General features: G+C 42.3%; 2 protein-coding genes, 1 long non-coding RNA gene and 1 pseudogene across 11 annotated transcripts; 3 read left to right on the plus strand and 1 right to left on the minus strand.

Moving 5' to 3' along the window:
* Window positions 1-31,532: 31,532 nt before the first annotated feature.
* On the minus strand, window positions 31,533-77,568 carry angel2 (angel homolog 2 (Drosophila)). Of its 7 annotated transcripts, none has more exons than XM_078404881.1 (11): window positions 75,638-75,896; window positions 73,727-73,843; window positions 72,242-72,365; window positions 69,935-70,437; window positions 65,319-65,572; window positions 42,706-42,775; window positions 41,601-42,019; window positions 37,530-37,641; window positions 37,282-37,360; window positions 34,609-34,772; window positions 31,533-32,099 (listed from the first exon to the last, which is right to left on the minus strand). In XM_078404881.1, the coding sequence occupies exons 3-11, from the start codon at window positions 72,346-72,348 to the stop codon at window positions 31,960-31,962; spliced, it is 1,848 nt and encodes a 615-aa protein (XP_078261007.1). In that variant the 5' UTR covers window positions 72,349-72,365; window positions 73,727-73,843; window positions 75,638-75,896; the 3' UTR covers window positions 31,533-31,959. The 7 variants fall into 7 exon arrangements, with proteins under 7 accessions (XP_078261007.1, XP_078261008.1, XP_078261010.1 ...); XM_078404882.1 differs by lacking the exons at window positions 72,242-72,365; window positions 75,638-75,896 and adding exons at window positions 76,160-76,292; window positions 77,491-77,568 and having other exon boundaries at window positions 31,535-32,099; XM_078404884.1 differs by lacking the exon at window positions 72,242-72,365 and having other exon boundaries at window positions 31,535-32,099; window positions 75,638-75,721.
* A 46-nt stretch (window positions 77,569-77,614) lies between these two features.
* On the plus strand, window positions 77,615-217,536 carry rps6kc1 (ribosomal protein S6 kinase polypeptide 1). Of its 3 annotated transcripts, XM_078404889.1 has the most exons (16): window positions 77,615-77,760; window positions 79,288-79,323; window positions 83,082-83,202; window positions 95,252-95,367; window positions 107,649-107,742; window positions 109,391-109,444; window positions 132,977-133,360; window positions 155,407-155,531; window positions 158,754-158,846; window positions 174,142-174,189; window positions 180,403-180,535; window positions 185,610-187,358; window positions 187,646-187,735; window positions 205,808-205,890; window positions 205,988-206,083; window positions 216,973-217,536. In XM_078404889.1, exons 1-16 carry the CDS (start codon window positions 77,659-77,661, stop codon window positions 217,090-217,092), a joined length of 3,444 nt encoding a protein of 1,147 aa, XP_078261015.1. In that variant the 5' UTR covers window positions 77,615-77,658; the 3' UTR covers window positions 217,093-217,536. The 3 variants fall into 3 exon arrangements, with proteins under 3 accessions (XP_078261015.1, XP_078261016.1, XP_078261017.1); XM_078404890.1 differs by lacking the exon at window positions 187,646-187,735; XM_078404891.1 differs by lacking the exons at window positions 77,615-77,760; window positions 79,288-79,323; window positions 83,082-83,202; window positions 107,649-107,742; window positions 109,391-109,444.
* Window positions 127,428-127,777, plus strand: LOC144596513 (U6 snRNA-associated Sm-like protein LSm6 pseudogene; annotated as a pseudogene).
* A 20,906-nt stretch (window positions 217,537-238,442) lies between the features above and the next one.
* LOC144596917 (uncharacterized) lies at window positions 238,443-250,158 on the plus strand. Its single transcript, XR_013547663.1, has 3 exons — window positions 238,443-238,530; window positions 240,872-240,981; window positions 250,080-250,158. It is a non-coding gene; the product is annotated as an uncharacterized LOC144596917 (long non-coding RNA).
* Window positions 250,159-288,358: the final 38,200 nt, after the last annotated feature.

The following is a 288,358-nucleotide window of genomic DNA, read 5'->3' on the forward strand; positions in this document are numbered from 1 at the left end:
CTGTGTCTGTTGCTGTCCTCTGTGTGGAGTCAAACCTATTGAGATTACCCAGGATTTTTTTTTATTTTTTATATTTTTTATTTTTGAAAAGCATATGTACAGATAGAAATAAGAAAAAACACATTTGTTACAAAGTTCTTACATAGCTTCAATTTTAAATTTTTGAAGAGAGAAAGTAAAAATAAAAATAAAAAACTATAAACTTGGAGAGAGAGAGTAAGAGGGTTAAAAAAAAGGATCTAACAATAAAAATTAAAGGGAGTAGATCCGGGAGACAATAACCACAGTTGTACATCCAACCCCTAACTCAAGTTTCAACTTTTAATTTAAATTTTTTATTTTAGTCCTGTGCCAAACCCATTTACTTTTCTAAAAATTCAATAAATGGAGACCATATTTTTAAAAACAACTCAGGTTTGTCGATTAAGGCAAACCTTATTTTTTCCAAATGCAGGGTCTCTGTCATTTCCGTAGTCCACATTTTAATTGTGGGGGTTATTGTTTTTTTCCAAAATTTAAGTATTAATTTTTTCGCAGTTATTAGACTGTAATCAAGAAAATGTACCTGACTTACTGTAAAATTTGTAGTATGTTCTGATAATCCTAATATAATTAATTTTGGGTCCATATCTAATTTTTTATTAATAACTTTAGAAACTATTTTAAAAATCTCCAACCAGAAGTTTTGCATTTTTATACAAGTTACGAAAATATGAGTTAAATTAGCTTCTTGAAATTGACATTTATCACAAATAGGAGAGATACTAGGAAAAATCCTATTTAATTTCGTCTTCGAATAATGTAATCTATGTATTATTTTAAATTGTATTAAGGAATGTCTAGTATTCAATGAACATTGATGTATATGTTGTAAGCTTTCATCCCATATATCTTGCATTATAAATTGATTCAATTCGTCCTCCCATACTCGTCTATAGGATTCTGATGACGGAATGTCAGTGTCAAGGAGAGTATTGTAAATAAAGGATATTAATTTATTTGAATTATAATGTCGATTCAGGCATACATCAAGTGTTTCTGGACCTCTAAACTTATATTCTTGCATGTGTGATTTTACATAATCTCTAAGTTGTAAATATCTAAAATAATTATTAACATGTAATCCGTACTTCTGCTGTAAATCCTGAAAAGAAAGAAAGGTTCCCTTATGATAAAGATCTCCCACCCTTTTAATTCCATAACTTTTCCATTGAGCAAAGCCTCTATCTAAGACAGACGGTTTAAAAGAGGGATTATTCGCAATAGGAAGGAAAACAGATAATTTACTCAATTTTAATGTAAGCTTTAATTGTTTCCAGGTACGGATAACACTGTGTATAATGGGATTACCTCCATATGTTTTTTTATTTAAATTTATTGGAGCTAAGAGGATCGCACCAATATCGAATGGTAAACAATCCTTTTTCTCCATCTTTAACCAATCCGGTTGTTGATCAGAATCATCCAACCAGCAGGTTATATTTTTAATATTAACCGCCCAATAATAAAATAAAAAGTTAGGTAAAGCAATTCCTCCATTAATTTTAGACTTACATAGATGTCTTTTATTTATTCTATGAGTCTTGTAGTCCCAAATAAAATTAGTAACAATTGAATCAATTTAAAAAAAAAACTTTTTTGGAAGATAGATCGGAATTGCTTGAAATAAGTATAGTAGCTGTGGAAGAAAGATCATCTTTATAGCATTACTACGACCAACTAATGATATAGGAAGTGTTTTCCAAAATTGGATATTTCTGTGTAATTTAGTGAGTAAAGGAGGAAAATTTAATTTAAATAAAGAAGTATATTTCCTAGTCACGTAAATTCCAAGATATTTGAGATTACCCAGGATTTTGACCCAGAGAGTGCAGAACCGCAAGTTATAAATTGTAACAGATTTATTAATTACATTTTTACATTTATTTTTGATAGACCTGGTCAGTAGAGGGGTGAGGATTTTCCCTCCAATGGGGCATGGCGAATTAGGACAGGAGGGATGTTGAGGGTATCTCTACTTGGACCGTTCCTCTCCAGTGAGTTTGCTCTCGGCTCAGGTCACTCAACGCTGTAGCCAGTCAATGAGTCACAATGCCCACTGCTTTAGCCATCGTGACGCTACTAGAAGAAGGAACAATAAGCTCAAACACTTGTGAATGGGTTCTGGCTTGGAAGGCAGCTGAATCAGTGTGGGAATACATTTAGCTCCAGATAGTTTTGGCACCAAAGCAAGCAGAACTATTTTGCACGTTCTTCGGTTTGAAAACCTGAACTGCCATCCATTTCAAGCCACCTTTAATAAGTTCACATTGGGATGGTACAATCTGTCTGCTTTGGGAACTTGACTCACAATCCTTTAGTAAAAACAAAGTGTTGGAGGCATTCAGCAGGTCAAGTAGCATCTGAAGGATAACTTTTTTTACACAAAGGGTGTTGGGTGTATGGAATGAGCTACCAGAGCAGGTAGTTGAGGCAGGGACTATTGCAATGTTTAAGAAACATTTAGAAAGATACATGGATAGAATAGGTTTAGAGGGATATGGGCCAAATGCAGGCAGGTGGGACTAGTGTGGATGGGATATGTTGGTTTGTGCGAACAAATTGGGCTTGACGGAGCCATTTTGTGTTTATTAGTTATTTTACTATATATTCATATTACTTTGTATCCTGCTGTATTATTTTTCTACACCAAGAGGTTGTCTTGAGTTTAATATTAAGCTTACGTATCGGACTGAGAGGACCAAGAGGTGTGGCGAGGGTTATGAGTATAAATTCTTCCAGCACTGACGTAATGCCTTTGTGTGTGTGCCATCAGGGGCAGCTTGGACACAGGGATCTTGGCTGCCATAGAATATATGAGACGAATATACGAGATATAGGGTCTTAGTAACAGGTCGCGAAGGAACGAGGGTAAGATAATAAGATCTTACCAGATTAACAAACAGATTAATGACCGTGGATATGCCAGTCTTTGTATTATTGCTTCAATAAACGATTAATGATACTGAGACGTCATGAAGATCTTTCTGTTATTATCTGCGTGGAAGAAATATCACTCCCTTTCCTTCGTCAAACGGTAAGCTTTGGGGCTTTATAGGGAAGATTAAAGTTGCCACTACAGGGCTGAAAGGCCTGTATCCATGATGTATGATTCCATGACTCTTTGTAGACTTTGGAGAAATGGCTTGTTCAAATAACAGTTCAGGGGAAGTGTACAATATTCTAGATGATCTGAATTTCAACAAGATGTTATGGCATTAATCCTACAGCCACACAACACTGGGTCAATGTGGAAGGCAGGAAATTGGAAAAAATATTCTCCTTTTTCTAACATCTGGTGGAAAAAGTTGAATAAAAGAATAAATCTAGATTTGAATTCCCCTTAAATTGAAGAGATAAAAATGTGAATTTTGACGCTTTGGACCCGGTTCCTGATATAGGAAGTTTACATTGACTTGTGGTTAATTAGCCCATAGCATGGGTGCATTTTTTACAGACATAGGCCTCTCATTGGTGGAAGTCAACTGGACCATTTCAACATTGGGGGTAGGGGAGGGAGGGGAAAGTGTCATGTTAATAATAATAATAATAATATTCATTTATTGTCATTGCAACGAGTACAACGAAATTAAAAAACAGCCAATCCTGACGGTGCGTACAAACATATATGCAATAAATGCAAAAACAAATAAATACATAAATACAATTAAATTAAGTACAAGATTTTTTAACGGTGTTGCCTAGTGCACAGGTAGTGTTCAGTTCTCGTATGGCCCTGGGGTAAAAACTGTTCTTAAGTCTGTTTGTTCGGGATTTGATTGACCTGAAACGTCGACCAGAGGGCAGATGAACAAACAGACGGTGGCCGGGGTGGGATGGATCTTTTATTATTTTGCCTGCTCTACTGAGGCAGCGCAGTTCCTCCATTCCTGGCAGCTTCCTGCACCCCCAAGGCTGCCATTTGTGTAGTTGTTCTGTGCCGCCATTGGGGAGAACGTTTCGAGCTCTGATTCACTTTCCAGTCGTCAGTGCACGATTGTAACCACGGCTGTGGCTTCCACACTGAGGACCCAAGGGAACCACAGAGTTTCCACTTCAGTGCTTCTGTCCAAGTTCGCAAACTTTTACCATAGATCGGGTATTAATTAATATAGGCAGCACATTCCTTGGTCCACCCAGAGATGGTGTACTCAAACTTTGTGGTGTGGTAACTTGGTAATGGAGTCGTTTCCCCACATGATGTTCATGGCTAATTTGGCTGGCGGACAGCTGCTTTATGTGCATGAGTATTTAAAACTATACCTACTCCTGTGAGTAAGTCTCTGTGCATTAATACCCCATATGACACCATGCACCTGTGTCTGCCAGAACCAAATTAATCCAAAGAGACTATTTTAGTGAAACTCTGCACATATTACTCAAACTCTGGGTCCTACAGATGTAATAACAAACTGGGCTCATGTAGGTGGTTTCGCATCTCTATTTCCTTCTTTTCTGCTTTTGTTTTGTCTCAAATTCCAAGTGTTTTCAATTTTACGAAGGCGATCCTTCTGACATGTGTAAAAGCCACTGGAACTCACCGTTGCTCATTCAAGTGCCTCGACGCACCGCTGCTTCAGTTTGTTGCTACTCCAGCTCCAGCTCCAGGGGGGAAACAAACTAGCAGCATAGCGTGGGAGCTGAACTCGGCTCCTGAAAGGTTAAACAAAGAGAAATATAATGTTGTTAAGTCAGTTGGATAAGAAGAATAAACCGCCGTTTCCTTGGCACAAGCTTCAAAGAAGTTATAGGCTCCTTGTGGGAAAAGCAAATACATTTGGAAAACCAAAGATAAAGCAAAAGGAACTTTAAATTGTAGAATGCCGTAGCGAACGAATGTGGATTCTAACACTCGGGTCTGCACCAGGATTTTTCCCTCTCCGGAGATATTCAATCTATTTTGACTATTGACACATTAAAAATGAATCAAGTTCAAAGTAATGAGTAATAAATCATTCATGACCACTAATCTTATTGTAACCCTTCGTAATCTATCAGGCCCACTTAACTTTCTATGCACTGGTGAAAATATGTAAAAGTGCTCCCTAATTCACCATTTATGATAACATCGCAAATGGATCGTTATTTGCCTTGTCCAATGCACAGCACTGTGCAATGCAGCAACACAAAAGCCGAATTAGCCACATTTGAATTAAGGAAAGTGGAATGACATTCCGAAAAGATTTTCCCTTCCACGCACGCAAATGTTTATTTGCCTCATTTCCGTACACTGCAAGAAGAATTTCTAAGCTTGTTTCCCAGTTAGCAAAATTCCTATCTTCAGAATTCCTATTAAGATAATTCTTTTTTTTTTGTTATCGTACAGAATTGTGTAAGATTTCTTGACAATTCATATTTGAATACGGGCAAAAGATGAGTCATTGAATTTTATTGCAGTTATGATTGAGATTTATATATTTTTAAAAATAGGGATTTTTAAAAATCATCATACATGTAATTTAATGCTGTCATTTTACTTTAATTGGTGCTAAAAAAAAATTAAATGGGTAGCATTGCCGGTAGAGTTACCACCTCAGCACCAGAGACCCAGGTTTGATCCTGACCTCGGGTGCTATTTGTGCAGAGTCTGCACGTTCCCCTTATGACCCACGTGTTTCCTCCAGCTGCTAAGGTTTCCTCCCACATCCCAAAGACGTGCGTTTGCAGGTTAATTGCCCCTAGTGCATAGGGAGTGAGAAAGTGTGATAACATAGAACTAGTGTGAACGGGTGATCAATGGTCGGCATGGACTTGGTGGGCTGAAGGGCCCACTTCCAAGCTGTATCTAATCTAAACTTTTTGCAGCAGCAAGAATGTACTTGTGATAGTCAGAATGCAGTGTGGGTTCACTAGAAATTGGGTTGTGTCACATGAGGGAAGCTTATGTGAACTATACTTTCTTCAGTTTGCAAAAATGAGAGGCCATCTCATTGAAATATACAAGATTCTCACAGGACTTCACTGGGGAAATGCAAGCTGATGTTTCCTCAGGGTGGGTGTCAAGCACCAGGGTCGTAGTCACAACATAAAAGGATGACCATTCAAAATAAAAGGATGACCAAAATGATTTTATTTTAGCTGAGGGCATAGGGAATGTCTGTAATTTACTGCCTAAATGAGTAGAGATTCAGTCACCCAGTATATTCAAGACAGATAGTGATAGATTTGTGTATTAAAAGGAAATCAAGGGATGTGAACTTAGTGCAGAAAGGTTGCTCCAGTGATCAGACATAGTCTCATTGGCTAGTAGAACAGGCACAGGGACCTCTATTTATTATCTTCTTATTTGAAAAGGAGCAGTAGAAATTAAAGAAACTAAGACAAGAAAAATGTAAACAACCATTTATAATATAATAATAATAATAATAATAATAATAATGTATTTTATTTATTTATGACCTATTTGCATTTCCTGGAACTGAAAATTACAGTCATTTAAATTAGGAATTAATGGAGTAACAAATTTTTAGTTTAGTTCTAGAGATACAGCATGGAAACAGGCCCTTCGGCCCACCGAGTCCGCACCGACCAACGATTCCCGCACATTACATTACACGTATCAGGGACAATTTTACATTTTTACACCAAGCCAATTAATCTACAAACCATTACGCCTTTGGAGTGTGGGAGGAAACTGAAAATCTCTGAGAAAACCCACGCAGGTCACAGGGAGAATGTACAAACTCCATACAGACGAGCACCCATAGTCAGGATCAAACAGGGGACTCTGGCACAGTAAGGCAGCAACTCTACCACTATGCCACTGTGCCGTCCAAACTATAACAGTTTGAAGTTATGGACTGAATTTTGAATTCACATTCCGTTTCATGTGAAATTGGTCAATTCTGTGAAATGCTTTGGAATGTTTTTAGTTAATGAGATAGCACACGATTAGAAATTTTCAATGATGAAAAGGATGGATTGTTCTTTAACACAATGACCAGCTGTAAGATACACAGTATGAATGGGAGTATAGAAGTTAGAAATTGGAGAAACAAGAGACTGCAGATGCTGGTTTATCAAGAAAAGACATGAAATGCTAGAGTAACTCAGTGGGTCAGGCAGCATCCATGGAGTACATACATAGGTGGTGTTTTGGGTCGGAACTCTTCTTCAGGGTGAATTGGACTAGAAGTTGGGAATCTCTTCCATTTGGAAACTTGAGATCATGGGGCAAAACAAAATTGCCTTTTTTTCTCAGTTGCTAATGTCAGGTCTTTGCTGACCAATTAATTTCATTCCCTGTTCTTTCCTCAAGTCCTATATGTTCTTTATCTTCAACGACCTGCAGTGTGGCCAGTGGGCCATTCTAAAACCGTAACAGAGCCAGAAGCGATATTTTTTCTAAAATAGTTTGTTTTGATGGAAAACCTAAACAAGTTCAGAATCAGAATAGCCTTTATTGTCATCCAAAAAACAAATCTTTTGGATGATTTTTGGAATTTGAGAAACCACAGATGTTTAAAGAGTATTCTACCTGGATTTCTTAACAGACCCCCTGATTTTTTCTGCTGCCACTGCTCCTGTGATATTAAGGGAATTGGGGATATGGGTCAATATGCAAAAGCAGCACTGGGGTTAATGAAAATTGCCCGTTATTGTTTTGAATAGCTGTACAGGAACAAATGTCGATTTTTGCTACTATTTCTTATGTTCATAACAAGTGCAACAAAGTATATATTAACAGACATCTGGTGTAGGAAGGAACTCTTTATTATAGACAATGGACAATAGGTGCAGGAGTAGGCCATTCGGGTCTTCGAGCCAGCACCAGCATTCAATGTGATCATGGCTGATCATTCTCAATCAGTACCCCGTTCCTGCCTTCTCCCCATACCCCCTAACTCCGCTATCCTTAAGAGCTCTATCTAGCTGTCTCTTGAATGCATTCAGAGAATTGGCCTCCACTGCCTTCTGAGGCAGTGAATTCCACAGATTTAAAACTCTCTGACTGAAAAAGGTTTTCCTCATCACCGTTCTAAATGGTCTACCCCTTATTATTAAACTGTGGCCCCTGGTTCTGGACTCCCCCAACATTGGGAACATGTTTCCTGCCTCTAACGTGTCCAATCCCTTAATAATCTTACATGTTTCGATAAGATCCCCTCTCATTCTTCTAAATTCAAGTGTATACAAGCCTAGCCGCTCCAGTCTTTCGCATATGACAGTCCCGCCATTCCGGGAATTAACCTAGTAAACCTCCACTGCAAGCCCTCAATAGCAAGAATATCCTTCCTCAAATTTGGAGACCAAAACTGCACACAGTACTCCAGGTGCGGTCTCACTAGGGCCCTATACAACTGCAGAAGGACCTCTTTGCTCCTATACTCAACTCCTCTTGTTATGAAGGCCAACATTCCATTGGCTTTCTTCACTGCCTGCTGTACCTGCATGCTTCCTTTCAGTGACTGATGCACTAGGACACCCAGATCTCGTTGTACGTCCCCTTTTCCTAACTTGACACCATTCAGATAATAATCTGCCTTCTTATTCTTACCACCAAAGTGGATAACCTCACACTTATTCACATTAAACTGCATCTGGCATGCATCCGCCCACTCACACAACCTGTCCAAGTCACCCTGCGACCTCATAGCATCTTCCTCACAGCTCACACTACCACCCAGCTTTGTATCATCTGCAAATTTGCTAATGGTACTTTTAATCCCTTCATCCAAGTCATTAATGTATATTGTAAATAGCTGCGGTCCCAGCACCGAGCCTTGCGGTACCCCACTAGTCACTGCCTGCCATTTTGGAAAGGGACCCATTTATCCCCACTCTTTGCTTTCAGTCTGCCAACCAATTTTCTATCCATGTCAGTACCCTACCCCCAATACCATGTGCTCTAATTTTGCCCACCAATCTCCTATGTGGGACCTTGTTGTAGGCTTTCTGAAAGTCGAGGTACACCACATCCACCGGCTCTCTCCTGTCAATTTTCCTAGTTACATCCTCAAAAAATTCCAGAAGATTAGTCAAGCATGATTTCCCCTTCGTAAATCCATGCTGACTCGGAATGATCCTGTTACTGCTATCCAAATGCTCCGCAATTTCGTCTTTTATAATTGACTTCAGCATCTTCCCCACCACTGATGTCAGACTAACTGGTCTATAATTTCCTGTTTTCTCTCTCCCTCCTTTCTTAAAAAGTGGGATAACATTAGCTACTCTCCAATCCACAGGAACTGATCCTGAATCTATAGAACATTGGAAAATGATCACCAATGCGAACACAATTTCTAGTGCCACCTCCTTAAGTACCCTGGAATGCAGACTATTAGGCCCTGGGGATTTATCAGCCTTCAGTCCCATCAGTCTACCCAACACCATTTCCTGCCTAATGTGAATCTCCTTCAGTTCCCCCATCACCCTAGGATCTCTGGCCACTAGAACATCTGGGAGATTGTTTGTATCTTCCTTAGTGAAGACAGATCCAAAGTACCAGTTCAACTCGTCTGCCATTTCTTTGTTCCCCATAATAAATTACCCTGCTTCTGACTTCAAGGGACCCACATTTGCCTTGACTATTTTTTTCCCCTTCACATTCCTAAAAAAGCTTTTACTATCCTCTTTTATATTATTGGCTAGCTTACCCTCGTACCTCATCTTTTCTCCCCGTATTGCCTTTTAAGTTATCTTCTGTTGCTCTTTAAAATATTCCCAATCCTCTGGCTTCCCACTCTTCTTTGCTATGATATACTTCTTCTCTTTTATTTTTATGTTGTCCTTGACTGCCCTTGTCAGCCATGGGTACCTCTTACTCCCCTTAGAATATTTCCTCCTCTTTGAGGTAAATTGATCCTGCATCTTCTGCATTGTTCCCAGGAATACCTGCCATTGCTGTTCCACCGTCTTCCCTGCTAGGGCCTCCTTCCAGTCAAATCTGGCCAGCTCATGCCTCTGTAATCTTCTTTGCTATACTGTAATACTGACACTTCCGATTTTCCCTTCTCTCTCTCAATTTGTAGAGTAAAACTTTATTGTGATCACTGCATCCTAATGGCTCTTTTACCTTGAGTCCCCTTATCAGATCAGGTTCATTACACAACACTAAATCCAGAATTGCCTTCTCCCTGGTAGGCTCCAGTACAAGCTGTTCAAAGAATCCATCTCGGAGGCACTCCACAAACTCCCTTTCCTGGGGTCCATTACCAACCTGATTTTCCCAGTCTACCTGCATGTTGAAATCTCCTATAACCACCGTAGCATTACATTTGTGACATGCCAATTTTAGCTCTTGATTCAACTTGCACCCTATGTCGAGGCTACTGTTTGGGGGCCTGTAGATAACTCCCATTAGTGTATTTTTACCCTTACAATTCCTCATTTCTATCCATACTGATTCGACATCCCCAGATTCTATGTCACCCCTTGCAAGGGAGTGAATATCATTCCTCACCAACAGAGCGACCCCACCCCCTCTGCCCACCTGTCTGTCTTTTCTATACGTTGTGTACCCCTGAATATTCCGTTCCCAGCCCTGGTCCTCTTGTAGCCATGTCTCTCTGATTCCCACAACATCACATTATTTGCTGTAAATAGAATGGATTACAGAGCCCAGGTTCCTTACAGCTGTGTGAGGATTGGAAAGTTAAGTGAACAAGCCCGAGGAATGATTCGTGCAGAATCCCCTTTGAAAGTAATTTCCTCTTCACTCTTTCTTGCTGATGGTTGCTTGCATGTATTCAATACCACAGTCCCAGTGGGGCCCCAAGGAGCATGCACAAATATCTAAACACGATGCTGTTTCCTGACCTTTCTAACAGGAAGGCACTTTTAACTGAGGAAACACATTTTTGAATACATCCACAAGACACACATGGTTGCACATTCCATTTAGGCATAATCCTGCCCACAGGGGGTTATAATATGCTTTGGACTTTATGGTTTTCATTATAAAATGCAGCAGATTTTATGGTTCTCACTATTATTTTTTTCGGAAAATGTTTTCTTTGAATTGTCTCTGGAATTATTTAATGTATTATCAAACAACTGAACCATCCTACCAACAACTAGAGAGCAGTCCTATCTACCTCATTGGAAACCCTCGGACTATCTTTGCTCGTAGTTTACTGGAATGTATCTCGCACAAAATGTTATTCACATTATTCCTTTTCGCATGTATCTGCACACTGTGGATAGCTCGATCTCGCTGCTGACTGGTTAGCATGCAACAAAAGCTCGGTACTTGTGACAATAAACTATACAGTAGATTTGTTTCTCAGCACCCTGTAATAAGTCGCTTTTATTCCTATGTCACTAGAAGTACTTATAATAATAATAATAATAATAATAATAATACATTACATTTATATAGCGCTTTTCATATACTCAAAGACGCTTTACAGGGATTTAGAGAACATAGGGAAGTGAATAAATAGATAAATAAGTAAACGAACAGAGAAAGGAGACAGAAGGTGGGGTGACCTTCAGTGGTTGAAGGCAGTGCTGAACAGGTGAGACTTCAGTGATGTTTTGAATGTGGTGAGTGTGGAGGAGTCTCTGACGGTTTGAGGTAGTGAGTTCCATAGGGTGGGAGCAGCGATGGAGAAAGCCCTGTCCCCCCAGGATCTGAGTTTGGTCCGGATGTGGGGGGATAGGAGATTGGCAGTAGCAGAGCGGAGGGTGCAGGTGGGAGTGTGCCTGTGGAGGAGGTCGGTCAGGTAGGATGGGGCCAGGTTATGGAGGGCTTTGTAGGTCATGAGGAGGATTTTGTACTGGATTCTCTGGGGGATGGGGAGCCAGTGGAGTTTGTAAAGGACGGGGGTGATATGGTCACGGATCGGGGTGTGGGTGAGTAGACGGGCAGCGGAGTTTTGAATGTATTGAAGTTTACTGATGATTTTTGAGGGTGCGCCATAGAGGAGGCTGTTGCAGTAGTCCAGACGGGAGGTGATGAAGGCGTGGATGAGGGTTTCTGCAGCTGTGGAGGAGAGGCATGGACGGAGATGGGCAATGTTTTTGAGGTGGAAGAAGGCTGTCTTTGTGATGTGTTTGATGTGTTTATATTTATGGAATTTCAACAAAGGGGGAAATAAATGCACATGAAGAGGAACACCCCAATTTATCAATTTAGTGGGTGCTCATGGAGGCCCAGGCGTGGAGATACAAGGGGCAGAGTGAATTATGAGCAAAATGTCAAGGTAATGGTGTCAGTGGAACTGGTCTTACCTGCTCCTCACTAGAACAGTTAGTAGATGAAGTAGTGCAAGGTTTAATAAAAGGATTAATGTAGGATTACTGTAATTGGATGGTTGCCCAAACTCGGTAGGCAGAAGATCCTGTTTTTGTGCCTTGTGAATATGACTTTGAGAAACTGCCTCATGTTGTAAACTTTGATAATTTGCTCGCCAATTGCATCAGATGGTGATCTATGACCACCATTTTAATCTCCTTTCTTAATTAAAGAGCTCATATGGAATAGGCAGCTAATCAATTCAATGGTCTTGATATTTTAAAGATTATTGGTAAAATATAACAGTTATCTGGTAATTATGAACGATTTTGCCCCTTCAATGTGTTCTCAATATTCTGCCATTTCAGAAGCTGTTTGTTTCTTCAATGATCCCTGGGCTTTCACATCGACCACTGCAAAAATACATGAGTATTTATCTAAAGGAGTCATTTTTGACCATTGAACTGGGTTAACGTTTCACCTGATTGAATCTGTGTCTCCTTGGCTTATTCTCATGGTTACATTTTGTGTAATATTTAAGGATTTACCTTTCTTATTATCCTAATTATATTATGTCTTGATTTGATAACTTTTTTTCAGACCATGAAGCCCAAATGTTTTGAATCCTTCAGTCATAATTCACATTTATTTGGCTCCTTTAATATTCTAAACTGTTCCAGAGGGCTTCATAGCTATTTTATCAAAAATAACATTGGCTGCAAGTCAAATAAGGAGATCTGAGGGAAGAATTTATTCAGGTTAGATTTGAAGAAGGGTCTTGAAGTGAAGGAGAGAATGAGAAGCAGACTGGCTTTATTGAAGGAATTTCACTGAATTTCCTCAGTCAAAAAACTCGAGTTTAGAATTGGAGCAGAGACCCCAGCTGGAAGTGATTACAGAAGAAGGAAGCAAGGTCATAGAGGAAGGTGGAAACTAGAATGAAAATCAAAATATCCTTGAACATGTAGGAAATGGCAGTCTATGCATACAGAGAGGATGGAACAGGTGGGGGGGGGGGGGGGGGGGAGGATAGGAGATGTGGGAGGGTTGCAAATGAAGATAATGGTAGCATAGGTGTGGCTGCAGGTGGTAGATGGAATATTGTTCAGGAATACCCAGGACTCATATCAGTGTCATATCCCCTTCCTCGTCATCTTATAATTGGCTGTCAGCTGCGTCATCTTCCAGTCGATCAGCAGCAACATAGCATTGAACGTTGGGATTGTGAAAATTGAAAGAAACTGTAAATGCAGAAAAACAGAAAAAGCTACAAACATCAGCAGGTCAAGCAATACCCATGGAAAGAGAAATGGTCAGCGTTTCTGGTCCGAGTCTCTTCAGCAGAGAATAATTTCAATGATCATTTCTGGTGCAGTGCAGGTGGCTGAAGATACTGGCAAGGCCATATTGAAACATGCATTGATGCAGTAACAGGCAGGCTTGCAATGGATTTGAACTTTGTGGCTTCTCACTGAACGATGATGCATTGTGTACTTGCCTTGCCAGAGTACTGGGCCACATTTCCCCGGCCGCACTAACTGGTTCAGGCCTCGTGAAAGTTTTGGGGAGTCCACTATTTCAGGAGCCACTGGCTGAGATGGAGCAGCCTATTGGGATAACCAATGACACAAGGGGGAAGAAGGATGACAGGTGTGGATTAGCAGCCTAGCTGGAATTCCATTTGCATTGTGAGAGGCAAATCATCCTGTGGTTTGGACATGAAGGAAGTGGAATTTTTTTTGGTAGTTGTACATTTTCATTATACCCCATGGAAATCATCAACCCACTGGCAACTTGTGAAGGTGATTGAACGTTGTAGATTTAAAGACCCTCCTACTTTCAACCACCATGATGCTGAAGTCATTCTTAACCAAATGAGTCCGATGATATTGTCACTTTTGTGAACTGTCCCTCCTTGTCCTTCTCAACAGACACTGTTTGACATGATGGGCATTAGATCATTCTCTTGTGCCTCAGATGCATCACGCATTTGGTTAGGAATGTATTGGACTGTATCTCGTTACAGCTCACTTGAAATTGCCTGTCTTCCATTTTTGGAGATCATTTGGTCTCTTGCCATTTCTCATTTATGTTCAGCTCGACAATGACATTGAAATATTTTCATACAAGCTTCACAATCCAGTTATACCTTTAATTTAGTTTAGAGATACAGTGCGGAAACAGGCCCTTCAGCCCACCAAGTCCGCGCTGACCCGTGATCCCCATACTCTAGCACAATCCTACACATTGCCGAAGCCAATTCATCGACAAACCTATACTTTTTTGGAGTGTGGGCAGAAACCGGAGCACCCAGAGAAAACCCATGCGGTCAACATACAAACTCCTTACAGACAGCACCCATGGTCAGGATTGAACTCTGGTCTCTGGCACTGTGAGGCAGCAACTCCACCGCTCCATCGCTGTGCCACCGTACCTCATCACTCTTCTCTTCCTTATCATGCCATCTGCTCAAAATAAGCAGAAATGTCTCCCAATATAAGAAAAAGTACAAATCTGAAAAAAAGCCCGAAGTGCTGGAGAAACTCGGCAAGTCAGGCAGCATCTGTGGAATAAGAAACATAATTAACATTTCTAGTCCTGAGACACTATGTCAGAGATATTCATAATTTCAATTATAATCTATTTCTGATGGTATTGCATGTTCACACAAGTTACAGGAATAGAATTAGGCCATTCGGCCCATCGAGTCTACTCCGCCATTCAATCATGGTTGATCTCTGCCTTGTAATCCCATTTTCCTGCCTTCTCCCCATAACCCTTGACACCTGTTCTAATCACGAATGTGGGCCGAGAAAGCATGTGGAAGGAGATCCAGCAAATTCATATTAAAATATTGCCCTAGAAAGTTAATCTTTCTCTCTCTTCACAGGTGCTGCCTGCACTGGTGATTATTTTCAGTTTTCTCCTTTTTTATTTTTTCCAGTTATATTCTGGGAAAATTAGTCACTCTGGCAGCAAGTTCCTTTCCAGGCCCTTTAACGCCACACCCATTCATGGGTAACATTTTGCAATCTAATCAGATCGTTCATTACCTTAAGAGTTTCAAACCACATTTTTAAGACATTACCATTTAATTGCCTGACTCCACCCTGTCTCAGCCCATCTGCTGTTTCAGTTCACACATGCCTTTATTCTCTCTGGACTTGACTATTCCAAGTTGTGGCTGATCAGCTTCCCATCTTCCATCCTCTGTAATTTTAAGGTTGTCCAAATTGCTGCTTGTTCCACAATTTATATCTTGTTCTGCTCAACCAAAGCCCCATGCTGGCTGACTTGCTCTACCACTTGATCGAATAACAATTAACTTGTAAAGGTGATACAAGAAACTGCAGATGCTGGTTTAAAAAAACAAAAATACAATGTGCTGGAGTAACTCAGCGGGCCTGGCAACATCTCTGGAAAACATGAATAGGTGACACTTCGAGTATGGACCTTTCTTCAGATTGATCACGTTTCGGGTTGTGGCCGTTCTTCAGTCTGAAGAAGGGCCCCGATCTGAGACGTCACCTATCCATGTTCATCAGAGATGCTGTCTGACCTGCTGAGCTACCTTTGCTGACCTTTGTGTCTTTATTCATTTTTTAAATTCGGTCACTTGCTTTAAGTTCCCTTCATGGGCTTGTCTCTCACAGTTTAGGGCACTTACTACTCTTATAACCAACACATTTCCCAGTTTAATAGCTCCACCATTGGTAGCTGCGTAAACACTAACATTATCAACTAATACCTTCGTTTCATTTTCTTCCAGCAAAACCCGTCAATCTTCAAACCAGGGGGAGGTTTATAACAAGTTTGGCAAAGGGATAGGAAACTGAGCATAGATTGAGAAGGGAGAAAACCAAACTGGAAATGGAAGGCAGAAAATTAATGAGGGAGGGAGACACATAATGCTGGAGTAATTCAGCGGGACAGGCAGCATCTCTGGAGAGAAGGAATGGGTGACGTTTCGGGTCAAGACCCTTCTTCAGACTGAAGAAATCTGAAGAAGGGTCTTGACCCGAAATGTCACCTATTCCTTCTCTCCAGAGATGCTGCCTGTCCCGCTGAGTTACTCCAGCATTTTGTGTCTACCTTCGATTTAAACCAGCATTTGCAGTTCTTTCCTACACAAATTAATGAGGAATTTTGAAAGGCAGAGAAAAATAATGGATGAAACTAAATAAAAACAGGAAATGCTGGAAACAGATCAGCAGATCCGGCAGCATCAGTGGAAAGGGAAGCAATTAACTTTTCAGGTCAAAACTCCTTCATCAGAATTGGGCAAGTTGGTCTAAATAGTGGAGAAGATGGTGGAGGTGGTGGTTCAAGCAAAGGGAATACCTGCAGTAAGGTAAAATGAAGAAATGAGGAACTGCAGGAGTTGGTTTACCACTGAAAAGACAAAGTGCTGGAGTAATTTAGCAGGTCAGGCAGCATATCTGGTGCACATGGATTGGTGATGTTTTGGGTTAGGACCCTTCTTCAAACTCAACGTTTCAGGTCAGGACCTTTCCTCAGACAGGTGAAATGATGTAGTCATTTTCATTGAGAGTTTTGTGTAATCTGTTGTGAAGTCTGGATGATATTGATCTAGTCTGAAGAAGGGTCGTTATCCAAAACGTCACCTATCCGTGTTCTCCAGGGATGCTGCTTGACCCGCTGAGTTACTCCAGCACTCTGTGTCTTTGTGATATTTTACAGTCTGGTCTCCTGGGACAGGCCGAGCGGGTTACAAAATATAAATTTGAGACAAAAAGGAAGAGAGAAATGGGAAGTACAACTGAGCCTGTCTTTTCTGTGAATTTGGAGAATTCACTATCGAGTCGTGCTTGCTACAATTTGCCCAGAGAAAAATGAGGTGTTGTTCCTCAAGCTTAAATCGGGCCCCATTGTAGGAGGCCACAGATATAGGTCAGAGTGGAAATGATATGGGGAATTAAAGTGGCATGTGTGGGAAGGAACTGCAGATGCTGGCTTACACTAAAGATAGACAGAAAATGCTGGAGTAACTCGGCGGGCCAGGCAGCATCTGTGGAGAAAAGGAATAGGTGATGTTTTGGGTCGAGACCCTTCATCAGACTGAGAGGCAGGGGAGAGGAAAACTAAAGGTATGAACTAAAGGTTCATCTGGAAGCTCGGGGTGCATCCCTGTGGACTGAGGGCAGGTTTTCCACAGAGTGATCACCTGATTTGTATTTGGCTTTGCCAATGTAGAGGAGGCCACACTGTGAACTGCAGTACTGGATCGCTGCTACACCTGGAGTGATTGGGTCCCTGGACGGTGGGAAAGGAAGAGTTGAACAGACAAAGTGCCACATGATATTGGATCATGTCATTGGAACATGGATCAGGCAATGGATATTTTTAAGGCAGAGATAGATAGATTCTTGATTTGTACGGGTGTCAGGGGTTATGGGGGGGAAGGCAGGAGAATGGGGTTAGGAGGGAGAGATAGATCAGCCATGACTGAATGGTGGAGTAGACTGGATGGGCCGAATGGCCTAATTCTGGAATGATCACTTATGACCTTGTGACGGGGGTTGTGGGCGGGGGAGTAATAGATGGGGATGGAAGCGAGAATCTGGGTATTGCGAAGGGAGTGATCCCTTCAAAATACTGAAAGAGGGGTGTTGTGAAGGAGAATACATTTTAGGGTTGTGGAATCTTGTAAATACACATAATCCAAATGTGGATAGGTTAAGTATTTCATTTACCAGAGAGCATACATCTTAAGTAATTGGTGGAAGGATTAGAGGGGAGACGGGGAAAGATGCTTTCGCTCGATTGGGGTCTAGAACTCTCAACCTGAAAAGGTCAATGGGAGCAGAAAACGTATCACATTTAAAAAAAACACCAGGATTTATACTTGAGGAGTCATGACCTGCAGGCTATGGACGGAGTGCTGGAACATGACTTCAGATTAGGCAACTCCTTGCCTTGTGTGGACTTTGTGTGGACAAACATGGGGTGTGTGGGAGTTAAGATGCAATCAGTAAATGTTTGTAAATTTCCTTTGATTTTATGACAAAGCCTGATATTATTTGTTGTAATATCACCCTGTATGTCCATGTATCAAATTTTGTTTGACAATCCCCGTGGAATATATTTTAGTGTGTAAATAGGCACTTTATAATTACAATCAGTTTTTGGTATTAATATGACATCTTCATGTAAATGTTATTGACGTTGCAAAGACTAAACTACTGCAATGATGCATGGCTGTGTAGTTAGGCTGCTTTGTTCCAAAGTCATAAATGTACTTCTTTTGAGGGCTCTGATCATGGTGTATGATTTAGATCAGGAAGAGGGTTCTGAGGAAGCCAGTGATGGTATAATTATATTGTTGTCTATACCAGGAACTGCATTTACTGTTCCGATCAGATCTGCCTATGTACTGTGAGACGTTTGTTTTTGCTGCCTCCATTTTGTGAGAGAGGTCATTACACTGTAATTACATCCCTTATGATAATGTGCTTAAACGAGAGCGGTCTTTAAATTTTTATTCCACCAGATAATTCCAAACTATTATCTTGAAATGCAGGCAGTTGCTTGTTCACAAAGTATAATAATAATTTGCAAGGTTTCTCTCATACCGAGAGGAACCATCAGTTAGATGGGCAGAAAATGGTTCCCAAGAGGACAATGCATTGCTGATATGGTCCCAGACCATGCTGCCACCTTCTGACAGACAATGGGCATTGCTGATTCCTGGGGAGAATACACTGGAGCTTCTCAAATGGCAAACCTATTTGTGCCTGATTTCACTAGTGCTCTCCCATATTGCCTATAAGAAATACTGTTGGTCTGAAGAAAGATCCCGACCCGAAACACCACCCACCTATGTTCTCTTGAGATGCTGCCAGACCCGTTGAGCTACTCTGCTGAAGACTCTGTGTCTTGTTTTGTAAACCAGCATCTACAGTTCCTTGTTTCTGCTGTTGATCTGTCGATTGTTTGCAACATTTGTATGTTAACCGTGATTCTTTTTTCCTCCCCATCCCCTGCCCTGGAACAGATAACAAATGTGTCATACTGATGTGCTCTCTCGCTCTCTCTCGCTCTCTCTCTCTCGCTCTCTCTCTCTCGCTCTCTCTCTCTCTCTCTCTCTCTCTCTTGAATTGATCCAATTACATCTAATTACATTTTGAGCAGGAGGCTAAATTTTGATGCTTTGCATCTTCATCCAATTAACAGCACAAAGCTAATGCTGTGCTGGCCATTTCTGTGTGATTATTCAAAGCAGCTGACTTCTTCCAAGTGGGCCTGCTGAGGTCAGTATATTATGCAATGGTTTAAGTTCTGATTGCCTACACAGACTGTACTTGTTTTCCATAATGCTTCTCCTCCAATTAACAGTCTTCCATTTAAGTTAAGAGTGACTCGTTTTTCAATTGTGGTTTAGGGAAAAATCTTTAATTTTAAAGAAGAAACAAAGAGAAGTGATTTTGTTTGTGTCAACCACAAGAAAATCATCTGCTTCACAAAACCAAGTGTTTCACAGATTTCGTTTGAAGTGTTTGACTGCATTGGTGGAGTTTTTTTGGATAGAATTCAAGGTCAGAAATTATTTTTAAAAATCACAAATACTTGCCTTTTCACCAATACTTCATTTGTTTAGAAGATGTGTGGATTGTCACCAGTGGTTTGTTGGCTGTTACAACAGGATAAACTGAAGTGGTGGTAGAAGGAGATGAATTTCTGAAAGGTTACCAGCTGGGTTAGATAATGGTTGCTGTGTGTGTAAGTGGTGGGACTGGGTTAAGTGAAAGCTAGTCTTCCTGAGTCGTACAATTATAATTCCCACAATAAAGGAGATAATTCATCTCATCACCGCCAGCTTTTAAATTCCATCTACTCATTTACTCCCATTTCCTTAAATGTTATCGAAAACTTTCTTCAAATACTTGTCCGAATCCCATTCAGAAGGTATCGACTGCATTGCTTGCAGTTCAATGTGGATTGACCAAAGAAGAAGAAAAAAAACCCATTTCCTGATCTTTCAGTAATTCGTAGGAAATTAACTCTTGACTTTCCAGATGAATATTTGTGAAAACTGGGAAATATGGTTCTACTGTAAAATTCCATGCGATGATGTCAACAACTGGTTAAACAACGGTTTAATTCTCAACTTTGTTTGAAAAGCAGTTCACAGAACCCATTTTAACTAACAGTTTCGCTGAAACCATGCCTTTTAAAGAGGCGTCGGAAGGAACTTCAGATGCTGGTTTACATCGAAGATAGACACAAAATGCTGGAGTAACTCAGCGGGACAGGCAGCATCTCCAGATAAAGGAATGGGTGATGATTCAGGTCGAGACCCTTCTTCAGACTGAAGACAAGTCTGAAGCAGGGTCTCTACTTGAAACGTCACCAAAATGCTGGAGTTACTCAGTGGGACAGGCAACATCTCTGGAATAGATTGGAAAGGGTGAGGGATTTGATTAAATGGGAAGCTGAATGGAAATTCACCAGTTATTCACACAGACCCTCGGACTATCTTCGATCGGACTTTACTGGGCTTTATCTTGCACTAAACGTTATTCCCTCTATCCTTATCTGTACACTATGGACAGCTTGATTGTAATCGTGTATCGTCTTTTCACTGACTGGATAGCACGCAAACAAAAAAGCTTTCCATTGCACCTACAGTATGTGACAATGATAAACTAAACTAAACTATTAGTAAGTGCTTAGGATTAGTCAGAAGGACATTGTAGTGCATGAAAGGGAGCACAAAACAAGTTCACCATCTCCTTCCAAGGCTTGCAGGAACCCAGCAAGCCCTCCTCACGCACAAGAATGAAGGACAATTTGGTCTAATATATTTGTACACAAGAAGCAGGACAATATATTTACTTTTCTAGAATTATTCTGATCCCAGAACATTCAACACCCAGGCTAATTTGTCAAGGAACTACAATAATAATAATAATAATAATAATAATAATATTCATTTATTGTCATTGCAACGAGTACAACGAAATTAAAAAATAGCCAATCCTGATGGTGCGTAAAAACAAATAAATACAATTATATTAAGTACAAAAGATTTTTTAACAGTGTTGCCTAGTGCAGAAGGTAGTGTTCAGTTCTCGTATGGCCCTGGGGTAAAAACTGTTCTTAAGTCTGTTTATTCGGGATTTGATCGACCTGAAACGTCGACCAGAGGGCAGATGAACAAACAGACGGTGACCGGGGTGGGATGGATCTTTTATTATTTTGCCTGCTCTACTGAGGCAGCGTAGGCTGAACAGGTGCTTCAGGGAGGGCAGTGAGCAGCCGATGATCTTCTGGGCCGTCGTGATGACCCTCTGAAGGGCCTTCCTGTCCTTTTCTGAGCAGCTGGCATACCATGTGGTTATACAGTATGCCAGCACACTCTCGATGGAGCAGCGATAGAAGGACATCATGAGCTTCTCCTGCAGGTTGGTTTTCCTGAGGATCCTCAGGAAGTGGAGTCTCTGCTGTGCCTTCTTTACTGTGGTGATGGTGTTGGTAGACCAGGTAAGATCCTCTGCGATGTGCGTACCCAGGAACCTGACAGCGGGTACCCTTTCCACACAGACTCCATTGATGTAGAGTGGGTCGTATTCTACACTGGTTTTCCTGAAGTCAATTATAAGTTCCTTTGTTTTGGAGGAGTTCAGGACAAGATTGTTCACTGAACACCATGCTGCCAGCCTTTGGATTTCATCCCTATAGGCTGTCTCATCTCCTCCTGAGACGAGTCCAACCACAGTCGTGTCATCCGCAAACTTGATGATGGTGTTGGTGGGATGGGTGGGGGCGCAGTCGTGAGTGTAGAGGGAGTAAAGGATGGGGCTCAACACACAGCCCTGTGGTGAGCCGGTGCTCAGTGTAATGGTGGAGGAGAGGTGAGGGCCTATTTTGACGGTCTGGGGGCGGTTGGTCAGGAAGTCCTTGATCCATTGGCAGATGGTTTGGGAAAATCCAAGGTCAGAAAGTTTGGTGACCAGTCTGCTCGGGATGACCGTGTTAAAGGCAGAGCTGAAGTCGAGGAAGAGCATCCTCACATAGCTCCCCTGGTGTTCAAGGTGGGTCAGTGCAGTGTGAAGAGCAGTGTCGATGGCATCCCCTGTAGACCTATTTGCTCTGTAGGCAAACTGGTATGGGTCGAAGGTGGGTGGGAGGCTGGCTTTGATGTGCTGCAGGACCAGTCTCTCGAAGCACTTTGTGATGACCGGTGTGAGTGCTACCGGACCTGCCTGCTGGGCTTCTGGTCAATTAGTTGGGTCTGATGACATGATGAAATATCTCGCTTTATATTTCTATTTAATTAAAATGGAATTAAGATCTGTAGGGCCAGAGGACTTTACCAATTTTATCTGATAATTAAGGGATGGTGACTTTCTGTCATCTGCTCAAACTGTAGATAGTTTGGGCTTCCCTGCTTTAAATCTACATCCTCTGATCTCTACATTCTCATTCTGTAAAATATATGAATGGTTTCATTATCTCTGCCATTGCCCCTCTCTCAAACATTAAACAACATTCTTCATCTGCTTCCCCCCTCTGCGATGAGTTCTTTCCGATAAATTCTTCATCTCAGAACTGTCTTACTTGTGCTTTGACCATTGTTTTACATCACATGGCAACTCTCTGTACTGCCGCAGAAGAAATCTACTGTTTTTACACTACAATCATTGCACTCTTGTACTTGTGTGTGATTGTGCTTATGAATGGTATGATTTTACTGGATTGTATGCCAAACAAAGAATTTCACTGTATCTATTTACTATTGACATCAATATTTACAAAAACCTTTTCATATGTCCGCTCTAACCTCATGCTTTCAATTCGTTCCATGAATTGAAATATTTTTTTGCTTCCACTCCATATCTGAGGTTTCCTTTGTATTACAACCCAATATTTATCAAGTGTCTATTTGAAAGCTCGGATTTGGTCTAATATATTTGTCATTGGAGCTTCTGCCTTAGACATACTCAAACGCTTCCCTTTAGACTGTATTTTTTTTTTTAATGCATTTTGCAGGATGTGTGAAGCACTAAAAGTCAGTATTTATGAGCCATCTATAGTTGTATTGAAAGTTGTGCATGTGGACCTTCTTGACCTGCCACATTCCTTTCTAACGTAGCAGGTACAGTGGCACAGCAATAGAGCTGCTGCCTTACAGCGCCAGAGACCCGGGTTCCATCCTGACTATGGGTGCTGTCTCTACGAAGTCTGTACGTTCTCCCCTTGACCGCGTGGGTTTTCTCTGGGTGCTCCGGTTTTATCCCACATTCCAAAGACGTGTGAGTTTGTAGGTTAATTGGCTTGTGGAAATTGTTCCTAGTGAATAGGATAGAGCTAATGTATGGGTGATTGCTGGTTGGTGCGGACTCACTGGGCCAAAGGGCCTGTTTCCAGGCTTTATCTCTAAGCTAAACCAAACAATTATGACATGAGCGTGTTACTAGGCTCTTTCAGAAGGTGATTTATAGTCAACAGCATTGCTCTGGGTCTGGGGTTGTATAAACTCAGACTGGGAAAGGAAGACATTTCCTTCTCCAAAAGGCATTAGTAAATAGTGAGTTTTGATGACATTACAGAAGTTTTGTAGTCAACACTGTAGAGACTGTTCTTTTAAAATCCTGGATCAGCAACTGAATTTAAATGCCACAGCATTTATTTGTTGTCTTTTTTTGCAGGATCTGGGTGTCCCTCATAAGGCCAATATTTATTTCCATTCCTAACTACATTTTTGTGAAAGTAAGGATGAACAATTCTTGCTATTGAGGGAGTGCAGCATAGTTTCACCAGGTTAATTTCCGGGATGGCAGGAAGTGCCATGAAAGAATGGATCGACTGGGCTTATATTCACTGGAATTTAGAAGGATGAGAGGGGATCTTATAGAAACATAAAATTCTGAAGGAATTGGACAGGCTAGATGCAGGAAAAATGTTCCCAATGTTGGGGGAGTCCAGAACCAGGGGTCACAATTTAAGACTAAGGGGTAGGGCATTTAGGACTGAGATGAGGAAAGTTTTTTTTCAGCCAGAGAGTTGTGAATCTGTGAAATTCTATGCCACAGAAGGCAGTACATGCCAATTCACTGGATGTTTTTAAGAGAGAGTTAGATTATAGCTCTTGGGGCTAATGGAATCAAGGGATATGGGCAGAAAGCAGGAATGGGGTACTGATTCTGGATGATCAGCCATGATCATATTGAATAGTGGTGCTAGTTCGAGGGGCCGAACGGCCTACTCCTGCACCTAATTTCTATGTTTCTATAATCATTTTCTGGTTTTGCTGCAGTCCTGGTGAGGCAAGGATTGGTCGTAGACCTGAGCAAAATATTACTGGAACCAGCATTTTGCACGAACCAGCGGTCAGAGACTACAACAAAATAAGGAAGGGGGAAAATTGATTGTGAGCGAAAACTGGCACGTAATATAAAAATATACAGCAAGGGCTTTTAGAAAAAAGGAAGAGAGTAGCTTGGATAAGTTTGGGAAATTGCGTCTGGGAAATTAATAAAGGGAAACCAACAAATGGCAAAAGTTAATCAATACTCTGCATCAGTCTTTCTGGTAGAAGAGATTGCAAATATGCCAAAGATATTTGATAGGATAACATCATATAGTATGGAGGTTCTTGTTCCCTCTGATAGAGATTATTGCAAGAATTAACGTGACAAAAGGCAGCAAAGTTGCTAACTCCGATGGCCTGCACCCAAGGGTTTTAAAGAAAGTGACCTTGGAGATAATGGACCCATTTGTTGGAGTTTTTCAATACTTGCTGTGTTCTGGGAGGATTCCAGCAGTTCAGAAAACTGCAACTGTGATTCTCTAGTTCAAGAAAGGTGGAAGACAAAAGGTAAAGACAAAACTGTAACTATACATACATTTGCTTAACATTTTGGCAAGCTATTATAGTCTATTCACTGGAATTTAGAAGGATGAGAGGGGATCTTATAGAAACATATAAAATTATAAAAGGACTGGACAAGCTAGATGCAGGAAAGATGTTCCCAATGTTGGGGGAGTCCAGAATCAGGGGGCCACAGTCTTAGAATAAAGGGGAGGCTATTTTAAACTGAGGTGAGAAAAAAACTTTTTCACCCAGAGAGTTGTGAATTTGTGGAATTCTCTGCCACAGAGGGCAGTGGATGCCAAATCACTGGATGGATTTAAGAGAGAGTTAGATAGAGCTCTAGGGGCTAATGGAATCAAGGGATATGGGGAGAAGGCAGGCATGGATTATTGATTGGGGACGATCAGCCATGATCACAATGAATGGCGGTGCTGGCTCGAAGGGCCGAATGGCCCCCTCCTGCACCTATTTTCTATGTCTATTATCAAGGAAGAAATAGATAGTCAATTAAAGAAGTTTAATGTAATCGTCCAGTTTTATTTCAGCACCCTATTTTCCTACCAATAAAAATTGGGAAGATTGAAGCCTGTGTTTGGCAGGGGTTCCTTTTTCTCGTTAGACTTTTAGACTTTAGAGATACAATGTGGAAACAGGCCCTTCAGCCCACTGAATCTATGCCAACCAACGATCACCCCACACACTGGCACTATCCTGCACACGAGGGACAATTTATAATGTTACTGAAGCCATTTACCCTTCTCTGACGACGTCGCTCTCTTTGAATCTGGAGCAGAGCACCTTTGTTCATGACTGTGTCACCTCATCTGAGTTTTGAACTCCATATCCTTCCGATCAGAATGGATAACATCTGCAATATCGCTCAGTTTTGTTCGCCCCTCACCTCATCCACTGGTAGAACTCTCATCCATGTATTTATTACCTGTATTTCTCAATATTCTAAGGTAGACACAAATGCTGGAGTAACTCAACGGGCCAGGCAGCATCTCGGGAGAGAAGGAATGGGTGATGTTTTGGGTCGAGACACTGTGTCTACCTTCGATTTCTTAATATTCTAATACCCTCATGGCTGGTCACTCACCTTGCATCATCCATTAAGCTTCACTGTGGCGTGAGTTGTGGGGGGAGCCACCGAAAACATAGAGGGATCCAGCGTGGGAGGCTGCCGAGTACAAAGAGGTTACTGGTGTGGGGGGACCGCCGAGGACATAGAGAGACCATTGGGGACTATAATGAATACTTTGTAACTTTGCCCGTGGCCATTAAGTGACTCTTTGCACACCTTGTGTATTGTATGCAAAACAAAGAATTTGACTATGACATGTCATGTGATAATAAAGTATCAGTCAATCAAAAAGTCTGCTGCTCATATCTGATCTTATACCAAGTCCTGCACGCTCATTTGCTTGTTTTTCTATAGTGGGTCTCAGTCCAGCAACACCTTTGTCATTAAATTTGGTTTGTTTTTATTGTTCTGCCGTTGGTAGATATGTTCTCCAAATTCGGAACTTTTTCTTGCTTTCTCACTCTTCATAATTGAGCCCTTTGAACCAGGTTCTACTTGCATCCCCTGCCATATCGTGTTATGACTCGAGATATGCAAATTTAACATAAATCATTCTCGTGATCTGGGTTTGCTGACGAGCCCAATATTTATTGCTCTTTTCCAGTTGCCCTGAAAAAGATGGCGGTGACTCTTTCGGTGAATGTTCTCCCTTTGTTTCTTGGGGGAGAGAGTCCTGTGATGATAAAGTACTAGCAATACATTTCCAAGTCAGGATGGTGTGCTCTTTGCAGTGAAATCTGCAAGTGGTGGCGTTCACAGGCACTCACTGTCATTGTCTGTCTTAGTGGTAGAGGCTGTGGATTTTGGAGTGTGGAGAATTTTGAAGAAAGCAGAGCATCTGGGTGGAAACCCACATGGTTGCAAAGAAAATATGCAGACTACGTACTCTGCAGCAGATGTCAGGATTGAACACGTGGCAGGAGCTGTGAGGCAGCAGTTATACCAGATTGTTTGGACCAATCTGGGGTGTTGTGTGGAATATCGGTCACTAATGAATGCATGATTGAATGAGTTTATTGGCCAAGTATGTGCATATAGAAGGAATGTGCCTTGGTGCTCCGCTCACAAATGACAACACGAACATACAGTTAACAATAAGAATAAAGCATAAACACATCAAAACAATGAGGAATGTAGATTTGCGAGGAGTCTGTGGAGATGCAGTCGTTGGTGTAGAGAGAGTAAAGGAGAGGGGAGAGTACGCAGCCTTGTGGTGCTCCTATGCTGAGGGTCTGCGGGTCACTTGGGAGCGGTGTGCGTAATCCTTGTCGCCGGAGTCGGGTGAGTGCTTCCCACGGGTCCTCATCCATCTCAAGACCTTGAACGCAGCCACAGCCCCGCCGACGAGTATGTCCAAGTAATTCAGCGAGTAAGAGAAATCCGGAACGATGTTTAAAGGTACCGTATGTCTGATGTTAAGGAGTGCCTCTCTCATGAAAGTGATCTTTGTGGGATTTCCGCAGACAACACAAACGAACAAATACATACAAAACAGCAAGGAGCAGTACACCATGGCAGCCATCGTCAGCGCCACTAGACAAAAAAAGATTTACCCAATGCTGTCACCCATTTCTTGATATTGTGTAGTGTGAATTGAATCAGCTGAAGACTCGTTTCAGTGATATTGGAGATCTTGTAAGATGCTGAGATGGATCACCTACTGATTCCTCCTTTCTGAATGTGGTTGTGAATTTTTCAACTCTTCCTAAGCATCCTGGTGCTGGGCCCAGCCATCGTTGAGGATGGGGGTGTCCTCAGCACTGCCTCCTTACACAGGCTGTTTAATGATCCACCACTATTCACAAATGGATCTGGCACGACGGCAGAAATTGATCTATCCATTGATGATGAGATTGTTTAGCTTTGTCTGTTGGATGCTGTTTATCCAAAAACTCCCTTCCATTGGAACTGACTAAATAAAAATTGGCATGTGTTTGTGATTGGGTAATCTGGAAACTGTCAGAGGTTTAGCAAGAGTCAGTAAACTGCTCCAATACTGGATTCTGAGTCCAGCAAAGATGTAGAAGTTTAAACTAATAATAATTGTATTCTGTGCCAGGCTCAAGGAGGTGCAATGGAAATTTTAATGGAATGGGTGTAATAGTCTTGAATTAGAATTTGTTTATTTAAGAAGACTTTCACTTAGGTTATTATTTGGAATATTACCTGGAATCTTACCAAGAATACTATTAAAAAAAATTGAATAACTTGTTAATGTTGAGTTTGTTTTTGTCTTCCAATGTGTATTATTTGTTTGGAAGAGTTCAAGATTTTGGAATGTTTTTAAGGATTAGTTAAAAAAAAAACTTTCATGGTTCTACTTAAGTCTGGGACTTGACTTGGATGATTTCTTATTTTATAGACACTAGGTGCAGGAGGAGGCCATTCGGCCCTTCGAGCCAGCACCGCCATTCAATGTGATCATGGCTGATCATTCTCAATCAGTACCCCGTTCCTGCCTTCTCCCCATAACCCCTGACTCCGCTATCCTTACGAGTTGTATCTAGCGCTCTCTTGAATGCATTCAGAGAATTGGCCTCCACTGCCTTCTGAGGCAGAGAATTCCACAGATTCACAACTCTCTGACCGAAAACGTTTTTGCTCATCTCAGTTCTAAATGGCCTACCCCTTATTCTTAAACTGTGGCCCCTTGTTCTGGACTCCCCCAACATTGGGAACATGTTTCCTGCGTTTTGTGAGAGAAGTTGTCCAAGTGAGATTCCTTTTTGCCCTATGGTCATAACTTGCATGAATAGTTTTAGAGATACAGCGTGGAAATGGGCCCTTTGGCCCACAGTCTGCGCGACCAGCGATCCCCGTACACTAGCACTATCCTACACACTAGGGAAAATTAACAATTTTTACCGAAGCCAATTAACCTACAAACCTGTGCATCCTTGGTGTGTGGGAGGAAACCGGACCACCTGGGGAAAAGCCACGCGGTCATTGGGAGAACGTACAAACTCTGTACAGACAGTACTCGTAGTCAGGATCAAATCTGGTTCTCTGGCACTGGAAGGCAGCAACTCTACCGCTGCTCCGCCGTTCCTCCCTGGTTATTGTCGTGCCGCAGATGGTCATGTTAATAGAGGCCAGCCCCAGGACACCACTGCACGATGCAGTATCTTCACCATAACTATCTTCAGCTGCAGTGAAGGTAGACACAAAATGCTGGAGTAACCCAGCGGCTCAGGCAGCATCTCAGTAGAGAAGGAATGGGTGACGTTTCGGGTCGAGACCCTTCTTCAGACTGGAGTGTTCAAGGGTCTCGATCCAAAACGTCACCCATTCCTTCTCTCCCGAGATGCTACCTGACCCGCTGAGTTACTCCAGCATTTTGTGTCTACCTTCGATTTGAACCAGCATCTGCAGTTATTTTCCTACACATTCAGCTGCAATGACCTTTCTTCTATCATTACAGCTGGGGTGGAGATGTTTGCTGATGATTGCACATCGTTCAAAAACATTTGCAACTCTTCAGCAAATGAAGCAGGAAGGGGGGTTGGGTCTCAACCCATTCTATGTCAGTGTGCTTGAAATGAAACACATAGGATTGAATAATTCTGTGTTGAGGACCTGACTGAATTTCAGGTCCAGATTTTAATCTGTTAACTGGTTCCAGAATGGTACACTGAAGTCACTGTAATAAACTTGCATGGAAGTTCAGTCAGTAATGAATAGTCCAGTGTACAATATTTGCCCTTTTGAATGGAGGCCTACGTGGATATAAAATTAAAACCGCACTTAGACTTAATCTAACCAGACGAGACAGACCTGACCTGTGCCTTTTTTTTTTCTGTGGATGTTGCCTGACTTGAGAGGCATTTACTGAATATTGTGCCCAGTCCTACTAAAGAGTTGATATTGATGGCTACAAATGGCACTCTAAAACTGGTCAGCTTGGTGCAACATGCTACTCACAAGAAATGCACTTGGGCTGCAGCCTCCTTAACCACATTCCTACCACCAAACCAACTCCACCCACAGAAGTTAATCATCTGAACCAGACTTTGGAGGAATCACAGTTGAAGTTGAGACACTATAATTAATTTAAATTCTTTTGGCTGGGGCCAGGAATGGTAGCAGACTATAATTACCTTGATAGAAAGTTGACATTGTGTGTGCCCTCCACAATAATTGATTTTTGTTTTCATCTGTGTAATGAGATCTGGTTCCTGGTATTAGCCAACTGTGGCAAGAGTAGCATTTGCCTTTCATGACCTCAGAACTCCTCACACTGTCCTACACTCAGCGTCATAGTCACAGAGCATGGAAACAGGCCCTTTGGCCCAACTTTCCCACACTGACCAACATGTCCCATCTACACTTGTCCCACCTGCCTGCGTTTGGCCCATATCCCTCTAAACCTGTCCTATCCATATACCTGTCCAAATGTTTCTTAAAGCGATAGTACCTGCCCAAACAATCTCCTCTGGCAGCTCGTTCCAACTCTCAAGCTCCCCCCCTCCAACTTAAACCTATGTCCTCTGGTTCGCTATTCCTTTGTACATCTACCGATCTATTCTTCTCATGATTTTGTACACCTCTATAAGATCACCCCTCCTCCTCCTGCACTCGAAGGAATCTTGGAGTATCTTTGCAGTCACAAATGCAGCAGGCAATGATAACACTAGTTAAATTGGTTTCCATTTTCATTTTTGTAACAGTAAAATGTAATTCCATCTGTTCTTGGATCCTCTCTGCTCTCCAATTACCCATCCTATGATTTAGGCATCGGTTATGCTCAGCTGGCCCAGCATAAATGCAGTTAACTCTTGGTTATCTTCTTAGTTCAGGGGCAATCAGGGGAGGACAATGAATGCTGCTTTTCTCACTATTATTCACATACCATTAGTGATAAAAGTATACAATTCCTACCAACAATTTTGCCTTTTTGCATGTCCCCACAACCATTTTCTCCATTCATGCCACTACTCCCCCCTCCCCCGCATAACACACTCAACTTGATCGATGGGATCTTAATTAATGATAAAACCTGGTACTTTCCTCATTTCCATTTTTTATAGCAAAGATGAGCAAATTTCCTCATGTATTTTCCTGTGCATCCACCAAAATATTCATACTGTGTAATTTCAAAGAAAAGGTTTTAAGAGGTTTGTAAGCTGGTTTTAATGTAATACCTTCCATTGGAACAATCCACATTTTGGTTTAAGTAATCAAGAATGCCATATTACTGTTACAGGAGATTTACAAGCAATTTACCTATGTAGCGCTAGGAAAACTGAATTATAACTGAGAAAATGCTGCGATTTAGTTGGCACAGGATGTGGCCTTGAGCTTCATGCAAGTTGGCAAATCACATTGCACCATCTTGCTCAACTTCAGCCACATACCCCACATCCTATTTTAATGCTCTGTTCCGTCTTTCAACTAGCTTCATGTTTGCAATTTGTAATCTACTTCCGTCCAAACTTCATTCTTCTCATCCTAACTCCTATATGCCAAGTTGCACCAGAGTCTATTGTGCCTCTCTAATTCTGGCCCAAGCCTTGAGGGAATCAATTTTATTTTGCCGTTTCCCAAGGAAAAAGGAGTGCAGTAATGTCTTATTTGCATGTGGCTGTCTTATGGCACAATGAAGTGCATTTTGCAGTATCTGTCATTTTGCATTTGCACTAACTGACAACAGCTTTAAATATTTGTACAAGATTATAACCAGAGATTAAAAAAAACTTTATTTAAAATCTTTCAGAAATCTATCAAAGCCCAAAAAACACACATGAATGCTGTATCCCATAAAATACAATTTTTGATCAAATACTGAACGGAAGGAAGAAATTACTGCCAACTTTCTTCATATCAAAGTTTATGTCTGAATTTGGCCAACAAAGGGAGATGATCTGATGAGTTGTTTTCATTGGGTAATCTATTTACAGTCCAAAGATCCTGTTCTGTAAGTAGTGCAAGTTTCCCGAGAAGCTGCAAGTGACCATCTTCTCCTACAAAAGAAAAAAATGTTATCTTAGAGTCATAGAGTCCTACAGCACAGAAAGAGGCCCTTCGGCCCATCGTGTCAGCGCCGCCATCTTCATTAACAAGGTAAGAGGTAATATTAGCAACTGAATTCTAAAAAGTTTAGACCTCAGTTTAAAAAGCAGAATTATCCCAGTGTATAAAACAAAGCTCATGGAGATTTTTTGCTTACTTATGTATTCTGGTACTGAAATATTTTTAGTCATTTATTAGTTTGCCAAATGGGCCTTCTGCTAATTTGCCTTTCAGTTTTGTCAGCCCAGCACGTGGCTTCCTTGATGAACCAGAGTCTGCCAGACATATACGCTATGGATGAAAATTAACTTGCCTGGTCAAGTCAAGTCAAGTTTATTTGTCACATACATATACAAGATGCGCAGTGAGATGAAAGTGGCAACGCCTGCGGATTGTGCTAAACTACAAAACAGAATAGAAAGAAATTTTTTAACACAAAAAAATAAATTAATACAGTAAATTAAATTAGTCCCTGGTGATATGAGAGTTAAGAGTCCTGACGGCCTGTGGGAAGAAACTCCGTCTCATCCTCTCTGTTTTCACAGTGTGACAGCGGAGGCGTTTGCCTGACCATACCAGTTATTGTCAAAACCAAGCAAAAATCATTTTGAGCAGTTGTGAAATTTCGCCCATTTTTTTTTTGCAAGATATTTATTCTGTTCTTGCATTATCTTCCATGAAATTTCAGTATGTTTAACTAATGTTTTTCTTTGGAAGTCCCAGGTATTGCTTTTCAGTTAAACAGAATACTTTGTAGATCCACCACTTACCTCACATGTCACATGTGTGAGGTGCAAGCACACAGTGACATTTCTTTTCTTACAAACAGTCCAGTAGAGTATTGCCATACCATCCCCGATTAGCAATTGTACAGAAATTGTCTACTGAGCCCACGTGCCTAATGATACTAGTGAGATATTATAAAAGATTCTCAGAATGCTGATAGTTAGATTGCACTCCCCGATGGTGGTGAAATCCTAGGCCTTGCCCTGGAGTTACATATTTAAAAAGGTGATAATTGGGGGAAGCTGGGGGAATAATATTTATATGGGGCAGGCACAAGTGTGTGCCACTAGAGTCTTTAAAAACAAAATCAGCGTAGCTGAGAATTGCTAGTTGGATAATACAACTTCTGGCAGTGGCAGAAACAGTTTCATGTTTACTTTGGTAGTAAAGATATGGCATTTTCCAACAAAATGGCAATTAATGTTCACAAGCATTAAATAGTATAAAGCATGAAAATTTGCTTTCATCGGAGCTGAGGTATCTTTCCCGCATAGGAATTTTGCATTCATTACCGCAATAGACCAGAACTGGCAAACAGTTAGCTAGCAAGTCTGGAAAAAAACTGGGCTGGCTGCTTGTTGGACAAGGTTGCTCATTTATGCCTCTGGCAGTGTGCGCCATGCCTGATTCACTCAGTAATGTTCCATTAATTTACTGAGCAGAGCGGCCTGATGTACTTAAGTTCCAGCCCCTCTGCTTTTTGCTCACCGTAGTTATTATTGGCTAAATTGGTATCTGACATGTGGAAGTCGTTTAAAGGCATGTTTATCAATGTTCAGGACTAGCATATTCCAATAAGGAGAAGGGATGGCTAGGTAAGGAAACTGTGCATGACCAGAGGTTAGACGTTTGCCCAGAGGAAAAAGAAAATGGATGTGCACATTAGGTTTAAGATGATGAAATTAGACAAGGCCTTTGAGCAACACAACGGGAGTAGGAAAGAACTCAAGCAGTCAGGTAGAAAGACTATGAAATGGCTTTGGTCAGTTGGATTAAAGAAAATCCCAAAGCTTTTTATATGTACATTTAAAACACAAGCAGAAGGCTCAATGATAAAGGGGTACTAAACAAGTACTTTGAATTTGCATTCAGAAAGAAGGACAGTGAGATCAGTGTGGAGATAACTCAAATGCAATGGCAATTTGAAATCAAGATGGAGGTGGTGTTGGACCTTTATTATATTCAATATTTTAAAAAGTCTCCAAAGAGAATATTATCTTTCCATGATGTGTTGGGTATGTCGTGAAAAAACCCCCTGAATTATACTAATTGTTGATATGAAATAACATTTATTTTTAGGTTAGGGTTGTAAATCTTCTTTCACACCATTTTATAAACAGTAATGATTTGAAGCAGTCTTCTTATAGTCTATATCTGCAGTAAATTGAAGTCATTATAAAACAATTATATACCAGTTTAAGGTTGCCACGGATAGCTAAGGAGGCCAAGTCTTTGGGTATTTTTTAGGTGGAGATTGACATATTCTTGATTAGCAAGGATGAAAGGGGTTATGGGGAGAAAGCAGGGGAATGGGGTTGAGAGGCAATGATTGAATGTCTGAGTAGACTCGATGGGCCAAATGGCTTAATTTTGCTCCTATGACTAATGAACATGAAGTTAATACCTTGATAAATTTTGGTACACAAATGATCTTTTGGTTATCGTTTTCATTACCTGACATTGCAGCTCCATTATGTTTCGTTGCTGAATAAAAAATATAGTCCACGGTGACAGCAGATTTGGAATGACAAGTGGTGACTTCTGTTTTATTACTCCCAGGTAGATAATGGGAGTACACAGAAAGTAGCTTGAATTTGTGGCGAATCGCAGAAGGAGTCCTAAAAAATAATTGTCATTACTGTTTTTTAATTGACGTTTCATTCAAGGATGCTATATACACATTGATAGATGACTTAATGTTTAGATACAGCTATGTCACATTGTTTGAACAATATAACATTTCGGTAACAGTCAGATTTGAAAGCAATAAGTTTACAAACACGATGAAGTCAAAAGAAACTATATAAATTTCATACTTTACATTGTTTATGACGTATCTCCAGTCATAGGGAACAAACAATGTGGTCATTTTCTAAGCACACTCTCAGCTGAATTGGAGCATGCACTGACGACAATGGTTTGGTGATATATATATTTAAAAAATTCATTCCTATAGTTATCGGGGACTGTACCTTTAAGAATAATGTATGGACAAGCAGATGCTTGTTCGTAGACTTTGCTCACTTCTATTAGGTGCTAACTGTAGTTTTGTACTTTGCATACCTGCATGATCAGATTGATTAAGTTGTACTTTGCATACCTGCATGATGATTAAGTTGTGTTACATACTTGCATGATGGGATTAAGTTGTGTTCAATACATCTTTGTTTACTCCATGGTATAAAGAAATGAGGGGGGCACTGCTGCGTTAGATAGACTTGTTCAGACTCCTGTACTCTGTGCAATCCTCTCTCATGTATTAAACATTCAGTTGGATCTAAATTGCTGTGACTGTCGTTTGTTGGGAAAATATTTCTAACATTTGGGATTCAGGAAGTAAAATCAACTTAATGGATTTACTTTTGTCATTGCTCCAAGTCATTGCTCAATTATGCAATAAACATTATTGACACCCAAGGTTGATTACCTAAGTACTATGGTCTGGATTTCTCAAATAATGTGTCATTTGCAATGTTTGATTAATTTGTAGAAATACATATAAAATGTGATGCAGCATCACGATCATGCAGCTGGTTTGCTTGCACTTTCATGTAAAGTCTTGAAATGTAATATTTCATTTTGAAATAAAACTGACAAGTATGTTCCATGCCACAAAAGAACTTGACCCCATAGCTGAAGATAGACACAAAAAGCTGGAGTAACTTCCGGGGTCAGACAGCATCTCTGGAGAAAAGGAATAGCTGGGGGTCAAGAACCCCATAGCTGTTTGTTATTAAATCAAGAAGAACACAAATAGTTTATAATTAACACTGTTCCACAAGATAGAGATTAACATTTAGATTTTTTTTTAAGAACAGTCTTGTAAACATTTTGATGGAATTAGCATTGCCAAATTCAAACAATTAATCCCAATCAGGTGCATCTGTACTAAAGAGAGAAGTGAATGCACATTAATTTCCAAACTCGGACATATTCAATGCTAAGACACAAAATGCTGGAGTAACTCAGTGGATCAGGCAGCATCTCTTGAGAGAAGGAATGGGTGACGTTTCAGGTCAAGACCCCTCTTCAGACGCTTTCTGAAGAAGGGTCTCGACCCGAAACATCACCCATTCCTTCTCTCCAGAGATGCTGCCTGACCCGCTGAGTTATTCCAACATTTTGTATCTACCTTCGATTTAAACCAGCATCTGCAGTTCTTTCCTACACGTATTCAATTATTAATTACTTCACTTGGGTTATGTAAAAATTGATCATCCAAGTACAAATACCGAATGTGATAATTTAGAATTTAACTGAATGATAAACCTCTAGTACCTTTTAAGGCCTGAAACACTGTTAAAACCTACCTTTGGTTCTGCCTCTCCAAATTATTTGCAGCACAACTGCTTTGGCAGTCCATCAACTTTGCTGGATCACAAAGCATTATTGATACTCAGCTTTTCTCTGCTACCCATTACCTCTTTATACCCGTTCCATCTGCCCTTCCTCACCTTCAATAATATGAGCTGCTCACTGAAACTCTGTTCATTTCATCATGTTATTTTCCTTCTGAGCCATATGTGCTGAAATTTCTTCAATCTTCTCTTCCAGCACACACACTATTTTAACTTATCCCAGAAAACATGCAACCTACTCCATTAAACTTAATAGGTGACCTTTTGGGTCTTGTTTCCCCTGACTCTCTGTCTGAAGAAGGGTCCCGATCCGAAAAGTCACCTATTCCTTTTCTCCAGAGATACCCACTGAGTTACTCCAGGTTTTTGTGTCTATCTTCAATTCAAACCAGCATCTGCAGTTCCTTCCTGCACCCAACTTAATGATGTTTCTATTCAAATTCCCATTCTGCTCTTTCCATTAACACTTTTTTTTTTTCTAGATGGTTGTATCTCTGCAAGGCTCAATAATGAGGGCTAACTGTTAGCACATTCCTGGTCATGAGTATGTAGCCCAGTTCAGGCTGTACCCACATGTCTCTCTTTTAAATAACATTTAAGCAACTTCTATCTTCAAATTCAATTGCAAAAACAATGTTGGGTTCAAAAATGTTCATATAATCGTGTCCTTGATGTGGTCATGGCTCATATAGGGCACAAAACAAGTTTGGGTGTCAATCCAATATTTATCACTGAAATCTCCTGATTTTTCAACAAAAAGTTAACTCACTGTTGATCCATGGGAGAATTCTTTATATTTGTGGGAGCCATCAAATTTTCTGAATTGTCCAGACCATCTACAGGATGCTCTTTAAATTGAATAAGAATTATACATTTTAGATTTGAACATATTTCAAAAAGGAAAAACAAGAATAGTAAACTGATGTATTTTTAAAACCAGAATTTCACCAATACTTAAAACAAGACTGAAAACGGGTTCAGTGGTGGTCTGATACCAAGAACAAACAGAACCCATACCTGCATCCTTCGTTGTTTCATATTGACACTCTGATGAAATTCCAAGACTTGGTGGCCAAAGTGGGGTTGTCAGAGCTCTCTGACCCCTGTGACTTTTTTCCTGACCTGACACCTAAATGAATGATAGGAAGTTATAATTCATAATACACCACACTTGCCTTTAGAAATTATACAAATCTTGGCTAAAGGAATAAGTTTTAAAGAGGATTGTAATAGATAGAAGAGGCAGATATGTTTAATAATCAATTATAGTCATAGTATGGAAACAGGCCCTTCGGCCCAATTGCCCACACTGGCCAACAATGACCCAGCTGCACTAGTCCCACTTGCTTGCACTTGGTCCATATCCCTCCAAACCTCCTATCCATGTACCTGTATAACTGTTTCTTAAACGATCGGATAGTCCCAGCCTCAACTACCTCTGGCAGCTTGTTCCATACACCCACCACCCTTTGTGTGAAAAAGCTACCCCTCAGATTCCTAATAAATCTTTTCCCCTTCACCTTGAACTTATGTCCTCTGGTCCTCGATTCCCCTACTCTGGGCAAGCGACTCTGTGCGTCTATCCGATCTATTCCTCGCATGATTTTGTATACCTCTATAAGATCACCCCTCATCCTCCTGCACTCCATAGAATAGAGACCCAGCCGACTCAACCTCTCCCTATAGCTCACACCCTCTTGTCCTGGCAACATCCTCAAATCTTTTCTGAACCCTTTCAAGCTTGACAATATCTTCTCTACAACATGGTGCCCAAAACTGAAGCAATATTCTAAATGCGGTCTCACCGTCTTATACAACTGCAACATGACCTTCCAACTTCTATACTCAATACTCTGACTGATGAAGGCCAAAGTGCCAAAAGCCTTTTTGACCACCTTATCTACCTGCAACTCGACCTTCAAGGAACCATGCACCTGTACTCCTAGACCCTCTGCTCTACAACACTACCCAGAGGCCTACCATTTACTGTGCAGGTCCTGCCCTTGTTCGACATCCCAAAATGCAGCACTTCACATTTCTCTGTCTTAAATTCCATCAATCATTCTTCCGCCCACCTGGCCAATCGATCCAGATCCGGCTGCAATCTTTCACAACCACTTTCACTATCTCCAAAACCACTCACTTTTGTATCATCAGCAAACTTGCTAATCTTGTCCTGTATGTTCTCATCCAAATCATTGACGTAGATGACAAACAGTAACGGGCACAGCACCGAACCCTAAGGCACACCACTAGTCACAGGCCTCCAGTCCGAGAAGCAATCTTCCACCATCACCCTCTGCTTCCTTCCATGGAGCCAATTTGCTATCCATTCAGCTATCTCTCCTTGGATCCCATGCGATTTAACTTTCCAGAGCAGCCTACCATGCAGAACCTTGTCGAATACCTTACTGAAGTCCATGTACACAACATCTACAGCTCTGCCCTCTTCGACCTTTTTGGTCACGTCTTCAAAAAAATCAATCAGATTTGTGAAACATGACCTCCCACGTACAAAACCATGCTGACTATCCCTAATCAGCCCTTGCCCATCCAAATGCCTGTGTAACCTACCCCTCAGAATACTCTCCAGTAACTTACCAACTACAGATGTTAAGCTCACTGGCCAATAGTTCCCAGCATTTTCCCAGCAGCCCTTCTTGAAAAGAGGAACAACATTTGCCACCCTCCAGTCTTCCTGTATTTAAGGACGACTCGTAAATTTCAACCAGGGCTCATGCAAATTTCCTCTCTAGTTTCCTGCAATGTCATAAATCTGATCAGGCCCTGGAGATGTCTACCTTCATACACAACAGTACTTTCAGAGCTCCATCGACGGTAACATTGACTGCTCTCAAGACACTTCACTGACTGCCCCAAGTTCCTCCGTCCTACTGTCTTTCTCCTCGGTAAATACAGAGGAGAAATACTCATTGAGGACCTTCCCCAACTCCTGTGGCTCCACACAGAGGTGACTGCTTTAATTCCTGAGAGGTCTCACTCTCCCTCTAGTTACCCTTTTCCGCCTTATGTATTTATAAAATCTTTTGGGATTGTCCTGAATGCTACCCACCAGAGCTATGTCCTGGCCCCCTTTTGCCCTTCTGATCTCCTTTTTCAGTTTACTCCTTTGCTCCCAAAACTCCTCCAGGGATGCACTTGATTTCAGCTGCCTATACCTGTCCCATGCATCCTTCTTGTTTTTGACCAACACCTCAATTTCCCTCCTCAGCCAAGCTTCCTTACGTTTGCCTGCTGTGCCCTTCACTCTAACGAGGACGTACATATCCTGAGCTTTCGTCAGCACACTTTCACAAACATCCCACTTGGCCGATGTTTCTTTCCCATCAAATAACCTGCTCCAATCAACTTGAGCGAGACCTTCTCTCATACCCTGAAAGTTGGCCTTATCCCATTTGAGCATTTTAACATGTGGACCCTCCCCGTCTCTATCCATAACTATCTTATCGAACCCGAACTCGATCTCTCTCTCTCTCTCTCTCTCTCTCTCTCTCTTTTTTTTCAGCTCCATTCCTTTTCCACTTAAATCCCTTGAGTTCTCATGAACATATTTATTGAATTATATAAATGCAAATTGTTATAGACTAATTTCCAACCCTGATCTCACCAGAGACTTATGTTGTTGATTTAAAACTGGAGAATGTCCACCGGGAGAAGAGATTTAAAACTGGCAGCAGGAACCAGGCTGCGGCATTGTTATTTATTTGTTACGGCCTCAGAGAAAATAGAAGTTAAAATGAGAACGACACGATCAACTAGCTTTCTGCACACCGACTTGTTATCACGGAAAGCATATTGTTGTATGGTAATTTTGTAATCGTAAGTTAGTATAGATGTGGTAAGGAATTTAGGTGTAAGAATGCACGATGGAGAATCTATATACTAAAACTCTTGTTTGTTTGTTTGTTTGTTTGTTCCTGAACTACAGCCAAAACGGTACACGATAGCGCGACAATTTTAGGCCCACCTTACCCACTGTGCTAATGGAAGTTTAATTGAAATCGGTGTTATATATTTAAAGTTATTCACATTTTAAAGTTTAAATCTATCTCCTAGGGAGGGAGGAGGAAGGGTGGGAGGGGGTGGAGGGGGAGGATAAGGGGGGTTGAGGGGGATGGAGGGGGGGGGGGAGGGGAGAAGGGAGGGAGGGGGGAGGAGAGGGTGCTGCACCAATGCAGGAGATGTTTGGGCCCAACGGGTCCACTTGGACTAGTCTATTATGAAAAGCACAGTGAATCAAAACGCAAGGGACTAAATTAGCTGAATATTGGTCTGGACTAGTTCAAATAGAGTAAAACTCCTATTCACGTTTGCATTTTGAGCTTTACAATAAAGTGGCAATTCCCAGAAAGAATATTTATACTTTTGGAAATTTAAATACTATCATTCAGTTTGCAGAACTGGTGACCTGAAGAGAACCGAAGGTAATGTTTGGTAAATTGTCCAAACCTCACCTGGGAACAAAAGATGGAGAACATGACCTTAAGCGAATGGATTGCATTTAGAAAGATATTAATGCCTTCACTGTGTGAAAATATGCACACAAATTAACATGCAACAAGCAATTACTGTTCCTCATGACAATCAACTCATCAAATGAAACTGACCCATATAAAGAGCTGCAAGAGTGACAATAAAGTTAAGCTATTAAAAAAAGGGAGGGTACTTATATAGATTCTGCTTTTATTTTAAGTGATCTATTACTGGCAATCTGATTGGCCATTTAAATTAATTATCTTTTGTTAATCTAAATGGCAAAACAGAAGAACAAAACACATTCATCCCTTGCAATCCAAATTGGTTATGGTTTTCAGGTACCTTGTGCTTCTAATCAGTCACATTAGCTGCTTAAAAGCTGCACCATGATTGACCATTAACGGTTTCTTGTGACAGTTAAATGCAAGGCATTTTTTAATCATCTTAAGATATTCCCTATTGGGGACCACCATAAGAGTTACAAGGTGTTATTAATCTTTTTAAGGCAATATTGGTCATGTTTTCCAAAAAAGACATAAAAAAGTTTAAACAATATTGTAAAGTATTTTTTGATAGGTTATTAGCCGGTACCTTTCCTATTTGAAGTCCATCATAAATGAGTTTCCCATTCCTAATAAAATTGTACAATGGTGAATCAGGGACAGAGTTGAAGTCCCCACATAGAATAATTGGACAGTGCCCATCTTTCCCATCAGATGCCAGTTTGTTGATTTCAGCCAAGAGTATTGCAAGCTGAGTGAGTTTGATGTCCCCTCGACGTGGATTATATAAAAGATGAGTGTTTGCCACGCACACACGAGCAGCAGACTGAGAAAGAGTTGGTTGTAGTAGTACTACAAGTCCAATATTGTCTCTGTCCAGTATCTGGATCATTGGACGATAAAACTCCACTGGGCTAGCAGAGACGAGTGAAAACTTTGAATGTTTAAAACAAATGGCACAGCCATCTCGCTTGTTTCCTGTCCGCATTTTGTACTCACAATGATAACCTGGAGAAACACAATAACAGTGCTTTCAATATAACAATTGACACATTTGTTAAAACTTCGAGGAATTAATCTCTGAATAGTAGAAGGCACAAAACTTAATAGCTCACAAACTGAGATGTGAAAAGGCCAAGATTAATCTATTGAACTCGGACTATAAGCAGAGTTCACACCAATTATTTCTTAAATCAAACCCTGACATTTCTGTTTCTTTCCTTGTGAAATGAACGGGCTTACTGCAAGATCAAAGATAATCAGAAATTGCAAGGATCAAGGGGTAATTTCTTAATCTTCTTCGATCAAGCAACACAAAAAAACCCTGAATAAAGAAATCTGAACAATGTCCAAGATTTGGAAAAAAAAGTCTAAGGCGAAAGTACCACCACCTAAAAGACTAAAGTACCACCACCTATATACTAAAACTCTCATTTGTTTGTTCCTGAACTATAGCCAAAACGGTAGTTCAGGAACAAACGGGGGGGTGGGGGGAGGAGAGGGAGAGGGGAATCTGCGGGTTTCTTTCCCACAGAGGGCTGTGAAAAGTGGAGGCCAAGGCAGTGGATATTTTTAAGGCAGAGTCTTGATTAGTGCAGGTGTCAGAGGTTATGGGAAGAAGGCAGGAGAATGGGGTTAGGAGGGAGAGATAGATCAGCCAAGATTGACCTTATGACCATACAACAACCACTCACCTAATGATTCCAATATTGGCTTCAGCTGCATTCCATAGTGGTTGTCTTGAACTTCTTGTAAACACATGATCTAGAAAAGATCAAAGAATGAACGATGCAGCGATTCCCCTTACAACAATTTGGCAATTAGCAGTTTTGATTATCAGACACATTTATCCAGTACTTTAAAGTACCTTAAAGTGACTCTATTCAGACATTGGTTTGTTTCATATCAAATTCTGAGAAGCATAGATAGGGTAGATAGTTAAAACCTTTTTACTGAAGATACACACAAAATGCTGGAGCAAATTAGTGGGTCAGGTGGCATTTCTGGAGAAAAGGAATAGGTAACGTTTCGGGTCGAGATCCTCTGGTATTTGACATTTCCACCCTCTGACTGTCTACTCTATCAACGCCTTTTAATATTATAAACTTCTTTCAGGTCTCCCTCAGCTTCTGCTTTTCCAGAGAAAATAATCTGTCTGTCCTTATAGTCAATACCTCTAATCTAGGTAGCATCCTGCTTCTCTTCAACTCCCCAAAGTCTCCACATCTCCTTTCTGTATTTTGGCAGCCACAACTGCACACAATATTCCAAAAGTGGCCGAACAAACATTTTATAAAGCTACAATATTACTTCCTGACTCCCATACTCAATTCCTGGGATGGAAAACAAAAAATCAAATACGAGCGGGCAAAGATCTAAGGTGAGAGCAGCAAAGTGTAAAGGAGATGTGCAGGACAAGTTTTACTTTTACACAGAGGCGGTGAGTGCCTGGAACGCACTGCCATTTGTGGTGGTGGTGGAGACAGATACGATAGTGGCATTTAAGGGACTTTTGGATAAGCACATGGATATGCAGGGAATGGAGGGATATGGGTGATATGCAGGCAGGTAGGAGTTATTCTAGGCACCATGTTTGACAGCGACCAGTTGAAGGGCCTGTTCTTGTGCTGTACTGTTCTATGTTCTAAACATCATAATTGCCTCTAGTTACAAAGCAAATGTTTGAAAAGCAAAGCTAATTTTTTTACCATTACTTACAATGATTTCTGTTGATAAGGTGGTGGAATACGTTTAATTACTAAACACAAAAACAAATTACACATCCTTTATGGATATTCTTTTCCACTTAATGGTTTTCATCCTTTTAATATTGTCCAGAATCAAATCTAATTTGGCAACCTGAGAAACTCAACTCATAATGATTGTTTTATTTCTGCAGCCTTCAGCAACACAAGCAGGCAGAGTGGTAACGAAGGTGTATGGTATGCTTGCCTTTAACTCAGGCAGGACATTATAAGAGTCAGGAAGTTATGTGTAGGAAAGAACTGCAGATGCTTGTTTAAAATTGAAGGTAGACACAAAATGCTGGAGTAACTCAGAGGGACAGGCAGTATCTCTGGAGAGAAGGAATGGGTGACGTTATGGGTCGAGACCGTTCTTCAGATTTCTTCAGGAAGTCATGTTGCAGCTTTATACATTTTTTGTTTGGATATGCCCAGGAGGAGGAGATTAGTTTAACTTGGCACTATGCTTGGCATGGACATTATGGGACCAAGGGCCTGTTCCTGCGTTGCACTGTCCTACACCAGAGGTGGTGGTGGAGGCAAATACTACACTGGCGTTTAAGAGGCTTTTGAAGTGCAGGGAATAGAGGGATATGGATTGTGTACAGGCAGATGAGATCAGTTTAATTAGGCATCACGCTGTGGGCCGATGGGCCCATTACTGTGCTGTACTGTGCACTTTCAACCCTCCCTAGTCATTGAACTGCCCTATCCCTACATGACACAGTGTAGAGGAAACAGGACTCACCAGGAAAAGGCTGCATGGCCTTCTGAGCTTGATAAACACTCAATAAGTTTGCAGATGATTTATCATCCTAGTTTAAATAACCAAAATTGTCCCGTAAACTTTAAAATCCAGAGGTACCAAAACTTTAAATCTTAGATGATTTATAATTTTGTGCTGGGATGTGGGGATGGCACAAGGGCAGAATGATGTGTAGCAAGTTTAGTTTAGTTCAGAGACATAGCGGGGAAAGTCCCTTTGGCCCACCGAGTCCTTGCCGACCAGCAATCCCCGCACATTAACAGTATGTGGGTGGCACGGTGGCGCAGCGGTAGAGTTGCTGCCTTACAGCGAATGCAGCGCCGGAGACTTAGGTTCGATCCTGACTACGGGGGCTGTCTGTATGGAGTTTGTACGTTCTCCCTGTGACCTGCGTGGGTTTTTTCCGAGATCTTCGGTTTCCTCCCACACTCCAAAGACGTGCAGGTTTGTAGGTTAATTGACTGGGTAAATGTAAAAATTGTCCTTAGTGTGTGTAGGATAGTGTTAATGTGCGGGGATCGCTGGTTGGCGCGGACTCGGTGGGCCTGTTTCCGTGCTGTATCTCTAAATCTAAATCCTAAATACACTAGGGAGCATTTACACTTTTCCCAAGCCAATTAACCTACATACCAGTATGTCTTTAGAGTGTGGGAGGAAACCGAAGATCTCGAAGAAAACCCACGCGGTCACGGGGAGAACGTACACACTCTGTACAGCCAACATTCGTAGTCAGGATGGAACCCGGGAGTCCGGCGCTGTAAGGCAGCAACACTACCGCTGCATCACCCTGCTGCATTGATCCAATTAATTATTCCAGGCCAATATATAATTCTAACATATTTTGTCAATGCTCTCATCATTCCAGGCATGCTCCAACCAGTGCTTTGTGCATTGTACTTCAGATGATGAGAAATAAAGGCCAGCATTTATGTGTGCTTTTGTTGATTTCTGAACCAATCCTTTCTTTTGGACTGCCACTCTTCTTGCTTTAAACATTTTAGAAAATACTCTGTTCCAGTATTTTATGTCAAAAGCTCACATTTTCCCCCAAAGTCCATTTGCTTCGTACTGGCTATTACTCAATCTATAAACATGTGTAGTAATATTACTCTTAATTACAGGTTGAGAGCAGCACCTCAGGATAACGCAAAAATGCAGATTATGCAACGTTATCAAAATACATTACAACATGGGGTACTGGATTTTATTGTGTAGGAAGGACTGCAGGTGCTGGTTTAAACAGAAGGTAGACACAAAAGGTAGGCAGCATCTCTGGAGAGACTGAATGGGTGACGTTTTGGGTGGAGAAGGTCTGAGGAAGTGTCTCGACCCGAAACGTCACCCATTCCTTCTCTCCAGAGATGCTGCCTGTCCCGCTCGAGTTACTCCAGCTTTGTGTCTATCTACTGTATTTTATTGTTTGTCAAATTTCGTGCTTGTTTCATGGACTGAACTACTTATTCTATTATTTGTTTACAGAACTCAGAAAATATTTTTCATTCAAGTATCTAGCACCCTGCTACCCTACATAATCCAGCAGTATCTCAAAATAGCCGAGGGCTGAACTGTGGAACGATTCCTGATGCCTGATGAATAGGTCTTCCTCCCATCCTTTGCTTTCCATCCTGTTGTGAGAGGCTGTTGAAAGGATGAGGACTATCCACTAATAGGATATTTCTTCAATCATGCCTGGACGTGAAACAAATATCTTGTCAAACCATTCTTTGAAAATGCCACGCTTTATTGATGCCCATTTCCGGATCAAATATTTTTCCACTTACTTGAAACATAACATAACATAACAACACTTTATTGTCACTCGGCTTTTTACACCGAACGAAATTTCAGCAGTCACACAAAACACAGCAAAAAAGAAAAGAACACAGGACACCCGACCCCAACACAAACATCCATCACAGTGACTCCAAACACCCCCTCACTGTGATGGAGGCAACAAAACTTCCCCTCTCTTCCCCCCGCACCCACGGACAGGCAGCTCGACCCCTACCGAGGCAAACGACACGCACAGCCCCCGCAAGGCCCCGCGGCCGAGCCGCCCTGGGCACCGAAACGTCCCGCGGCCGCACCGGGCGATGTTAAGTCCAGCGGCCGAGCCGCACCGGGCACTGAAACATCCTGCGGCCGAGCCGCACCGGGCACCGAAACGTCCCGCGGCCGAGCCGCACCAGGCGATGTTAAGTCCAGCGGCCGAGCCGCACCGGGCACTGAAACGTCCCGCGGCCGAGCCGCGCTGGCGATGTTAAGTCCAGCGGCCAAGCCGCCCTGGGCACCGAAACGTCCCGCGGCCGCACCGCGCTGTCGATGTTAAGTCCAGCGGCCGAGCCGCACCGGGCACTGAAACGTCCCGCGGCCGAACCGCGCTGGCGATGTTAAGTCCCGCAGCCGAGCCGCGCCGGAAGGCCCTGCGGGCGAGCTGCGCCCCGGGGAAGAGACCTAATAAAAGAAAGGTTTCCCCCGCCCCATCCCACCCCCCACACCCCACACCCCCACCACACATACACAGCCAAAAACAGAAACAAAAACCATCCCAACACCGACACAAACAAAAAAAAAAGAAAAAAAGACAAACAGACTGCCAGAGAGCCGCAGCCGTTAGGCGCAGCCAACTCCTCCCAACATAACAGCCACAAGAGGCTTGAAAATGTCTGGGATAAACACTCATGCATCCTTGGTGTAATAAAGCCTCAAGGCCCGCCCCCTCCCCTGATATCTGTCTGACCGCCCCCTCCCCGATATCCGTCTGAAGGGTCTCGACCCAAAACGTCACCCATTCCTTCTCTCCCGAGACGCCGCCTGCCCCGCTGAGTTACTCCAGCATTTTGTGTCTACCTTCGATTTAAACCAGCATCTGCAGTTTCTTTCCCTACACACTTGCCGCTCCACTGCAAATTCTCCTCAAGGTATGTCTACTTTGAAGAAGTTCTCCATTTCGACGAGAGTTTAGCAACATGCTCTCTCACTGCTCCCCCTCTGTGATTCCTCCTGCCCTCCAACTCGCAAATTGGAGGAACAGCATCTCATATTTCGCTTGGGCAGTTTACACCCCAGCGGTATGAACATTGACTTCTCTAACTTCAGATAGTTCCTCTGGCCCTCTCTTTCCCCTCCCCCTTCCCAGTTCTCCCACTAGTCTTCCTGTCTCCTACTACATCCTATCTTTGTCCCGCCCCCTCCCCTGAAGTCAGTCTAAAGAAGGGTCTTGATCCGAAATGTCACCCATTCCTTCTCTCCCGAGATGCTGCCTGACCTGCTGAGTTACCCCAGCGTTTTGTGTCTACCAGTTGAAAGATGCACTGTGGCAAGTCGCCAAAAATTCTTGCACAAAATCCACTCCCATGACCTTGGCCACCTAGGTACAAGGATGACAAGCACAAGGGAATACTACTACCTCCACGTCACACATCATTGCTGACTGGGCATTGCATCATAATTCCCCTCTTTATCGTTCCATTAAAAAACAGAAACTGAATATATAAAAGCAATATGCAGTTAACTTTGCAACACATACTTCAATAGTTTAAAAGTAGACAACTTGCGTTCTATTGTGTGGGGGCAGGATTTGTGATGGTTTAAAAGGAACGCAAGAACCCCAGTGAGTAGAAGTAGCATGAGTAAATGAGTGCAGGAGGGAGAGAGAGAGAGAGAGAGATCCACCGAGTTTAAACAGAGTTGCAGAATAAAAAGTTCAGTAACCAGTAAGCAACTCCATATCAATAGTATTTAAAGTATATTCATTATCAGTTTGTTGAGTTCAGCTAACAAACAAAAGCAAGGCAGGACACCTCAGACCATGGAGTACACATGTGTAGGAAGGAACTGCAAATGTTGGTTTATACTTAAGGTAGACACAAAATGCTGGAGTAACTCAGCGGGACAGGCAGCATCTCTAGATAGAAGGAATTGGTCACGTTTTTCGGGTCGAGACCCTTCTTCCGAAGAAAGCTGAAGACCCGAAAAGTCACCCATTCCTTCTCTTCGGGGATGCTGCCAGTCCCACTGAGTTACTCCAGCATTTTGTGTCTATCTTCATTGAATACACACGTTGTGCCACATGGAAAGTCCAGAACATAGGAATTGTCCACAGGTTTGAACCACAGATTCAAAAAAACGCCAGGAATGATTAATGGAATATGCTGCAACAAGAAAGAATTTCATTGTTCTGTTTTTGTTATATAACAGGTCTGTAAACTCAGTACTCATTGAATAAACAAAAAAAGTTATAAATTAGTTTGAACTCTGGCTTTGGAGTGCGAGTCTCCACTATTGTCCCTGTACCCAAAAAGACAAGGATCACTGGTCTTAATGACTACAGGCCTGTCGCACTGACCTCTGTAGTCATGACGACCTCTGAAAGACGTGCTGGCCCAGCTGAAAAACATCACAAACCCCCTGCTGGACCCCCTGCAGTTTGCATATAGGGCCAATAGATCGGTGGATGACGCAGTCAATCTAGGCCTGCACTTCATCCTCCAGCACCTAGACCACAAGGGGACCTATGCCAGGATTCTGTTTGTGGACTTTAGCTCTGCTTTTAACACCATTGTGCCAGAGCTATTACACTACAAACTCTCCCAGCTGACTGTGCCTGAACCCCTCTGTCAATGGATCATCAACTTCCTGACAGACAAGCAGCATGTGAGGCTGGGAAAGCACATCTCGGACCCACAGACCCTCAGCATAGGAGCACCGCAAGGCTGCGTACTCTCCCCTCTCCTTTACTCTCTCTACACCAACGACTGCACCTCCAGATTCCTTTGTCAAGCTCCTCAAGTTTGTGGATGACACTACCCTGATTGGACTGATCCAGGATGGGGAGGAATCTGCCTACAGAGGGGAAGTGACACAGCTGGCGTCCTGGTGCCATCGCAACAACCTGGAGCTCAATGCTCTTATGACTTGTAGACTTTTGAAGAGCTCCCCCTCCCCCACTCACCATCAACAGCACCACAGTCACATCTGTGGAGTCATTTAAGTTCCTTGGAACTATGATCAGGGACCTTAAATGGGGGGCCACCATCGACTCCACAGTCAAAAAGACCCAACAGAGGATGTACTTCCTGCGGCAACTGAAGAAACACAATCTGCCACAGGCAATGATGGTCCAATTCCATACTGCCATCATTGAGTCTGTCCTCACCTTCTCCATCATGGTCTGGTTTGGCTCAGCCACCAAGCACGACATCTGAAGGCTTCAACAGATCGTTCGCTCAGCTGAGAAGGTTGTTGGCTGCAACCTCCCCCCCCCCATTGACGAACTGTACACCGCAAGGGCCAGGAAGCGAGCGGCCAAGGTCATCTCTGACCCCTCTCACCCTGGCCACAAAATCTTTGAAGCACTTCCCCCTGGAAGGCGACTCCGAACTGTCAAAGCAGCCACAGCCAGACATAAAAACAGCTTTTTTTCCACGAGTAGCAGTTCTACTCAATAACTAAAGTCTGTAGTCTCTTTTTTGTTCTGGTTTATTTTCACCCATATGTTTAGACCGTAACGTTGTATCCTTATTGTTTTGATGTGTTTATGCTTTATTCTTAATTGTTAACTGTATGTTTGTGTTGTCATTTGTGAGCGGAGCACCAAGGCACATTCCTTGTATATGCACATACTTGGCCAATAAACTTATTCATTCATTCGAGTAACAGTTGTCATCACTAGGTTTGGCCAAGAGATTGATGGTTTATGGATAGCAGACCTCAGGAGATGGTCACAGGTTGAGTGTCGGTGTCACACAGTACAGAAACATGCCACATAGAACCCCCATCTAACGTAGTCCTATTTGCCTTTGTTTGGCTGATAACCCTCTAAACTTATTCTATCCATGTACCCAACCAAATGTTGTTTAAATGTTATTTTGTCTGCCTCAACTACTTACCCTGGCAGCCTTATCCATATATCCACACCAGGTATGTGAAAAACGTTGCCTTGCAGATTCTTATTAAATCTTTCCACTCTCACCTCATACCTATGCCTTCTAGTTCTTGATTATCCTACCTTGGGAAAAACAAAAATTGTGCACTCACCCTATCTATTCCCTCAAGAATTGAAACTATAACTAATCAGGACAACAACCTCTCCCTTAATGTCAACAAGACGAAAGAACGAGTTATTGACTTCAGGAAGCGTGTTGGAGTGTTTGCCTCAATCAGCATCAATGAAGCCAAAATGGAAATAGTGAAAGCTTCAAGTTCCTTAACGTTAATATTAACAACAATCTGTCGTGGACCAACCACATTGAAGTGACAGCCAAGAAGGCACTAATTCTTCTACTTACTCAGGAGAATGAGAAAATTTGATGTGCCTCCAATGATTCTTACTTAAGCACCACAGAAAGCATGCCGTTGGGATGCAGAATGGCTTAGTTTGGGAACTGCTTTGCCGAAGATCGCAAGAAATTGCAGAAAGTTATGGTGTTACCCAGTCCGTCACACAAACCAGACTCCACATGATCTAAAGGTGCTCCTCGACTTATGATGGGGTTACGTTCTGATAAACCCATCGTAAGTAGAAAATGTATATCGCGCAAAGAACAAAATTCAAAGTACGGTTTCTACTGAATGTGTATCGCTTCTGCACCATTGTAAAATCAAAATATCATTAAGTCAAAGCATCGTAAGTCGAGGAGCATCTGTACTCCATTTATACTTCATAATGCCTCAGAAAAGCAGCCAAGCTAATTAAAAACTTTCCATTCTGGTCATTCCTTCTTCTCCCTGTACGGGTCTGTAGCTTAATTGGCCTCTATAAAATCGGCCCAATGGGTTGGGAGTACATGAGAAAGCAGGGTAGCATTGAACTAGTGTAAACAGGTGATTAATGTTCCATTTCATTAACATATTCTGGCATTTCAACCCATCGGTTGAATCATGGATCATATTGTTCTGATCTTAGTTTACAGGAATGTACCTTTCAGAGATGCACACTTGATAAAAGATCTGGAAGAAGTTTCCTTCTCTGGGGAGATTTACTGACACTGCGATCCCTATCACTACCAAGAATCCCCTGTAATAGGTTCCTTCACCGATGGGAGTCTTGGAAGGTCCACCTTTAGTACTCTCATCTAAATTGGTGTTTATTAGCAATATGATTCCAACACAGGGCATCAGTTTCTGAATGTAAGTCGGCAACCCCCAACTCTATTTCATTATTTTCTTTACCTCTATCTCTCCTTACAACTCTATATACTTGGCTTCTGTAAGATCTGCTGCTGAAAGCTATGTCCATGACTTTCCCACCTTCACAATCAATTATTCCAATTTTCCTCTGGCTGTCTTCCACCAACCAAGTTGAATTGCAAGCTTGGTTTCACACATTCCTAAACGGCACCATCCCATTCATTAACTAAGCCTTAAGTTTTCTATATAAAATTGATTCCATGGTTTGATTTTAAAATCCTATTTTTTAAAATCCCTACTAGGCCATGTCTCTCTGTATCTATGTCACCATCTCCAGCTCTGAAAGAAATTCAAGCCTCCAACTCTGGCTTTTAATATTTCTAAGACACTTTACTTCACTTTAGACATCTTAGTTCTTGACCTCCCTTTTCTGAAACACTTCGAGTAAACTATCCTTACTACTTATTTTAAGACATTTGTTTCATATTTACCTGGGTGCAATCCTGACCTTCTGTGCGATCTGTGTGATATGACCAAGGTTTTAACTACCTTTTTCTTTTGTTCAATTAAGTTTTCTGGGATCCTTGGCAACATTTTTCAAGGTAAAAATGCCATGCCATTATAAATCATTTTTGTACAACCAATGCATATGCAGAGATTTGGTCTGATAAACCAGTTCTGATGAAGGTTGACTTAGGCATAATGGCCTGACTTCACTCTCTCCACCTGCAGGATTCCTCACCTACCCCTCCTCCCAACCCCCAATAGCCACAACCACCAGACCCTATAAACTAGCCAAAAAGCTCCAAAATGACTGAATCTTAAACACAAAGTTTTTGAGCTGAGTCTCAAGACACACAAGTGGATGGATGCATAGGTTTTATCCTGTTAATCAAAGTATGGTCAGTTTTAATTTTAGGGAGATACGTCAATTGTGCATGGTTTTGCCAAGCTTGCACAAACTTCTGCAAACAGATTTTGGCAGATTTAGTACGTTTGAGTTGGGAGTACAACATTTTATTGATTACAGCTGTAGGAGAGACCTGAATTTCACTACATTACATGGAAAGAAATTGAATACAGAAGACTAAGGCACAAAAATATTGTCTTGGCTCACAGTGACCCTACAAAATAGTTTCATGGGACAGACAAAGATCATAACCCCATAGCTAAGTGGCCATCAAGGGAATTAAGATATCTCAATACACTCCACACATTGTGGAGACAAAAAAATTCTCCTGAAGTGCATATTTAGCCAAATGAGTGACTATTGCCAAATAAAGTGTCTAATCACTTACATCTGATATTCATTGGCATTGCAATTACTGTGTCTCCAGGGTTAACTTCTTGGAAGTTAACGTTGACCAGATATTCAATTAGACCAGCCACCTAGGTACTACAACAGCAGGTCAAAGGTACGATTCATACTCTGGCATTTCTAAGCCTTTCAATCATGAACTGGATGATTGTAGTACTAACATGGTTCAAGAAGCTTGACAGTATCCAGGATAAAAGTAGCCATGCAATCACCAAAAAATACCCCAAATTAAGACAATTCCATTTGTACTGAGAGCCCTTTTTCATAATAGGCTTTTAACTACAACTTGAAGTAGTTGATGTTTCAGGACAGAGGAAGGGAGGAAAGTATTGTTTTGCTCTATTTGTCAAAGCAATGGATTATGCAAGACAAGTTAATTATACAAATCTTCTGGAAGAATACCAACCCCGCATTAACTTCCACAAATCGTTTCCCTAAAAATGTGACAACATGGCACCATTGAGGGAAGATGAAAGAAAAACCGGGACAGATTCAGGATGTTAGGAATAGTGGGAGCAAAATATTTTTTTAGATTTCACAAACTTCAATTACAATGTAAAAAACCCCCAATGTTTAATCTAGTCCATTTTATGAAAAAGGATCAAGCATAATATAATTTTATATGCCTAACAGCACCTGCCAACCAAAAAAAAATTACATTTTGTGCAAGATTACATTCAACAATTTTATTAATATTCTTCATGTGCATTATTTAATGTTAGGCTTTTCAAAAACAATCAGTTCTTGTTTCCAAATTTCAAGATGATTTGGAAGGAGTGGAGAAAATGCAAAATTGAAAGGATAATTTCACTATAGGGAAATAATAATTTGCAAACAAGTCCGGAAAAGGACTGATAATGCGACTTAATGGGGTCTTTTACTTTATGAAATCATGCACAGGACAGAGAAGGTGTTGCCACTCACGATCAAGTTAATACGTACAATAAAGAATTTGAGAAACTTCTTCACTATGAGTGGTTACCAATTACTACAGATGGACTGTGCCTCCATTACCTCCCCTAGCAGCCTGTTCCAGACACTCGCCACCCTCTGTGTGAAAAACTTAACCCATACATCTCCTTTAAACTGCCCCTCTCACCTTAAAGCTATGCAATCTAGCATTTGATATTTCCATGCTGGGAGAAAGGTTCTGACTGTCTATCCTATACATGCCTCATAATTTTATATACTTCTAGACTTAGACTTCCTTAGATGGGATCCTTGGGACCCATTTTGACTTGGAATCCATATTGTGAACTATTCAGATACGTGTTCCTGCAGAGAAGCAGCATCTTTCATCACTTTGGGAAACGTGCAGCACAGTAGCGCTACTGGTAGAATTGCCACCTCACAGGCCCAAAGACCTGGATTCGATCCCAACCTCTGTTGTGCCTGTGTGGTGTTTGTACATTTCCCCTTAAGGTTTTTGCATAGGTTTCCTCCAGATGTTATGGCTTACCCATACATCCTAAAGGTATGCAGGTTTGTAGGTTAATTGGCCCGTGTAAATTGTCCCTAGTGTGTAGGGAGTGGATGTCACAGTGGCATAACATGGAACTAGTGTGAACAGGTGATTGACAGTTGGCATAGATTCTGTGGGCCAAAGGGCCTCTTTCCACGCTGTATCTTTCAATCAATCAATTTCAGACCACCACCCAATATGGATGCTGTCAACTGGAATCAACCAAGTTGCCCTGTAACTTTTTTGTGCAAGCAATTAACAATACCATGCACATATGGTTTTTATTTGCATTAGCGAGTCAAATTTGCTTTATTATACATGACCATGCATGAAGAACACTTGGCAATAAAGAAAGATACCCTGTCATCAGCATCCTACACGATTAGCATAAATCAGTGGTTTAATGAAAAATCATGGCTCCTTTTCAAAAGGATCTACAATCCATGTAGAGGGAGCGGAAAGGAAGCAATTTCGATAATTCTGATATAAATGAATCTGAGGTACAACACTGCCACCTGAAGCCCAAACCATAAAACTGCACTATGCTTTAAGGGACAAAGGATGATGCATTTCATCCATGCACACGTGTATTGTGAGAAGTTATAGGTTTCTACAATGCCGGCAGAAAACCCTTGTTGAAAATTTATGCCAGCTAGTTACAATATGATCAACTGTCAAATAATTGGCAGAAGATATTCAAAGAACATACGCATGGTTCACCTGCCCTTCACCCCTCATCGGTCCACTGATCACCTATTACACCCACCCTCTCCTCTACATAACTGCCTTCTTTCATCTCCGCACTCAATCCTGAAGTAGGGTCGAGCTGAAACATGGCAAATTCCTCCCCCACCCTGATGGAGAGCCTGCTGACGGGCTGTATTACAGTCTGGTACGGGAACTGTTCGGCCCACAGCCACAAATCACCACAGAGAGTGGTGAAGACGGCACAGCACATCACTGGCAACGGTCTCCCGGCCATTCAGGACATTTTCTACCGGCGGTGCCTGCGGAAGGCACGCAGCATCATCAAGGACCACAGCCACTCAGCACGCAGGCTGTTCTCCTTGTTACCATCAGGCAGACGATACAGGAGTATGGCTGCACGTACCACCAGACTTAAGAACAGTTTCTACCATCAGGCTTCTGAACTCATAAACACATTTCAAATCATATACGTTGATTATTTTTTAATATTGTCTTTTTAACTATTTTTAATATTGTCTTTTTACCTTACTAATGTCATTTTTAAATCTTACTTATCCTTGGAATATTACTGCTGAGGTGACCCGTTGTCTTGTCAAATACATTTCATTGTACCGTTGACCCTGTGCCAACCTACATATGACAAATAAAAATGATTATTATTATTATGCTGCTCGTTGAGCCCCGCCCGCCGAGTCCCTCCAGCAGTTTAGTTCTTGATACGCATTTCAATGCTCAGCACTAATGCACAACAGGCTACTTGTTATGCATTGGGCGATTCATCAAAAAGACTTTTGGATAGTCAAGAAAAATAGACTATCTTAAGGGGAATGTTTAAAAACCTACAGCATAACCTGCAAAAGCATTAAGATCTTATGAAATATTTAAATTGACATTTTTATGGTCATTCAAGAAGGGTAAGGAGGGAGAGAAACTTTGATAGAGAGGAAGACTGAAAACAAGAGAGCAGGCACACACAAGCAGATGTAGGAAAAAAAATCAGAGTTATTGCAAATAATTGCAGCAGAATGCCAAGATTATGCAACACTTGGTTCTGGCCAAGCACAGGGCCAGGAAAATTGGAGGTGCAGGCACAAATGGTAAATGGGTGCTGATGGGAAGCAAAAACGATTGTTGCAGTTTTATGTCATATAAATCTTTCTTCTGGCTGTTTTGAAGAATTTCATATGAATTTTAATGATAGTTTACTTTTTACAGGGTTTATGTGCCCTTTTCAATTCACATTTTTCTCTCAAGTTAAGCAATTTCAAAGTGACAACATTTCTACCACATTCTGCCACTTGCCTCACTTTCTCCTGATGGTTGAATGCTTTTCTCTTTAGCAAGCTACTCATGTCTTATATCGTGCCAATGTTCTTTTAAATTACTGCCAACTGTCTCAGCCATTCCGAGATACACATGGCCCAGAGTCACATTGGGGCAACAATGAAGTCCTATAGACATTTTGATTTAACAGCAGTGGGGGTTAGCAGGACAGAATCTTAGGAAAGGTTTAGGGGGAAGGAAAAAAGAGAGAGTTTTATACCAATTTTCAGGCTAGCAATGTTTTACATTTAACGATTTCAATTTTGTTTTAAACTCAGTGGCTTTATCCCATCTCTGCAACTGCAAGAAGGGTCTCGACCCAAAACGTCACCCATTCCTTCTCTGAGTTACTCCATCATTTTGTGTCTATCTGCAACTGCCACCATCCCTATCACACTATGCAAATTAAATTCCTTTATTTCCAGCCTCTCGAGATCCCCAACCTCATTCACTTGGTCATTGGTGATCAAGGTTAAGTTCTGAGCCCCAAACTCTGGAAATCCTGCCTAATGCCTCCTTGTCAGCCGAGGGAATTTTTTGGACACTTATCGTAATGTCTTATATATTTTTCTGATGTTACTATTTCTCTGATTTTGCCAACGGTGCCGCAGTGGTGGAGTTGCTGCCTTACACCGTTTACAGCGTCAGAGATCCAGGTTCGATCCTGACCACGGGTGCTGCCTGTACGGAGTTTGTGCGTTCTCCCCGTGACCGCGCGAGTTTTTCCCGGGATCTTCGGTTTCCTCCCACACTCCAAAAACTTACAGGTTTGAAGGTTAATTGGTTTGGTATAAAATGTAAATTGTCCCTTGTGTGTGCAGGATAGTGTTAATGTGCGGGAATCGTTGGTCGGTGCGGACTCGGTGGGTCGAAGGGCCTGTTTCCGCGCTGTATCTCTAAACTAAAAACTAAACATGCAGGTGGAGCATTTCGAGTTGTTTTATCACATTGAAACATCTGAGATCTCAGGGAGTCTTGACAGGATTGATGGGAGGAGGGGTATGTTTCCTTTGTTTCCCTTGTGTGAGAAACTTGAATTAGAGGCCACCTTCTGGGACACTGCCTCAAAGGCTGATGGAATCTGTCTTTGATATTTTTTACGGTAGAGGTCAATAGATACCTGCTAAGGAATTGAGTGAAAGTTTAATCTGGGAAGTCGGGAATAGAGTTTAGTTTAATTTAGTTCAGTGATAATAGGTTAATTCCCGGAATGGCAGGACTGTCATATGTTGAAAGACTGGAGCGACTAGGGTTGTATACACTGGAATTTAGAAGGATGAGAGGGGATCTTATCAAAACGTATAAGATTATTAAGGGGTTGGACACGTTAGAGGCAGGAAACATGTTCCCAATGTTGGGGCAGTCCAGAACAAGGGGCCACAGTTTAAGAATAAGGGGTAGGCCATTTAGAACTAAGATGAGGAAAACCTTTTTCAGTCAGACAGTTGTGAATCTGTGGAATTCTCTGCCTCAGAAGGCAGTGGAGGCCAATTCTCTGAATGCATTCAAGAGAGAGCTAGATAGGGCTCTTAAGGATAGCGGAGTCAGGGGGTATGGGGAGAAGGCAGGAACGGGGCACTGATTGAGAATGATCAGCCATGATCACATTGAATGGCGGTGCTGGCTCGAAGGGCCAAATGTCCTCCTCCTGCACCTATTGTCTATTGATACAGTGTGGAAACAGGCCTGTCGGCCCACCAAGTCCATGTTGACCATCAATCACCCGTACACTAATACTATCCAACACACTAGGGACATTTTACACAAACCAATTAACCTACACACCTACAGGTCTTTGGAATGTGGGAGGAAACTGGAGCACGTGGATAAAACCTTAGCTGTCACGGGGTAAACGTGTAAACTCTGTACAGATAGCACCCAACGTGAGGATCAAATCCGAGTCACTGGCGCTGTTAGATAGCAACTCTACTGCTGTGCCACTGTGCTTCATTCCAAGATGGCACTGACGTCGGCTGCCAAGGTGTACCGCTCCTTGCTGTTTTGTCTGTGTTTGTTCATTTGTGTCGTCTACGGAAATCTCACAAAGATTACTTTCATGAGAAAGGAACTCATTAACATCAGACATTCGGTTCCTCCAAACATTGTTCCGGATTCCTCTCACTCGCTGGATTATTTGGACATACTTGGCGGGGCTGCGGTTATGTCCAAGGCCGTGAGACGTAGGAGGACCCGTGGGAAACGCTCTGGAGCACTCGTCCGACTCCGGCAACACCTCCCCCGAATATATTCCTTGCAGATCTACGTTCTCTCAGCAACAAAGTGGATGAAATGCAACTCCTGTGCCAAACAAACAAAGACTTCTCTCGAGCCGCTGCCCTGTGCTTCACCGAGACCTGGCTGAGCGAGTCGACCCCAGACAATGCGCTGCAACTGACTGGCTTTCCACTACACGCAGCGGACTGGGAAGCGGAGGCAGCGGGGGAATCAAGAGGCGGTGGAATATGCCTCTATACGAACCAAGGCTGGTGCAGTGACATCACGCTACTGTCTAACTTCTGTTCTCCTAATCTGGAATCATTTTTTATAAATTGCTAACCCTTTTATTCTCCGAGGGAATTTACCTCTTTTATTCTCGCTGGGGTTTACACCCCCCCACCCCCCCGGCCTGCGTACGCGAGGCACAAACGCAACTCGCTGACCAGGTAATGAGAGTAGAGAGTGACGTCCCGGACCGGACCCCCAGCCACTACTCCCCAATCACCACTTCACACCTACTTACAGCCTGACTCCAGTTTGCAAAGACTGGGCCCTTCCTCACCCACTCCTCCCCAATCAGCATTTCACACCCACTTACAGCCTGACTCCAGTCTACATCTCGGACGGACCCACTGACCCTCAGCATAGGAGGACCACAAGGCTGCGTACTCTCCCCTCTCCTTTACTCTCTCTACAGCAACCACCTCCACAGACTCCACTGTTAAGCTTCTCGTTTGCGGATGACACAACCCTGATTGGACTGATCCAGGATGGGGAGGAATCTGCCTACAGAGGGGAAGTGACAGCTGGCGTCCTGGTACCATCACAACAACCTGAAGCTCAATGCTCTTAAGACAGCAGAATTGATTGCAGACTTTAGGAGAGCTCCCCCCCCCCCCACCACTCACCATAAACAACACCACAGTCACAACTTTGGAGTCATTTAGATTCCTCGGAACCATCATCTCTAGGGACCTTAAATGGGAGGCCACCATCGACTCCACAGTCAAAAAGACCCACCAGAGGATGTACTTCCTCTGGCAGCTGAGGAAACACAACCTGCCACAGGCAATGATGGTCCAGTTTTATACTGCCATTATAGTGTCTGTCCTCACATGCTCCATATATATTCCTTTATTTGTCCCACACCGGGGAAATTTACAGTGTTACATCATGGTCTCAGCCACCAAGCATGACATCCAGAGGCTGCAGCGCATCGTTCGATTAGCCAAGAAGGTTGTTGGCTGCAACCTTCCTCGCATCGATCATCTCTGACCCCTCTCACCCTGGCCACAAACTCTTTGAAGCACTTCCCTCTGGAAGGCGACTCCGGACTGTCAAAGCCGCCACAGCCAGATATAAAAACAGCTTCTTCCCACGAACAGTAGCTCTACTCAACAGCCAAATGTCTGTAGCCTCTTTTTACTCTGGTGCTTTATTTTGGCATGTTTAATTTTCTTGTATGTCTACATACTTGGCCAATAAATTTATTCTGATTCTGAAGTTACAATTACATCAGCCATGATCTGACTAAATGGTAGAGAAGTCTTGAGAGGTGGAGTGGCCTACTCCTTCACCTAACTTATATGTTTGGTGAATTGATTTTACAGATGAATGAGAAAGGTGCAGATAGGCATAGGTGACAAGAGAGACCTAGGTCAAAGTAAAAAAAAAAAGAAAAACAATAAGACAAATAAAGAAAGAGGAGGTATAGCACAACAGACATTCACAAAGAGCAAACATTTGGAAGCATAGCAGAAATTGGTGCCCATGAGCCAATCTAGCATGCAAGATCTTTCTTGAACTCCAGCAGATTTCTGGGTTTCATTTCATGTGATTGTTGCACTTTTCACACTTAAAGCCAACTGTCTAAAATGCAAATGTTCTTCAATTAAATTGGATGACTCTCCCTAACAAAAACATACAGCATATTCTTAACTAAACAAACCAGCTTGAAACCATTGTATTGTCTGTGCACATCGGAAGCACCAAAGCCATTCCAGATGATTAATATTTGATATGTTTGATATCCAGTGATTAATTTTTTTTTATTATGCTTGCCTCTCGTCTCCAAAATGTGATCTTAATTTAGCAACAATGCATTATTGGCAGCAGAGTACCAGCAAAAAAAACCCCTACGTTTTCTCTTCAGGTTTTGTGTGTATTTCCAGCAAAGAAGGAAACACTCTAGGAGGGCACTTTTTAAATAGCCACTACTGAAGGTGAGGAGAAAATTGTTAGCCAATTCAATCTTTATGGAACAAATGTATTGAAAATTGTATGCAGTCTTTGAGAGCAGACTGGCGATGAAAATTTTTAATGTGAGGTGATTTTAAAGGAATAATTTAGAGGAATAAATAAGGGGACAGATATCAAGAAAGGGAAAGGAGATGTTGGAAATGGTCCAAGCGAATTTGAGGGCAGGGTGGGAAACGGCTGAAATTATTGAATTATGCGGGCGCAGGAAACATCACCAATACAGTCGTCGATGTAGCAGAAAATGAGTTGGGGAATGGCACTAGATAGAGTAGGTTGGGAACAAAATATTCCATGTCAGATAAAGTGACTCCCAGGTTTGTGCATCTGGTGCTGGCAGAGAACACATGGTAGTCATCCTGCCCTTCTGTGCCATAACAATGCCCCACAGAAGCCTTGGTGTATTTAGTGTTTTAAAATGTTCTCGTGTACATTACTGGAAATATCAAAAACAGATGATTAGATTTTTGGAATTGTGGAGTAAATTGTATTGGAGGTAGAGCAGCTATGACCTGATTTTTTGTTTTTATTTTCATGTAAACCAAGATAGTGGAAAAACTTTGTTCTGCCTGCTACCCAGGCAAATCATACCATAGATCAGGATACAAGGGAGTGCAAAAGAGTGCAGAAAATAAACAGAATGCAGAATTCTAAGTATTAGTAGATTTTAAAAGGTATATATTAGAGGAATAAATAAGGAGAGAGAGATGAAGAAAAGGGAGAGATGTTGGAAATGGTCCAAGTGAACTTAAGGTCAGCGTTGAAGTCAGAGGCAAAGTCGTTGAAATGGAGGAATTCTGCATGTGCAGGAAACAACACCAATGCAACTTTAGATAGTTCCTCTGTCCCTCTCTTCCCCTCCCCAATCTCCCACTGTCTTCCTGTCTCCACCTATATCCTTCCTTTATCCCGCCCCCCTGACATCAGTCTGAAGAAAGGTCTCGACCCGAAACGTCGCCCATTCCTTCTCTCCTGAGATGCTGCCTGACCCGCTGAGTTACTCCAGCATTTTGTGAATAAATACCTTCGTTTTGTTCCGGCATCTGCAGTTATTTTCTTACACCAATGCAGTTGTCAGAGTTACAGCTGAAGAGAAAGTGCAGATTAAAAAGTGCAAGGGCTGCAACGGGTAAGATCGGGAATTCATCCTTGGCATGTAGGAGGTCTGCTTAAGAGTCTGACAGCGAGGAAGGAACTGGATCTGGTAAAACCTGCTTTCAAGCTTCTTTATCTTCTACCCGGTGGCGGAAGAGGGGTTAAGAGGGAATCGAGTGGTCCTCGATTATGTTGGCTGCTTTCTGGAGGCAGCGCAAAGTATAGATGGAATCAATGGGGGAGGAAAAGAGGTTGGTTTACATAATGGAATAAAATTTAGATTAAGAGGACATGACGCACTTAAGAATGACATCAAATAAAAAAAATCCAAGAGTTGCGATAGCCTGGCAATTTCTGCACCAAAAGGAGGAGCCGGCGTGCTTTGTAACTGTTAGCGCCGTTGGTGGCGGCGATGTGTATACATTGGGAATACAAGCAAAGAATTTCACTGCGCCTTGTCACATGTGATAATAAAGTATTCCATTCCATTCCACCCCAATGCTTCTCTCCTTCGCCCAACAGGTTTGATCACGGCACGGTGGCGCAGCGGTAGAGTTGCTGCCTTACAACGAATGTAGCGCCGGAGACTCAGGTTCGATCCTGACTACGGGCGCTGTCTGTACGGAATTTGTACGTTCTCCCCGTGACCTGCGTGGGTTTTCTCCGAGATCTTCGGTTTCCTCCCACACTCCAAAGACGTACAGGTATGTAGGTTAATTGGCTGGGCAAATGTTAAAATAGTCCTTAGTGGGTGTAGGATAGTGTTAGTGTGCAGGGATCGCTGGGTGGCGCGGACCCGCTGGGCCGAAGGGCCTGTTTCTGCGCTGTATCTATAAATCTAAAAAAATCTAAACCCGGCCTCTACTCGCTTCTGTGCCAGTTCCACATAGCCTTCAACTTTCCAATCTTTCAAAAATGTATTAAAATCCCTCCATTCATCCAACTTCCAAAATACCCCAGAAGTAGAGAATCTCAGACTCACTACTCTGCGAGTAGAAATTCCTATGCTCCTCAGTTTTAAATGACATCCCAATTATCTTGCAACCTTTACCCCTTCTTGTTTCTCCCACGTGTGGAATCGCCTCAACATTTATCTAGTTCTGTCCCCTTAGGATCATCTACTTTTGAATAAGATCACCGCTCATTCTTCCAAACTCTAACAAATACTCGTCTAACTTGTTGAGTCGTTCATGATATGTCAGCGCTCTCATTCCACTTGTCAGCTTTTATGAACTGCCTCAAATACTAACATACACTTTCTTACAAATGGGGAACCAAACCTTTATATTCTACTACAGATGCAGCCTCACCAACACCCTGTACACTTACCACACTTCAACCTTCTCACGTGGCGGCGCCTAACGGCAGCGGCTGACTAGCAGTCTGTCCGTCTTTTTTCCCCCTTTTTTTGTTGTGTGTCGGTGTTGGGATGGTTTTTATATATTTTTTTTCGGTTGTGTATGTGTGGGAGGGGGTGGTGGTGTGGGTGGGTGGGTGTGGGGGGGAGAACTTTTCTCTTCCTCACGGCGCGGGGTGCGGCTCGGCTGCGGGGCCTAACATCGCCCGCTGCGGCTCGGCCGCTGGACTTTACATCACCCGGTGCGGCTTGGCCGCTGGACTTAACAGTGCCCGGTGCAGCTCGGCTGCGGACTTAACAGTGCCCGGTGCAGCTCGGCTGCGGACTTAACAGTGCCCGGTGCAGCTCGGCTGCGGACTTAACAGTGCCCGGTGCAGCTCGGCTGCGGACTTAACAGTGCCCGGTGCGGCTCGGCCGCGGGACTTAACAGTGCCCGGTGCAGCTCGGCTGCGGGGCTTAACATCGCCCGGTGCAGCTCGGCTGCGGGGCTTAACATCGCCCGGTGCAGCTCGGCTGCGGGGCTTTTCATCGCTGGTGCGGCTCGGCTGCGGGGCTTAACATCGCCCGGTGCGGCTCGACCACGGGACTTAGCTGCGCAAGGCTTGGTCGCGGGCCTTTCATTGCCCGGTTCGGCCGCGAGACGTTTCAGCGCCCGGTGCGGGGACTGTGCGGGTCGGTCGGGGACGAGCTGTCTCTCCGTGGGCGTGGGGAAGAGAGTGGAAGTTTTGTTGCCTCCATCACAGTGAGGGGGTGTTTGGAGTCACTGTGATGGACGTTTGTGTTGGGGTTATGTGTCTTGTGTTCTTTTTTTTTTCTTCTTTCTTTCTTTTTTTTCTTTTTCTATGACTGCTATGTAGTTTCGTTCGGTACTTCGGTACCGAACGACAAATAAAGCTCTGTTATACCTGTTATACCTGTTATAAAGGCCCTATGCCTTTCTATTTGTTGCACCTGCACCCAATCTTTGTGGTTCATGCCCCGAGGTCCCTCTATACTTCAAACATTTGCAATCTCTCCTCGCTTAGATAAGTCAGTTATAGATTTCCTTGCCAATTGCACCACCACACAGATTCCTACAGTAACCATTGTTTATTAAGATTTTGCCTACTCACTCAATAGATCTATTTCCTGTCGCAGAATTCAAATCTCTTAACCGCATCATGCAATCATTTTGGTGTCATCGGCAAACTTTAATACTTTTCATTCCAAGTCATTAATATAGATGATGAATAAGGAGCAAAAATGTATCATAACTAGTTTGATACTGACTATGGGGGCTGTCTGGATGGAGTTTGTATGTTCTCCGGGTAACCGCATGTTTTTTCCCGGTTTCCTCCCATATTCCAAAGACATGCAGGCTAATTGGCTTCTGTGAATTGCCCCGAGTGTGTAGGATGAGAAACTGGGATAATATGGAACTGGGTGGTCTGGGTGGTCGTTTGTGGGTGCAAACTCAGTGGGCTGAAGGGCCAGATTCCACGCTGTGTCTCAAAACTAAACTAGTCTTCAATCCAGGATAGCACACCACCTCCTATACCGGGCCTCGTATCTTGCGAAGCACCTTTTACACGGCACATTATCAAATGCTCAACACTTAATTTTCACTTCATCTTTTCTCCCCTTAATTCAGATATAACTAACTTTATATAACAGATATAACAAGAGTCCAACTTGCCCAAATAGCTATTTTCGCAAGTGTGAGTTTCAATATATTAAAACATAAAATGATGAATGGTTAAAATCCGTGTCTTTTTCAAACAAATTTTTCAGTACAAGCGAACAAGCAATGATGAGCAAGAACCCTGCCCCCTGATGGCTTAGTTGAGACTAACATTAGGAATTTACTGGACTGTGTCGTATACCATGAAATGCATTCACACATTGAATCACTCGGAAGATGCACAGGTATGAACTTAATTGGACTACTTACATCTGCATCCATCTGTTTCAGCTCCTTAAGGATGTTAGGTAACCGGAATCCCCACTGCAATAATGGTTGACTGCAATGTCTATACAAGTGACTGTTGTCCTCCAATAAATCCTGTGCCAGAATATTATACGACAGAACAGAAAAATCAAAAGCTTCCCTTTGTTTTCCATCGGAGGTTTCGTTTGATTCACTCGTACCATGGCTGCTCTTGTACAATGATGTAGCATCCTCCCATGTTCTATGTACTGCCCCTACTGGAAAGAGATTACACATGTGAAAATCAAAAAGGTATGTATGTCACAGCATAATTACACAGCAGTGTCACTTGGTTATATTTTAATGAGATATCAATTGACATTGTACCTTAATAACCACAATTAATAATGCTCCTATTTTGCCATACTTCATAATCTGTAAAAGTTTAAATACTTCACATAATTAACGTGGCTTTAGACACATTCGAATGGATAGTGAAGGCCAAGTGCATGTTACTACCTGCAGAGTAAAGAGGGAAAGCCCTGCTATGTGAGGCAATGAACACATATGTCCTAGCTGGCAGCTATGGAATATACTAACAAAAGCTTAGGAGCAGAGCGCCTTCTGTGTAGCAAAGGTTGCAGAGAAAAAAAAATCAGAAGCCCTCTATTCATTCCCCTGCTGATAACAGCTGGGGAGAAATTGTCCCTTAACCTGGAGGTATGTGTTTGCACACTTCTGTGTGGATCAAGGATAATCGGTTGAATGTCAAGGATGATGAGATAGAAGAACTACTCTGTTCTTGCCCTGTCCAGAAAAAGAGCATAGAGGTGTAGGAAATAGAGATGCAGTTGAGAGCATTGTCCATTATTGACGTGGGGAACCTATAGTTCAGGAAGAAAAACATTTCAGAGCCACATGTATGGAATGTCTTAGCACCAGAACACAAGCAGATGAGGAAGATTAGAAGGATGAGCTGTGTGCAAAATAGAATGGAGTCTTTACAGGAAGCAGGATGAGAAAACACTTGTTTTGCTCTCTTTCACGGTTCTGATGAAGGCTCAGGTTCCTGAAACATTCATTGTTTCTCTTTCCAGATTTGGCCTGACCTGCTGAGTGCTTTTAGCATTTTCTGTTTTTATTTCAAATTTCCAGAATCTGCATTTTTGTTTTGAATGTCATTGAATATTTAGGTTAATCTTACTTTCCAGCTTTGCTCTATAGCCTAAAAGGTTACGGTTCTTTAAGTGTAGAAGTGATTAGCTTGGATGCTTTACTTTCATCATCAACTATCTGTACTGCAACTTATGGAAGCAGGGAGTACGTCACAGACTTTGGCAATTAGGATATAGAGAGCAAATAAAATCTATGAATCCCCAACTGCAAGTGAAAGTTGAAAACAAAACATAAAATGGGGTTGGCAGTGAGTTTCCTGACTGCCACATGACTTTCTTTTACTAGTGACAGTGAGTACCTCAATGCAAGCTTCATTTCTCCATGAATTTAAACATGTGCAAGATTTTAGTGTACATATCCTTGTCCATCTCGTCAGCATTAACTTTCCATTCTCATTGCATTAAATATAAAATAGTCTGTTTAAAACTTCAAAGGTTTTTACCTGACCCAAATATAATTCCATCCGCCTAGGCCTGCTGGATCTCCCGTTGCTAATCATTTTAACTCCCCTTCCCATACCCAGCTATCTGTCTTCGGCTCCTCCATTGCCACAGCGAGGCCACACGCAAACTGGAGGATCAGCACCTCATATTCCGCTTGGGTAGCTTACAACCCAAAGGTATGGGTGCACACCTATTTGTCCCATTTCCCAGTCCTATTTCCCCTTCCATCTCTTCTGGCTTCACATTTTACTCCTATCCCTAGCTTACACCCTTTTGTCTCCTTTTCATCTTGAGCATCTATTCATTGGCCAATCAAACCCCCTCACCTGTATCCACCCATCACCTGCCAGGTTTTGTTCCATCCCCACCTTTTTTTCATCTTTCTTTCACGTAGTACAATCAATCTGAAGAAGGGTCCCAACCTGAAATGACACCTATCCATGTCCTCCAGAGATGCTGCCCAATCTGCCTAGCTTCTCTAGTACTTTTGGGCCCTTCAAGATGGCGGTAACCGGAAAAAAGATCGATGACGGTGAGTGGGCTGGAGACTTACCTCCCACACCGAAGGCGACATTCTGGGTCAGCTACGGGAGGCGCCCTGGGGCATTGAGGCTGAGTGATGACCGGAGGCAAGTGATGGCGTATTCACAGGCCGATGTCGAGAGGGCATCAAGAGTGGTCAGTCACCCAATTGGGCTGCTGGAGCCCCTGCAGCAGCCTGGGACTCCATTAGATTGGGCATCGCTCCAAGTGAGTGAGTGCGTGGAGCGGACACGGCCAGTAGCAGTGGTAGAGACATCCCATGGCCAAGTCAACCCATTCAACTCTGACCCAGTATCGCTGCCAGGACAATGGGGCTATATGGCCAAACTAAATTTCTAACATTTAAAAAAAAATTGGATTTGAAGGATACAAGATGGTGCCTAAAATGTGGCGAGTCTTTGTCTACAACCTTACTCTTATACCAAGTAGGATTGTGCCTAATGTATAGTAAGACTGTCAGGGAACAGTACGCAAAAGGGGAATTTCACTGTTCATAGGTGTACATGACAATAAAGTCCCATTGAACCATTGGGTTTTTGTTTTCTATAATATTATTCATGTTTAAGTAATTTATTTCATCCCATCCTTTAATTCCACCAACGGTGGTGAAAGATCTGCAATTTTGCTTTGAAACTGTGGCAATTTTCGTCTTTAATTTATTTGACATGCATTTTTATTAATTACTTAGGATATTGAAGCATGTAAATCAAGTTTCAATTATGTTCATTCTAGGGCAGCTGAAAGCCATTCCTTTATATTTCTAAACAGAGCTTATAACTCTTCACGTGTAGTGCCTTACATGACAAGGTAGTTGATCTTAAGAAAAACAAGATATAATTAGATCTGTAGAATTTGCCAATATTGGGTGGTGTCCTTCCACCACATTCTTGGATGATTCTCCAAATTATGAGTCAATATGGAAAACTTTTGATTCATTTATTTAGCTATCAGATGCCAGAATAAGACAAAGAAACAAGCAAGAACAATCTAGGTGGCAGGGAATATATCAGGGCTACGAAATGTCAGCCATTTGCCAGGTTTAGCTAAATCCTATTCCATGAATACTTCTTTTAGGATGTGCACTTGAACCCCTGTCTCACATGGAAGGACTGCTGGGGTCACTGGATGGAGACAAGGGTCAGTGTTACATCTCCTGTGGTTGCAGGGGAAAGTACCTGGGGAGTGGTTGGTTTGGGTGGGAAGGGAAGAGTGTAGAGGGAGAGGTCTCTGGGAAAGCAGAAAGGGGTGGAGATGGGAGGATGTGACTGGTGGTGGGATCACATGGCAGGTGACAGAAATGTAAGATGATGATGTGCTGGTGACAGAAATGCCAAAGACAATGTTTTAGCATCTGACTCATTGGGTAGTGCGTGCCACCTCCCTGGCAGCTATCCTGGGGCCTGGTTTCCAAACTTCTGTGCAGCTCACCTGGGCCTGGTTTCCAGTTCATTATGGCTCACGTGGACCTGGTTTCCACTGTTCATTATGGCTCATCTGGTTCCTGTGCTCCTTGCAACTCATCCAATTCTGTTCTCACCCTCATTTTTAAATTGCCCCGTTCTATTTTTCCAGACTCAACTGAAATTTCCAAGGCCATATTTCCCATACCCACTTTAAACTTACTGGGTTCACTGAAACATTTGTCATGCTACTGTGTAAAATCGCAGAAAAGCGAATTAAGTGTTTTGGAGTACAAGGCTAATTATACAAAAAGTGTGAATTGAATATACCATGGTAATTGACATTATATACTGGCAGAGTGGAAAATGGGTGCGGTTCTGAAAATTAGTATGACATTTGGACGGTGATGGGAATGAATCTTGGCTCAGAAGATCAATAAATAGAATTATTTAGGGTGGAGAAAAAGAAATACCAATGCCTGGGTAGAAGGGCAGTCAGAGCTGCTGTTGCACAATAAGAAAATATGTAAAGACAGCATGTAGTTTATTATTCCCCAAACTAGCTATTCCATTATTTTTAGTTTAGTTTAAACTATATATGGGCAATCAATCGCAAATGGAGAGAGATTGCAAGAAATGTAATGCAATGATTATAGAAACAGAGTAGTAAATCTGGTCTCCTCTTGATTCTTGTGAAATTATTCTCAGTCCTGTTACACTGCCCATTCCCTCAAATGCCTATTTTAAACTCCCTTCAGAAAGCCTTCGTTGACATTGTTTACACCATTCTTGCAAGCAATGACTTCCAGATCATTACTTTCCTTTCATTAAAAAAAATCCCATTCTCCAAAACAAAAAACATTTCTATATAATCTCGATTCCATGAACCATCTGCCAATGAGTTCCTATCCAATTTTGATTGTAGAACAGAATGGCATTAAAATTTCACCTTCAACCATCGATGTTAAAAGCATGCATCCCTCATAAGATTAGACATATGTGGAGATGCACCATTGTCATAGAGAAGTATTTACACTAACACTGATTATAATAGCATCAAGCGAAAAATTATTTTTACCTTTGATAGCTCCAGTTTCTTGACCTTCGGCTATGTTGGAGCAACACAAGTTTTCCAATTCCATGCCATGAGGAGCAACAGAGTCAGTTTTGTACTGTGCTGCATGATTTGTTTCATTTGATTTTACAAGGTCAAGTTCCTCCTTATTTGCTGGATCACACTTTCTTCGTTTACTTTGAGGTGCATCTATATTTGCCTCCATACAGCAACCTGATGATCGACTTGTGTAAAAATTAGACGATGGTGGTGCGTATCCACCCCTTGTCCAAGAATCACCATAAAAGGACAATGGTGGTCTCTGATGGGAAGAAGGATTCCAGTAGAAAGATGGAGTCCAATGGAAGGGGCGAAAACTTCCAAAACCATATGGATTAATTATCCATTGAGAACCTGACATCCAACGAGGATAGAAGTTTGGAATGTGATGAGACCAATGAGGAGCTGATAAGTGGACAATATTGCTCCTGCCGAAGTTCTGTAGATGACGAGCAATCATGTGGTGGCTAGAAAAAGCAAATATTTCGTTATCACAAAGCGCAGTGCAATTTATTTCTACCTATAATACAGACAATGTTTTTAAAGTATATTTAAAATGTGACTACAGGTAATCCCCGCATTGTTTGGGAGGAGTGGTTATGTTAATAAAACACAGACCATATCACGACCAGGAAGCTGGAGAAGAGGTGGGATGGGGCAGAGCCTGGTGAGTGCTAGGTTGCGACAGATGGAAGGGTTTATTGGTAGATGGGTGGAGTAAGTGACAAAGGTTACAGATGGAAAGGAGACAAAGGTGTGTTACATAAGGAAACAAGAGGATATTTGAAATGTAAAGCCAGAGGGAGGGAGGGATAGGGGTGGAATGTGACAGCAAGAGGGAAAAGAGAAGGGGGGGGGGGGGCAAAAGGGAAATATGGGGCTTATGGATGGGAGCCAGCGTATGGTGGAGTGGGATGACAAGATAGTGGGAGAAATGTTTGTCCTCTGGGATGGGGGCAACAGAAAGAGAGGGGTATTCAATGTTTATATCATTGGAATGTAGGCTATCCAAGATGAATGAGGTGCTATTCTTCCACTTTGCATGTAGCCTTACTCGCGCAATGGAAAAAGCCAATGACAAAAGTCAGCATGGGAAGGGGTGTTAAAATGGTTTGCAATCTAGAGTGCCAACAGGCCTTAGCCGAATGAGTGCATGTTTTGGCCTTGTCTACGCCTTGTCATGCGATGCAAAGGAGGCCACATTGGGAGCACCAAATGCAGTAGAGGTTGAAAGAGGTGCATGGGAACTTCGGTCTCACCTGGAAAGACTGTTCGGGTCCCTGGATGTGAAGTAAGAGAGATGGTGTAGGGAGAGCTGCAGTTGCAGGGGTACACTTATGCAGTTTATTTAGCAATTTGGGACACATTTCTACAATTTGCTCGAAAGTATCTACAAGTTTGTTTGAAAATTCTTCTTGGAGTTAGCCTTAATAGCAATTGATGAGCAAAATGCAGAAAGGCTAATCATTTGGTTGTTTTAAATTCTTCCTGCACATTTCTCCTTAGAACTGTGCTACAGACTGCACGAGGGCTGCCAAGCGCAACATATCAGAACACAGAGCATTTTTGCATACGATGATTTAGGAAAACTCTAAAAAAAGCAAAGTAAAAATAAATTTTGCCCATTTTCGCACTTTATTAAAACATACATTTTAGATAACCAATCAACATCTTTGGGTTGATACAGGCTGTTGCTATTTTTAAAATCCAAGACAACCTATCAATTTACTGGATCAGTAGGGAAAAAAAAATGCAGATGCTGGTTTAAATCAAAGATAGACACAAAAAGCTAGAGTAACTCAGCGGGTCAGGCAGTATCTTGGGAGAGAGGGAATGGGTGACGTTTCGGGTCGAGACCCTTCTTCAATTTACCAGAACAGTCCTCCCAGGGTTCAAAAGGAAATAGCTGTAGTTTCTATTGTATTCATTGAGCTTAACTAGTGATCTCCACAAAGTTGCACTGTAATTAAAAGGCGTGAATTTTGAACGGAAAAGGTATGGAACATAATCATAAACCCAGAAGCATGTTGCGTCACAATGCCTATACAAACATTTAAATTTTGTTTTATTCATTTTGAGCATTTAAATCTAAACTGCAAAGATGTAAAACCAAAATATATTTACAAATGCAACCAAAATAATCAACAGGTAATCTGCTCCTTTATCACCTTCCTGTTAGTGGGATAGTCATAGGGTCATACAGCGTGGAAACACACCCTTCGGCCCAACTTGCCCATGCCAACCAACTTTCCCCATCTAAACTAGTCTTACCTGCCTACTTTTGGCCCATGATCTTTGATTTGTGCAACAAATTTGTGCCCAGTTTCTATTTTCCAACGGTTACCATACTTGTAAAGTTCCCATCTAGCTGGAATCATTTTGGATTGATCTGAAGCTGTGAAAGGCACTATATGAACAAATGTTGTTTTGAACAAAAGTAGCTGATAGAAACATAATCCCAGTACCCCCTCCCCCCTCCTGAATCACCACTTTACACCCACTTACAGCCTGACTCCAGCCTGCAAAGACTGGGCCCTCGTCCACTACCCACCCCCTCCTTGCTGCCCAACATCAGTCTAGCCACTTCTCCATCACTAACAATAGAAATTGAGGAGGTGGAGAAGCTATTCAGAAGACAGAAAAAACAGAAATCTCCGGGACCGGACAATGTTTCCCCCTCTACCCTCAAGCTCTGTGCCGGACAACTGCCAGCAGTCTACACAGATATTTTCAACCAGTCCCTGCAAACCTGCACTGTCCCTGCCTCCTTCAAAGTCTCCACTATTGTTCCTGTACCAAAAAAGCCAATGACTACATTGACTTAATGACTACAGGCCTGTCGCACTGTAATCATGAAGACCCTTTTGCTCTGGTATTTTATTTCATTCTTCACGTGTTTAAATTATAATGTTAGATAGAGCTTTTAAGGATAGCGGAGTCAGGGGGTATGGGGAGAAGGCAGGAACGGGGTACTGATTGAGAATGATCAGCCATGATCACATTGAATGGCGGTGCTGGCTCAAAGGGCCGAATGGCCTCCTCCTGCACCTATTGTCTAGTTTCATTCTTAATTGTTTACTGTACATCGTGTTGTTACTTGCGAGCAGAGTACCAAGGCAAATTCCTTGTATGTATACATACTTGGCTAATAAAATTAATTCAATTCAATTCAATACAAAAGTTTATTTTTAACAATGCTAAATTCCCTGCATATGTGATACACTTTCATCTAAGTTAATGTTATGGAAATAGCTAGCTTAGCAGAGCTTTCAAATATCAGTGCCACCCTTAATATCACTATTAAAGGTCTCAATTTATAGGGAACATATACTTCCAACTAAAGGGCAAGTTCCATACTTCTGCAGTAAATATTTAGTTTTATGTCAGGGAGTACATTTAATATTGAATGTGTTGATATCATATTGAATTATGTTTAAATAATCGACATTTTAGAATGGTGTTAAACTATTTGCAAAGCCAGAAATTATATTAACTCCTCAGTACTTTAAAGTCACAATTTTTTTCCCTGCAAGTTTAATTTTATTAAAAGGTGTTTTTCATGGGATTACATTAACTTTATACATCACAAATATATGTTATCCAGACTGAATTTGATTTGAGATGATGGAATGAGAAGAACATGGGGAACTTTGCCATGAATGTGGCTAGTGTAGTAATTTAATGGAATTTTTTTCCCCCCACAAGTAAATTATTTAACATTTCTTGATTCGTATTATGAATATCGTTAATTCCTACCCTCTTCTGTCCTGTGTATTCAGCCCAGCAGAGTACCCAAAAGGTATAAATCTACGGCCATTCATTCTTCAAGAATTGCTTCCCGAATTCTTTTCGTCCGGCATCTACCAAGTTAAACTCACAAAACAATACGTAAACTCATTAAAACAAAGATCGAGGTGCTTTACACATCAATCGTTCAATCCAATTTCACGATTTTGCCGTTGAATGGTTCACCGAAGTAGTCTTATTGTCATTTCAAGTGGACAAAATATATTTTCGCATACTGAGCTGTACCTATATTTGTGCAAAAGCAATTGCATATTTAACTTAAAGCAAAGAAAGCGACATTCTCTCACATCAAGAACATAATTCTACACAACAGAGGACCATTTATAAGATATTTTTGCTCAGACTTCCTCGATCTGTCATTGACTTTTATGAGGAAAAGCGTTACTGTTTCACGCTTCATGCAGAACTGAGCCGCTTGGACAGGCTTGGTGCAGGGACATTATGGAGGGAATGCACATGAAAGATAACGATTACACTGCAACTTACGGAGTCGCCAGCCAAAGGTTATCGTGCTCGATTCAAAGAACGTTATCCATGGTGGATACCTGCTCCTTCACTGAGCAGAGCGGAGCTGGGGAACTGAAGGCCTGAGGGTAAAACAGTCCTTCCTTGCTGAGTCCAGGCGTTCACTTTTCCCCGCCCCCGCTAGGCCGAGACACGCAATGGCTGCCGGCCGGGCTTTCTGGGAGTTGTAGTCAATAGGCCGAGACACGCAGTGGCTGCCGGCCGGGCTATCAGGGAGTTGTAGTCAATAGGCCGAGACACGCAGTGGCTGCCGGCCGGGCTTTCTGGGAGTTGTAGTCAATGCACCAAGAAACCACTTATACAATACAATACATCTTTATTGTCATTGTACAACGAGATTGGGAATGCGACTTCCATACGGTGCAATAAATTAATTAGCTAATCAGCATTAATGAAGATAGACACAAAATGATGGAGTAACTCAATAGACAATAGGTGCAAGAGTAGGCCATTCGGCCCTTCGAGCCAGCACCGCCATTCAATGTGATCATGGCTGATCATTCTCAATCAGTACCCCGTTCCTGCCTTCTCCCCGTACCCCCTGACTCCGCTATCCTTAAGAGCTCTATCTAGCTCTCTCTTGAATGAATTCAGAGAATTGGTCTTCACTGCCTTCTGAGGCAGTGAATTCCACAGATTTACAAATCTCTGACTGAAAAAGCTTTTCCTCACCTCCGTTCTAAATGGCCTACCCCTTATTCTTAAACTGTGGCCCCTGGTTCTGGACTCCCCCAACATTGGGAACATGTTTCCTGCCTCTAACGTGTCCAACCTCTTAACTCAATTCAGCGGGATAGGCAGCATCTCTGGAGAGACGCCCCATTCCTTCTCTCCAGAGATGCTGCCTGTCCTGCTGAGTTACTCCAGCATTTAGTGTCTATCTTCGGTGTAAATCAGCATCTCTGCAAGTTCCTTCCTACACACTTAACCATTCGTGGCATGGGGCTCGAAAACCAAAATTACACCCATGCATGCATTCCACTTTGATTCTACAGCGCACTCGAGATTTCGCAAAAAAAAAGTATATCCACGACATTAAAGACAGCGGTAAAAATCTGCAATTAATTCAGGCCGTCATCCAAATTGCAATAAAGCTTCTTATTCCCCGCTCCAAAAAAAGATAGATTGTAAGTTATATTAACTTACACATAATTGCTACTTTTTGCAATCACACAAGCCTATTTGATGATATTGAATAATTCCTTCCCTAAAAAACGTTAAATCTGTTGAAAACGCACCATTTGTGAGATGGTGGAATTAAAATAATTAATACCCAGGGGAAACGGGCCCCACAAAGGAATCATAATCTAGAACGTAATCATTGAACAGACTCACTTTTGTTAATCTGTGTACTCAGTCCCAGTAAAACAGCAACTTGATTATCTTTTTAAAGATACAGCCTTGATGTTGTTATATCGGCTGTGGATGGATTTATGACGGAATAAAACAACTCTCCTTAAAAGACATGAACAAATGGGTAATCAAGTGTATATTAACTAACATCATATAAAAGGTGTTCGTTTGAAATGTCTACCCAATCTCATTAACATTACCAATAAAAATTGTTGATCTTAACCCATGTGCTTATAGCCCACACCTGATTTGAATTTGAAATGATCTCAATTTGATATGATATTTAATGCATAACAAAGGCCTGGTGAAGTAACACTTGATGACCAATAAAGGTCACTGGAGTAACACAGTATTAACATGCATGGTGAATAAAGCATAGTGGCACCACTAAGTGTCTCGACCCAAACCGTCACCCATTCCTTCTCTCCCGAGATGCTGCCTGACCCACTGAGTTACTCCAGCATTTTGTGTCTGCCTTAAGGCACCAGCAACCTGACTTCAAACCTGAGCGTTAGTGCTGTCTGTGTAGAGTTTGCATGTTCTCCCTGTGATTTTGTGGGTTTCTTCTGGAGACTCCAGTTCCCTCACACATTCCAAAGATGTACAGATTGATATTGCTTCTGTTTGTAGGTGGAATCTGGAAATGATGGGAGGAGGGGGGTAGATGATAGGAATGTGGGGAGAATAAAATGAGATGGTGTTAGGATTAGGGTAAATTGGTGCTTGGTTGGCATAGACTTAATGATCTGAAGGGCTAATTTCTGTCCTATTGCCCTATGATTCCATGAGTATATGCCCAGCAAGTATATGCTGAAAGCAAAATTTCAGGAAATGATATGGGAAGAAGGGTCTCGCCCCGAAACGTCACCCATTCCCTCTCTCCTAGACGCTGCCTGACCTGCTGAGTTACTCCAGCATTTTATGATACCTATGATTTTCCCATGGCACCAACTTCACAGACTTGTCAATATTTACTATATCAAGTCACGTGAACTGTATCCGGTAATAACATCACCAATTCATGTAAAAAAAGGGGCTGGGGAATAGCTGGAATTTGATCCCAGTATTGTTGACATTTTTACAAAGCAAGAGGAAAACTGCCTCAACAAGAAAAATAATGTGTTTTGTATTATTGGTGTACTGAAGGACATCCATTTCATGAAATTATGGCTCTGAGTGACATGTCATATTTGGATATTCTGGGTCACTATTGGACTTTGACCTAAAGTACCTGTTCAAGACTGTTTTCCTAATGATTTTCATAAATTACCAGTGGCACTTTGGAGCTAAAGACAAAACCACAATTTACAATGGATGCTTTGTGGTGAGCCAAGTCCTAGTTTGACAATTCAAGATTCATGGAATCTTTCATAAGAATATAAAAACGAGTAAATAATTGTCGCATAATATACCATCATTTAGCATATCCACATATCCATTTTTGAATGTCACACCTCAATGACTCAATCAATGTGAAAGTGGGGTATGGAATAATTCTGGCCCATCTCAATCCCATTTAGAAAGAGTTGCACTTTGTGCAAAAGCCACCCCCCTCCACTCAGTTTGGAACCTCACGCACAAGTTACTATTTCCAGTATTAAGTGCTGTAACGCACTTAAAAAAAAAATCATCGCTTTCCGCTACGCTATCTCTCTCTCTCTCTCTCTGAAACATTTGTATTGGAAAACATTGCCAGCAGAGTGCAGAAAGCTCCGCGCAGAGATCAGTTGAGCCACTCCTTTTGAAGATGCACTCAAGGACCCAGGTCGAAACCTTTTTCCATCAGTCGCACGCAATAGTAGATTTAGTTCGCGAACTCTAATGTTTGAAACTACCTCCATGCAAACAAAAGGACAGCTCCTGAAGTGCAGAAGGTGGTGGAAGAGCAGGGGATGCCACACAGTGGATGTACAGGAAGAGGAGGAGGCTCGTCTGCTCGGAAATGATGTGCAAGGGGAAAGTGTGCCTGGGGTATTGGGAGTGGATGAGGGGTTGGGCTGATCATGTTGTCACAGGGACAAAAGGGGCACTTGGCTCGCTTCTACACAGTCACCGACCCCAAAAGACACAGGCAAGGCTACACCGTGTACAAAGTGACGGCGCGGGTGAGTGACCCCCCTTCTGTTAATGCACCCGTTGCATCGCGACGGGGAGAGGTGTTGTGCTGCTGCTGATGATGCTTTCGTTGCGGAGCTTTTGTGCAGAGAGAGAGGAGAGGATCGACCAGGCATTGAAGAGCCGCCCGCTGGGGCAGTGTTGAGGGGAGTCTAGTCTGCCTGGGTTCCAATATAGAACGCTCCCGGGACAATTGCAACATCAACCCAGAGGCAGAGCAACCTCCTGGGATGGGACTTAGTGGCAACACACCCATTGCATGCAGACCAGTGATGATTGCACTGGGCATCCTTGGGGTAAGGGACTACAGATGCTGGTTTAAACCGAAGACCCTTCTTCTTCCTCTTCAGGAAGGGTCTCGACCCTGAAACATCATAGAAACATAGAAAATAGATGCAGGAGTAGGCCATTCGAGCCTGTACCGCCATTCAATATGATCATGGCTGATCATCCAACTCAGTAACCTGTACCTGCCTTCTCTCCATACCCCCTGATCCCTTTAGCCACAAGGGCCACATCTAACTCCCTCTTAAATATAGCCAATGAACTGGCCTCAACTATTCGTTCTCTCCAGAGATGCTGCCTGCCCCGCTGAGTTACTCCAGCTTTTTGTGTCTATCTTGGGTTTATTATTGTCGGATGTATTGATGCACAATTAAAAGCTTTGTTTTGCATGCCACCCAATCAAATCAAATAACTCAATGAAGCCAAATTTAAATTCAAGTACAATAGGTAGAGCGAAGGGAGAGATACAGGGGGGTGCAGAATATAGTTCTCAGCATTGTAGTGTGACAGTTCCAGAGACAAAAGTCCAATATCTGCAACGAGGTAGAGGAGAATGAGACTGAACCCTAGCTTATGGAAGGGCATGGTTCAGCAGCCTGATTACAGAGGCTGTTCCTGTTTGGTAATAACATCATTTGAGAAGTTGCTGATAAAAGTCAAGTATTTATTTATTTATTTAAGTCAAGTATAAATTTATTAAAAAAACACACACAAAAGTGCTGGAGTAACTCAGCGGGTCAGCCAGCATCTCTGAATGACATGAATAGGTGACATCTCGGGTTGGGATCTTTCTTTAGATCTAAAACGTTGCCTATCTGTGACTTCCAGAGATGCTGCCTGACTGCTGATTTACTCCAACATCTGCAGTTCCTTGTATCACAAAGTATTTGTATTTTTTTTTAACAACTCCAATGAAGTTGCAAATGCAAAGATCTGAATATTTAAAGTGCTTAAAAAATAAAACCTGTGTTGGAACTTGAAGCTGAATATTTGTTGTTTTGTGTTGGTATTCCCAAGCCATTTCCATAATTTACATTTTTTCATCAAATATGCAATATTCCATTTCAAAAACAAGGATATGAATAGTTTCATCCATCTGATTATGGAAGTTGACCCAGAAGAGGTGCACTGAAATGTTGTATGATTAATATATTTGGAACATATTCAGTTTGCAATTGATGTCAATGAGCATTGGCTTTTCATATTAATTGTATATATTTTAAAAAATATAGGTCGTTTCAAGGAGAACTCCTGAGGAGGTCCAAGAGGTAACAAACTATCAAACGTTGCTTTATTGAGTTAGATTTCATAATTGATGTATTTTATTAAATAATTGCAGTGCATTTGTCACCAAAAATCAGATTTATTTCCTTTGGTATCTGGTCATTTTTGGCAAGGCCACCATTTATTGCCTATTCTTAGTTGTTTATGAGCAGGTCTTGAACTGCTGCAATTGCCTTCATAGAGTGAGGATTTAATATTGTTTTTGAAGGAGTGAATCATACAAAACTTAGACAGAGGCTAGGAAATTTGTTTTGGATATGCAACTGAAAATAGGGTCGCAACTTTGTGCTATGTATGAGGAAGATAATTTTCCTTGATGACATATTTCACAAACCGTCCCCAAATTTGACGCAATAACTTGTTTCCTCTTCTTGAGAGTCATTTGTTTGAAACTAATATTTTTGATGCCTTTTTATGAAAAACGCAGTTGCTTGTTGATCCTCAGCAGTATGTCACATTTTGCCACACATGTGTAACATTCTCTGAGTGCACAGCATTGCCAAACTATCCAAAATATGTACTTCAGCATTAAAGATGTAACATTAATTCTTCAACAATGCTACCACTATTTCATTCTTGTCTGCCTACTTCGGTATAATACTTGTGAAATATATTCGGAGCAAATATTCAAATGATTATATCTATGTGAATTAAATGCTGTCCTGTGCCCTTTGTACCTCTTTCACGATATCATACAGGATATATTGAATATCTGACATACTCTTGCTGAAGAAAGTTTATTTTGTCAGGAAATATTCCATCATTTGAAAAATTTAAAGAATAGGACTTTTTAAAGAATAAAAAGTCAGCAGGTCCTTAAATGTTCAGCTATTTCTAAATTCACTTACGTTGAATAAAGCTTCTAATATGTAAATTGAGATTAACTATCTCCTAATCAATTTATAAGTATCTTACCACTCTGAGTTGGCCTTCAATTGACTTTTTTTCAAATCCTGATCAATGTGGATAAAAATATTCTTCCAGAATATGGTTTCCTTTGCTTGTGATGGTTCTGAACTCAGCTCACACCTTCATGACTGAGAATGAGGTTATAAGAAGCATCTACATGTTAGGAGTTTTATTCTAGCCTTCAAAAGACAAAAGGAGTTGGTTATTCTGATTACATTCCTGGTCCCAACAACAACTTTATCCTGTTCCTTGGCAGCTAATTTCATCTGGGTTCATCTCAGTAATCCAAGATCTTGGGTTCTGTTTCTAAGTTAAATCAGATTCTCCAGGAATTTTGTCATTCTGTAATTATTGTAAATTGTTGAAATCAGTGGACGTTAATTATCGGAAGAGCTGTATAAAACCTTTTTTAATTTGAGACATACTACTGAGATGCAAACCTATTCATTTGGGATGCACAAAATTTCTACAAATTAATAAGCAATTTTTTTCCTTCAGTTTTTGGGTTACTTTATTTCACTTGTTTAAAATGAATGCTAGCAAAATACATTTTGGAATAGATATTATGCCACAGTGAATATTAAAATTATTAATGTGTTGCAAAATAGTAACATGTGATTACAGATCTTGGCTGTGCTATTTGTGGGAAATTAATGGAAGTACCTTTGCAAGTGTAGGTAGGTAGGGAGTGGGGGCGAGGGAAAGAGACCACCTGCGTTCACTATCCTTGGTGGGGGTGGAAGAAAGGATAATTTAAAAAGACTTGATAGTAATATTAAGGATCTAATACAGCGTTAGAGCGAACATCATGCCTTGGAATCTTTTGTATATAAACCTAAGTTTATAAATTGTGCAAAAATAATTTAGTTTAGAATTTTCTGATCAAGTTCAGATCTTGATTTATTTGTGATTTTTTTTTGTGTTGGATGAAGGAGGATTAGAGGGGAGAATTGCATTGGGATGGACATTTTGATTCTAAGTAAAAAGCCAAAGATCTTGATGGGAAAAAGCAGGAGGAGTACTTGTGATTTGCACGGCTTGGAGACAAATCTGAAGTATTTCATGTAAGAAGCAAATGAGTCTAATGGGCTAATAGTGTCGTTAATTTCTATAGTTTTTTACCCCCTTTTCAAACACTCCTGTTTATGGTTTCTTATGTATTGACCTTAAAAGATTTTAAATTCCTAGGATACCTTTCTGCTTGAGGGAATGGACCATATTGTGCTCTACTAAACTTCAGCTGCTTGGTATAATCAAGTCTAATCCTCAGTTGGAGTCTGATGCTGCCAGTTCTCCGAAAAGCAGAGATGAATAAAAAGGAAAAAATTAAAATAGACTAGAATTAAAAGCATTAGACATTTAACTGAGAGATTAATGTTTAAAGAATTAAAGGAAACTTGCCTGCACTCAGCTTTTCTAGATTGGCAAACCTCTTCAAACTACTATCCTAGTTATTTATTTTTGTGTCTGGCATGGCTTTTTTGAAGTTGAGGGATCAAAGCAGTGACGCAGGCTCAATAGGCTTGTGCTCTGCCCCGAGACTCTGTGCCAAGGCCAGCAGTGGAGCTGCAGGGTGCTGTTGACCTTCCCCATGGCAAACTGCACTAGTGGAAGTCATGAAACAGACTTGCCTGACAGAAGGATTAAGCAGCTTTGTGAGCATCCAGCAGCAGGTGATAGAAAGCACAGTACATTGGCATTCAGTGCACAATGTGAGTTGTGATTGGGTTTTTCTAATTTCAGATCATATGAAATCAAAAACCTGAGTCGCAAGGAGTGACAAGAAAAATCTGGCCCATTTCGGCCCATTAATGCAGCAGTTAGTGATTTTGAGTTCATGACAACAACATCATAAATGTATAGATGTGCATTAATGAGATAAAACTTAAGCAAATTATGTAAAGATTGTGGGGTGGAAACAATAGAATTTGGAAAATTTCCACTGAAGCTTGTAACAGCAATGTCAATTGTTTTCAGTGATTATTTTGTTCTTAATTTTTAAAAAGTTTTTAGAGATACAGCGTGGAAACGGGCCCTTCGGCACTTTGAGCCCACATCGACCATCAATCACCCGTACACTCGTTCTATGTTATCACACTTTTGCATCTTGCACAACAGGGGCAATTTACAGAAGCCAATTAACCTACAAACCTGTTCGTCTTTTGAATGTGGGAGGAAAACGGAGCACCCGGAGAAAACCCATGTGGTCACATGGAGAACATACAAACTCTGCACAGACAGCACGGGTAGTCAGAATCAAACCCAGGTCTTTGCCGCTGTGGGGCAGCAGGTCTACTGCTATGGCGCTGTATAATCGTTTAACTTTGATTCCAATCTAACAGAACAGATTGTTTTAAGATCATTGCACTGTGATGTACATCACTCACGATTTAGCGAAGGGGAAGGGGGGGTGGGGTGGAGGAGATGGGGGTGGGGGTGGATTGTCACAATCAGACTAGTAAATTAATTATTGCCCTGGAGGACCTCCTATCCAGATTCCTTTCTATTTTCACCTGACTCCCACGGGCAAACCTGTTAACTGAGGTTTGCTGATATCCAATAACCCAGCTGATTTGTTCCTGAAGTTGGGGCCTCTGAAATTATAGTGGCAATAATCCCATTAATGACAAATTGATCTGTCACAGATCAGGAATTGAATTTCTGACTAGCAAGCCTAAAGAGTAGTTTATACCATGGTACATTGTCTCATAACTGCTTGCAGTTATAGAACTTTATACAAGAGCAATTTATTTTCTTTGTCAACGTAGCTTCTGTAATATGTGCAAATAATCATATTGTTTTGCTAATTTTTGACTTTCCCCCCTTGTTTCAGATAGTAGTTTGGAAACGTTACAATGATTTTAAGAAACTTCACAAAGAGTTCTGGCAGCTTCATAAAACTTTATACAGGCATCCAGAATTATTTCCACCTTTTGCTAAAGGAAAAGTTTTTGGTAAGGCAGTTATATTTTTATTTCTAACTTTGCAAAAATGCAGTGTCAGATTTCCATTTTTTTTTCTCGGAAAAATTACAGTGATGCCACTATAATGATTTATAATGGAGGAATAAATTCTGCTGTGTTGACATAGAATTGGAGAATTTTGGATTTCAGAATAAACACAGCATTCCAAAATTTGATATGTGTGTGATGCTAATACAGTGTTAACTGAAGTCTGAGGAATTAAAATGAGACTACTTGTAGAGTGGATAGACCACAAGCACAAAACAAAGGAGACTTGAGGGTTTAAAGTGATCAGTTAGACTGGCCATACATGGGAAGTAACATGCGCAAAATTTAATGCTGTTGTTTGCTCTATAATATATAAGACATTTGGAATTTGACCACAGTTTAAATTTACTCTCTTGGTTTGAGATGTAGTTAATACTAAGATAGACTGCAATAAAATGCATGATGTGAATAAACTTGCAGAATTCGTAAAGAATGAGCAAACGTCAAGACGAAACATCGCAATGTGGTGCACTTTGGGACGAGGAATAAGGAAGTGAATGAACATAAACCAGTTAAAGGAGGCAAAAGAATTGTGAGGGCTATGCCCAAATCACCATTTCTTTGGCAGCTCTCTATTGGCACTGATTTATTATTGTTACGCAGTGAAAATCTTCCTAAAATCTGGAGGAAATTGGAAAAGTGGTGAAATCCATTGGTGTTCCCTTTTCTCCAGCTTGGGTTTATGTTTCTCATTTGATGTCCCCCAAAATATGGAAGTGAATTTTACATTAAATTCTTCAATTTCACGTGAAAAATCCATTCCTTTGTAATTAAATGTATTTGTTCATCTTCTGGGTTATCTTCAACAAATAGTTAAATAGTTCTGTCACTTCAAAGGGCGTTTACTGAAAGTTATGGAAGGGACCCACTAATTACATCAAATGTTTTGCTACAAAATATCACACTTTTATGATGTATAGTTAAAGATGTAACAATGAAGATCAGTGACAGCAAAATTGATTTGTCAATTTGTTCTGGGGTGCGGCGGGGGGGGGGTTACAAGATAAAAAAAATAAATGTAAATTATCTGGAGATGGTTTGAATGGGAATCTCTGACTTAATATCTGAAGAAGGGTCTCGACCCTCAACGTCACCCATTCCTTCTCTCCTGAGATGCTGCCTGACCCGCTGAGTTACTCCAGCATTTTGTGTCTACCTTCGATTTGAACCAGCATCTGCAGTTATTTTCCTACACTTAATATCTTCAGGATGTGGCAGAGACAGTATCTAGGGACAACAACAAATTGGATGGAGCTCCAGTAGCAATAGGATATCCAATCATGTTTTCCTTTCTCTTGAGATAAAAATAATAATGAATGCTAGTTTAGTTTGGAGATACAGCATGGGAACAGGCCCATCGCAACACTGACTCCACACCAAACATTGATCACCTGTTAATTCTATCTTATCCACTCTCTATATTATTGAATCTGGGTCTCTGGCACTGTGAGACAGCAGCTCTACCAGCTGCAGCACTCTGCCACTCTGATATAGGTATTTGACTTCACACCCAAAATATAAAATGAACAAACAAAGTTATTGGATTTTGAAGATTTTCACAAGTTGTAGGAATAGAATTAGGCCATTCGGCCCATCGAGTCCACTGCCATTCAATCATAGCTGATCTATGCCTCCTAATCCCATTTTCCTGCCTTCTCCCCATAACCCTTGACACCCGTTCTAATCAAGAATCTGACTATCTCTGCCTTAAAAATATCCACTGACTTGGCCTCTGTGGCAATGAGTTCCACAGAATAACTACCTTCTGACTAAAGAAGTCCCGCCTCACCTCCTTTCTAAAAGTGCGCCCTTTAATTCTGAGAGCGCCCTTTAATTCTGAGGCTATCCAAGAGCATTCAAGAGAGAGCTAGATAGAGCTCTTAAGGATAGCGGAGTCAGGCGGTATGGGGAGAAGGCAGGAACGGGGTACTGATTGAGAATGATCAGCCATGATCACATTGAATGGCGGTGCTGGCTCGAAGGGCCGAATGGCCTCCTCCTGCACCTATTGTCTATTGCTATGACCTCTGGTCCTAGACTCTCCTACCAGTGGAAACATCCTTTCCACATCCACTCTATGTATGGATTTCATAATTCTGTAAGTTTCAATGAGGTTCCCCCCTCAACCTTCTAAACTCCAGCGAGTTGAGGCCCAGTGCTGTCAAATGCTCATATGCTAACCCGCTCATTCCTAGAATCATTCTCATAAACCTCCTCTGGACCCTCTCCAGAGCCAGCACATCCTCAGGTATTGGGCCCAAATTTGCTCACAGTACTCCAAATGTGGCCTGACCAGCACCTTATAGAGCCTCAGCAATATATCTCTGCAGATTTTGTTGTTGGTTATATTTAAAAAGAACCCTTCAAAATATCCAATGGCACACAAACTTGGCTGTCCATTTTCAAGAGCCACAGATGTGACAAAGACGGTTATTCTAGTGTGAGTTGTCACAGGCACCACTGCATCAAATTAAGTGCAGTATCTAGGGCTCAAATAAATAATCTCGGAGGCAGCCTTACAAGCAAATAATTGTCTGTGGGTTTTGATTAAAAACTATTCTCAAATTATGCATTATCTAAAACATCCCTTCTGCAGTCATTTGGTTTAGTTTAGAGATACAGTGCGGAAACAGGCCCTTCGGCCCACCGGGTAGGCACCAACCAGTGATCCCTGCACATTAACAGTATCCTACACACACGAGGGACAATTTACACATGCACCAAGCCAATTTACTTACATACCAGTACGTCTTTGGTGTATGGGAGGAAACCGAAGATCTCGGAGAAAACCCACGCGGTCACGGGGAGAACGTACAAACTCCGTACAGACAGTACCCATAGTCGGGATCGAACCAGGGTCTCTTGTGCTGCAAGCGCTGTAAGGCAGCAACTCTACCGTTACGCCACCGTGACCGCCCTTTGAATATTACCAAGATTACCAATTACCAATTTAACAAGATTGCAAAAATTGAATGTGCTTAAAGTAATTGGCATGCTGAGCAGCATCCATAGTGTGAGATATCTGCACTCTCCTCCCTTTTTAGGATTTTGACTCTCTTGTCCATTCTTTCATCTCGCCTTCTCACAAGTTTTCCTATCCATGTGCTGTAATTGCAACTCCAGCCCTTTTCCATCTCCCTTCCCATCATCAAAGGACCTAAAAAATTATTCCAGGTGAAGCAGCTGTTTACTTTCAATTCCAATCTAATGTTTTGTGTTACGTACACACAATGTAGTGTGCCTATAATGGGGAAATAAAATGCAGTCCAGAAACGTGACTGATTTCCAGAACACCGCTGTTAAGTCTCAGGATGGCAACGTTCTTATAGTTGCCTGTCACTTTAATTCTTCATTCCACTTCCACTCTGATCTCTCTGCATTTGGCCTCCTAAATTTTGCTCAATTTCAACCGTGTGTGCTTGAGGAACAACATTTTATCTTCTGTACAGGCACGTTACAGTCCTCTTGACTAATTTAGTATTCACAATTTCAGATTCTTTTCCCTCCACAGAAGTGACTGTACTTCCCCATTTTAATTTGTTTTTGTTTTCTTATCTCAATCTAACATCTGGTATTTAAAGTTCTTGTTTCCTTGACAACTTTTGGTCAGCAATTTAAAACATGCTTATTTTCTCATTTTTCCGTTTCTGATGGGTCCTTATCCAAATCATTGACTTTATTTCCCCCCTTGTGTGTGGTACATGACTTGTTGAGTGCTTCCATCCTTTTTAATTCTTATTTCCAATTTCCAGCTTGTGCTTTTTTGGTTTTGATGTTATGTACAATGTAATCTGCAGAAAGGCAAGTGAAGCATTTTGGAGCCCTGGGTCAGGAAGAAACTGCTATATGGAAATTTCTTGCTTACTTTTTAGCTTTTGCTTTATTTTAAAGTATATCCTTAAGATTCATCCTTATTGTAGGTGACTTTTGCTCATGTTCCTGTCATCTTTTTGTCTTGTGTCTGCTACTCAAATTCATGCTGGTAATATTATAGTGTATTCATACTGCAAGGATAATGACCTTCCAAAGTATCTCTGTACAAATATGAAACCTCATTGTTTAAAAAAAAATGAAGTGTGGCGCTTCTCCTTTCTGATGTCAGACCAGATCGTCTATTTATTCCAACAGTATATCTGCTAAAACTGCAACGTCGGTGTAAAATGAAATGCCCTTGCAACAATGTAGATATTATGTAAATTCATCTTTGTCCTCTTGCAGAGAATCTTGTCAAAAGCTTCTAAAACAACAGACTAATTTTGTGCAGAATTTCCATAAGTATTTGTAACATCTCAAAAGGCAGTTTGCCCCAGGCGAGGTTCTAATTCCATATCGATGTTGGCAGAAATTTAATTTGACTATTTCCATGTAGATTGTCGTCATCGTCAATTTCTATGCTCCTAAACAAGTAGGACAAATCTGTCCTCCTTTTTAAGTGCATATATATTCTTGCTTGTCTCAAATCCTGTACTGTCTACCTAGAAGATTCAAGATTCAAGATAGCTTTATTTGTCATCCAATATTGGACGAAATTCAGTCACCCACAGTCCAACAATAAAAGCATTAAATAGGCATTAAAATTACACAACCCCAAAAACACACAAAAAAAGAAACATCCATCAAAGAAACATCCATCACAGTGAGTCTCCTCCAGTCCTCTCCTCACTGTGATGGAAGGCCACAATGTCTTTCCCTTCTCCATCCAGTCCTCTCCTCACTGTGATGGAAGGCCACAATGTCTTTCCCTTCTCCTGCCGTCTTCTCCCGCAGTCAGGTTGTTGTGGTTGCAGGCCGCGCCGGACGGTCGAACGTCATAATGAAAGCTGGCCGAGTCGCCTTTTCCCCATGTTCTTTCTGAAAGGCAGTTCAGTTTTGAAATCCTGATGATATGTATGTTTAGGTTGAGGAAAGTTATTAATGTAGAACCTACTTAATCCATCAAGTAACCATTTGTAATGATTTTCTTCAATACCCTGTAGGATATTTATTGGACTATTCTAATTGGGCAGCGAGCTAGTACTTTGTCTCATAGTACCAGTGAAAATGTTTGTATTCGCTCTTCTTATAACATTAATATTATTGCACAACTGACATAGAAACATAGAAAATACATCATTTAATTCTGGTCAACCTATGATTATTACAATATCAAAAATAAAAAGTGACAGTCTGAAGAAGGGGCTCGACCCGAAACGTCACCCATTTCTTCTCTCGAGAGATGTTGCTTGTCCCGCTGATTTACTCCAGCATTTTGTGTCTACCTAAAAAGTGACAAGATTCTTAATGTCTTGAGATATTTTATACTCCAATATAACTAACCATATATAAATAGAACTAGTGTTGATATTATTAGGGTTTAGGTCATTGTGTAGATCTAGGCAATTCATTAGATGAAAAATCTGCATTAGGAAATAACGTCTCTGATCGCTGGGTTTCTGATGTTTATAATTTATGTAATTATCAATGACCTATTAGTTTCCCTGCATATTACAATGACCATACTTTAAAATTATTGTATTGATTTCAAAACGTTTTGTGGATAATCTATGAGATGCCATGTAAATGTTCTCTCAAAAACCTTTTTAAGGAAAGAAAGGAAATTGGAAAAGTAGATTAGACATATTGGACCCGGAGACCCGGAGGTGTTTGCACTATGGCACCTGGTGTGTAGAAATCTTGGGACATTACTGAATTGCTTCGCTGGTGGATTCTAAGGTTGCCCAGATAGGATGTATTCAGTGCCATCCAAGACATGGAGTAATCTGTGGATGTATAGGAAGGCAGATGAATGAGGGCAATTAATGTCGAGATATTTTATACTCCAATAAAACTAACCATGTATAAATAGAACTAGTGGTTATTGAGATGTAGAACAGAGCAGTTGCAGAAAAACTAAAAGGAGCAAATGTCAGAAATCCCCAACTGATTAGGTAATAGCTGAATTGAGTGAAGAGTGAAAAAGCTGAATTAATACACCTTGTATGAGACACAAATGGGAAAGGTTGGTAATCTGAAATGATGGAATTCATTATTTAGTCTATCCTACACACTAGGGACAAATTACAGAAGCCAATTAACCGACAAACCTGCACATCTTCGGAATGTGGGAGTAAACTGGAACACCTGGTCACAGGGAGAACGTACAAACTCCATACAGACAGCACTGGCACTCAGGATTGAATCCGGGTCTCTGGTGCTGTAAGGCAGCAACTCTACCGCTGTGCCATTGTGCCGCCCTTAGTTCCTCCAGTTTACATGCTGCTTGGTTCGAACAGTGCAAGAGGCCAAAGACATAAGTTGAGAGTGGGGGTGAGGAAAGAATGGAATGGTGAATTGCAGTGACTGTAAACCTGTGGGCATCTCTGTGAATTGTTTGGTTCTCCAATGTAGAAGAAACCATCATGAGCACTGAATTAGTGAATAGCTGATTCATGTGTTCGGACAGTTTTGAGTCTTGGGGTTGGTGGGAAGGGACTGGGTGAAAGATTTGCATGCAGGAGTGGTGATAGAGGAGAAGTACTGGGTGAAATGAAAGAATGGAAAGGTAATCACAAAGAAAAATCTATCCCTTTAGGATGCTGAGCATGGAGGGAAGTACAAGATGTGTCTGGTCGTGAAATTGTGTTGGAGATAGAGAAGAATCAAGAGTGTTTTATTGCCATATGTCCCAGATAGAACATGAAATACTTACTTGCAGCAGCACAACAGAATATGTAGACATGGTACACTGTAAATAATATCATAAACGAGAGAGAAAAAAAAGTTCAATGTGTGTAGAGGAGAAGTATTGGGTGAAATGAAAGAATGGAAAGGTATATATATATATATCCATACTCACAAATATACATATATATAGATCACAAAATGCTGGAGTAACTCAGTGGGATGGGCAGCATCTCTGGAGAGAAGGATTGGATGACGTTTCGGGTCGAGACCCTGCTTCAGACTGATGTCAGGGATGTGGTCGGTACACAGATAAGGAAGTGTAAGGTGTGAAAACAGGACAAAGGGAATGAAGTTCAAGGAAAATGTAGAATAGATCATTGATAGTTGGGAGAAGGTAACAACAAAGCAAACAGATAAAATGTAGTTGGAGACAGTAAGACTGGTCGGAATCCTGGGAAGGGGGAGGGATGGAGGGAGGGAAAGCAGGGGTTATTTGAAGTTTGGGTGTCTGCTGCCCAAACAAAATATGAGGTTCTGTTCCTCCAATTTGCACTGGGCCTCACTCTGACAATGGAGGAGGCCCAGAACAGAAAGGTCAGTGTGGGAATGGGAAGGGGAGTTAAAGTGTTGAGCAACTGGGAGATCAGGTAGGTTTTCGGTGGACTGAGCGGAGGTGTTCAGTGAAACGATCGCCGAGCCTACGCTTGGTCTTGCATATATACAGGAGTCCACACCTGGAACAGCAGATACGGCAGATGAGATTGGAGGAGTTACACGTAAACCTCTGCCTCACCTGAAAAGACTGTCAGGGTCCTTTTTGCCTCCAGTGATTTTTTTGTCTCCTGCTTCCTTGCCATCTGGTCTGTTTTTGCTGCAAATATGGGATGTGTAAAGCATAATGCATATTTTAGTCCAGCAAGCAGTCTTGCTCAAGGTGATCTTTAGTTTCTCAGTTGCTCACTGCGCTAGCTTCCTTGTATTGCCTACTTATGTTGAAAGTACAAAAATCAATGCCATTAGATTGATTTTCAAGGTTTAATTTTACCAGGGTCAATGAGATAATACCAGTGTTCAAAAGTAACGCTGATAATGAATTAGGATTTGCTATTCTGTTTCACCGTGGGTTATCCATTAGGTTATCAATGAATTGCTGTTCAAGTAATCTCAAATTAATCTGTTAACTCTGGGTAAAGTTTCCTTAGTTTCGATTAGTTCGAATTAGTTTTGATTTTAATTAAAATTTAAATCTGTATAGTATTTCTGGGCCGTCTGTCCTTCATCCTGGACTTCAAACCTTGCCACAGCCAGAGCATTGACTTCCTTCTCCGATTTTCCTCCTCTTCTTTACTATCCGCCTACAGAATTATAGAATGTTTGCAGCGCAGGAGGAGGATATACTAGTCCAAGTGTCTCGAGGAGAAATTATTTTATTCCCTCTCTTTGATTTCTTCCCAAGTTCTTTCCTTTCAGAACCTGCCTCGTCTATCAATTCTGGCTATACATTGTGGACCCTATTGTCGAAGATAGAAAAAAATTAGACTTAACCAAAACTATCAAGGCCATTTTTAATTTATTTTGGAAATTGCTTTCAGTCTATGTTGCTCCCGAGTTTTGACCCCTTCTGCCAATGGAGATTTCACTTTATCTGTTTACACCCATTTGGATTTGAAATGTCCCTATCAATTCTCCTTGCAATCTTCTCTCTTCCAAGGAGTTTATCCCTAGTCTATCCACATAACTAATGACCCTCAACTCTGGCATAATTCCACTAAATTTCTTTGCTCTCCCTAAAGTCTTCACATCTTTTCTAAAAGATGGTGCCAGAACTGGTCACGGTAGTCAGGTTGTGGTTGAACTAGAATTTTGCAACAATTCAATCTCTGTGTGTCTCTGTGTCTCTCTCTGTGTCTCTCTCTGTGTGTGTCTCTCTGTGTGTCTCTCTCTATGTGTCTCTCTCTGTGTGTCTCTCTCTCTCTCTCTGTGTCTCTCTCTGTGTGTCTCTCTGTGTGTCTCTCAGTGTGTCTCTCTCTGTGTGTCTCTGTGTGTGTCTCTCTCTCTGTGTGTGTGTCTCTCTCTCTGTGTGTCTCTCTCTCTCTCTGTGTGTCTCTCTGTGTCTCTCTCTGTGTGTCTCTCTGTGTGTCTCTCTGTGTGTCTCTCTCTGTGTGTCTGTGTGTGTGTGTCTCTGTGTGTGTGTCTCTCTCTGTGTGTCTCTCTCTGTGTGTGTCTCTGTGTGTCTCTCTCTCTCTCTGTGTGTCTCTCTGTGTCTCTCTCTGTGTGTCTCTGTGTGTGTGTCTCTGTGTGTGTGTGTCTCTGTGTGTCTCTCTCTCTGTGTGTCTCTGTGTGTCTCTCTCTGTGTCTCTCTCTCTGTGTGTCTCTGTGTGTGTCTCTGTGTGTGTCTCTGTGTGTCTCTCTCTCTCTCTGTGTGTCTCTCTGTGTGTCTCTCTGTGTCTCTCTCTGTGTGTCTCTCTCTGTGTGTCTCTCTCTATGTGTCTCTCTCTGTGTGTCTCTCTCTGTGTCTCTCTCTGTGTGTCTCTGTGTGTGTCTCTCTCTCTGTGTGTGTGTCTCTCTCTGTGTGTCTCTCTCTCTCTGTGTGTGTCTCTCTGTGTGTCTCTCTGTGTCTCTCTCTGTGTGTCTCTCTCTGTGTGTCTCTCTCTATGTGTCTCTCTCTGTGTGTCTCTCTCTGTGTGTCTCTCTGTGTGTGTCTCTCTGTGTGTCTCTCTGTGTCTCTCTGTGTGTCTCTCTGTGTGTCTCTCTCTCTCTGTGTGTCTCTCTGTGTCTCTCTGTGTGTGTCTCTCTGTGTGTCTCTCTCTCTCTCTGTGTCTCTCTGTGTGTCTCTCTCTGTGTCTCTCTCTGTGTGTCTCTCTGTGTCTCTCTCTGTGTGTCTCTCTCTGTGTGTCTCTGTGTGTCTCTCTGTGTGTCTCTGTGTGTCTCTCTCTGTGTGTCTCTCTCTGTGTCTCTCTCTGTGTGTCTCTCTGTGTGTCTCTCTCTCTGTGTCTCTCTCTGTGTGTCTCTCTCTGTGTGTCTCTGTGTGTCTCTGTGTGTCTCTCTCTGTGTGTCTCTCTCTGTGTGTCTCTCTCTGTGTCTCTCTCTGTGTGTCTCTGTGTGTCTCTCCGTGTGTCTCTCTCTCTGTGTCTCTCTCTGTGTGTCTCTGTGTGTCTCTCTCTGTGTGTCTCTCTCTGTGTGTCTCTCTCTGTGTCTCTCTCTGTGTGTCTCTGTGTGTCTCTCTGTGTCTCTCTGTGTGTCTCTGTGTGTCTCTCCGTGTGTCTCTCCCCGTGTATGTGTCTGTCTCTGTGTGTCTCTCTCCGTGTGTCTCTGTGTGTCTCTCTCTGTGTGTCTCTCTGTGTCTCTCTCTGTGTCTCTGTGTGTCTCTCTGTGTGTCTCTGTGTGTCTCTCTGTGTGTCTCTCTCTGTGTGTCTCTGTGTGTGTCTCTCTGTGTGTCTCTCTGTGTCTCTGTGTGTCTCTCTGTGTGTCTCTGTGTGTCTCTGTGTGTCTCTCTGTGTGTGTCTCTCTCTGTGTCTCTCTGTGTGTGTCTCTGTGTCTCTCTCCGTGTGTCTCTCCCCGTGTATGTGTCTGTCTCTGTGTGTCTCTCTCCGTGTGTATCTGTGTTCGTATCTGTGTATCTGTGTCTAGTTTTTGTTTATTTTATTTTATTTTATTGTCACGTGTACCAAGATACAGTGAAAAGCTTCTGTTGCGTGCTATCCTGCCAGCAGAAAGACAACACATGATTACAATGGAGCCATTTACAGTGTATAGATACATGATAAGGGAATAATGTTTACTGCTCAGTAAAGCCAGCAAAATCCGATCAAAGTTACTTTGAGGTTCGCCAAAGAGGTAGATAGTAGTTCACCACTGCTCTCTGGTAGTGGTAGGATGATTCAGATGCCTGATAACAGTTGGGAAGAAACTGTTCCCGAATCTGGTTTTCACACTTCTATACCTTTTGCCTAATGGGGGAGGAGAGAACAGGGAGTGGCCAGGGTGCGACTTGTCTTTGATTATGCTGCTGGCCTTGCAGAGGCAGCGTGAGGTATAAATGGAGTCAATAGAAGGGAGGTTGGTTTGTGTGATGGTCTGGGCTGCGCCCACAATTCGTTGCAATTTCTTGCAGTCTTGGATGGAGCTGCTCCCAGTTTCGAAGTTATGCTGTTTGGCAGACAAGAGATTTGTGGCCATCTGATTTGGAGATTATGCACCAATAAAATAATCTGTAAATAACTTAGACTGGTTTATTTCATTTTGTGTGCAAAGTTATTCAATGTAGCAAATTAGTCAAATGTTGGTATTGATTTATTATTATTAAATATTTATTAAACATTATAAAAATATTTCCTATCAAACTGGCTTGCCAATGTTTCTTAAAATATTATAAAATAATTTTCAAAGTGGACAGACAATTGCAGTACTTTTTTGAACATTTAGTCCGGTAGGGACTGTCTTTAATCTGTTTGTAATCACGATGGACAATTAAATGCGCTAAGGTTCAGCCCGGACAATATCCTCGTCCTTAAAACGTTGACTGGGAATTCCCAAGGGAGACCTGGCTCTGCAGAAATAAATTTCCATTTACTGGTCACACTGAAGTCTCCCACCATATAATTGCAAAGATAAGTCTTTCCAACGTTCCTGACATGGAGTACGTGGGCAACATGTCACAATTGAATAATGGTAATCAAACTGAAGAAAATAACATGACCCATTTTGTTTTGGAAGTTGTATGAAGATTTTTTAGTTTAAGCATTTATGTAATAGACAATAGTTACGTTCCTGTGATCTGTACATAACTTTTAGCTGGAGTAACTCAGCGGGACAGGCAGCATCTCTGGAGAGAAGGAATGGGTGATGTTTTGGGTCGAGACCTTCTTCAGACCCGACCTGAAACGTCACCAATTCCTTCTCTCCAGAGATGCTGCCTGTTCCGCTGATTTACTCCAGCATTCAGTGCTGTGTCTATCTTTGGTTTAAACCAGCATTCGCTGTTTCTTCCTGCACACAACCTTTAGCTCCAACAGATGAATTGGTATTTATTGATGTGCTATTTAGTCATGTGAACCATTGTTTTTCCCTTTCTGGACAAGAGTCTCTCGTGGATAACACTCTTTGTTTCAATGAGCTAAAGGAGCTTAGTTTTGCAATGAATCTCGCCTGTTATGAAGTTAGTTACTGGATTATTGCCAATTTACTCCATCTTGAGAGCACCTTTTGATTAAATCTTTCCGCAATGAGCAATGCACTTTTTCTGACCAGATAAGTAATGGGTATAATTAAAGTTGAAGTAAATGAGAATTTTGGTTTCCCGTTTTAATTACTGCATATTCTATTGTAGGTCGTTTTGACAAGTTTGTGATTGAAGAGAGAAGACAGTGCGCTGAAGATCTCTTGCAGTTCTCAGCCAATGTTCCAGCCTTGTATAATAGTAAACAGCTTGAAGATTTCTTTAAGGTACATTTCTTTTATACGCTCATCCAAAGATTACTCTCCCAGAAACATGATGGGGGGTTGGGGAAGGGGAGCTGCTGCACCTTGATGTGTCCATTACCGAAGTGCTGTTGTTAATGCAGCCTTATTTTAGAGATGGAGTTTCAGGAGGGTCTCAAAAGGTGGATGGAGGCAGAAGAGTTAAGGGAGTGAATCATGAAGAGTAAGGCAAGTGGCCGATAACATAGTGACCAATGACAGCAAAAGGAATGACAGTGGGGCAAGAAATCTAAATAGACACCAGTGAGAGACTGGTGGAGTGGGTGCTTGTCGGCCTGCATTTATCAACTAAAACAATCGCCAAAGTGTGCACTGGACACATGGACAAAGATTTCTGCCACAATTACAATTTTCGAAGTCACAATGTATAGGAAATGGCAGGTAAGTGCTTTATGCTTTGCACTCGTACCTTGTGTGTTACAAAACAGGATGCAAACCGTCTGACCTCCTGGTGTGACTGTAAGTCAAGAACTCCTTTGGGATCTTGTTGACGGCAAACAAAATGAAATAAACCATCCTAATATAAATGCTGCGTAATTTCAGTTTCTGGACAGCTGCATTGCTGCCAACAATAATGTTTAGTAAATGCTCTCACCCTTTTGCAATTCAAATTATTAGAATGATAGTTTTTTGGCATTTGGCGCTTTTTATTGTTCGAGGGGGAAAATCATACAGATTATAACTTTTTAACTGTTTCAATCCTTTTGTCTATAGAATAGATCACTTAAAGGTTACGTGGGCTCAAGTGCATTTGCAATTCTTCCTCTCCTAGACTTCCAAAAGCAAACTGGGCATTGAATGAGGGTGTGATATATTTTGTATGAATTGTGATGTATTTCACATTGTTTTACTACTATGGTGTAGCTAGCAGAGCTGCTGCCTCAGCTCCATTGGCCTGGCTTCACTCCAGACCTCTCTCTGTGTGGAGTTTGCACATCTCCCTGTGATCATGTGAGTTTCCTCGAGTGCTCTCGTTTCCTTCCATTTACCAACTATAAAACTTACCTACATCAACACATAAGACATCATATTGGCAGTTCTGCTATAAAGCGAGTTTCCATAATTTGATTTGGGAACATTATTTGTAATATGCGGGCTGAATTATGGGATATGGGGAGAAGGCAAGAACGGGGTACTGATTGAGAATGATCAGCCATGATCACATTGAATGGCGGTGCTGGCTCGAAGGGCCGAATGGCCTCCTCCTGCACCTATTGTCTATTGTCTATAATTGGCTATAATGCAATTTTTATCGGGAGCTAGAAAACCACTTGTGTTACTTTGGAAATTGAAGAGCGCGGAAACAGTACCCTGGACCATAAATACAGTCCTGGTACCCTGGACTATAAATAGTGTAGAAAGGTACACTACTGGAATCAGTGATTTTCTCGGCCATTTATATTTCTCATTGTATCATTATTATTAAATGGGGGATTAGCCCCGGTTCAGAGTGCAGCAGGGTATACGGGAGCAGGATTGGATGTTCTTAAAAATGTTGAGGTGCCAGCCTTGTGAAGCTGCTGCACATGTGCTAAACAGAACTGAAACAGTTGATCAGACTGCAGTGCTAGCACATCTGGTTGTGAATGGAATGGATTGGAATACTTATTGTCACATGTGACCAGGCGCAGCAAAATTCTTTGTTTGCATACCCAAGTTATGCGAATGGGTAACGTTTTGGGTCGAGACCCTTCTTCAAACGGGTCTTTGTCGGGTACGTCGAACAATCCCTGTTCCAGATGTACACTGGCCCCATCCCCGAACTCTACCTCCGCTACATTGACGACTGCATTGGCGCTACCTCTTGTACCCATGCAGAACTCACTGACTTCATACATTTCACAACCAATTTCCATCCTGCTCCTAAATATACTTGGACCATCTCCGACATCTCCCTTCCATTTCTGGATCTCACCATCTCCATCACAGGAGACAGACTAGTGACAGACATCTACTGGGGGGACAGGGCTTTCTCCATCGCTGCTCCCACCCTATGGAACTCACTACCCCAAACCGTTAGAGACTCCCCCACACTCACCACATTCAAAACATCGCTGAAGTCTCACCTGTTCAGTACTGCCTTCAACCACTGAAGGTCACCTCACCTACTGTCTCCTTTCTCTGTTCATTTATTTATTTACTTATTTATCTATTTATTAATTTCCCTATGTTCTCAAAATCTCTGTAAAGCGTCTTTGAGTATATGAAAAGCGCTATATAAATAAAATGTATTATTATTATTATTATTACTACAAACCCACTGATTCCCACAGCTATCTTAACCGGAAAGGTCTGAAGAAGGGTCTCGACCCAAATTCCTTCTCTCCTGAGATGCTGCTTGACCCGCTGAGTTTCTCCAGCTTTTTGTGATACCTTCGATTTGTACCAGTATCTGCAGTTATTTTCCTGCACAAGTTATGCGAATAGTCGGCACATATACGGCGCTCACAAAGTTACAAAGTACACCCGCCAGCTCCTCCTTTGTTCTCCTCCCTCCCCTCCTTCTGGCTCCCCCCACACCGGGTCCTCCATTGTTCATTGATGGGTGGGGCAAAATCAAACAGCTAATGGAAGGAAAAAGCTCCAAGGGCATCCCTGTGCTCAACGCTGGCTGGATCAGCATGCGAGTGCTAAATCCACGGATGAAGTATCTTCAAAAACGATCAGCCAGAAATGCCAAGCAGATGATCCATCTTTGCCGCTGCCTGTTTGTCCCCATTATAGAAGCCTTTCCTTGGCCAATTCACTTCATTGCTTGTGCAGTTGGGAAATTGCATAAACAGATGCAGCCAAGACACTGGGACCTAAAATGTGCCAGTTGTAGTACCGAACCTGTGTCTCTGTCTCAGCTGTTCCAGTACATGTACAACGCTTGCCTTTAACATTGGGAAAATGGCCGTGGACAATGTTCAGTTCCATTTGATACACCTTAACAAATAAATCAGTCCGCACCTACATACAGCATGGCCTCAGTGATAATGGGCCTGTGGTGAATAGTGGCAAGTAACATGTGCATTAGAAAGTAGCCAGGCAACGATCATTTGCAAGAAAAGAGAATCTAATCACCTCCCCTCAACATATGAGCTCCCTGCTGACAACAATCTGGGAATTAGTATTGCTCAGAAGCTCAACTGGACCACATAAATAAACACTATGCCCACGAGCACAGATCAGAGATTGCGTACGTAGTAAGTGAGTTGTTCGTGATGTCCTGAAGCTTTTCGATAATTTACAAGGCACAAGTCAGGAACATGATGAAATACTCTTCATTTACCATGTGCGTCCAGCTCTAAGAACTCTCTAAACTCTACAACACCCAGGGCTAAGTAGACAATAGACAATAGACAATAGGTGCAGTTGGACATTCGGCCCTTCGAGCCAGCACCACCATTCAATGTGATCATGGCTGATCATTCTCAATCAGTACCCCGTTCCTGCCTTCTCCCCATACCCCCTGACTCCGCTATCCTGAAGAGCTCTATCTAGCTCTCTCTTGAATGCATTCAGAGAATTGGCCTCCACTGCCTTCTGAGGCAGAGAATTCCACAGATTTACAACTCTCTGACTGAAAAAGTTTTTCCTCATCTCCGTTCTAAATGGCCTACCCTTTATTCTTAAACTGTGGCCCCTGGTTCTGGACTCCCCCAACTTTGGAAACATGTTTCCTGCCTCTAACGTGTCCAACCCCTTAATAATCTAATATGTTTCAATAAGATCCCCTCTCATCCTTCTAAATTCCAGTGTATACAAGCCTAGTTGCTCCAGTCTTTCAACATATGACAGTCCCGCCAGTCCGGGAATTAACCTAGTAAACCTAGGCTGCACGCCCTCAATAGCAAGAATATCCTTCCTCAAATTTGGAGACCAAAACTGCACACAGTACTCCAGGTGCGGACTCACTAGGGCCCTGTACAACTGCAGAAGGACCTCTTTGCTCCTATACTCAACTCCTCTTGTTATGAAGGCCAACATTCCATTGGCTTTCTTCACTGCCTGCTGTACCTGCATGCTTCCTTTCAGTGACTGATGCACTAGGACACCCAGATCTCGTTGTACGTCCCCTTTTCCTAACTTGACACTAGTCAGATAATAATCTGCCTTCGTATTCTTACCACCAAAGTGGATAACCTCACACTTATCCACATTAAACTGTATCTGCCATGCATCCGCCCACTCACACAACCTGTCCAAGTCACCCTGCAACATCATAGCATCTTCCTCACAGTTCACACTACCACCCAGCTTTGTATCATCTGCAAATTTGCTAATGTTACTTTTAATCCCTTCATCCAAATCATTAATGTATATTGTAAATAGCTGTGGTCCCAGCACCGAGCCTTGCGGTACCCCACTAGTCACTGCCTGCCGTTTTGAAAGGGACCCATTTATCCCCACTCTTTGCTTTCTGTCTGCCAACCAATTATCTATCCATGTCAGTACCCTACCCCCAATACCATGTGCTCTAATTTTGCCCACTAATCTCCTATGTGGGACCTTGTCGAAAGCTTTCTGAAAGTCAAGGTACACTGACACCTGTCCCCGGCTCTCCCCTGTCAATTTTCCTTGTTCCATCCTCAAAAAATTACAGAAGATTAGTCAAGCATGATTTCCCCGTCGTAAATCCATGCTGACTCGGAATGATCCTGTTACTGCTATCCAATGTACCCATCCACTATCCAAAGCATTCGATTCCTACCCCCCACCAGTGCACACTGTTTGCAGTGTACAGCATCTTCACTGGGGTGCAGCAGTACTCTCATGGGCCACATTGATAGTACCCACAAGCCCATGACCTCTACCACAAAGAAGGACAAGGGCAGCATGCACAAGGAAGGGACAGCACTGTCAGATTTCCTTCCCAAGTTTCACACAATCCTGACTTGGAAATGTATTGCTTAGCCTTTCATTGTTGCTGGGTCAAAACTATCAACAGTTCAGAGGACAGCTTACCAAAGGTATTTGGATATGGCTAATGAATAATAGCCTTGCCAGCAACACGCAGATCTCAAGGAATGAATAATCTTTTATTTTGTTTTCTATTAGTTCAGCAATCCTTCAGCACGGCACTTAAGTCAGGCGAGATTGTTCAGGACTCTTGAAATTTTGACAGGGCAATTCTGCATGGGGCCCTTGTCAAGTCAAGTCAAGTTTATTTGTCACATGCACATACACGATGTGCAGTGAAATGAAAGTGGCAATGCCTGCGGATTGTGCACAAAAAAGATTTTTTTGCCCTTGGCATTCTCTGTAAAGTCTTGCATTTCAATGTAATTGGACACACCCCTGGATCAACCCAGTCTGTCTTGTGTGTGTCACGCTGGGATATTCCAAAGCAACAATGCCGCGTTCTTCAATTATCTTCCCAGTTCTGTACAATCCCCCCCCCCCTCCTTTGATCTTCAGTCTGCTACTGGACACCACAGTGCTGATCATGGCTTTGGTCATTTCAATTTTTCTTTCTCTGCCCCCTCATCGTCAACAAAGTCGTAAATGATCTAGCATCTTCCAACCACCAGCATTGTTTAAAAAAACACCAAATGCTGGAGTAACTCAGTGGTTCGGGCAGCATCTCGGGAGCACAAGCGTCAACGATTTTTTGAGTCAGGACACTTCTTCAGCACCCTGACCCTCTGCGGTAGTCCAGCACTTTGTTATTTTTTTTGTAAACCAGCATCTGCAGATCCTTTTGGCACCAGCTTCATTAATATTGGTCCTTGGTTCATCTCTTCCCTTTTTACCAAACTCAGGGGCACCCTGGCCATGGCACCAGTACAGTCAGGCCTGTGTCTGACATTGCCTGATCTCTCCCATCGTCGCTGAGTCCGAGCTCTGAAAAGAGAAATGGGGACACATTTTTTGGTGTTGAGCTGGTACTTGTGTGTTTTGCACTGTAATGCGGATGACTGGAAAAAGGTTTTGGAAACTGGCGCTGTTTAATTTTGAATGTACAATATTCATTTAATATACCATATACAATATGCACCAATTAACACGCATAGGGGATTTTCAGTATGTGCACTTAGGAATGCTTTTTTATCTTACAATATGACTCAGAATTAAAGGTGCTATCACAGTGTCAGGTCTAAACTACCAGAAAGTTGGAGGGGTACCTTGCAGTCTTCTAAATCTTGCTAAAGGGCCTGTCCCGCTTAGGCGATCTTTTTGGCGACTGCCGGCGACTGTCAAAGTCGTAGCAGATCGCCAAACTTTTCTTTTACCCGACGACAATGACCACGACAATGCCGAGTCAGGTCGAGATTACAACATCTTCTGAAACATCGCGAAAATTCCCACGTTGTCAATGCTTCTCCAGCGTCCTGGTTTTCGCTGAAATCACTGACAAGTCGGTAAGTACTTGAGAGTTTTGAACTATAACATCTTGTATGGGTTACTTAAAAACCAAGCTTCACTGTAACAAGGAATAAACAGGATTTACTTCCAGTTTACTAATAGCTGTATTAAAAACATTTTTTAAAGTGGTTCAGTGGATTTTTGTGAAAAGTGTGGGCATTCTTTGAAAATGTAAGGGAGATGCATATCTGGTTTCTGGGTTGAATATCTGGGTTTGGAGCCCACTTTAAATGTAATGGCTGAGGCCAAAAACATCGCGAAAATTCCCACGCTTACCTGACCGTCAAACTGTCACCTCCAATCTACCTGTCAAATGTCCTGACGGTAAATAAATTGGTTAAACACAAGCATTTTATGGTATTTTGAAATGACTACCTATTTAATATTATGTGCTTCTAAATGCATCTAAGAGAACCTATCAAACCTGGGGACAGCATGCGACAGCGCCCGCAATAAGCAACGATGCCTGGCGACAAGCCAGCTGTCGCCGAGAAATTTCAAACCGTTTTATTTCTCGGCGACGCGCCGAGATCCACTACGATCCACTATGATCTTTGGAAGACTCCTCACGATCATGCCCATGACACCCCGGCGAACTGTCGGCGACAGCCTAGTCGCCGGCAGTCGCCTTAAAATCGCCTAAGTGAGGCAGGCCCTTTAATCTCCTCGTGATGTATCAGGGTATTGTAAATGTAGCCATTGCTCATAACATTCACTCTTGATTTAATGTATGGAATATTAACATTTATTCCAAGCCCTATACATGATGCTGAAGGGGAGGAAAAGTTGGCACTATTGTTTAAAAATACACTAATTTAACATTTTATGCCCTTGTTCTTTTTCAGTGGTTTACTAGACCAAGTGGACCCGTTGGGCCCAAACCTCTCCTGCATTGGTGCAGCACCCTCTCCTTCCCCATTCCCCCCCTCCCCTCTCCCCCCCCTCCCCCTCCCTCCCCCTCCCTCTCCCTCCCTCTCCCTCCCTCCCTCCCTCCCTCCCTCCCTCCCTCCCTCCCTCCCTCCCTCCCTCCCTCCCTCCCTCCCTCCCTCCCTCCCTCCCTCCCTCCCTCCCTCCTTCCCCCCTTCCCTCCAACCCCCTCCCTCCCCCTTGCTCTGCCCCTCCCCTCCCTTCCCCTCCCCCCACATTATCCCCCTTCTCCCCCTCTCCCTTCCTCCCCCCTCCCTCCCTCCCTCCCTCCCTCCCTCCCTAGGAGATAGATTTAAACTTTAAAATATGAATAACTTTAAAAATATAACACCAATTTCAATGAAATTTCTTCCATTAGCACCAAAGGAACAACGGTGAGTAAGGTGGGCCTAAAATTGTCGTGCTATCCTGTACCGTTTTGGCTGTAGTTCATGAACAAACAAACAAACGAGAGTTTTAGTATATAGATATAAAAAATGCATCGGATGAGTGCTTGTGAATTTGTCTGATAGCTGATTTGCATAATCAGGAATTTAAATTAACAGAAAAATTAATAGCAATATCAGAAAACCTATTGATAGGCTCAGCAGCCCATTTAACATTTCCCAATTGTTAATCCCAGTGATTTAAATGAAAATAAAAACCTGGACAGTTCTGAATCAAGCTGTTGATTCTTCATTGCCTGTCTTCTACTATTGTACATTAAAATTACCCCAGTTTCATTTAATCGTGGCCAGTCAATTCCTTCATGTATTGATAATCAAGCTATCCCTGTCAAATGATGGCAGAAATTGTTGGTAAACAACTTGTTGGCCAGTGATTCAATCCTTGGATAGACACAAAATGCAGGAGTAACTTAGAGGGACAGGCAGCATCTCTGGAGAAAAGGACATGTCGGGTCGAGGCCCTTCTTCAGACTGAAAGTCAGGGGAGAGGGAGACACAGATAAGGTAGTTTAAGGTGTGAGTACGAGACATCAAAAGGGATGTAGGTCAAAGAAAATGTAGAATAAGATCACTGGTAGCTAGGAGAAGGTGACAACAAAGCAAACAGAGATAAAATGTAATCAGGGGCAGTCGGACTGGTCGGAGAAACGGGAAGGGGGAGGGATGGAGAGAGGGTTACTTGAAGTTAGAGAAGTCAACATTCATACTGCTGGGGTGTAAGCTGCCGAAGCGAAATATGAGGGCTTGTTTGTGGGAAACACTTGGGTGCCACCAAGTGACCAGGAAAATTATTGCAAGTGACAAGGTTTTGATGCCGTTTTCTGGATGATGTCTTTTAGAGTCTGTTACTTAAAGAAAAAGTGAGCAAACGTAATACTGATTTTCAGTGTTCTCCATTGTAGTGGACATTTTCATTTGTGTTGAAATACAGCTCTTCAGAGGTCATTTCTAGTTAGAATGAATAGGTTTGCTTTCCGTATGTTCACTGTACCTTTTGTAGTGTCGGTAGTTATAAAATTTATTACATCATTAGATGTTTCCTTGAAAATATTGTTATTTAGGGATCATCCCAGCAATTTAAAGTATTGTTGATATTTTGACATAGAATAGCTGCAAGCCTGAAATGTTGAAGGAATGTTCTTAATGAAACGCAGCATAATTGGGACATAATCGGGAACCTAGATTATGGTGTGGGTATGAATTAATCAACTGCACTGAAGAAAAATCTATTAGCTTTGTAAATAAATGGAGTCAGACAGCATGGAAAAAGGCTCTTCGGCCCAACTTGCTCACACCGACCAACATGTCCCAGCTACATTAGTCCCATCTGCCTGCATTTGGCCCATATCCCTTTAAATCTGTTCTATCCATGTACCTGTCTAACTGTTTCTTAAACATAACGATAGTCGATGCCTCAACTACCTCCTCTGGCAGCCTCTTCCACACACCCACCATCTTTTGTATGAAAATGTTACCCCCTAAATCTTTTCCCCTTCACCTTAAACCTATGTCCTCTGGTCCTTGATTCCCCTACTCTGGGCAAGAGACTCTATGCATCTACCCGATGTATTCCTCTCATGATTTTATACATCTAAATTAAATCTAAATGATGTGCATTGATTATCCCTCAGTTGCATTCAAAAGATCTCAGGACACTAATTTCTATCTATAAATCTGCATCACTAAAAAAATTCAGTTTGTTTAAAATCTGGTTTGTTGTTTGTGGAACACTGTTGTGTTCAAATTAGTTTTTGCTTTCCTATGTTAATACTGATCAAAGTATATAATTGAGTATAAGGCACTTTTGGAACCTGTTTTTTTTTTAAAATGTAAAAGATGTGCGTGGAAGCTGGTTTGTTCTTCGTCTGCCTCTTTGTCTGTTGGGCCAGATCTTGCTGCCTGACAGCTGGTGTTTCTGAAAAGAACCGCCAGCTGTCGGGGTCTCAAACCTCAGATGGTGCACTTGTGCAGTGCATCGCTCCGTCCGCTCTGTCATTGGACTTGTCGTTGATGTAGTGGTACACTGAATGGGGAAACCAGATGCCCTTTGCATCCTGGACTCAGCTTTGCAGTGTTGCAAGTGTGGTGACCCCATTCATCTGAATTTGAATGGGGTTGGTAACCCTCTGGAGGGAGAAAGATAAACAAGCTTTGTTGTCGAGTGATAATTTTATTTTCAGTTTTTAAATTATTAAGCTTTCTTTGTGTATTTGGTTATTTATATCTACTTTGAGCGTTTTATATGTCTTTGACCATTGGAGGTATTTGAAGAATGCTTAAAAAGCCTTTTACAGACAGTAGTCAATGTGGTGCTTCGGGGCTAGGACTTCCTTGATGCATTGCCAGAGGCCCACCTGTAGCAGCGTGCCAGCTTCATCTTCTGGGTGCCTGTCAGGTGTGGCTAATGGTGGCCTGTTAGCCCCCTAATTTAGTCAAAGTATGGGAAGGGTTGATGACTCAGCTTGAGCACAATTGATCCCATTGTTATAGAAACATAGAAAATAGGTGTGGGTGTAGACCATTTGGCCCTTTGAGCCAGCACCTTCATCCAATATGATCATCCAGAATTAGTACCTTGTTCCTGCTTTTCCCCCATATCCCTTGACAGAGAGAGAGAGAGAGAGAGTTGTGGTGGAAGGATTCGGGTTATTCAGGCTGGAGGACTGTGACCAGGAGGGTTCTGGAGGCATTTGTGCTGCTTTCCGAAGTTTGTGATTATATATAACTGAATTGGACATAAATGTAGATTGGTTGGTTAGTTGATGACACCAAGATTGCTGGAGATGTGGACAATGCTGAAGGCTATCAAAATATACAGCGGGATATAAATCAGCTACAGAAACGGGCAGACAAATAGCAGATAGAGTTTACCCAAGCAAGTGCGGTGTGTTGCACTTTGGAAGGCCGTATGTAAGAGGAAGGTATATGGTTGATGGCAAGGCCCTGAACAACATTAATATGCAGAAGGATTTTGGAATCCAGGTTCACAATTCCCTGAAAGTGGAACACAATTCGATAGAATAGTAAAGAAGATGTATAATATGTATGCCTTCATTGGTTGGTTGGGGCATTGAGCATAAAGAGTCACAAAGTCATGGTGGCACAGCGGTTGAGTTGCTGCCTTGCAGCGCCAGAGACCTGGGTTTGATCCTGACTATGGGTGCTGTCTGTATGGGGTTTTGTACATTCTCCCATGACTACGTGGGTTTTCTACGGGTGCTTGGTTTCCTCCCACACGCCAAAGACGTATAGATTTGTAGGTTAATTGGCATCTGTGAAAATTGTAAATTGTCCTTCAGGTATAAGGATAGTGCTAGTGTACGGGTATTACTGGTCAGCAAGGACTTGATGGACCGAAGGGCCTGTTTCTGCACTGTATCTCTAAACCAAATTAAAGTCATGATGCAGCTCTATAAGACTTTGGTTAGGCCTCATTTTGAGTATTGTGTGCAGTTCTGGTTACCTCATAATGGGAAGGATGCAGAAAGTGTTTGCCAGAATGCCAGAATGCATATTGTGGAATAGGCGGAATTAACTACAAGAAGAGGTTGAGCAAACTTGAATTGCTTTCACTAGATCATTGAAGGTTGAAGGGAGACCTTATCAAAGTATATACATTTATGAGAGGCATTGATCAGATAAACAGTCGGAATCTTTCTCCCATGGTGGAAATGTTGAAGACAACAGAGCATAACATTAAGGTGAGAAGTACTAAGTTTAAAGGAGTTGCTTGGGGCAACGTTTTTACAGAAAGGATGGTGGACCCTGGGAACATGCTGTCGGGGGTGGTGGTGGAAGCAGTCACCAAGGTGGCATTTAAGAGATTTTAAGATGGGTCTATGGATTTACAGGGAATGGAGGAATATGAATCACCTGCAAGGAGCTGAGATTAGTTGATCTCAGCATCATGTTCGGCACTGACATTGTGGACCGATGGGCCTGTTCCTGTGTTGTATTCTTGTATATTCTGTTTTAAACTCAGTGAGACTTTTGTATGTTTCAAACTTTCCCATTCATTTTGGAATTGTAGTTTGAACCGCTTTGGAGAGGTTTTCTGTGTCTTCTCGAAGACACAGAATATTTGTTAAATTTCTCTGTCCTTTTCTTATTATTTCTCCTTTCTCAGTCTAAAGATGTCCAACATTAACTTATGCTAAACCGTTGCTCCATAAAGGGTATAAAGGGTCAGACCTGGAATTTTGGCATTTGGATGAGGAATTAAAGATGCATACGTTGAGATTGAGAAGCTCATGTCAAATCCTTCAACATGCAGATTCCATTTCTAATCTTAGGTCATGAATTTATTAGAGTTTTATCTGTAGTCAGTTTCTGTGCACATTTTTATTTTGACGTATTGACTGATAGCCACCCTGCCAGCCTATGAGAGCACAGTTGGAGAGCCCACTGTCCTGATCAAGGTGCAGGTCACGCAAAGCTATAAAATCGGATGCTCTAAATGGGCCTCATGGGGGCAATCCAGATTTTGGTTTGGCCTGATTACATTTGCAAGTTTTCTTTTAGGATGGCGAAGTTCACGATGGTTCAGAACTCATTGGTCCAGTGGATCCCTCATCGGAGTTGCTGAATGATAGTCTATCGGATGGCAGTTCTGAAGGTATGCAGGGGCATAACTCAAAAGCTGGAACACCAAAGCTTGAATTCCGAATCCAACAAATTTTGGTGTATTCAAAGTTATTTTTTTTAACCGAAAACATTTTGGTATGAATGTTGCCATTAGCTTTTGTTTCTAAAGACTTGTGGAACTGAGATTTCCTGTGGCCCCAAACTTTTTCTTTTGAATGATTATTGGTTAGATCATTCCATTGCTGTCATGTTATCTGTGACCATGTTAGCACTAACAATTGGAGGTGGGGCTCAACAACTGACTTGGCTTCAATCCTTTAAATGTTTGGCTTCCACTTGTTTTATCCGCGAGCACTGCATGCTAGGGTATCATCAGCTTTGGATGATCACTTGATAATCATGTCACGTGATCTCCTCTGGTCTGTGCAGGGTGCTGCTGTTTTAAACCTCTGACCATATTTCAGAGTTAGATTGTGAAGTTTTTTTTATTTGACCGAAATTTAATTTTTATAGAAACATGATATTAAAATTCCGAAATAAAAAAAGTGATGCAATACTCTACAGGTCACAAATCACATCCCTAATGAATGTGGACATGGTAAACTATTCTGCATTGGTTTTGGTGTCAAAAGTTGATATTGCTCTTTTGAAGCCATTTGTGAAGCTTTGTTGCATCAAAGGAACCATTCAAAGCCAAATTATTGTTGAATGCTCTAGCCAGTCTCTGGAGATGGCACAATGAACTATAATTTCTGATGTGGCTTCTCAATATCCATTTTATCTTGAGGACCATAATTCAAAATAAAACTATGCTTGAGAAGGAGTTAAGCTTCAGAAAAAAAATTGCTGTCACAAAACTGGAATAAGTATCTTCTATTTATCCTTTTCTTTCTTGAGAGCTGCTACTTAATTAATCTGGGCCATTTGTAGAATACAAGACCTCTTACCAAGACACTTTCCTCCCTAACATCACTTTTATTGTAAGACAGAGCCAAACAGAAACAGGCCCTTTGTCCCAATTTGTCCATATCAATCAAGATGCCCCATCTATGCTAGTCCCATCTGCTGCCCTTTGGCCCATATCCCTCTAACCAATGCTTACCCACATTTTGGGGGAGGTGATAATGACAAGAAAATGTTAGTTATCCATTCTTCTTGGACCGGGTCTATTAAGACTACACACATGGATTGGGATCAGAAATGCAATTCTGAAGAAGGGTCTCAACCTGAAATGTCACCCATTCCTTCTCTCCAGAGATGCTGCCAGTCCTGCTTGGTTACTCCAGCTTTTTGTGTCTACGCACTTGAAGTCTTTAAAACCTATTTGAACCCTCTTGTTTATTTTGGGAGAACTTGGAAAGTCTCCTGCAGTGCAAAGCTTTCTTCCAGGACGGGGGACACAGTGATTTAGAAGTATGAGTATGATTGTCAAATGATTTGGTTGGAGCACCAGAGGCTTCAGAATAGGCCGGTTATTGTACCTCACAGGATTATCAAAAATGAATGTAGGTTTTTAATTCGCTTTTAGCTTAAAATTAATTAAAAATGAGCTTTTGAAATACCTAAAGATGGAAGAGGGAAAATTGGAATAAATCAGTGTTTTACCCACCAATACTTAAAATTGAATTAAATGTCACAGTGAGTAGGATTCTGACTGCCTCTTTTTGTATTCTTTTTAGTCCGGAGAGACTTCTTCGATGACGTCACGCTCAGTAGTCAATCAGAATGTGGTGGTAAGATGCCAGAATGTCTTTAATTATCCTATAATTGTTCTGAATGTGACCGTGCATCAGCTGGGCCCTGTGATACAAGGCAGCTGTTGTTTATTTAATAATGTATAAATGAGTTGTCCTTTATCTGAAACAGGAACGCTTGCTCTTACATAGCGCCTTTCACTATCACGGATGTATCGTGCCTTCCACCTGTACAATAGTTCTTTGAACATGGTCATTCCTGTCAATGTCAGAATTGTGATGCCGAATTTGTACGGTGCAAGCTGTCATTGGAAATGTGAAAACAATGAGATAAAGGAAGCTGTCTGACGGAGAAGCGATGGCCAGGATAATCCCAGCTCTCCAAAAGTCAATTAATCTTTTGCATTCATCTGGGTGGACGGATGGGGCCTTGGTCTGCTATTTCATTGAGAAAGGCTGCAACCCGTTAACACATAGCACTGAAGTGTTGCAGGCCTTTGAGTTCAAATTGTTTTCTCTCTCCCCAGAATTGCAGTTCTATTTCAGTTGATGATTTGACTGTAATGACCAAATCCCCATTAGAGTCCCTGGATTAAGCACACCGTCCAGGTGTCGTCCCGGTGGGCACTTTTTTGTATGTTGAAGGATATCATACACTGACCTGTTCATAAACCCTTTACAAATGTGGAGTATTTCCTGAAATTCCCAGACTCTCTCCCAATAATTGCAAATAGCCATCCATACACCAACAAGGTTGGGAAGATGACTGAAGGGAAAATGAAGGAGGTATCTGAGGTAATATTTTACAATTTGAAGACATTTGGGAAAAGAAGGCCAGAATGTGTTGACTGATAGTTCTGCCAAATATGAAGGAGAGAAAGGAAAGGGCACACTTTATCGGACAAATGAAGTAAGCCAGGTGGGATGTAGAGCTTGTGGGTGTTTTGGGCCAGGAGGGGCAGCAGTTCGGAAAGTTTATAATTGGGGACATTATGCCTTGGAATCGTTCGGCAACATTACAGTCTGGTTTGGGAACAGCTCTGCCCAGGACAGGATGGCCCTGCAGAGAGTAGTGCGTTCGGCAGAACGCACCATGGGAACTACACTCGTCCCCCTGCAGGACCTATACATCAGGAGGTGCAGATCCAGAGCAAGCAAGATCATGAGGGACCCCTGCCACCCCAGTAACGGACTGTTCCAGATGCTACGATCAGGCAAACGCCTCCGCTGTCACGCTGTGAAAACGGAGAGGATGAGACGGAGCTTCTTCCCACAGGCCATCAGGACTGTCAACTTTTATAACCCCAGAGACTAAATTTTTGTCGACACTTTTTGTGCTATGTTTAGTAACTTATTAACTTTATTTATATGCTGTAACTGTAATTCTTTTTGTGCACAACCCGCAGGCATTGCCACTTTCATTTCACTGCACATCGAGTATGTGTATGTGACAAATAAATTTGACTTGACTTGACTTGAAACAGACAAGGTGGGTCCTGGAACCAGAAAAGATGAAGGAGAAAAATTAAATGATGGACAGATAAGGTTTAGAGTGACACGGACAAAATGTGGATATGTACTAACTTAGATAGGCATCTTGGTCGGCAAGGACATGTTGAGTTGAAGTGGCTGTTTCTGTGCTGTACTACATGAAATAAGTGGAATTTTGGGAGACCAGTAATGTAGGAAATCCTCTGTAGGGCAGAATTAATACTTCTTGTTGGTGACCTTTCATCAGAGCTTTGAGAGGGGCCATTGATCAGAAGCACTAATTTTGTTTCTCTTCATAGGTGCTGCTCTCCAATATTTTATTTTTTAAGATTACTAGCATTAGCAAGACATATTTGGCTTTACAGTCTTTTAATTCCTTTTTCCCCCTCCCGCATTGAAAGCAAAAGGAACATACATCATTTCCCATGGACCTTTTGCTAGGTTTGTGTTGTTGACACATGTACAAATATGAAACATTATAATCGTTATTTCAATGTTATCATTGTCCTTTATGGTAATGTTGATCAATCTGCAGATCACCTAGCTGGCGAATTACATTATCTCATAATTGACATGATCATGATTAAAATTTGAGGCACGCCTATTTTGATTGCGATGTTGTATTATGAAACAGAGATGAACCAAAACCTTATTTACTGTACATTTAACAAGTAAATTGTCCATCACAATAACCATTCACCCTGTGAATGTTAATGGTACTGGATTGCTTCCCCAAGTCATCAGTTCTGTTGCATGAGCATCATAAAGAGCCATCTGGAATTCCTAAAATGTAATTTGGTTAAAGACAGGACAAGCGAGAAAAATAACCCATTACTTGAAAGGACATTTTTCAATTTTTTACATAATGACATTTATGGTAGAATAATGTGTTTTAATAAATGTATCCTACGTTGCCGAACTGGAAGAGCAACATGGAGATAAAACACTGTTTAGAGATTCATCCATGTTTAACAAATATCATAGTTAATTGTTAGTTTTTAAGAGATCGTATTGATTAGTAGAGACTGCATTGTCATGATTAACAATGAACGTTGTGTCATTTTAATTTATTCTGATTGCCCAAAAGCTTAATTTTAATAGACTTGTAGGCAACTTCAGAAACTGCTTGCAGGTTTAGCTCCTTGTAGCAAGTCAAGTTCAATCTGGCGCTGAAATAAAGTTAAAAAGAAAATGAAAATACTGACTTTGGGACTGGTAAGGACTTTTACAGCTGTGATTACCAGAGTTCCCATATATGCCTATCTTACATAGGCACGTGAAATGCAGGGAATGGAGCGATATTGATCAGATGCAGGCAAAGGAGATTAGTTTGACTTGGCATAATGTTTGACATGGGCATTGTGGGCCAAAGGGCCTGTTCCATGCTGCATTTTTCTCTGTCAGGAGCATTATTCTTCCATCTGGGCAGAAAAATATTCATTTGGAAATGGAGGATGTTGGTGGAATGGAGAGCGACAGTGGTAAAAGGGATCTGAGAGGTGACAGAGAGCATTGTTTTGAGGAGTTTTAAAGGATAGCAGAAAATAAATAGTTTGGCAGGGTGATTAAAGGGCCTGTCCCAGTTCGGTGATATTTAAGGCGACTGCCGGCGACCAGGCTGTCGCCGCACGTACGCCCGGGTGTCGCGGGCATGGCCGTGAGTCGTCTCCAATGAGTCGTAGCAGTTCTCGGGGCATCGCGGAAATGTTATTCTGTTCGAGATTTTTCGGCGACAGCTGGCTTGACGCCAATGATCGTAGCTTGTCGTATCCTGTCGTGGGCGCTGTCGTAGGTTGTTGCCAGGTTGTCGCCAGGTGAATTTGGTTGTCGCCGGTGCTGATCCACCTTTTATAAGAATTTTGTTTGTTTGAATAAAGTACATTTTGGACATTTTGACCAAAGATTGATGTTTGGAGTTATTGTATTTCAGAGTAGTTTCTCATGGCATCTCTTTCAAATATTTTAATTTCATTTATTTTGACCAATAAAACAAAATAAAACAAAATTAAGCAAATCATATAATTTCATTTCAGATGCTGGTTAAACCGAAGACAGACCCAAAAAGCTGTAGTCAGGCAGCGGGTCAGGTAGCATCTCTGGAGAAAAGGAATAGGTGACTTTTGAAGATGGCTCTTGATCCGAAACGTCACCGATTCCTTTTCTCCAGAGATGCTGCCTGGCACGTTGAATTAATCCAGTTTTTGCTTCCGTCTGAGGTGTATAGTTTAATTGGCTTCAGTAAAATAGTAAATTGTCCCTAGTATGTAGGATAGTTCTAGTGTATGGGATGATCACCGGTCGGCGCGGACTCCGTGAGCCGAAGGGTCTGTTTCCACGCTGCATCTCTGAAGTCTACCTGTCCCAAAATGACCACTTTGCGTAAAGCGGGAAATCTCCATTCTTTCATGGGTCAGGAAAGTATCGCGAATGAGCACCTTGTGTGGATCGACGTTGCTGTCGAATAGTTTTTTCTCATGCGTGTTTGTCATGCAAAGCGGCCGAGCAGAGCACGGCAGTCCCCTGTGTAGGTGTGTAATGGTCGATTCTAGATGATCTTGGCATAGATCCGCCCTCGGGAAATGAAACAAAGACATGCTGCATCCGAGTGATAATTCTATCCGCCCACAATTGCCAAATGGATGAATATTGTGTGAAATGGGAACTGTGTGTTTTTTCCTACAATCCTTGTGCCTTTTTTGTGAGCTAGATATACTGACTGGTACCATTTTCTTATCGTGGGTCGCCGGTTGTCGTAGCTTGCCGTCGCCTAGGTGGTAGGTTGTCGAAGGCATTGTCGTGGTCATTGTCGTAGGCATTGTCGTAGGGTTAAAAAAATTGAAGGTTTTTCGGCGATCTGCTACCTTTGACAGTCGCCGGCAGTCGCCTTAAAAATTGCCGAAGTGCGACTGGCCTTTGAGGGAGTAAGTTACAAAGAGGGTGTGGTAGACCACAGATATCATGGAGGGACGCATAAGTGAAGCCAGGGATGTGTGATTTATTGGAATGGATGGCATGGAGCACTGGGACTAAAGCAAGGTAATGGAGGTCTGCAGACTGTTAGAAAAGGTAAGTGTGGAAGTGTGAGAAAGAGAAGAGAAAAGGGAAGTGTTAGAAAAGAAAAGGTGTGGATCCTGGGAACTCAATGAGAAAGTGGTGGGGAGGAAACAAAACATGGATCAGAATTTCTGAGACTTTTGGGGTGGGGTGGACAATGAGCCTGATTATCGATATTTATGCTACTACGTAGGATCGCTGGAATAGTGATTTATTTATTTGTGTCATCACACAACTGTTTGCCAACAGCGAGCAAGTTTTAGTGCCACATCGTTGGCCTCTGCAAGATCCCTTACAGTGCATGTGTCATGCAGCATGTCACAGCTCAGGAGATGTTCCATAGTGTGGAAGCCCCGTCCGCACTCGCAGTCTGCCGCATCTTCAGTATATCCCCACTTCAGCATGTTCGATTTGCTCCTCCCCATGCCTGTCCTGCAGTCTGTTGAGACTGCGCCAGGTTATCCACGGTTGGTCAGAACCTGGTGGGAGTTTCTCAGAAGGATCGATTGCCATGTGAATGTCTTCCGGAGATTTCTCTAGTCTCTTCCCAGAGTTTGAGCCTTCCGGACGATGCACCGGAGTCCAGGGGATGGACAGAAGAGAGGAAACTTCTGCATGATTTCAAATGCTGAGGTAGCAAAAGGTGGACATGTAGGGGGTGTCTTTCATCCTCTGATTGTCTGAGGCGTTTTTTTTGACTGGTGACAGTTCTGCTGATTCCAGGAGGTGCAATGCCAGAGAGTAAGTAGATGTTGTCAGTCTTGGTAGGTTTCATGCATCCACTGGTACTGCGACATCTTGTGTTTAGCACAGGATCAATCTTCCTTGCATGAGCTGAGCACTCCCATGCTGCGCAGGCATACACGGCAGTGGAGAAGCAGAGAGCCAGAGCTGTTGATCAAATGGCTTTAGAATTTGCGCCCCATTTTGAGGTACTCAGCTTGCTAAGAAGAGCATTTCTGGAACTGACTTCCTTTAAGCTTGGTGATATGTGCTTTATTGGTCAGAGATCGATCAAGAATCACACCGGGATAGACTGGACTGTCACAGTGCTCCAATCTGACTCCATTCCATATGATCTTCAACCTTTGATTTGCATACTTGTTCTTCAAGTGGAAGGTGCAGATTTGGGTTTTAGATGGATTGGCTCTTAGGTGATTCTCTTTGTAGTATGAGGACAGGTTGACTAAAGCCTCACACAGAGTAGCTTCTGCCTCAAGGAAGTCAGCACGTTGGGTTGTAATACACAGGTCATCTGCATAAATGAAACTCCTGGTGTTTGGATGGATAGGCTGGTCGTTAACATAGATATTGAACAAGGTGGGTGCCAGGACACTTCCTTGAGCGAGGCCGTTTTTCTGCCTGCGCCAACGACTTTTCTTTCCTGACAGCTCGACAAAGAAGCGTCTGTTTTCGACCAGAGTCTTCACCAAGTTGGTTAGATGCAAGTTGTGTGTCAAATTAAGTACTTTGTGTAACAGTCGGCGATGGTTTACTGTATCATAAGCGGCTGAAAGGTCTACAAAAACAGCGCCTGTGATAACACCTTCCTGAAAGCCATCCTCTATGTGTTGGGTGAGATTGAGAAGCTGATAGGCCATAGCAGGAGCGTTCTCGTCGCGGTCCCTATCAAATTCTACAAGTATCTGCGAATCCTGCTACCACACCACACACTGTATCCATCGCTGGAATAGTGATGTTTCTGGTCATTTGTTTCAGCCTGATGGAAATGACATCAGGACTTTTACAGCAATTATTGAAGACGGTGATATCTTCACAGTTTAATTGTAGGACGTTTTAACTCGACTACGACCTAAATATAGCAGTCTTGTGTAGCAAAGATCACACTTGTGTATAATCAGTCCTTGTTAAAAAATTGTGATCAGTCTTTGTTAAAAAATGTAAACTTCAGCACAATATTTAATTTGACGTGATGTTAGGACTGAAACGTGTGTATTTCTGAGACTACAAGAGTCTATGAGAATTAATTTGCAGGTTAGTGAAAACAAGTCTGTTCCTTGAAAGTGGCATCACAGATGGATAGAGTAGTCAAGAAGGCTTTTGGTACATTGTCCTTCATCAGTCAAAGCATTGAATATAGTAGTTGGGAGGTCATGTTACACTTGTATAAGATGTTGGTGAGGCTACATTTAGAGTATTGTGTTTAGTTTTGGTCATCATGTTATAGGAAAGACATTGTCAAGGTTGAAAGGGTTCAGAGATGATTTACCAGGGAGTTAGACAATCGATTCGCAGGACTCGAGGGCCTGAGCTATAGGGAGAGCTTGAACAGGCTATGGCATTATTCCTTGGAGCGCAGAAGGATGAGGCGTGATCTTATACAGGTGTACAAAATCATGCGAGGAATAGGTCAGGTAAATGCACAGAGGCTATTGCCCAGAGCATGGGAATCGAGAACCAGCGGACATAGGTTTAAGGTGAGAGGGGAAAGATTTTATGGGAACCTGAGGGGTAACTTTTTTACACAAATGGTGATGGGTGTATGGAACAAGCTGCCAGAGGAGGTAGTTGAAGCTGGTACTATGGCAATGTTTAAGAAACATTTACACAGTTGCGTGGATAGGGTAGGTTTAGAGGGATATGGGCCAAAACCAGGATGGTGGGACTAGTGTAGATGGGGCATGTTGGTCGCCATGGGCAGATTGGGCCGAAGGGCCTGTTTCCATGCTGTATGACTAAATGGAAAGGTTAAAGTTAAGCTGCTGGGATGGTGAGAGGGAGCTAACTGGCATCAGTGGGTCAGAACGGGAATAGACTGCATTTTACAGATGATGTTGTTGAGGGGGCGTGGTTATCACAGGCGCTGTTTTTGTAGACCTTTCAGCCGCTTATGATACAGTAAACCATCGCCGACTGCTACACAAAGTACCTAATTTGACACACGACTTGTATCTAACCGCCTCAAATTTTCCACTCCCCTGACTCACTCTAACCTCTCCCCTCCTGAACATACAGCCCTCCACCCACTCTGCAACAACCCCGACTTAGTCATCAAACCCGCTGACAAGGGAGGTGCCGTGGTAGTCCGGTGCGCTGACCTCTACTGTACTGAGGCCAGACGACAACTCTCAGACACCTCCTCCTCCTCATCCTTGGACCATGACCCCACTGACGAGCACCAGACCTTAATCACTAACGCTATCACTGATCTCACCAATTCCGGCGCTTTGCCCTCTAATGCCTCCAAGCTTATGGTTCCCCAGCCCCGCACGGCCCGATTTTACCTTCTCCCTAAAATCCACAAACAGAATTGTTCTGGCAGACCCATTGTCTCTGCCTGTTCATGTCCCACCGAATTAATTTCCACCTACCTCGACCCCATCCTATCCCCCCTGGTCAAATCCCTCCCCACCTATGTCCAAGACACCTCACATGCTCTCCGTCTCAATAACTTCCAGTCTCCAGGCCCCCACTCCCTCATCTTTACCATGGATGTCCAGTCACTCTACACTTCCATCCCCCACAAGGATTGTCTTGAAGCCCGTTTCTTCCTCGACCGTAGAACCAGCCAATCTCCATCTACTAACACTCTCCGCCACCTAGTAGAGCTGGTTCTTACCCTCAACAGCTTCTCCTTTGACTCCTCCCACTTCCTCCAAACCCGAGCTAACGGCACTCGCATGGGCCCTAGCTATGCCTGCTTCTTTGTCGGGTACGTCGAACAATTCCTGTTGCAGGCGTACACTGGCCCCATCCCCGAACTCTACCTCCACTACTTTGACGACTGCTTTGGTGCTACCTCTTGTACCCATGCAGAACTCACTGACTTTATAGATTTCACCACTAATTTCCATCCTGCTCTTAAATATACTTGGACCATCTACTGGCCACATCTTCCCATCTCCTCCCCTTTCTGCTTTCCGCAGAGACCATTCCCTCCGTAATTCCCTGGTCCACTCATCCCTTCCCACCCAAACCACCCCCTCCCCAGGTACTTTCTCCTGCAACCGCAGGAGATGCAACACCTGTCCCTTTACCTCCCCCCTTGACTCCATCCAAGGACCCAAACAGTCTTTCCAGGTGAGGCAGAGGTTCACCTGCACCTCCTCCATCTATTGTATTCGCTGTTCCAGATGTCAACTTCTCTACATCGGCCAGACCAAACGCAGGCTCGGCGATCGTTTCGCTCAGCACCTTCGCTCAGTCCGCCTTAACCAACCTGATCTCCCGATGGCTCAGCACTTCAACTCCCCCTCTCACTCCCAGTCTGACCTTTCTGTCATGGGCCTCCTCCATTGTCATAGTGAGGCCTACCGCAAATTGGAGGAACAGCATATCGTATTTCGCTTGGGCAGCTTATACCCCAGCGGAATGAACATTGATTTCTCTAACTTTTCCCTCCTCCTTCCCAGTTCTCCCACTGTCTTCCTGTCTCCTACTATATCCTATCTTTGTCCCGCCCCCTCCCCTGATATCAGTCTGAAGAAAGGTCTCGACCCGAAACGTCATCCATTCCCTTCTTTCCTGAGATGCTGCCTGACCCGCTGAGTTACTCCAGCATTTTGTGATACCTTCATGTTGTTGAGGGGTAATGTTTACGTTTAAAATATATATTTTTTAGGTAGATAATTGTTGATACTGGAAGAACCCTTTTCTTCAGATTGCATTTTGACATGTAGGAGGACTTAAAGGGAAGTGTGGGGATGTTTTTGCTGATCTTATTGCATGTGGAAAATGCATGGGGAGGGTAACATGGTATGGTCGGGCACAAATACAGTTGATGTCTTATTTTACAGGCTGTCTCTGACAGTAAATCTGCTGTTGGAAACAGCCCAAGAAAGCATCTGGTGCAGTGCTAATCCTTTTGAATAATCTTGAGACTCTCCTTGAGGAGAGCGATATTGTGTTTTGTACATATCAATAGCACCGATGGCAAATATATATTAGTCATGGTAGTGATATTTTGCATGTTATGAAAATAAATCTGGAAATGTGGACTGGCAAGATGTTAGATCAAAGGAAAAGGGTTACAAAGCTGACAAAAAGATAATGATTGGAACAAAATGAATCTTAGTACAAGAACAGAGGCACTTTTCTCCATTTATACAGAGGTCTGTTGAGACTGCATCTGAAATATCATGCATAGGTCTGGTTTTGCTACAAAAGGGAATGATATACTTGCAATGAAGAAGTACAGTACAGGTTTACAAGATAAATTCCTGTACAGCTATAGATATGGAAACTATAGGAAATTATAGGAAAGATGTCGACAAAATGGAGAGGGTACAGAGGAGATTTACTAGAATGTTGCCTGGGTTTCAGCACTTAAGCTACAGAGAGAGGTTGAACAGGTTGGGTCTTTATTCTTTGGAGCGTAGAAGGTTGAGGGGGGACTTGATAGAGGTTTTTAAAATTTTAAGAGGGACGGACAGAGTTGACGTGGGTAGGCTTTTCCCTTTGAGAGTGGGAAAGATTCCAACAAGGGGACATAACTTCAGAATTAAGGGACAAAAGTTTAGGGGTAACATGAGGGGTAACTTCTTTACTCAGAGGGTGGTGGCTGTATGGAATGGGCTTCCGGTGGAAGTAGTGGAGGCAGGCTCGATTTTATTATTTAAGAGTAAATTGGATAGGTATATGGATGGGAGGGGATTGGAGGGTTATGGTCTGAGAGCAGGTAGATGAGACTAGGTCAGAGAAAGTGGTCGGCGTGGACTGGTAGGGCCGAACGGGCCTGTTTCCGTGCTGTAATTGTTATATGGTTATATGGTTATATATAGCAGATCTAACCTATATTTGGGCTTAGAGAATAAATAAATTATTTTGCGTACTTATTAAGAGGAATACAAAGTTTTTCACTGTCCTGGGGGTATCCAGAAGCAGGTGGGCACAGTCTCAAAATATGAGGTCAATCATTCAGGACTGAGGTGAGAAGAAATGCCTTTACCCAGAGGGTGGTGAATCGTTGGAATTCACTACCGAAGTGGATAGTGGAGGCTCAGTCACTGAGTCCATTCATGACAGTGATTGATAGATTTTTGAGAATGTGGATCAGGGGTTTGACACAGGAACGTGGTGCTGCTGCAGCACCATCAGCCATCAACTTGGTGAATGGTGGAACAGGCTAAAGGGCCTACTCTTGCTTCTTCTGGTGTTCTTGCAAAAGCACCAAATATTCAGAGTGATAAGTACCCAACGAAAAGTTGAAATGTGAGTCTGAAGAAGGGTCCTGACCCTAAACATCACCTATCCATGTACTTCAGGGATGCGTTGAGTTACTCCAGCATTTTTTTTTTGTAAAACAACATCTGCAGTTCCTTCTTTCTATAGGTTGAGATGCAGGAGATTTCTTGCATTATGAGGAAGCTTTGGCATTTTGATTAGTATGAGCTTTAGTAGCAATTTCAGAAGAAAATCTGGTCATAATTTCTCACTTGGCGGAGCCAGGATTTTACATGTCCTTCGCTTCAGTTTAGCACAACTCTCTTTCAGAGGAGGCAGGAAAACGATTATATGAGTCAAGGACAAGGGGTTGAGGAGGCAATTATTTGTTGGTTCAGGAATTGTTTTTTTGGGGAGAAATGCAATGCTCACGCACCACATTGAGAATGCAAATTATTTTTAAAGTCACCTTGTCCAGGCATTTTGTTTCTGCTAATAGTCAAGTGGTGTGTGCACCTGGCACTTCCAGATGTGTCAATACATGTTTCTAATGCAGAAAACATCAGTGTTTATTTATCTTAACCAGCAGAGTAAGTACATTAGGGCCAAATTAATTGCAAACCTCCTCAAATGTGTGCATTCAACTGTAAATTCTAGAATTCTTCCTTTCTTACCTATTGAAGCATTTCAGTAGCTGTAACCCTTAACACTCCCAACGTCAGCTAAATAAAAACACTGCTGTTTTTCAGTGAATGTCAGAATATTTGCTGCTCTCTTTTGCATCTGCATGCTTGAGAATATTACGTGGGCATCTTCATTTCCTATTAATGAGCATATGGAACAGAAGACCTTGACTCATAATTATACCCCATCTAATTGAGAAAGCAGTGTGAATCCATATTGATGGACTGAGCTTGATTTGAGTAACTGATGACCAATTAGGCTGCATAAATTTGAGCTGATCTTAAATCATTTTCTGGCTGTTCTTAATTCAATATAGGTGAATATTGCTCAGTTTTAGTTTAAGGTTTTTTCCTCTTTTTAATGCTCATTTTTCAGCAGCTGTTTTCAGCTTCTTCATCGTGTCCATTTTTTTGTGCTTATTGTTCACGTTTCCAGAGAACAACAAGAAATCTTTTTTTCCCCCCGTTAATAGCTTACTGCTCATATTTTCTGGGTAGTTTGGAAAAATTCTGCTGTCATATGTGTTTTGTTACTTTGCAGTTTGTGGATCCCCTCTTGGCCCTAACTCCTTAGATCGTATAGTGCAAGGATTCAAAGAAGTAAACTTTGAAACCCAACACCATGATAACTCCGAAGGTAGACACAAAATGCTGGAGTAACTCAGCGGGACAGGCAGAATCTCTGGAGAGAAGGAACGGGTGACGTTTTGAGTCGAGACCCTTCTCTCGACCCAAAACATCACCTATTCCTTCGATCCAGAGATGCTGCCTGTCCTGCTGAGTTACTCCAGCTTTTGTGTCCATCTTCGGTTTAAACCTGCATCTGCAGTACCTTCTTACATACTATGGAATGCATTAGAAAGCAAATCGCTTGGCTTAATTACATCAGTGGACCATCAACTTCAGCATGACAAAGGTACAGTTTCTAATGAATCTTTTTGAACTAGGCCATTTTACTCATTCATTTTGGGCTGGCAAAATAACATCCATAAATGATAATTTTCTCTTTTTAAATCCTCAGTATCTTATTTTAACACTAACATTATGATGACCCATGACTCTTTGAATCCATGTGACAAATCTGTGATGTTTGTAATGTGACTTGATAATCAATTAATTTTCAAAATATATGTAAAGCTTGTGAAGGGATTTTGAATAATAAAGCAATTATACTATTTCTGTGATCAGTGCAGAACATAGTTAAATGAGTTAGTCAGGCAGTTAAGATTTACAGGGATTTTGTTTGATTCATAGAATAGAGTCATAAAATTGTCATGGTATGGATGGAAGCCATTCGGCCCTTTCTGTTTATGCCAGTATCTAAAAGAAGGTCTGAAGCAGGGTCTCCACCCAAAACGTCACCTATTCCTTTTCTCTGGAGATGCTGTCTGACCTGCTGAGTTACTCCAGCTTTTAGTGTCTATCTTCGGTTTAAACCAGCATCTGCAATTCCTTCCTACACATTTCGTCTAAAAGAATATTCTTCTCAGTCTCATTCCCCCTGCTCTTTCTCCATAGCCTCGCTGATTCTCTCTTTCAAATACCTGTTCAGTTCTCTTCTGCAAGGCATAATTTATTCTGTGTCCATCTTTTCAGGCAAATTAAACTACTTCCATCCCTGCCCCCCTTTTAACTGAACTGTTAAATTTCCACCCTCTTGTTCTTAAACCTACCGTTGATGGATTTGGTTTGCTTCTTTTCACTCAATCTAATTCCATAATTAATATCTACACCTATATCAAAATCTTCTCTCAACCTTGTTTGCTGCTGGGAGAATAGCCTCAGTTTCTTCAGCGTTCCCTTATAACCAAAATTTGTTATTCCTAAAATTACTCTATTTTTTTCTTTTTGGTGTCCTGTGCTTCCTAAGGTTGGGTGGCCAGAGTGGGCCTCCCTGTGTTTGTACTTCATGTCTCCATTTCTAAATTATAAATTGCATGTTGCACCACTTTCCCACCCCTGCAATTCTAAAACATTTGTTCACGTGCAGTCCGTCTGTCTTTTGTGTTTTTTGTTGTTTTTGTATGAATTGTAGTTTTAATATGGTGTAGTGTTTGTATGTTATGTTTGGGGGGGGGGGGGAGGGGAGGGAACGGGAACTGTAACATTCTCTCTCCCGAACGGAGACGCGACATTTGTTTCTGTGTCGTGTCTCCGTTCCCGTTGCGGCCTACCACCGGCCATGCACCTGGGCTCCACCTGGGGCTCTGGTTTGCAGAGCCCGCGGCCCGGACTCACCACCTGCGGCGCTGGCTGCCTGCGGATGCTGCGGGAGCGGCTGCGATTCGTCTCCGGAGACTCCGGCGCGGGCCGCCTGGATGTCGGAAGCCCGCAGGCCCCTGGGTGGGGGCCGACATCGGGAGCACCGGCAGCGGCAGAGGCAGCGTGTTCGCCCGCCCCGAATCGCGGGGCTTGGGTCGGCCCGCCGCGGACCTTTCACCGTCCGGCGCGGCCTGGAATAGGCCGTGGACCTTTCACCGCCCAGCGGGGGCTTCAATATCGGGAGCCCCGACCGCCCCGACGTGGCAACTCCAACAGCCTGACCGCGGGAGAAGACGGCAGGGAAGAGAAAAGGACATTCTGGCCTTCCATCACAGTGAGGAGGGGACTGGAGGAGACTCACTGTGATGGATGTTTCTTTTTGTTTGGTGTTAGTTGTGATTGTATGTGTTATTGCATTTTTATTGATTATTCTTATTGGTCTTATTGTTTAACTGCGGGTAATGTTTCATTTCACTACACATTTATGTGTATGTGACAAATAAACGACTATTGACTATTGACTAACCAATTCATTCATTTAAATAAAAGTAAAACTTGTTTTTTAGCAAACGAAATGAAAGCATTTAAGTAAACCTGACCTTGAAATTGATTGACATTTCCTATTGTTTTATCAGCCGTCTCCATTCAAATTAATGGAGCAAGTAAGATTTTCAGGCGGATTCTCTTGAATGAATGATGGGGAAGTGACACAATGTCATACTCTGGCACTGTGCTTGTGAGTCCAGCCCTGAGCACAACTCAGAAACTGTCAAGCAGATGCCAGCAAGTTCAGGATTTGTGAGCACATGCATGCAATGCAGGACTTACAATGTGAGCAAGGTCAGCAGTTCTTAACAAAACTCTGACATTTCTTGTGAAATGAGGGCCAGTGCTCTTTCCATCAATATTTCCTTCACCTAACCACATGCCAACTTAGCAGTGACAAATGTTGGTGGAAAAAGTGGTAGATTTAAAAAAAAGAGAGAAACATGAGTGGTTTCTCAGGAATCATCTCTGTTAATTTTTTGACTAATGCAGCAGTCTAATTGTCCAATAATAATTCTAACAACAAACAAATTAGTGAAACTTCTAATATTCAAGACCATATATATACTTCCAATTAGTAATTGCAAGTGGAAAGTAAGCTAGAAAAATATAAGTTTAACATAAAATGACCATTGCTAACTATTTTAACTTCCTTCCCATTCCCATACTGACCTTTCTATCCTCGGCTTCCTCCATTGCCAGAGAGAGGCCGCAGACAAACTGGAGTAACAACACTACGTATCCCACATGGGTATCTTACAACCTAACGGTATGAACATTAGATCTTCCAATTTTAGGTAACTAACCATTATACAACCCCCCCTTCCCACTGTTTCTCCCCTATCTTATCTGTGCTCCACCTAGACTCATTCCCATTCAGACCCCAAGACATAGGAGCAAAATTAGGCCATTCAGCCCATTGAATCTACTCCACCATTCAGTCATGGCTGATCTATTTTTCCCACTCAACTCAATTTTCCTGCCGTTTTCATGTAACATTTGACACCCTTAATAATCAAGAATCCTATCAATCTTTGCTTTAACAATACCCAATGACGGCCTCCACAGCTCCATGAGGCAATGAATTCCACAGATTCACCACCCTCTGGCTATAACAAATCCTCCTCATCTGTGTTCTGAAGGGACATCCTTTTATTGTGAGGCTGTGCCCTCTGGTTCTAGACTCTCCCACTGCATGAAATATCCGTTCTCCTGTTCCTTCGGCTGCTCTATTTGCACCTCTTCAATCCTCACACCTTTTGTCTTTTTTCTCTGGCCTTTGTCCAACCATCTGTTAATCAACCCCCCCCCCCCCTCCCCTCACTTGCATCCACTTATCACTTGCCAGGCTTTATCCTGCCCTTCCTCTCTTCCAGCTTCCCCCCCTCCCCGCCACCACAATCAGTTTAAAGAAGGGTCCCAAACCAAAAGGTCATCTATCCATAGGGTTGCCAACTCCAGCACTTTGTGTCTTTTTTTGTAAACCAGTACCTGCAGTTCCTTGTGTATTAAAACAAATTACCATTTTAAAGAGGGGCTTTCTTTTAGCACTGTTGCATGGCACTAATGCCTTGCATAGTTATAAAATGATAAGACTGTGTTTCTCTTAGCAATAAAGAGCAATATCCATTTGTCTTCCTGTTTGTTTTCGGTATCTACTCCCTATCATTGTTTCTCGTATAAGGATATCTACCTCTCCAAATAACTTGTTAATATTTCTCCTTGCCAAAGTGGACAATCTCATATTTTCCACTATTTCTCAACAACTAGTAGAGTTGATGCTTCACTGCTAGGGACCACGTTCAATCCTGACCTTCGGTGCTGTCTGTGTGGAGTTTGCATGTTCTGCCTGTGACCATAGGAGTTTCCTGCAATTTCCTCCCATGTCTCAAAGTAGTGTGGGGTTGTGTGTAAATTGAACAGTAAAATGATGCCTTTGTGTTGGGTGAGTGATAGACTCTGGGGGAAACATGAAAAAAGGATTAATGTAGGATTAGTACAAATGGATGGTTGATAGTCAGTATGGATTTGGTGGGCCACAGGACATAGTTCTCTACTGTTTCTCTCCTCCATCACAGTCACTAATATAGATTGTAGGGAGCTGAGGGCCAGAACTTAGCAGTATATAATTTAACAGCGTGAATGACTCCCACTAGCTCTGCTTCTCTCTCTCTCCACACAGGCTGCCTGATTTGTTGAATTTTACTGGCTTTTAGTGTTAAATGAATGTTTTGTTCTACTCCATAATTCCAGCAGTATAAGGAAACCTTTAAAAATATCAAAAGGATAATCTGAGTGAACTTGTTTTTATTTTTAAAAGCTATTTTTTTGTAGTCTGGTAGGCACTTTGCTGGTACTTGGTGGTTTATCCATGGGGTATTTATTTTCTGCCTGTTCACTCAACCTTTGGTCTATAATATGTTGCTATCAATATCTCGAGCCCTTGTGCAATAATCTTTTGTGACTTCTTACCAATTGCCCTTTTGAAATCGAAACACACGACATACTGCAAACTGTTAGTCTTTATCTCTCCTGATAGTTACAACCTCAATGATTTCCAATTAATTGGTTTGACACAGTTTATTTCTTGTAACCTTTTTCACCCCATGGAACAACGCTATGCTTTTCCAAGTGCTCTGTTATCACTTCTGTTAACAATTGATTCAATAATTTTCCTGGTTTTTGAGGCTAGGCAAACATGCCAGCCATATTTCATTGTCTCTCTTCCTCATAGAACAGAACAGAATAGTAAAAGGCCCTTCGGCCCACAATATCCTGTGCAAAATCGATGCCAAGTTAAACTAATCTCCTCTGCCTGTATGTGATCCATATCCCTTCATTCCCTGCAAATCCACATATCTGTCCAGAAGATTTTAAGCATCACAGTGATATCTGCCTCCATCTCTACCCCTGCTCCATGTCCTCCCCACTCTCTGTGTAAAAAAAACCCCACCCAACTCTGCACTCTCCTTTACATTATTCTTCTCTCACCTTAAAGCAATGCCTTCTAGTCTATGACATTTCCCCCAAGGGGAAAAATGCTTCTGACTGTCTACCCTGTCTATGCCTCTCATCATTTTGTAAACTCCTATCTGGTTTCCCCTCAGCCTCCGATGCTTCAGAGAAAATAAATTGATGTTTGTCGAACTTCCTCTTGTAGCTAATCTATATACTAAACCTCTCATTTGGTTGTTTGTTTGTTCCTGAACTACAGCCAAAACTGTACTCGATAGCGCAACAATTTTAGGCCCACCTTACTCACCGTCGTCCCTTTGGTGCTAATGGAAGAAGTTTCATTGAAATCGGTGTTATATTTTTTAAGTTATTCACATTTTAAAGTTTAAATCTATCTCCTAGGGAGGGGTGGAGGGAGGGGGGAGGAGGGATAAGGGGGGTCGAGGGGGAGGGGCAAGGGGAGGGGATAGAGGGGAGGGGGAGGGGGAGGGTGGTGGAGGAGGGGGGGAGGGAGAGGGGAGGGGGGAGAGGTGAGAGGGGAGGGGGGAGGAGGGAGGAGAGGGTGCTGCGCCAATGCAGGAGAGGTTTGGGCCCAACGGATCCGCTTGGTCTAGTATCATCTAAAACAGGCAGCATTCTGGTTAAAGAAAGGCCCCCCTCCATGATTGATAGTGATATTTCACTTTACTAGTATTCCCCAAAGTAGGGTTGCCAACTTCCTCACTCCCAAATACGGGACAAGGTGACGTCACCGCCCTGCGCCCCACTTGACCTCACACAGCCAGCGGCCACGTGTTCCCGCTCTACCAATGGCAGCTGCCCGGGCCGGGAGGCGGGTTGCTACGCAACCTTGGCCACGTGTTCGAATCAAGCCATCAGTGGACCGTGCATAGGCTGAAGGATGCAAAATGAGCTCGCGAAAGCAAACACCCAGCGATTTTCTAAAACAAATCATAGGAGGGCCAGTGGTGGTTAAACTGAACGCGGGTGTGGATTACCGAGGTGTTTTAGCTTGTTTGGATGGATATATGAACATCGCACTGGAATAGACAGAAGAATATGTAAACGGTCAGCTTAAGAACAAATATGGAGATGCATTTATTCGAGGCAACAACGTGTTGTACATCAGCACACAGAAGAGAAGACTTTAGATGATGTTGTAGACAGAAGATTGATTTTTGATTTGAAAGGCATAATTTTTTTAATGTAACAACCTTTCTTTAACTCTTTTGAAAATTTAGTTTTCTACACTATATAACTGGTGGTTTCTCGATAAAGAATGATTTAATCCATATCTTAGTTTGGTTTACCAGAAAATGGCTATGATATGTGTGTCATTCGTAATGTCTTATTCTGACTGGTACTGGCCTACTTTGGAACTATTGTATACAATTAAAGGAACATGCATGTTCGGATAGAAGCTAATATACTACTGAAAACATTGTGAATAAAGGACGATGTACATGTTAAAAAAAACCTCCGATAGGCGCCTGGCGGTCCAACCCTGAACACTGCTGGTAGCATTCAAATTCGGGACAAGGGCCGTCCCGTATGGGACAACCCAATTTAGCCCAAAATAACGGATGCCCCGGCTACTACGGGACAGTTGGCAACCCTACCCCAAAGGTTCATTCTCAAGACCTTCTTCGTCCAGTTTTTATATGTTATTGCATTATAGAAGCCTCTTTAATTGGGAACTGAAAATATGCTCAAAATTGCTACCATTAAGGAAACCTCCACCTGTGCTTTCTACCCCTTATTCCTAATCTCTACCCAAACAGATTATATTTTCTTATTTGTGTAGCTAATATCATCTTTTATTATCAAAGCTTCATATTCTGTCCATTGACCTTACCTCCCACACTTTCCTTTCTGATGATTTTCTGAAAAGTAGTACCTTAGGATAATTAGTCTATCCCTGACAATTTCGAACCACACGTCTGCAATTGTTTTTAGAGAAATCAATCCATCTATTTGTGAGGACTAATTCAGCTATCCTGTCATAAATGTTTTGTGCATTCTAATCAAGATTTGGTGTAACATTTCGTTTTGGCTTGTCTTCACTTTCCCCTATGACATCATTTGATGTTGCACTTTTACCAAGATTCACTCTGTTCTACCCTGTCACACTGTTTATCATTACCTATTGTATCGAAGGTATTTATTTCACAAAGTGCTGGAGTAACTCAGCAGGTCAGGTAGCATCTCAGGAGAGAAGGAATGGGTGACGTTTCGGGTCAAGACCCTTCTTCAGACTGATGTCAGGGGGGTGGGACAAAGGAAGCTTCATTATGTTCATAATGTTCTTACATTACCTATTGTATCAGTATTCTTTAAATTTCTAAAGTTTCCTCTCCTGCATGCATGTACATTATGATAAACTCGGTGGGAGGGGTGTGGGGGGGGGGGGGGGGGGAATGCAACAAATAGGAATGCTCTGAGTTGGACATCAACTCGATGGCTAAATAGTTACCTATGCCATGAGAAAGTTGAGAAATATAATGTAATTTCAGGGGTGCCGCTGTCCGCTAGAATCTGCCATCTAGGTATCTTTTCTTTTTCCAGCAGCTTAGACACAAGGCCAAAAACTTTGATCCATTCTGAATGCCAACACCGTTGACTTGATTGTTTAAAATAGTAACATAAGATCTTTAACATGTGGTTGGAAGGTCCTTGATAGTTTATTTAGCTGTACTGTTTACGGTGTGAAATTTCATCTGCTAGTTTTGAATGCATTGCAGTAAAGTCAAAAATCTTTCCATTGGAATATATCCATGGAACTGGCCCTCAATCTGCATATTTCCTTCCTTTGTAATATTTGTGTTGTTAAGCAACAGGAAATGCTGGAAGAGATTTTTAATAGTTGTCTCTTTAATGCTAGCTTAGCTGGCAAAATCAGTGCCTTCCGGAAGCAGGAACTGAGTCTTTGCGTTTCTGATTGGAACTGTGAGTGTAAGACAGCTCGCAAAATGGAAGTGCTGCTTCATGTATGTGAAGAGGTCTTATTTAGTCAGCATTACAGTATCCCTGGCAGTAGGTGGCAGTCAGTGTTAGTGCTATACACACTGCCTGCATGATCTGGGAACAGATGTGGACAAATATCTGCCAAGATGAAAGTAAGGTTATTTTCCATGGCCGAAGTGTTTTTCGATATAAATGTTATCTCTCATCTTGTCCTTGCATTTATTTTGACTCAGTCCCATCCCTTGAACAACCATGAAGCCTTATTTTATTGTTTACCATTTATATCTATAATCCACTGCGGCACAATTTTGAAACTGCAGCAAACAATTAAAATGCTTGTTACAATAACTTTGAAGGTCTATTTTTTCAAAATGGCTGCAACTTAGCCCAGAAGCATGATCACTTACATGCAACACGATATTCTTCAGAGTGAATGTGTACTCGTCTTCAACTTAAAGGTGCCATTTGACATTTTCAAGTAATAAAATAGGTACATAATACAAAGGAAAGACAAGAACTGGAAGGAGGTTTAGAAATGACCTACTCCCTGAAAGGATACATGCATATATACATAGATACATAGACAATAGGTGCAGGAGTTGGTCATTCGGCCCTTCGAGCCAGCATTCACATTCAATGTGATCATGGCTGATCACAATCAGTACCCAGTTCCTGCCTTTTCCCCCATATCCCTTCATTGCGCTAGCCCTAAGAGCTCTATCTAACACTCTTTTGAATGCATCCAGTGAATCGGCCTGCACTGCCTTCTGAGGCAGAGAATTCCACAAATTCACAATGCTCTGTGTGAAAAAGTTTTTCCTCATCTCAGTTCTAAATGACCTACCCCTTACCATTACCCTGTGGCCCCTAGTTCTGGACTCCCCCAACATCGGGAACATGTTTCCTGCATCTAGCGTGTCCAATCCCTTAATAATTTTGTATGTTTCTATAAGATCTCCTCTTAACCTAAATTCCAGTGAATACAAGCCCAGTCGCTCCATTCTTTCATCATATGACAGTCCCGCCATCCCGGGAATTAACCTCGTGAACCTACACTGCACTCCCTCAAAAGCAAGAATGTCCTACTTTTGCCTATCAGCATGGAAGATGAATCTTCAGTATCCTCCCAAACTTGAAGTTCACACTATCCTGTTTTATTATCCTTGTCTTGATTTTGTTGTATATAAGTTTATTCCTAGTAACATAACATCTAGTAATGCATATAAGCAACATGAAGGAATCACATGGCCATGCCATTCAACATTTGTTTCATTTGCATCACTTGAAAGCAATGAGCCCCAATAGAAGATAATTCACTCCCGATCCTTACCCCCCCCCCCCCGCCCCTCTTGCCAACATTTGCAAGAGATGCACAGATGCAAGTCATTTGGTCAGTGAAATTAAGGAAAGCATTCTTTGAGCTGTGATGGATTGTTAGGAAGGAACAGATTATATGCTTGGGTCAGCATTTGATTTTATTCCCCATGATCCTCCATATTTTGTAGAAATTGCCACAGTGAATTAACATGAAAGTTCTATCTTGCTGCTGCTGATCAACATTGAGGAAAGTGATGATATTAATGAAACTGAAAAGAGAAAATGTTGGAAGTAGCAGGTCTCTAATCCCTTGTCACTGATTCCATTTTGCTCCTGGCCGTCCATGCTTTATTGCTTGACTGGACTCTGAGACTGGAATTATTTTTCTCTGGAGTGCTAGAGGTTGAGAGGAGACCTGATAGAAGTACATGAAATATGAGAGGCTCAGATAGGCTTGAAGCCAGATTCCTGCACTGCTGCTGACAAGAACTGTTTGCACCTCCTCAGAACATCTAGTTGACCTTGGTGATTGCTAGCCGTGAGGTTTATGGCATGATGTGCAGGCTGGTCTCCTTGCCTCCTCATGTCATCTCTGTTCTGCTCTGAATCGAAACATAGAACAATGCAGCACAGGAACAGGTCCTTTGGCCCACAATGTCTATGCTGAACATAATGCCAAGACCAACTCTTATCTCTCTGCACATAATCCATATCCATCTATTCCCTGCATATATATCCATGTGCCTATCTAAATATCTCTTAAATGTCACTATTGTATCTGCCTCAACCACCACCACTGGCAGTGAGGTAGAAGCACTCACCATCCTTTGTGTAAAATCTTGCTCTGCACATCTCCTTTAAACTTTGCCCTCCCACCTAAAAGATGTGCCCTCTAGTAAATAATATTTTCATCCTGGGCAAAAGTTTTTATCCTATCTATACCTCTCATAATTTTATATACTTCCCCCCTCAACCTCCGGCATTCTGGAGAAAACAATTCAAGTCTGTCCAACCTTTCCTTGTAGCTAATACCCCCTAATCCAGGCATAGACAATAGACAATAGGTGCAGGACTAGGCCATTCGGCCCTTCGATCCAGCACCACCATTCAATGTGATCATGGCTGATCATTCTCAATCAGTACCCCATTCCTGCCTTCTCCCCATACCCCCTGACTCCGCTATCCTTAAGAACTCTATCCAGCTCTCTCTTGAATGCATTCAGAGACTTGGCCACCACTGCCTTCTGAGGCATAATTCTGGTAAACCATTTCTGCACCCTTTTGAAACCCTCCACACCCTTTCTGTTATGGGGCGATCAGAACTGCATACAATACTCCAAATATGGCGTATCCAAAGTTCTATACATTTGCATCATGACTTCTTGACTCTTGTAAGCAATGTCCCGACCAATGACGGCAAGCACGCCATATGCCTTCTCTACTTGTATTGCCACTTTCAGGGAGTTGTGGACCTGAGCTTCAAGATCCCTCTGTACATCAATGTTGTTTAGGATCTTGCCATTAATTGTGTATTTTCCCCTCGCATTCCACCTCCCAAAGTGCAACACCTCACACTTGATGGGATTAATCTCCATGCGCCATTGCTTCCCCCCCCCCCCCCCCCCATTTCTGTTGCTGATCCTCGTCTGTATCCCTGTGTATATTTTAATGTATATTTTGTATGCATCTTCCTCATCTGTATCGGCCTTTCACTCGCCAGGCTTTGTCCTGGCCTCACCTCACTTCCAGCTTTCCCCTCCTTACCATCATCAGAATGAAGAAGGGTCCCAATCTGAAACGTCAACATCCATGTCGATGATTGAATGATGCAGCATGGAAACAGACCCTTCAGACCTCTGTCCACGCTGAGCATCAATCACCCATTCACACTAGTTCTATGTTATCATACTTCCGCATCTGCACCCTACCCGATCTATTCCTCCCATGATTTTGTACACCTCCATAAGATTACCCTTCATCCTCCTGCGCTCCAAGGAATAGAGTCTTAACCTGCTCAACCTCTCCCGATAGCTCAGGCCTTTAAGTCCTGGCAACATCCTCGTAAATCTTCTCTGTATCCTTTCCAGCTTGCCAACATCTTCCCTTCTCACATTCTTTTACTGGAATTCTTTTACTTAACTTTTGATTTTTTTTTTCTCTTTCCTTGGCTCTGTAGAACAAGAACAACTAGGGTTGTCCAGCGATAGTGATATTTTGTCACTGACAGTGGATGTGGATTCTCTCACCGAATGTGACGATGGAATGGCATCAAATCGAAGCTCTCCCATCAGATATAGGAGACCTAACGGCTCCCCTGAACCTAGCGCAAGACCTGGTGCCGTTCCTCGTCAGGACATGAGCAAAGATGGAGCAGACGGAAACAAAGTCTCATGGTCACAACCATTTGGAAGTCTGAAGCAGAGAACTGGGAGAGGTGACTACTTGGTAAAGGCTGGTGAGCAGATAAAGCTGGCATTGCGAAAGGAGGCAGAACAGGATTATGAAAGTGCCTTCAACTTCTACCAGATTGGAGTCGATTTCTTGCTTCGAGGAGTTCAAGGTGAGTTTGTCAAGTGATCATGCAGGTTTCTTGATTGTACAGTAATCAAAAGAATATGTAGGAGCCATTTATGCTTAATTCAGTTATTGTCATTGTGTTATGGCTATGTTTTAATATTTCTAGTTTATGTCTTTTTTGCCTGCTTGTGGGTGTGATTTAATGCGTAATTGGGAGTGTCTGGATGGGAGGAGGCTAGTGTGTCGACAGAGGTTGTGGGTCAGTTTAGACTGGGAGGATGGTGAGCATACAGTTCTTTACCACGCGCTCGTACCATGCGCTCGTACCGACCGGTTATATTTGTAAGAACCATACGGTATTAGCTGCAAGAATTTCTAGATATTGTTTGAAGAAGAAACAGTTGATAAAGTACGGAAACTGATGAATTACTCTATGATTTGTGCTACTTTAATAATACCAATTAATGAAGAAAAGGAGTTTAGAAGATTCGTTTTGTCTTATCAGGGTGCGACGTGTGCGTAAGCTATAACCACATTTCATCCCCGAGAAGTAATGGCTATCGAAGTGGGATTTCGAGATGGTATAGAAACTGCCATTACAGAATAACATAGATTTTTTTTCTCTATTCTGTGTTTCTGCATTTAAAAATGCTTTAAAGTAGACAATGTTTTCTGATCAAACCAAATTTAATGTAAATTCTGCAAATCTGAATAAAATTATTCATAATTCAAATAGTGCAAGGAATAGAAAACTTTCAGTTTTTCTTATAACACAATTTTATCAGAAATAAAGTTACCCCCTCTTCTCCACTTAGCCCACAAGGGAAAGAGCATCACTTTGAGAAATACAACTGGTTTAGTGACAAATCATATATCATATCATATCATATCATATCATATATATACAGCCGGAAACAGGCCTTTTCGGCCCTCCAAGTCCGTGCCGCCCAGTGATCCCCGTACATTAACACTATCCTACACCCACTAGGGACAATTTTTACATTTACCCAGCCAATTAACCTACATACCTGTACGTCTTTGGAGTGTGGGAGGAAACCGAAGATCTCGGAGAAAACCCACGCAGGTCACAGGGAGAATGTACAAACTCCTTACAGTGCAGCACCCGTAGTCAGGATCGAACCTGAGTCTCCGGTGCTGCATTCGCTGTAAAGCAGCAACTCTACCGCTGCGCTACCGTGCCGCCCTATTGGACATTTTTAAATTGGCATGCTTAAAAGGAATCCGATTTGAGATTTCTTGTGTTTTCAATTATATGGCATGATGCACAACTTAACCTCACTGTCACCTTTTACTTGTTGCCATTTTCACAATTAAATTGTCCCACTGTTTGCCCTGGATGCAGCATTGGATGAGCCGAGAATTTTTCTAAGGAAGGCTGAAGACGTTATCTTCAATCCTTCACCAATTTGATTCTCTAGTTCCATGTGAGTCTGTCCTGTCTCTGAACTGGGCTGTTCACAATCTGGGAGCTATGTTATGTTTGTCCTTGAGTTGGACATGGTATTTCATATCCATGATATTATGATTTTACCATCCATAATGTCACTTGATTCTTGCTGTGCCATAACTACCCTGCTGTTGCACCTTGCATCCATGCTTTTCCTATCACTGGATTTAATTATTATAATGTTTTCCTCATGGGTCCTCTTCTTCTGCTCCATGTTTGAGGGTGCTCAAATTCTGTGCTGTTTCTATTCAACTTTCATTGTTGATGTACACTAGCCCCTTGTTTTAAACAGCACCATAATTTTAAACTATGAATCTTGCTTTCAAATCTATCAGTGGCTTTGCCCTGGTCCTATGTGTAATGCCACATAGTGCTCTTGTGCTTGGAGAAACTTGCTCTACTCTGAATCTGATTGTGTTTTCTCTCCTGCATGTAATTGCTCTACCTTCAAAGGCTTTGTCCTCCGCTGCCCGGGTTTGAAGGTTAGAAATTCTCTCCCCAAACCTTTCAGCCTTTTGTTTCTCAGTCCTTCTTAAAAATGCACCTTTAAGCTTTCCTCTTTGATTAAGCTTTTGGTTGTATGATTATCACCTTTTGTCTATTCTTGTCTCATGATGCCTTGTGTTTTCCTATCCTTATGGTGCTATTACAAATGAAATTGTTGTAAATATCTTCCCATTGCAAACGATGCCTTGAGCTTGATAGAATATCTGAGCTTGAGAGCCTTGTAGAAATTGGCACAATCTTCCCGTGCAACGCCTGTAACATATTTGTAGACAAGTTACAATTTCGAGGCAAATAAATTTGAAATCACTAAGGTATTTTGACCTTTTGACTTACCAATTAGTTGAAGTCATAACTTGATTTCAGACTAAAGTAGAAATCATTTGTATGCTGACCGAGTTATATTCTAATGGACTTTTTGCTTTTAGCCTCTGTGGTAGTACGGAGCGGGGTGGGGGGATGGTGTTCAGTTTGTTTCCTCTGGGGACTAATCCCCAGTGGGGTTGCTGAAGATGGACATTGTTCTTGTTTAAGGGGTTCTTTGACCTGATTCCAGAATGAGTGAGGAATCTCACATTGGCAGGAGGAAAGGGCTGAGGTTCACCACCGTGATCAGCTGAAGTGGTTTAATGTCTCTCAGCAGTTAAGGGAGAACAGGTCCTGAGTCTGACATCACTGGTTAAAATACAAAGTGCTGGAGTAACTCAGCAGGTCAGGCAGTGGAAGGAATGGACAGATGATGTTTCGGGCAGGACCCTTCTTCAGACAGGACGGATGACTTTTGGGGTTGGGACCCTTCTAGTTGTTGAGAAAGAACTCCATGAGGGAATACACTGGCTTGTTATGTTCTAAAAGATATCCAGAAATGCTTATTCTGTGTATTTGTTGGTTCCTGGCAAAGACAACTAGTCAGGTACGACAACAATTAAGAGTTTGCCTAACCAAGAATGGTCTCTTTGTTTTGAATATCACACATATAAAATGCCGACACGCAGGCAAATTCAATTTTGCAAATGGCCATTTATTTTCTTTATACTTTTAATCTTCTCCCAGCAGATTTTTGTTGATACAGGATATCCAACTTAAGACCACAATGATCACCTGCACTTTCTGAATCAAGTGATGTGAAGAGCAATTAAACATTAAAACATGCGTATCTCATTAATGAGAAGGTACAAGCCACACCGTGACCATCTCGTACACATAGGATGAGTTTCTATGTTGCCAGTATTTATAGAATACAGAGGCTGGATTTCAGCAAACCTGGTATGGAGTTGCAAAGAAGGTTTTTGTAAGTTTTAACGAGAGTCGCATTATAGTTATGCTGAATGAGGTCATTCATTCATCCCATTTAGAATTCCTTTTGCACCTTAGTTTTAAGGAGAAGGAAAGGGGGTTTTCAGGGGGGATTTCTTTCTGCACAGTAGTTAGTATCTGGATAGACACAAAATGCTGGAGTAACTCAGCAGGACAGGCAGCATCTCTGGAGAGAAAGAATGGGTAACGTTTTGGGTCGAGACCCTTCTTCAGCCTGATGTCAGGGGATTGGGAAGTACATAGATAAGGAAGTGTATGGAAAAGGAAGTGTAAGGTGTGAAAACAGGACAGGGAATGGAGATCAAGGACAATGCAGAATAGATCATTCTTAGTTAGAAGAAGGTAATAACAAAGCAAACAGATAAAATGTAGTAGGGGACAGTAAGACTGGTCAGAGAACTGGGAAAGGGGAGGGGATGGAGAGAGAGGGAAAGCAAGGGTTACTTGAGGTTAGAGAAGTCAATGGGGTGTAAGCTACCCAAGCGAAATATGAGTTGTTGTTCCTCTGACAGTGGAGGAGGCCCAGGACAGAAAGAGGTCAGTGTGGGAATGGGAGGGGAAGTTAAAGGGTTAGTATCTGGCTGCCTGCCTGAAGAGCTGGTGGAGGCAGATATTCTCAGGTATTTAGTCAATAGTCAAAGCATAGAAGGCTATGGACCTGATGTGTGAAAATGAGATTAATGTAAATGGGTCCAATAGTTGACGTGGACATGATGTGGGCTTGTTTCTACTCTGCTTGACTCTATGATTCAGTGGCAAACTCCTAACTTCAATTTAATGCATTGTCATACTTCTTCTCAGGCTAAGAATGCTCAGAATGTTATGTGAGGATAGAATTAGGTCATTCTCCCCATTCATAGCACATCTAATACTTTTATATCCAGAGCTCAACGTGTTATTTTCTGAATTTTTAAACAATAAAGTAATTGGGAATTGAGTTAATCTGACAGTACTGGGGAGTTTTCTAGCAGATCTGGTTACTCTATATTAAACTTTACTTGGACAGCCACAACTGTTTCACAGTGCCGGCAGCAACTGCGTAAAAGTGAAAAGCGTCTTTGAACAAAAGCAGGGCATCCCAAGACATTTTGCAAGGGTGAAAGGAGAATTGCTCTGAGCAGGTGGTGACACACAAACGGAAGAGAAGTCCAAAGATGAGATTGAAAGGGGACATTTTAAGGGATCTTAAGTGGATAGGTTAGATTTAGAGAAAACGTAAAAGCGAGGGGCCGTGATGCCTGAAGCCTTTTCAGAGATGGTGGAGGGGAGTGCACAGTATGTTTTTAATAAAATGATAGGGTTTTGTAATATGGCTGCTGCATCTTCATTTTGTTTGCATATTTTTATCACTTGTTGGATAGATTTGTAGTGCTGTAGAGCAACAGCACACGTCATATTGTCATATATAAGTAAGCACAGTGGTCGTTGTGTACGGCACTCACGTTGCTATCTTGCTGTTAAATGGGACAGTAAGTAAAAAGAATTTTTACTTACATTTAATGTGAAAGAGAAAGATGACTTGGATACTTTAATTTTACTTGCAAATAGAACATCTGATTGATAAGCTTTACAAATTGATTTAAATATGCTATCTGCAAATATGATTTTATTCTGCATGTAAATGAACTAAGCGAGTCCATTTTAGCAGGAGTACCAAGCAGCACAATACATTATGGAAAATGTTTTTCAATTAATAGACTAATTGTAATCATTACTGTAACTGCTTGGAAGTAAAAGGGAACACTTTCATAGAATTTGCTGGAGCTTTTTGTAATTTTGATGTTGAATAATGACAGGGGGAAACATTGCTGTGTGCACTCTATGAAATTTGAGTTGCAGGAGAACTGCATTGGTTGAACCATGGCAAGTTATGGATGCCCTTTTTTGTACTGAATATGCAAAAAATCACTACTTGTGCACTATCAAACATTAAGCTACAGTATCATCATTTAGAAGAAAACAGCTATAATTATGATCGCATGCATGGGCTTAGTATTAAATGTGTTAATTTGGTATGACATGTTAATTACCTGCTTCTCCAGATGTTTAGTGTATTGTTGTGCACGCAGTTTACAAAATAATTGCAGTAAAGTTGAATGAAAATAAAATAAGCGAATGGTTTCTTGCCTTAATATTTTCATTCAAGTGAAACTGTATGAGTTGCAGCTGCACAACACTAATGCAAGTGAATGGTTACAGAAACAACAAAGGTTGCCATTAGGAGGCTTTTGTCCAAATGTATTTCCAGCTGATTTTGTCCTATCATACATTCGCTTTAATCCCACCATCATTGCTACTCCCTGAGACAATTTCAAAGACTTTGTTTCTGCTCTGATTCTGTTTTCTGCAAAATACTAGGTTTGTTGGGGGGACAAAAAGAGAAACATTTGGAACCAACATAGTAAGTTTATTTTGGTTTGAAAAATAAATTACAGCCTGTAAGCTTCATCTCTAAGATGTGAGTCTGAGTAAGTTGCACATTTCATGGAATGAATAGTAAAAAAAATGTTAACTCATCCTAAAATATTTTGTTTTCAGGTAAATCTTCTTTAACAACATATGGCTGTTATAGTTCACTGTGTCAGTGAGTTATTTAGGTATTGCAGATACCCAATGGGCATCTTGAATGGATGTTTGACTATGGAGCGAATCATAGGCAAGCTGAACTTGGCCCATATCCAACATCAGAAGTGATTGAATATAGACACAAAAAGCTGGAGTAACTCAGTGGGACAGGCATCATCTCTGGAGAGAAGAAATGGGTAACATTTCGGGTTGAGACCCTTCTCTTGGATTTTGTAGATACTGGAGTTGATTCCTCATTTTCCTATGAGGCTTGAAGGCCAAGAGTAATCCAGGTTTGGTTTGTGGCTGACAATTGTACTTCAGCTTTTGACCTAGGTGACATATCGTGTAATGTGGTGCACTGTCCAACTAGCCAGAAGCCAGTGGTACCTAACTGTTTGCGTCAGCAAACATTAATTTGTATTACAATAAGATTACTTGAATATGCTAAGGCACTTCATCCTGCTGATTTTCTTATTGGAATCCTATTCCTTTCGAATATATGATAAACTGCACTAGTTTCTGCAAACACAGTGGCATAGGGGTAGAATTGCTGCCTTACAGCGCCAGAGACCCGGGTTCGATCCTGAATATGGATAATATGCTAATGTGCGGGGATTGCTGGTCGGTGCAGATTCGGTGGGCCGAAGGGCCTGTTTCCACGCTGTCTCTAAACCAAAAGTAAACTAAATTGGTTTGTTGCATCTGTTATTATGCCTGGAAAGCAGTCTCTGAGGTATTAAGTATTCCATTCCACAGTTTACACGTTTTAATTGTTATGAGTGATGAGCATTTCCTCCCAAGGATTTTTAAATCTATTTAAATGTTTTAAGGTAAATACTTTAAAGAGTGTTTTTGCTCCAGTAAGGACCATGCAAGTAAACAAACAGTGTTCTACATTGAGTCTGAAGAAGAGTCCCAGCCTGAAATGTCTGTCTTTTCCCTGGGTGCTGCCTGACCCTCTGAGTTCCTCCAGCACTTTTGCTTTCAAGCTTCCAGCAACTGTAGTCTCTTGTGTCTCCATTATTCTACATTCATACAACTCCCCCATAGAAGAAACTATGACCCCCACTGTGCTTCCTGGGCATCAGGAAACAAACGCAGACAAAAAGGAGAGATTAGAAAAGTTGATCTGAGGTGAATTATTAATATAAACCTTTAATGGTGAAGAGGGTGGGGTGAGGGTGATAACGCTGGAAAACAAAATCACATAGGAATGGATGGTCCAGAGAAGCTGAAGGAATCACTGCCTTTTGTAAGGTAAGAAGGGAAATGCAGATAAATCACAAGGAAGGGAGATGAGGTGTGAGGTGCATTTAAGGTGTCTATTTTGACTGGTTGCAGACAAATAGAGGGTTGATGCCATGTAAGGTTTAAGGAAAATAATTTTAGGCTTGAGCAGACACTTATAGTTATTTTTTATTGGATATACTTGAACCAAACATGGAAACATGTTTAAAATATGCTGCAGCTTATTAGTTTTTTAGTTTATATTTTGTGATGTGAGAATCTAACTAGGTCAGCATTTATTGCTTAATCTAGCCATGAGAAGGTGTGAACTGCACAAGTCCTTCTGGTAAATGTACTCCTACAGTACAGTTAAGTGTAGAAGGAATGGTGATTTAGTTCTGGTTCAGCAGGTTATGTGACCTGGAGGGTGAGCCTCAGATACCGTTGTCCACCTTGGTAGTAGAGGTTGTTATTTTGGGAGTCATAGAGTCTTACATAGTGAAAAGGCCCTTCGGCCCAACTTGCCCACATTTACCAACACGCCCCATCTACACTAGTCCCACCTGCCTGCATTTGGCCCATATCCCTCTAAACCTATCCTATCCATGTACTTGTCCAAATGTTTTTTAAACGTTCTGATAGTACCTGCCTCAGCTACCTCCTCCAGCAGCGTGTTCCATACACCTACCATCCTTTGTGTGAAAAAAGTTGCCCCTGAGGGGTGATCTTCCAGATGTGTATAAGATCATGAGGGGAATAGATGCACAGAGTCTTTTACCCAAAGTAGGGGAATCAAGAACCAGAGGTCTTAGGTTTAAGGTGAGAGCGGAAAGATTTAATAGGAATCTGAGGGGCAGCTTTTTCACACAGTTGCATCCAGTGCTTGTCGGACGTTTCTTGATCATTATGTGGTGCAAATCAATTGGCTGTAGATTGGCTTTTGTAGTTCAAGGGCGGAAGCAGAGATGGAATATTCACTGAGCATATTTATCTGAATAATGGTGCAGATGCACTAGCCTTGTCTTTGGTCCTGCCATCATTGAGAATTTGGATGTTTGTAGCCTTCTCCTGCTGTTAATTGTCCATCATTGTGTCTGGATATGGCAGGACTGCAGAGCTTCAATCTGACCTGTTGTTTAATGAACTCCCTGTGTCCATTGCATGCTGTGGGTGCTGTTTAGAATGCATATAGTTCTGTATCGCGGTTTCATAAGGTTGGTATCTCATTATTAAATACTGCTCTTGCCCTGCCCTTCTTTCATTTAATGGAGGTTGATCTCTTGATTTAAGTATGACAACAAAGGACGTGCTAAACCGGGAGATTCACTGATTGTGTTCTAACCTGGAGAAACACTGATTCATCAGTTGTGGGAAGACAGTATATTGCAACCAGGAGGAGCTTCACCTTGCCCATGGTTGACCTGATGCCATAATATTTAATGGGGTCTGGAATCAATTTTAAGGACTCAAAGGACAACTTTAGCTTTATGAGCTAAAAGACACAAAGTGCTGGAGTAATTTAGCAGAACAGGCAGCATCTCTTGAGAACATGGATAGGTGACGTTTCAGGTTGAGGCGTCAGGTTTGTGGGGCCCTGTCACCCTGGTAGGCCTGTTCTGCAGGTCGACAGCAAGCATGCAGAGATTAAGATGGAAGAGTCCATCTATTGTCTGCAAGATATAGCTATGAAATAATAAATGACTTAATGTTTAAAGTTGATTCTCCAAATGATAGTTCAAACTATTACCATTTTTCTTACAGAATTCATATTTTTCATCAATTTTGTTTGGTTGCAAATTTATAGCAAACAAGATTGAGTTTATTCATCTGAAGGAAGCCTGGTGTGTGAATAAGGGAAAGAGCAAATTTCACTTTTGGGATTCACATATTCTTTATTAGCTTTATACACTTTAAAAAAAGTACTGATTGCTTTCATTTTTTCCCCCAATTGATTATTTTTTTAAAGGGTAGTATAAGAAAATAACTGCAGATGCTGGTACAAATCGAAGGTATTTATTCACAAAATGCTGGAGTAACTCAACAGGTCAGGCAGCATCTCAGGAGAGAAGGAATGGGTGACGTTTCGGGTCGAGACCCTTCTTCAGTCTGAAACGTCACCCATTCCTTCTCTCCTGAGATGCTGCCTGACCTGCTGAGTTACTCCAGCATTTTGTGAATAAATACCTTCGATTTTTTTTAAAGGGTGTGTTTTAAACAGAACTTATCCCATTTTGCATGTATGGCGATGCTAACAATTATTTTCCTTGAAGCATGTTTTCTGAATCACTATTTCTGTTCAGCAGTTCAACTATTTAGAATGTCTTGCATTTTGTAAAATATTAGTTAACTACAGTGCCTTTGGACTGTGTTCGACTGCCCTGTACTTTTCCCAAGCATCCAATTGTGTCTGAACCAGGGCAGGTATTGTTAACAACATTAAAGTAATACTTTTAAAAAGTATTTTAAATTTAAAGCTTCTGATATATAGCTTCTGAAGCAAAATATACCAGTTACTTAAAATAACTAGAATAAGAATAAACTATGCATTTGAATTTATCGTTCAGTGAAATCATGACTAATACCATATCCCTTAAACTAAAAATCAATCATGACTACCTTTAAATTGATCGAGCATAAATTATCATTCAGGAAAGAGATCAAATTTCTACCACTCTGGATTTAAAGATGTTTCCTAGCATTGCTCTTTATTTTTAGACTTTGCCCGTTGCTCGGCAAAAATCACGTAACATTAATTTCGCCTTTAGATACTATAAACTTCAAATGAGCTAAGGGCACAGTTTTAAGTATTTAAAAAAAAATGCATACAATTGCTTAAGTAGTTCATTTTTTTTCTCCCTGAAGTGATTGTGACTTTCACAAAATTGCCTGTATTAAATTAAAAGTATTAGAGTCATGGAGTCATACAGAATGAAACAAGTCAATAGACAATAGACAATAGGTGCAGGAGGAGGCCATTCGGCCCTTCGAGCCAGCACCGCCATTCAATGTGATCATGGCTGATCAATCTCAATCAGTACCCCGTTCCTGCATTCTCCCCATACCCCCTGACTCCGCTATCATTAAGAGGTCTATCTAGCTCTCTCTTGAATGCATTCAGAGAATTGGCCTCCACTGCCTTCTGAGGCAGAGAATTCCACAGATTCACAAGTCTCTGACTGAAAAAGTTTTTCCTCATCTCCGTTCTAAATTGCCTACCCCTTATTGTTAAACTGTGGCCCCTTCGGTCCATACCATCAATGCTGACTGGTACAACCATTTATCCTAATACCACCATGTATCTACATTAGTTCCATAACACTCTAGGCCTTCCACATAACTACAGCTCTTTTCATGTGCGATTACATGGTCCAGGTTGACAAATTTCTGGGCTTTGATGGAAGATAGGGTAAAAAAGGGAATCGAGACCAAATGCAGCCAAGATTGTTGTTTAAGTCTTCCATCTGAACAACTTGAAACTGAGAAGGAAATTTGAGTCTACTTGTGTGACCAACCAGCCCCTCCCACGAGATCTGAACCCCAGGCATCACTTATGCTATTTGACTGATAAAACGTCCCAAACCTAGCAGGTCAGGTCAAGATTAAGATGAATCTCAAGGAACTTTATCTACCCAACAGCTGAATGCTGCTGCTCACGCTGACCCAAGAGCTGCCACACAAACCTTGGTGGCTATTCATCTGCGAGAAGCCATGAGGATCATCTGGAGCATTGAGACCAATGTGGCTTGAGTGTCTGCCTGTGCCAGACCACATTGAATCTCCTGCTGTTCACAAGAAAAGGGGCGGCACAGTGGCGCAGCGATAGAGTTGCTGCCTTAAAGCGCCAGAAACCCAGGTTCGATCCTGACTACGGGTGCTGTCTGTACGGAGTTTGTACGTTCTCCCTGTGACCGCGTTGGTTTACGATGGTATGGACCGAGGGGCTTGTTTCATTCTGTATGACTCCATGACTCTAATACTTTTAATAAGACAGGCAATTTTGTGAAAGTCACAATCACTTCAGGGAGAATCACCTTACTCTAGGCCTTCCACATAACTACAGCGCTGGGTGCTCTAGTTTTCTCCCACATTCCAAAGATGTGCAGGTCTGTAGGTTAATTGGCTTCTGTAAATTCTCCATAGTGTGTAGGATAGAGCTAGTGTTCAGGTGATCGTTGGTCGGTGCAGACCCGGTGGGCCGAAGGGCCTCTTTCCTCACCATATCTCTAAACTAAACTAAGCTAAACTAAATACATTTTCCTTAAATAATGTTTATTGCTGATGGCTAGTTAAATGCACTACCTGACAAAGGACATTAATCTGCTAGGAGAACACGCCCGGAGCTCGGCAAATAAATGTCGGCCCCACCTCCCCTCTTGGTGGCACACCTCCTGGCTGTGGTGAACATCACCAACCACAACCTTGTAACTGACGTGAATGATGAAGTCCCAAGTTTTAATCTTTCAAGGAAAGTCTGGATAACCCTCAGCTGCTTGAGGACAGGCCGGTGAAGATGTGACACCAGTCCCACAAGTACAATGCGAGGAACAGCACAGATTGTGTCCCCAGCCACCCTGATCAGACCATAACCCACATGGTGAGCCCCATGCCTTGAGAGAGCCATCTCTGATGACAGCACATCCACTTACACCGCCTCACTTGAATCTATTCAACAAATTACTAATGTTGACCCCCGGTTTAGACAGCCTCCCTGAACAGGTGAAAATATTAAATAACAAGGAAATGCAGATGCTGGGTTGTACCAAAGATAGACATAAAGTGCTGGAGTAACTCATCAGGCCAGGCAGCATGTCTGGAGAATGTGGATAGGTCGGTACCCTTTCATATTCTTAATATGAAAATATTTATTTCAGGTGCAGCCTTCTCATTTGCATGCTGTATAATTCATTTGCAAGAGTTTTTGCTATTTTGTTTAATCTATCAATAACTCTTTGTAATGTAGTGCTGCCACTTTTGCGGCTTATCTTTGTGTCCTTGCCAACTCTAATAGATGGCTCTCCATCCCATCAGCTCCGTCATTTAAATGCTGCAGAGTATCAGCTGCTTTTCTGATCAGTTTAAAAAGAAAATTGAGGCAGGTTTCTGAGGAGAACCTTGAAAGATGTTTTCTGCTGACCACTTGTTTTTCTCTCTTGACTAATTATTTTCCCCCTCTATTTGCTTCTGGGTCGGTTTCTATATGGTTAGAGAATTTTTATGAGGACCGTGCGCTCCTGTTTGAGAAAGTGTTTAACATTCTGCTTGACATCTGCAGCCCACTGATAAAATTCAAATGAGGCCAGAATCTGAAAATGGTTCGAGTCTCCCAGCTGTGGCCTTGAATAACATTTGAAATCAGCACTCTCCTCCTTGTTATTTTGATATGTTCATAATATATTCTGATTTCAGCAAGTGTTGCATTTACACACTTGTATCAGCATTAGCTAAAGTGCATGGGGGTGGAAGTTTATATTTTGCTAAACTCACAATGTTGCAGCAAATGTGTGTTGTGCTCTCTTCTGAAATTCTGCTGTACGGAAAACAGTGGAAGCGAATTTTAGAAGTGAATTTCAATGTGCAGCTACTAGATATTGCGCTTTTACAAGACCGAGGATGAATTTCTACCCAATGATGTCCTGTTTAGAAAAGATCCTCTTCCACTCAATTCTGCGGTTATCAAGGTAATGATTCTCCCTTATGTGGCTGATCAGATGCATGTAAGCACATAACTTCATCTTGCCAGTTTGGTAGTTTTGTCACATTTTATTTAGTTGTCAGGCTTCTTTTATCCGAAAATTATAAAGACCATCTAGTTGCGAGTCCTCTTCATATGAAAAAGAATGTAGCTTTCTGGTTTCATATATAATTGCACAATTTATTCATTTTAGACCTTTAGTTATTAATTTGCTGAAATTTGTAAAAACAATTTCCTTCCTTTCACAATTTCCATTGCCTGTCAATTAATGATGTAGTTAACTGGATAAAATGCAGGCACATTTAGTGTTTAGCTAAATCAACTACCATACTGTGAAAAATACAGAAGGTACTTTTATCTGGTCACAAGTAAGTGACATTTTCACAACTTATAAATTGATGAAAAGTTCAACTTCAATGTTATCTTCACTGGATTATAGCCAGGTAGAGACTATTGTTCACCTGTGGCTGAACCAGTCTGATTTTTAGCTGTGAATGAGGAAATTGCCCATACCAAATATGGTATTTTAATGTGTGACAATTTTTAAAGATGAGCATGTCATCTCCCAAAGTAACAAAATTAAGCAAAACTCTCAGTAAATATGCTCGGTTGATCGGAGGGATATTGGAAAATGCACTGGTGATTAATATCTGTGGCATTAGAGATCTGTTATCCTTGTTAGCCTGATGAAGTATTGCTGGTCTACAAAAGGGAAGAAAAACTTGCCCGGTTAGTTGATCCCAGCTGCATGTCTGGCTGCTTTTACTGGTGTAACAGTAATAAGGCCATCATTATAAAAAGATGTAGTTAAAAGCACTCAGAGTTCATAGACTTCATGAGCTTGTCACATGTTGATTTTTTTTTAGATAGACTCAAAAAGCTTAAGTAACTGCAGGTCAGGCAGCATCTATGGAGAAAAGGAATAGGTGACGTTTTGGGTCGAGACCCTTCTTCGGACAGAGAGTCGGGGCTTTTTAATATGTAGTTTTGAATTTCTGCATAGATGTTAAATAGAAATTGTAAAATAAGAGATATAAAATAAAAATTGTTTGCTTAATATGTTCCAAGGATTTGTGATTGCTGAAGTTAAAAGGCAGGGAAGAAGGGTAGTCTGGAAAAGATTTGGGACATTGGTGTTAGCAATGTAGAATGCAGTGAAATAAAGTCTGTTTTTTATTGGAATGGGCTTTCATAATTTAAACTTTACAAATTAATCCATCACTATACAAAATTAATGTGGTTTTGCCATGCCGCTAAGTGTCTGAATCAAGCCGAAATTTGAAGATTATTGTAAAAAGATTGTTTATTAACAATACACCTTTTGTTAGAAATAGGAGAGTGATGGTGAGGGAAACAATTTCTGCAGAATAATGTTACTATTTTTAAAAAAAAGCAATGTCTGCCTCTCTGTTCAGGGGTGCTGCATTGAGCCACTATTCCTGTGGATGGCAGTACCAAGTCCATAATCAGTCAGTGTATTCCTTGTATTGTCAGCTACAGAAAAGCCTGATCTTTGTTTTCAGAATTTCAACTAGCTAAAGTGACTGCTGGAGGAGCAACGATAGGTATAATGCTTCGTCATATAGTGTGATACACATACCAAGAAAGTTACATACTTTTTTCAGATCCCTTTGCAAATAAATGCCTCATGTCAATGTACAAAACGTAAAATGACAAAACATCGGGAAAACTGGTTTCAAATTACATGCAACAGCATGCAGTTTGTGGGGGGGAAAACAATGGACATTGATCAAGGCTATTGTTTCAAAATGACAAAAGGAGTCAAACTCGTCCAATGTGTTACATTGCAGTATTTTTATTGATGACTTGGGAATGGTCATATTCTGGAATTTTTTTCCTTTTCGCAAAGAAGATGCAAATCTGACGGCCTATATGCCACTTATGAAACAAGTATTGTGAAGGGAATGCACTCAGCTATGATCAAGTATCTGAAGCCAGTGCTTGGGTTGATAGTACATCAATACATTAGATGCGTTCCAGACAGGGGAAAAAAAGATGATGATTTTGGTGGGTTTAGATATTTGTGAACGTGGGAATTCTGTTGCATGATTTATTTTCGTATTTGGAGGATATGTGACGATTGCTTTTATTTTCTGCGGAAAATTTAGATTTTTGAGACTTGAAGCTCTTTACAATACTTTTGTGGTGGCTATTCCAAAAAGTCTTTAGATATGATAGTAGAATGGTAATAATACCACTATATGGATAGGACAGGTTTGGAGGGATATGGACCAAATGCTGGCAGGTGGGACATGTTGGCCAGTGTGGGCAAGTTGGGCCAAAGGGCCTGTTTCCACTGTATCACTCTATGACTCTATAACTCTTTGACACAATATCATGCAGAGCGTTCTCCTAAGATGTAGTGTTTTGACCCAAAATGTCATCTTACACTTCTTGCCTCTAGATATGCTGCTTGTTCCACTGAGTTCTTCCATCTTTGTGTTTTTTATTTGCGATTTCAGCATCTGCAGTCTCTTTTGCCTTTAGCCACATGGACTTGTGTGATCTGACCAACGCAAACATTCTGCGTGATGTCACGTTTGGCATTGTGATATCAGCAAATGTATCATTATCTGGGTCTCATTGATGCATGAAATTTAGTATTGAAAGGACGTGCAGGAGCAGAAACCAGTGATATCGGAAAAGTAAAACATGTGCAGAGTAAAATGTTCACAATATACTTGAAGGTTGTTGCTAACTGAGAACATAAATACGCTCGTTACAATATTCAGTAACCTAGGTGTGGTAAAAAAAAGTTGGTGTAATCGTGTTGATAATTTTAAAGATATGAATAATATCACAGATTTGGGCATCTTTATGCAATTTCTGCTTTCATTTTTCCACTTGTGTTGCATGTATCCTATGTCCCAAGAGTAGAGGATAATGGTGTATCACAGCAGAGTGGTGAGTTCTGTACATGTTTGCATTGATATAGAATATAGCACAGTACAGCACAAGAACAGGTCTCAATCCAACTTGTCTGTGCTGGATGCCAAATTGAATCCCATATGCCTGCAAATGGTCTATATCCCTCCATCCTCTGCTTAATGGTTTAATTTTTAGTTTAGAGATACAGCGCGGAATCAGGGCCTTCGGCCCACCGAGTCCACACCGACCAACGATCCCCGCACATTAACACAATCCTACACACACTAGGGACAATTTATACTTATTCCAAGCCAATTTACCTACATACCTGTACGTCTTTGGAATGGGGGAGGACACCCAAGATCTCAGGGAAAACCCACTTAGGTCACGGGGAGAGCGTACAAACTCCGTAAAGACAGCACCCGTAGTCTGGATCAAACCCGGGTCTCCGTTGCTGCAAGCACTGTAACACAGCATCACCGTGCCACCTTTCTACGGCGGTGCCACTGTGTCGCCCTATGTGCATGTGCAAATATGACTTAAATGTTGCTATTGTATCTGCTTCAGCCACCTCATCTGGCAGTGCGTTCCAGGCACCTACCAATCACTATAAACAAAAAATGCCCTGAAATCTATATACTAAAACTCTCGTCTGTTTGTTTGTTTGTTCCTGAAGTACAGCCGAAATGGTACACGATAGCATGACAATTTTAGGACCCTCCTTACTCACCGTCATACCTTTGGTGCTGATGGAAGACGTTTCATTGAAATCGGTGTTATATTTTTAAAGTTATTCACATTTTAAAGTTTAAATCTATTTCCTCGGGCAGGAGGGGGGAGGGAGGGAGGGATAAGGGGGGTTGAGGGGGATGGACTGGGGGGAGGGGAGGGGGGGGGGGGAGGGTGCTGCACCTATGCAGGAGAGGTTTGGACCTAACGGGTCCACTTGGTCTAGTCTTCTTTAAACTTTCCTCCATCTCATCTTGAACCTATGCCCTCTAGCATTTGGCATGACCATCCTTGGAAAAAGATACTGACTATTGTGTCTATCCCTCTCATCATTTTATATTGTTCTATCAGGTCCCTCCTCAGCCTCCAAATCTTCAGTCCAAGTTTGTCCAAGCTCCCTTTTTAGCCAATTCATTCCAATCCAGGCAATGATCTGGAAAGCTGCTTCTTTACCTCTATAAAGCTTGCACATCCTTCCTGTAATGCGGCGACCAGAAATACACAAAACACTCCAAAGGTAGCCGAACCAAAGTTTTATAAAGCTGTAACATCATTTTCTGACTCTTATACTCAGTACTCTGACTGAGGAAGGCAAGCATGAATGCAGTACTCTGACCGAGTAACACAAGGAAATGCAGTTGCACGTTTTTACAAAGAAAAACACCAATTGCTGGAGTAACTCAGTGGGTCAGGCAGCATCTCTGGAGGACGTGGAAGGGTCCTGACCCAAGACATCACCTATCCATGTCCTGCATTGATGCTGCAAAATGCCTGTTTAATTCATCGGCTATCTCCTTCATTTCCATTACAAATTCCCAGAATTTCTATCTACAACCCTAAAAATATGTTTTGTTTTAACATGTATAGAAACTCTTACTATTTCTTTTTTTTCATTTCTGGTGAGCATTATCTTGATTTGATTGAGGTGTTTTTCTTTTTGTGATTTGGTTTTGATATTCTGTCCTTTCCAATATTACTTTTAATAGACAAAAAACACAACAGGAAAAGTGATTCAATCCTGGACCATAGAGTAAATTTTGAAGATAAACCTATAGAAAAGGCCTATAAAGTTCTCAGAAAATGCTCAACAAGGATTTGGAGCATTTTAGAATTGATTGATTGACTGATTGATTGAAAGATGAAGCATGGAAACAGACCCTTCGGCCCAACAAGTCCACACCGGTCACAATCATCTGTTTACACTAGTTCTATGTTATCTCACTTTCGCATTCCACTCCTTACACATGAGGGGCAATTTACAGAGATGTGGAAAGAATCCGGAGCATCCGGAAGAAGCCCACGTGGTCTCAGAGAGTGTGCAAAACTGCACACAGACACACCTATGGTCAGGATTGAAACCCGGATCTCTAGTGCCGCGAGGAAGCAATTCTACCATCTGCACCACTGCACAGCACCTGAGCAAAAGATGACTGCAAACTGGATAAAACAAGGGAAAATAGTTCTATATCTATATGGTCATCTCTGCTGGTCTAAATGACTGAGAAATTCTAAACTAGTGAGCTTCTGTAGGTATTAAAAAAAGCAACCCTGGCAAGGGAAAAAGTGTCTCTCACACAGAAATGAAAGGATTTATAATTGAGAAAAAGAAATGGCAGTGGATTTAAACAAAAATTCTATGTTTTGTCTTCATGAAAGATGGAAAAACCCCAGAAATAACAGTAAATCAAGAGTTCAATGCAAATGAGGAACAATTATTAGAGAAATAATACGAGAGTAGTTAATGAACCTGTAACTGCAAACCTGCACATCAGGTGATCTCTGGGAACTGGGTAGGCAATGCTGCAATGATTTGCTTGCTCTTGGACTGCTCTTGGACTGATCCCGAGTTACGTGTGTGGTCCCTGTTGTCTTTAACCACCATTTTGGAGTTATCATCCTAGGCCACCTGAGCAGAATGCTGCTCGTGATGAAGTGGTATGCTAGTGAGGTGGTATGTTTCTACTCCTGCAGAAGCGAGGCATGTTCCTGTGTACCATTTTTTTTCTTCTCTTGTAGGGAAGTGATTTGCAACTCTATGTACCTGGAGAATAGCTAGGCTCTTGATTCTGGCACCTTTGTTCTTGTGGAACCGTAAACCGTGAATGATTAGAATCTCTGTGTCTGTATGCAGTGATCTACTCAAAGTGGATCTACTGTTGGCTTAGTCATTGTTCCTTTCGTAGCTATCATTTGGCAAAGATCAGACCTCCCACTGAATGAACACGAATTTATATGGAAGCAGCAAGAATTCACATGGCCTCCACCTGTACTTCCATAGCAGTGGACAACTAACCACATCTCTAGGTATTTGCTTCAACCGTGTCATGAAAGCATCACCATCATGGTCCTAGCGGGGTGGTTTGCAATATCAATTCCTCCCTCTGGCAAGCCTCTGCCCCAAACTGCTTATAACAGGGACTAGACTGCAGCTTGCCATTGCCTGGAGTACCTCCCAATGATATGGATTGCTCTAATCTAATCTGCTCCATCTGTGATATTGGAGGATGCCATGAACATTGACACACACTGTGGCCGTCTTCATCATGTTCCCTTCGAAGTCCTTAAGTCCGCTCCTGCTCCTCCTATTCTATTATCTCTTCTGCAGAATGCCCTATCCAAAGATCCCTCAAAGCCAAAACAAAAAATGTTGCACTTGTAGACTAAGTTTCAAGAGAGCGCAGCAAATATCATCTGGTGAGGCAATACTAAATATTTGTAGTTCAGTTTCAGTTCAGTTTTAGTTATTGTCACGTGTACCGCAGTAGAGTGAAAAGCTTTTGTTGCGTGCTAACTAATCAGCGGAACTCAATACATGATTACATTTGAGCCATTCACAGTGTACAGATACATGATAAGGGAATGTCTTTAGTGCAAGATAAAGCCAGTAAAGTCTGATCAAAGATAGTCAGAGGGTCACCAGTGAGGTAGATAGTGGTTCAGGACTGCTCTCTAATTGCGGTAGGATGGTTCAGTTGCCTGACAACAGCTGGAAAGAAACTGTCCCTGAATCTGGAGGTGTGCGTTTGCACACTTCTATACCTTTTGCCTGATGGGAGAGGGGAGCAGAGGGTTTATCAGACTTCTATTGTACTTGCCAGATCATCATGATTTTTTTCCCCCCTGAGGCATTGAGCCACTCCAAGAGTGTGGGAGATGTTGCTATACACACATCTCCCACACTATCTAGCTGTGAGCATCGACAACCTATTTGTCTCAGCCATTTCCACATGCGCTCAGTCTCAGTGAAATTATGCGGGTTAACCTCAACATCCTTAAGATAACTTTCTTCAAACTTTGTGATATTTTCCAGATTATTTTATTTAATTACCTGAAAGAAAATATTATTGGTTAAAATTTGAATATCCTTCCACCCCGCCTCTATCTTTCAATCTGAAAAATGGTTCCAACCCAAAACATCACCTTTTCCTTCTCTCTAGAGATGCTGCCTGACCCGCTGAGCTACTCAAGCATTTTGTGTCTATCTTTGATTCAATTGGTAATGTTCTTATCTGGTAGAGTCATAAATTCATACAGCACAGAAATGGGCCCTTTGGCCCAACTTGTCCAAGTTGATCAAGATGTCCATCTAAGTGGGTCCCATTTGCCTGTGTTTGGCCCATAACCCTCTAAACCTATCCTATCCACGTAACTGTCCAAATATATAAGGGTCTCGACCCGAAACGTCACCCATTCCTTCTCTCCTGAGATGCTGCCTGACCTGCTGAGTTACTCCAACATTTTGTGAATAAATACCTTCGATTTGTACCAGCATCGGCAGTTATTTTCTTATAAAATATAATTTAATAGTGTACAGAGGTTGAGAAAGGTCAAAATTGGTTAAATAACCTTTAGATGAGCGTTATGGGTTCAGGTGAAAGTGCTTAATTTAAATCATTTAGTGGGAGTGGCAGCATTAGTATAATTTTATGATTTAAGCACATTCTTGCTTGCAGTTAATTAAATATTGTATAAGAGAATATTCTGATTCAGAAACCAACTTTCCAATCAAGCACTAAATATAATAAAAAGGAACTGCAGTTGATGGTTTAGACAAAAGATAGACACAAAATGCTGGAGTATCTCAGCGGATCAGGCAGCATCTCTGGTGAAAATGGATAGGTGACGTTTCAGGTTGGAACCCTTCTTCAAACACTGACACTGAAGAAGAGTCCTGTCCCGAAACGTCACCTATCCATTTTCTCCAGAGATGCTGCCTGACCCACTGAGTTGCTTCAGCATTTTGCATCAATCAAGCTAGTAAATGTGTTTTGTTAGGTTGATAAAGTTTTGTATTTCACTACCTGCTCTCTATTGATTAACGCTATAAATATTCATGTGTTTTTAATATAAATTGGTTTCCATTGTTGTGTATATTTAGACGTTTGCTGTAATGCTGGTGTACCATCCTCAGTTTAGTGTCTAATAATGCTTACAAGTCCAGTGTCATCTATGGTTATCCTGTATTTTCAAGAGTGCAATTAGTTTATGTTATTGAGGAACTTATAAAAGGAAAAGTTGATGGGAACTGCTTATAAATTGTTTTTATTTCAATATATTGCCCAAAATGGGCAAAAAGGAAGTGGGACAGTCAATCCAACCTGTTTATCTTGGTGAGCAAATGATTCTTACATAATTGACTAAGTGTGTCTTTAGGGTGAAGCAGAGAAGGAGCTTGAGGTATAACTGGATGCACAACTCTGCCTCGGAAGGCAGTGGAAGCCAATTCTCTGAATGCATTCAGGGAGAGAGCTAGATAGAGCTCTTAGGGATAGCGGAGTCAGGGGATATGGGGAGAAGGCAGGAACAGGGTACTGATTGAGAATGATCAGCCATGATCACATTGAATGGCGGTGCTGGCTCGAAGGGCCGAATGGCCTCCTCCTGCACCTATTGTCTATTGTCAAACACAATTCATTCCACACATCTGACCTAAATTTTTAAAGGATTTTTTTTTAAATTCTTCATTCACGGCTGGAATGGAAACTACCTGAACAAACATTCTCCATTGTATGAGTGGTGTCTGGTGCGAGAAGGTTGTGAAGACAAAAGTGTGCACAAAAAGTGTGTTCAGATGGATAATACTTCTCCATCACTCAAATACACAGTTCACGGTGATGGACAATAAATAATATGGACTTTGTTTTGAAACTCCTCTGCACCATTATTAAGCCATGACATTAAACATTTTGAATATTGACTTTTGGTGTGCCTTAAGAACAAAGATTTGAAATATTTAATCAAGAGAAATGATTGATATTATTACCCCTTGAGATCATGATTAAAGTGAGGCAGTGTGTCTGAAGAAGGGTCTCGACCCGAAACGTCACCCATTCCTTCTCCAGAGATGTTGCCTGTCCTGCTGAGTTACTCCAGCTTCAATCTGTGTCTATCTTCAGTATGGATGAAAGTCCTACTTCAATGAGTCGCAGATGAAACCTTTGTATTCTGCATTAATAAAGCTAAATACTATAGCCAATGCGTGGTGATGTAGCCAAAAAGTATATTGTTTTCACAGATGGTGATTACTTGTGCCATTTGTGACATTAGTTTCAATTTGAAAACTGCCTGCCATATAATTCATTGCATGACACCTTTCAGAAATTTGCAATTGCTGAGAATGAACACATTTTTCAAGCTGTTTTAGGATACAGGTTCAATAAATTAAAATGTTTCTGAATATCTTTGGTATCTCCAGGTGAAGCAAGTCCAAGTCGCCGAGAAGCAGTGAAAAAGAAAACTGCAGAGTATCTAATGCGTGCAGAACAGATCTCTACTCGATGTCTCAGGGCACACATGGACGTTGGTTCCATTCAGTCATGGGTATGTCCACGCTTGCATTTTATTTTACCTTTCGCATGTTTCTCTGCTAAAATGCCTAGATAAAATTCTTTCTCGCAGTTCATAAAAATCGGTTTTACTGCAAGCTAATGCAAATTCTTTCCACAAGAATGTTTCCAGTGATCATTATTTTTACACACCACACGGACTAAAGCGGCAGATTGGCACAGCTGGTAGAACTGCTGCCTCACAGCGCCAGAGAACTGGGTTCAATCCTGACCTTGGGTGCTGTCTGTGTGGAGTTTGCACATTCTCCCTGTGGGTTTCCTCGGGGCGCTCTGGTTTCTTTCCATATTCCAAAGACATGTGGGATTGTAGGTTAATTGGGCTCTGTGAATTGGACCTAATGTGCAAGGAACAGATGAGAAATTGGGATAATATAGACCTAGTGTGAATGGGTGATCAATGGTTGGCGTGGACTCAGTGGGCTGAGGGGCCCGTTTCCATGCTGTATCTCTAAACTAAACTCATTTATTTATTTTATTTTTTCATATAATATTTATATTTTTTTCATATTTCAGATACAGCGCGGAAACAGGCCTTTTCGGCCCACCAAGTCCGCGCCGCCCAGCGATCCCCGCACATTAACACTATCCTACACACACTAGGGACAATTTTTACATTTACCCAGTCAATTAACCTACATACCTGTACGTCTTTGGAGTGTGGGAGGAAACCGAAGATCTCGGAGAAAACCCACGCAGGTCACGGGGAGAACGTACAAACTCCTTACAGTACAGCACCCGTAGTCAGGATCGAACCTGAGTCTCCGGTGCTGCATTCGCTGTAAAGCAGCAACTCTACCGTTGCGCCACCGTGCCGCCCTTATGTTGATTATATGCACCAGATGTGTTTACTCTTCAAACAAATATTTAAATGAAATGTAATGCTAAATTAGTTTTATGTTTTTAGTTGGGTTCTCCAAACCATTGCCAGGCTGCTCCCATTTATATTTCTTGGCTGACCAATAGACAGGTAAACTGCACTTGTATCTTTGTCAGCTCTGATCCCTCTCTCCCTGAAGGGAAGGTTTTTTGGGTAAGTTGCCCACATGGAGTAAACATCAGTTGCAGTGTTTGCCATTTTATAAACAGTAATACTGTACTTACAATTGTGCATTTCTAAAATCTTTGAAGAGAGAGAGTTCCACAGTAGAGTGCATTGGATTTTACGTGAAAAATTGTGTCTCACGGACCCGAGTTTTATTTTGAAGAGGTGACTCAACAGGATTGATGATGGCAGGATGGTAGATGTTCTCTCAATGGAATTGAACAAGGCCTTTGACAAGGTAGGCTGGTCCAGAAGGTTAGATCATCTGGCATCTGGGATGAGCAATCCAGTGGAATGCAAAATTGGCTTGGTGGTAGGAGGCAGAGTGAGGGTTGCTTTTCATATTGGAGGCCTATGACCTGCAGGGTTCCACAAGGATCGGTGGAGGATCCCCTGTTGCTTGTCATATATTTTAATGATTTCGATGAGAATGAAAGTGGCATGATTAATAAATTTACCGATGACACCAACTTGCTGGCATCGTAAATAGTGAAGAAGGTTGTCTAAAGTTACAATAGGATCTAGATCAGCTAGGAAAGTGGGCAAAGAAATGACAGATGGTATTTAACTTGGACAACTGTAACATGATGCATTTTGGGAATTTAAACCCGAGTAGGACGTACACAGTGAATGGCAGGGGCCTGGGAACTATTGCAGAACAGAGAGAACCAAGAGCTACAAGTACAAAGTTTCCTGAAAGTAGCTGGACATGGTAGCGAAGAATGCGTACAACATGCTTACCTTCATTAGATGGAGCGCTGAGCACAGGAGTTGGAATAGACACAAAAAGCTGGAGTAACTCAGCGGGTCAGACAGCATCTCTGGAGGGAGATCTCTTCTCCATGGATGCTGCCTGACCTGCTGAGTTACACCAGCTTTTTTGTGTATATCTTCGGTTTAAACCAGCATCTGGAGTTCCTTCCTACGCTGGAGGTGGGATGTTATGTTACAGTTGTACATGACGTTGATGAGACCACAGTTGGAGTATTGTGCACACTTCCGGTCGCCCCATTACTGGAAGAATGTAATTAAGCTGAAGAGGGTGCAAACAAGATGTACAAAATTGTTGCCTGTACTTTAGGGATTGAGTTATGTGAAGGGAATGGATAGGCTGAAGGAAGCTGAGGGGTGACCTTATAATGATTTATAAAGTCATGAATTGCATAGATTGTGTAGTTAGTTATAGTCTTTTTCAAGGTTGGGAAGTCTAAAGCTGGAGGGCCTGGGTCACCTCACTTTAGAATGGACATGAAGGCCCTTCAGAGGGCGCCAGAGAGATTTCCTGGTCTTAGATCGTGGCTACATGGTTAGAATGAATAAATCAGGTAGTCACCATGGAGCTAACAAGATTAAGGGATCATTTGATTGAGGTATACAAGATGCTGATTGGCTACGATGAGGTAAATTAAGGAAAAGTGGTTCAAGAACCAGGGGCAAAGATATAAGTTTTCCATGAAAACATACAGGGGAATGTGTGTAAAATACGGTTGTTCAGGAATTTCCTGCCGACTGGAAGAAAAAGCCAATCAGGCTTTCAGTAGGGAATAGATAAGCAATGGTGGGCAATTAATTTGCAAGGAACTTGACGGGGGGGGCGGGGGCAAAACAGGCTCATGGGATTGACAGGCTTGTTCTACTGGGAGCAGCCTTGGACTAAGTGGGCTGAATAGCCTCCTCTATTGAAACACTTCTATATTTACGAGTTCCATTGAGTAATGGTAGGAATTTACAGGGATGTCTACAGCTTCTTCAGTGTTCTAATCCATTACAGCTTCTCTTTATGGTTGCTTTTACAAGTGGCACTTGTTCTATATATAGGTCACAAAGATCTTGATGACTGGTGATAACTGTTCTTTTGTTACACAATACTAAAAAACACTTGTGACTATTACATTGCTGATATTTGTGAACAGCTGTCACCCTCTAAACTTAACAATGACTGTATCCTAATCAAATAAATATCTTCCGGGAGGTGGGGGGGGGGTCTTCTTGGAGTTTGCTGCAGGTTTGAAGCGGAGAGAAATTGCCTTTTGATCTCGCGCACAACTGTTGTGTGACAAATTTAGTTTTCTGTAACTTGGCATTTGCTCCAGCAGGTCATCTTCCTTTAAGTGTGGCTGTGATTGATGTGTTTTCTTTGATATCTTCCATTAGCCTCCAGGACCGCTAAGTTCAAGGCCTGCTTGGAACCTGAGGAGTCCTGCAGAGGAACTGAAGGCCTTCAGAGTCCTTGGGGTGATTGACAAGGTAATTCTTCAGTATCACTTCAAGGGTTCAACCATAAATCAACCACCAGCTGAGACTGGAGCTTTGAAGCTATTGGTTTTGACAGGAAACAAAAGAAAAATGACTTGGTTTGTTGTTTTTTTTTTCGCGCACAGAGAACGGAGATTGTAAGATTATGTAGGTGCAGTACATATTATAAGAGGAGCTTTAAACCTTGGTCTTTTTAATATCAATGTTAGTTTTGGGTGGTCAAGTGAAAATTGAAATTAAACGAATATCTTAAAATCTGGGCATTTATTCTTTTGTGTTTAAACAACTATTTAGTTTTGTTTGCTGTTCAGTAGCTTTCACATCGAACGCTGTTTGGGTCAGGGTCTGTGACACTCTAAGAGGTGAATGTATACAGTACCATATAACACTTGCCACAATATTATATGACGGTTTATTTTTTTCTGAATTATTACTGTGTTCTCTCTTTCTCTCATATCAATGAGTGAGTGAGAGGGAGTGTTTATCTTAATCCATGCATTCATGTTTGCAAAGAGAACTGATACCGGCAGAAACTAATATTATTCAGAGAGAATTAATGAGAACCTTTTGACATCTCAATCACTTCTTCAAAGGAGATTTTATTTAGTGACCTTGTATTAAACAGATACGGTTGAGCCAAAGAGTATTAATTTTTTAAAGCAATTTCACAAATTATATTCGTCGTGAGGACTAAACATAATACTGATAGGTTGTCGTAAATATCACAGTGAATCATTTTTAGCAGCTTCCTTTTGAATCGAACACTGGGAGAGCTTAGAGTAAATTACAAGGCTAAAACCTGATTAAATTACCAGTTGAAGGTAGGTTTGTGTCCCCCATGCCTTTATTCGAATATTCTTAATTTGTAAACAGGAGCTTAATCTAAAATATTTGTGTTTCTTTGAATCAGTTTATGCATAAGACCTGAAGATTTTGTTTATTTTAATCTAGCAAGGGAAAACAACAGCCTTTCCAGTCTTTAGTGCCTCTAAAGGGCTGATGTAAACCAGTTCTGTGCTTGCAGCAGAGCTCTATTGTGCATGAGCTTGTGATGTTCTTGTTGGAAATGGCCCTGTACACTCACCATATCGTACCGAGGTCTCTCGGTGTCAGCAATTAGACATAAAGGACTTGCTTGGGTTCAGTGATCAGATTCTAAATTAAATGTCTTCAAGCAGCCCACAGAAATACAAGACCCCTCCTTATCCCTCTCCTGAGAAAATAATCTGAATGATTTTAATTGGATTGAAAATCAATAACTACGCACTTCTCACTGAACCCCCCAACTACCCTATTCTGTTTGCTCACTTTAATTACACATTTACAACTATTTAGTTTATTCCTACTGGAAGTCAAACCAGAGCACGACCTTCACAGTCAATGATAGTATCCCAGGGAGTGTTGTAGAGCAGAGGGATCTTGGAGGCCAGGTCCACAACTCCCTGAAAGTGGTGTCACAGGTAGATACGGTGGTAAAGAAGACGTTTGGTACATTGGCCATCATCAGTCAGGGTATTGAGTGTAAAAGTTGTGGCGTTCCGTTGCAGTTGTACAAGACCTTGGTAAGGCCGCATTTGTGTTCAGTTTTGGTCACCCTGCCAGAGGAAGGATGTCATTAAGCTAGAATGGGTGCAGAGAAGATTCATGTGGATGCTGCCAGGACCGGAGAGCCAGAGCTACAGGGAGAGATTAGGAAAGCTAGGACTTTATTTCTTTAAGCTCTAGAGGCCCAGTGGTGATCTTATAGAGCTGTGTACAATCAGGAGGAGGTTGCTAAAGAAGATGAGAGCCCATGATATTAGAAGGAAGATATTAACATGGAGAGAAGGTTAGCTGAATGGCAGAAGGCAATGAGTGGGTATTAAGGAGGCCTTTTGTGGTTTGCTGTCAGTGACTAGCGGTGTTCCACAGGGGTCGGTGTTGGGGCCGCTACTCTTCACATTGTATATCAATGATATACTGAGGCTCAATGGGGAAGAGTGAAGTCAGGCAGAGCCATAGTGGTGGGCGACTCAATAGTCAGAGGTGTGGACAGGAGATTCTGCAGCAGCAGGTGAGACACCAGGACGGTGTGTTGCCTCCCTGGTGCCAGGGTCCAGGACGTCTCGGAGCGGCTGCACGGCATCCTCAAGAGTGAGGGGGAGCAGCCGGAGATTGTTGTGCATGTTGGCACAAACGATATAAGTAGGACGAGGAAGGAGGTTCTGCAACACAAGTTTGTGTTGCAGAACCTGAAGACAGTAGAAGACTGAAAAGCAGGACCTGCAGGGTAGTTATTCACAAAATGCTGGAGTAACTCAGCAGGTCAGGCAGCATCTCGGGAGAGAAGGAATGGGTGACGTTTCGGGTCGAGACCCTTCTTCAGACTACCTGCAGGGTAGTGATCTCAGGACTACTGCTTCCAGTACCTCGTGCTAGTGAAGGTAAGAATAGGAAAATAGGGGAAATGAATATGTGGTTGAGGAGTTGGGCAGGGAGTTAGATTTCTGGATCATTTGGGTCTGTTCTGGGGCAGGGGTGACCTTAACTGTAGGGGGATCAACATCCTGGCGGGCAGGTTTGCTAATGCTACACGGGAAGGTTTAAACTAGATTGGCAGGGGGGGTGGGATCTCGTGTAGGGCAGAGGCACGTGAGAGGCTAGAAGTTGGTGTGGAGGGTGGTGTGGGAAAGGTTAGTAGACAAAATAGGCAGGTGGAAGGCGGAGAGCGAGGAAGGAGGGTTGATTTAAGCTGCACGTATTTTAATACAAGGGGCCTGACAGGTAAGGCAGAAGAGCTTAGGGCATGGACATTGTAGCCATGACTGAAACCTGGATAAGGGAGGGGCAGGACTAGCAGCTCAATGCTCCGGGGTACAGGAGCTTCAGGAGAGACAGGGATGAGGGAAAAAGAGGGGGGGTTACATTGTCGGTCAAGGAGGATGTCACGGCTGTGTTCAGAGGTGACATTACGGACGGTTCATCGAGTGAGACTATATGGGTGGAGCTGGGGAACAAGAAAGGGATGATCACCTTGTTGGGGGTGGACTACAAACCCCCGAATAGTCAACGGGAATTAGAAGAACAAATGTGCCAGGAGATTGAAGACAGCTGCAGGTCAAATAAGGTTGTTGTAGTAAGGGGATTTTAACTTTCCCAATATAGACTGGGAAAATCAGTGTAAAGGAACCCAAACTCTTTGCCTAAATGCCTTTTATCATTTTTACAGCGGCAGGCTGTGCTCTATGCACAGATCCCAGTTTGGGGAGATCGGATGCTTTGTTAACAGTTTGAAAAGGGGCTCTATTAGTGGCCTTCAGATTTTTCAGATTTTTCTGAAAAATTGGCAGCAAACTGAAGATGGAGGTTGATGCCTTCAGGAGGTAATTACATTCAGCAGGATAGTAGGATGATGGATAGGTTACTGAACTAGTAACCTAGAGGCCTAGACTAAATCTCTGGAGTTCAAATCCCACAATGGATGTTTAATTCAGTTAATTACAAAAGCCATCATCATTAATAGTGGACATGAAACTTTTGGATTGTTATAAAGTTGCATTCAGTGTTCATTAATGTATTTCAGTGAAGAAGATACAGTGCATTCAGAAAGTATTCAGACCCCTTCACTTTTTCCACATTTTGTTATGTTACAGCCTTATTTTAAAATGGATTAAAAAAAAAAAATTATATCATCAATCTACACACAATGCCCCTGTAATAAAAAAAGTAAAAACAGGTGTTTAGAAATTTTTGCAAAACAATTAAAAATAAATAACTGAAATATCACATTTACATAAGTATTCAGACCCTTTACTCAGTACTTTGTTGAGGCACCTTTGGCAGCGATTACAGCCTCAAGTCTTCTTGGGTATGACGCTACAAGTTTGGCACACCTGTATTTGGGCAATTTCTCCCATTCTTCGCTGCAGATCCTCTCAAGCTCTGTCAGGTTGGATGGGGAGCGTCGATACACAGCTATTTTCAGGTCCCTCCAGAGATGTTCGATCGGGTTCAAGTCCGGGCTCTGGCTGGGCCACTCACGGACATTCACAGACTTGTCACGAAGTCACACCTGCGTTGTCTTGGCTGTGTGCTTAGAGTCGTTGTCCTGTTGGAAGGCGAACCTCCGCCCCAGTCTGAGGTCCAGAACACGCTGGAGCAGGTTTTCATCAAGGATCTCTCTGTAGTTTGCTCCATTCATCTTTCTCTCAATCCTAACTAGTCGCCCAGTTCCTGCCGCTGAAAAACATCCCCACAGCATGATGCTGCCACCACCATGCTTCACCATAGGTATGGTATTGGCCAGGTGATGAGCAGTGCCGCTTGGCATTCAGGCCAAAGAGTTCAATCTTGGTTTCATCAGTCCAGAGAATCTTGTTTCTCATGGTTTGAGAGTCCTTTAGGTGCCTTTTGGCAAACTCCAAGCAGGCTGTCATGTGCCTTTTACTGAGGAGTGGCTTCCGTCTGGCCACTCTACCATTGGTGGAGTGCTGCAGATATAGTTGTCCTCCTGGGAGGTTCTCCCATCTTCACAGAACTCTGGAGCTCCATCAGAGTGACCATCGGGTTCTTGGTCACCTCCCTAACCAATGCCCTTCTCCCCCGATTGTTCAGTTTGGCCGGGCGGCCAGCTCTATGAAGAGTCCTGGTGGTTCCAAAGTTCTTCCATTTAAGAATGACAGAGGCCACTGTGCTCTTCGGGACCTGCAATGCTGCAGAAATTGTTTTATACCCTTCCCCTACGGACAATTCTTTCGTCTTCATGGCTTGGACTTTGCTCTGACATGCACTGCCAACTGTGGGACCTTATATAGACAGGTGTGTGCCTTTCCAAATCATGTCCAATCAATCTAATTTACCACTGGTGGACTCCAATCAAGTTGTAGAACCATCTCAAGGATAATCAATGGAAGCAGGATGAACATAAGCTCAATTTGTAGTGTCATAGCAAAGGGTCTGAATACTTATGCAAATGTGATATTTTAGTTATTTCTTTTTAATGACTTTCAAAAATTTCTAAACACCTATTTTCGCTTTTTTATTATGGGGTATTGTGTGTAGATTGATGATAAAAATGAATTTAATCCATTTTTAAAAGTCTGTAACGTAGCAAAATGAGGAAAAGGTGAAGGGGTCTGAATATTTTCTGAATGCACAGTATTCGCTGATATTAGTGTCTCCAAGACTACTGGATTTATGATGGGGAAATCATGCTTGACTAATCTTCTGGAATTTTCTGAGGATGTGACAAGTAAAATGGATGAAGGGGAGCCAGTGGATGTAGTGTATCTAGACTTTCAGAAAGCTTTTGATAAGGTCCCACACAGGAGATTGGTGAGCAAAATTAGAGCACATGGTATTGGGGGTAGGGTGTTGACATGGATAGAGAATTGGTTGGCAGACAGGAAGCAAAGAGTAGAAGTAAACGGGTCCTTTTCAGAATGGTAGGCAGTGGCGAGTGGAGTGCCGCAAGGCTCGGTGTTGGGGCCGCAACTGTTTACCATATATATTAATGATTTGGATGAAGGAATTAGAAGTAACACTAGCAAGTTTGCGGATGACACAAAACTGGGTGGCAGAGTGAACTGCGAAGAGGATGTTAGGAGGTTGCAGGGTGACCTGGACAGGTTGAGTGAGTGGGCAGATGCATGGCAGATGCAGTATAATATAGATAAATGCGAGGTTATCCACTTTGGCAGCAAAAACAAGGAGGCAGATTATTATCTCAATGGTGTCAGGTTAGGTATGTGGGAAGTGCAAAGAGACCTGGGTGTCCTGGTACACCAGTCACTGAAAGTTGGCGTGCAGGTACAGCAGGCAGTGAAGAAAGCTAATGGCATGTTGGCCTTCATAACAAGAGGATTTCAGTATAGGAGTAAAGAGGTTCTTCTGCAGTTGTATAGGGCCCTGGTAAGACCACATCTGGATTATTGTGTACAGTTTTGGTCTCCTAATTTGAGGAAGGACACCCTTGTAATTGAGGCAGTGCAGCGTAGGTTCACGAGATTGATCCCTGGGATGGCGGGACTGTCATATGAGGAAAGATTGAAAAGACTAGGCTTGTATTCACTGGAGTTTAGAAGGATGAGAGGGGATCTTATAGAAACATATAAAATTATAAAAGGACTGGACAAGCTAGATGCAGGAAAAATGTTCCCAATGTTGGGCGAGTCCAGAACCAGGGGCCACAGTCTTAGAATAAAGGGGAGGTCATTTAAAACTGAGGTGAGAAAGATTTTTTTCACCCAGAGAGTTGTGAATTTGTGGAATTCTCTGCCACAGGGGGCAGTGGAGGCCAAATCACTGGATGGATTTAAGAGAGAGTTAGAGAGTTAGATAGAGCACTTGGGGCTCGCGGAATCAAGGTATAGCATGGATTTACGAAGGGGAAATCATGCTTGACAAATCTACTGGAATTTTTTGAGGATGTAACTAGGAAAATTGACAGGGGAGAGTCAGTGGATGTGGTGTACCTCGACTTTCAGAAAGCCTTCGACAAGGTCCCACATAGGAGATTAGTGAGCAAAATTAGAGCACATGGTATTGGGGGTAGGGTACTGACATGGATAGAAAATTGGTTGACAGACAGAAAGCAAAGAGTGGGGATAAATGGGTCCCTTTCGGAATGGCAGGCAGTGACCAGTGGGGTACCGCAAGGTTCGGTGCTGGGACCCCAGCTATTTACGATATACATTAATGACTTAGATGAAGGGATTAAAAGTACCATTAGCAAATTTGCAGATGATACTAAGCTGGGGGGTAGTGTGAATTGTGAGGAAGATGCAATAAGGCTGCAGGGTGACTTGGACAGGTTGTGTGAGTGGGCGGATACATGGCAGATGCAGTTTAATGTAGATAAATAGTGGGGATTCGACCCATACCAGTTTGCCTTCAGAGCAAATAGGTCTACAGGGGATGCCATCGACTCTGCTCTTCACACTGCACTGACCCCCTTGAACACCAGGGAAGCTATGTGAGGATGCTCTTCCTCGACTTCAGCTCTGCCTTTAACACGGTCATCCCGAGCAGACTGATCACCAAACTTTCTGACCTTGGATTTTCCCAAACCATCTGCCAATGAATCAAGAACTTCCTGACCAACCGCCCCCAGACCGTCAAAATAGGCCCTCACCTCTCCTCCACCATTACACTGAGCACCGGCTCACCACAGGGCTGTGTGTTGAGCCCCATCCTTTACTCCCTCTACACTCACGACTGCGCCCCCACCCATCCCACCAACACCATCATCAAGTTCGCGGATGACACGACTGTGGTTGGACTCATCTCAGGAGGAGATGAGACAGCCTACAGGGATGAAATCCAAAGGCTGGCAGCATGGTGTTCAGTGAACAATCTTGTCCTGAACTCCTCCAAAACAAAGAACACGACCCACTCTACATCAATGGAGTCTGTGTGGAAAGGGTACCCGCTTTCAGGTTCCTGGGTACGCACATCGCAGAGGATCTTACCTGGTCTACCAACACCATCACCACAGTGAAGAAGGCACAGCAGAGACTCCACTTCCTGAGGATCCTCAGGAAGACCAACCTGCAGGAGAAGCTCATGATGTCCTTCTATCGCTGCTCCATCGAGAGTGTGCTGGCATACTGTATAACCACATGGTATGCCAGCTGCTCAGAAAAGGACAGGAAGGCCCTTCAGAGGGTCATCACGACGGCCCAGAAGATCATCGGCTGCTCACTGCCCTCCCTGGAGCACCTGTTCAGCCTACGCTGCCTCAGTAGAGCAGGCAAAATAATAAAAGATTCATCCCACCCTGGCCACCGTCTGTTTGTTCATCTGCCCTCTGGTCGACGTTTCAGGTCGATCAAATCCCGAACAAACAGACTTAAGAACAGTTTTTACCCCAGGGCCATACGAGAACTGAACACTACTTTCTGCACTAGGCAACACTGTTAAAACTTTTGTACTTAATATAATTGTATTTATTTGTTTTTGCATTTATTGCATATATGTTTTTACGCACCGTCAGGATTGGCTATTTTTTAAATTTCGTTGTACTCGTTGCAATGACAATAAATGAATATTATTATTATTATTATTATTATAAGTGTGAGGTTATTCACTTTGGAAGTAAGAATAGAAAGGCAGATTATTATCTGAATGGTGTCAAGTTAGGAAGAGGGGAAGTTCAACGAGATCTGGGTGTCCTAGTGCATCAGTCACTGAAAGGAAGCATGCAGGTACAGCAGGCAGTGAAGAAAGCCAATGGAATGTTGGCCTTCATAACAAGAGGAGTTGAGTATAGGAGCAAAGAGGTCCTTCTACAGTTGTACCGGGCCTTGGTGAGACCGCACCTGGAGTACTGTGTGCAGTTTTGGTCTCCAAATTTGAGGAAGGATATTCCTGCTATTGAGGGCGTGCAGCGTAGGTTCACTAGGTTAATTCCCGGAATGGCGGGGCTGTCGTATGTTGAAAGGCTGGAGCAATTAGGCTTGTATACACTGGAATTTAGAAGGATGAGGGGGGATCTTATTGAAACATATAAGATAATTAGGGGATTGGACACATTAGAGGCAGGAAACATGTTCCCAATGTTGGGGGAGACCAGAACAAGGGGCCACAGTTTAAGAATAAGGGGTAGGTTATTTAGAACGGAGATGAGGAAGAACTTTTTCAGTCAGAGAGTGGTGAAGGTGTGGAATTCTCTGCCTCAGAAGGCAGTGGAGGCCAGTTCGTTAGATGCTTTCAAGAGAGAGCTGGATAGAGCTCTTAAGGATAGCGGAGTGAGGGGGTATGGGGAGAAGGCAGGAACGGGGTACTGATTGAGAGTGATCAGCCATGATCGCATTGAATGGCGGTGCTGGCTCGAAGGGCTGAATGTCCTACTCCTGCACCTATTGTCTATTGTCTATTGTCTATTGATATGGGGAGAAGTTGGGCACAGGTTACTGATTATGGACGATCAGCCATGATCACAATGAATGGCGGTGCTGGCTCAAAGGGCCGAATGGCCTCCTCCTGCACCTATTTTTCTATGTTCTATGTACAACTAATTGACTTTTTAGTTTAGTTTAGTTTAGAGATACAGCATGAAACAGGCCCTTCGCCCACCATGTCCACACCGATCAGCGATCCCCGCACATTAACACACACTAGGAACAATTTTACATTTGCACCAAGCCAATTAATCTACAAAGCCGTACGTCTTTGGAGTGTGGGAGGAAATCAAAGATCTCGAAAAAAACTCACGCAGGTCTCGGGGAGAACGTACAAACTCTGTACAGACAGCACCCACAGTCAGTATTAAACCCAGGTCTCTGGCGCTGTAAGGCAGCAACTCTACTGCTGCGCCACCATGCTGACTTGTGCTCACTTGCCCCCTAACACACGAGGGATAAATTTGGTACCACTGTTATAAAAGCCATTTGAGATGAAGAAACTGAATCTGTTTTGCAAATACAAGTTGTAGCTCAAATTGCAGCAGGCATCACCTTGGCTAGTATGTTCTCGCATGCACAATGAACATTCCCTAGAAGCAGGTAAAGAAGGTATACCATGTAAACAATTGATGCTGATTTCATGACAGTGCTTACAGCTCAAACACTCCAGCAGTGGATATGGCCATACAGCGTCCAAATCTGTGGCATCATTGAAAGTGATAGCTCATCTGATCTTTCATTTCAACATTTTTCTGCCCACTCCTAAGTATTTTTTGATTTCCCTATCATCGTAAATTAAATTGCCTTGAATTTATTTCTCATTCTCAGAGTTGTGGGGCAGTGATTGTAAACGATTTACAGGCTTCAGAGAAAAATATTCTCCTCATCTCAGTCTTATAACTAATCTCTTATCCTGACTCTCTGCTCAAATGTTTCTCTGCTCTCTTTGTGGTAAAGAATCCTCGTAGGGTTTGTTCGGTCAAGACTCCTCAACCGTACTTTTCAATGGGATCACCACTTTGTTCCCTGCAATAAACCACGTGGATAGCATTGTCTGACAGCTACGGTAATGGGGCAGAACGATGAGTGTGAAGTTTGTGAGATGGTGCACTCTTTGGCTTATGCAGGTTTTTTGTGACCTTCTGATGCATTACTACTTGTAATGTTCAGTCTGAGGAAGGGTCTCGACCCGAAACGTCACCCTTTCTTTCTCTCAAGAGATGCTGCCTGAACCGCTGAGTTACTCCAGTATTTTGTGATACCTTCATTTGTACCAGCATCTGCAGTTATTTTCCTACACTACTTGTAATGTTTATCACTGAATCTGTAGCTTTGTCCATGAAGACACATTTTTCCCAATTGTCACCCTTTCCGAACTTATACCAAATTAATTAGAAACCTTGATTCATGCCTTTCTTGCTCCTCTCTTACTTTATCTTCTCCCTATCTTTATCTTTACCTTTATCTTTTGTCTAATATATTTTTTATATCTATATCTTTTATCTTTATCTTTTATCTAATATCTCTTGTGTAAATTAAGCATGATATGGTCACTATATATTTCCCTTACTAACAGATTGTTGATTGAACACCTTGTTTTATGTCACATCCAAGTTTATTCCCTTAATCGTTCAAATAGTTTTTGGTACACGGTTCTCTGGTCAGTTTTTGAAGTTCCTAATCACTATATTAGTGGAGGTTGGAGATGCTTTTGCAACCGCTCCTTACAGGATGCCACACACTTTGATTTATTTAATTCTATCTACAGTGTTTTTACTGCCTTTGTTTTCCACCACTCACGTGGCTTTTTGAAATTAATGTGTTCATCCACCTTTCTAATAGCTTGGTCTACTTAGCTACTTAAAATGCAAAGTATAATGCCAGTCCTATTTTTGTTTTATGAGAATCAAATGTAACATAACCACATTTTAATCTGAAATATTTAAGTTGTGAATCTTTTGTAAGGTTTGCAATTTTGTCCCTCAGCCATTATTGTCCTTTATGTTTGCTGTCAGCCTTGATATAGTAAGCTAGCCGTGGTAAGTTATTCACCACTGTATTTTACTTTCTCTCATCAGTTAATTATGTCTGTTTTCCATTGAAAATGGCTGACAGGATTTTAGATTAGAGCAGATGGTAGACCCTTGGGGTAGTTAGGTCATGCTGCTGGTTGGTTGGGACATTGGATTAAAAGTCAGTCGCACACTTTAAGCAAATTCATTCAAGCATCTTCTTTGTTGCATTTTCAACATTTTCTTCTGACTATAATTTACGGAGGGAGGTTGTTTTGTATTGGGAAGCGTTAGGATGGCTTTCCAGATGGGGAGAACAACTTAAGGACCAGTGATTCCGGATATTTTATTACAAGAGTAATTATGCTACATCCTCGTGGTACAGCAGTAATTCTGGGGTCTGAACAACCCATTTAGGTGCCTTGGGCTCCAATTGCACTAAGTACACAAGAAAAAAGCTTTTTTTGTTCTTCATGTTGCAAAGAACTATGTTTGGCAGCACTGAGATTTGCATTTCTGTTACTTCTATTTAATATTTTCCCACCATCTCTGTAGAAACCAGTGTGGCATTGGCATTGTTAACCATCTATCTTCTGACATTTGTCCAAGTATGGCTGACTGAACAGTGATTCCCGTGAATGGAAACGACACACAGACATGGGTCATTACACCTAACTGGTTCTTATTATGACGCTGTCCCCTGCAGTGGTGATGCTCCAAGTGACATGATGGGGGGGGGGGGGGGGGGGGGGGGGGTAGGGTTGTGGGAATGAACGTTTAACCTGTTCAGTGCCACCCTATGAGTATGTTCAGGTCATGGCCAATAGTTAAAAAAACAAACTTGGCAGTGAACAGGTTAATTGTTCATTATTCAGTTACACTTCTGGTAGAATTGGTGAAAGAAAAAGAGTCAAACCAAATTGGCAAAGCTTTTGTAGTGATGAAAAGTGCATTGAATTTGACTGTCAAACAGATCCTAAGTTTGAGGTGTTGTCCACTTAAAGTTGCTAACCTCAGTCACAGGACCTTCAAAGCATTCAATTTCAGGAAGTCACTTAAGGAACATCTATTCAACTTCTACCACATTATGTGGATCTTTCAGTCAACATTCAACATTGCTTTTTTTAGGGCTTACAATTTTGACTTTTCATTTAATGATATTCTATCAATATGCAGTTAGAGTACAGTGTGGAGATCTTTTGAAATGCAAGAAAATTACTAAAATCAGTGATGATCTTATCAATTGAACGGAACAAAAATATTAAAGCAACCTATGAAACAATGAGCTTTGACACCCTTGGTTAATTTTAACATTTAAAGCTTAGGGTCTGAGTTACCCTTTTAAAGTTGTTCAAATTCCCATTGACTGCTTGGAACCCTCAAGCCTATGGATGTTCAGCATGGAGATCCATTTGGGATGATATTGGGAACTTCAAAGCCATGCATGTGGTGCACATTGTCAAGTTAAGTGAAGTCAAGTTAATGGTCAATGCGCAAATACAGTAAGGTACAGGTACAACAAAAATCTTGCAGCAGCATCAAAGGCACAGACTCAGACAACGTACAAAAACTTAAATTGTACATAAATGATACAAGGCAGTGTAAAGAAAAAGACTGCAAAAAACCCCCCATCAATTACTTTAGAGATACAGCATGGAAACAGGCTCTTCGGCCCACCGAGTCTGCGCTGACCTGCGATCACCCATGCACCAGTTCTATCCTACACGAGGGACAATTTACAGAAGCCAATTAACTTAGAAGCTGCACGTCTTTGGAATGTGGAGGAAACCGGAGGACCCGGAGAAAATCCACGCGGTCACAGGAAGAACATACAACCTCCGTAAAGACAGCAGCCAAGGCCAGAATCGAACCCCGGCCTCTGGTGCTGTAAGGCAGCAGCTCTACCACTGCGCCCCAGATCTCTTTAAACATCTAAGAAAGTAGAGGCGCTTTCTCCGTGATTACATCTGTTACATCTTGGCCCAGGTACAGGTTATTCATGTTGTTAAAGCACAGGAATTTGAAGCTGCTAACTCCAATGCTGACCCACCAATGAAAAATGGCATGTGGTCTCCCCACTTTCTCTTCCTGAAATCAATGATTAGTTCCTTGGTATTTATGACATTGAGCGAGTAGTTGTTGTTGCTGCACCACTCAACCAGGTGTTCTACATCATCCCTATCAGACCATCAAATCTCCTGAGTTTTCAGATCCATCTGTGATGTGGAACGCAACTTCCACATTAGCTTCTATAGTCACCTTAGAACCCACAATACTAGACTGCTGAAGAAGAAATAGAAGACCAAATTTCTACATTCAACATAAATAAGTACCAAAGACGAAACAAGAAATCTAATCAGAATTCTTATTTTGGATCATTAATAAAAGTGGCTTTACTAGTGAAAATGCTCGAAATTACCAGGAAAGGAAAATTAAACTCTGGGTCTTTGTGGCAACTTGAATTGAGATCTCCAGAATATCTGTAACACCTAATGATTTCATTCTGTGATATATTTGACTCCTCCAATTCTAGTCTCACCGTGGAGTCCCTTGTGCAGTTGTGCCTTCCCTTTGAAGAAGCTCTTCATTTCCCTTGACTTTAGATCAGGGTGGCTCGTATAGAAACAGTGTAAAAGGGAAATGATCTCGCTTTCTTGTAATGTTTTCCCACTTTAGTATAATGTTTTAAATTATTTGTTAGTGTTTAATGCGCTTCCTTTTTAATAAATCATTTTGTTTTCTTTATTGAAGTCTTTGATTATGGGAAGCTTTTGGAAACTGCCAGTTTACTCTCTAAGTCTGTAGCACGTTCTCATGGTCGGGCCTAGGGCCGCTATGTTGGTGACTTGACCTCACTGGATATCTGTTGAGTGTAGAAGAGGATCAACTCAACCCATCTTCCGCAAACAGAAAAAATAAGTGTGGGTGGGCTGGGAGCCTGGGCATTGGACAGGGCCAAGGATGGTTTCCCTCATACATTGAGAAGGGATATTTATCACTCTCCCAACAAATTGATATTATATCACAAAGAAAATACTAGAGACAATTAAAATACATGACTGCTGAGGCGTTGACTCCTGCTGAATATGTCTTGATATATATTGGAGATGCATCTTTAGTCCCTCTGTCTCCCAATTATTCTGAAATAATCAAAGCAGCTTTACAATAATAGCATTCATAATTCTAAAATAGCTGTTTTCCACCTCAACTCTCTTTAATTTTAATTTGGAATATGATATTAAGACACATTGTCCTCGCAGTGCCAGAGATCGGGTTCGATCTTGACCTTGGGTGGAGTTGCACGTTCTCCTTGTGGCTGCACGAAACGTGTGGGTACGTAGATTAACTAACCTCTTAAAAAGAAATTAAGGGATTCTTAAAGGAGTCTCTTGTCCGAGGGAAAATGGGATAACATGGAACTAGTGTAAACTAGTGTAGTGTAGTGGACTCAGTGGGTCGTAGGGTCTTTTTCCATGCTGTAACTCTAAACTAAATGAAACATTATGTCCAGCATGGGAAGCTAGGATAAACATTTTGGATCTGCACATTTATGCTATTCAGGATTGTATATAAAATATCACGATTCAAAAATACAGCTCAATTGGATAGAGAAATACAGTTTTGCAACATGCCAGAGTGCATGGAGGGAGAAAGTCAAGTTGTGGTAAAATGTTAACAGGTTTTGTAAAGACATTTGTCACCCCCTGTAGAAAGCGTTTACTGAGGATGATAAATAATTAAAATGCAAAATACTGCATTTCTGTTTACATCATAGACCACCAGTTGGGTTAGATACAACCCAGCTGTATTCCATGCTGTTATAACTCTGCTACCACAGGACTTGGCAGCACCAATATTCATGTTTTAGTAAGTAAGTTTATGAAAGCTCAGTTGCTGTAGATTTAAAGAAGTAAAAGTGATTAAATATGACATTGAACAGATGGAGACTATCTACTTGCCTGATGTATCTGGCTCTAATTATATCATCGTTGGTTTCGCCTGCCTTGGAGGTGGTGTTTCCAGGGGCTGATTTACAGTCATTTATAAAACACCTGTTTGGGAAAACTATCTGCCGATGGCCAATTTAAAGCAAAAAAAAATCGCAGATGTGCTTTCTTCGTGTCAGCACACTGTAAATATAAGAAAAAACAGGAGAGAGGTGAGGGGATGGTAAATGTTTGTCCAGTCGTCTCCTCCCCTCCACTTCCTTATTTAACATAATTTTCTTGGGATCAGATTTGGGTTCTCCATGGTGCCTTACTATATCTGATATTATTTTTAAATGCAATTTTCAAATTGAGATTTGACATCGGGATAAGTAAGTATGCATGCACTCTCTATTGAGCGTTAATGGAAATTTTATTATTGACCTGTATTTATTTATTTCTGAAGGTTTTGCTCGTGTTGGATACCAGAACACAGGAAACCTTCATTTTAAAAGTAAGCAACTTTCTAAAATGTTAATTCATTCCAGCTTTGTAGTTCAATTCTAATATTGTACCTGTTACTTTACTATTTTTTTGTTTTGCATATTCTCAATATACTCTTCTTCAAATTTTTTTCCTTCCCTCCACTGCTATTCCATACCTCGTCTTAATTATTCTGCTGCAATGTTGAAAGCGAGTCAGAGAAACTGCACCAAAGCTTGCTTTCGCTGATGGTTAATGAGAACCGCTTTGCCCAATGATATACAACGTTGTGGCCAGAACGTTTGCAACTTTGCCATCCTATAGTCACTTGTTCCCTTAATAGCCCAGATGAGAACAGATGGACAATCCCATAGATGGTCTTGCTGTTTGATTTATGTCAAGTCCCGCTCCAAATAATAAAAAGAGGCTAATGGAACGCTGGCCTAGAACAGGCACAATGTTGCAGCAATACAAAGCCATGCCTAGGCTAGACCTGGAGTTCTGTGAGCAACTATGAGAACAATACTTTAGAAAGAATATATTCTGAGAACAATACTTTTGCCTTCCATCACAGTGAGGAATATAGAGGAGCCGCTGTGGTGGATGTTTATGTCAATTTTTATGGAGTTGTGTGTCTTGTTGCTTTTTTGTTATAACTGTATGGCAAACCAAGCTCCTCGTATGTTGCAAAACATACTTGGCTAATAAATTACGATTATGATTATGATAGGATGGATACATACTGCAGCGCCAGAGACCCGGGTTCAATCCCGACTACAGGTGCTGTCTGTACGGAGTTTGAACGTTCTCCCCTTGGCCGCGTGGATTTACTCTGAGATCTTTGGTTTCCTCCCACACTCCAAAGACATACAAGTTTGTAGGTTAATTGACTTGGTACAAATGTAAATTGTCGCTAGTGTGTGTAGGATAGTGTTAATGTGAGGGGATCGCTGGTTGGTGCAGTCTTGGTGGGCCGATGGGTCTGTTTTCGCGCTATATCTCTAAACTAAACTAAACTGAGTTAGATGTGGCCCTTGTGGCTAAAGGGATCAGGGGGTATGGAGAGAAGGCAGGTACAGGATACTGAGTTGGATGATCAGCCATGATCATATTGAATGGCGGTGCAGGCTCGAAGGGCCGAATGGCCCACTCCTGCACCTATTTTCTATGTTTCTATGTAAACCAAACTACTGGCACTGAAAATAATACAACCAAATTTTCCAAAATGATATCTGGATTCCAAGGGATAAATTATAAGATCACAAAAAATAGCTGTACTTTTGAGAATTTTGGAAGATCAAGAGGTGATTTGATCAGAAATTCTCAAGATCAGAAGGATAGTAGGATAAAAAGAAATGAAAACCGCTTGGTTTGAAAAACCTTTCTGATTGAGGACTGTTGGATATGGTTGGGACCATTGTCTTTCTTAAAAACTACAGCCATGAAGAGTTTTTACCACAAAGCATTGAAGAAGTTTGAAACACTATTCTGCAAACTGTAGTTGATGCCAGATCATTTGTGTGTATTAAATTGGAGTAATAGATTTTCAGTTTACTAGAGGTATCAAGATATAAGGTGAATATATGAATTACAGATCTTGATCTGCCAATATACGAGACAAAATGGCTTACCCCTGTTCCTATGAATTTAAGCACATGATCAATGTTGAACATTCGGTACTGACATTATTGAAGTCCCACCTGTCCTCTCAGATGGACATAAAGATCCCATGCCATTATCTTGAAGAACATGGGAGTTGTCCCAGGGAACTGCCTAATACTGACTTTCCACCTAATGTCATTGGAACGCATTATTTGGTGATTTTTCTCATTAATGTTTGTGGACCATGCTCTATGCAAATTGGATGCCACATTTCCATGCATTAGAACAGTGAACATTCATTACCTACAAGGCACTTTGGAACAACTGCTGGTTGCGAAAGATCCTTTATAATCATTAGCTTCAGCGTGGTAAAACATGTATTATATGAACATTTTTTTCAAAAAGACATAAATTTAATTTCCTTATGTTTTGCTTTGAGAGGTAAAAAAAAATTGTATATTAAACTGGAGTTTGAAATGTTTAAAAAAATAAAAGACACTTAATATTTCTCATTATGCTCATTAGAAAAGAACGGTTTCAAATTTCAAATAATCCAAATTTTTGTGTAGGGAATGATGAAAGCGAGGCCTGTTTAAAGTATTATTCTTTCACCTGTAGAAGATGTCTAAATACATCTTGGCAGATGGGTTAGTAGCTTTGTCGCTGTCTCTCTACTTAACAGCTGTTATTCTAAGTTAAATTAGCCTGGACATTCTCAACTCATTCCCAGCAGCACAAAACTGCCCATAATTCATCACTAATTGACACTAATTGAGCAATCTCTCACTAAGATGCTGTAAGGATGGCTGTTTTGTGCAGTAGAAATATCGTACTGATGATATGAGTTAGGGAGTGCCTTCTGAATTTGGTGTGTTACTACAGCAAATTCTATTCAATCTGAGCTGCACGACAGTAAAAATGAAAGAAAAATCATCTTCCCCCTGTCCATTCTTGTACTTGGTACCTTATTCCAGATCACATTTTCAAGTGGTAATGAAATTCCAATTTGGAAGCAAAGAAAGTGAAATGAGTTGGTTCACCGTATCGATAAATTTTAATATGTAGTACACCACTTTGCCAAAATAGTTGTTTGTTTTGGGATTCAGTTGATTAAGTATTTCCAACGGTTGTGGCACTGCAGCATGCTTCGAAACTGGCTTCCTGTAATCTTGGTTAACTTTTAATGATTGTTAAATTAAGTACCCCTTTAGCATACAAATATATTTATCATTGCATTTACTCTCAGTATCTTCTGGTTCACATTTCCCAAAGATGTTGACTTAGTTTGTACTCACACTGCATTTCAACCGGCAGATTTGCTATGTTGGGAGTTACACCAGCTGCAGATTTTCTGGTGATAGGGCACTGCATAGTCTTGGCATGTTCTCTGGCTTTTACTAGAGAGCTCATCTGGTGAGAGTAGGGCGTAAAAAAAAAGACTGTGGCACGATTTGCAATCGACTTGGCTGGTGGTCTTGGCTGGCCAAAATTTAAAAAAAACTTTTAAATTTTGATCAGAAATTGCACTGAGCTTGAAGTAATTCTGATATTTGCATAGATAATAACACCGCTGGCCTAAATAAGCAAGCATATTGCGCGCCCCAGTAACGTTAAGTGCAAAAACCTTGCAAGCGGAGGAGGTCGTCAGAAGCCAATGAAACCAGTTCCGAAGACATTTCCACCATAGTTCAATCAAGATACACAGGGAAGCCAGACCATTGATTAATAGGCAGCAGGGATTCTGACTCATTTAGATATTCTTCATATGTTAGTTTAGACTGCGCAATGCACTCAATTATTTGCAATCAATAACAGGAACCCAAGTGGCTCTCCTTTTTGCTATCCACAGCATTGGACCACAGCTGCCATTTGCTGTGATTCTTTTGATGCTTTAATTGAGATCAGCTATCTGATAGCAGGCAGAGTGGGCAGCTGGGACTTTTCTGAATAGAATGCGAACAGAATCCTCTGATAGTGAGCACAATGTGGAATGATAAAGCTTATTTAATTATATTTTGCACAGATCCTTAATGTTTATGGATCATGGCTTGTATTTTCAAATAAGGGAATAATTTTGAGTTGAGACTATTTTCCTTTGATTTAATGAAATACTTGGGTTGTTTTCTCTGGAACAAATGTTGGATGAGTCACAGTGTTATTGACTATAAATAACTACAAAGGGTAGGTCGGAGGCTGGGAGATGTGCAGCAAGTAACATGTGCTTGGTTTCCCCAAAATCTTTCCACTATCTACAAGACGTAAGACAGGGTTATGATAAGATCCTCTCTGCATTTGTGGCCATGTGCAGCACCAAAACGCTCACTAAGTTCAGTCCCAACTAGGACACAATAGCCATCTGATCAGGAGGCGGCAGGGTATAACAGTGACTAGATACATTGCAGTAACACTCCAAGGCTTTATCATCTTTGTTTCAAAAACTTTGACCTTTATCTCCACGAAGGACTACAAGAGCATGGGAGCAAATGGAAAGATTTCTGGTTGTGCCATTAAGAGGCTAAATGCCACCATGTATTTCTCCAAGATTGGTTTGCTCTGAAACCATCGCAAGGAAATATAGAGCCAGAGGAAAGAGCACTCCATCCAACACCATGTTCAGGCACTCTCCTGACATCCACCCAATCCATGGTGTGTCCGTTGTGCCTGATCCTTAGTTCTTGGTCCTTCTTTATCTTTACTTCCTGGTTCACTGTATCCCATGGCCTGCAGTGTCTCTCAGTATATCACCAGCTCAACCCATCCCACCATAGAGGCTGAGGATGGGTTTTGTCACAAGGGGGTGATGGATTACTCATGCTGCTATTGTTTATGTTCTTTCAAAGATTATTATAATATGCCTTCCGACTTACTGGATGAAGCAATGAAGACAAAGGCGGAATCAGCTAATCTAATATCGTATTTATATAATATCATTTTAAACATAGCAATACCCACAACAGATGGAATTAGAAGAGACTGGGAACAAGATTTAGCTATAAAAATTTCAAAAGAGAGTTGGGATAATCATTTACTACAGGTGCATAAATGTTCGATCAACGTACGACATACGCTCATCCAATTCAAAACATTACATAGATTATATTATTCAAAAACTAAATTAAATAAAATCTTCCCGAATGTTTCACCAATTTGTGATAAATGTCTGTGTCAAGAAGCTACTATAGCGCATTCTTTTGTTTTTTGTACAAAAATCCAAAAATTTTGGTATGAAATATTTGATATTTTTTCAAAATTAATCAAAATAAAACTGGTACCAAAACCAGAATGGATCATTTTTGGAATATCGGAAGGTAACCCTGAATTAAACGTGTTTCAGAAGAATTTATTTAATTACGGGCTAATAATGGGAAAAAAGCTCATACTGAAATTCTGGAAAAATGCGCCCACACCAACAATAAAAATGTGGATATCAAATATGTTTGAAACACTACATTTGGAAGAGATGAGATTCCTCTTAGCAGGTAAAGCAGACCAATTCCAAAAGACGTGGTCTACGTTTTTGGACCTATTACAAGCATGAGGTGCAATAGTAATTTTACAAATAAATAAATAAATAAATGGTATCAGGACCTGGTAACGGGAGGTAAAACAACAAAACAGACTTGGTTGGTAGTCCCCTTCCTGCGGAGTTTAATGTTATAATAGAGCGATTGTTTCTACCCCTTTTTTTTTTTTTTCTTTCTTTTCTAGGGTCTACTTTCTTACTTTACTTCCTTCTCTACTTCTTTTCCAAGGGGCTTTCTTTTCCCAACACTCTCTTGCACTTCACGACTCTTGCGCACTTTCTTTCCTTACTTCTTTACTTCTATCTTTTTCTTAAAGCTCAAAAAAATGAAGCGGTATAAAAAATGTATTAAGATATATCTGTTGTATTATTGTAATTTACCGTACTTTTAATAAAAATATTAAAAAAAAAAAAAAAAAAAAGAATGTACAAGCTGCCTGGTCATGGCTAATGGGTCAACCTGTGAAATTGTCCATTTTTAAAAACTGATAACCTTTGTGATCAATGCTTCCGGACAGTAATGCAATTTGCATGAATAATACTTGGTCATCTGCACTCAACCTGCAGACCTTTGATTAGCATGTACAGTTTTCAATGTAACTTACTGTTGGCATTTGTTCTGAGGAAAATAATGTATTATTTTGATGACTTAGATGAGAGAGGCAAATAGGGAAGGAATAAAGGAGGACCCGGCATGGGGGGGGGGGGGCATGAGGGAGGGGGGTTGGGGGGAAGAGCAACGGGGGAACTGGCGTGGGGGAATTTGTGACCCTGGAAGCGCCCTTTATGGGTAACTATTTGCATACCTTGGCAAGGTATGCAAGCAAAGAATTTCACTGTGACTTGTCACGTGTGACAATAAAGTATTCAATTCAATAAACAATGGAAATATTGACCCATGTAATTGATTTTAATGGCAGCTCAGTGCCATCCTTTGTGTGTTGGAGAGCAGCCAGTTGCCATAAGTCAAGAGAGCTTGGGGCACTGAAGAGAAGACAAAGAGGACTAACTGGTTTTCCAACAGCACAGAATAGCACAGATAGATTAGAGTAGTGCATAATTGCAGAGCACAGGATGATCAAATGTAATAGTTTAATCGACCTTTCTGTTCTCCTTCAGAGTCTAAGGAAAAGCAGCGAGTGTAGCAGGAACAAAAAAACCATCATTCCCCACACTGTGCCTAACATGGTACAACTGAAGAAGCAAATAGTTTCTGAAGACTCCATCTTTCTTTTGCTGCAGCATGCAGAAGGTCGGTATTGAGCTTTGATTCATTTATCTCATGATCATTTGCTAACTCGTTTTTAACTTTATCATTCAAACCAGTGGATTTGTTATGAAATGACGCTGCTGAGTTATTCATGCCTAGAAATGCCAGGTCATGCTACTAAACAATGGCAGGTTGATTAGCGACTCTTGTGATTCAGCCTGGCATGTCTGACATTTTCCCAGCATCCGCCAATATCAGATGGCATTATCTGCTGCGTAACACACAGCCATTTCTGCATCTTCCAGCAGATATTGGGTGTTTTCTATTTTTTTTAAAAGCGACATGCTGCGTGAAAATCAAAAAAAAACTTCAGATGCTGGAAATCTGAAATAAAAGCAGAAAATGCTTTAAATCTTCAACAGGTCAGGTAGCATCTGTAGAGAGAGAAACATATAACTCAAGCCTGCAAGCCCAGGTAACATCTGGTGAATCTCTTTTGCACCTTTTCTATCTTAATGACATCCTTCCCATTCCTGGATGACCAGAACTATATGGTACTCCCAAGTGTGGTCTCACCAACACCTTCTACAGCTGCATCATGATGTCCCTTCTTTTGTATTCCATACCCTACCCAATGAAGGCAAGCATGCTCAAGGTCTTCTTTACTACATTGCCTACCTGAGTCACTACTTTCAGGGAATCGTGCTCCCATATTTCCAGATCTCTCTGTTCTGCAACACTCTCCAAGGCATTACCATTTACCGTGTAAGTCCTGACTTGGTTTGAAATATCAAAGTACAAAACCTCGCACTTGTCAGAGTTAAATTCCATTTGCCAATCCTTGGCTCAGCTTCCCAACTGATGTAGATCCTGTTGCAAACTTGGATATTCTTCCTCATTGTCAGCTATACCACCAGCTGAAAATCTACTAACAATGTTAACTACATTGTCATCTAAAACTCTAATGTAGATAACAAACAACAGTGCACCCAACACTGACCCCTACGGCACTACACTGGGTCACAGGCCTCCACCCTACTCTTTGTCTCCTTCCAAGTTAATTTTGTAGCCAGTTGGCTAGCTCTGCTTGGATTCCATTTGACTAATGTTCCAGCTTTGACTTTGTCAAAGTCCTTGCTAAATTCCACACAGGCAGTGTCCTCTGCCCATCCCTCATCAGTCCTCTTGGTGACCTCTTCAAAAAAACCTCTATCAGTTCTATCAGGGACGAGATGGCCTTTTCCTGCTCTGTTTATTTATTCAGCAACAGCTAAATTCTGTGGGAACTTTAAGGGCCTGTCCCACTTAGGCAATTTTAAGGCGACTGCCGGCGACTAGGCTGTTGGCGAGTGTTCGCCGGGGTGTCACGGGCATGATCGTGAGGAGTCTTCAATGAATCGTAGCGGATCTCGGCGCGTCGCGGAAAGATTTTCCAGATAGAAATTTCTTGGCGACAGCTGGCTTGTCGCCAGGTATCGTACAATACCCAACATTGAAAGAACTGAGAGGGACCACTGGGAAAGCAGGGTAGGACCTTCGGAGTTGGGAGTGGGAAGGGGAGTGTGGTGGATCAGGTAAGCCAAGGAGCAGTGTGGCACAGAGGCACAGTGGTAAAGCTACTGCCTTACAGCACCTGAGACCCGGATTCAATCCTGACTATGACTGCTATCTGTACGGAGTTTGTACGTTCTTCATGTGACCACGTGGGTTTTCTCCAGGTGCTCCGTTTTTTTCCCACACTCCAAAGGTTTGTGGGTAATTATCTTCGGTAAAATTGTAAATTGTGCCTATAATGCAGGATAGTGCTAGTGTACAGGGTGATCGCTGATCGGTGCTGACTGGGTGGGCCGAAGGGCCTGTTTCCATGCTGTATCTCTAAAGTTTAAAGAGTAGGGGGATGTTTCTTGTTGGAATTTGATGCTGATAATGGAACAGCACAGGCAGCGGGTCACCAGGGACCTCAGTTAAGGTGTGACCATCTCCTATACTAATGAGATTTGAGACACAATTGCAGATGATAGAGATGAAGGTGAATGAAAAAGAAAAGGAGGGGAAGAAATAGGCAAAGGGAAACTAATAACAATGATGGTCACATTGTAAATCTCCAAGAACAATTTACTATCTGAAGAAATATGTTGTTAAAACTCAAGCATTTTAAAAATCAATTAATTAATAAATACAATTACAAGTGCTGAAGTGGTGTAAATTGAAAGTATGTTCCAGAATTCAGGAACTTGCTTATATCTCTTAACTAGAGTCATACAGCATGGAAATAGGTCCCCTCGGCCCAACTTACCCACACCAACCAAGATTACCCATCTACACTAGTCCCGCCTCCCCGCGTTTCGCCGATGCCCTTATGAAGTCCTAATCACCCGCATTTGGCCCATACCCCTATATACATGGAACAGTGCAGCACAGAAACGGGCCCTTCGGCCCACAATGTTTGCGCCAAGTTAAACTGGTCTCATCTCCTGTACATGATCTATATCCCTCTGTTCCATGCGCTTTCATGTGCCCCTCAAACACCACTAACGTATCTGCGTCCACCACCATCCCAGGCACTGTATCCAGGCCCCCCACTCTCTGTGCAAAAATAACTTGCCCCGCACATCTCCATTAAACTTTCCCCCTTTAACCTTATAGGTATGCCCTCTAGTGTTGTTGGACATTTCCAACCTTGGAAACAAAAGTTGTACTGCCTACTTTATCTATGCCAGTTCTATGCCAAACCTTTCCTATCCATGAACCTGTCTAAATGCCTTTTAAATGTTATAATAACTGCCCCATCTACCTCCTCTGCTACCTCGTTCCATATACCCATCAGCCTGTGTGTGTGAAAAAGTTGCCTCTCAAGTTACTATTAAATCTTATCCCTCTCACCTTAAACCTATGTCCCCTGGTTCTGGGTAAAAGACTCTGTGCATTTCATCTATCTATTCCCCTCGTGATATTAGGCAACTTTATAAGATCACTCCTCATTCTCGTGCGCTCTAAGGAAGAGAGTCCTAGCCTGCCCAACCTCTCCTTATACTTCAGGCCCTTAAGTCCTGGCAACGTCCTCATAAATCTTCTCTGCGCTCATCTCCTCTTAATATGCTCCCTATAGTAGGGTGACCAAACTAAACACATTACTCCAAAAGCGGCCTCACCAACATCTTGTACAACTATAACATAACATCCTAACTTCTATACTCAATACCCTGACTGATGAAGGCCATGTATCAAAAACCTTCTTGACCACCCTATCTACCCATGACGCCACTTTCAAGGAACTAGATACCTGCACTCCTAGATCCCTCTGCTCTACAACACGACTCTGGACAAGCTGGACGATTTGAAGTGCATGCTATTAATTTTCCAGCAAGAACCATCCCTTTTGTCCTTGGCTGGTGATAGATACGGCATCTTGCTGATAGTGCCCAGGGAACATGCTCAGCTCAAGATGTGTAGATGAAGGAGCTGCACCTCTGGATAGAAGGAATTGGTGATGTTTCGGGTCGAAATCCTTCTTCAGACTGAAAGTCATGGGAGAGGGAGGCACATAATTGTGAAAACGAGACATCAGAAGGGACGAAGATCAAGGAAAATGTAGAATAGATCATTGTTATCTAGGAGAAGGTGACAGCGAAACACACAGAGATAAAATTAAGTCAGGGAGACAGACAGACTGGTCAGTAAACTAGGAAGGAGGAGGGATGGAGAGAGAGGGAAAGCATGAGTTACTTGAAGTTATAGAAGTACATATACTTACCGCTGGATTGTAAGCTGCTCAAACAAAACATGAGGTTCTGCTCCTCCAATTTGCGCCGATGCATCTCTCTAACATTGGAGGAGTCCCAGGACAGAAAGTAGATGAGGTTGGAGGAGATGCAAGTGAACCTCTGCCTCACCTGAAAAGACTGCCGGGGAGTTCTTCTATCTTCTGGTCCTTCTGTCCAGAGATGCTGCCTGTCCCACTAAGTTACTCCAGCACTTTGTGTCTATCTCAGCCCAGGATGGCCGGCTGTGCTGTTTTCCAACGAAAACCACATCGTCAGAAAGGCTTTGAAGGAATAAATGCAATTTTAAAAAGAAATGACAACTCCTAATGTCTCCTCTGATAAACCTACCTAATATTATAAGCACTTTGCATGAGGACCTGGGCATTTGGAATGACATCTTTAGTTTTAGTAAAACCTTATTACAAAGGCACTGTTTGATATGCTGGAAGCTGTGATGTGCACTTGGGTTTAAAGTAGCAATTAAATCATTACAATTCAAGCACTTAGAGGAGTATTAAGTAAAGGCTGCCAGCTTATACCTGCATTCCAATCTGGCACAGTAAACACGATCAATTGAACATGATAATGGCTCTAGATGCTCATGTGGGCTGCTGTTATTTGTGCAGATGCTCAGCATAATTTTTAGTGCCTTAGTGAAGCAGATAATAATAGGCTTTCCATAACAAAATATTTTAGGTACATTAACAGGATTAAAGTAAGAACATTGCTTGCACTTAGATTTCATTGGTAATGATGTTGATTTGTGTGAACCCATGATTCTTCAGAATATATCTGAGAACCAAGTTCCTTCAATGTATTGGAGTGGAGGCAAGACACAAATATTTCTAAGAGTTTTTAATGTTGGATTTCTTGGTCATTAATAAAGGAGCAGTAAAGGTGTTATTTTTTAAAATATGCAGAATGTTTTCTTTTGCGTAGATATACAACTGTGGATGTTGGATGCTTAATCCTGTCTTTTGTTGAAAAAGTTGATCAGACTGCAGTTGCAAACCATCTTTCCCACCCACAACCCCAGTGAAACATTCTGCTGTCTAAAAGGCTGCGTGATTCCTCATGCTCTTTCCAATAATATGATTTTGCCTGGAAGTTATTGCATGAAATTGGCATTCACTCCAGTTAATAAAATATTATATTACTAGCGTTTATCCAGATGATACTGCAAAATGTCTGGACCAGTACCATGTTGATATTTTGTTTCAATGGTATAAATAAAAAAGTAGGGTTCCGATTTAAGCAGAGCAAATTGCAAACAAAAAGCATTTGTAAATTAAATAGACTCGATTTTTTAATTAAAAAAAAAAAGTTAATATTTGTTTTTTTTGTTCCCTCAGGGGGTAAATTGTGGTCATACGTTTGCAAGTTCCTCCAAAAAATGTCTGAGGAAAGCTTTAAATCATCTGGTCCAGCCGAACCTGGCTCCAGAACACTTGCTGCGCACGATGACTTTACTGTGGACCAATTGAACACTGAAGGCTTGGGTAGTAGTGTCGGCTCTGGGGCAAGCGATCTTGGAAATGTGCTTCAGGACCAGCCTATGAATAGCAATCTGACTTCAAGTTCACAAGATGACAGCAGTGCCCCTGATGAAGATACTCAGGACAGTTCACATGAACTGTTAGGGTCACCCTCGTCGGATTCTGAAGTAGATGATGAAGAATGCACCAGTAGCTATCTTACATTGTGCCATGAATATGAACAAGAAAAGAAAGAGCCTGACAGTCTATCGTCAGAAACTTTTCCAACAGTCTGTGAAGATGCACCTGACAGTTCTGCAGACACAGGAATGACCAAAAGATCACATTCCCTTCTCAGTAATGACAGTCTTTGTTCCCCTACCACAATCCAAGAGCTTCGATATTTCACCGACGATATTAATCCAGAAGCTTTTAGCCCCACAAGGGCCTCGGATTCACTAAATCTGTCTAAAAATAGTCCAATGGAATTTTTCAGAATTGATAGCAAGGATAGTACAAACGAATTGGTAAGCCTTGAACTGGGAGATAAAATCCAAACGGAAAAAAATGAGCCTGCACCGAATTTTAATCTGGTACCCGAAACAGATAACACGAGTAACTTTGATGCAAGTGACATTAAACTGGATTCCACTGCCATTTTAGCTCCAGATAATTACAGCAGGGTATCCTCCGATGATTCTGTACCAGTCATTTCGTTCCAGGATGCAGCAGGTGGAGATACAAGCAGCTGCGAGGAGGGTAGGCCTGATTTGTTAGTGAATTTACCAGGTGTATCGCAGGATGGTGAGGCAGCTGGAGAGTTCTTTCCTGATAAATGCAGCGTGACAAACACTGATAATTCAGAGAAGAGGCTATATGAAAAACCTGACGTCTTACAAATTAATTACAATATCGATCATTGCATGAATTCTCAAGGGGCACAGGGACTGACTTTACAAGATGAATACTCCTCTAGTGATGGAAACATAAATAAAGACTTTGGGCATCAGTTGGAACTTTCTGAGAATAGAAAGGAAGATGATCTCAATGAGCAATTCAGTACCAGCAAGCATGTTAAGAAAGAAGTAGAATTTAATTCCATGCTGCCCTTCAGCAAAACTAAAAATACTTTGTCATTTATCAGTGTTGAATCTTTTAGCACTTTAGACTTGACACACAGCATTCAAAATGCGAGCCCTATACCTCAATCAAGTGATCCAATTAGCCATTATGAGACTGTTTCAGGCGAAGATTATTCTGATCACAAAGAACTTGCACGAACAATGAAAGAAATTGCAGACAAGAATGAAGATTCAGATGAAGAGGGAGCATTTGGAGAACACCTGGGTGTCTGTGACCAAGGAAGACAGGACTGTGCCTCAGAGTTCGCAAGTGAAAAGCCTGCAACGGAAAGCTTTATTGTCGCCAGGGAAAATGGCGATAAGTTAGTCTCACGCATGTTTAAAGAGCTGGAAGAAAGTTTAGTGCGAGCTTCCAATGCTCGTATTCCAGAGAGTTGTATTCAGCATTGGGCAGCAGAGATGGTTGCCGCCCTTGATGCACTTCATCGAGAAGGAATCGTATGCCATGATTTGAACCCAAACAACATCTTGCTGGATGATAAAGGTCAGGAACTTTTGCAAATGCATTTTTTCCCCTAATATCTTTCTCTGTTGCTTACTTGCCTCCAATTAAATGAGGAGGCGTTTTATCCTATAATTAGTATCTTCATTTCCTGTCTGAAGCTTCAATTCTAGTGCAGTGAATTCACCCACAGTAATAGCTTCTAGTGCTTAATGATGCCATTATTCTTAATGATACTGTTTTTTAGCCACAAAAGAATAATTACAGTTCACTTCTGCAGAAAATGTAGGAAAAAATTGTTTTGATTTCTCGTGTCATTTTGTTTTTAGGACACATTCAACTAACATACTTTAGCAGATGGAGTGAGGTTGACGATTCCTATGACAGCAGTGCCATAGAGAAAATGTACTGTGCTCCAGGTTAGAACACTTAGTTGCATATAAAGTACGTTGTTCTCCTTGTCTTCTGTCAATTATGCAAACCACATACCTTTCTTTATGTGTGTAGTCCACTTGGTATGCAAAGCATTTTTTGGTAATTAAAAAGTATGACATGGGTTGAATTTATAATTTTTTAAAAAGCATTTACTTATGTAAATTTATATTGAATGGAAATTTCATATTAAAATAACTTAGTGTACTTCTAGTTTTCCTGAAAAGAAAGTAGCGACAAGTAAAGAGTCATTGAGTCAAAGGGCAGTGCAGTGCAGAAACTAGCCCGTCACACCACACCTGTCTATGCCGAGCAAGTTGACATATTGGGGCAGTCTCATTTGCCTGTGTTAGGCCCATATCGCAGTAAGCCCTTCTTATCCATAGATCTGTCCAAATGTCTTTTAAAAAGTGTGATCGTATTAGCTTTTGTAGCTTCATATGGCAGCCCCACTGGTCTCAGGCCTTCAATCAGAAAAACCACCCCCCTCTGAAGAAGGGTCTGCAGCCGAAACATCACCCATTCCAGAGATGCTGCCTGTCCCCCCGAATTACTCCAGCATTTTGTGTCTATCTTCAGTTTAAACAGGCATCTGTAGTTCCTAGCTACACATTTCGTCTCCTCTACAATTACACTTTGATTCATTTCTCCAAACCAATATTGAATCCCATTGGCTAGCTCACCTTGGTATCCATGCGACCTAACCTTCCAGAGTACTCTACCAAGCGGGACCTTGACAAAAGTCCTCCTAAACTCTGTATGGACAACATCCAATGCCTGCCCCCATGCAGGTACCATCATAATATTTATGAGATATTTGGACAGGTACATGGGCTGGATAGGTTTAGAGGGATATGGGCCAAGTGCGGGTAGGTGAAACTAATGTTTCATATTGGTTGGCGTTTGCTACTTGGGCCCAAGGTTCAAGGTCTTTTATAGTCATGTGTACCAATTAAGGTACAGTGATATTCGATTTACCATACAGCCATACTAAAAAAAAGCAACAAGACACACAACTACATAAAAGTTAACATAAACATCCACCACAGCGGATTCCCCACATTCCTCACTGTAATGGAAGGCAATAAAGTCCAATCTATTTCCCTCTCTATTCTCCCGCGGTCGGGCAGTCGAACCACCCGCAGTCGTGGCGATCGAAGCTCCCGCAGCCGGCGGTCGAAGCCCCCGCATCGGGGCGATCGAAGCCCCCGCGTCGGGGCTCCCGAAGTCGGTCTTTAACCAGAGACCGCGAGCTCCATGATGTTAAAGTCCGCATGCTCCCGTGGTTGGAGCTCCAAGGTCGATCCCCGACAGGGATTGCCAGCTCCGCGATGGTAAGTCCGCAGTCTCCCGCGGTTGGAGCTCCCAAAGTCGTTCTCCAGCAGAGGCCGCCAGCTCCCGATGTTAGGCTGCAGTGCAGGCGACACACTACAGAAAAAGCGCATCTCCGTCGAGGTAAGAGATTTAAAAAAGTTTCTCCCAACCCCCCCCCCAACTCCCCACATAAAACAAGCTAAAGAACACTAAAACATACATTTAACACATACTATGAGACCACAAAGAATGAATGGACGAGGCAGACTGTTGGCGAGGCAGCCATTACTGGCGCCACCCAGTGGTGTTTCCATGCTATATGACTCTTTCTCTCCTGGTGACCTTTTCACAAATCTCTCATCAGAAAGAGTTTCATCCTGGAGTTGTAAGGGAGATAAGTAACTATAGTTATGAAATCGTTAATTAAAATGAAGCTGGATATCTGTAGTTGAAGAGAAAATACTTGTAAGCAGACAGAGACTTTACAAAAGAAAAAAACCACATTTTTTGACTAGGAGCAAAATGGAAAGGCCAGGCGGGCGGAGTTGGTGTTTGAAGTAACGGGCGATACATTAAACTGGTGCCCACCAGGAGGCCAGCCAAAACTGTCAAGTGTGACTGGTACATTTTTTATATTGTCAGATGACGAGATTTTACACATAGATTTGATTAACAATAAAACAAGGTCCTATTTACAGAATGGAACTCTTTTAGGTGGCAAAAAGAATGAGATGATTATCCACAAGTCTAATTAACTGTAGATCCAAATTTCTGTTGCAATAATGGGTGCACGCATAATCAATGAAATTCCTGTCAGACTTTGTCTGCGTTTCCTGTCACCACATTAGCACTACCCACATCCCTATTTACTCATTATTAGCCCTCACTATTGTTTACCCAACAACAGAGACATTTTGAGGAGATAAGAAAATGAAATGAATGTAGTATATATACATTGACTTCCAGGAAAACCTGTGACAGGCACTCTTTTTGAGAATATTAGGCCAAACAATAGGTCATAAGGTAAGAGGAGCAGAATTAGGCCATTCGGCCCATCAAGTCTACTCCGCCATTCATTCGTGGCTGATCTATCTCTCCTTCCTAATCCCATTCTCCGCCTTCTCCCCAAAACCCCATGACATAGGATGTTGGAGTACAAAATAAGTGAGGGCTGCAAATTAGGAATGGCAACCCGATCCTGTCAGCGTTCGAGCCAGCCAGCAGTGTTTAATATTAGCTGCAATGTTTCCATCAAAGTATATCCACATTTTTTTCCCCCCAAACTATTTTAATATCAATTTTGGCACATTTCATTGACAAAATAAATACATAAATAAAACTGATTTATTTCTGCCCACATACCAGAACATAGAAAGAAATGACGTAAGTCGTTCTATTAATTATTTTCAAGTGCTTTTGGAATGAACCCACAGGTACGACATTTAAAACAGCATATTTGTAGTGGTGTGGAGGAAGGAACTGCAGATGCTGGTTTAAACCGAAGATAGACATAAAGAGCTGGAGTAACTCAGCGCAACAGGCAGCATCACTGGAGAGAAGGAATGGGTGATGTTTCGAGTGGAAACCCTTCTTCAGTCTACTTCAGACAGTCTGAAGAAGGATCTCGACCTGAAACGTCACCCATTCCTTCTCTCCAAAGTTGTTGCCTGTCCCGCTGAGTTACTCCAGCTTTTTGTGTCTATATTTGCAGTGGTGTTGCTTACAGGCAGTCAATCCAGGTGCCAGCTGTTGGTAGCTTGTGAAGAGCATTCAAAGTTGGGTTTGAAGTGCTGGCTCCTGGAACTGTAAGTTGCTGCAGTAGAGTTGGTGGATCTTAGATTTGGACAATGACACAACTGTGAGAAATACAGAACAAGAATTAGGTTATGTGTGACTGCTATTGGTTAAGTTGAACGAGGAGGGGAACTATTCAGTGAGTTGAGCTGGCCCGTGGAAACTATTTTGAAATGGCAAAATGTGTCTTCAGGCAAGTTAGATTGAAAGGAAGAAACCATAAAGGGTGTGTGGAAGGCTTCTTGTCGAGACCACATCACAAGATTGGAAATTGTTCAGCCAGCTGAACACACTTCTCAGCATCTGCAAACAATGGGGTCTTGCGCTTCTTGTGCGTGGTGGTGGAAGGATTGATGGAAACAGGGCCAGGACGTGAAAACTCTTTCCTTGACCCCTGTGGAAGGCTTATACTAATTATTAGGACAAAATTAAGGGGAAACCTTGGAGCCTGAAATGCCTCAGGTTTGTGAGAGAGTGCAGGGAAACACATTTGATAGCTTTCTGTCAGAAAATGTGCAATTTTCCCACCTTGTGATTTCATGAGGTATCTTTGTCTTTTTATGCATATCTTTGTAGGTGCAGAGCTGTAAACTTAATTGCTACACAACTGGCATAAAACAAGCAAATTAATTTTTTGAGGAATTATTTTTGAGGAATTTGTAACCTGAATCATTTCTACATTTGTAGCATTTCTCAAATTACTTATTGCACATTAACAATAATAAACCGACTTTCAATTGTGAGATTATAAGAAAGTATTTAACTTAATGGACGAATACCCTTTTTTATAGGAATATGTATTTGGATGAATTATAAAATAAAGTCTGATATCAAAGTATAAAAATTAGGAAGAGTTTCAGCTCTTAGGAAGAGTTTCAGCATAATTTATAAATTCTTAGGAAGAGTTTCAGCATAATTTATAAATTATAATTAAATTATTATATAAATATAAGTATATTTATTATATAAATGATATATACATATTATTTGTGTATAAATTGTACTAGTTGTTAGGACAAAATTTTAAGGGAAGCCTACTTGGATTATTCATTTGTATATTTTGTAGATATTGTACTTATTTTGTAGATATTTTGATTTTGTAGATATTTATGTGTATGTATAAATATATATATAATATACAAATAATTGTATATAATTTTATACAATTTATATCATGTTTGAGGAAAGGAAACATGGTTTTATATTTAATATTTTACGGAGCAAAAGTGGAAAATGCTTGTCATTTTCAGAAATTCAGACTAAATCATGGAGTGACAAATGGTTTGACAGTTTGCATGCATGAAACATTATTTGAATTCTCACTCCAAAAATGGTGCCTGAATTGCTGAGCACTTCCACTTGTTTTTGTTCCAGGTTTCCAGCATCTGTGGTTTTGATTTTGAATTTGATTTGTCTTAATGGTATTGAGGAGAAAAATAAATTTAATATATCAAATGCATTTGTGTTGCTCCTCCATGGTTTGGAATAACCGTTTGCATAATTAAATCTAGCATTTGTAGGAGTGTTTTCCTCACATTGTTAAAATAATTAATCATACTTTTAAAATAATTTAATCTGTTTATAGTTGCATTATATTCTTTGAATTCAAATGATAAACCAAATAAAACCTCGGAACATGACACCGCTTTAAATCAATGCTTTCATGAATCGTTCAGATGTACAGCACTGGTCAACGTGGGTTGTTTTTAAATGTGCTATACAAATAAAATTGACTTGACTTGACTTGATATAATCTGAAAATTAGAATTAAAACAGTTTCTCTGACCACTTGACCTTAGTTTGGTCTTCACATGTTTTCTAGTGATATAAAAAGCAAACTCACATTCACAGTAATATTTTGTTTGCTCTGTATCATTAGTAAGACATCATCAGTTGCACCATTTTTTGTTCTTTTCATTCTAGTTGACTTTTATACTATCACCTCTCTTTTACCTATACTATTCTTGCTTACTGTATTTAGTGCTATTGTTGTCTTGAAAGACACCATCCACTCTGTTTCAACATTATGAAGACTTACGGACATAAAATGGTTTCTAAAATAATTTGGAAGTGGCTGCACTGACAGTAATTTGGACACAACGCATTTGTTAAAAGTAGGAACAAGAGTAGGCCTTTCGATTTCTTGAGCATGCTCCCCCCATTCATGCTGATCCAACATTTGTCAAGGTAACTCTCACTCTTTCCTCATAATCCTTGATTCCATTATTGATCGGAAATCTATCTATCTCAATCTTAAATAAACTCAGGATTTCCGGTCCCATAGCTCTCTGTGGCATGGAGTTGCAAAGGTACACAATCCTTCGAGAGAAGAAATTCTCCAACATCTCATTTGTAAATAGGTTCCCCTTATTCAGGGACCATTCCCTGTGGTCCTGAACTCAACTGTGAGAGGAAGCACTCTCAGGATTTACCTTGTCCATTCCCCGAATAATCGTGAGGGTTCACTAATTTCACCTCTTGTTCTAAACTACATTGAGTGGAGTATTGAACTGTTTAACCTTTCCTTGTAGGTCGTCAGCTCCTCAATAGTCAGGAGTGTCCTCGTGAACCTTGTGGGAACCAACTTCAATTAAATGTCATTCCGTAAATAGGGGGAACAAAATTATTTGCAGTATTCCAGATGTTATCTCACGAGTGCCATGTACAGTTATACAGAAAATTTATAACTCCAAGTCCCTTGAAATAAGGGCCATCATTGCATTAGCCTTTCCTCTTACCTGTCGCACTTCCCTGCAAGCTTTGTGGTTCATGCGCAAGAACACCATGATTCCCATTGTAATTTTTCTCCATTTAAATAATTCCCTATCCTTTCCTTGCAAAGTAAAAACTTTGTGTTTTCCCATGTCATATTCCAATTGTCAACCTTTTGCTCACTCACCTATCATATTCGTTTCACTCAATAAGCTGGCTATATCCTGCCCGTAGCCTAGCCAAACCATTTATTTTTATAAATGTTTACACATCAAATATTTTGTTACTGTACATTTGCTTCCTTTCTCTAAGTCATTGAGAAAAATAGTCAGCTGGAAAATTGGGCAGTCCAATAGCAAATGGGATTTAGACAATAGACAATAGGTGCAGGAGTAGGCCATTCGGCCCTTCGAGCCTGCCACACCATTCAATGTGATCATGGCTGATTATTCTCAATCAGTACCCCGTTCCTGCCTTCTCCCCATACCCCCTGACTCCGCTATCCTTAAGAGCTCTATCTAGCTCTCTTGAATGCATTCAGAGAATTGGCCTCCACTGCCTTCGGAGGCAGAGAATTCCACAGATTTACAACTCTCTGACTGAAAAGGTTTTTCCTCATCTCTGTTCTAAATGTCTACCCCTTATTCTTAAACTGTGGCCCCTGGTTCTGGACTCCCCCAACATTGGGAACATGTTTCCTGCCTCTAACGTGTCCAACCCCTTAATAATCTTATATGTTTCGATAAGATCCCCTCTCATCCTTCTAAATTCCAGTGTATACAAGCCTAGTCGCTCCAGTCTTTCAACATATGACAGTCCCGCCATTCCGGGAATTAACCTAGTAAACCTACGCTGCACGCCCTCAATAGCAAGAATATCCTTCCTCAAATTTGGAGAGCAAAACTGCACACAGTACTCCAGGTGCGGTCTCACTAGGGCCCTGTACAACTGCAGAAGGACCTCTTTACTCCTATACTCAACTCCTCTTGTTATGAAGGCCAACATTCCATTGGCTTTCTTCACTGCCTGCTGTACCTGCATGCTTCCTTTCAATGACTGATACACTAGGACACACAGATCTCGTTGTACATCCCTTTTTCTAACTTGACACCATTCAGATAATAATCTGCCTTCCTATTCTTACCACCAAAGTGGATAACCTCACACTTATCCACATTAATCTGCCATGCATCCGCCCACTCACACAACCTGTCCAAGTCACCCTGCAACCTCATAGCATCTTCCTCACAGTTCACACTACCACCCAGCTTTGTATCATTTGTTAATTTGCTAATGGTATTTATAATCCCTTCATCCAAGTCATTAACGTATATTGTAAATAGCTGCGATTTAATCCTGAGGACTGCAAGGTCATGCATTTTAGGAAGCCAAACAAGGGTAGGATGTTCACAGTAAATCACAGAGATCAAGGAGGGTTGGTGAGCAGAAAGACCTTGGGGTAAGAATCCTTAGATCCCTGAAAGTGAATATGGTGAGATGGGATGCCTGTCTTTGCTACCTGTGAAGTAAAATATAAGAGATGGGATGTCATGAAACAACTTTTTAGATAAACTGGAAAGGCCGCCCAGGAGCATTGTTAGCAGTTCTGTTTGTTACATTATTGGAATGAAGCGATTACACTTGAAAGGGTGCAGAGGAGATTCACCAGGCTGTCACATGGATAGGATTTCAGTGCAAGTATGAGGAGAGATCAGATAAGCTTGGTTAGTTTTCTGTGGAGTAGAGGAGGCGAAGCAGTAACCTGATGGATGATTCTATAAAATTATGAGGGAACAGATGGGGGAAATAGAAAATATCTATTCCCCATTTTGTGATGTCGAAGATGAGAGGTCTAAGGAGAGAGGTAAGAGATTTCTAGCACATAGAACAGTACAGTAATGAGATTTCCTGCCTGCCATGAACATGCCAACCATGATGCTTCAATGGTTCTTTATTATCACATGTACAGAGGTACAGTGACATTTTTTGTTGTTGCATATAGTTCAGTAAAGTATTACCGTACCTAAGCACAATCTTCGATTAGTACAAAGTATATAGACATAGTCCACTGCGGCAGGATACAATGGTGCCATTTTAATGTCCAGTACAGTCCGCACGCTCGGTCTTCTGGAGCAATGTGTGATTCAGGTGAGCCCCAGGCTGCTGCAGGGCCTCCAACCATCGCCTAGCGAACCATTATCCAACCATCGCCTAACGAACCATTATCCAACCATCGCCTAGCGAAACATCATCCATCCCTCTCTTCGCCTCAGTGTTTCACATTTAGTTTAGTTTAATGATACAGTGCGGAAACGGGCCCTTCGGCTTACAGGGTCCGCGCCTACCAGCGGTCCCCGCATATTAACACTACACACACTAGGGACGATTTTTACATTTACCAAGCCAATTTACATTTACCTGTACGTCTTTGGAGTGTGGGAGGAAACCAAAGATCTCGGAAAAAACCCACGCGGTCACAGGGAGAACGTACAAACTCCATACAGACAGCATCCGTCGGAATCGAACGCGGGTCTCCAGCACTGCAAGCGCTGTAAGGCAGCAACTCTACCGCTGCGCCACCGTGCTGAAATGGAAAAAAAGTCTCTTGCTATCTACCTAAACAGCTCATAATTCTATGCACTTTTATCTGCCATTGACGCTGCAGAAAAAACAACCTAAGTCGAAGTCCAATCTCTTCTTTTCTTCTTATACACTCCAGTCGAGGCAAAAACCTGGTGAACTGCACCCTCTCCAAAGCCTCCACATCCCTCCTACGCACCAGTACCCCAAATATGGCTTAATTAAATTGTTATATAGCTGCAACATCAATTCCTAACTTTTATATTCAATGCTCTGACAGATGAAGACAAGCATGCCAAACACCTTTTTCACCTCCCCATCCAATTGTGTTGCCACTTTCAAGGAACTATTGATTTGCACCCCAAGATCCCTCTGTACACCAATGCCTCTGAAGGTCCTGCCATCTGTTAATATTGTCCTCTTGCATTTGACCACCGAAAGTGCAACATTACACACTTGTCTGGATTAAACTCCATCTGCTATTTAGGCAGAGAAATTTCCAGCTGATCTATATTCTGCTAATTCCTTTGTCAACCTTTCTAGGTATTGACAAACCCCATTTTTGGTGACATCTTCAAACTTACTGATCAGACCACATACATCATCATCCATATCATTTATTGATATCACAAACAGCTGAGGTCCCAGCATTGTTCCATGTGAAACATCACAGATCTCCAGTTGGAGAAACACCCTTACTCTACCCTCTATCTTCTACGTTTGGAGCGGACTTGAGGGGATTTTTTTTACACAGTAGGAGCCTGCATTGCATTGCCTGAAAAAGTATCAGAAGGAACTGCAGATGCTGGTTTACACCGAAGTTAGGCACAAAATGCTGCAGTAACTCAGCGGAACAGGCAGAATCTCTGGATTGAAGGAATGGGTGACGAATGGGTGAAGAAGAGTCTCGACCTGAAACGTCACCCATTCCTTCACGCTTTCATTTCCTCCCGCCTAGACTACTGCAACTCCCTATACACTGGGATCAGCCAATCATCCCTGTCCCACCTGCAACTGGTCCAAAACGCCGCAGCGAGACTCCTGACGGGTACCCGTAAAAGGGACCACATCACGCCGATTCTGGCCTCTCTCCACTGGCTCCCTGTACGGTACAGAATCAACTTCAAGCTCCTCCTATTCACATATAAAGCCCTAAATGGACATTCCCCCCCCTACATCAAAAATCTTCTAACCCACCTCTCTAATTCCAGGTCCCTCAGGTCGGCCGACTTGGGGCTACTCACTATCCCGCGGTCTAGGCGTAAGCTCAGGGGTGACCGCGCTTTTGCGGTTGCAGCTCCTAGACTGTGGAACAGGATCCCTCTCCCCATCAGAACTGCCCCCTCCATCGACTCCTTTAAGTCCAGGCTCAAAACCTATTTCTACTCCCTAGCGTTTGAGGCCCATTGAGGAGGCGCTGTGAACTGTTTTGTATGTGCTGTTATGTTTGTGTGCTACTGTATGTTTCATTTTTTCCTTAGTACCTAAACAGATGTACAGCACTTTGGTCAACGTGGGTTGATTTTAAATGTGCTATACAAATAAAATTGACTTGACTTGACTTGAGAGATGCTGTCTGATCCGCTGAGTTACTCCAGCATCTTGTGACTATCTTGCCTGTGTTGGAAGTGGAAGTGCTGATGCTGGTTTATACTGAAGATAGACAAAATGCTGGAATAACCAAGCAGATCAGGCAGCATCTCTGGAGAAAAAGGATGGGTGATGTTTTGGGCCCGAAATGTCACCCATCCTTTTTCTCCAGATACGTTGCCTGACACATTGAGTTACTTCAGCACTTTGTGTATTTGTTGGAAGTAGATTGCTAATTTTTAAGACGCATCTAATCAAATACTTGAATCGTCAAGGTGTAGATCTAATGCCGCTTAATGGGATTAGTGTAGCTCGGCACAATATACATGGACATGGCAGGGTGAAGGGCCTGTTTCCATGCAGTCTGATTCTGACTCTGTAACCATTACGTTCCAGGGTTGCCAACCTGAAAATTGGTTAATAGAATAATTGACAGATTCACCTTTTGTGGTTAATACATTTATCATTCCTACTTAAGTCTGAAGAAGGGTCTCGACCCGAAACATCAACCATTCCTTCTCTCCTGAGATGCTGCCTGACCTGCTGAGTTACTCTAGCATTTTGTGAATAAATACCTTCGATTTGTACCAGCATCTGGAGTTATTTTTTTACATTCCTACTTAGGTGATTTGTTCAACCTGTAGGTGCTACCATTTTTCTTTGATTTGGAGGATTGTGTTCAGTTCTGGGCACTATGTTATAGGAAAGATGTTGTCAAGTTGGAAAGGGTACAGAGAAGATTTACAAGGATGTTGCCAAGGCTAGAGGGTCTGAGCAATAGGGAGAGGTTGAGTAGGCTGGGACTCTATTCCTTGGAGCGCAGGAGGATGAGGGGTGATCTAATTGTGGTGTATAAACTCATGAGAGGAATTGATCGGGTAGATGCAGAGTTCTTGCCCAGAGTAGGTGAATCGAGGACCAGAGGACAAAGGTTTAAGGCGAAAGGAAAAAGATTTAATAAGAATCTGAGAGGCAACTTTTTCACACAACGGGTGGTGGGTGTATGGAACATGATGCCAGAGGAGGTAGTTGAGACAGGGACTATCCAACATTTAAGAAACAGTTCGACAGATACATAGACAGGACAGGTTTGGAGGGATATGGACCAAACGTGGGCAGGTGGGACTAGTGTAGCTGGGACATGTTGGCCGGTTTGGGAAAGTTGGGCCGAAGAGCCTGTTTTCACACTGTATCACTCTATGACTCTACTAAAAGTCAATGTGATGCTAATTGCAATTCAGTTAACTGATATGATCTGATTATTATCACGTTCTGTATCCTGAGAGGCAGTCTCTTTGAATGGTTGGATCTGAACAGATCGCCGTTTTTTTGAAGGCAACTAAATGAAGGTTTTTCTTTCTGTCACCAGCAAGAATTATACTGGGCAGTCAAATAGTTTTGTGGGACGACCTGTAGTAACAGCAAGGAACCTGCAGGGGATGTCATGCACCATTAGTGACATTACTGTCGGCAAAGCACACGACTGGTGTTCACAGAAAAGAACAGTTGGCACAACAGCCTTGAAGTAAATTATTAACTGGACAGAAGATGTTACAGATTGACTCTGGATTAAATACTTAAGTGCAGAAAGCCCATTAACTCTGACTTTCCAATATGAGAATATTGAAAGGCCCCAGTTGGAGCATTAATTCTGGTTCATGCAGTGTTATATTTTTAAAACTGCCTAAATGCAACTAAATCCAGATCTACTGAAACTTGAAGGAATGGCGTACAAATCCAGCTGATAGCTTTATATAATCAAAATTTTATATGGCATTTAAGCGTTTGAAATACATAAGATTGGAGAGGGCAAGTATGGCAATGTAAGAGGAAAAAAAAAGCTGTATTTTTGTAAGATCAAGTTTGCTCTATTTATGGATTTTGACATTAGCTTCTTGTACATTACAAGTTTCTAAATATGTTTCTGCTCCTCCCCTTGAAATTATTATTTTCACATGACAGCACATCTCAGTAATCTAAGGTGACCTTGTATCTTTTTGTCTTGTAGTGTGTTCTATTAATAACTTGTTAGTGACCCACATTCATGTAACAAATACCTTCAGATGTGTGTTATCAGCCCATTATAAAAACTGAGAATAGACTGATATGCCTCTTGTTTCCCAGGCATGCATCCTCATAACCAGGATTTTGGCTGATACACAGTTATTCAGCTGTTGGATAAATTTGTTCTATTTATAAAGCACTGTTTTACACATTTGGTTTCAAAGTCACACAATGAATTTGTGTTTCCCTATGATTGAAACGTAAACTAGTGTACCATCTTCAACCCTCGTAAAGGTGACATTCCAGATATTCTTGAAATGCTTCATGAGAAGCCAAGCCCAATTATCCTGCCTGCAGATCAGAGAGGCAGCATCTCTGGAGAGAAGGAATGGGTGACGTTTCGGGTCCTGCTGAGTTACTCCAGCACTTTGTGTCTATTAATAGGAGTGGTAATAGAGTATGGATCACTCTGCACCCTGTGGCCTTGATGGTTTCTGGGTCTGTATAGACACCAGGCTGGAAGAGGCATCCATTGGAATAATACTTTCAAAGCATGTATGTAGTATGCCTCAAAGGTAGTGAAAGGGAACTGAATTTAAGGTAAGATTATTTCAAGGTGAAAAGTGAAGAGGTCAAAGAAGTACTAATTAATCTGACTGTGTAGTGGACTTTGAAGGAAACAAAATGTTGCTCTTCTGCCTCATGCAAATAGATTGCTAGTGACCAGTATGCTGGAGCAAGCTGGAAGGAACTGCTGAGATCCGTATGCTTTTGTGTCCATACTAAATTTAATCACTAGAGAGAAGGCTACAATATTGACAACCAGTAACAGGAAAGATGCCACTTTACAATAAAATAAGTTATCTACACTTATGCAGCCCATGTATACCAACTGATCTACTTTTTTTTCTATTTAAGATCTAACACATTAGACTACCATCCAAGATTACTATTTCATGCTGAAAGAGCAAAATTATTTTTTTTAGGAATAAGATAGTAATTTTGTCTCAACATATTATGAGAGATTTGCAGTGGAATTTTTTTCATGCTTACAATCGATGACGATGCAGGTGGATGATTTGGAAATCCCAGTGGACTTTAAACGAGTTGTGATCTCCAAATCGAAAAGTGTTGTCAACACAGAACTGTGCACACGTTGGGCTACCTTTGGTGCCATATGGAGTAATGAACTTGATTATATAAGAACCTAGTAAACAGTTGATAACATTTTACGTACAGGAGATCTTATCTGACATGCTGCTAATTAAACTGAAGACTGAGGAAATTAAACTGGATAAAGAGTTGAAAATTAAGTACAAGTCATGCAACATTTACGTGGCAAAGCCCCTGTTTGCGGGTTACCTCATCTTAGCATTGGGACAACTGCTGTTTCTAATTTGATAATGATGAATTGGAAACTCCATGCAAATTGGGTAAACACAAGAGCTCAGAAACGGCAGATTATGATTGGGCTGAACAATGGAAAATGAGATTTAATGCAGGCAGCTGTAGCATGTTGAACATAAGATGAATAGACAATAGGTGCAGGAGTAGGCCACTCAGCCCTTCGAGCCAGCACCGCCATTCAATGTGATCATGGCTGATCATTCTCAATCAGTACCCCGTTCCTGCCTTTTCCCCGTACCCCCTGACTCCGCTATCCTTAAGAGCTCTATCTAGCTTTCTCTTGAATGCATTCAGAGAATTGGCCTCCACTGCCTTCTGAGGCAGAGAATTCCACAGATTTACAACTCTGACTGAAAAAGTTTTTCCTCATCTCGTTCTAAATGACTACCCCTTATTCTTAAACTGTGGCCCCTGGTTCTGGACTCCCCCAACATTGGGAACATGTTTCACTGCCTTCTGAGGCAGAGAATTCCACAGATTCACAACTCTCTGACTGAAAAAGGTTTTCCTCAATGAACAAATATAAAATACACAAAGACCAACACTGAAAGTGCAATGGCTGAAATAACTGACATTGTAAGAGTTTATGTCGACTCAGTGTCTTCGTGTCCAAGATCAAGATTAAAATCAATTTATTGTCACATGTACCAATTAAGGTACAGTGAAATTTGAGTTACCAGCCAGTGCAGAACAGAAATCACCAGAAATCAACAAGATCAGTGGAACCGCATAATTAGAATAGCAGAATACCAGTGCAAGCAAGTCGTGATTAAAATTGTGTTGTATGAGAAAAGAGATAGTAGACAAAAAGTAATTTATTTGCCAGTCAGAGCTGTTTGCTTGCATGTTCCAAAAGGAAAAGTTGTTCAACATGAGCAAAAATACAATTGAATAAAATTAAACTCTGGAAGTATGAAGAAAAATAGTTGTAAGCTACTAAAGTGTATCCTTGGGATTGATGTATGGAGATAGCTTTTATGTTGTGGTCAATACTTGGAATGGATTTCTGAACAGATTGAGGGAATTCAAGATCCAGAATTATTTAAGAAAAGTAACTTGCATTTACATAGTGTCTTTCATTTTCCTTTCAAGACATGCCAAAGTGATGTACAGCCAGTGATGTATTTTTATGTATAGTCACTGTTATAATGTATGAAATGTGGCAGCCGATTTGAACATTAAGGTGGGGCAAATGACCTTCATCAATCATGCCTGATTCAGTAGGTTATACATACGAGAACAGCCGAAGGTAAGACATTTCTCCTCGGTTGTATATGCTAAACGAGCAATAGGCTTCTGAAATACTATTCCATTTGTCAATGAAACTGAATATCAGGAGCGCAGTTCAATGCATGTGTGTCACGACATCACTCATTTGGTGTATACAAAAGAGGATGAATTTCAACCATGAAATCTCTCCCAACTGGTAGATTGTTTTCTCTGCATTTAATGGATGTTATTCAAATTAAAGGCCCTTCATTGAGAAGTAATGATTTTCCTTTTAACATCCACAGTTAAAATTACAACGGATGAAAAGTGGAATTAATCACCTATGTGCCCACAGCTTGAATTGGTCTGCCTTTGACAGTGGGTATAAATAATTGCACCAAAACTGAATTTTATGATATGGACTATTGCCTTTTCAATAGTCCATTTTGAAACAAAAGATCACTGCAATTTGAAGTACTGCTAGACCAGCTGATTTCTTTCTTGCTTGGAATCGGGGGTGAAAGGTTATTCAACATTACAGGGAAGTTGCTACGAAGAGAAGAGGATGCTCTTTAAAATTATGTCTCTAAGAACAATAGATCAATTTTATTTTCTGACAAGGGGGAAAATGATGTTCTTCCTTTACTGGAATTAAAGAAGTCATTTGAAATGTGTGCTATGCAAAATAATGAATAAGATCCCTTGGTCTCTGTGACCTCTTTTGATGTGGATGCTTTTGAGGAAGCTGAAGTGTCTTAGTGGGAAGTGTGTAGTTTCTTCCTTTGCATGCAAACATTTTTCTTAAAGGACAGGTGGAACTCCTTCATCTGAAAACGGAACCTCCCTTGCCAAGCCTAGAATTGAGAAATGTTTTACTTCAACTACTGTCTTCCTCTTTCGTTCATGACATTTAAATTTATCTGCTACTCAATTTAAATGATACACCCACCAGCAAATGTACTTCAATAGTGAGACTCTGTTAATTTAACCCATTCACATTACGATTTTTCCTATGTGAGAAAACGTTCTGGCTGTTTTTTTTAAGTGCAGTAGTACTGAAATTGTCAATTGCAACAAAATGCCAGCTCTATGGGGAATTGGTGACTAGTTTTTCTCATTGTATTCAAGTATAATAATGAATTAAGTGATGTTTGTCATTCTCTTGAATATAAATGAAAATAATTATTGTTATAGCTGTTTTACAAAACTAATAGTACTGCCGATGGTACCTGGAGACCTTCGACTCCAGCAGGTATGAAGAGACTGAGTTTGTATTTATACAACTGAAGTAACATGTCTGCTGACATCACCAACCTTGGACACCTTTATTAGATATGGGGATTTACAAGCTACTTCAGATCCGATGTAGATGACCCTACTGCCAATGTGCATAAATATAATCTTCTGTTCATAGCATCTGATAATGCAAAGCATACGGGGTGAATAATATCGTGGAAAGCTATAGAAAGTAGATTTATATTTTTTGAAATTTAGAAGAATGGGAGGTAATTCTTGCTATTGAGGGAATGCAGCGTAGGTTCACCAGGTTAATTCCTGGGATGTCATGACTGATATCTAGTGAAAGAATGGATCAGCTGAGCTTATATTCACTGGAATTTAGAAGGATGAGAGGGGATCTTATAGAAACATTAAGGGATTGGACAGACTGGATGCAGGAAAAATGGTCCCGATGTTGGGGTAGTCCAGAACCAGGGGTCACAGTTTAAGTATAAGGGGTAGGCCATTTAGGACTGAGATGAGGAAAAACCTTTTCACCCAGAGAATTGTGAGTCTGTGGAACTCTGCAAAGAAGGCGGTCGAAGCCAATTCACTGGATGTATTCAAGAGAGAATTGGATATAGCTCTTAGGGCTAACTGAATCAAGGGATATGGGGAGAAAGCAGGAACGGGGTACTGATTTTGGATGATCAGCCATGATCATATTGAATGGCGGTGCTGGCTCGAAGGGCCGAATGGCCTACGCCTGCACCTATTTTCTATGTTTCTAATGTTACTGAAGCATATGAGATCCTTAGGGGGAATGACAGGGTAAATGTCAAGATGTTTCCATTAGTGGGAGAACCTTGAACAAGGGCATATAGTTACAAGATTAGGAGGCGGCTTTAAGACTGAGGGACATCAACAGAGAGTGATGATAAAGAAGGTACAGAAGCTTGAAAGCACGTTCTGTGACACTTGGGAACAGCATCTTCCCCTCGATTATCTGGCTTCTGAATGGTCCTTCCATAAGCTAGGGTACTGTTTGATTCACCTCTACCCTATTGAGGACATTGGACTTTGTCTCAGGAGCAGATGCGCTGCAATGATGAGAAATATATTCTGCACTCTGTATCTTCACCTTTGCTCTATCTATTGTACTTCAGTTTGAACTGATTTGTTTCTATGTATGGTATATCCGATCTTTTAGTTTAGAGATACAGCGCGGAAACAGGCCCTTCGGCCCACCGAATCCGCACCGACCAGTGATCCCCGCTCATTAACACTACCCTACACACACTAGGGACAATTTATATATTCATACCAAGTCAATTAACCTACAAACCTGTACGTCTTTGGAGTGTGGGAGGAAACCGAAGATCTTGGAGGAAACCTGCGCCGGTCACGGGGAGAACGTACAGACAAGCACCCATTGTCACGATCAAATCCGGGTCTCTTGTGCTGTAAGGCAGTTGCTCTACCGCTACGCCACTCTGCTGCCCCTGTTTGGATAGACTGCAAAACCACGCTTTTCACTGTACCTCAGTACACGTGACAATAATAAACCTAAACTTATAACTGGATATGTTGAGGTCATGCAGCATTTGTAGAAGGAGAAGCACTTAATGTGGATCGAAGACCTTTCATCAGTGCAGGGCAGATGAATGAACGAATGAATGAATAAGTTTATTGGCCAAGTATGTGCATATACAAAGCACAGAGTGGTGCACTGATGCAGCTATGGAAGCTGCTGCCTCATTGACCTTAGCAACCCCAGTTGAATCCTGAACACCATGCTGTCAGTGTGGAGTTTGCATGTTCTTTCTGTGGTGGCATGGGTTTCCTTCACTGCTTTTGTTTCCTCACACCTCCCAAAGATGTGGGTCTGATAGGTTAATTGGCCACTATAGATCGCCCCTGTTGTTGAGGTGGTTTGATGGAGATTTGGGGAGAACGGCAGTAGATAGGATTAGTTTAAATGGATATGTGATGCTTGGTGTGGATTCAGAGGGCCAAAGGGACCATTTCCATGTTGTTTCTTTCTTTAACTCTTAAAGACTATCAGATTGTGAAACTTCTGCTGGTTGTAAAAGTAATCTGTTAAATTTAAGACGCACATCGAAGAATAGAATACCACATATGTTTATTTGGGCAAAAATGCCCATTACTGATTTGAATTTTGAAACTGAAGGCACTAGTTTAAACTGTGAATGATTTTTATTTTTCAACAGAGGTTGGTGGCATAGCAGAAGAAACTGAGGACTGTGACTGGTGGAGTTTAGGAGCAATTTTATTTGAACTCTTGACTGGGAAAGTGAGTATAACAGGGTGATGAACTGTAATGCATATTTAAAATGTTTAAGTATATTAAAATAATACTTGATGATGGCAATTGATTTTCTTTGTTGCAGCCTCTGTTTCAGTGCCATCCAGCTGGAATAAATACACACACAGCTCTAAACCTGCCAGATCACATATCAGAGGAAGCTCGATCAGTGGTGCAGCAGGTAACCTGCTATTTCTAATGAAATTCTATCGGATAAATATTTTGAGAGTCTGTGCCCTAAAGTAAATGTGTTAGACATTGTCTGTTATAGTCGCGTAAGAATCCAACCATTATTTCTTGGGTGATTTTTATTTTTTGAACTTTTAATTTCTTTACCCATTCTTCATTTTCATTACGTGTAAGAAAGAACTGCAGATGCTGGTTTAAATTGAAGGTAGACACAAAATGCCGGAGTAACTCAGTGGGACAGGCAGCATCTCTGGAGAGAAGGAAGGGTCTCGACCTGAAAGTGTAAGAAAATAACTGCAGATGCTGGTACAAATCGAAGGTATTTATTTCACAAAATGCTGGAGTAACTCAGCAGGTCAGGCAGCATCTCAGGAGAGACGGGATGGGTGACGTTTCGGGTCGAGACCCTTCTTCGGTCTGATGTCAGGTTTCACACTAGGGCATCAGAGATGTCCTCATTCTTCAGAAAACAGGGCTTCCCCTCTCGCATTATAGATGAGGCTCTCACTAGGGCCTCTTCTACATCCCGCAGCTCCACTCTTGCTCCCCCTCCCCCCATTCGTAACAAGCAATAAGCAACGATACCTGGCGACAAGCCAGCTTTCGCCAAGAAATTTCAATCCGGTTGATTTCTCAGCGACGCGCTGAGATCCACTACGATTCTTTGAAGACTCCTCACGATCATGCTCGTGACACCCCAGCGAACTGTCGGCGACAGCCTAGTCGCCGGCAGTCGCGTTCAAATCGCCTAAGTGGGAAGGGCCCTTGACGGAGCCGTTCAAGAGAAGACGATGCTAAAGAACTTCCTGGAAAAAGTGGAGAACAACAGTTCTAATGAGGGTGAGGAAATTAAAGAGATATTTAAACAAAAAATAGAATTGGATAAATTATTGAAAGTGAAAGCAGATAAATGCCAAGAAGCTACCTGATGCTGTACATTCCTGGCCTTTGAAATGACTTGCTTTGGAGAAGGTAGATGACAACTAATACATCCACGAACATCCTTCAGATTGTAATCCAGTTAGTTCAGTTTGAAAGTTACCAAAGGCACCCAGCTTGTCACCGTCAATGATAGGACATAGTTGGCCTGACAGCAATAGGGGGGAAAGTGTTCCAACATAAATCAGATTTCTACCATCTGCAGTTTTTTTTGTTGATTTTCATTCACTGAGTTTTTCCAGCAATTTCTGTTTCCAGCCCAGCATTTTCTGTTTTTATTTCAAATTTTGGAAAGTGCCAGTGTATTATTGAGGAAATGGTAACGAGATTTAAAAAGTAATAAAGAAGATCAGCCAGAGTCGTTGTGGATTCATGGCAATTAAATCATGCTCGAAAAATCTGTTACTTTGTTGAAGTTGTAACCAGCAGAGCGGATAAAGGCCAACTGGTGGATGTGGTGTACGGGTCCACCACAGCTCACGAACACGCAACCTATGTCAAACGTACGACGGAACATTTGGGAGAAGGGTGGCATATAAACGCCACACCCGCAGGGCTGCAGGCCACGTGGGAACATGGTTCACTTCTGCTTTTCCCCTTGTGAACTGTGCATGTCGCTTGAGCTCATGGTATTTAGGGGGGAAATGGATGGAAAGCAGTAGAAATAAACAGCTTATTTTCAGGATGAGAGCATATGACCATTGAGTGCCACAGGGCTTGCTGCTGTAATGCCAGCTCTTTATAATTCATAGAAAACATAGAAAATAGGTGCAGGAGTAGGCCATTCGGCCCTTTGAGCCAGCCAGCACCGCCATTCAATGTGATCATGGCTGATCATCTAAAATCAGTACCCCGTTCCAGCTTTTTCCCCATATCCCTTGATTCCTTTAGCCCTACCTCTCTCTTGAAAACATCCAGTGAGTTGGCCTCCACTGCCTTCTGTGGCAGAGATTTCCAGATTCACGACTCTGGGTGAAAATGTTTTTCCTCATCTCAGTCCTAGATGGCCTGCCCCTTATTCTTAAACTGTGACCCCTGGTTCTGGGCTCCCCCAACATCGGGAACATTTCTCCTGCTTCTAGCCTGTCTAATCCTTTAAGAATTTTAGATGTTTCTATAAGATCCCCTCTCATACTTCTAAATTCCAGTGAATACAAGCCCAGTCACCTATTTCTTTTCTCCAGAGATGCTGCCTGAATCTGTGGAATTAATTTACACAGAAGGCTGTGGAGGCCAAGTCAATGGATATTTTCAAGGCAGAGATAAATTCTTGATTGGTACGGGTGTCAGGGGTTATGGGGAGAAGGAAGGGGAATGGAGTTAGGAGGGAGACATAGATTAGCCATGATTGAATGGCAGTGCAGAATTGATGGGCCGAATGGCCTAATTCTGCTCCTACCGTTTATCAACTTATGAGTCTGAGGAAGGGTCTCAACCTGAAATATCACCAGTTTGTTCTGTCCAGAGATGCTGCCTGTCTCGCTGAGTTACTCCAGCATGTTGTGTCTACTGCAAGACCACATTTCTTTCTTTCCCATTGCCACCTCTGAGCAAGTTACAGATAATCCTAAAGAATTAAATACTAAGCACTTGGCACGGCTCCTAATTATCCACTACATATTCGATTATTGACCAGTGACGAAAGGCAGCACTGAATAGTCTGCATCCTTAGTGCACACACGGCAAAAGATAAATTGCCCAAACAGCTACCAGCATCACAATAAATATTTTAATGCAATTGTGGAGCAATTGCACCAAGTTGGTAAATGCAGTTCAGAAGTGCAATGTTTGGAGTTGCATCACAACAACCAAAGTAATTGATTTTTCTTGTAAAACAGCATGTTTGTGAATAGACAATAGGTGCAGGAGGAGGCCATTCGGCCCTTCAAGCCAGCACCGCCATTCAATGTGATCATGGCTGATCATTCACAATCAGTACCCCGTTCCTGCCTTCTCCCCATACCCCTTGACTCCGCTATCCTTAAGAGCTCTATCTAGCTCTCTCTTGAATGCATTCAGAGAATTGGTCTCCACTGCCTTCTGAGGCAGAGAATTCCACAGATTCACAACTCTGACTGAAAATGTTTTTCCTCATCTCAGTTCTAAATGGCCTACCCCTTATTCTTAAACTGTGGCCCCTTGTTCTGGACTCCCCCAACATTGGGAACATGTTTCCTGCCTAACGTGTCCAACCCCTTAATAATCTTATACGTTTTGATAAGATCTCCTCTCATCCTTCTAAATTCCAGTGTATACAAGCCTAGTCGCTCCAGTCTTTCAACATATGATAGTCCCGCCATTCTGGGAATTAACCTAGTAAGTAAGATCCTGGCCTGAAATATTAACCATTTCTCCCTCCAATCCATTCCCGGTATTTCCAGCAATTTCCTATTTTAATTCAGATTTACTTCCTCTCACTTTCCTTGTCTCTGTAACCTGCTCTGGTGTTTAATCCCGCAAACAAACCCCTTTAATTCCACCTGGTCCATGTTCGGATGTAACCTCTCACCGTGTCCAAGTCCGTGCTTTCTGCCATCCCATCAAAGCAAGGACTTGGACACGGTGAGAGGTTACATCCGAACATGGACCAGGTGGAATTAAAGGAGTTTGTTTGCGGGATTAAACACCATCCGCTCCAATCTGCTTTGATGGTTCGGGGACCGACCGGGTTTAATACGATCACCTTTGCCAATAATACTGAGCTGGATTGCAGTGGGAATTTTAGAAGGCTATGTAAGGTGGATTGTGATTTTGGGAAGATGTGAGCTGATCCACGTTGGCGGAAAGAATGGAAGTGTGAGAGATTGAAAAGAGTTCTTGTTCAGAGGGACGTGTGTAGTTTAGTATATGAGTCACTGGCATTCACATACAGCAAGTGTTGACAAAGGCAAACTCTATGTTGACCTTTATGTTGGATTTGAGTACCCTGATGAAACAGCGTCTGGAATATTATGTACACATCCGGTCTCCACATACCAGGATGGAAATATTAGGTCTCGGGGGAGTGCAATGAAGGTTCACCAGGTTGAATTTTGTGGTGCCATTTTTGCCGTATGACCTAGCCTGCACTCTCTTTAGAAGAACGAGGCATTGAAACAAACAGCTTTTTTGTTGGTCTTGATAGGTTAGCTTCTCGGATGATGATTCCTCTGATTAGGCTGCCACATGCAGTAAACAGTCTCAAAATAAGGGGTCAACCAGAAAATGACTTCTTCATTCAGCAGACCTGAAGAAGCTCAGTCGCTGGTTTTGTCCAAGGCAGAGCATGTTAGATTTTTGGATATTAAGTGCTATGAGGTTACGGCTTAGTCATACAATCATACAGCAGGGAAACAGGCCCTTCTGCGGATCTACTCTATCTATTCCCCTCATGATCCTACACACCTATGTAAGATCACCCCTCATTATCCTGCACTCTAATGAATAAAGTCCTACCTGCCCAACCTCTCCCTATGGCTCAGGCCTCAAGTCCTGGCAACGTCCTCGTAAATCCTCTCTGCATTCTTTCCAGCTTAACAACATCTTTCCTATAGCAGGGTGACCAAACTGAAAACAGTACTCCAAACATGGCCTCACCTAAGACAATGGAACTCTATAAGATAGACCATGAGCATGGTCTATCTTATAGAGTTCCATTGCCCCAACGCCTGTCGGCGTGTTTTCATCATTGAGCTGACGGTCCCCTGGGAGGAGGTTGTGGACGAGGCATATGAAAGGAAAAGGCTGAGATATTCCAACCTTGCAGTAGAGGCAGAGGGGCGAGGTTGCAGTGTAAGGGTGCGTCCAGTGGAGGTGGAATGCAGGGGCTTTGTAGCCAGTTCCACCGCAAGGCTCCTGAGGGAAGTAGGAGTCAGAAGGCAGGCCCAAAGGAAAGCAACCAAAGAACTTGCCAATGTCGCCGAACGGAGCAGTCACTGGCTGTGGCTGAAATGAAGAGATGCTGTCTGGGCTGCCACGTGACCATCTAGAGGCTAACCATAAGACACACACACCCAGGTCTGATCACCCTGCGGTGGGCCTGCCTCGACTGAGGGTGCCTTGTGATAAAAGGCCGAAACACCCAGTGACGTTAAGGTACACAACTGAAGATGTGTCTGAATGGTAGCAACATTACCTAGTGGTCACCCCCAAGAACAACACCAGTCAATTGTAGTGCAAACCTTAGGGATTGTAACATCTAGTCCTACTAATCAATCTGTTTGTATATAAATGGCCTTACGCCCTTCATTTAATTGGAAAGTGAATGGAAAGGAACCGGATTGAAAGAGGCCCAGGGTGGAGAGGATTGCCCATGAACCAGACAATGTCCATAAGCCTGGTCGAACTGGTCCCTTTCAACTTGAACTATGCAATAAGTATCCAGACTCCTGGCATTAAAATGTATTTGATTTCTTCAATTAGTGTTCAAAAACATTGAACTGTTTAAAATATGATGGTGTCAAGGTAAAAGACCAACCATGATCTTATTGACTAGCAGAGCAGGCAAGAGAAAGACATACATCTTCTGTTTCTTGTGTTTCACAGAAGCTAATTATCAAGGCTGACTTTTATGTCTCCCCCCCTCCAATCCAAGATAGTATAATTGAAACCAATTAAATCACATTTCTTCTTAAAACCCTATGTTATGTTTTACATGCTGAAATCAAAACACAAAATGCTATTAGTACTCAACAGAGAGAGAAACACAGTTAATGTCTCAGGCCAGCAGGGCCAGCTGGAGCTGAGTTAAGCCAAACTCAAGTTGCTATCAAAATCACTGTTGTACTTTGAAGAGTTTTTTTGTTGTAGAAAGATGAAATCTGGACCCAAACTATACCTACCCTGAGCATAACGGTAGAAATGGACCTTCATTCCTCTGTCTGTCTATGTACACGGGAAAGAAAGACACTGTCTGAGGTTAGCAATGTTGTCAATAAATAAATCACATACCCATTATTCAGAAAACAACTCCTTTAGGATACATAACTCTGTTGAATTGAGTCATCAGTAATCTGTCTGCAGCCTGTGACCAATAGTTAGTCTCACTTGGGAAGTGAGAAAGGAGTTATAATTGACCTTAATTATGCTGGGACAAGCCATACATGTTAGGAAGGGAACTAAACAATTCTTTGTTAAAATGCTGCTGTATTTTTAGTTTGAAGATGGGATAGAGGAGTATACATTTCAAATCTAATTGTTTGCTTGAAGTTTTCCTTTTGATTGTTATTTCTAAACTAAAATGCAAGGTCAACTTTAACTATTGGAAAGATAAAATGGCCAAGCATTATTTTACACAGATCAACATTTCTGCACACTAATTGAAGGAATAAAATAAAATGTAATGCCAAAGAGTGTATGGTTACGTATTGCATAGTATAAGTTGAAAGCGACCAACCAGACCTGGCTTATGAATGTTGTCTGGTACAAGGGCAATCATAGAATCATACAGCGTGGAACAGGCCCTTCGGCCCAACTTACCTGTGCCAACCAAGATGCCTCATCGACATTAGGTTCATCTGCCTGCCCTTGGCCCATATCCCCCTAAACCCTTTCTATCCATGTTACTATCCAAATGTCTTTTAAATGTGGTTATAGTACCTGCCTCAATAAACCTCCTCTGGCAACTTGTTCTAAATGCCTACCACTCTCTGTGCGAAAATGTTGTCCCTCAGATTCCTATTAAATCTTTCCACTCTCAACTTAAACCTATGTCCTCTGATTCCCCTGCTATGGGTAAAAGACTCTGTACATTCATCCTATCTAATCCCCTCATGATCATATACACCTCCATAAGATCACTCCTCCTCTTCCTGCGCACCAAGGAATAAAGTCTTAGCCTTTCCAACCACTCCTTTTTGCTCAGGCCCTCAAGTCCTGGCAACATCCTCGTAAAACTTTGCATTCTTTCTAGCCTAACAAGGTCCTTCCTAGAGCAGGGTGACCAAAACTAAACACAATACTCCACATGTAGCCTCAACAACATCTTGTATAAGTGCAACATAACATCCAAACTTCCATACTCAATACCTTGACTGATGAAGGCCAATGTACCAAAAGCCTTCTTGACCACCTGTGATGCCACCGTCAAGGAACTATGTACCTGCACTCATAGATCCCTCTGCTCTACAACACTCCCCAGAGCCTTGCCATTCACTGTGAAGGTCCTGCCTTGTTTGACTTCCCAAAAAGCAAAACTCTCACTGATCTGCATTAAACTCCATTGCCCATTCCTCTGCCCACTTGCCCAACTGATCAAGGTCCATATCCCTCTAAACCTTTCCTCTGGAAATCTTCTGTCAATCATGCTTCTTCCCATCTGTTGTCCAATTGAATGAGTGAAATATAGGCATTAATATTCATTTTGTGAACATGGCCTCTTCTATAGAGTTCTACTTCTTGGGCCTGTTGCATCATGGAATACTCCTGCAGGGAATCCATGACAACACATACACAACACATCAGTGATTTAACATCACTGACTTAACATCCCCTTTGCATCCTGGAATAGTTTCAAGGTGTTTCCTTTCTGCAAACTCAAAGATTGCTTCAAATGCGTTATATATGTAATGAAATACCTTTTGAAACCTTTCCTATCCATGTACCTTTCTAAATGTCTTTTAAATGTGTACCCAATCTATCTACCTGCAATAGACACAAAAAGCTGGAGTAACTCAGTAGGAAAGGCAGCATCTCTGGAGAGAAGGAATGGGTGATGTTTCGGGTCGAGACCCTTCTTCTACCTGCAATGCCACCCAAAGGGAACTGTGTATTTGTGGTCCTAGACTCATCTGTTCTGCAAGACTCCTCATGGTCTCACCATTCACTATGAAGGTCCTGCCCTGACTTCTCAAAATGCTACACCTCACACTTAAGAAAAATGTTCTTGGTTAGTTTTCTCAAAGCAACTCTCTGAATACTTTGACTATCATCTATTTAATTTGTAAACAAATGAAAAATACAACATTTAAGAAAAGTAAGTGAATGATCTGATTGCTAAAATTAATTCAGATTAATGTAACCCCACTTTTCAAAAAGGGAGGGAGAGAGAAAACGGGGAATTACAGACCAGTTAGTCTAACATCGGTAGTGGGGAAAATGCTAGAGTCAGTTATTAAAGATGGGATAGCAGCACATTTGGAAAGTGGTGAAATCATTGGACAAAGTCAGCATGGATTTATGAAAGGTAAATCATGTCTGACGAATCTTATAGAATTTTTCAAGGATGTAACTAGCAGAGTGGATAAGGGAGAACCAGTGGATGTGTTGTATCTGGACTTCCAGAAGGCTTTCGACAAGGTCCCACATAAGAGATTAGTATGCAAACTTAAAGCACACGGTATTGTGGGTTCAGTATTGATGTGGATAGAGAACTGGCTGGCAGACAGGAAGCAAAGAGTAGGAATAAACGGGTCCTTTTCAGAATGGCAGGCAGTGACTAGTGGGGTACCGCAAGGCTCAGTGCTGGGACCCCAGCTATTTACAATATTTATTAATGATTTGGACGAGGGAATTGAATGCAACTTTTCCAAGTTTGAGGATGACACGAAGCTGGGGGGCAGTGTTAGCTGTGAGGAGGATGCTAGGAGGCTGCAAGGTGACTTGGATAGGTTAGGTGAGTGGGCAAATGCATGGCAGATGCAGTATAATGTGGATAAATGTGAGGTTATCCACTTTGGTGGCAAGAACAGGAAAGCAGACTATTATCTGAATGGTGGCCGATTAGGAAAAAGGGAGATACAACGAGACCTGGGTGTCGTAGTACACCAGTCATTGAAAGTAGGCATGCAGGTGCAGCAGGCAGTGAAGAAAGCGAATAGTATGTTGGCATTCATAGCGAGGGGATTTGAGTATAGGAGCAGGGAGGTTCTGCTGCAGTTGTACAGGGCATTGGTGAGACCACACCTGGAGTATTGCGTACAGTTTTGGTCTCCTAATCTGAGGAAAGACATTCTTGCCATAGAGGGAGTACAGAGAAGGTTCACCAGATTGATTCCTGGGATGGCAGGACTTTCATATGAAGAAAGACTGGATAGACTCGGTTTGTACTCGCTGGAATTTAGAAGATTGAGGGGGGATCTTATAGAAACTTACAAAATTCTTAAGGGGTTGGACAGGTTAGATGCAGGAAGATTGTTCCCAATGTTGGGGAAGTCCAGAACAAGGGGTCACAGTTTAAGGATAAGGGGGAAGTCTTTTAGGACCGAGATGAGAAAGTTTTTTTCACACAGAGAGTGGTGAATTTGTGGAATTCTCTGCCACAGAAGGTAGTTGAGGCCAGTTCATTGGCTATATTTAAGAGGGAGTTAGATGTGGCCCTTGTGGCTAAAGGGATCAGCGGGTATGGAGAGAAGGCAGGTACAGGATACTGAGTTGGATGATCAGCCATGATCATATTGAATGGCGGTGCAGGCTCGAAGGGCCAAATGGCCTACTCCTGCACCTATTTTCTATGTTTCTAAAGTGTACAGAAATAGTCCACTGAGACCATATGCAAGTGTCGCCAAATTTAGGCACCATTTCAAACTCCAGTTTGGTTCGTGCGCTCAGTCTTCTGGAGAAGCGCCCGATCTAGGCGAGCCCCAGGCTGCTGCAAGGCCTCCAGCCTTTGCCTCCTTCCGGACCATCCAGCGAACCAATGTTCCTCTCCTGCCCGGGCATGTTCAGCCTGTGTGCTCCTGAGGCCCCTCCCGCAGCCGACCCTGAGGGCCCGGAAGGTAAGACGCTCTTACCGGCCCTTGCTCTCTTGCATCCACCATCCTCAGCTCCCTCCACCCTTCTCTCCGTCCTTTACCCTGGCCGTGCAGCCCACCGGTCCTTCCACTTGCCAGTGGGGGCACATTCCACTGCGGTTTTCAAGAGTGTTGAATAAATATATGGTGAAGAATTGTTTGCAAGGACATGGAGAAGGGGGTCAGGGGTGGGTAGATCAAGTGAGCAGTTCGGATAGAGAGCTGGCAAAGACACATTGAGATGAGTGGTCTCCCTCTGTGACTATTCTATACTATGATGACAAATAATCCAGGCTGGCATGCATTTATGAAAGGAACATGGTTTTTCATTTGGGGCTGTTTGGCAAACCGGGTATGTTTGTGTCTTGAGAATAACTGGGGATTATTGTGTATTTTATCAGTCAGGACAAAATCTATCAAGGACATTTTCCTGACAGATGTATGCGCATGGATCGAAGACGATGAATATAAATTGCGTTATCATTTTTGGAATAAGTGCACTGTAAATATTACAGTAGTTTCAATTGTAGCTCTGACATGTGAGGGACTGTTTTGGAACTCCGCCTACCCACCTACCTCTCCTTCACAGCCCTTTCCTCTCTTGGTTAAGAATGACAACAACAAGTAGTAGTAGCTGAATGTGCAGCTGTGTGAAGGTTTTGCTAAGCACGTGGAAGCTGCTCAAATTATTCTTAAGATAGATTGAGCCCTTAATGGCTGTGTGCATAATGGTAAATGGTATTGAGAATATAAATTGATGCATAAACCTAGTAATGGTATTATTGAGTCTACAGAATTTAATGAATTAAAGTGCATTGCAAAAGATTTGGGCCAGCAAGTTGATCAATTGCTAAAAATACTTTAAATTAGACAAAATGATGTCTGTCTAGGTAGATCCTTAGAGTACAAATCTAAGAATATTAAATTGAGATAGCATTAGTGAGGCTACACTTGGAGTTCTATGTCCACTTTTTAATCAGAGAGAAATTGAAATAGGTTCAATCCTAAGCAAAAGGGATGATGGTGTCTTTTTAAGAAAAAATCTCTAAACTAAATCAATTTTGGGGTTATTGGAGCGATAAATTTGTTTGATAAATGAAAGGGTGTGTGGTCTTTGTAAGTTATGAGCAGGATCAGAGGAATATTTATAAATACAGTGTGTAGATAAATAGCATCTGTAATAATCATTTCAGCTACAGAATGTGTGTGATATGTTTGTCTGTCTTGTCTTTAGCTTTTGCAGTATAATCCCAGCGAGAGACTTGGTGCTGGTGTGTCAGGTGTTGAAGACATCAAATCACACCCATTCTTCCAAACTGTGGACTGGTCCCAGAGTGACAAAGTAAAGAACTAGAGCAAAGGAGGAGACTACGTCGTTTACTGCACTAACCAGGATTGTATTTGGGGGTCAATATTACCACTGGCCAAATCCCAGGCCTTCCTAGGACATGAACTGTTGGGCAAGACGGAGCAACTGATTTTTTTCTGGGATTATTTCATTATATTTGAGTCTGTATTACAAGAGCCTGAGGTGCTGTATTTTAGATCATGCTGCAGAATCTGCAATGATTATATTTTGTGAATAACTGTGTATAAAATAGGCAGGTACAGTCAGAGACTGGAATAAAGATGTACACAATTCCTATTTATTTATAGAATATAAATATGTGGTGCTGTAACATATTGAATTTAGCTTGTCCTTAATGAGGGTAATTTCTGCTGATTATTGTTACTAATTACTATTCTTATTACATGAACCAATGAATTGCAGGGTATAGATTAGAACCAAGTAAATAAAATGGTTTACAAATTAACTACAATGAAAATCTGTTCTTCCCAAAGAGTGACATGTAATTTTGTTTTGTATAATGTATTTCAAAAATGAGTTTTGATCAAAACACATTTTAGAAGTTAGATGTATATGTTATTGGCATCAGTCCAAAACAAGGTAGCACAACTTTATGCACACGCGTCAACCAATATAATCACATCTGGAATCACAGGAGCTGAGTAATTATAGGCTTTATAGTCTAAACTCACACCTACCTTTGGAGAAGATTTTATTTAAGAGATTATCAACCACTTTTATTTTCAGACATCTTGCTTCTGTCAGGCCCGCACTAAGAAAGGCTACTTTCAGAACAGATTGTTTGTCTTCTTTCATGCAAGAATACCAAAGTATTCCCTGAATGAACAATTGAATCAATTCAATATGAATAATTCAAAGATCTTTGTGTTATAATAAAATACTAGACTGAGGTGGACCTGTTGGGTCCAAATCTCTCCTGCGGGCCTCTCCTGGGGCAACTCTCCCCCAACTGTTGATCTTGTGGGCCTGGCAACCCTCTCCAACTGACGATGCCCGTTGCCGGGCCGGGAGTGTCTCCCGGGGCCTTGGGCGGGCAAGGGGGGACAGGGAAGGAGAGAGGGTGCCACTCATCTCGGCCCCGTGCCGCCAGCGTTGCAGCCAGAGCGAGCCGTGGACCGAAAGCCTCACCCTCCCCTCCCCTACACTCCCCCCTCCCCTCCCCACCCCCCTCCACTCCCCCATCCCACTCCCCCCCACCCCCACTCCCCCCACCCCCACTCCCTACCTCCCCACCCTCACTCCCCCCTCTACTTCTCCCCCACTTGGCCATGGGCGGGACGTGGTGGCAAGCGGGGAGCGTCCCCCGGGGCAGTGATGGGCGCAGCAACCCTAATGATCCGTAGACCTGTTGGCGGCGAAAGCCACTTACCTGTGTCCCGTGTGTGCAACGCGTATCGGCGGCGAGCGGCGGGGATTGGCGACGACGGTGGCGGCGACGGCCATCTTGTTGGACCCTCTGCCGCCACCTCATGCAGCTCGAAGGAGAGGGCAGTTTATTTCAGTGGGAAGAGCAGGGGTGACGCTCTCCCCCCCCCCCCCACGTGGGACCCGGACCAATCGGGCGTCGAGCTGGATGGAAGGCCTATTTTTAAATGGGTGGCGCTCCCCCCACGTGGGAGGTCACTCTGGCGGATCCCACTCCCGGTGGTCATCCTGAGCCCCCCCTCCCTCACTGGCCGTCACTTGGGCGGGTCCCGCTCCCGGCGGTTATCCTGAGCCCCCCCCTCACTGGCCGTCACTCTGGCGGGTCCCATTGTGATGTCACACACTGAACATGGCAAGAAATCTTTTTTTTAGGTAATTTTTAAACTTTAAAATCTCTCTAACTTAAAAAATATAACACCAATTTGAAAGAAACTTGGATGAAAGGGTCCCCAGGACAAAGGTGAGGAAGGTGGTCCTAAAATTGTCGCGCTATAATGTGACGGGGGCATAAAAATACGGTAACATCACAGGTATCGGCAAATAAATATTCAAATCTGAGACTGACAGAGAGTTTTAGTAATATTTAGATTTCCTGGGATAAGAAGTATAGTTTTGGTTACAATCACATCTTTGTATCGTTTTGCATCAGTAAGTCATATATCATATCATATCATATATATACAGCCGGAAACAGGCCTTTTTGGCCCTCCAAGTCCGTGCCGCCCAGCGATCCCGTACATTAACACTATCCTACACCCACTAGGGACAATTTTTACATTTACCCAGCCAATTAACCTACATACCTGTACGTCTTTGGAGTGTGGGAGGAAACCGAAGATCTCGGAGAAAACCCACGCAGGTCACGGGGAGAACGTACAAATGGAGTCACACAGCATGGAAACAGGCCATTCGCCCAACCATGAAGCCCAAACCGTATGACCCTGTCTCAATTTATCCTACCCTCCAGCACTCGGTTCAGTGACTGAAGTGCTCACCCATACACTTGTTAAATGTTGTCAGTGACTCTGCTTTCAACACTTTCTCAGGCAGTGCATTACAGGACTTCCCACTGTCTATATATAAAAGTTTGTCTTGAGATCCCCTCTAAATCTCTTGCCCATTACTCTAAATCTATGCCCTCTTGCTTTATCTACGTCTGATATGAGGAAATGTTTCCTGCACTCTACCCTATTTATACTTCTCAATATTTTCTCTATCTCAATTATCTCCCCTCTTATCCTCCTCCATTCCATAGAACCGACGTAGCTTCTCCAGTACATAATAGTTCTGTTCCATCCCTGGCTATGTCAGGATGAAACACCTCTGCACCCGCTCCAGCATTATCACGTCTTTAATCTAAAAATTGTTTTTCTAGCCGTTGTGCTCATTCAGCTGAGGGATTTCACTGCCAGAATAATGGAATATTTTCTAATTCGGGCACCAGGTACATTCCGAGCCAAATGTTAGAATGTTAAACTTCTATCCTGTTATAAAAATGAGCCTCAGCTCCAAATTTAGGAAATGTAAGTTTTTTGGGGGGGAAATCAGTCATCCAAGGGGTCTTTCTGTGGAAGATTTAAGTTAACTTCCCATTGGAACTGCTTTCTACTACCATTGACACATTGCTGTGCACTGGTTATAAGAGTCCAGAGACTAGTCCCACCCTGTGTGTTAAAAGGGTAAAGCAGCAACTTTAACTCACTTCAGTGGTCAGCCCCAAGTATTGAAGGACCTAATGAAAAATATTTTGTCTTTAAAATCTAAATTGTGCTGTTAGAAGGAAATGTGTGTACCAGAAAATGAAAACTTCAACATTTCAGAAGAGTGGTGGTTCTAGAACTCTCCAGCTCAGAGTAGGGATGTCAGCCTTAATTTCAACTCTCCAGTATAGGAGCTTTTTACTGGAATTGTCATTTCCTACAGGACCAGTTATTGGATCTTCAGCCAAGTATGACAATTTATAGGCATTTAGTGGCATCTTCTGAACAGGTAATGGAAGTTAATATTTCAATGTGCTTTCCTTCAAAAAAGGCAAATCTTGTTTGCAGCACAGGCAAAACATTCTCATCAAGTGGATCATTCTATTTTCAAAAACTTTTTCTTGTCATCTTTCACATGCATGTGTGGCAACTTCCAGAACAAGAAAATAATGAAGATATGAAGATAATAATAAAGTGTGCAAGTTGGTTCATATTTGTTCAATATTGAAAACAAGACCACACATAAATTACCTTCTTGTTATAATATACAAGTGTATATGTAATTCTGTGTTAATTATCTGCTTTCCTAATTTACAGAACAACTTCAAATGGTGGAAGAGTATTTTGCAATGCTGATTGAAAAAAATTGGGGTGGGTAAGAAATTAGCACCAGCAGGAAAGTTATGATTTGCTATTATTTATAGTTCTGATATTCACTTTAGAGATACAGTGTGGAAACAGGGCCTTTCAGCACACCGAGTCCACGCCGACTTGCGATCACCCCGTACGCTAGTACTATCCTACACACGAGGGACAATTTATAATTTTACAGAAGCCAATTAACCTACCAACCTGTACATCTTTGGATTATGGGAGGAAAACGGAGCACCCAGAGATAACCCACGTGGTCACAGGGACAACGTACAAACTATGTACAGACAGCACCCGTGAGATTTAAGATTTGAAAATAATTAGATTCAAAGAACTGAACATTTTATATGAAGAAACCAACTAACTCAATAATTCTGCATTTTCTGCTTTGACAAAGATTTTGACTATCCCCAAACAACAGGTCAGATATCCATAAGAGATGGAATTTAATGTATTATCCTTATTTCAAAATCTGTTGAAATGATCTGCATTAATACTCATTTATGTGTGTGCCAGGATATATAACAATTTACAGAGGAGAAGAACAATGGCCCATCTCTGTCCCTTTATTGCACTAACAGTTGATTTCAGAAATGGAACTGTTTAAACAAGTGATGTTTTCCCCATTTCATTCTCTTCTGTGACTTGGGTAACCTGGCATTTCTGTTTCAGAGCCAGCACCACTAATTACCCTTTTGATACCCACAGACAGCAGCGATTCCAGGAAAGAATCGTCTCTACTTCAATATGATAATTGGCCAATGTGCAACTTCATACAAGCATGCCTGCCAATGAAATTTTCATTTATCAAATAAGTCACACTCATTTAAAGTTCAGGTTTGCAAATCTTAAAACTTGTCTCTATGTTTGTTAAGTCTATTTAGTCACTCCAATTTACGTTTTGATTTCATAGCCTTGGAAAATAGGCAGAAATTCAAAGATTCCCAGAGAGAGTTCACAAATGGAATCCATAGATTGGATCTGGATCATCAAGATTATTCCAACTTTTACCTTTTAACTTTATGATTTAGTAGCCTGATATTTATGAAGGCACAAAAAAACCTAGTGCCTAAAAAATTGGAAACATTTAAGCACATGTTCAATGAGTGACATGCATGTTCGGTAAGTCTGGTGGTGGCACGATGATGCAACAGTTAATTATTGCCTCATAGTTCCATTCACTCAGGTTTGATAAAGAGCTCAAGTGCTGTTTGTGAAGTTTGCATGTTCTCGCGATCAGGAGATCACGATCAAGTTTGCATGTTCTCACGAGCAGGATTTCCCTGGGTGCTTTGGTTTCCTCTCACATCCTGAGGGCAGAAAGAGTCACAGAGAGGGTTAATGGGCAGGTGGTAGAGAATAAAGTAGCAGGTCCACAGGGAAATAAAGAGAGTGCGAATGGGATTGATGGGGTTGCTCTGCCAGTAGCTGGCATAGACACCGAGCTGAATGGCTGTGTCCAATGTGCAATAAATAAGTAAGCAACGTGCAGGAAAGAACTGTAGATGCCGGTTTAAATCAAAGGTGGACACAAAATGCTGGAGTAACAGTGGGACAGGCAGCATCTCTGGAGAGAAGGGATGGGTGACGTTTTCGGGTCAAGTCTGAAGAAGGGTCTCAACCTGAAACGTTACCCATTCCTTCTCATTTGGACATATATGCTTTGTCCACAGGCTGTCACAGATGCATTTGTCTGTGTTGCACCGATATTATTTGCAGAGATTACAGAATTTCTATATTATGTGCCTCTGAACAAGATGCTGTCCTCACTGGGACCTTGGTGAGCTGCCTGTACCCTGCAGTGGCTTGGGACTACTTTAAATGGTGATGATCAAGCCAACCATCGAATGTGGGGATGCTCAGAATCACAGGAGAGTGCTGTGTCCTCATCTGCCCCCCCTTTTCCCCTCAGCACTTGCGGCAACCTTCATGTTGTTGAACCATGGCTTCTGAAGGCTGGACTTCCTTTGCAGCAGTTTGTGTGGCTTTGAAACAGCAGCTGTTTCTCCTGCAGGCAGTTGTGTTGGAAAATACACAGGTAACATTTTCACACTTGACTCGGGCTGAAACCTGCACCAGCATTTTTGTTTTTCCTGCCTGCTTCACATTTTTTGTTGTTTTTATTTCAGTCACCCCACTGGATGCCAAGACTACACGCAACACTCATCTGGCACATGAAAGCCATGGTGAACTTTGATTTTCAGATAATAATCTGCTGCAAGCATTGTTTTTTGTAGGAAATGGAAAGATTATGATTTTAAGGCAGAGATAGATAGATTCTTGATTAATATGGGTGTCAGGATTTATGAGGAAAGGGCAGGAGAATGTGGTTGAGAGGGAAAGATAGATCAGCCAGATGGTGGAGTAGATTTGATGGGCTGAATGGCCTAAATTCTGCTCCTATCCCTTATGAATTTATGGATTAAGGTTGTATAGTGGATTACCATGCCTGCAGGTCATATTTAATGAGTTAAAGTTTTCATTACCAGGCCAGAGAAGGAGTATAAACAAACATCTGGAGGGACCCAGTGGGTCAGGCAGCATCTGTGGAGGGAACGTGTTGACGACATTTTGGGTCAGGGACCATCTTCAGCACTTTGTGTTTTGCTCAAGATTCCAGCATCTGTGGAGAGAAATGTCCACAGTCTTGTGTTTGAAGATTTCAGTTTCAAACTCTGTCTGAAGAAGTGTCTCAAACTGAAATGCTGTCTGTCCATTTCCCCCTTGCAGATGCTGCCTGACCTACTGAGTTATTCCAGCAGTTTGTGTTTTGCTCAAAATTTCAGCATCTGCAGTCCCTAGAGCAGAAGGACCTCCACCACTGATTTGAATTGTAGATATGTTTCTAACAGTGGCATCAATGACTAATTATATAATTCTTCATCAACATCCTGCACCTTGAAGACCAAATTAATTATTATAATAAATTGGAAATTGAAGACCTTTTTTCTGATTCACCCAGTTAACAGCAATGCTTACCCTTATGGAAACTGGAAGGGAATCTCCACAACCTATACATACCATTTCCTCACAGAACTGAAGTAACTGAAAGAGCTGGTTTTCTTATAGAATAATGCTGGTATGTAGGTGTTATTTGGGCTGTTTTGAGTTGGGCCAAAGTGTCATCCTTAACTTGAAGAATTGCTGCTTTAGAGGAAAAGATGGACCTTCTCAATTAGCGTTATCTCACAAGGTCACGGTTGCTCTGAGCTCCATGAACAATACAACTGTTTCTGCCCAGTGTTGGTTGTGGCTAGAATATTGTTGAAGAGCACTGTCAAACATAGAAACATATAAAATAGATGCAGGAGTAGGCTATTCGGCCCTTCGAGCCAGCACCGCCATTCAATATGATCATGGCTGATCATCCAAAATCAGTACCCCGTTCTGGCTTTTTTCCCCATATCCCTTGATTCCCTTAGCCCTAAGAGCTAAATCCAACTCTCTCTTGAAACTCTCTCTTGAAAGTCAAAACTCTCCGTGATCAGTAAATTGTGCCCTAGGACATTTAAAGTCCACCTGAAATGCTGGCATCGACAGATCTACGTTTGCTTTGCTGCCAAACCATGGGTACCAGGGTTGAAATTGGTGTGCTGGGCAATTGTCTGAGAAAAGCCTCAGGCCCTTTAACTAAGTAAAAAAGGACATTTGTCAGGTGTGAACAGAGCAGGCATTGAACCTGCCCCATTTGGAATTGTTCAGCTCCCACAGCAGTCAATGAGAAGGAGGTAATAATTGGGGACAAAAATTCATGCAGAGGCTTTGCAGGCTTCACATTCTCCCCGGGCTACTACAAGCGCAGAGCGCTGACATGGAGCCTGCTGCTTCTGGTGATGGAGCTGGCCTGACACAGGTGTCTTTGCTGAGGCAAAATGTCTACTGAGGTATGACAAGCACTGGTAACGTAGTCCGAGTGAGGCCAAAGAAGCAATTTCCATTGATTCCCTGTTTTTCATAATCCATGTCTCTGGTTTCACTGTGCTGAGTCGAGGGACTAAATAAAGGGGTTATGGGGAGAAGGCAGGAGAATGTGGTTTGTTAGGGAAAGATAGATTAGCCTTGATCTCTACTCCAACAGCACCTCGGTACACGTGACAATAAACTAAGTTAAACTAAACTAAACACTTGCATGATAGGCTGAATGTCTTGTGCAATTTTGTTTAGTGATTTCATTCTTAGCTCACACAGACCGTATCTTGGCCTCAGTTCATGGGGACAATTCCCTCCCAGGTCCTGCGAGCACTCTGAATTGAATTGAATTGAATTGAATGCTTTATTGTCACATGTGACAAGTCGCACTGAAATTCTTTGCTTGCATTCCTTGCCAAGGTATCCATTCATCCTCTTTCAACTACCCCACCATTCAATAAATCCAGGGCTGATCTTTTCCCTCAACATCACTTTCTTCCCACAAACATGATCCCCCCAATAACCAAAAATCTATTGATCCCACATTTGAATAACTGAGACTCGGAGGATGATGGAGCCTCGACTGGGACACCACTTCCCACCGAGTAGTGGATTCCAAAGATTCACTCACCTGTGCGTGGGTTTTCTTCGGGTGCTCCGGTTTCCTCCCACACTCCAAAGGCATACAGGTTTGTAAGTTAATTGACATCAGTAAAATTGTCTCTAGTATGTAGGATTCTGCTAGTGAATGGAGTGATCGCTGGACGGTGCGGACTGGATGGGCCGCCGGTGGGCCTGTTTCCACGTTCTTATCTCTGCGGCAAGGTAGCGCAGTGGTAGAGTTGCTGCTTTACAGCGAATGCAGCGCCGGAGACTCAGGTTCGATCCTGACTACGGGTGCTGTACTGTAAGGAGTTTGCACGTTCTCCCCGTGACCTGCGTGGGTTTTCTCCGAGATCTTCGGTTTCCTCCCACACTCCAAAATCGTACAGGTATGTAGGTTAATTGGCTGGGTAAATGTAAGAATTGTCCCTAGTGGGTGTAGGATAGTGTTAATGTACGGGGATCACTGGGCGGCACGGACTTGGTGGGCCGAAAAGGCCTGTTTCCGGCTGTATATATATGATATGATATGATAAAGTCCAAAGTCTAAAGTCTCTGGCTTCTCCTCTTTGTTTAATATTACACCAGCTCCTATAATCCACAGTCATTGGTTCTTTGAGATTGAATATTACTGCATACTGAATGCTGTTTTCAGAAATCTATTTTGATGTTGTTTTGTCTGCATAAGTACTATACTGGTACAATGGGACTGCATTGATTTCTGGTGAGGAAGAGAAACTGGAGGACTGATGGATTGTTGGAAATTGAATCGACCCAGTAAAATTGAAGGAAAAATGGGCTGAAGGAGTCTGACCTGTTTGAGACTCTGTGCCCTTCACACTCTCTTAAATGAAGTGAAAGCAGAAAATGTTGGAAACATGCACCATGTCAGGCAGCATCTGTGGAAAGAGAAATCTGTGATCAAAGACTTATTCTGTGTTTCTGGCAGATTAGTTTAGAGATACAGCGTGGAAACAGGTCCTTTGGCCCACCGGGTCTGCGCCAACCAGCGATCCCCGCACACTAGCACTATCCTACGCACACTAGGGACAATTCACGCATACACCAAGCCAATTAACCTACAAACCTGCACGTCTTTGGAGTGCGGGAGGAAACAGAAGATCTCAAAGAAAACTCACGCAGGTCACGGGGAGAACGTACAAACTCTGTACAGACTGCACCCGTAGTCGGGATCGAACCCAGGTCTCTGGCGCTGTATTCGCTGTAAGGCAGCAACTCTACCGCTGCGCCACCGTGCCGCCCAGTTTCTGTTTTTATTTTCGGTTTCCAGTATCTGCAGGGTTTTATTTTGATCTGCTTGGCGGGGTCATTCACTGGACCTTAATGGCTATTCGACAATTCGTCAGAGCAAGGAATGACTAGCCTTTCTCCCAACTACAGCAGTTCATGAAGGCCCAATACCTCCTTGTTAAGGTCACTTAATACAAGCTAATATATGCTTCGAAATGAATTTTAAAAACCTACATTTGATATAAACATTTTCTCGTAGGACAATCCTCTTTCCTCTTCGGATTTTCCACCTAGTTGGATGGATTGTAGTAATTAGAAGCAAAATCCCTCTTGCTGAACACTGTATGAAAATTGGAAAGGGCTCCAAAGCTTATTTGCCATGTGGAGTGAGAATGCCTTGTGTATGTACGGAGTTATATCCAGCATATCCCATTGCTTGTTGTTAGGGGTTACGTGCAGTGCTGGTTGCTGCCAGCCTCAGCCTCAGCATCAGCTCAGCGAACAAGAATCCACAACAAAATCTGCACCAAATGTTTGCCAACATCAGTGCCAGATGGTCATGGTTGATAATGGAAATACTCTGCTGCAGCATCAGAATGACCCTTTCTCCTTTGTATTTAGGGTTTAATATCAAGATAATAGAGAAAACACGGAACCGATGCCAGTCAGCTTAGCACTTGACTTAAATTTTCTAACCAATGAAACGTTAACTTTGTGTTTACCATCGATTTCACCTTAATGAGCACCAAAGCCTGGTTTAACCCAGAAGTTGAAGGAGAAATTATCCAACGTGACAGTCAGCACATTTGTCAATGTTGAAGAGTATTTTATTCCTGTAGCAAATTGCACCCTAACCTTGAGCAAAATGTTTGATTATCCTTCACCTCCGAGACTATAGCACAGGAAATTTTGATGTTTAATCTACATTACTGCGTCTTTCATCTCTTACCCCATTTAGTAGCCCATTTGTTGTACATTCAGAGTGGAATGCAAAAGTTGCAGATTTAAACTCTGGGGGAAAGATCATTCTGCTTTAATGAGAAAACCAATAAAGGGATTTTATTTTTTTAAATGCTGCTGGAGCTGACACAGCTATTCTGTATAATTTGGGCTTTCCTGATTTGCAAAATCATTTGCCTCCTCAGTGAATCTATTTTCATGTGCGAGCTGACTATTTTAAACTGTTCTAAACTAATTGAAATGTACAGTACTCTGAAAAGTGCAATTGAAAATGGTGGCATAGCGGTGGAGCTGCGGCCTTACAACATCAGAGACCCGGGTACGATCCTGACTACAGGTGCTGTCTGTACGGAGTTTTACATTCTCCCTGTGCCCTGCGTGGGTTTTCTCCGAGTTCTTCGGTTTTCTCCCACACTCTAAAGACGTGCAGGTTTGTAAGTTAATTGGCTTGGTGTAAATGTAAAATTGTCCCTAGTGTGTCTAGGATAGTGTTTATGTGCCGTGATCGCTGGTCGGTGCCGACTTGGTGAACCGCCGAAGGGCCTGTTTACATGATGTAACTCTAAACTAAACTGAATTAAAATATTGGTTATTAAAAAATGACTGTGTGATGAATCTATGGAATTTCCTACCCAAAAGAGTGGTAGCAGTTCAGCCTTTCGAGTATATGCAAGACAAGTAGTGGAAGGATTTGTAGATATTGAAGGAGGCAAAGGAACATGGGGTTAATGCAGGAAAGTGGCATAGCGGTAAAAGGTCAACCACAATCTTATTGAATTATGGAAGAGAAATAATGTTCTTCTAATCTATCAGAGTTCTCTGATAATGTATCCGACAGAGGATGAGGGGAAATCATTGTTCTATGTTCTATTTTGTTCTCTGTTCCAGTCGGAACCTTTCCAAGGGTGAAAGTGTCAAAGACTAGAGGGTACAGTTTTAAGGTAAGAGGGGGAAAATTTAAAGGAGATATGTGGTACAAGTTTTTTTACACGGAGAGTGATGGGTATCTGGAACATGCTGACAGTGGTGGAAGCAGGTGAGATAGTGGTGCTTAAGGGGCTTTTAGATCGACACGTAGATACACAGGGAATAGAGGGGTATGGTTCACTTGTAGGCAGAGGAGATTAGTTTAATTTAGCATCATCTTCGGCACGGACGTTGTGGGCAGAAGGGCCTTTTCCTGTGCTGTATTTTTCTATGTTCAATGTTCAATGACTGATGTACTTGGATTTTCAGATGGCTTTCTATAACCTCCTATATAGGATTTTTATGCATTGAGTACCTAGTACAGGGGATAGGAATAATAGATCCTACTGGGGCAGCAGACTAGGACTAAGTGGGGTTGGAAAGATGCTGTTTAAAATCAAAGATAGATACAAAATGCAGGAGTAACTCAGCAGAACAGACAGCATCTCTGGAGGGAAGGAATGGGTTCTCCAGAGATGCTGCCTGTCCCGTTGAGTTACTCTAGTACTAAGAGAGGTTCTGAGGGGATTGGTGTTCGTGAAGCTAAATGGAAAATGTGAGTAGTGAGGAATATGCAGAGACATTCGAGAGATATTGACAATGTAGGCATGGCAGAGGGAATAAAAATAAATTTTCATCAATTTTTTTCCATTTCAAAATTAAGTTATTCACTTCAGAACCAAACAGGCTGAGTATTTACTATATGGAGAGAAATAGGGAAATGTTGATGTTCAAGGGGACCTGGGTATCCATTCACAACAGTCACAAACGGAGATGAAATTGCAAAAAACAAAGTTCTCAATAAATGCCTCAAATTTCATGAAAGTTTGTTGGATGTGTCAAGTTGTAGCTTTTATCACTTTTTTAATGTGGTATGTAGAGGAATATGATAAGGAAGATGTTTTAGTTAGGTACGTGGTGGCCAGGGAGGAGGAGAATATATACTAGTGTTGGCAAGGATGCTGTGATGTGTGATTTTAAGGGCAATATTAGAAAACCTGATCATATAGTTGAAGGGAAAGCACGTATAAAAGGAATATATTATAGTATTAAGATTAACTAGTACATGAGCGATTTTATCAACTACAGCAATATTTTAAAACTTGTATTTATTACCAAAGATTTAAGCAAACCGGAATGAACATTGTAAGCTATCAGCATTTTCTAATAAATGTTTTATATGATTACTGTTTGAAAAAAAAGAGAATTCATCTTGTCAAGAAATTTGTAATATTAAATATAACGTAACTTTTTGCTAATTGTACTAAAACTATCTATCTATCTATCTATCTATCTATCTATCTATCTATCTATCTATCTATCTATCTATCTATCTATCTATCTATCTATCTATCTATCTATCTATCTATCTATCTATCTATCTATCTATCTATCTATCTATCTATCTATCTATCTATCTATCTATCTATCTATCTATCTATCTATAGATAGGGGGAGGGGGAGTGGGGGTGGGGGGAAGGGGAGTGGGGGAGTGGGGGTGGGGGGAAGGGGAGTGGGGGGAGTGGGGTTGGGGGGAATGGGGGGGTGTGGGGGAAGGGGAGTGGGGAGGGGAGGGAGTGGGTTGGGGGGAGGAGAGTGAGGGGGGAGTGGGGGGAGGAGGGGAGTGAGGGGGGATTGGGGGGAGGGGAGGGGTGGGGGGAGTAGGGGAGTTGTGGAGGGGTGGGGGGAGGGGAGGGGAGGAGTGGGGTTGGGGGGAGGGGAGGCGGGAGTGGAGGGCGAGTAGGGGGGATGGAGTGGATGAGTGGGGGGGGAGGAAGGGGGGGATAAGTGGGGGGAGCTGAGGGTGCTAGACCAATACAGGAGAGGCTTTGGGTCCAGGGTTCGCTCTGGCTGCAGCGCTGGCACCACGGGGTTGAGGTGAGTGGCACCCTTCTACGAGGAATGGGCCCAACGGGTCCACCTGGTCCAGTATATTACTAAAACTCTGTTTGTTTGTGCATTTTATTAATTTTATATGGTTTGGGGCTTGACACAGCCAAAACGGCACACGATAGCGTGACAATTTTAGGCCCACCTTACTCACCATTGTCCTGGGCTTTCAATAAATGTTATATTTTTAAAAATCACTTTCTAATCTTTCGAAATCTCTTTTTAAAGTTTAAAAATTCACTTTTCCACTTACCCTGCCGTTCAGTGTTGATGTCAAATTGGCACCCGCCCGAGTGATGGGAGTGACGGCCAATGAGGGTGGGGAGAGGGGAGTGGAGGGGGGAAGGGGTGGGGTTAGGGGGAAGGGGGTAGGGGGGGAGTGGGGGGAAGGGGGGTGGGAGGGAGTGGGGCAGGGGGGGTGGGGGGAAGGGGAGTGGGGGTGGTTGGAGTGGGGGTAGGGGAAGGAGAATGGGGGTGAGGAGGGGGTGGGGGGAGGGGAGGGAGTGAGGGGAGGAGGGGAGGGGCGGAAGGGAGGGGGATTGGAGGGGGGAAGGGGTTGTGGGGGATTGGGGGGGAAGGGAGGGGCGAGTGGGGATGTGGGGAGAGGGGTGGTGGGAGAGGGGGTTGTAGGGCTGGGGAGGGGTGGGGGGAGCGGGGGACTGGGGAGGGGGAGTTGGGGTGGGGGGAGGGGAGGGGGGAGTGGAGGGGGAGTAGGGGTGGGGGGAGTGGGGTATTGGGGGGTGGAGCAGGGGGGGAGGGGGGAGTGGGGTAGTGGGGGGTGGAGCAGGGGGAGGAGAGGGGATAAGGGGGATTGATTGGGGGGGCTGAGGGTGCTAGACCAATACAGGAGAGGCTTTGGGTCCATGGCTCGCTCTGGCTGCAGCGCTGGCACCACGGGGCTGAAGTGAGTGGCACCCTCTCCCCTTCCCTGTCCCCCCTCTATGAGGAATGGGTCCAACGGGTCCACTTGGTCTGGTCCTAAATAAAATCCTAATTACTAATTGCTTTTTAACTTTAAATTTTGTTTGAATGGGTGAGAAGAAATCAAATTGGCAATAATATGTTGAAGAGAAATTAAAATTTGCAGAATATATATTTCAGATAATTTATGTTTATCAAAACCTTGCATACAAATATCAGCAACACTGCACAGTAGGCATTGTCAATAATCCAAAACTATTTGGGGTTTTCTTCGTACTTTATTTTACATATTGTTTCAATTTCCCAGCAGCTGTAATGACATTTCCAGATCTTCCCTTGTAGATAAGCATTAGCACCAGATCTGACCACTTCTGTTATTTTTCCCTCGTGTCATTCAACATGAAACAAAATAAGGAGAATTCTGGAAACGCTCGCTGGGTTAGGCACAGCATCTGTGGAGAAATGACCAGTTAACACTGCAGGCATAACCCTTCATCTGGTTACTTCATTCCACAGATGCTCTGCCTGACACACTGTTTCCAACATTTTCTGTTCTGAGTTCAGATTTCCAACATTATCAGTATTTGTTATTAATTCAGCATGAATTGTTCTTGATAAGCATTGAACAAGGCCTGGATTTTTAAAATTGTGTCCCTAATTCCCTAGATTGTTTATTTTGCAATAAACCTATCCTAAAAAGAGACAAATTATTCATTAGTACTTTCCGCTCTAAATCACCACTGTTTATGCGCTTACCTACGCATTAAATGTATTAAATAGAAAAAGAAATGAGCTCGACAAGAATATAATTGGCCATACTTCCTACTGAAAAAATTGCCAAAGTTGGGACTTCCAATTATTTTAACTTGCTTTATATGATGGTTTTGGTTCTTGACACTAAATAAGCCTATATATTTAGTTTGCAAATATGTTTTTTTTGTGCTCTTTTTATAAACGTATGTTTAATCTACATTATTGAACATGTTTTAAGTGTCTATATAAAGATGGCAGAGTGTTCAGTTCCAGCACCCTACAAAGAATTAGTTGACATTAGTTGGCTGTGGCATATTCTCCCTCCTGGGTGAAATTGAAGTGTTTCATTATTCCTGAGCACACTAGAGCCAATGAAGAACTTGTGAAATGTCGCCACTAATGTAGGAAATACGGCACACAGCAAGCCCTTCACAAATAGTGATGTGGTAATTATCCGATCATCTACTTTTTGAGCAAGGGATAAATATCGGAAGGTTTTCGAGAGACATGGGTCAACTGTGGGCAAATGGGATGAACGTATATGGGCATTTTGCTTGGCAATGTCAAGTTGGGCCGTAGGGCCTGATTCTGTGCTGTATGAATCCAAGACTGGAAAATTTCCCTTCAATTTTGTGCCAGGGATTTTTTTACATCCACTTGAGAAGCCACAAATGTTCTGACTTTAGCAACTCATCCAAAAGGCGGTGTCTCTGACATTACTGCAGAACTGTGCTGGACAGTCAGCCTGGGGTTCCACTCTCAATGTTTTGGAGTGGGATTTGAATCCACACTTCCCATGCAGAGGTTGGAGCATTACCTGTAGCAGCATAGCTCCCACACCTATGGGGAAGACAGCCACTGCACATTCTATACATTGCTCTGCCTGATATCCAATTACTTTTACCAAATACAACAATGCAGCCTGCAGTATGTTTCCATTTTTTTTTTAAATGTTAAGATTTGGTCAGTTTCCTGAAAGGCTTACAACCTTAAGTGAATTGTGGGGATTTTATTTTCGTCCATCTCTTTAGAATTAGCAGAAGTGTTTAAAATACAATTTTCTCAAAATGACTGCAATCTTAATCGTTGCGATGCATGATTTTGAAAAATGTTCAACAGATTGGCAAGAAAATGGAAAGAAGATAAAATACTTTCATTAATCTTGCATCATTCATAATCTCAAGCAGATCACAAAGTGTGTTGTTGTCAATGTAATGTGGTAACTGATGTATGAGCAGCATTGCTGGAAGATTTCAGCCACAAAGTTGTCGGTTCCCTCACAATGTGTCAGAAGGAACTGCAGATGCTGGTTTAAACCAAAGATAGGCACAATGTTTAGGTTAGTGTATTGTCATGTGTACCGAGGTACAGTGAAAAGCTTTTTTTGCGTGCTATCCAGTCCGCAGAAAGACAATACATGATTACAATCGATCCATTTACAGTGTATAGATACATGATAAAATAATAACGTTACGTGCAAAGTAAAGCCTGCAAAGTCCGATCAAGGATAGCCCGAGGGTCTTCAAGGAGGTAGATAGTAGTTCAGGACTGCTCTGTGGTTGTGGTAGGGTGATTCAGTTGCCTGATAACAGCTGGGAAGAAACTCTCTCTGAGTCAGCTCATGACAGTGGGCAGGGTTAAGCCAGAAAATAACAGGAACCGATCTTGGATTAGCATTAGGCCCAGCATCATCTTTGCACTGTCTCTGAAGCAGATTGCCTTATTCTTTGACTCCAAAGCATTTTGCTATGGGCACTCTGGCCTTTCAGTAGTCTGAATGGGAAAACAATTTGATTGATTTCACAACTGCATGTGCAATTGGGTATACATGTTATCAATCACAATGCTCCTGTCACGGAATATTTGACTCACAAATAAAGGGACGCACACCAGGGGAATCATTAAAAATGCAAATGCAATATTTTCCCCGAGATTTGGCTTCCGATGTTGGAAAATCTAGGAATTCTCACAGCTAAGGCTGCTCATGCCAACTAACATCCAAGTTTTTCTGGGCAACAAGGAACAGGGATGTCTCTTCACTGCCAAAGAAATGCAGGCATGTTTGCTGATGTGCTGACAATTATTAGATGTCCACTCTATTTTCTTTGGACATATCTGTCCTTTGGACACCCTCTATTAAGCCATGATAGAGAATTTATCTGCATTATTTTCTGTTGAAACCTCACCCACTGACAATGACAATAATGCAGGAACTGATCGGTGCCTCTCGCCAGCCCTTCTTTTATTCTCCAAATCAAAAATGTGCATGAATTTAAGCAATATTACATGAAATATCTCACGCAGGATTGCTTGGTTTTAGTTGAGATTTTGACTTTTGTTTAACCTTGTTCTAAAGAAGGCAGCATAAGCAAAACGCCGAGCTGATCCTATCTAGAAAAAAGAGCCTACACCCAGGGATATATTACATTAACCAAGCATAACATAGAAATCAAAAAGCAAAGAAACATAGGGAACATAGGGAAATTAATAAATAGATAAATAAGTAAATAAATAAACGAACAGAGAAAGGAGACAGAAGGTGAGGTGACCTTCAGTGGTTGAAGGCGTTTGAGGCAGCAGAAGTTATGTAATGCCCTCCAGGCGCTGTAGACAAAAGTGGCAATCACGTGGGTGTCGCTCGGTGTAGGCGGCCAGGGTATAACCAGGGATGTTCAGATGGGAGCTGTCACTTTTGTGAGTCTCTTGGAGCAGGATTGCAGTGACTGTGGGTCTGTGGCAGATGTTCAATGATGGTGGTCTTCGCCTTGGTGAGGCCTTCCGCATTCAGCTGCGGCAGGGCGATGCCATCCGGTTCGACATCCGTAGGTGACGGCCTAAGAAGGGCGCATGCTCCAGGTTACATAGAAACATAGAAAATAGGTGTTGGAGTAGGCCATTCGGCCCTTCGAGCCTGCACCGCCATTCAATATGATCATGGCTGATCATCCAACTCAGTATCCCGTACCTGCCTTCTCTCCATACCCCCTGATCCCTTTAGCCACAAGGGCCACATCTAACTCCCTCTTAAATATAGCCAATGAACTGGCCTCAACTACCTTCTGTGGCAGAGAATTCCACAGATTCACCACTCTCTGTGTGAAAAAGAAACGTTCTCATCTCAGTCCTAAAAGACTTCCCCCTTATCCTTAAACTGTGACCCCTTGTTCTGGACTTCCCCAACATCAGGAACAATCTTCCTGCATCTAGCCTGTCCAACAATCTTCCTGCATCTAGCCTGTCCAACAATCTTCCTGCATCTAGCCTGTCCAACAATCTTCCTGCATCTAGCCTGTCCAACAATCTTCCTGCATCTAGCCTGTCCAACAATCTTCCTGCATCTAGCCTGTCCAACAATCTTCCTGCATCTAGCCTGTCCAACAATCTTCCTGCATCTAGCCTGAATCTAGTTGGTGCCGAGCTGCAGCGACTGAGGTTGCATTTGGGCTGCAAGCTGTTGTTGTTTGTTCATTGCTATTTCTGCTTCTGCTTCTGCTGTCTCTGTTTGTTGTCGTTCGCCTGACCGAGGTCAGTTGACAGGGCTCAACACGAGGAGGTCAACCACATGAGCCCCAGGAAAAGATACAATTCAATCACATTTGAATTTGCAGAGAAGGTGAGTATGGAGAGAACAAAGGGACCCGGCTAGCCTGGAGACCAAGAGAGATGAATGATGTGAAAGGTGGTGGTGGCTGAGAGAGGGTGACGATGACTTGTTAATAACAAACAACGTAAATAAAAATCAATATTGCATCCCAAGTCACATTACAAACTTTAAGATTTCAACATTTAATTCAAGTTTCAGATAGTCAACCTTTCCACTTTGCATCACAACTGGCCACTTTTGGTAAAGAGTCAGTGGGATGAAACATTGCTTTTTCTCTCTCCAGGGATGCGGGGATTTATTAGGAATTGACCACATTCTCTTTGTTTTTTGATTCTAGTGACTGTAGTGCTTTGCAACTCAGGGTTTGGGCACTTTTGTTTCATCTCATTCATCTCAACCAAAGATTTGGTTGAATTCTCTGCATCAGAAGGCAGTGGAGGCCAATTCTCTAAATGCATTCAAGAGAGAGCTAGATAGAGCTCTTAAGGATAGCGGAGGCAAGGGGTATGGGGAGAAGACAGGAATGGGGTACTGATTGAGAATGGTCAGCCATGATATCATTGAATGGTGGTGCTGGCTCGAGGGGCCGAACGGCCTACTCCTGCACCTATTGTCTATTGTTTATTTCAGCTGTGGTTAATCTCTTTAGTTTAGTTTGGTTTAGTGATACAGTGTGGAAACAGGCCCTTCGGCCCACCGAGTCCACGCCAACCAGCGAACCCCCCCCGTACACTAGTCTATCCTTCACACTGGGGATGATTTACAGAGGCCAATTAGCCTCCAAACCTGCATGCCTTTGGGATGTGGGAGGAAACCGGAGCACAGAGAGAAAGTACAAACTCCGTAGTCAGGATCGAACCTGGGTCTCTGGTGCTGTAAGGCAGCAACTCTACTGTTGCGCCACTGAGTCGCCCTAATTGGCTCACACGACATCAGGCCACTCTTTCAACAGGTGCAATCACCACACAGGGAACTGCAGGTGCTGGAATCTTGAAGAAAACACAAATTGCTGGAGGAACTCAATGGGTCAGGCCGTGTTTATGGAAGGAATGGATAGGCAGCATTTCTGTCTGGAACCCTTCTTCAGACTGACTGTTGGGGGGGGGGTCGGGGCAGAAAGATGGAAAAAGAGGTGGGGAGGACAAAACCTGGCAGTTGATCGTTGGATAGAGTTGAGGCGGATTTGATAGGCAGATAGATGGAACAAGTGACCAAGGTTAATGAAAAGGAGTCAAAAGGCTGTCAGATAAGAAGAGAAGAGAAATTAAATGTAAAGCCAGAGGGGGAGATATAGGTGGAATGGTACATGGGATAGGGGAAAGTGGAGTAGGGTAGTGAAGGAACTGGATGTACACCCGGGTGGAGGGAGCACAGGAAAGAGTGGGAGGAGAGATATAACTTAAAATTGGAGAATTCAATGTTCACACCATTGGGTTGAAAGCTACCCAGGCGGAATATGAGGTGCTGTTCCACCATGTCATGGAGTCTAACAACGTGGAAACAGGCGCTTCGATCCAACTTGCCCACGCCAACCAACATGTCCCATCTACACTAGTCCCGCCTGCCTGTGTTTGGCCCATATCCCTTTTAACTTGTCCTATCCATGTACCTGTCTAAGTGTTTCTTAAACATTGTTCAGAAGTTCATAATTCATTGGAGCAAAAGTAGGTCATTCGGCCCATCGAGTCTATTCCACCATTCAATCATGGGAGATCTATCTCGGTTAGATTCTCCTGCCTTCTCCCCATAACATTTAATGCCCGTACTACGCAAGAAACTGTCAGCCTCCACTTTAAAATACCCAATGACTTAGCTACCACAGCCATCTGTGGTCATGAATTTCACAGAGTCACCACCCTCTGACTGGAGAAATGTCTCCTCATCTCTTTTCTAAAGGTACGTTCTTTTATTCTGAGGCTGTGCCCTCTGGTCCATGACTCTCCCACTCATGGAAACATCCTTGCTACATCCACTCTATCCAGGCCTAATCAATAAGATTCAATGAGATCATTTCTAAACTCCAGCAAGTACAGGCACAGTGCAGTCAAACCCTACTTATACGTCAATTCAATCATTCCCAGGATCATTCTTGTCAACCTCCCCTGGACCTTCTCCAACGTCAGCACATCCTTGCTCAGATGCCTCCACATCAGTTGTGATACTACCTGCCTCAACTACCTCCTCTGGCAGTTCATTCCACACCTACCGCCTTTTGTGTAAAAGAGTTGCCCCTCAGGTTCCTATTAAGTCTTTTTATTCACAAAATGCTGGAGTAACTCAGCAGGTCAGGCAGCATCTCGGGAGAGAAGGAATGGGTGACGTTTCGGGTCGAGACCCTTCTTCAGACACCTGCCCTCCTATTAAGTCTTTCCCCACTCACCTTAAACCCATGTGTGTCAGTCATTTCGTCTTGGTCTCCACTCCACTATTACCCCCTTTTGGTTTCTGCACGCCCACATCCCTCTCATTTGCAAATTAAAACATGGCTGTTTTCTGATTTTCTCTATTTTGACCTGAACATTAACTCTGTTTCTCTCTCCACTGAGGCTGCCTGACCTGCTGAAGATTTCCAACGCTTACCGTTTTTATCCCAATTCACTAATCCTGTGCTGAGCTCACAGGTCACATGAAAATCTCGGCTGGAGCAAATATTGACTCCACAATTTCTATTTTTTTCCACCTCAGGATCTGCAGTTAGGAAGAGTGTGAAATACGATAAGGTCACTTTGCCCAGAGAGTCAGCTCCTTCAGTGCATCATGATTAATATGCCTGAGCAGAAACAACAAGAGGTTTGTCAAACGTGTGTTATGTTAAAATTTCCCACAGAGAAGATAGAAGGGCATCAGATGCTGAGCCAGAAAAGGGAGGAATATGGGAGATGTTTCAATGGTTCAATGGTTTCTTTACTATCACCTGTACCAAGGTGCAGTGAAATACCTTTTTTTGCATACAGATCAGCAAGACTATATCCGTACATAAGCCCAATGACCCCGATTAGTACAGAATGAACAGAACAGCCCACTGAGTCCAAATGCAAAAGGAGCCATTTTGGCGCAATTTCACGGCCCCAGCTGCAGCTGGCCACAAAGACCTTTGCAGCTGACCCAGGCCAATCCCTCATTTCATCTTTTCCTCAATTTTATGTCTGCTTCTGGTGATATCAGGCACAAACGCATTGGTGGAGTGGAAGCACGTGACCGTTGGCTGGGTGAGGTCACGTGGAACACGGGGCGGTGACATCACCTTGTCCCGTATTTGGGAGTGAGGAAGTTGGCAACCCTTGCTGCAGGCCCCACACTAGCTTAATCCGGCCCTGGTGATGGGGTGCAGGCCTAATGTGTCAAAGTAACGAGTCCATTAGCTTAAATCGTGGCAGTTAAGGACAAATGAGGAAAAAGAAACAAACAGATGAAAACTGTGGTGGTTACCTGAAATTAATTAAATTCACTTTTAAATCAAAAGAGTTGTAACATGCCCAAACATATGACAATGCGTTCCTTGGACATATCGTCTGGATTGTTCGAGGCCAAATGCAAAGACTGTGAGTGGGTCAGAGAGTTAAAGTGGCAGGTATTGGATACTCTGGGTTCCCCATGCAGACTTAGTGGAGCTGTTGTACGTGGTTACCCAACCTACGTTTATCAACCTCACTTCAACCTTTCCATTCTTTAGAGTTTGCAGTTTTTAGACCACACTCAATTCTGAAAGTCCCTCTCATCCATCAACTTCGTACTCAATTATATTTTTAGCCTTGGATTTGAATATTTCCATGTCTCTATAACTTAATCTATATATCCTCCTCTTGTACAGCAAATCCTACTGTCTGATCTCTGTTTAGTTTAGTTTAGAGAGTGACGCTCTGTGTGTGTGTCTGTGCATGGAAAGAGAGAGAGCAGAGATTAAAAAACAGGCAAACAAACCTGCACATAATAATTTGTTTAAACACTGTTCCTCTGACTGTAGCATCCCATTTCTCCTTAACCCGTCTTTAAAACTTCATCTCATTGTGATTAAGCTTTAAGTCACCACCTATCTCTTTTGCCTGGCATCCATTTTATTCTGCTGATGTTTATCCAGTAGAAAAGATGTTATCGAATTAGAAATTGTTATTGTTTCGCATTTCCTGTGGCTTCATCACGGCAGCTGAGCCATTAAGGGCTTGGGGAAGGTTTTAAGGTTATTTAGAGCTTTGATAAATTAATTATAAATTGTTGGAATGGGATGGGAAGAATTTCAGATAATCAAAACAAAAAAACAGCTGAATAGGAGATTATTTTGTGTTACACCCTGTGCCAAAATTTTCTTGAGATAAATTCTATTAGAAGATAATTGGATAGTTGCTTGATAAAGAGGAATAGTTGGGGAGTGGGGTGAGGTGAAGAGGTTGCGAAATATCACAGTGAAATGGTCTTAAGGTCTTCTTTGATTGAATAGTTCATATCTAACTGGGTATGAATCTATGGCAATAGGTCCTATGGAGCCCAGTCCCTTTAGATGAACAGCAAAAACATCCTGTAAACTGTAATCCATATTACATTGAAATCTTCACAGCAATCATCTAAAAGGTGTTATTTTGCTCACTTTAGTATTCAGTTCTTTGTAACTAGCAGTTTCTGTTCTGCATTGCACAGTGTTTGTCTGACATGCCTGAGGCTTCTAATGCCTTTAAAAAGCTGTCACTGAGAACAGTGGATTAATTCAAGTCCTCTGAGGTTTCGCATTTTGGCGCAGAGAAAACATTGCAACAGCTTGCTCAAAAGGTGACATTTCACAGTATGCAAAGTAATATAAAGTCTTTTGGGATTGCAGAACTTACAAAAAGCCTCTTGCCTCCTGACTTTGTTGCCAGTGGTAAAACAGATGTGGCTTACAGACTGAATTCAGTGAAGAGTGAGCAATCTTCTGAAATCTTTTGTGAATCAAAAGCAATGGAATCCATTTGAATGACGGACAACAAACAGTCGGCAAATTTGTCCAAATAAAATTACATATTCAACCGAGTTAAAATAAAATCTGAGGATACTGAAAGGGCACAGATGATGAATTCCATTAGACTGTTACTTTGTGGAAAGCGTGCATTCTTTATGAAGTAATGATGGCGTTTTTTCTTTTTCCCTTGGTGGAGCACAGATGCAAGATCGAGGACAAAGATGGTGTGACTCATGCCGATATGCAAAGCAGCCATCTCCATGACGGTGGATGCACTATTCAGTTCTGTCTGTCATTCAACTTATGCTGTGGTGAGTCTTTTGAGGCTGTTGTGTCACTGCACTGATGACTCCTGGAAAAGCATGAGGCTGGTGTTAAAAAGATCACCGAAGAACCTGCACCTTTTATTTTTACTTTCTTAAATGTGTTATTTTTATCCAAAGTAACAACAATACTGATGGGCGGGGGGGTTAACTCTAATTTGAAATTTGGAAATTGCACTGTAGATGTGCCCATTTCTTGTTGGAGTAAGCCTTTTGTAATAATGAATACATTTTTGCGTGGAAAATGTCATGGATGTATATCCCAATTTGAGGAAGGATATTTTTGCTATTGAGGGCGTACAGCGTAGGTTTACTAGGTTAATTCCCGGAATGGCGGGACTATCATATGTTGAAAGACTGGAGCGACTAGGCTTGTATACACTGGAATTTAGAAGGATGAGAGGAGATCTTATCGAAACGTATAAGATTATTAAGGGGTTGGACACGTTAGAGGCAGGGAACATGTTCCCAATGTTGGGGGAGTCCAGAACAAGGGGCCACAGTTTAAGAATAAGGGGTAGGTCATTTAGAACTGAGATGAGGAAAAGCTTTTTCAGTCAGAGAGTTGTGAATCTGTGGAATTCTCTGCCTCCGAAGGCAGTGGAGGCCAATTCTCTGAATGGATTCAAGAGAGATCTGGATAGAGCTCTTAAGGATAGAGGGAGTCAGGGGGTATGGGGACAAGGCAGGAACGGGGTACTGATTGAGAATAATCAGCCATGATCACATTGAATGGCGGTGCTGGCTCGCAGGGCCGAATGGCCTCCTCCTGCACCTATTGTCTATTGTCTATTGTCTAACCTTAACAACAACTTCAACATTGTAAAAACATCCCAAGACATTTCCTAGGGACATTATCTCCATCACCTCTAAAGGCTTTGCATGCTAGTCAGCACAACATATATACTCCGTGCAAATCTCCTAAGGGTTTTGCATCAGCAGTGGAATAACTAATATTTTTTTCCCTTGGACCAAATAAAAGATCAGTCTGAATGGAATTTATAATAGTTTATCAACATGTACTTCATAATCATTTGATGAATGTGGTCTCCTTTTCCCTTTATTCTACTAAATGCATTGATCATCTTTTAGTTGGTAGGTTAATGAGTAAGTAGAATGTGTTATGTTTAGCCTCAAAGACCATGTTAACTATAGTGTTCATTGCCCAGAGTGAGGTGCTTATCTCATCTCATCTTATGGCCTCCAAACCAGGTGAGGATGGCGCCCAACCCAGGAGACTATTTGTGTGCGAGCCGCAGAAGCAGATCTACAATCACATGTTACAATCGCTCCACACTTTTATAATCTCTATTCCTACAGCAACATTTCTATTCCTTTATCGTGTATCTATGCACAGTAAATGGCTCTATTGTGCTCATGTGTTGTCTTTCCGCTGACTGGATTGCACGCAACATAAGCTTTTCACTGTATCTTGGTACATGCGACAATAAACTAAACTGTAAACAGTTTAGTTTAGAGATACAACATGGAAACAGGCCCTTCGGTCCACCAAGTCCACACCGACCAGTGATCACCCTTACACTAGTTCTGTGTTATCTGAGTTTTGCATCATACACACTTGGGGCAATTTACACAAGCCAATTGACCTACAAACGTCATGCCCCATGTTTAGAATGAGGGAGAAAACCGGAGCACCCAGAGAAAACCCACAGGGAGAACGTAGAAACTCTATGCAGGCAGCACCCCATTGTCGGGAGTGAACCCGGATCTCTGGCGCTGTAAGGCAGCAATTCTACCGCTGTGCCACTGTGCCGCCCCCAAAAGCGGAAGCTGTGAAGTTCGAGAAAAACTCATGTGGTCTCAGGGAAAACATGCAAACTTCACATGGGCAGCTCTGGAGGTCAAAGTGGAACCTGGGTCGCTGGAGCTATGACCCAGCTGTGCCACTGTGCTGCCCCAGACTAACAAGAAAGGTCCCGATTCGAAACGTTGCTTGTCCATGTCCTGCAGAGATGCTGCCTGACCCGCTGAGTTACTCCAGAACTTTATGCTCAAGGCAAGTTTCCAGCATGTGCAGTTCCATGTGCCTCCGTCTAATAATCTGAAGTTGCGTAGAACTTCTCTTCAACTCCCTAGATTGTCAATGGGAGAAGTGCTACAATGTCCATGCAACATGACATAACTTAATCTCTCTCGCAAGGGAAAGCCATTGAAGGTTGGCTTGATTCGCCATCTTTTGACTTATCTGCAACCACCAACAAGTTTGTTGCCGTCTATAACTGAGGGTGATTATGTTACATGAATATCTCACTGCAGCAGCAGGTCCATGGTTGCTCCTCCAAACCAAAGCACCATCTCTTGCTTGGGAGCCACAGATGGTTCAAACACCAATTTCCTGATGAACTGCCCACTGAAATCAAATCAATTCCCAAACTTGAAGAATGAACGACATCAACATGACATCGCTGCCTTTAGTTTCTGTGGCCGCACGTTAATCGGACAGACAGGATAAACTGCACTAATTGCCTTCTGAAGTGTCGTCTGGATCCTGAAACTTCGTGCAAGTAAAAATCACACAGAATGCAGGGAAAAAAAATAAGGTTATGTCGGCAAGAATGAAAGGACTTAATGTGTTGTATTTTATTTCAATATAAGCAAAAATAACATCAAACTACATTATAACTGATATTGTGACTTGAAATGACTTAAGTCAACAGACTTAAAAGAAAATGTTTATCTTTAAATTCCGATTTGAATCCATTATTATGTTGCCAATTCCTCAATTAGTTTCTCCCACCGATGGCCATTTTCATTCAAAAGATGGCAGAAGCCTTGAAACTTAATCATCTTTCAGTAACAAGCCTTGAATATTCAGAGGCCTGTTTCATTGTGCCCTTAGCAAAACTAATAATAAATATCTCCCTTCTTGTCTCTCTCCTCACTGTGTGCATGTTAATCAGATAACAATGAACTAATTATTTCACCACCTGATATCACGCTTAAACAAAGCTCATCTTTACATTTCATCATTTATGAGGCTCTGGATGTTTTACATTTGGTAATTTTTACACTCTAAATATACTTGGAGGAAATAGGTTAAAGGAAGAATTACATTTATTGTTATGTGGTTATCAGAAAGAGAGGCAGGTGACACATTGCATCTTCCAGATATCCCTAGGCTTTAACAGGTTCCACATTTTGGTTCAATGTGCAACTTTGCTTTTTGTTCATTGTTTAGTTCCACTTCCTTGTATTGTATAAAAGATGCTTTCTTCATGAAAAAGTGGGAAGGAAGAAGAATCAAAGAGGATGCAGTAAATTATGTAGGATTATTTCTGTTACAGTAAAATTGTATGCAATGACACAAGTAAAAAAATAACGTGCTTCTATACTGTCTCAGGACATCCCAGAATGTTTAAGATCATGTTTCAAAGTGCACAGCTAAAAGTTTGTGTTTAACAAGGTCCACCAATGGGTATGCGATAAAATGATATCAGATGGAGAAATTGGGCACCCAAAATGGACAATGCCTGTAACAATTTTTTTTAGTTTAGAGACACAGCGCGGAAACAGGCCCTTCGGCCCACTGGGTCCGTGCTGACCAGCGATCCTCGCATATTAATACTGTCCTTCACCCACTAGGTGGCAATTTTTACATTTACCAAGCCAATTAACCTACATACCAGCACGTCTTTGGAATGTGGGAGAAAATCGAAGATCTCGGAGAAAACCCACACAGGTCACGGGGAGAACGTACAGACAACACCCGTAGTCGGGATCGAACCCGGGTCTCCAGCGCTGCATTCTCTGTAAGGAAGCAACTCTACCACTGCGCCACCGTGCTGTCCAAATGTCATAAGGAGTTTTCTTTATGTCACCCTAAACCAACTCAAAGCCTTTGATCGTAGCAGAGCCCTAAGCTCCCTCTGCCTGTTCATTTCTGAAAGAGTGAATGAAATATAATTGTCTCACTTTCTGCTGAGAGCTTCAGTGACCTTGCCCACACAGCAACAGAAGAAAAGTTGTAAGATTGTGCAAATATCTCCAGAAACATAAACCTTGACAGCCACGTTTTAATTTGACAGTCACAGGCAATACATTCCTTGCTTTGTTCAGAGTTATTGCTGGAGCAGGTGGCAAGTCACAGTATCATCAGAATCACAGATCTTTCACACGTTATTATATGCTGAGTTCAAGTGAGATATTTTCCCCTCAACTTGCTTGGCAGATATTGTTCTCTGCTGAGAATCCTTCGACTCTCCTCTGATTTACGGGTTTGTCGTGCTCTGCATTGCCCCTGCTGTCTCTCCCAGGACTGTGGCACTAGAGAAGGAAGCATTTTCATGGCCAACTGATTTGAACAGAAGCCTCAGATACAGCAGCCAAACCTCCAGCACCTACCACAATATATTCTCATTGCCAGCATTCTGCCCTGTATCCTTTTGATGGATGTTCAACACTATCAGACTCTGCCTTTACAGGTCGGTGTGACTTGCCTTCCTGTGGTGCTCTGCACACCACAGATCCCTTTGCAGGGCTCAAAGGATTGCAGCGGCCTACAGAAACAGGGGCTACTCATCTGAATTTTGCGTTATCTTTAAATTTCAGGAGAAATTACAGATGGTGCCCACTCTTTAACTTTACCTATTTCACTACATATCCACAAAGACGCACAGGTTTGTAGGCTAAATGGCTTGGTAAAATTGGAATTTGTCCCCAATGTATGTAGGAAAGTGCTAGTGTGAGGGGATCGTGGTCGGCGCAAACTCGTTGGGCCGAAGGGCCTGTTTCCGCGCTGTATCTCTAAACTAAAACGAAAAAGCCTCTGAATTATTAACCAAGACATTCAAGTTTTCACACATGGATGGCAGGATCGACACCTGTGTTATTTCCTGGTAATTGTGGCTTATTGCAAATGATGGGAAGGGGGGGGGGGGGGGGGGAGTATGAATGCTTTCTGTCTTTCGTATCTGCTGTCATGAAGAATGCAACGCAGATGTCTGAGTATTCTGTACCGTGAGTTAGACCTGCTAGAGTAAATGAATAACTGCATATTGCCCCATAAATTCCACTTGCTGAGTTGCAGTTTTTATGCCGAAGAAAATGAGTTTTGCTGATGGTGGGCTATTTATTTCAGAAATTTTGAGAGGTATGTTATTTACAAATTCATTGGATTAGTGATTAATGTAAAACCCATGTAAAATGTTAATAATCTGCCGGGGTCCCGGAGAATTATACAGCAGCGTTCAAAAAGCCAGTTCTGGCCGGAGATGCTATCGGCAGGCTGGAGGAGCAGCAGGTAAGTGAGGAACATGACCTGGCTCTCTCACTTGACTCTCAGCCAGATGGACTGCATGTCCCTCGCCTGTTTGGTATGGCTACAAGGAAGAGTAGCACAGGAGACTCTGACCAAGGCAGGCAATGAAAGCAGCAAGGCAAACATGAAGGTGCCGACAGAGAAGCAGGCTGGATGAGACAGAACAAAGGAGGGGCAGGTGGGTTTATGTGATAGTTAACCTGCTCAAATGACAATTCCAGCTATGTATAAAGAAGTGAACATTGGGTTGTTACAATATTGGTTGGAGCCCCCAGTGAATCATGTATCACTTCACCTTGCCTCATTTTCACAGGATGCATACAGGGTGTGACACCAGGTTTACACCCAGAAGTTAGTGATTTCTAAAATTGTCTTACTGCACTGTAAAACAAGGCTGGATTATATTAGCAATGCCAATGCCAACACGTCATTGGGATCTGCACATGCATTTACAGTCTGAACAAGGTTCTCGACCCGAAACACCACCCATTCCTTCTCTCCAGAGATGCTGCCTGTCCCTCTGAGTCACTCCAGCATTTTGTGTCTATCTTTGGTTTAAACCGGCATCTGCAGTTCCTTCCTACACATGCATTTAAGAATTAATCAATCCTTTTGCCAATTTTCAAAAAAACTACAGAAACATTTATATAGTAAGAATGGAAATATAAAGTGGATGGCACAGAGAAAAGAGGTCATAGAAGCAGTTGAGATATGTTACATTAATTCAGCATTAATAACTTGCTGATTATAAATTTATACTGACAGTCATGGTGTGAGATTACAGGGATTCATTTATGGACAGCTTCCATAAATAGTTGCAATTGACAGCAAAAGAGTACGAAAGATCAATACTGGAAAAACTGCAAGGTAATTCACCAATCTCTTTCAAAACACGAAATGCTGGAGGAACTCAGCGGGTCAGCCAACATTTTAAGACGTCGCATTTTAGACTTTAGAGATGCAATGTGGAAACAGGCCCTTTGGCCCACCCATTCCGCACCGACCAGCGATCAGCCCGTACACTAGCACTATCCTACACACCGGGGACAATTTACAATTTTACCAATGCCAATTAACCTACAAACCTGTACATCTTTGGGATGTGGGAGGAAACCAGAGCACCCAAGGGAAACCCACGTGGTTGCAGGGAGAACGTACAGACTCCTTACAGACAGCACACACAGTCAGGAACGAAGCTGGGTCTGTGGTGCTGTAAGGCAGCAGCTCTACCACTGCACCACTGTGGTGCATAGGTGGGTGGGGAGGCTTTGGTATTAGTTCCACCACTTCTGTTTCCCCTCTTCATTCTTTCAGGCTGGGTCAGAGTGAGAGCTCACCCTAAATGAATAATTCCACTGTCTTTCTAGCCTTTTCTATTAACCAATCCTCCTTTTCCCAAACGCTGGCTGGCTAACTCTGGCATTACTGATGCCTCACCACGTCTCTTGTAGGTGGGACAGATTTCTCACACGCCGATGTCCCTTTCCCAATAGGATGTGTCCACCAAACAGCAGTAGGGAGGTTGGGGATAGCATCAAGCAGCAAATTAGGGATGCTTATAGCAAAGGTACAGCAGTTATCATGGGAGACTTTAATCTATATACAGATTGGGCCAACCAATTTGGTAGCAGCGCTGAGGAGGAGAATTTTCTGGAATATATAAGGGATGTTTTTTTCAACCAATATGTAGAAGAACCGACGAGAGGGCAGGCCATCCTAGACTGGATATTGTGTAATGAGGAAGGATTAGTTAACGATCTTTTTGTGCAGTGCCCCTTGGGCAACAGTGATCATATATGGTTGAATTCTGCATTAGGATGGGGAGTGACACGGTTAATTCAGAGACCTGAACTTAAAGAAAGAGGACTTTGAAGGTATGAGATAGGAATTGGCTAGGATAGACTGGCAAATTATCTTTAAAGGGTTGACGGTGGAGATGCAATGGCAAAGATTTAAAGACGGCATGGATGAACTCCAAAAATTGTTCATCCCTGTCTGGCGAAAAAATAAAACGGGGAAGGCGGCTCAACCGAGGCTAACGAGGGAAATCAAGGATCGTGTTAAATCCAAGGAAGAAGCATATAAATTGGCCAGAGGAAGCAGCCAATCGGAGGACTGGGAGAAATTTAGAACTCAACAGAGGAGGACAAAGGGGTTGTTAATTGAGAGGGAAAATAAAGAGCATGAAAGAAAGCTTGCGGGGAATATAAAGACTGACTCTAAAAGCTTCTTTAGATATGTAAAAAGGAAGTGATTAGTGAAGACAAATGTAGGTCCCTTACAATCAGAGACAGGAGAATTTATAATTGGAAACAAAGAAATGGCAGAACAGTTAAACGAGTACTTTGGTTCTGTCTTTACTGAGGAAGACACAAACAATCTCCCAGAAATAGCAGGGGACCAGGAAACGGTGTTAGGTAAACTGTTAGGACTGAAGGCAGATAAATCCCCAGGGGCTGACGGTCTGCATCCCAGAGTACTCAAGGAGATAGCCCTGGAAATCGTGGATGCATTGGTGATCATTTTCCAGTGTTCTATAGATTCTGGATCAGTTCCTGTGGACTGGATAGCCAATGTAACTCCACTTTTAAAGAAAGGAGGGAGAGAGAAAACGGGGAATTATAGACCAGTAAGCCTTACATTGGTAGTGGGGAAGATGCTGGAGTCGATTATTAATGATGTTACAGCAGCGAATTTGGAAAGCAGTGACAGGATCAGTCAAAGTCAGCATGGATTTATGAAGGGGAAATCATGCATGAATAATCATCTGGAATTTTTTGAGGATGTAACAAGTAGAATGGATAAGGGAGAGCCAGTGGATGTGATGTATCTGGACTTTCAAAAAGCCTTTGACAAGGTCCCAAACAAGAGAGTAGTGTGCAAAATTAGAGCACATGTTATTAGGGTTAGGGTATTGACATGGATAGAGAACTGGTTGGCAGACAGAAAGCAAAGAGTAGGAATTAACGGGTCCTTTTCAGAATGGCAGGCAGTGACTAGTGGGGTGCCGCAAGGCTTGGTGCTGGGACCCCAGTTATTTACAATATATATTAATGATTTAGATGAAGGAATTAAATGTGACATCTCCAAAGTTGTGGATGACACAAAGCTGGGTGGCAGTGTGAGCTGTGATGAGGATGCTATAAGGCTGCAGGATGTCTTGAATAGTTTGGGTGAGCAGGCAGATGCATGGCAGATGCAGTAAATTGTGGATAAATGTGAGGTTATTCACTTTGGTGGCAAGAACAAGAAGGCAGATTATTATCTGAACTATCCGATTAGGAAAAGGGGAGGTGCAACAAGACCTGGGTGTCCTTGTATATCAGTCACTGAAAGTAAGCATGCAGGTACAGCAGGCAGTAAAGAAAGCTAATTGGCCTTCATTGCGAGAGGATTGGAGTTTAGGAGCAAGGAAGTCATACTGCAGTTGTTCAGGGCCTTGGTGAGATCGCACCAGGAGTATTGTGTGTAATTTTGGTCTCCTAATTTGAGGTAGGACATTATTACAATTGAGGGAGTGCAGCATAGGTTCACCAGGTTAATTTCCGGGATGGTAGGACTGACATATGATGTGGCACGAACCTCCTTACCCACTTTAACCCAAGAATGTGCAGTGAGCCTGGTCAGGTCTAACTGTTCAAACCCTTGGGTGAACTGCGTTCAAAGTTGGCTGGCAAATGGGGGTGGATGTTCTACTTTCCTTTGCCCACATTTATTTAAACCCTCCACAGGGTCCCCTCTGTCATGACCAACTGTGGACAAGATTGCTGTCTTCATTTCCTCTAAGCTCGTTTCCCCTTCATTCCAGAGGACTGGGCAAATCAGGGTCCGAACACATGAGCATCAACTTCATTACCTCTGCATCGTTCAGTCTGTGCAAGACACCCTTTTTTGGTGAGTATAATCAAAAAAGATATACTGGTTAGAATTGGGCACAAATGCACACAAAAGCACACACACACATATTCATGCATGCACAAACACTCACACACACATGCGCGCACACACACATGTATGCATGCATGCACACACACACACACTCATACACACACACATGCATGCACCGCACGCACATACATGCACACACAAATACACACACATGCATGCATGTGAACACATGCACACACACAGATGCATGCCGCTCGCACACACAATCACACACACACATGCACACACATACAATCACACACACACATGCACACACATACAAGCACACACACACATGCACACACACATGTGCACACATATGCAATCACACACACACATGCACACACATACAATCACATGCACACACACACATGTGCACACATATGCAATCACACACACACATGCACGCATGAGCAAAACCACACACACACACACATACATGCACGCACATACATGTGCAATCGCACACAATCGCGCGCACACACACACACACACACACACACACACACACACACACACACACACACACACACATATACACACACACACGCTAACACACAAGCACACAAGCACACACACACAGAAGCAGAGTTAATTGTGCAATGTTAACTTATGCTCCAATTATCTGTTCTGAGCCCCAAACACTATCCATCCCACTGAGGCAGGTCTCAGGTGCTGTTGCTGGGCTCCCAGTGTCCAGAGGTCTGCTGTTCACAAAGGTTGGTCTCCTGCCTCAGGCAGTGTCAGTATTGTCTTGCTCTCTCGTTTGGAGCCCTCACAGCAAACCGTAGCTGGCTGTGTTCCTTGCCGGCTTCACCGACTGCTGTTGATTCTCTGCACCGCAGGGAATCACCCTGCCTTGCCTTGCCTTGCTGATGGGGGTTACTTAGACCCCTGCAGAGACCTCCAAGAAACTTCTCTTGCCTTGAACAATTGGATGCTAGGATGGGAGGACAACTGGCAGTCACTTCAGAGGATGATAAATTTGGGACATGAAGGCAGCCTTCCAACTATGGTAGAGGCAGGAAACACAGGCTCCATTTGGCCTATTTATTCTATCGTTTCTCTTCCTCTGGACATTCTCAGGTTTGTGCATTACATTTGTACGAGATTTGTGTAATTGTGCTCCAATCATGCAGCCCTCCTGAATGTTATCTGTCGTAAGCAGAACTTTTACACAGGAATCAAAATCACATGAATATCCCTTCTATTCTTCTAGATATCATTGTCAATCCAGCACCACGCGCTTTCAAACCTGGTGCAGGAATTGCAATTCCACAGTACATTGAATTTCCACATGCAAACAAATGACTTCCCAATGTGGCCATTTTGCGGGCCAAGAACTCACTTGTTTGATGTTAATGGGGTAGGTGGTGGAAATCCATAAGCTGTGATTCACCAAAGAACATCCCAAATGCCTCCCAGGAATGAGACACTTTAAAAAGACATCTGGGAAATCCTCGGTCTTTTGAAAGTAATGAGTTTGCTCTTTCCTCTTTCTTTCTCCAATTAATTCACATCTCCTAAATCCACACCAGATGGGAAAATCTGCCCCCTGCATGTTATACCACTGCAGTTCTGCAACAAACCAGATTTGCAAAGTGTTCAGACCGTTAGTGCGATACTTTTGCAGCAATTATATGTACTGGCATACTGCTTTGTCCGACAAGAGCACGTATTAGCAATCTGGAGCCCAGCCAGCAAAGCAGGATCCTAACATTTATCCTTTTATAATCTGACTTAGAGCTGACTTCAGTGTATTTAGTCCAGATCTGCCTGGCAACAGTGTCAGTACATTTACATTTTTAAACGGTTGGCAGCGGTGCTCTGCAGATACCCAGGAACACGCATGTGCAGATCCCCTCTCAGGAGCTGTGAGTTGGAAATGTGGCCAAGCCGTGGCAAGACCTTCTTGGCTGTAAATGGAGATTATAGTCATTTGAGGTCTGTGTCTACGATATAATTACAGATTTTTTTGTTTGTGTCTCCATCTCTCTTGTTTCCACTCTCTTCTGCTTTCCCCTTTCCCTCTCTTTATCTTTCTTAAACTATGATATCATCCCTAATTGGTGGGAGCCCTGAGTGCGAAATCTGTCTTTCTTAGTACTCAAAGGAAGTGAGACTTCTGGTTGTTGGATCTTGTCATCTCATGACACTTAGACATTGAATAGAATGAAAATGAGAGCTACCTTCAACTAATCCTACAGGACCTCCTCAACACAGGTGACAGACACATTTTTTCCTCCTGCCTTATTAGGTTAATTTCGTATAGAGATAGAGCATGGAAACAAGCTCTTTGGTCTACCGAGTACACACAGGCAATCGATCGCCCGTTCGCACTAGTTCTTTGTATCCCACTTTCTCATCCACTCCAGGCGCACTAGGCCTATTAGCTTACAAACCCGCATGTCTTTTGAGATACATAGATACATAGACAATAGGTGCAGGAGTAGGCCATTCGGCCCTTCGAGCCAGCACCGCCATTCAATGTGATCATGGCTGATCATCCACAATCATTACCCGGTTCCTGCTTCTCCCCATACCCCTTGAATCCGCCAGGCCTAAGAGCTCTATCTGACTCAGCGAGCCCTGAGCTCTATCGAGATGTGGAAGGAACCCAGAGCAGCCAGAGGAAACCCATGCAGTCACAGGGAAAATGTGCAAACTGCACACAGACAGCCGAGGTCAGGATCAAACGCAGGCAAGGCAGCAGGTCTACCAGCTGCTTCACTGTGCAACCCTATTCTTTGTCCAGAGTGGTGAACATTTTATGAAATTGACAGTGTGAGAAAGACTGATTTGGACTCTCATGATGTCTGTAGAATGATTTAGTTACCAAGTTGCCTTCACTTGCGTTCTCCATCCACTCCCACATTGACAGGAGTGTCCTCAGCTTCCTACAATGTTCCAATGAATCTCAATGTAAACTGAAGGAACACTCCCTTCTATAAATCACTGATACACAGTTGTTGACCATCCACAAAATACAATTCAGCTACTCTCTAAAGGGCCTGTCCCACTTTAGGCGATTTTAAGGAGACTGCTGGCAACTGTCAAAGTCATAGCAGATCGCCAAACTTTTCTTTTACCTGACGACAATGACCACGACAATGCCGAGTCAGGTCGAGATTACAGCGTCTTCGGAAACATTGCGAAATTCCCACGCTGTCAATGCTTCTCCGGCGTACTAATTTTCGCTGAAATCACTGACAAGTCGGTAAGTACTTGAGAGTTTTGAACTATAACATCTTGTATGGGTTACTTAAAAACCAAGTTTCACTGTAACAAGGCATAAACTGGATTTACTTCCAGTTTACTAATAGCTGTATTTAAAAAAATAATTTAAAAAGTGGTTAAGTGGATTTTTGTGAAAAGTGTGTGGGCATTCTTTGAAAATGTATGGGAGATGCATATCTGGTTTCTGGGTTGCATATCTGGGTTGGGAGCCCACTTTAAATGTAATGGCTGATGGCCATAATCATCGCGAAAATTCTCACGCTTACCTGTCGCCTCCAATCTACCTGTCAAATGTCCTGACGGTAAATAAATTGGTTAAACACAAGCATTTTATGGTATTTTGAAAGGACTTTACTTATTTTAATATAATGTGCTTCTAAATGTATCTAGGAGAACCTAGCAAACTTGGGGACAGCATGCGACAGCGCCCGCAATAAGCAACGATACCTGGCGACAAGCCAGCTGTCGCCGAGAAATTTCACTCCGGATGATTTCTCAGCGACGCACTGAGATCCACTACGATTCTTGGAAGATTCCTGACGATCATGCCCGCGACACCCGGCGAACTGTTGGCGACAGCCTAGTCGCCGGCAGTCGCCTTAAAATCACCTAAAGTGGGATAGGCCCTTAAGGCTTCTTCAATAACCTCTTCCAAGCCTGTGTCCTTTACTAATTAGAAGGATAAAGCGATCATGCACAGTGGAATGCCACTGCTTGCAAGTTCTGAAACAGTGTCCTGATCTGAAACATTGCTTATCTATTCCCTCTTCAGATGCTGCCTGACTCGCTGAGTTACTCCAGCACTTAGTGTTTTGCTCGCACAGTCAAGAGTGTTTTATTGCCATATGAACCAGCAACAGAACAATGAAATTCTTAATGGCCTGCAGCAATTCAAGATCACTCATCAATATGTTTTTGTGGTAAATTAGTTATGGGCAATAAATGCTGGCCTGTCTGTAAAAGCTACATTCAGTACATTAATAAAAAACAGTTCCAGTCTTTGGCCTGTTATACATATGAATATAGAAACATAGAAAATAGGTGCAGGAGTAGGCCATTCGGCCCTTCGAGCCTGCACCGCCATTCAATATGATTATGGCTGATCATCCAACTCAGTATCCCGTACCTGCCTTCTCTCCATACCCCCTGATCCCTTTAGCCACAAGGGCCACATCTAACTCCCACTTAAATATAGCCAATGAACTGGCCTCAACTACCTTCTGTGGCAGAGAATTCCACAGATTCACCACTCTCTGTGTGAAAAAAAACTTTCTCATCTCGGTCCTAAAAGACTTCCCCCTTATCCTTAAACTGTGACCCCTTGTTCTGGGTTTCCCCAACATTGGGAACAATCTTCCTGCATCTAGCCTGTCCAACCCCTTAAGAATTTTGTACGTTTCTATAAGATCCCCCCTCAATCCAGCGAGTCATGTTATGTGTAGGACATCAACAATGAGTTTAATGCTTTGGAAAGTCAGGTGTATGATTTCCTTTGATTAGCCCAGCCTTGTGACTGCTGATTTTGTTGTTCATAAAGTGTAGGAGAAGTTTGGAGCATTAACAAATGATCAAGGGTAAGTAAGGTTAAGAAATACCACTTGCTTTATGGACACGTGGACTAATGGTCCTGGACTGGAAATTGCCAGCATAAGAGCTTTAAGAACTGCAGAAACAGCGTCACTGATCCATGGGGAACAGTTCCAGGACATGTCAGTGATATCATTACTAACATTGCCAGGCAGTATGCACTTTTGTCAAGAGATGTTATAGTGGTAGCATCTTCACCAGCAGGAATCAACAATGTTTGGAGCCTCAGCAACTCCAAGTCGCATGTTGTCCTGACATGGATATGGATTAGCATGGCATTATTAGTAGGAAGGAACTGCAGATGCTGGTTTAAACTGAAGATAGACACAAAAAGCTGGAGTAACTCAGCAGGTCAGACAGCATCTCTGAAGACACAGTCTGAAGAAGGGTCTCGACCCTTTTCTCTAGAGATGCTGTCTGACCCACTCAGTTAGTCCTGCTTTTTGTATCTATCTTTACCATGGCATTATTGTTGCAGAGTGGTTATCTGCTTTATTAAAAAACAGAAAATACTGTCGATACACCGGCATGGGAGCAAGCATCACCAATAAGGGCTGTGTGGTTCACGTTGAAGGTTCACTGTTACCCTCTCACGATAATTTGGAATAAACAATAACAGATCTCCATCATCCATGATGCATGAAAGTGAAACACAAAATCTGAAAACTTTTGCTTGGTCTTTCTTCATAATGCCCTTGTTGATAACAAACAATTTCCTGTCAAGAGCCCTCACGATCTCGTGCAGTTCAATTAAAACACATTTCATTCTTCTACACTCAAGCAGAAACAAGTCTATCCTGTACAATATTTCTGGGATTCCATTCCATCTGGTTTAATAATGCTGAATGCAGAATACCTATTTAACTTATCTACCATTTTCTTTCTTGGAGTCATAGAGCTATACAATGTGAAAACATGCCCTTCGGCCCAACTCATTTATGACGAACCAATTGCCTAACCAAGCTAGTCCCACTTGCCTGCACCTGGCTCATATCCCTCCAAACATATACTATTCATGTTCTACTATAAATGTATTTTCATTGTCATAATTATACCCACACTATCAGTTCCTCTAGCACATTTTTCCATGTGTGCACCATTTTCTGTGTGGAAATTTGCCCCTCAAGTCCCTTTTAAATCTTTTCCCTCACAAACATTTGCCCTCTAATTTTAGATTCCCATGCTCTGAGGAAAAGACTGGGGTTATTCACCTTATCTATGCTCCTCCTGATTCCATAAACATCTTTAAGTTTACCCCTCAGCCTCCTACCCTCCAGTGAAATAAGTCATAGCTTATCTGAACTTTCTTATAACTCAAACTTCCAGACCCAGTAGTATCCCAGCAAGTTTTTTGTGTACCCTTTCCATTTTAATGACATCCTTCCTATCGTCTTCGTGGCTACCCCCCCAGGTCGAGGATGATGGTCTACGAAGAACGAAGACGCCTGTGTGTGTGTTTGTTTAACGTGTACTTGATGTTGCACTCCAAGAAGCACAAGGTCCTTCACAAATCAATCAACTAATTCCAATGGCAAGGGAACCAAGACGTTTGGAGCTGATAGATTTGTTGCAGCCTTCATCCGCCTTCACAGCTGTTGAGTTCAAGGTAACTTTGTCCACCTAGTCTGCCTTTGAGGTCTTGTAGGTTTGATCGTTCTTAGCCTGGACCCTCATCCTCGACCTTACCACCATGGGTGGCCCTACCAGAAGCTAGTGCTTCCTCTTCTTCCTGGTTCTTGGTTCTTAGTCCTCCAAAATATTCCAAATGGAATCGTTCTCGGAATCATGGGGACAAGCGAGCCTCTTCACCACAACAAGGTGAACGATCCGAAGAGGTCCTCCCATGAAGGTGGGTCACAAGTAGCCAGGATGGTGAAGAAGGCGTTTGGCATGCTTGCCTTCATCAGCCTGGGTATTGAGTGCACAAGTTAGGAGTCATGTTACAACTATACAAGATGTTGGTCTATAGAGGCCTGACCAACATCTTGTATAGTTGTAACATGACTCCTAACTTGTGCACTCAATACCCAGACTGATGAAGGCAAGCATGCCAAACGCCTTCTTCACCATCCTGGCTACTTGTGACCCACCTCCATGGAGTTATGTACCTCCAGCCCTAGGTGTCTCTGTTCTACAACACAACCCGGGGCCCTATCATTACTGTTGAGTACTGCTCTGGTTTGTCCTACCAAAATGCAGTGTCTCGCATTTATCTGAATTAAACTCCATCTGCCATTCCTCGGCTCATTGGCTCAGATGATCAGGATTGCATTGTAATTGTAGATATCCTTCTTCACTATCCACTATATCACCTAATTTTAGTGTCATCCACAAACTTACAAATCATGCGACTGACATTCACATCTATTTTTAAAATATAAATAATTAATAACTTTGGACGTAACAATTACCATGCTGTACCACTTGTTACGGGCCTCCAGTCTGAAATATAACACTAGCACCATCCTGGATCCTTTCTTCAACTTAATTTTGCATCCAATTGATTGCCCTGTATCCCATGTGACATAATCTTCCAGACCATGCAGTCCTTTGTAAAAGCCCTTTCTAAAGTGCATTTCGACACCATCTACACTGTGCTCATCTGTCTTTTTTTGTCATCTCCTCTAATAACACAATCAAATTGGTGAGACATGATCTCCCATACACAAAGCTATGCTGTCCATCCCTAATACTGTAAGTCCTTGTCTTTCCAGATTGCACGTAAATCCTGTCTCTCAGAATCACCTCCTGATATATGATACAAACATCTCTGCCAAGAGCCCCCTAAACTCTCCCCTAGCTTCTTACAATCTCCCTGGGATACATTTGATCAGGTACGAGGGATTCACCTAACTTTATGCATTCTAAGACCTCCACCATCTCCTCTTCTGTAACGTGGGCTCTCTTTAAAGACGTCACCATAACTTCTCTGATATCCCCAGCATCCTTGTCATTCTTCACAGGTAAATATTCATTTAACATCTTGCCCATTCCCTGTGTCTCCACACATAAATGGCCTTATTGATCTTTAAGAGCCTATATTCTCTCCCTAATTAACCTTTTGCCCTTAATCTACTTGCAGATCTTTTTGCCATTTCTGCCAAAGCTATCCCATGTTCCCATTTTGTCCTCCTGATTTCCCTCTTAAGTTTACTTCTACATCTCTGTACTTGTCATGGGATTCACTTGATTCCAGAGGCCTATTTCTGACATGTGCCTCCTTCTTTGACCAGAGTCACAATAGGTCACCCAGGGTTCCCTATTCCGACCAGCCTTGCCCTTCACTCTACCAGGGACATGCTAGCCTTGAACTCTCATTACCTCACATTTTAAATGGCCGCCAACTTACCAGAGGCCCCTTTATCTGCAGACAGATTCCACGAATCCCCTTCTGATCATTCCATCAAAATTAGCCTTACCCCACTTTAGGACTTTAACTTTTGCACCAGTCCTATCCTTTACCATTACTATTTAAAAATTAATGGAATTGTGATCATTGGGCCCGAAGGTGCTTCTAAAGCTTTAGTTATCTGCCCCGCCTTATTTCCCCAAGAGAAGGTTGAGTTTTGCCTCTTCTCCGATTGAGCCATCAATATATTGATTGAAAAAAAAATTCTGAGCACACTTAACAAATTCCACCCCATCCAAGCACCCTAGCTGATATTTGAAAAGTTAATATCCCTCACTATCACATCTCTATTATTCTTGCAGCTATCACTTATCACCCTGCATATTTGCTCCTTAAACCCTCACTTACTTTTGGGAGGCCTAAGTATAATACCAAAGTAATTACCCTATTCCTATTTCTTAATTCCACCCAAATAGCCTCATTGGACAATTGCTTAGGAATAGCCTTGTGAAATATTGTTGTGATGAGCTCCCTAATCAAAATGTGCAGCTTACTCATCCTCTCTTACTCCCACTATCCCTCCGGTCTTACATTCTAATATTTATTCCCCAGAATCACACCTCCATTGCTCACTTTACAACTCTTCTAAATGTCTATAGAAACTCTTATCAACTGTTTAAAAACTTTTTGGCCAGCTTTACTTCATATTCCAATTTTTCCATCCTGATTAATCTATCAGTAATTCTTTGCCGTCTTTGAGATTCAGTCCAATTTCCGGACCTGCCACCTGTCATTGCACACTTATGTGCTTTTTCTTTAAGTTTGACATTATCTTTAACCTTTCAGTTAACCACAGATGGTAGGTGCTCCCCGTGGAATTGTTCATCCTTGTTGGAATGTAACTATTCTGTGTGGATAGCTTTCCATCTGAATGACTAATGAACCAATCGCTGTAACAAATAAAGTGGAAAGTGAGCAGAAATATGATTGCCTGGAAATTGGATTATTTATTCTATTGTGTATAGTGCCAGTATCCAACTGGATCACCTGCAAATATTTGTCAAATTGGGCAAAAACGCATTTGATGCCATGTTACGGCAGTTTGCACAAAGAGTCATGCGCTGAAATAGGCCTCATGCACTTGTTGATAGCTGGAGTAACTCAGTGGGACAGGCAGCATCTCTGGAGAGAAGGAATGGGTGATGTTTCGGGTCAGTCTCGACCTGAAACGTCACCCGTTCCTTCTCTCCAGAGATGCTGCCTGTCCCACTGAGTTACTCCAGCTTTTTGTGTCTATCGTCGGTAGAAACTAACATCTGCAGTTCCTTCCTACCCATGCAGTTGTTATTGGGAACTGCATGTAGAGCACTTGGATGTCATATCATAGTTGTGCTGAGTTCTGGGTAGCATGACAGATCTACAGGAAAGATGTTGTCAAGCTAGAAAGAGTACAAGAGAAGATTTACGAGAATGTTGCCAGGACTAGAGGGTCTGAGCTATAGGGACAGGTTGAGTAGGCTGGGACTATTCCTTGGTGCGCAGGGGATGAGGGGTGATCTTGTAGAGGTGTATAAAATCATGAGAGGAATAGATCAGGTACTTGCACAGAATAGGCGAATCCAGGAGCAGAGGACATAGGTTTAAGGTGAAGGGGAAAAGATTTAATAGGAATCTGAGGGGTAATTTTTTCACACAAAGGAAGGTGGGTGTATGGAACAAGCAGCTAGAGGACGTAGATGAGGCTGGGACTATCCCAACATTTAAGAAACAGTTAGACAGGTATATGGATAGAATAGGTTTGGAGGGATATAGACCAAAAGCAGGCAGGTGGGACTAGTGTAGCTGGGACATGTTGGCCGGTGTGGGCAAGATGGGCCTGTTTCCATGCTGTATCACTCTATGACTCTCTGACTCTACACTACTCTCTCAATGGCAGCCACAGGACTGGTGCAGAAAAGGCTACCATGGGGATGAGGAAAAGAGGATCAACATTCTCGTAGAGAGCCTAGATATTGCCCGGTGATTGTATGGCCCAAGCCATTGACCACACACCATTACCAGGCACAGGTTGACCAAGGCACTGTTGATTGTATTGCATTGCTTAGATATAAACAAAGGCCCGTGAATTTTTGTCCAAAATATGAGGCATGGAGAGATGGGGTTGGCATGTGCTCTGTGTAAGATATTGTTGTTGTAGTGCAGAGCATTTCAATGGTGTACATCTCTGATTCCTGTGTGATGTATTCCTAGATTTTCTTTGAGTGATCATCCATTGCCAATGACCACCAACTACACCCTCCACCCACCAGCCCCGTCCGTCTAAGTAATGTCATTAAGGGAAGACGCGCACGGTAGCGCAGCGGTAGAGTTGCTGCTTTACAGCGAATGCAGCGCCGGAGACACAGGTTCGATCCTGACTACGGGTGCTGCACTGTAAGGAGTTTGTACGTTCTCCCCGTGACCTGCGTGGGTTTTCTCCGAGATCTTCGGTTTCCTCCCACACTCCAAAGACGTACAGGTAATAATAATAATAATATAATATTCATTTATTGTCATTGCAACGAGTACAACGAAATTAAAAAACAGCCAATCCTGGCGGTGCGTACAAACATATATGCAATAAATGCAAAAACAAATAAATACATAAATACAATTAAATTAAGTACAAGATTTTTTAACGGTGTTGCCTAGTGCACAGGTAGTGTTCAGTTCTCGTATGGCCCTGGGGTAAAAACTGTTCTTAAGTCTGTTTGTTCGGGATTTGATTGACCTGAAACGTCGACCAGAGGGCAGATGAACAAACAGACGGTGGCCGGGGTGGGATGGATCTTTTATTATTTTGCCTGCTCTACTGAGGCAGCGCAGGCTGAACAGGTGCTCCAGGGAGGGCAGTGAGCAGCCGATGATTTTCTGGGCCGTCGTGATGACCCTCTGAAGGGCCTTCCTGTCCTTTTCTGAGCAGCTGGCATACCATGTGGTTATACAGTATGCCAGCACACTCTCGATGGAGCAGCGATAGAAGGACAACATGAGCTTCTCCTGCAGGTTGGTTTTCCTGAGGATCCTCAGGAAGTGGAGTCTCTGCTGTGCCTTCTTTACTGTGGTGATGGTGTTGGTAGACCAGGTGAGATCCTCTGCGATGTGCGTACCCAGGAACCTGAAAGCTGGTACCCTTTCCACGCAGACCCCATTGATGTAGAGTGGGTCGTAATCTCCACTGGTTTTTCTAAAGTCAATTATAAGTTCCTTTGTTTTGGAGGAGTTCAGGACCAGATTGTTCACTGAACACCATGCTGCCAGCCTTTGGATTTCATCCCTATAGGCTGTCTCATCTCCTTCTGAGATAAGTCCAACCACAGTCGTGTCATCCGCGAACTTGATGATGGTGTTGGTGGGATGGGTGGGGGCGCAGTCGTGAGTGTAGAGGGAGTAAAGGATGGGGCTCAACACACAGCCCTGTGGTGAGCCGGTGCTCAGTGTAATGGTGGAGGAGAGGTGAGGGCCTATTTTGACTGTCTGGGGGCGGTTGGTCAGGAAGTCCTTGATCCATTGGCAGATGGTTAGGGAAAATCCAAGGTCGGAAAGTTTGGTGACCAGTCTGCTCGGGATGACCGTGTTAAAGGCAGAGCTGAAGTCGAGAAAGAGCATCCTCACATAGCTCCCCTGGTGTTCAAGGTGGATCAGTGCAGTGTGAAGAGCAGTGTCGATGGCATCCCCTGTAGACCTATTTGCTCTGTAGGCAAACTGGTATGGGTCGAAGGTGGGTGGGAGGCTGGCTTTGATGTGCTGCAGGACCAGTCTCTCGAAGCACTTTGTGATGACCGGTGTGAGTGCTACCGGACGGTAGTCGTTAAGACCGCTGATGACAGGCTTTTTCGGCAGTGGGATGATTATGGCGGACTTCAGGCAGGGAGGGATGGTGGATTTTAAAAGGGACAGGTTGAAGATTTTTGTGAAGACCTCAGATAATTGGTCTGCACATTCCCTCAGCACTCTGCCCGTCACACCATCGGGGCCTGCAGCTTTCCTGGGATTCACTGCTCTGAGCACTCGCTTAACGTCATACTCCTGCACAGTGAAGGTGTTGCTCTCAGGTGCTGGAGAGGGTGTAATGTCTGCCACTGTAGCTTTCACCTCGAAACGAGCAAAGAAACAGTTAAGTTCCTCAGCCAACGAGGCGTCGCCGTCGGCAGTCGTGCGGTTGCTGGTCTTGTAATTGGTGATGTGCCGGATGCCTTGCAATACCCGCCGTGGGTCATTGTTGGAAAAGTGGTCCTCAATCTTCCTCTTGTAGGACGCTTTGGCATCCTTGATGCCTCTCTTCAGGTTGGTTCTAGCAGCACTGTATAGAGCTCTGTCACTAGACCTGAAGGCGGTGTTACGGTCCTTGAGGAGAGACCTGACATCCTTTGTCATCCAGGGTTTTTGATTGGGGTACAACCGGATGCGTTTGTCGACGGTGACATTGTCAACGCAGTTTTTGATGTAGCAAAGTACAGTTGATGTGTACTCCTCCAAGTCCTGATCCTCAAAAATATCCCAGTTGGTCCTTTCGAAGCAATCCTGCAGCTGCGAGGAAGCTCCTTCAGGCCATGTCTTTACAGTCTTTATGGTGACTGGAGCTTTCCTCCTGAGTGGGGTGTATGCTGGGGTTAGGAATATGGACAGGTGATCTGACTGCCCCAGGTGTGGTAGTGGTGCTGACCTGAACCCCTTCTTAATATTTGAGTAAACCTTGTCTAGTGTGTTTTTCCCCCTGGTAGCACATCTTATGTGTTGTTCAAGTTTCGGGAGAACTGACTTTAGGTCTGCATGGTTGAAGTCCCCGGCTATGATGTGGGCTGCTTCTGGATATGTGCTCTGTTGTGAGTTTATTGCACCTAGCAGGTAGCCTAAAGCTGTGCTAGCGTTAGCATTCGGTGGGATGTAGACTGCTGTTACTATAACCCCTGTAAATTCGCGAGGAAGGTAAAAAGGCCTGCATTTAACTGTTAGGGACTCCAGATCAGGAGAACAGTGGCTATCTATGGTTTGGATATTAGTGCACCAGCTGTTGTGCACATAAATGCATAACCCCCCCCCCTTGCTCTTACCGGAGTCGATGTTTCTGTCCCAACGAAACGCTGTGCGCCCGGCTAGCTCAATGGCTCCGTCTGGGATAAGTGGATGAAGCCATGTCTCTGTTACTAAGAGAATGCAACAGTCCTCCACGAGTTTGTTTGCTGATATCTGTAGTTTAAGTTCGTCCATTTTGTTGATGATGGATCTGGCGTTGGTGAGGAACATGCTAGGTAGCGGTGGTTTGTGTGGCTGTCTCTTTAGCTTGGCAAGTATACCGGACCGGCATCCTCGCTTTTGCTTCCTGTTTCTCCTCCGTCTGCGACGCCTGTTCGCGCCGACAACTATCCACGGAGCGCCCGGTGTCCTGGCAATCTCTTCCGGTATATTTCGCGGGTGTGGAAATTCGCGCACAAGGTCCCGATTGCACTGGAATCCGATGATCAGAAGGTCCTTTCGGTTGTAGGTAGGATTTGCCTGATTTTCCTGGTTTGAATGACTAAATTTGACTAACAGACATAACACAGATAACACACATAAAACGCACCGAAAGGGAGAGCTGTGAGCCGCTGCGTCCGTGCGCGCCGCCATCTTATGTAGGTTGATTGGCTGGGTAAATGTAAAAATTGTCCCTAGTGGGTGTAGGATAGTGTTAATGTGCGGGGATCACTGGGCGGCACGGACTTGGAGGGCCGAAAAGGCCTGTTTCCGGCTGTAGATATATGATATGATATGATATGATAAGACACATGTGGGATGTGACTTGTGATGGCACAAGGTACATGATTGTCTTCAGGCCAACATCAGCCATGCTGAGGTGAATGGCCCACATTAATCCTGGGCATTTCCCTGACAGTTCAGTTTCACAAAATGAACTTCAGTGTGATTTAAGCCATTTCATAAGATTGCTATTGTGTGCAATTTATAGATGAAAAACATGTGCAATAGTTCTAATTGCAGGGCTGATAAGCTTTTTCAGTGCTATTATGTTTAATTCAATGATTGATGTTTCCCATCAGGTCTACTAGATTTCTAAATGGATAGGTCAGAGGGAAGGGTGTCAATCCAAAATCATGTTCTCCGGAGATGCTGCCTGACCTGCTGAGTTACTATGGCACTTTGTGTCCTTTTGTGTATTAACCAGCATCTGCAGTTCTTCGTTTCTAAAAATATTCTAGTTATTGTTACTCTTCAAATGAGCCCAGCATCACTTCTCCTTGCCAGCACACTCAATGGTTCAGCAAGAAATTCAATTTTCTACTCTGAACGATAAATTATAAATCTGTGCAAATTAGGTGACCTAATGAAAAAGAAGTTCCTAATGTAGTCCCTCGTGCAGTTCCCAATGAACACAGTTACAAGGTGGATTATTGTTCTCCTCCACACTCGGTTTGATCAGGCAATTCTGTTAACCTTGTGCAATTATATGACGTGAATGCAAACATTCAAACTGGACTTCAGCATTTGTGTCAGAATAACCTCCGGCAGTTGCTCTTTAGTGTTCAATCTATGCAGAATTTCAGTGCAATATTTTAACAATGAAACCACATCCTTTTCTCATTCCCCAGGGAGACGTTGCCTCCTCCCCCAAAAGATCATTTGTTATTTAAAATTAAAGGTGAGTGGTCAAAAAAGAAACATGCTGAGTTAGAATTGCTGAAATATACAATTATTTATAGAAAACCCTTCATGTGCAATGAAGAGAAATATATTTTCTCTTGAAACAGCCAGTCTTATTGCAGTTTGCACTCCAATCAATAAAGATATAAAAGAAGTCCAAGCTCAACTTTGGCCTGCAAATCCAATACTGAATGCTTATTGCACAAATGTCAACACTTGTTTTGGCAAATTTAGCCATGCCCAAGGTCCAATCCCCAAAGTATCACTGCTTGTAACACACATTGTAACTGTGGGTTTGTTGATGTCTTGAGTTCAAAAGTGCTTTATTTGTCACTTAAGCAACTGCAATGTTGTCAAGATGGAAAGGGTACAAAGACGATTTACGAGGATGTTGCCAGGACTAGAGGGTGTGAGCTATAGGGAGAGGTTGAGTACGCTGGGACTCTATTCCTTGGAGCGCAGGAGGAGGAGGAGGGGTGATCTTATAGAGATGTACAAAATCATGAGAGGAATAGATCGGGTAGATGCACAGTCTCTAGCCTAGTAGGGGAATTGAGGACCAGAGGACATAGGTTCAAGGTGAAGGGGAAAATATTTAGTAGGAATCTAAGGGGTAGGCCATTTAGAACGGAGAGTTGTAAATCTGTGGAATTCTCTGCCTCAGAAGGCAGTGGAGGCCAAGTCTCTGAATGCATTCAAGAGAGAACTAGATAGAGCTCTTAAGGATAGCAGAGTCAGGGGGTATGGGGAGAAGGCAGGAATGGGGTACTGATTGAGAATGATCAGCCATGATCACATTGAATGGTGGTGCTGGCTCGAAGGGCCGAATGGCCTACTTCTGTCCATTGTCTATTGTCTATTGAAAAGATTTAATAGGAATCTGAGGGGTAACTTTGTCATACAGGGTGGTGGGTGTATGGAACAAGCTGCCAGAGGAGGTAGTTGAGGCAGGAACTATCCCAATGTTTAAGAAACAAGTAGACAAATACATGGATAGGACAGGTTTGGAGGGATAAGGACCAAACCCGGGCAGGTGGGACTAGTGTAGCTGAGACATGTAGGCCAGTGTGGGCAAGTTGGGCTGAAGGGCCTGTTTCCACACTGTATCACTCTATGACTATATCAAGGGGCCAATTAGAGTGAAAGAGAAGGAGTCTGTATCAATTGATAACAGTCGGGCTGACTGCTGCAACTCCAGCCCAGTGCCGCTGCCAGGACAGTGGGCCTTTGTGGCCAAGTTAAGACTCAACATTTTTGACAACTTTAGACTTAAAATGAACAACTTTGAACTTGAAAGGTACAAGGTGGCGCCGGGAAAGTGACAACGTTTGTATGCATCCTCGGTGTGATCTAATACAGGTCCACCACTGATTTTCACCTCTTTAATCCAGACAAACTTTCACGAACCCCTCCAGCGTCCCCCTGAAAATGTGGCGCTTAGGCCGGGTGAGGCGGCCGACACCGATCTCATCGGGACTTCCGCGGCCGATCGGCGGATTGAATTTACATCCTGCGGCTGGGCTGGGGCTCTTGACCTCCGGCCCGGCCTGAGCCAGTGGATCCATTCCCTTGGCCAACTTGCAACTTTGCAGGCCGGTACCTACCTTGTCTCCTCGGTGGCCTAGGCCTAGGCGGACTGTTGTGGTACCGTTGGACTCCTCTCGGAAGCCTGTGTCGCTCGGCGGGGGCAGCAGGTGTGCCCGCTCCACCGCGTTTTGGGGAGATTTTGGGCCGATAGAAAACGTCCAGTATTGTATGCAACCTAAATGTAAGATATGGAAGAAAGAGGTCAATTAATTTGAAAATTCATTGAATCAGTTTACCAGTCCAATATTATCTTTGACTTGTAGATGACTAATTAAGAGTGATTACAATTAATTTTAATCTTCCAATATGACAATTCAAGAACACCCTTAAAATGATAACTGATTCACACGTGGCTGTGAAATTGCAATTTTGGCGATCAGATGATTTATCAGGACCAGATAAAACATTGAGAACAATCTGGTAAGAAATCCTCCTTATCCCATGGAAACACAGAACATCAATATTCACAGACGCACTGCTGGAAGAAGAAGCCATTTGGCTCCAACGAGGATGAAGGAATTGGTTTGGGATCAAGCTACATGGATATAGCTGTAAACAGATGGTGTAGGTTGTATCCTCACCTGGTTTGTGCAGTTGGCCAGGTGGAAGAAATATTTGGAAGTGATTGGACATTAGGGGAGAGAAAAAGTCAAGTGGAAAGTGGTACCTAAATAAGAGGCAAATCTGCTTATATAAATTTGCAACTGCACATTTGAAAACATAAGCATTGTGCTCTGACGAGTTCAAACATAAAAAATAGTAATGTGTGGGCCGACTGGAGGAACTGATCGATATTCTTATTATCCTAAAAAAAGAAGTAATCAAACAACTATCTGATCAATGTTCGAGAGAAGAGTCATATATCATCGGTGATGATAAAACTGGAAGAGTTAACTAGTTTTTATAACTTTAAATGTTTCTTTTTACTAATTTCAGCCTTTTTTTTGCATAATGAATGTAACATTAGATTGTAATTACCATGGAAAATATAGGGTTTGTGATAATTACTGCTTGAATATTAATTGATACAGAAATGGGCACAACCTAGACTGGCCTTTTTATGACAAGGTATAACTTCCTTGTGAATCCTGACAATAATTAGCGCTTAATTTGAAAGCAGTTATCTGGCAATTGATACCTACATATTTATCTTGCATTCATTAGAATTCACTGAAAGAAAGCAGCATGTTTTTTTAAACTATACTTTTTGTTCTCTCTTTGTTAATTTTGGATGCATTCCAGAAAGTATTTGTTGGAAATTATTGCATTTAATAAGACATAATAACTTAACTCTACTTGTCACTAAATAACATTCGAAAAAATCCTTTGCAAATCAGTTCAGAGAACAGGTTTGGACCAGTCTAATTCAGGTGGAGTCACAGGCTCCCTGGTATTGAAATAATCAGTTAGATTTATGGTGTTTGCTGGTTTTCAGGTGAATTAGGAAATCTTTTAAGACAGTAGAATAACTGCCTAATCTATAATGAACCAATAACTGCCTAATCTTTTTTTTTTTTTTGCGGATTGAATAAATAGTGATAGTTTTGAATAAATATGGAAACAAATGATAAAGGAACAAAGCCACTGAGACAACAATGCCAAAGTCATTCTGGAGTTGCGATTTTGGATCCAGATCCATAACAGCTTTTATGTGGATTGTTTATTTGTTACACCGAGAACAGTACAGGAAAGAGCAATCAACTCAAGCTGGGAAAAGGAAAAGATGAAATGCATTCTATAACTTCAGAGAAACATAGAAAAAAAAGGCGCCGGAGCAGGCCACTCGGCCCTTTGAGCCAGCACCGCCATTCAATATGATCATGGCTGATCATCTAAATTCAGTACCCCGTTCCTGCTTTTTCCCCATATCCCTTGATTCCTTTAGCCCCGAGCTAAATCTAACTCTCTCTTGAAAACATCCAGTGAATTGGCCTCCATTCCCTTCTGTGGCAGAGAATTCCACCATTCAGTTTCCTCATGCATAATAACATTTGTTCAGACAGATAATAAAATAATTTGTTGTGCAAAACTCTGCTTTTTTTTGTTGCAAACTGAATGTAGTTCGTTTTGACATTGGACAACAGTTAATAGAAAATAAAAATAAGGAAGGAACCGTCATTCTCTAAAGTCAAACAGGAAAATACTTTGCTGTGGTGAAATAATTATCGCGAAGCATCTTTAAGAGTTTTTTTGTGACTAAATGTTAATTCAAGTTTTTAAGGTTGGCATTTTAATGAACAGTTGGCTATAAAGATTGTTGGGTGACACGGTACACAGCGGTAGAGTTGCTAGCTCACAGCGCCAGAGATCCGGATTCGATCCTGACTACAGGTGCCGTCTGTATTGAGTTTGTACGTTCTCCCCGTGACCGCATGCATTTTCCCCGGTGCTCCGGTTTCCTCCCACACTCCAAAGACGCATTGTTTTGTAGGTTAAATGGCTTCGGTAAAGATTGTAAATGATCCCTTTTGATAGCTGGTTGGCGTGGACTCGGGCCGAAGGGCCTGTTTCTGCACCGCATATCAAAACTAAAACTAGACTAAAAGATAATGAGCAACCCCAGAGTTTGGCTTGGTTGGGTATACATGATAGTTTTCCATAGCTGGTAGTGATATTGGGAAACACTCGCGTGAAGTGCATGGAGCAGAGATAGGGGGGTGTTGTTGGTTTATTCTGTGTTCTGAATTTATGGATGTAATAACCTTGCTCTAATGAGGCACCTAGAAATACAAGCAAAATTTCTACTGTACCCTGTATCAATGCCTTACCCAAATGTAACTGTGGAAGTTAGATTGTCTATTGCCAAATTATAGTACACAAAGAACTGAGAAATTGAGTTAATCAGCAGTATTATTATGGAGATTATTTCCTGGTGAAGTCGGGCCCATCAGGGAATTGCCTCTGATTGTTCCATGTGCTATGCATGTGAGAGCCTGCTTGAAATGTTTCTTCTCTCATATGTAGATTTTGAGGTGGTGCAGCCGTACAGTTGCTGCCTCACAGTGCCAGAGACCCGGATTTGATCCTAACCACAGGTGCTGTCTGTGCAGAGTTTGTACGTTCTCCCCATGACCAGTTGCGTTTTCTCCGGGTGCTCCAGTTTCCTCTAAAAATGTACAGGTTTGTGGGTAAATTGGCTTCGGTAAAATTGCAAATTGTCCCTAGTGTGTAGGATTGTGCTAGTGCAAGGGGTGATCGATGGTCAGCACAGACTCGGTGGGCCAAAGGGCCTGTTTCTGCGCTGTATCTCTAAAGTCTAGAGTCTAATTCAGAAATGTATTTACACAACATCCAATTCTGTCAAAGGTGGTGCAAATTGACGTACAGGTATGTACAGACGTACAGGTATGTAGGTTAATTGGCTGGGTAAATGTAAAAAAAAAAAAATTGTCCCTAGTGGGTGTAGGATAGTGTTAATGTACGGGGATCGTTGGGCGGCACGGACTTGGTGGGCCGAAAAGGCCTGTTTCCGGCTGTATATATATGATATGATATGAAATTGGAACTTTCGGACACAAACTCTGACTAACTTGGGACAGAGCCGGTACAACTAGGAACACATCACATTACTTTAAGGAGAATTACTTTAAGATGACGGTAGACACAAAAAGCAGGAGTAACTCAGCTGGTCAGACACCATCTCTGGAGAAAAGGAATAGGTAACGTTTTGGGTCGAGACTCTTCTTCAGACTTCGATCCGAAACATCACCTATTTCTTTTCTCCAGAGATGCTGTCTGACCTGCTGAGCTGCTCTAGGTTTTTGTGTCGATTTTATCCAGCATCTGCTGTTCCTTCTTATACACCACATTGCTTCGATGCTCTTGTTGACATTTCAAAAGGAGATTCTGACACTGGGACGCCTGACTGGATATCTTACAAACTTGCTGCAGGTCGTATCACAAATCCACAGAGTGTGCTTACACTAACAGCGAATGCTTTTTTCAGCAGTTAGCTATGGAAATGCTGATTCAATGGCTCCCTCAGTGGTGACACCGCTGACAGGAATCCGTTACTGGAGACATCAATCCAATGACTGGACATGCAGGATGGGCTTGGGACCTTGGGGCAGTTGACAAAGACACGCTGAACTGCAAACAGCCTTCTCCTTACCGGGAACTCTCAAATGAACAATGTGATCATGGGCACGGGTTTTCCAATGTTTTCATCACTGGAGTATGTGACATTCAAAGGGGCCACCTTCAGACATACCCTCGCGCCTCGTTTGCTCTCTCCTTGTAGGCCAAGGTCACGATGACTATCACAACTTCCATGCAACAGGATCGTTCCTAGTGTCAACAGCAGCGCTCTTACATGCCTCACCATTTGCTGCTCTTCACAGCACAGCACCAGAGAGGTGCCCAGGGTATTGTATTCTCGGACCAATGATTTCATTTAGTTTAATTTCAATGAGGAAAAGAGGTGACATCTCCGACATTGGGATTTGGAAGTAATGCTGCCTTCCTACAAGAGCAGGCAACCTGCGACTGAACATGGCAGGTCATGTTGCAGTTATATAAGGTCATAAGGTCAAAAGTGATAGGACTAGATTTATGCCATTCGGCCTATCAAGTGAACTCCGCCATTCAATCATGGCTGATCCATCTATCGCTCCTAACCCCATTCTCCTGCCTTCTCCCCATAACCCCTGATACCTGTATTAATCAAGAATCTATCTATCTCTATAAGATGTTGGTGAGGCCACATTTAGAGTATTGTGTTCAGTTTTGGGCACCATGTTATTGAAAGATGCTGTCAAGCTGGAAAGAGTGCAGAGTAGATTTGCGAGGATGTTGTCAGGACTTGAGGGTCTGAGCTATAGGGAGAGGTTGAGCAGGCTAGGGCTATTTCCTTATAAACCTACATCTGCAGTTTCTTCCTACATATAATTTATAAGATGTTTGGACAGTTACTTGGATAGGAAATGCATGGAGGGATACGGGCTTAATGCAGGCGACTCAGATTAGCATAAATAGGCATCGCGGTTGGCATGTATAAAGTGGTCCAAAGGACCCATTTCTGTGCTGTACGTTTCTACGATTCTATAAAAATAGAACAATTAACCAGTTGCTTACTTGGAGATATGGATCAAAAGAAGACAAGAACTAGGGACATTGCATAAAGTGGAGTTCTGCCTTAAATTTATTGAGCAGTAAAGTTAAAACATGAGCTCAATAGAGGACATTCGATGACCAGAGGACATGTGTTCAAGGTGAGGGGAAAAGATTTAATAGGAATCTGAGGGGCAACTTTTTCACACAAAGGGTGTCTGGAACAAGCTGCCAGAGGAGGTAGTTGAGGCTGGGACTATCCCAGTGTTTAAGAAACATTTAGACAGGTACATGAATAGGACGGGTTTGGAGGGATATGGACCAAACGCAGGCAGGTGAGACTAGTGTAGCTGGGACATTGTTGGCCGGTGTGGGCTTGTTTCCACACTGTATCACTCTATGACTATGACTCTATGCCAAAGCAGTCACATTTCTGTAAAATAAAACAAACAGAAGTTGTTGGGGAGTATGGACATGGATCCCTGTTGGTTAACTCTCGCCAGACAGAGTACGATACAATTTAAGGTGACCCCATCACTAACTTTGATGGGGAAGAAATCATCTATAAAATATATATAAAACATAGGTGTAGGAAGGAATTGCAGATGCTGGTTTCTATCAAAGATAGACACAAAATGCTGGAGTAACTCAGTGGGTCAGGCAGCATTCTCTGGAGAAGAGAAATAGGTGACTTTTCGAGTCTGAAGAAGGGTTCCAACCCAAAACGTCACCTATAAAACATGTTTGGCATCTCTGTGAAGTTGAAGTTGGGATCAACCTCAGAAACCAAGTGAGCCATTCAGCCAATTCCTTTGCAGAACCAAACATTCTTGAACGCTTCCTCAGGGAAGGCTGGTGGAGAACAACACCATTAGCTAGGAAGTCACACAGCAGTTTTGCTTGTAATGATCTTGCCTCAATATGGAATTACAGCAACATTTTCAATGCATTCACGTGCTTTGTCCTTTGTCCTGCATTGTTGGCAGTGAGCCTACGCATTAGTTCTGTAAAGTTTGAGAGGGAGGTATGAGACGACCAGAATGCATAATGTTATGAAACTAAAGTTAAAAAAACTTTAACTTTAAGTGAGATAACTTTGGAAACAGCAGGTCAGGCAGCACCACTGGAAGCAAAAAAAAGCTAATATTTCAGGTTGAAAACCATACATCAGAACGTTGAGGTTAGACTACCGAGTTACTTATTATTTCAAAACCTGTTTCTCTTTTATCTTTAAGGAAGCTGAGCTCATAATCTAGCTCATTATGATGAGTTTTCACTCTAGTTCCTTATTTCTTTAGCTAATTCTCCATTAGTACTTCCCATATTTAAGTTGAAAGTAAAAATGTTATTTTTTTATCTCCTTTTGCAGACGTTTTTTGCTGCTTGAGATGAAGTGTGGTTATGAGTTCAGTTAACAGGGACATCTCTTCTGAAAGAGAACACCTCAATTGTATAGTGTGGCACCACACTAATCCAGTTGTTCAAAACTTTGCAACCACAAGATCTTGTGGGCTATCAGTGCCAACAAAATTGCAGTCCATTATAGTTCATTATCTCATGTACCGAAGTAACCTTTGTTCTGTCTTTGTCATCAGTGCCTTGCAGGGGTAAACAAGAGCAGAAGCCGGTAGATCCGAAGGCTCGGCCAGCCACGGAACCGTGAACTCACCTACTGACAGCACCTGACCACGGCTGCTGTCTGTACGGAGTTTGTACGTTCTCCCCGTGACTGCATGGGTTTTCTCCGAGATCTTCGGTTTCCTCCCGCACTCCAAAGACATACAGGTATGTAGGTTAATTGGCTTGGTGTATGTGTGAGTTGTCCCTAGTGTGTGTAGGATAGAGTTAATGTGCTGGGTGTCGCTGGTCGACGCGGACTCGGTGGGCCGAAGGGCCTGTTTCTGCGCTGTATATCTAAAACTAAACTAAAGATCCGAAGGCTCGGCCGACTGCGGCCTGGCGAGGGAAGCAACCAGGCCCAGGATCCTTGTCCCGAAGACCAGAGAACCGATGAGAAGGAAGCCTCTAGAGATGTCGGAAGCGAGGAGCAGAGATCCTGACTACGGGTGTTGTCTGTGTGGAGTTTTAACATTCGCCCCGTGGCCTGAGTGGGTTTTCTCCGGGTGCTCCGGTTGCCACGCACACTCCAAAGATGTCAGAAGTGAGGAGTAAGGGCCGGTGGGAGGGTGAACCAGAGTAATGCCTCCAGCACCTTCAGTGCCAGCTGCAGGAGGCGCCCCCAGGACACGAAGATGGTCGGTGCGCGGACCGATCTAGTTGAAGGCGACAAAGGAGACCCCGCAGAAGCCTAGGGGTCACCTGGATTGGGAGCCGTTCCAATAGACCAAGCCCACAGGCGGCACGGACTTTTTGACTACTGGAAATGGCGCCAAAATATGCTGGCGCCTGCATGTGTCGGGTTTGACCCTGACTATGGGTGCTGTCTGTATGGAGTTTGTACGTTCACTTGTTGCCTGCGTGGGATTTCTCCAGAAGTGCTGCCTGACCCGCTGAGTTACTCCAGTGTCTACCTTTGGTAAAGAGAATGCATAGTCTCTTTCCCCATAGAAGAGGATTCTAAAATTAGAGGGCTCGGCTTAAGCAGGGCCGGATTAACATAGTAGTAAAAGCAGCATTTGCTACGGGCCCCACGCTTTCGAGGGCCCCGCGCTAAATGCTTGAAATTGGCAGGGGCACTGTGTTGCGCGCGTCGCTCCCCAACCGCCACGATTAGAATGCATTGGAGGCGGGGCTGCGCGGGCCAATGGGCAGCCGGCGCGTCACCCCCCAACCGCCCAGTCTCCGGCCCCCTTACTCCACACACCTATGGCCTCACTCAAACACCTCACTCCCCTGGACCTCTCTGTTCGAATATTGGCCGTCTCCCCACACATCCCGGCCCTCTCACTCCTCGCTCATCGGCTCTTTTCTCTTGTCCCTGGGCCACCTCACCTCCCCCCCCCCCCCCCCATCTCTCCCACTCCTCCGGCCCTCCTTCTCCCTACTCCTCCGGCGCTCTCTCCCCACTCCTCTGGCACTTGCTTCCCCGAATCCTCCGCTGCTCATTCTTCCCCATAGAACACACTACAGCCTTTGACATCATAATTTGGGTATGATTGTGGCAAACGTCCTTCGAATCTAGCTGTACACAGAAACTCATCTTCACTGTACGTTCATTCCAAGACAATCATAGTCCTAACTAATGGGTCTGCAACAGACCCAATCTCACTAAGGGCCGAGCTCAATTTCAGAACTAATTAGAAATGATTAAACCCATGATAACCATGCACCAAGGTCATCTGATCTGCAGTTATCAGGCTTCCATATATAAATAACGCTGATGTTTGTGCATGCTCAGAGGCCACGCTCCAAGCTATCATCGATGTCTTCATTGATCCAAGGGGGACCGGGCGGGGGATCCACCAAGAATGAAGGGTGAACCTGGTGGGGGTGGGAGGGTGGAGGGTGATAGTTGCGCCTGCTGCCATGTGTGAAGAATGGACTGTTCGGTGAACCTTTGTAACTTTTTAGGTGCCAGAAGCTTGGCGACTCTTGTGTACTGCCTAAGTGAGGTCTGCCGTATGGTTTTACTGGGTTGCATGCAAAACAAAGCATCTCACTATACATAGGTACCTATGACAACAAAGTACGGTAGACATAAAATGCTGGAGTAACTCAGCGGGTCAGGCAGCAACTCGGGAGAGAAGGAATGGGTGACGTTTCGGGTTGAGACCCTTTTTGCAGACTGAAGAAGGGTCTCGACCCGAAACGTCACCCATTCCTTCTCTCCCGAGATGCTGCCTGACCCACCGAGTTACTCCAGCATTTTGTGTCTACCTTCAATTTAGACCAGCATCTGCAGTTTTTTTCCTATTGACAATAAAGTATCATTGAATCATTGAATTGAAACACAGAAGCCAAGCTTTCACTCAACATTGCCATGAGAAAGGTGGCTCCAGTACAGTACCGTCCTCCACCAATAATATCATTACGTCAAGAGTCTGCAAGTATGGAGAGTCTCCAACATCTTCGGAGCTAAATCTCGGTGAAGGAAGACATTGAAGATGAAATTCACCATCTCCAGTACATGATCACTGCTCCGGCTGTGTTCTATCCAACAGCATGGATCCCCGTTCTGCTGTCTGGTTCTGAGACCTGGACTACAGCAGGTGCTGAAAAGATGACACCCATGCTGCCACTGCAAAATCCTCCACATCCTCTCGAAGGATAAGCAAACCAATATCAGCAACCTCTCCAGGCCAACACTGCCAGCAGTGATGATGCCCTAGCTATAATCAGCCAGTCACATTGTGCAGGCTTCATGGTTCACATGCCAACACCAGACTCCCAAATTGAACACTCTAGTGCAAATTCTTCTTTGAGTTGAGTTGAGTTTAGTTTATTGTCACGTGTACCAAGATAGAGTGAAAAGCTTTTGTTGTGTGCTTACTAGTCAGAGGAAAGACATACATGATTACAATCGAGCCCTTCCGTGGTGTGCAGACACACGATAAAGGGAACAATGTGAATAACGTCTGGTGCAAAATAAAGTCCAGTAAAGTCTGATCAAAGGTAGTCCAAGGGTCTCCAATGAGGAAGATAGTAGCTCAGGACTGCTCTCAAGCTGTTGGTCGGATGGTTCAGTTGCTTGATAACAGTCGGGAAGAAACTGTCCCTGAATCTGGATTCACACTATTATGTTCTGTTCTATTCTATTCTATTCTATTCTATTCAAGAAAAATATTACCAGGCAGATAGAGGAAAAGATTTAAGGATGTGTTCAAGACTCCTTGAAGAAATGCAACATTCCCACTGATTCTTGGCAATCTCTGGTCCATGACTACTCAAAGTGGAGAGGGGTATTCATGATCGTATAGGGATCTGGAGTCATGCATTCGGGGTACATACTGTAAAAGCCCTGTATAAGGGACAGAAGATGTGCACCACCTCACAAATTCCCCACCCAGCATCCCAATCGGGTACCACCAACCCATCTATGGAGTTGCTTGCAGCTCCCACGTTGTCCTCATTAACTACCCCGGGACTCACAAAACTGGAGTAAAAGGGAGTTTTCATCAATTCTAAGAAACTGACGAGGCAGTAGAAATGATGGTGAAATATTAAACGCCACATGGGAGACGGAGGCTCCTGGAAACCAGAGTCCAGGCTGAAGTTTTGCAACTATCTTCAGGTAAATGTTTTGACCGGAAAAATCCATTTTGACCTCCATCTGAGCTCCCACTATCACCAAGTTAGACTTCAAGCAATTGGATTTTCTTCAGGTGATATGAATAAAATGACTGAGAGCCTGGATGCGGTAAAGACTATAGGTCCAATAACAAGCCTGAAGGTACTGAAGCTACTGAAGATGAGCTCTAGACCCAGTCCTGCCTCTGGTCAATCACTTTACTAACCTTTAATGCTCAGCAATGTCCTGTCTACAAAAAGTGGAACAAATTCAGCATGTTTCACAAAATCACTATATAATCTAAGCTGAATTTATAGGTTCCATTGGGGTCAACCGTCTGTCAGTGCTTGAGTGCAACTCAAACGGAAACCTTTATTGTGGTTTGTGAGGTAAAGGTTCAATGACTAATCATTGACTGAAGATATGAAAGGAAGAATTTCATTTGTATAACACCCTTCACAAGCTCAGCATATTCCAAATCTCTTTACAGTCAATCTCGAGATGTAACTATTGGGTTGGGTTGGGGTGGAAATAGACCCTAACAATGATAATGACCAATACCTATTAACAAGGGTGGCACAGTGGTGCAGCGGTAGAGTTGCTGCTCTACAGCGCTTGCAGCGTTGGAGACCCGGGTTCGATCCCGACTACGGGTGCTGTATGGAATTTGTACGTTGGGTTTTCTCCGAGATCTTCAGTTTCCTCCCACAGTCCAAAGACGTACAGGTTTGTAGGTTAATTGGCTTGGTAAATGTAGAAATTGTCCCTAGGGTGTGTAGGCTAGTGTTAATATACGGGAATCACTGGTCAGCATGGACCCGGAGGGCCGAAGGGCCTGTTTCTGCGCTGTATCTCTAAACTAAACTAAATGAATTCAGTCCAATAATTTGATTCTTATGCAGTAGCATTGGCGTAATGGGTCAGAGACTTGATAATGACCCATTTGGTATGGTTTATTTTCGATAATGACCCATTTGGTATGGTTTAGTTTCTTTTGTAGAGTACGCTAATTTGCCATGCAGTTTTGGAAGGGTGATTTAATGGCATCAACACTTTTAATATACAATCTGTTTGCTTTTGCCCTTGATTGTTCCTGAGGCTTTTTGCTTTTGTTCCTGAGGCTGTTTGTTTTGCCCTTGATTGTTCCTGAGGCAGGGCGCTTGATGACAATGGGCATGATACATCCAGGGTTCAAGTTGTTTGTTAAGATCACAGAGGTTGTGATTTGGGGCAGATCTGTGTCGGGGACCACGTGATGGAGGGGTGTGAAGGAGGAAGAACAATGGACAATGGAAAACCCAGCATGGGGGAACCACTGTGGGGGGTGGGGAGGAGAACAAAGGGGGAGCCAGCGTGCTTTGTAACTTTGTCAGCGCCGTAGGTGGCCGCTATTTGTATACATTGGGTATGCAAGCAAATAATTTCACTGTGCCTTGTCACATGTGACAATAAAGTATTCCATTCCATTCCATTCCATTCCAAAGCAGGCTGTGAACTGACCAAATGGTTGACACTGTCTCTATTGCACAGGTCATGGAGTAAGCAGACACCAGTCGTCTTTAATAAACACATAACAACCAAACCTGACTCATTAGGGGTGATCTGCTGCAGGAGCCCCTGATTATGAAGGGCTGTCAATGAAGGAGATATGTCACCTCCAGCAGCCTGCAGTCCAACTGCTGACACAGGACAGCATTGAATGCCAATGCTGCTGATTCCTTCAGGAATATGTGCCAAGCTCCATACACAGTTGTGGGCATTTAAATACAGGTGATCTATTACCTCAGGCATAGAAATATTTAAGAGAGTCTCCACCATCTCGTTAGCCTTCGTGGTGTAGTTGAAGGGGAAGGAAACTGAACCACGGCTGTTTATGAACCAAGATTATTTGTCTGACTGAAGGCTGTCATCAGGATGGAACAGGCCTTTTGTGCATCGAATCAAATCTTTTTTGCCTCAACAGATCATAGGAAGGTTGTAATCGGAATAAGATTAGTTTCGAGATAGAGTGTGCAAACAGCCCTTCGGCCCATTGAGTGCGCTCCAACACTATCCTACACACACTAGGGACAATTTACCATTTTACCAAAGCCAATTAACCTACAAATTTGTACGTCTTTGGAGTGTGGGAGGAAACTGGAGCACCTGGAGAAAACCCATGCAGGACACAGGGAGAAAGTACAAACTCCGTGCTGACAGCACGCATGATCGAACCTGGTTTTGTGGCATTGTAAGGCAGCAACTCTACCGCTACGCCACTGTGCCGCCCATGTTATGACAGGCTCTTGTTATTCATATAATCATTTGCATTAAATGAAGTTGATAAAAATTGATTGTTTCCACAATTGCCCTCTTGAGTATTCATAGAAATGTGGATCCGTTCAAGTTAAAATTGACTTATTTACTTCTGTATACATTGCAAACACATCTATCAGAGTTGTTTAAGTTCCTGGAGGATTAAATTGCTTCCTGGTGATATTAACCAACCATATTAATTAGCTGATGAGCTTTTCTGAAGTGAACCTGGCAGGAATCCGTGGCAACTTGGCTGTATCTTTAAAATTGTGACATTCTAAGTATGCAACTTGTACGTATTACAGCACAGAAACAGGCTTTTAACCCATGTCGGTATTTATACGTCACTTACATCCTTTTCTAAATTAGCAGAACTCACTAATTCCATGTCCCCATATGCCCATTGAGGTCTTCCACAAATGCATCTAAACCAATCAAGTCAACTTCCCTCCACTCTCTAGGTAAAGGATACTACTTGACTGGGTAATTGACTGGACAGTACAGATCTAAGTGAACTTAACCCAAGTGCTTTAGTACTTTTGGCGATTTGGGACTCAAGGTCAGATTTTGTGCATAAGCAATGTTATGATGTTTACTCTGTTATGCCCACCTGCATAAAAATGGAGCACTCACTTATTTTTTCAGCATAATTATGTGTTGAAAGAGTGACTCGGCAGCATTTAAATTTCTAAATTAACATGTATCCTGCCAGCAGAAGCAGGATTAAATGACATTGGAAAAAAATTGATAGAAAATGACAAAAAATTGTTCAACTCATCAATCTAATGCCTTCCTGTCAAAGTACTATCTATTTTATCATGGACTCCAGTTACTCATTTAATCTCCTGAGGTAAATGCTCTTTAGTTTTGAAATATAATCAAGTAAAGTTGTCCATCATAGAAACACTGAAAAATAGGTGCAGGAGTATGGGTGCAGGAGTATGGGTGCAGGAGTATGGCATTCGGCCCTTCGAGCCAGCATTCAATATGATCATGGCTGATCATCTAAAATAAGTACCCCGTTCCTGCTTTTTCCCCATATCCCTTGATTCCTTTAGCACTAAGAACTAAATCTAACTCTCTTTTGAAAACATCCAATGAATTGTCCTCCACTACCTTCCGTGGCAGTGAATCCCACAGATTCACAACTCTCTGGGTGAATCAGGATCAATCTTCTCACTCCATCCATATGCTTTAAACCTGGCTGATTGTTCTCCATTGATAGCAAGCAAATTCCCAATAACTGTCGCCAAGACTTGGTTCTCCAGTCTCTGTTGAAGTCTGTTGCCTGTGAAACCAACTCCTCCTCTAGGTCTCTAATCACGGTCAAAGTGTCGTGCTTCTATTTATATTGTTTATCGCTGTCTGTATTTTAAACCTCAGGATCTTGTCCCTTTCCTTCCGGTGAAAGTAAGTTCAGCTGTGAGCTCGACTCTCCGGAGTTCTCCCCACAGCCAGTCATCACGGAGTCTATTTTAAAATGGTGAATAAACATGAAAAAAAAGGGATGCTCATCTTGTCAGCTTGCCTTTTGTCACTTGCCTTATGCAGCCATTATCCCAAAATAGGTACAATCAGTGCTATTGTGTGCCGTGCTCATTTTAATATCGTCTGTGCATATGGGGGAAGGAAAGGAACAATTAATAGATGTGCACAGCCACTTGGAGCTTACCCCTGATTTTACTCACTAGAGATGCAAATTTTCAGCCTCCTATGCTGCAGTATCAGCTTCCTTATTTAAATTTGTACATCTGCTTGGTACAGCTGTACTCGATAACTCTTGAATAATATTGTTGTTCATGCTTACTCCAGGATTACATATTACTCAGCTGTTTACTGCTTCTGTGCATCCAACATGATCAGTTCATCTGCATTTGCTCCATCATTGCATTTTTAACCATCTTCTCTGAGGATAAACCTGAGAAATAATGGCAAATTCCGGAGTACAAAATGTTGAGATTGTATACAGATGTGAGTTTGAAAGGCTGAACAGAATGGGTGGGGGGGTGGGGGGGGGGGGGGGGGGGGGAAGGCTGACGGATGACTTAATAATGTTCTTTAAAACCATTAGATTTTTTTAAACATTTAATAGAAAATATTTTCAATGCACTGAAGAGCCTGAATATTTGGGATTTCGATAAGGTGTTCACCAAGCAATCAAAGGTTTATTCAGAAGAATCTTAGTTTAGTTTAGTTTCGAGATATAGCAGGTAAACTGGCCCTTTGGCCCACTGAGACCACGCCAACCATTGATCACCCGTTCACGTTAATTCTATGATATCCCACCTTCTCATCCACTCCCTGCACACTAGGGATAATTTACAGAGGGCCAATTAATCCGCACGCTTTTGGGATGTGACAGGAAACTGCAGCACCCGGAGGAAACCCATGCGGTCACTGGGAGAACATGCAAACTCCCTACGCCCTCTTTGCCCAGAGTACTGAGAATGCAGATTGAACCATTTAAGGCCAAGCTGGACGCGCAGATGTGGGTTAACGGAAGAGAGGGTTATGCTGATAGAATTAAATTTGGAACGATGGGAGGAGGCTGAAGTGGAGCATAAATGTTACCATGTTTCTCTGCCATGCAGTAAACCACCAACCATCTGCTGCCTGACTAATCGACGGTTCAGCTTCAGGCTCACTGAGTAATATTTGCCGTGCACCTCATCCACTTGTTCTTGTCCCCATGACCACAAGCCTGGGCCCCAGTTCCCACACTCCCTGTCCACTCACTGGGGCCCCAGTTCCCACACTCCCTGTCCACTCACTGGAGCCCCAGTTCCCGCACTCCCTGACCACAAGCCTGGGCCCCAGTTCCCACACTCCCTGTCCACTCACTGGGGCCCCAGTTCCCACACTCCCTGTCCACTCACTGCAGAGCTCCATCCAACTATCGGGGGTCTAGTCCACACACACCACGTCCACTCACTTGGGCCCTGGCTCCCGTAATCCTTTTAAATTCATCTGGTCTTTTTGGCTGCATTCCCTTTACACTTATAGTTGATTGAAATGTTACTGTGCAATAAAATATCACACAGAAATTAACAAAAGTGAATTGAAAATAACATCCAATAATTTGGAAAATCTAGTCTGACACCACCAAAGACTTTTATAAAACCTGGTCAGGCTGCATTTGGAATATTGCATGTATTTCTGATCTTCCCATTACAAGATGGATGTGGAGAGTTTGGAGAGATTTACCGTGATGCTGCCTGGATTGGAGATATTGGACAAACAGATTGTTTTAGATTGTTCGCTCTCATGTGTTGGAATCTGAGAGGAGACCTGATTGAAGCCAAGTCACTGGGGTTGTGATGCAGTTACTCTACTAGCTGTAGCATGTGCCAGACTGCTACATGCTGTCCCTTACACATTGCAAACATTGAAAACATAATTTGTGTTGACACCTAAGTTCACCTCACCTGAAACTTTCTTCACCTTTCCCTCGATGGACTATCCGTTTGACATCCTGCTTTAGTAGGTGAACAGAAATTTGCTTTGGTTAAATATTTGGAAAATCAAAGCCATCATCTGAAGAACCAGCCACAAACTCCACTACCCAGTCACGGTCTCCATCTTGCTCCCTGACAAAATAATAACCTTGTGATCATACTTGGCTCTCTGATGAGTTTTGATCCGTATAGGCAATAGACAATAGACAATAGACAATAGGTGCAGGAGTAGGCCATTCAGCCCTTCGAGCCAGCACCGCTATTCAATGCGATCATGGCTGATCACTCTCAATCAGTACCCCGTTCCTGCCTTCTCCCCATACCCCCTCACTCCGCTATCCTTAAGAGCTCTATCCAGCTCTCTCTTGAAAGCATCCAACGAACTGGCCTCCACTGCCTTCTGAGGCAGAGAATTCCACACCTTCACCACTCTCTGACTGAAAAAGTTCTTCCTCATCTCCGTTCTAAATGATTCCACATATTTCCCTTTTATTTGACATTGCCGACATTGTCCCTACCTCACCTTAAACATGGCTGATTCCCACATCCCATGGCTCCGAGCTTGACTAATCCAATTAACTTCAGGCCAGCCTTATTTAAACCTCTATAAATCTAAGGTCAAGTCCTAATATGAATATTTCCTAACTTGTGCCAAGTCACATTCCTCCATTACCTGCATGTTTACTGACCAAAGTTGGCACTCGCTTAAGGAACGTGTCAATTTTAAAATTCTCATCTCTGGCCATATCCTCACACCTTTCTGTTTCTCAACTTTTCTTTGACCTACGACCTTTGTGATATTCTATTCCCAGTCGTCTCCAGCATCTTGAGACTTAATTACCCAACTGTTCTTTCATTTGCCAATGCTCTAAGCTCCCTTAAACTTTCAATTTTTTAACTTGTTTTTCCTCCTTCAAGATGCTCCTTAAAGCTTCCACTTCAGTTCTAAAATCTTGTTTTGATTTGGTGTCAAACTTTGTTGGACGACGCCATTCAAGGTTGGTTCAAGTTACCTCAACGAAGGTGTTATATTAATACAAATTGATTGTTGTTGTTAGGTCAGTCAGACACTGCAAATAGTTATTGCATTTTCATCTTAATACAAACTTTTGAAAATTTCTTATCAAAGGTTTAGCGCTTTGGTGATGTTGAGAAGACCTGAAATTTCTTTTCACCCCGTGCTGATTTTATCTGTTAATTCTCCAATGAGAAATGCAACACAAAAGCTTTAATTTTTTTCACTGGATGTCGATTTTTCTACCCACAGAGACAAAGCAATAATCATACACTGTTCAATGTGACATGCCACTTACCTTAAACTATAAAGAAATAGATTTCCTAAAATTGCTTTTCACACCGTTACACTGCATTTAAAGGAAGTAACTGGCAGTGATGTGAATTTCTTAGGTACCTTAGACATTATTGTCCATAAGTGCTCGTTTATTATTAGTTGTAATGGACACCATTTAGCCATTAACAGCTATTAAACCATCCATCATGATGCTTTTGCTACATTATAGCCATTTGTGCCCTTTTGTAAACAAAAACCTGAAGAGTGAAAGACAGATATGATGCTGATGATGAATAAAACGGAAGCTTGGAGAGTCCAGTTCATTTTGACACCAACTTTCTTAATCTGGCACAGAACGACACCAATTTCGACAGAAATGGGTCCCTTTTTCCTGAACAGCTTTGAGTTTTTGGAATAATTTGCTTTTCTACAACTCATCCTGACACTTTACCAGTTTTGAGTATGTACTGACAGGTTAATAACTCCCAATTTTGACACACTTCACATCCATTAGTCGTAATTACTTCTTTTCTCTTGTATTTTCAATAGTTTTAATATGACAGTCTTTTTATAAGAGGTAATTATAGTGATAATACATTTATCCAATGTTTAAGTCTTTTTCAGGCTCAGTGACTACTCACATTGCAATTCTGATTTTTTAAGTGTTGTAACTTTCCTCAGTTTTGACTTTTATATTTCACAATAGTCCTTTCTCATTTATGCAGGAGGAATACATTAATATATCTTAGTATTCAAAGTACACACAGGGTATATTTAAGATATGCAAATAGCTATTAATTATGAGCCACAGAAAAACAACCGATGGACATTGTTTTTATTTATTTAGCTTCCCTCTTTAATAACAGAAAATTGGATACCTCTGAGAGACTAACTTACTATAAAATGTAAATAGCTCCAGTCCACTCTCGGGGGATTTTCATTATTAATGAAGCAAATTTTCTATTCAGTAATCTAAATGGTTGCCAGATATTTAATACACTGCCAAAACTGTGAGTAGCAACAGGGCCTAATTGATTATTAATCAATTATTTAACCCTATTAGTGTCAGGCCCCACAGTACCCAGAGTTGACTGACATTAATGAAGCTAAAAAATCCATTTGTAGCTAATTACATATATCCCTTATCTTACTATCAACGATTTGGACAATAATTTAAAGTGCTACCTCTTTCACATTCAAATATAATTTTGGTGCACTTTAGGGAAACTTTGAAAAGGCAGAGCTTTGATAATCCATGTTATAACAGCTCCTTGATGTTGGTTGAGGTGTTGAGTTTTAAATAAATCCAATGGGTAATTGAAAATGATGGTAAGAAAATAAGGTTGGAGGGTCAGTGAGGAGCCTGGTGATGGAAGAAGAGAAATTAATTGGAAAAAATATTAAATTAATGAGCAAAACTGGAAGGTTCCTCAAAGGAAGAACTAAATCATTGTGCTTAAATTCTACCTCACAACTGAAAAACAATCCAGACCATTCTAGATCCAAAATCTGTTAAATATGTATTTCTCCTCTAAAGCAATCATGCTCCTCTAAATGCTATCATGTTCATAGCTAAATATCATCGTTTTGACTCTGTTTTCCTCTCCACGGATGCTGCTTGGGCAGCTGGGTGCATCTGAAGTTTTTTTTGTATTTGGCATTGGATTTCTCGTATCTGCAATCTTTTGCTCCAATTACAATTAAAGCAGATTTTTCATCGTAAACTATTAAAGGTAAAATTGATTGTTTTTTCAGCTCAATCAAGCTTGTTATTTTCCCTTACCTAAAAAAATGAGGCTTCAAAAGTTGGCTCAGTCATGCACACTCAATGCTCCAACTGTTGCCCAGATTCTGCCTCAAAATAACTCCTTCGTTTGTGCAACTTAAGGTCCCCAACAACTATTTCAAGGTTGGATCTTCATGCAATTCTTCTGTCTTGTTGCAAAAATGGCAAAAGGAGCTTGGCACTTTCTAGTGGTCTTGAAGACTATTTTTGTATTCAGGGAGAAGTGTGGCAGGTGCTGAGTGTCTTGGTCTTAAACTCAAGGCTTCTGTGCAACCTTGTAGCCCCCCAGGTACACGAGTAGACACTTCCCTAGTAGTACAGTGTGAAGAGTCACGAATTTGAAGGGAGAAATCTCCTCAAATATCCTCTCCTACTGTGCTTTCTCTGTCCATTCTCTCGATCAGACAATATAGGGGAACACATGTATAGAGTTTCAAGGTGGAAGTATCTGAACCTCAGTGAGGAACAGTGTGTGAGCTAATGCTATGTCAATAAATGTATCTCTAAACTAAACTAAAAAAAACTAAACAAAAAATAAGAATGGCCTCACTGAAATTAGCTGCCCGGTCAAACTGCAGGTACGACCTCAGGTGGGCGCAGGTCTGCATTGCCAATGGCTGTTAGGATAAGAGAACTTTCAAGTGTTGCAGATCATTGCATCATCTCACAGTTTACTCTGTCCGCTGTTGCCAAAGAATCTTTCCTCAAAAGGTTCTTTATTATTTATTCATTTTTATTATTTATTTATTTATTATTTATTTTATTTATTTGGTTAGAAACCTTGGTTTGACTCTGTCTTGACACTTGTTAGTAAGATCCCATTCCCAGTCACTCCCTCTTCTCCCCTATCCCATCAGGCAATAGGTACAGAAGTTTGAAAACTCACACCTCCAGATTCAGGAGCAGTTTCTTCTCAGCTGTTATCAGGCAACTGAACTGTCTTTTCTTCAGCTCGAGTGTAGTCCTGACCTCCCATCTACCTCAATGGGAACATTTGAAATAACTCTTTAATCTGAATTTATCGTACTTTATCGTGCACTTGCTGCATATTGTACCGTTTATCTTTTACCTGGGTGGCTTGATTGTGTTCACATATAGTCTTTTCTTTGACTGGAGTCTGAAGAAGGGTCCTGACCCAAAACGTCACAATCCATGTCCACCAGGATGCTACCTGACAATAGACAATAGACAATAGACAATAGGTGCAGGAGTAGGCCATTCAGCCCTTCGAGCCAGCACCGCCATTCAATGCGATCATGGCTGATCACTCTCAATCAGTACCCCGTTCCTGCTTTCTCCCCATACCCCCTCACTCCGCTATCCTTAAGAGCTCTATCCAGCTCTCTCTTGAAAGCATCCAACGAACTGGCCTCCACTGCCTTCTGAGGCAGAGAATTCCACACCTTCACCACTCTCTGACTGAAAAAGTTCTTCCTCATCTCCGTTCTAAATGGCCTACCCCTTATTCTTAAACTGTGACCCCTTGTTCTGGACTCCCCCAACATTGGGAACATGTTTCCTTTGGGAACATGACCTGCTGAGTTATTCCAGCATTTTGTGTTTGCACTGTTCCATGTTCCATGCAATGCTCAAGTGTGCATTAAAGTGGGCACAGCCCTTGGCCATATCCAAGTGGCAAACAGCCACAGAGCATAACAGGTAATACCTTAAGGAGAAACCAGAGAAGGCAGAGGAAGGGCAGGAAAGAGACAATCTTTCCAGTTGTATTATGGCTGGACTGCTGCCGATGGATTCATTGAGTGCAATACACCATTCACAACAGTTGTCCATTCATCAACAGTCCCATTCCCATCCTCAATGGTCAATGGTGCTTTTATTTCCACATGTGTAAATGCACAGTGAAATTATTTTCTTATATTTAGTCTAGTACGGTTTTCCCATACCTAAGCACATCCTCGAATAGCAAGTGTACAGAAATAATCTACTGAGCCTGCATGCAAGAAGAACCATGTATTGGCGCCATTTTCAAAGTCCAGTCTGCGCTCTCGTTCTTATGAGTGGTGCCCGATCCAGGCTGCTGCTGTGCCTCCCAGCCATCGGACATGACATCTCTCTCCTCGTCCATCCATCTTTATGCCCCGGGGATGGCTCCCGCAGCCGACCTTGAGGCCACAACCTGGGCCTCTCTCCTCTGCCATGCTCCTCGCCTGTCGTGTCCGTCGTTGTCACCGGCTCCATCCTCCCGGCCTCTGGTCTTCAGGGAGGCGAGAACTCTGTAATTGTAAATGACCTCGGTAACTGAACGTTACAGTTTTCCTCACCACCATACAAAAATAAAAAGCGAACACAAAATAAACACCCCAAACCAAATTGATAGATCAAGTCATGTCATGTTGCATTGAAAAGCCTACCAATCGCTCCTGTGAAATCTATCAGTGTTTGTCCTTCAATGTGCACCTTTGTCTGTCCTTCTGCTCTGCCACAATGCTCCATCCACAGCCACTGTAGTTAGAAGATCGGATGTTCTTGAAGGATGATCTTCAGCAATCCAGAAAGTCCAACATCTTAGAGTAACTTTCTAGTAGCAGCATGGCAACTCACTGGTGGGGTGGCAGTAGTGAAATAGCTATTGCCCTTCCCTGAGTCCCCTTTAGATGGTGTTGGTGAGACACCTCTGTGAAGCACAGGTGAAGGCAC

Source organism: Rhinoraja longicauda, chromosome 9, assembly GCF_053455715.1.
Source record: "Rhinoraja longicauda isolate Sanriku21f chromosome 9, sRhiLon1.1, whole genome shotgun sequence".
Lineage (NCBI taxonomy): Eukaryota > Metazoa > Chordata > Chondrichthyes > Rajiformes > Arhynchobatidae > Rhinoraja > Rhinoraja longicauda.

Excerpts from the sequence above, each read along its gene's own strand:
- angel2 (XM_078404881.1), bottom strand. The coding sequence starts at position 72,348 with ATGATTCCAGCTAGATGGGAACTTTACAAGTATGGTAACCGTTGGAAA. Across the intron at positions 42,020-42,705 it reads GCCAATATTGGAATCATTAG|GTTATCATTGTGAGTACAAA; the intron begins GTGAGTGGTTGT and ends GTGTTTCTCCAG. Across the intron at positions 34,773-37,281 it reads AATTCTCCCATGGATCAACA|GACTCCTTCTGCGATTCGCC; the intron begins GTGAGTTAACTT and ends ATTATTTTTTAG.
- rps6kc1 (XM_078404889.1), top strand. The coding sequence starts at position 77,659 with ATGTTGTCACAGGGACAAAAGGGGCACTTGGCTCGCTTCTACACAGTC. Across the intron at positions 79,324-83,081 it reads CTCCTGAGGAGGTCCAAGAG|ATAGTAGTTTGGAAACGTTA; the intron begins GTAACAAACTAT and ends CCCTTGTTTCAG. Across the intron at positions 155,532-158,753 it reads TTGGTTCCATTCAGTCATGG|CCTCCAGGACCGCTAAGTTC; the intron begins GTATGTCCACGC and ends ATCTTCCATTAG.